General features: G+C 38.7%; 1 protein-coding gene across 1 annotated transcript; it reads right to left on the bottom strand.

The window, feature by feature from the left end:
• Positions 1-69,262: 69,262 nt before the first annotated feature.
• On the bottom strand, positions 69,263-247,257 carry PLCXD3 (phosphatidylinositol specific phospholipase C X domain containing 3). The gene is made up of 3 exons (XM_036910881.2): positions 246,915-247,257; positions 121,684-122,392; positions 69,263-75,791 (listed from the first exon to the last, which is right to left on the bottom strand). Exons 1-3 carry the CDS (start codon positions 247,015-247,017, stop codon positions 75,638-75,640), a joined length of 966 nt encoding a protein of 321 aa, XP_036766776.1. The 5' UTR covers positions 247,018-247,257; the 3' UTR covers positions 69,263-75,637.
• Between the last annotated feature and the right edge of the window lie 41,101 nt (positions 247,258-288,358).

The following is a 288,358-nucleotide window of genomic DNA, read 5'->3' as shown; positions in this document are numbered from 1 at the left end:
TAAGTTTTTAGAAGCAGTTCTTTAATAGTCATTAAAATATTTTATCTTCTAAAAATGCAAGTATTCGCTCTGCCTCTATTTTCTCCTACCCCTATGGTTTTTTGAAGAAAATCTGTCCAGTGTTGTCTCAGGAAATCTAGTCCTACAGGTCCTGCTGCAGGTCTCATGATCCTGCATCTTAGACAAGACTGATGGGCCAGGAGGGGGCATGGGTCAACTGGATTGTACAGGCCAAGTTTGGGGAACAGAACTCAGACTCTGGTTAGACGATGTAATGTGATGCAAGGAGAAGCAGAGAATGTCTCATTGAGGAGAGAAAGAAGAATGAAGCAGGAATTTGAAGAAATGTGCCCAAGCGCAAATTAATGTCCCTTATGAGTCCCAGCTGCACTTCCTTCCCTTGAATTCCATAAGGCACACTTCTTACTTTCAATAAATTATATATTTTTGCTTATGATACTTTGAATATATTTTTGTAACTTACAAACAAGTGATCCTTAACTAAGATAAATTTTGCGGTTTTCAAACAACTGCAGTTTCAAACATTTTCGAAAGAGGCATTCAAAGACTTCACAACTGTATGCTATGGCACTGCTCAATCAGAATGACGGGGTCTAGTTCATGCAAACCATATATCCCCACTGATGTCAGCCCTGAGCCCTCTCCACAATGAAGTCAATTGCCTGCTTTCTATGAGTTACATATAATCACCAGCAATTGTAGAAATTAGTACATCACTTAAATATTTACCAAGAACAACTTACTCTACCTCTTAGGGTAATGTGGAAAGAGGCAGCTAGAAATTGTTCTTTCAAATCAGAACGGCTTCCTTGAGGTAGATTGGTCTTTAAGATGGAAGGGAAGAGGCTGAGAAAGGCCATCTGAAGTTCAGGTATGGCATTGAGAGAGCTGTGAATGGGCTATACTGAACACTATTTATTCTCTGAGTTATGAGTATCTAATAAATGAGGCAATAAAAGCAGTGACGGTTGATGTGTGGTCCTTGATCTAGCTCTGACAAAGCAGCTGGAGGGAAAATTTTCATTCTGAATACTGAGGCTGTGGAAAACTCCTGAAAAGTTAATGTTAGCAGCGATGCGATCCTCTGGGCACAGGGAATACCTGAGGCATGAAACAAAAGAGGAAATAAGTCTAGGTCAGAGGGCAGCGGGGTCTTGCCTAGACTTGTGGCTGTGAGGCAGAGGCAGAAATGCTGTGTTGGGGCATGTAGACAACTCCAAGCTTCAACAACAGTCTAAGAGTGAAAGGCAGCAAGAAAAAGAACATACATTCTCTCTGAGACTTGGATCACACAGATAAATAGATGAATTTTTTTCAAGTTTTTCAAGGTAGAAGTTGTTTCAGTCAAATGTTTGGGAGCCTATGAAGATTGTTATCAGCACATGCTCAGCATATTTAACCCAGCAGTGCAAGAAAGACTGCTCCCCTGTTGTCCTTGTTCGTATCGCGAGGCCAAAGTAGAGAGGAGATTGAAAGCAATGAAACAAATTGAAAAGTGTTTGGGGGGGTCTTTTTTTAAAATAACCAAACTGACGAATAGTTGTTTTTTTTATAAATGATGACAAGATACAGTTGTACAGTGACAAAGCACTTGACCTCTGTTGACATGGGATAGTGTGTGGTACAAGGACAAAGAGTTTCTTGATTTCTTGACAAGTTTTCCAGACATTTGTTTGGAAATGAGACTGGTCACTTGGCTGTATTTGTGACCTGATAGAAAGCTACTTTTTCTTACCAATCTATCAAAGTTGGACTTTAAGAGAGTTGATAATGAACTCAAACTCTTTCCAAAATGACCCCCACTTTGTAAATATTTTAAAAAAACCATTTTCCAGGTTCATTTTGAAAATATTCATTAAGTGTCTCCTATATGTGAGGGAATGACTTGAAAACCCTGAATATAATTGTAAATAAAACAACAGATATGATTCTTTCATGAGCTTACTAACAGTATACTAGGTAAACAGCTAGGATCTAATAAGCATTCTTGGCTATTTAATTTTAATAAATACTTCATTAAAATATCTTCTTTATTTTTTAAAGTAATTATTTTAGTTCAAAAAATAATAGAAACGGAACTTCAAAGGCAGCAAACCAGAGACACCACTTGACCTTTCACACTTCTTCAGCCTTCTCTCCAGTACCAGTGACTTTCAAATTAGAGCTATTCTTTCATTTCTTTTTTTTTGGTTTTCATCTGCATATTTCTTAGTACTACTATCCATATAACTCCATTTATCGCAATCCCAGGCCTCTATCCTATAGTTTTCTTGCAAACTCCATTATACACTGTCAAAATTTTTGCTTTAAACCCTGCATTCACAAGAAGGATAACATTGCCCTCAAGAGGATGAAAATTGGATGTTGTTGGGGATGGTGAAAAATTCTTAGGGATTCCAATAGTTTGTGGCCCTGTAGAGCTTAACCCTACCCAACAGACCTTTGTTGCTTAGAATTTAACTCATCTTGTGGGGATTTCCTGGATATGGCACAAGCACCATTGGTATCAGGGTTATGGAAGGTAACAAAATGTACACAAGCCCAGTGCTAAAATCCTTGGTGAGCAGATGGCTGCTTTTCTTCCGCTGAGGCTTATAGCAAGAGGTGGCATAGTCACGTCTGTGGTTGCCATTGGTTGCCCTGTAGATGTTACTTATGTTTGATCTTCAGTGTTTTTGTGTGTGACTTAGATTTTGCAAATTAAAAAAAAATAGTTTATGTTATCCAATTCTATAGGTATTCGACTTATCAGATCAAGTACTGTAAAGAAAAAAAATGATGCCAATATCCACATGAACATCCAGCAACTATTTAAAAGCTCTTTTCCCTTATCAAGTAAAAAGTAAAAGTTAAGTTCAGTAAGTATAACTTTTAAGTTATTTAATATTCTACTTACTTTTTTCCCTACAACTGATCATTTCAAAAGTAGTAATACTGTGTATTATACATGTTGCTCATTTGCCTATTGATTTTATACATTACAACTTGTAGAACTAAGGAAATCATTTAAAAATTCTTTGCATTAATCATGCAGGTGTAAAGGTTAAGTTACATGCTATTGGTTTTTTAATTTTTTAATTTTACTTTTAACTTTTAATAGTTTAGTCATTCTGAACCCTGCCTTGAGTAAAAGAGTAAACTTTATATTTTTTCTTTTTATGTATAAAGCACATATATACACACAACCCATAAGTGGGTATACAATGTATCATGGGTTTTAATGTATTCATGTGTTGGAGGGTGAGTGGTGAGGAAAGAAAAGTCTGGAAAGTCTATGAGGAGTGATATTGAGAAAAAGATTGGGAGACTGATTTAAACTATCATGTGTATTTCTAAAAAGTTGAGAGGAAATACAAGCTTTTAAAAATGCAGACCTACAATTTTATCATTCTGATGTTCTTCATCTGTGTGGAAGGTCTGATTTTCCAAGCCCAGAGCCTCCTGCCAGGAGACCATGGTGATGTGGTTGCTTACCTCATGCCCCAAGCCCTTTGCCTCGCAGGGCTTTCTTTGCAGGTGAAAACTGACTCTCTTCTCTTAGGTACTCACCTCTGTGCGCCCTTTAGCATAGAGCTGCCTCTGCTCTAAGTCAGGTACTATTCTCCCACCTGCTTTCTGTTTTCCAAAAGTTGTTGAAATACTGTATCTCCTGAGATCTTCTCTATCCTCCTTGTCCTTTTGGGTTTACAACATTTTATTTCTTTCCTGTTATAATGGGAGATTGACAAAATAAGCTCAAACAGCCAATTACTACGTTCAGTAGAAATCCATGTGGCCTTTTAAATTGGAATACATTTAACATTTTAATCATATTCATTTAGCGAAGTAGTTTCCCTTTTCTCCTCCCCCATTTTAAGAAACTTTCAACATGCATAAATTCTTTTGAATTACTATTGTAAATTAAGCTTTCTGATCTGTTTCGATCACAGATCTAAAGAATACAATTTATGAAAATATCAGGGCAAGATTTGCATTCAGACTGAAGCTGAACTTGCCATGGCTACTATTGTAATAAACCAGTGCTTTGGTTTTTATGGGTTTTCCTACAGCTGACATTTGGGGATTAACAGGTATTGTTATCCCACTGGGCACCAGGGAGACATATGTGACAGGAGGCAGGAAAACAAAGAGTAAATAGCATTGGTCACAAAGCTGTGATGATTTATTTCATTATTCTACAAGGACTAGACAGTTGAATGAACCCAGGCTTGAACAGAAATGCTTTTTCTGCTCTTCTTTTCCAGTGACACTAGAGGAAATCAGTAAGGACAACAGTTACACAACAGGCAGGGTGAATGGGCAATCCCAGGAACCAGATAACCAAGCAAAACTCTCAAGGTAGTGTGGACAAGGCAGCTTCACAGCTCTCCTGTTCAGAAAAAGAGGTCCCAAAATACCTTTTCTTGATAACCATGGAATATGCCTAATTGATTTTTTTTGTGTCATTGCATTGGCTGGATCTTTCCCAGTAGATATATTGAAGCAGTCTGTTTGACTAAAAACAGTGTTGTCTTAGGTTTAGATATATGTAAGACAACAAAGATAAATCCTATTGTAGGAATTTCACAGTTTATTTATTCAGTCTACTCTTTTTTTTAAAAGCAAGAAAACATTTTACTGAAGTGGGATTGATGTATAAAAAGTTGAATACTTTATTGTATGCAACTTGATGAGTTTGGTGATAAGTATACGCCAGTGAAAGTGTCAGCACATTTTATGCCATAAACACCCGCCAGCACCTCCAAGTTTCCTCCTGCCTGCTTTATTATTTTTTTCTGTATGTGATAAAAATACTTAACATAAGATCTACACTCCGAGCAAAAATTTAGTATATAATTTAGTAAAACAACATTGTTCACTGTACGCACTATGCTGCAGAACAGATCTCTAGGATTTATTGGTTTTGTGCTGCTGAAACTGGCTGACTATTTGACCAATAGCTCCCGTCTATCTCCTTGCCTAAGCCTCTGAGAACCACCATTCTAGTCTTTGCTTCTGAGTTTGTACCTAGTCTACTGTTGATCCAAGTACTGTTAACCTAAGTTAGAAATATTAGTGGCAGATACAGTACTTTTATGTAACATACAGTTCATATTCTTGGTATTTCAATATTGTTAATTGTTTCAAGATTTTTGGTTGCTTGTTCCATCAGTTACTGTTGAGAGGTGCGTCAAAACCTTCCAACATCGCTGCCTATTCCTTCAGTTCTTGTTATCTGAGCAGTCCTGTTAGCTTTTGTTTCCCTAGAACTGTGAGGCAGCAGAAAGCTCTGTTCTGCTGCTTTTTGTTATCACTTCATTTGTATACTAGAAAATTCCTTAAAAAGAAAAGTAGCAGAGACTGTCTTACCACAGTGGATTTTCCTTTGGTTTCTTGGTTGCTAAAGTGTATCTTGCCTTGGTTATTCTCTTTTTAACTTAACCTTTTTGAGTTGTTTTTCTGGGAGGTTTGGTCTGACAGGAAGTACTCTGCCAGAGGGAGAAGCAAAAGTCACACATGCATAATTTTAGTTGTAAAGTAGCTCCCATGTTTTGTAAAAATTGGAAAGTCAGAAAGCAAAAAGGAAAAATTTTAAAAGTCATCCAACATCTACCTGGTTAATTCCTAGTCAGATTTCTGTTTTCAGCTTCAATTAACTTCTTCAGAATCTAATTAGCCCTCATTTATATTAAATAAAATATTTTTTTTATTTTCATTTTTTATAATGTGTTATCATATATATATTTAAAGAATTTATTTGAATAACATTTGTCTCTTTTATTAGATTATTAGTTCCAGTGTGGTGAGGACCTTGTCTCTGTAAACATGGTATCTAAAACAGCCTAGAATATAGAAGATATTTGATGTTTAAAAGAGTCCTTTTCTACCAGTATTTCATATTTTGTCTTTGTATGTTTAAATGTATACATTTTTTCTTAATATCTATTATGCATATAATCTTTTACTGCATTTTTGTATTTTCTGTATTTTAAAAATTCATTTGACAACATATAAACATTTATCCACATGTCGATTTTCTTCTAATACAAACTCAGTCACTAGGTATTTGACCTCGGGATGTCAGTTAACATTTTTAGGGCTCATTTTTCTTCATCTGTAAAATAGGGAAATGGTAATTGATCTAACTACTCGTTCTGATAGCTATTAAGGTAAATGAGACCACTGATCTGCAAAGAAATTGTGACATAAAAGATATTAGATATGAAATGGTTAAACAATGATGCCTTTAACTGTTGCTATCATTGTTTGATGGCTGGTTTACAGAAAGTGTAATGGATCTTTGTGACAGGGGAGATCTGTGTTTACCTCAGTCTCTCGGGAAAGTGTTAACTCTACTAACATCGTAGATGGAGAGCTCTTCACACATAGAATATTTACATCATGGCAGAGGGATGAGTGTCACAGAGCAATTAGGTAAGAGCCCAACATAGAGCTAAAACAAGTGCAGCTATTCCTACTACAGAAAAGTAGGCAATTAGCTTTGTGTAGAGCACTTTAGAGGGTGGCAAACACTTCTGCAGAAATGTAATAAACACTCAGTTGCTTCTAAGTAAATGCATACGCAAAAAGAAATAATTGCACTTATTAATAAAGGATGAGAAGGAAAAAGAACTCTCCATCTTAGAAGATTTGAAAAAAGAGTACTGTGAGAAAACAGAAAAACCCAGATGAGACCTGATCATTTTTTCTAGATATGTTGGATTATCATTAGGTGATATGAGAACCTTATCTGTGTAAACATTTATGGTTTGGTTAATTATTTCATTAAATTGATTTACTGTTCTCTTTTGGTTACAATACACATATGGCAACATTACCATTATCAAATATTGCTTCCACAAGTATTTGTTTTACTTGATAAATCCCTGAGATTAAATTAAAACCTTTAAGTATTGCTATATATGATACCTGGATGGGTTAGAACTAATAGTTAAAGTCAAGGTTTTGATAGCCACAGTTTGCAGAACTAGGTGGACAGTATCATCTACAGAATGCTGTCCCATGAGAAGGATTCTTTCTGGGTGAACTTCACATTCTTTCTTTTGTAGGATAAAAGTAGAAAGACCTATATAACTGCAAGTATCAATATCGATGTCCTCCAGAGTAACGAGATTCCTTGTCTCACTGAAAGAAATTCCACTTGCCCATAATATTCTGGGAAAAATTCTAGGATTTTCCCATGAGTGAAACTTTGTTATTTTAAGTCTTTTTTGCTTGGAAATGTTACATAGCTCAGGGAACTGAAATCATTTCATCAGAGAATTTGGCAATAAATGTATTTCCCAAATGCTTGTTCTTTAAAATTCTGTCGGGCAAAGTGGCCATTTAATCAACTGAGTGAAAAAATAGAGATTTAGCCGAGAACTTAATTGGACAAGGACTATGTGTAGGAGCTGGAAGAACTGAAACACTCATTAGTCTGTGGTTTCTCCAAATTTATAAATGATTATTAGTGACTAATGAAGCAATCTCCTACCTCCTCCACACCATTTGTGGAAACAGAAGTACAGAAAATCTTCTGCTTTGAGATTGCTATACTAAGGTGATTCCATTTGTTAAAGATGCCAAGGGAACACAATTACTCATGTTCAGTAATTACTAGTTGAATCAAATGAGCTTTATTCTCATCAGACACTAAGAAAGTTATGAGGAACCAAGAATGCTAAGGTGGTGAAATTTGGAGGTACATTTGCACTTGTGAATTATTCAGAACTCAAGATAGACAATTTATTGCCACTTGTTGCTATAATAAGTCCTCACTAATGGAACCTATTAATTTGCAGTTTGGGATGATTTGGAGTCTTGGCTGAGATTTGTCCTTTTATTCATCATGAACATGGGGTTTGGGAAGCAAGTTAGTAGTCAAGCAATGAGGATAGTATTTTTGAAAGCCTAGGTCCTCTGTGCCTTTTCTTATTAATAAATAATGATTTTTTAATTATCGCATTAAAAAAAAACAGTAAAAGAGGAGTGTACAGAGGTAGGTCTGATCACATATGCAGCAGAAGTAATAAAACCCTTAGACCCCAGGGGAAGAAGGGAGAAGAAATGAAAGGTTCAAGGAAGTAATGGGCAGGAGGTGAGTCATAAGCAGCAGTGTGCTGGTAAACGTTGGGCAGTTGTAGAATTTTCTATTTCTGTGGTGTCAATACTCACATTATGGACAATTTCAAACTACCAACCTAATGTTACTGAAAAGAGAGTTGGAAAGATAAAATACATATAAATACCATCAAGGACATGGATATTAGGAAAGTCTATTTTATTAGTAAAATATTAATACAAATTAGTAAACATTATTAAGATTATCAGGACATGATGATTTGGAGGATTTTACCTTAGTTTGTAATATAATTAATTTAAATGTAAATTCATATAACTTAATTTAAAATAACATCTGTGTTTAACAGCTGGCTACCGGCAAGTCTGAGCCGTCAGGAGCTGGCGTGTGCTGCCTCCCGAACACCCCTGGATCTTGGTGATGTGCTTTCTCCTGGAGTTGAAACCCAGGGGGCGGTAAACAAATCCATATAAATTGTGAGGAATCAAAAATATGGGACCTTGAAATCTGATTCCTTGGATGTAGACTGAAGAAATTACAAGCCTTGCAGGGAAGCTCTGAATTCAGAATGGAGTCACAAACAACGTGGTGGGGGAACTGAATGGACGAGGGATAATTTCCCAATTGCGTGCAGCCCATCTGTGGTATCCATGGCTCTTGTCTGCCTAGTCAGAGTGACAAGAAAATGGGACAGAAAGGGCCTTGCCTAAATGCTATGACAGGGAACATATGTTTGTAGTGGGTGTCAACATAATGCCTCTAAAGACCAGATGGAAAGACCAGTCAAGATGGACACCAGTGTGGATGCTCAGTAACTCTGTGGGAAAAGCACATCACAATGGCAGCCACCATGGTGGGAAACGATGGCCTGTGCATCAGAAGCCCCATCCTACCACCTCTCTAAGTATTTGGATGACTTTTGAAACAGAGAAGGTAGAAGACACAACATGACAAAAGCAACATAGATAGGGAGTTTAAATTTTGAGCTTCCTGTTTACCTTGAATAATATTAATTTAAAAATTTAAGATGTTTTTCTTCAATCATTGAGTAAGGAGCAGCAAGATAAGAGGAACGTAGGAAAACAGAGGTGCATTTCAAGGTACACCTGAATTCTAGCAGGGTCCCTTTCAATTCCTTTATAGCTAGCACACACTTGTAAGAAGAGCTTTTCCAAACTTGAGAAGAAATTTTTCAACAGTTTCTCTCTATATTATAATTTACTTCAAATAATAATTTGCAAATAAAATTCCAGCCAAGATTTTCCATTACATTTCAGTCTCATGTTTGCAAAAGCCTTCAGAAATCCCGCTTTAGGCTTTCTGTCACTCCAGAGCAGTGTCTACATCTGAACTTCTTTTTCTACCCCTTCAGGTCTGCCTTCGCAGGGTCTCTCTTTATTCCTTTTGATTCCTCCTCTCCTAACTAGAATCCAGGCCCCCTTTACCTCATTTTTTTGAATAACTATGGTAGCCTGCTAGCTGATCTCCCTACTTTCTGCCCGTGCTCTTTCTTCATCCTTCTGTTATGTTGGTGTTAAACCCTTGTTCATAATGGTATTCTGCTCCTAATCCCCAATGGCTGTCTTAACACTGAGTCTAAGCACTCAGCTTTGTGCAATTTGTAGACAGCAGTCACCGCCTTCCATTAGCCAACTTGTTTTCAACAGAGCACTGTAATTCTTTCCTATAACAAGTTGTATTTATGGCAAGCAGTTTACCTCTCTGTTCTAGTCACAACTCCCCAGTAGTTAGCTCACTTCTCTATCCTTCTCTATCCTTCTAAAATTCCCTCATCCCCACTCAAGGAAAGTCTGTATTTGCTCAGCGCAAGTCCACCACTTCCCCTAAAACTTCCTCACCTTTCCAGCCCAAGAAGAAATTCCAGCTCAGAATACCTATAACATTATAATCTACATCCTAGAAAACGTCACATGATTAGACATTTTCTTGCTTTTCCATTATTTGTGTCATATATCAAACTAGATTACTTAAGAACAGTTTATTTTTTTTCCTTCTATTTTCCATAACACTTAGCACAATCTTGGACATATGTGTTCATATTAAAAAAATTTGTTGGAATACTATTTTTATATCCATTAAGCAAATCTTATTGCCTTGGTTTATTGCAGTATACAACTGAGGAATGGAATTCTATTCCTTTTTTAGTTGAAACTGTCCTTCCACTAGTCTAACTAAGATGTTTAAATGCAAATGGAAGTTTTCAAGAAGACAAATCTAAAAACATCATGTGCTAAGGATTAACATTAAGTTTATTTTTGTGGTTTCATTTTTAAATGGTCAATGTGCTTGAATTTATCATAGGAAAATAAAACTACTGACCTATAACCAACCTGTAGACTATCCCTTTAGTTATTTTGTAATGCAAGATTATTAACTGGTTTATTCATTCGTTTATGCAGCAAGTGTAAATCAAGACACTTTTTTGTGTCAAGCATGAGTCCAGGACCTAGGTGTGTGGCAACGTAGATATGATTCCTTCTTTCAGAAGGCTGAGAACCTTTCAAGAAAATAAATCCTAAATAGTAATGAAAAAACAAATTAAAATACCATGAAGGCAGTGTGGGCAGAAGAGCAAGTTCTGGAGTTAGGCTACTTGAGTATGATACTGGACTGGCTCCGGGTTTTCTAACTGTGTGATTAACAAGTTTCTTTTCCTTTCCTTTTTTTTTTTAAACTGAGGTACAGATAATGAAATACAGAAATCTTAGTGTACAGATTGATGAATTTTGGCATGTGTATACTCTCATGTAACCATTAAGATATCAAACATTTCACTATTTTTTTCCCCTTCACCTATTTTACCCATCCCTTCACCCACCTCCCCTCTGCCAACCACCAGTCTAGTCTCTGTGTTGATGAGCCTATTTCTGTTTGTTATTTTCTTTTGTTTTGATTGGCAAGCTTTTTTTTTAACCTTGCCAAGACTCACTTTCTTCATTTGCAAACTTGGAATAAATTTAGGAGAAGTACAGGATGGCAGAACAGGGGCAGAGAGTCTACAATCAAGAAGGTTTCTCTTAAGAAGTGAGAAAGAGTGGCCTGAAAACTAAATGGTAGGATTGGAAGTTGAAGTGCTCCACAGAGAAAGACAGAATTATACGAGGGCAAGATTTATGGTGTGGAAGAAGAAGATAGGGAGTCATTAGTGCAAGAGAGGGAGGAGAATCCCAGTTTCTATTTCCTGACCTTCCGGCTAATAGCAGTTACTACTTGGTGAGTGGCAGCTACCCTGGGCAAAGATCCGGGGAGAACCTGGTTTTATGAACACAGCAGATAAAGAAAGTGTTAAGGCTCCAAGAGAGCTTGTTTAAAGTGCAATGTATTTCACCTACAACACACAAAGGACTAGTGTTTGAGTACATGTATCAAACAATGATGGAACAGAAAGTTGCTCAGGCTTCAGGCAAACAATTAGACTAAGGGTCATTTTTAAAAGTACATGGATTGGAGGGTTTCTATGTTGATCCTCACATCTTATGGTTTATGGGTGCATTGTTTTTCTTAGTTTGTAGCATTACAGGCATTACAAATAACTGCTCACTTAGTGCTCCATTATATTAAAAAATTATTGTCCTTGGCCTTTTTAAGCTCATATAGTGCTTCATAATAATGCATTAAGCCTTTAAAATAAAATTTCTTGAACTTGGTTCATATATTTATATATATACATTTTTAAAAGTTCTTTTGATTTATAATGCTCTTCTGGGAACGTTACAAGTTACTGAGCTAGATGTGACCATTACTATTTAGTATATTTATCTCCAGCCAGGGTGTAGCAATAGCTGTGGATAGCCTGCCATATCCCCTTAGCTTATCTCTACACACCAAAGCCTGCTTAATGAAGTCTCTGCTGCTTTCTACCTAACCACTCTTTAATGACCCTGGGAAGACTTTTAGCCCGAACAAAAGGTAAGACAGAAATGCCAGAGTTAATGCTAGAGTAGTCCTCAGCCTTGGGCAGCTGGCGAGTTGGTGCAAAGATACTATCACTTCTCTTCTCTTATTTGGAATAACTCTGAAATATGTTCCACATTGTCCTTGGGTATCTGCAGTGGGATTAAGTCACATTTGCCCACCCAGTTAACCAGGGTGATATTCATATAGCTACCAAGGACAGAGGACCTCAATTACTCCATTCACAGGACCTTCAGAACTATTTACATCATTGATGGTTCAGAGATTATCACTGTAAATTTTTGCTCAGTGTGAATGTTAAGATCTTATTTCACCTTAGCAAGAAAATCTTAACATAGTGCTGGAATAGACTTTAATCAGTTTGATAACATTTAATCTTTAGGAATTTTTGACTGAATAACAGCTGCAATCCAGAAAGAAAGATAGATAGAGAGCAAACAGTGACTAGTCCTGTCATGGGCTTATGTATTTTCTGCTACCGTGAGCCTCAGTGGAAGTTTTATTCTAGTCTAATTTTACAAACAAGTAAAGAAAGATTGAGTCACTTTAAATTTTACAGGAAATTGGGGAAGACCTAGAGTTTCAACACACGGATGCTTGTGTTTGTCCTCTAGTTATTTATATCATCTTCCCAGAGGAGAGATGCTTGGAGGGGTCAACCAGGAATTGCCTTTAACAAAGGCACAATAGCTTAAGATGGTACCAAAGTATCCGCTTTCATTATTTCATATCTTTTTTTTTCTGTAGATAATTATTTTTTATTGAAGGGTAGTTAACACACAGTATTACATTAGTTTCAGGTGTACAACACAGTGATTCAACATTTATATACATGATAATTCTAGGTACTAGCTATCACCATACCAAGTTGTTACAATATTTTGACTATATTCCATATGCTATACATTACATCCCAGTTACTTATTTATTTTACAATTGGAAGTGTGCACTTTTTGTGTGTGTGTGTGTGTGTGTGTGAGGGCATCTCTCATATTTATTGATCAAATGGTTGTTAACAACAATAAAATTCTGTATAGGGGAGTCAATGCTCAATGCACAATCATTAATCCACCCCAAGCCTAATTTTCGTCAGTCTCCAATCTTCTGAAGCATAACGAACAGGTTCTTACTTGGAGAACAAATTCTTACATAGTGAATAAGTTACATGGTGAAGAGTACAAGGGCAGTCATCACAGAAACTTTCGGTTTTGCTCATGCATTATGAACTATAAAGAGTCAGTTCAAATATGAATACTCATTTGATTTTTATACTAGATTTATATGTGGATACCACATTTCTCTCTTTATTATTATTATTTTTAATAAAATGCTGAAGTGGTAGGTAGATACAAGATAAAGGTAGAAAAAACATAGTTTAGTGTTGTAAGAGAGCAAATGTAGATGATCAGGCGTGTGCCTGTAGACTATGTGTTAATCCAAGCTAGACAAGGGCAATAAAACATCCACATATGCAGAAGATTTCTCTCAGAATGGGGGGGGGGTGAGGTTCTAAGCCTCACCTCTGTTGATCCCCAATTTCTCACCTGATGGCCCCCCTGCGACTGTGCCTGTCTTAGGTTGTTCCTCCCTTGAGGAATCTTACCTGTCTCTGGCTAACCAGTCATCTTCCGGGGCCATAGAGGGAAATGTAAAGTTGGTAAGTGAGAGAGAAGACTTATTGTTTGAAAAGGCTAGCTTTTAACTTCTTTGCATATTTATGCCCTGTGGCTTCTATGCCCAGCATTTGTCTTGAGGTGTCTTTACCACTTGGAAGAATTATGATACTCAGTAAATTTGATATGAGGCACAAATTCTATTTAAGGGTTGTAATTAAGAAGGAAGAAGAAAAGCTATAGAAGTAGCAGGCAGAAGAAAACATGGGAAGATTGATTATTTCTTTGACATATCTTCTTGTAGACTAACTTAAGCATGTATAGGTTTTAAACTACTAATTAAATTGCGCACACACATTAACATAATAGGAGTACAGTTATGTAACCAAAGCATACCTGTAATTACCAGCCATCTCCAGTGAAACCAAGAAAACCAGTTAGGCACCTTAGGCATTTGTGAAAACTTATCTATGATATGGTGGATATTGTCCAACTGAACTTGAACAGACTGAGAGAAATCAGACAAATTAAAGCAACCCATTCCTGGGGACTGTTCACATCCCATATGTTCTTTTAACAGTAACTAGTCTGTAGTTGTAAGATTTTGGAGCGCTACAATTTGCACTTCTTCTAATTCTTGGTTGAGTTCCAACAGTATAGATCCAGTCAAATTTGTTGTTTTACTGTATGCACAGGCCAGCTTAGATATCTCCTTCTTCATTAGCATGGCAAGTCCAGGAGCTGGTGGGATGAGTGCATCTACAGCTGTAGCAGTGCGTGGATCTTTGTTGGGGTTTTTTGATGATCTTCTGGCATGAGTCTTCCAGAGAGTGCTGATGTTGGAAGTTCTTTTTCATATCGTATCTTAGTTCATTTTCGGGGTAGCCAAATTAGGCTTTGATCCTCTGTGTAAACACAAACAGACCCTTTGCCTACACTTTTATATGCCCTTTATACACTTGTGTAGAACTCATTGGAGGTCACCACAAAGGAACTGCCATTTTTTTTTTTGGTATCATTAATCTACACTTACATAATGAATATTATGCTTACTAGGCTCTGCCCTATACCAGGTCCCCCCTATAAACCCCTTTACAGTCACTGTCCATCAGCATAGCAAAATGTTGTAGAATCACTACTTGCCTTTTCTGTGTTGTACAGCCCTCCCCTTTCTCCCATACCCCCCATGCATGCTAATCTTAATGTACCCCTTCTTCTACCCCTCCTTATCCCTCCCTACTCACCCATCCTCCCCAGTCCCTTTCCCTTTGGTACCTGTTAGTCCATTCTTGAGTTCTGTGATTCTGCTGCTGTTTTGTTCCTCCAGGTTTTCCTTTGTTCTTATATTCCAAAGATGAGTGAAATCATTTGGTATTTCTCTTTCTCTGCTTGGCTTGTTTCACTGAGCATAATACCCTCCAGCTCCATCCATGTTGCTGAAAATGGTAGGATTTGCCCTTTTCTTATGGCTGAGTAGTATTCCATTGTGTATATGTACCACATCTTCTTTATCCATTCATCTATCGATGGACATTTAGGTTGCTTCCAATTCTTGGCTATTGTAAATAGTGCTGCGATAAACATAGGGGTGCATTGGTCTTTCTCAAACTTGATTGCTGCATTCTTAGGGTAAATTCCTAGGAGTGCAATTCCTGGGTCAAATGGTAAGTCTGTTTTGAGCATTTTGATGTACCTCCATACTGCTTTCCACAATGGTTGAACTAATTTACATTCCCACCGGCAGTGTAGGAGGGTCCCCCTTTCTCCACAGCCTCGCCAACATTTGTTGCTGTTTGTCTTTTGGATGGCAGCCATCCTTACTGGTGTGAGGTGATACCTCATTGTAGTTTTAATTTGCATTTCTCTGATAATTAGCGATGTGGAGCATCTTTTCATGTGTCTGTTGGCCATCTGTATTTCTTTTTTGGAGAACCGTCTGTTCAGTTCCTCTGCCCATTTTTTAATTGGGTTATTTGTTTTTTGTTTGTTGAGGCGTGTGAGCTCTTTATATATTCTGGACGTCAAGCCTTTATCGGATGTGTCATTTTCAAATATATTCTCCCATACTGTAGAGTTCCTTTTTGTTCTATTGATGGTGTCTTTTGCTGTACAGAAGCTTTTCAGCTTAATATAGTCCCACTTGTTCATTTTTGCTGTTGTTTTCCTTGCCAGGGGAGATATGTTCAAGAAGAAGTCACTCATGTTTATGTCTAAGAGGTTTTTTGCCTATGTTTTCTTCCAATAGTTTAATGGTTTCATGAATTACATTCAGGTCTTTGATCCATTTTGAGTTGACTTTTGTATATGGGGTTAGACAATGGTCCAGTTTCATTCTCCTACATGTAGCTGTCCATTTTTGCCAGCACCATCTGTTGAAGAGACTGTCATTTCGCCATTGTATGTCCATGGCTCCTTTATCAAATATTAATTGACCATATATGTCTGGGTTAATGTCTGGATTCTCTAGTCTGTTCCATTGGTCTGTGGCTCTGCTCTTGTGCCAGTACCAAATTGTCTTGATTACTATGGCTTTATAGTAGAGCTTGAAGTTGGGGAGTGAGATCCCCCCTACTTTATTCTTCTTTCTCAGGATTGCTTTGGCTATTCGGGGTCTTTGGAGTTTCCATATAAATTTTTGAATTATTTGTTCCAGTTCCTTGAAGAATGTTGCTGGTAGTTTCATAGGGATTGCATCACATCTGTATAATGCTTTGGGCAGGATGGCCATTTTGACGATATTAATTCTTCCTAGCCACGAGCATGGGATGAGTTTCCATCTGTTAGTGTCCCCTTTAATTTCTCTTAAGAGTGACTTGTAGTTTTCAGAGTATAAGTCTTTCACTTCTTTGGTTAGGTTTATTCCTAGGTGTTTTATTTTTTTTGATGCAATTGTGAATGGAGTTGTTTTCCTGATTTCTCTTTCTGTTGGTTCATTGTTAGTGTATAGGAAAGCTACAGATTTCTGTGTGTTGATTTTGTATCCTGCAACTTTGCTGTATTCCGATATCAGTTCTAGTAGTTTTGGGGTGGAGTCTTTAGGGTTTTTTATGTCAGTATCATGTCATCTGCAAATAGTGACAGTTTAACTTCTTCTTTACCAATCTGGATTCCTTGTGTTTGTTTGTTTTGTCTGATTGCCGTGGCTAGGACCACCAGTACTATGTTAAATAACAGTGGAGAGAGTGGGCATCCCTGTCTAGTTCCCGATCTCAGAGGAAATGCTTTCAGCTTCTCGCTGTTCAATATAATGTTGGCTGTGGGTTTATCATATACGGACTATATTATGTTGAGGTACTTGCCCTCTATTCCCATTTTGCTGAGAGTTTTTATCATGAATGGATGTTGAACTTTGTCAAATGCTTTTTCAGCATCTATGGAGATGATCATGTGGTTTTTGTCTTTCTTTTTGTTGATGTGGTGGATGATGTTGATGGACTTTCAAATGTTGTACCATCCTTGCATCCCTGGGATGAATCCCACTTGGTCATGGTGTATGATCCTTTTGATGTATTTTTGAATTCGGTTTGCTAATATTTTGTTGAGTATTTTTGCATCTACATTTATCAGGGATATTGGTCTGTAGTTTTATTTTTTGGTGGGGTCTTTGCCTGGTTTTGGTATTAGGTTGATGTTAGCTTCATAGAATGAGTTTGGGAGTATCCCCTCCTCCTCTATTTTTTGGAAAACTTTAAGGAGAATGGGTATTATGTCTTCCCTGTGTGTCTGATAAAATTCTGAGGTAAATCCATCTGGCCCGGGTTTTTTTTCCTTTGGTAGTTTTTTGATTACTGCTTCAATTTCGTTGCTGGTAATTGGTCTGTTTAGATTTTTCTGTTTCTTTCTGGGTCAGTCTTGGAAGTTTGTATTTTTCTAGGAAGTTGTCCATTTCTCCTACATTTCCCAGCTTGTTAGCGTATAGGTTTTCATAGTATTCTCTAATAATTCTTTGTATTTCTGTGGGGTCCGTCGTGATTTTTCCTTTCTCGTTTCTGATACTGTTGATTTGTCTTGACTCTCTTTTCCTCTTAATAAGTCTGGCTAGAGGCTTATCTATTTTGTTTATTTTCTCGAAGAACCAGCTCTTGTTTTCATTGATTTTTGCTATTGTTTTATTCTTCTCAATTTTATTTGTTTCTTCTCTGATCTTTATTATGTCCCTACTTCTGCTGACCTTAGGCCTCATTTGTTCTTCTTTTTCCAATTTTGATAATTGTGCCATTAGACCATTCATTTGGGATTGCTCTTCCTTTTTTAAATATGCTTGGATTGCTGTATACTTTCCTCTTAAGACTGCTTTTGCTGTGTCCCACAGAAGTTGGGGCTTAGTGTTGTTGTTGTCATTCGTTTCCATATATTGCTGGATCTCCATTTTGATTTGGTCATTGATCCATTGATTATTTAGGAGCATGTTGTTAAGCCTCCATGTGTTTGTGAGACTTTTTGCTTTCTTTGTACAGTTATTTCTAGTTTTATGCCTTTGTGGTCTGAAAAGTTGGTTGGTAGGATTTCAATCTTTTGGAATTTACTGGGGCTATTTTTGTGTCCTAGTATGTGGTCTATTCTGGAGAATGTTCCATGTGCACTTGAGAAGAATGTGTATCGTGTTGCTTTTGGATGTAGAGTTCTGTAGATGTCTATTAGGTCCATCTGCTCTACTGTGTTGTTCAATGCTTCTGTGTCCTTACTTATTTTCTGCCAGGTGGATCTATCCTTTGGAGTGAGTGGTGTGTTGAAGTCTCCTAGAATGAATGCATTGCAGTCTATTTCCCCCTTTAGTTCTGTTAGTATTTGTTTCACATATGCTGGTGCTCCTGTGTTGGGTGCATATATATTTAGAATGGTTATATCCTCTTGTTTGACTGAACCCTTTATCATTATGTAGTGTCCTTCTTTATCTCTTGTTACTTTCTTTGTTTTGAAGTCTATTTTGTCTGATATTAGTACTGCAACCCCTGCTTTCTTCTCGCTGTTGTTTGACTGAAATATGTTTTTCCATCCCTTGACTTTTAGTCTGTACATGTCTTTGGTTTGAGTTGAGTTTCTTGTAAGCAGCATATGGATGGGTCTTTCTTTTTTATCCATTCTATTACTCTGTGTCTTTTGATTGGTGCATTCAGTCCATTAACATTTAGGGTGAGTATTGAAAGATATCTACTTATTGCCATTGCAGGCTTTAAATTCGTGGTTACCAAAGGTTCAAGGTTAGCCTCTTTAGTATCTTACTGCCTAACTTAGCTCGGTTATTGAGCTGTTATATACACTATCTGGAGATTCTTTTCTTCTCTCCCTTCTTATTCCTCCTCCTCCATTCTTCATATGTTGGTTGTTTTGTTCTGTGCTCTTTCTAGGAGTGCTCCCATCTAGAGCAGTCCCTGTAAGATGTCCTGTAGAGGTGGTTTGTGGGAAGCAAATTCCCTCAGCTTTTGTTTGTCTGGGAATTGTTTAATCCCGCCATCATATTTGAATGATAGTCGTGCTGGATACAGTATCCTTGGTTCAAGGCCCTTCTGTTTCATTGTATTAAATATATCATGCCATTCTCTTCTGGCCTGTAGGGTTTCTGTCGAGAAGTCTGATATTAGCCTGATGGGTTTTCCTTTATAGGTGACCTTTTTCTCTCTGGCTGCCTTTAAAACTCTTTCCTTTTCCTTGATCTTTGCCATTTTAATTATTATGTGTCTTGGTGTTGTCCTCCTTGGATCCTTTCTGTTGGGGGTTCTGTGTATTTCCGTGGTCTGTTCGATTATTTCCTCCCCCAGTTTAGGGAAGTTTTCAGCAATTATTTCTTCCAAGATACTTTCCATCCCTTTTCCTCTCTCTTCTTCTGGTACCCCTATAATATGGATATTGTTCCTTTTGGATTGGTCACACAGTTCTCTTAATATTGTTTCATTCCTGTAGATCCTTTTATCTCTCTCTATGTCAGCTTCTATGCGTTCCTGTTCTCTGGTTTCAATTCCATCAATGGCCTCTTGCATCCTATCCATTCTGCTTATAAACCCTTCCAGAGTTTGTTTCATTTCTGTAATCTCCTTTCTTGCATCTGTGATCTCCCTCCGGACTTCATCCCATTTCTCTTGCATGTTTCTCTGCATCTCTGTCAGCATGTTTATGATTTTTATTTTGAATTCTTTGTCAGGAAGACTGGTTAGGTCTGTCTCCTTCTCTGGTGTTGTCTCTGTGATCTTTGTTTGCCTGTAGTTTTGCCTTTTCATGGTGATAGAGGTAGTTTGCAGAGCTGGGACGAGTGATGGCTGGAAGAACTTCCTTTCTTGTTGGTTTGTGGCCCTCCTCTCCTGGGAGAACAGCGACCTCTAGTGGCTTGTGCTGGGCAGCTGTGCGCAGACAGGGCTTCTGCTTCCTGCCCGGCTGCTGTGGAGTTTATCTCCGCTATTGCTGTGGGTGTGGCCTGGCTCGCGCTGCCTCTCCAAAGTGGTGGAGTTGCCTTGGATGGGGAGTGGCCGGGAGGCTATTTATCTCCGTAATGGGCCTCCCTGCTCCCTGCAGCCCAGGGGATTAGGGTGCCCAGAGATCCTCGCATTCCCTACCTCTGGATTAAGTGTCCCGCCCTGTCCCTTTAAGACTTCCAAAAAGCACCCGCCAAAACAAAATAACCACCACAAAAAAACAAAAAAAACAACAAAAAAATTTTTTTCAATTAAAAAAATAAAAAATAAAAAATAAAAGATGGCCACTCGTTTTTCTTTATTCTCCGGCGCCTGCCTCAGGCTTCTGCTCACTCGTCTTGCTGCCCTGTTTCCCTAGTATTGGGTTCCCTGTGCCTTTAAGACTTCCAAAAAGCGCTTGCCAAAACAAAACAGAAAAAAAAAAGAAAATGGCTACTCGCTTTTCTTTTGTCCTCTGGCGCCAGGCCTCCGGTGCTCTCTTACCGTTCTTGCTGCCCTGTTTCCCTTGTATCCAGGGTTCCATCCACGCACTGTGTCTGCGCTCTGGTGCGGGTGGCTTGGGCTGGGTGTTCGGCAGTCCTGGGCTCCGTCTCCCTCCCGCTCTGCCTGCTCTTCTCCCGCCAGGAGCTGGGGGGAGGGGCGCTCGGCTCCCGCGGGGCCGGGGCTTGTATCTTACCCCCTTCGCGAGGCGCTGGGTTCTCTCAGGTGCAAATGTGGTCTGGATGTTGTCCTGTGTCCTCTGGTCTTTATTCTAGGAAGAGTTGTCTTTGTTATATTTTCATAGATATATGTGGTTTTGGGAGGCGATTTCTGCTGCTCTACTCAAGCCGCCATCTTGGATCCACCTCATTATTTCATATCTTTAGTAGAAGGGAAGTTGAACTCTAAACTCAAGTAACATAAACAATGACTTACCTAAAGGAAACTGTATATACTGGGACAAGAATATATCATAGAATCAGAGGCAGCCATGAACTCAGGGCACATCTCTGCTTCTCTCTGCCTACATATGCATCCCTGTACCTCCACTGACTGGTTTTCCCTGAGTGTAATCTATGAAGGAAAAGACAGCATTCCACAACTGAATTTACATGCTACAAGTCTAGCAAAGTCTAGCAAAGGTCAAAACAAATTGGTGGTCCCAAGTCTCAATTCTCAGAGGAGGGATTATGAGTATCACCTTGGTCAGGAGTTCTCCTGGTCCAATGGGGGATTGCATTACTGCAAAGACCCCATCCTTATGGATTAGTATCTGTAGAGGGAGCAATTTCCAGAGGAGAAAATCATTGTGAAAAGATGTTTGAGCATCTATGAGCTGGGATGTGTTAACAGAAAGGGTGGGGCAGGGGAGTTATATTATTAATTTGAAAAGTTAATAACATGAGGATGCTGGGCAGCAAAAGCAAACAATCTATTAAATGTGTTTGGGGTTAAGAAACTTAGGTTTCTGCAGGCCTCAGACTGACTGTAGTACCCAGACTGCTAAGCTTCCCTCAACTCCCATCCCTTGAGGGGCTGAAATCAGACGGCTCCATTGCTGATGAAATTTTGTGGTTTGGCAGCAGCTAATCTGCGTATCATACAATGGAGTTACCCAATCTTGGATTTAAATTCCTTGGCATAAAGCTTGCCTGGTTTTATGTTAAGATAGATACCATGCCCCTAGTGACACCAGTAATCTCGCCAACTGCAGCATATTCCATGCCAATCTTCTTTTCTCTCCAGCTTCTGCACCTACGAACTGTTATTACACAGGTTGAAGGCCAACCGATTCCTTGATAAAATGGAGCAGATTTTACAAATGGGTAAAGGAACAGTTGTCTCATGATGTAGTATTAGAGGAGGTTCCAATACCCACCCCAACCCCCACATTCACCTTGGCTTTGTTCTGTTTTCTGAATGAACCAGGCTTTCTGCCATTTCAATGAAGACTTTCATCTTTGTCACACTATAGATACAGCAAGTAACACTTCAAACTTTTAGCAGTTATTATACTTTCATATGAATGAAATGTCTGAGAACAGGCTTCTTGAAGTGTAAGGCAGCGTTACCACAAAAAAATAAAAGCCACCAGCACAAAACATCCACAAACAGCTACCCCTAACTCTACCCACCTATCTGCATCTGTGCACACATGCTCAGCCTTCCCTGCATTTGAGGGTTTTAAATATCTGTTCTCCCATCCAAAGTCAACATGTGTTCCAGATCCCATCTGCTCTTGTTGAATCAGGAAGATTTCTCTGACATATCTCCCTTTTCTTTTGTTAATCATCAACATATATGCATGCTCCCCTTTTTCCCACCTTCAAACCAAAATAAAATAAAACAGTCACCTCCAGTGACCCTCTCATTTCTCTGCTTTTGTTTTCGGTGACTCTTGTAAGTCACTTATTTTTATGCCAGTTTTTCTTTTTTCATTTAATCTCCTCTTTTTATTTGACAAATACAATGATATTTTAAAAAGAAAAAAGTTAATACTGTCAGCATAAAAACTTTTTAAAGTTCTTATTAATGTATTATGATAAAAGGAAAGAAAAAACAAATTTATAAGTCATTATTTTTATGTCACCTTACAGAGCCTAAAGACCCAAAGGTGACCTGTAAAGTCAAATTTTATAAATTTCCTTATTCTACTCGGAGTGAGAAGGATCTGACCCTTATTCAAATGTGTTTTTTTTCAAATGTTTTAGGTTTAGGTTTCTGCATTGTTGTAGTTTCCTGATTTCATTTAATGCTTTTATTAGCTAATATATGAGGCAATCACATTTAAATGAAAATCTGAAGGTTATGTCACAGGAAAAGCTTCAAACTGGAAGGCAGATTTGCATCTTTCCAAATGTTAGACCTCGGGACCCAGTCTTAGAAGTGCTCTGATGCTGTAGATCAGAAATAATACCACCAAAGCCAGATGGTTGTTTTGAGGATTGTTTAAGATAATAGCAAAGTGCTTCCTAACATAAAGTGCAATTCAGCAAAATGTAACATAATAGCTTAAGCTCAAAGTCCAAAGTATAAAGTGAAATAATATTTTTCTTATCCACTTTGTTTTCCAGCAATAGCTCAAAAAGTTGAGAAGAGAAATACACAAATATTTTTGAAAGCTCACAAGGGATCTCTTTATATTAAACAAATTTTAAATCTAGACACTTGTGGAAGGAAAGTAACCTTCTTTATACATGTACAATGAGATTAACTAAGATGTTCAGGGGTTTTAGTTCAGTGATAAAGAATTGGACTCTGGGTCACTATCACAGATGAGAAATTACATCTTAAAGGTTAGAAAAAAAGAAAAATGTAATTAATTGGTGTTGCCTTTAAGAGGTATTGCTCTAATGGACTTAAAAAAATTAAAAATCGTTAAATCAAACATTTGATGAAATCTGAAAAAAAATACACCCAACTTTAGTTGTTCTTTGTGACTCGGGGGTGGGGGTGGGGGGAATACATTTTCCCAGCCTGGGGCAAAATACCTTTGAACTGAAATCAGTCAAAGGGAGAAATAAACTGGGAGAAACTCATTTTTTGCTTACAAGCAATTGTCCACTTCTGCTCCCCATGGTGTTTCTCCTGACCAGGCTGCAAAAAGGGGCCCCGCCTGACCTCTCCCATCTAGATACTCTCTTGCTCCCCTTTGTAATCACCTATTGGTAGGGAGATGGACTACTTCTCTCCAACCCTTGGAAACACCCATTGATATGGAGATGCACTAAAGCCAGGTGAGAGACTCTGGAAATAATTACAATTTCACCCACATTCTTAATGGAGAAAACAAAGTAGAAAATGTTTAATTGGCCAGGGCCGAACTAAATATGTGGGTTTTTACCCTCTGTATATACCTTGGAATATGCATGGGTTTCTAGAGTCTCTTGTATTTCTTTCACCATCAGTGTAAACAATGATGTCTGGGCTCTTAACAGGGTTAATTTTAATTTTAAATCCTATTTTTTCAGGTCCAGTACTATTAAAACTCTACAGTTGTCCCAATTTTGAACACTTGAAACTATAGGAAATCTTTTGTTTTCTGAGATGATAGCACTGTTTTCCTACAATAAGATTAAGATAGTTACCAGCACATTACCACATTGCATAAAACCATCAAACCTCTTGGCACAACAATGGAGAGTTTAAATTACCAGTTGCTTACAGTGGGTGTTAACTATAGTTTTAGGAAGAAGAAGCTTCTGTTTCCTAATTAGTTCATTTTATTGGTCTGAGGTTGTACTAAAAAAAAAAAAAAGAGAGAGAGAGAATATTATCCATTCTAGCTTCCTAATATCTCCCACATGTCATACCTATTAAGAATAGGGACACCATCAGTTCTCAAGAGGGGTGCTGTTGACATTATGAGGGGGAAGCTCTTCATTAAGCCCGAATGTCTGGTATGTGTTGAGGGTTATTTGGCATGCAGTGCCTGCATTCACAAGATGCTTGGGGCTGTCCCCAGTCATTATGACAATCCACAACCTCCTCCACACATTTCCAAATGTCCTCGAGGGAGTAAACCACCCCCAGATGAAAACCTAAACCTCAGACCAGGAAAAACTAATTTTTTTCAATGTATCTGTTTATTATCCACTTACAGATAATGTTTTCTAGGTCATTCATAAATTACAGCCAAAGTTTCCTATAGTTTAATTTTTTTCATAAGTTATTTAGGCTAACATTTTGTTTCTATTTTACTGCAGCTTAATATAGGCTCTAAAACTCAAATATCTTTCAAACTTTCAGTTTGAGCAAATGAAGTGGTTCCCAAGTGGTAAGCTGGCACCACACACAAAAACAGCTTTGTGACTCAGTTATATAACTCTCTGCAAGAAAAGGATACACTGCACATTTTTGAGAAACCGAGTTTGAAACGTATCACATCCAACCTCTGACATAAGTACTTTCAGAGTTCCCTTCTCCATAAATCCAAAATTGGTCACTGAAACAAAACCAAACCCTAAAACTCTTCTAGTTTTAAACCCCAGTCTTAAAACTGAACAATATGCACAAGAAGAAATGGAAGGAATAAATGAAAATATTAACAAGTTAGATCTGACAAGATAGACTTCAGTTAGTAATGGGTGGATTTTATTCAAAGGTTTGCTTCCTGGTGTGTGAATAGAATCTCCATTCACCTCATGTAGACCTGTCACCCAGCTATCACATATTCTAAAGGACATGATGTGCTAATGTACTATATACAACATAGTCTATAAAACTCGTTACTTACATAAAAAACCCTAAAGACTCTACTCCAAAACAACTAGAACTAATAGTAGAATTCAGCAAAGTTGCAGGATACAAAATTAACACACAGAAATCAGTGGCTTTCCTATACACTAACAATAAACTAATAGAAAGAGAAATCAGGAAAACAATTCTATGCACAATAGCATCAAAAAGAATAAAATAGCTAGGAATAAACCTAACCAATGAAGTGAAAGACCTATACCCTGAAAACTATAAGACACTCTTAGGAGAAATTAAAGAGGACACTAACAAATGGAAACTCATCCCATGCTCCTGGCTAGGAAGAATTAATATCATCAAAATGGCCATCCTGCCCAAAGCAATATACAGATCTGATGCAATCCCTATCAAATTACCAATAGCATTCTTCAATGAACTGGAACAAATAGTTCAAAAATTCATATGGAACCACCAAAGACCCCGAATAGCCAAAGCAATCCTGAGAAGGAAGAAAAAAGCTGGGGGGATCTTGCTCCCCAACTTCAAGCTCTACTACAAAGCCACAGAAATCAAGACAATTTGGTACTGGCACAAGAACAGAGCCACAGACCAGTGGAACAGAATAGAGACTCCAAACATTAACCCAAACATATATGGTCAACTAATATTCGATAAAGGGGCCATGGACATACAATGGGGAAATGACAGTCTCTTCAACAGATGGTGCTGGCAAATCTGGACAGCTACATGTAAGAGAATGAAACTGGATCACTGTCTAACCCCATACACAAAAGTAAATTCGAAATGGATCAAAGACTTGAATGTAAGTCATGAAACCATAAAACTCTTAGAGAAAAACATAGGCAAAAATCTCTTAGACATAAACATGAGTGACCTCTTCCTGAACATATCTCCCCGGGCAAGGAAAACAACAGCAAAAATGAACAAGTGGGACTATATTAAGCTGAAAAGCTTCTGTACAGCAAAAGACACCATCAGTAGAACAAAAAGGTACCCTACAGTATGGGAGAATATATTTGTAAATGACAGATCCGATAAAGGCTTGGCGCCCAAAATATATAAAGAGCTCACACACCTCAACAAACAAAAAACAAATAATCCAATTAAAAAATGGGCAGAGGAGCTGACTAGACAGTTCTCCAAAAAAGAAATACAGATGGCCAACAGACACATGAAAAGATGTTCCACATCGCTAATTATCAGAGAAATACAAATTAAAACCACAATGAGATATCACCTCACACAAGTAAGGATCATCACCATCCAAAAGACAAACAACAACAAATGTTGGCGAGGTTGTGGAGAAAGGGGAACCTTCCTACACTGCTGATGGGAATGTAAATTAGTTCAACCATTGTGGAAAGCAGTATGGAGGTTCCTCAAAATGCTCAAAATAGAAATACCATTTGACCCAGGAATTCCACTTCTAGGAATTTACCCTAAGAATGCAGCAGCCCAGTTTGAAAAAGACAGATGCACCCCTATGTTTATCGCTGCACTATTTACAATAGCCAAGAATTGGAAGCAACCTCAGTGTCCATCAGTAGATGAATGGATAAAGAAGATGTGATACATATACACAATGGAATATTATTCAAGCATAAGAAGGAAACAAATCCTACCATTTGCAACAACATGGATGGAACTAGAGGGTATTATGCTCAGTGAAATAAGCCAGGTGGAGAAAGACAAGTACCAAATGATTTCACTCATATGTGGAGTATAAGAACAAAGAAAAACTGAAGGAACAAAACAGCAGCAGAATCACAGAACCCAAGAAGGGACTAACAGTTACCAAAGGGAAAGGGACTGGGGAGGATGGGTGGGAAAGGAGGGATAAGGGCAGGGAAAAAGAAAGGGGGCCTTACAATTAGCATGTATAATGTTGGAGGGGGGCATAGGGAGTATGTGCAACACAGAGAAGACAAGTCGTGAGTCTACAGCATCTTACTATGCTGATGGACAGTGACTGTAATGGGGTTTGTGTGGGGGACTTGGTGAAGGGGGAAGCCCAGTAAACATAATATTCTTCATGTAATTGTAGATTAATGATACCAAAAAAAAAGTAGCAACACATTAATGTTAACAATTCATGAGTTACTAACATTTGTACACATGTGAAAGATTGCACTACAGAAAGGATAGGTAATAAATCCTGAACACTTAAACACAGGTTAAGCAGCTGTAAAAAAAAAAAAAAACGAAAAAAAAAAAACTTCGTTATTGCCTTAGTCAACTTTCATCTAGAAATCCTTTTTTTTTACTCAGCCATTCCAAGAAATGCAAACCTCACATGCATGCCCACCAACAAAGGGAAGAATAATTAAAAAAATGGAAAATTTACCATTTACCAATGACTTGAAGACACACCAGTGTCTTCAGCACAACAGCCAAGCTTAGAGTAACTTGTTTCTTATTCTTTATTATAGACTTTCATCAGGAATCTCAACACCTACTGAAATATTTAGGTCAGAAGTATTTCCTTCAAATGGATTCTGGTTTATAAGATTTAGTTTCAGAATGAAATTTAAGAAGTTGAAGATAAACAAAATTAAGAGAGACTCAAACATAGTTTAGGGAGAAATCTCTATATACTATAAACCTGATTAAAATGTCTACAGTTTTAAGTTTTCCTAAAACTTTTTTTTTTAGAATGTGATCAAGTCCTGGCTATTTTAGAAGCACCAACAGCAGAACTAAGAAAGAGTGATGAGAACGGGACACCAGAGCCCTTGATAGGGCCAGACCCATCACAAACTCTGTGTGCGTGCAGTCAAGGCCAACCCAGCAGCCTTCACTTTGAGGACAGGTGTGAGGACAAGCTGAGAGGATGTTGATGCAGGGGTTCTTGTTTGTGGAGTTGAAGAATGAACATCACAAACACTCACGGTAGGAGAGCAAGGCAGAGGCTTTTATTTAAAGATAAAGTGAGAGGACGGAGCTCCTGGCTCACACCAGGAAGGGACAAGAGAGTCCCGGGGTGGTGTGTTGTCTAGGGGTTTTATAGGTGGTTGAGAGACAAAGGGATAGGGATGTACACCTGCTAAGAGGCTCCAAAGTGTTAATCTTTGAAGAGACATTAAGTTTCTGATTAGTCTTCCTGGTTATTTATAAGAAATTTACTGCTCTGATTTCCTCCCAGGATAGCAGCTTCCTGGTCTGGGAGCATATAGCTTAAGAATGCCTGTTTTGCACCCAAGGTGGGCTGAGTTATTGTCTGTTTGTTAAAGAGTATGTTAAGAAACTTACTTTTTAACTAATTGGGTTTTAAAATGCAATCTTATTTTCAAGATGGAATCCTTCCTGGTTGTTTTGGGCTTGCTTGTTAAATTGTCCAGGTGGCAAATCACTTGTTTAGGGCTGGAGGAAGAAAAGCAGCACCTGGGTAAAGTCAGAAAAAGAAGTTGGGCCCCCCAGCAGGCCAAAGCAAATCCCACAATGGATCATCTTGCTTTGTTTTTTCCAGAGCCACCCGCCCCCCACTCTGTCTAAGCCCATGGTCCTTAGTGCGACCCTTTCTTGAAGGTGACGGTGGGGTGAATTGTCTCCAGGCCCCTCCGGACCAGGGGAAAACAGCCAGAGGGCCCATAACATCCTTGGCAATACAAATAGAGGCACAAACATGTTGTTCTGATTCTTCTTCCCATCATTTTTCCAACATTTTTTTTCAACAATACAAATTAAACACAAAATGACTTTCTACTTCAATCTGTAAAAATCATGAGTTCAGGAAAAGAACTTTGGAGTTGCATCTAAACATTTAAAATCTTACAATTAAGTTTTTTCAAATGGTAAAAACACAAGTTTTTTAATTGATTAGTGGTCACTTATAAATCCAAAATGTGTTAACATCTTTTATTTCATTTCCAGTGAGATTTTTAAAATGGCAATATCACTATACCAGAAGGTGGTGGTTTCTCCTGCTTTCAAAATACATTTCAAATTTTATGTTTTTTAATAGGCTTTTGGAATACACAGAAATTGAATAAAAAACATCCCACTGAATGAAATACACTAAATACTGTAATAAGCAAGTTTTTGAAAATGAAAAAAAACAAGTTTTTCTCATTTGTGGTCAGAAAAATTATTGGCCAAAAAAGAAAAAAATTCCTGATACGATAAGTGAACAAGCAAGTTCTTTCTTGCTTGCCTGCTTACTGTCCTTCTGTTTTTCTCTTTCTTTTCCTTCTTGCCTTCCTGCCTTTCTACTTTTGTCCTTTCTTCCTTTCAAAATACAGTCTTCCTAAGGTATGTTGTGCAAAACTTGAAGAGCTCAGGTGGGTAGGAAGGATGGGGAAAGTACAAACAGAGAACAAAGAAGGAGAAAATTGTAGCAAACAGGCCATTTATAAAGTGTACAGTCATTCTGCAAGGTGGTAGTAGACGCTGCTTGGAGTAATTTAAAATGGAGCAGGAGCTCTGGTTTGTGCTGTGATGTGAGGAGCCTGGAAGGGTCGCCTCCTGAAACCAGTTTGCCTCCCTACCCGCTTTCCACGTCGTGCATCATTCCTCAACAGGCAGGGCCTCTCTTCTGCTACTTTACTTTCTGGGAGGACTTCCAGCCACACATAGTGAGCAGGAAGTTTCAATGTTCTGGGATGATTTAAAAGACCATTTTTAAAGACTATGCATATGTATGGATGGGCCTATATAATTCATTTGCCAATTTGGGGATGAGATGCAATCTTTTTTGTATCTGTTTCCATTCTTAATAATCTCAAAAAATATTGGAAAAAGACATTCTTTGATTTAAGAAAATTGAGATTGTTTGAAATTTCACTTCTCTGTGTTCTGTGACCCATTTGGTCACGACCAAAGTTCACATGTCCCTGATGTTTGGAGTCCCTTTCAAAGCAGGCATTACAATATTATGAGAAGATTTAGTTAACTAAGTAATATGTTTGAACATCCAATACATGATATAAACACAAAACAAATTAGTTTTATTCATCATATGAAAAGCATATAATCAAACAGAGGGATTTTCTATGGACTTGATTCTTTACCCATGGATCAGGAGGTAAAATAACAAGTTTTATTTTTCAAAGCATTTTGTCTGAAGTGTTTTCATCTTGGCTATAACCTAAGGAGAAAGTTATTGCAATATGAAATACTGGAGTATGTCAGTCAGTCTTAGTTTTCTTTTGTAACTGGGATTGGATGGAAACATAGTCATTAACAAGGGTACAAAGTGATCAAGATGGAAAATCAGCAGTGGGCAAAAGGCCATCTCGTGGAGGTGGCAGCCCAGCGTTGCCCTGGGAAGTAGGTACTGACAGTTCTCACAGTGACTAGAAGAACACGTGACCACGTGCTGGTAACTTAGAGGCCAGTAGTCCCACTGCTTCATTGGACAAGAATGAATCAAAACCTCATGTAAGTTGGCTGCAAGATGTTTGCTGTTTTAAGATTATTTGACTTTTTAAGAAGTCTACATACAGATTTCAAGGAACATATCTGAACAGTATTTATTCCTTTTAAGGCCATCTGAATTCCTCAAACTTCACATTCAAATCAAAGGTGAACTTCACTCAAGATTTGTCTTTGCCCCTATTTTACCTTACTCACATCATCATCAATCCAACTGTCCTGATGGTTTCTTTCCTCCTGGACTTCTTAGCTGTTACTCTCTAAACATTGCTTAGGCCCTCAGAGCTTGTGTGATAGGCCCTGAGGGTAAAGAGTTGTGCTTAATTTTACAACCTACAGATGTCTAAACTTGTAAGAAATCTTTAATTTTCTCCTCTATTATAAAATCTTGCCTCTCTTTATGGTTTTGAATTCAAGCTGTCTAATCTTAACCAAATCTGCTAAAATGAACACGGGGTGACTTGGGGTGGGGGGTTAATGTCTCCTTCCAGGTAACATTGCTACGTTTTATCAGAGGTCACTTGAAACCAGACTGCATTGGCCCAAATATAGATGGGATTCCCTTCGCACATGTCATGGCAGAAATACATGCCATTGGTCTCAACAACGCCAACAGAGGTAGTAACATAGATGCCTCTATCATCCATCTCCATCACTGGAAAACAGCATGAAACACCTGCATTTTCTGATGTATGGTTGTGAAGTTATGGGGTGGATGCTCAGCCAAAGCAAAAGCACTTATAGGGACAACGGACAGGCTATTCATTTTCCTTTTATGACATGAACCAGAATCAAGTCATTGGAAGCCAATTTTGAATCTGAGGCAGATAATGTTTCCTGTATACTTCTATTACTTTTCTCCCCAGCATGTGCTCAATGAAGATAAGTCCCATGAAAAATAGTTATCTGATGGCATGAAACCATTAGACCACATTCCAGTGAGGTACCACAGCTGTGCTGGAGACCAGATGGAGAGAATAGCACACAGGCTTCTCACGTCACTACCTCCACCATGAATAGTGCAGTGGACAGAAGACAGGACCAGAGTGGGGTGGCCCTAGCTTCCCAGGGTGCCATGAGACACCGGGGATATAGGAACCAGCAGTGGGACTCTTCTAAGAAGAGCTAAGAGAACTGCTCTGGGCTGTATATCTTCTAAAACCTGGATGTGGGGTAGTTCTTCATTTCTTCTCATGTGGAAGGGATGCAACCAAGATGTTATAGTAAACTTTAGCCTTTAAGATAAAGGCAAAGGGCAGGATGAGCTCAATGATTCAGGAGCATATACTCTGAAGTTGTTTTCTAGAAGTGATGGAGGTAGGTTAAACCAAGCCAGCTCCTTAGAATATGAGTAATTCTCTCCTAGAAAGGGTCAAGAGTTTGGTTAATGTGCTGCTGCCTGCATTGCCTCTTTTGATCGAACTGCAATGTTTTATTTATTTAATTAATGGCTTTCTTCTTATTAGGCTTGCTGCCACAACCAAATGGAGATTTTTCAGTCTGACATAGGAATGAGTCTGACCTCTGTTGGCCTATACCTTGAGGCTGGCTTTTTTGCTTTCTCTCTCTCTCTCTTTTTTTTAAAGTTGATTTAAAGACATGACTTTAGGTTGCGTTAGAACCAGAGGACAATATCAGCAAATCCCATTGAAAAGAGTAAGTGAATAGCCTCAGGGGTATGAACCCCAAAGGTCAGATTTAATCCAATAGCACTTTTGTCTGGGAGTCAGAATCAGGCTATTTTTGAAAGGGCTAGGTGTTTTCTTCATAATTAGGTCAGAAGAGATAAGCCTACTCAGTGGGAGCCTATTTTTAAAATAAACTAAAGGCTTCCTATCCAACTCAAAGTACAGGTAGAGTCAGGCTATTTCTATATAACATCAATACATAGAGAATAAAAGTGAAACATTAATTCATTTTCTTAGATGATTTGTGTATGTGCTATAAATACTGTGGTGCCCGAATATTGTTCTGTCATAGAACAGATTTGTAGTAGTACCTACATGAGAAAGGATACAGTAAGATAAGGGCCGATATTTACAGTGAAGAATGAACAGGACATAAAAACAACTTAGGCAGGAAGATTTGATGGCTTTTTGGCAATAAATGAAGAGAAATCACAGAAAGACCTATAGTGCCACAGAGCACAAATGCATCACACTGCTGTGAGGAGTGGCTGTTTTAGTTTCTGCTCTGGATTATGGTATATCCACACCAGCCTTGGCTGAAATGAAAGGAACATCTGATTTGCACAAATATTTATCCTTAAAATATAATATGTAACATGTAATACACATAACAACTCCTTAATTTGGAAAATTTTGAGGAAACCTGGTGTGCACAAAAAATAATGGCTCAAGGCATTTCCATGGTAAATGATTTTGATATCAACAAAAAGTCACTGAGGTAGACCAGGAAGTCTCATCTTTTCTGTCTTACTTTCATTAAGACAATGGAATGTTTCCTTATTATCCAGGACAGATCTATGTAGACCAATGGAGCTGTTTGAGAAGAAGATGTCTTTGTGATTGAGAGAGCAGGAGAGATTTTTTTTAAAGCTTTTCTCTGATATACAGCAAATATGAGCCCTTCCTTTTTGGAGGTGAATAGCTTTAATTACGTTCTTGCGTTCATTTAAAATGAGAATACAATTTTCTGAGTAAGTTCCAGCAAAGTTCTTTCCTTTGGACATGAGCCCTGCCTGAGAATCACAAAGCTGGACTCCGGTTCAAGCTGTGGTGACAGTCTGTAGGACCTTAAAAAGGGCTGCTAACCCTCTGGCTTCAGTTCTCACATCTGTAAAATGTAAAGATTGGCTTAGAGATGTTCTAAAATCCCTTCTGGTGTCAATATTCTGGAATTCTATGCTTCCCCGACAGCTCAGAGAAAGAAAAGAGGGCCATAGAAACCATGTCCCTGGTACCTGTCTTGTTGCTTATAAGTAATAAAAATTTGGGGTAATACTGTGGTGTAAGTAATGAAGGAACTTTTGTGTTTGAACAACTGTGTTTTCTAAGCTCACTCCCATTAAGAATTACAGAGCAAATGGAAATGGAATTTGTAACTACATGCCTTCATGTCTATATAGTTAGGACCTTCCTCCATGGCCCAAGAAGTATGTATCAGTATATTACTATATAATTTCCAAAAGTTGTGAAGTACAGATATTAAAGTTCTCTGTGAAACAGCATAAGATTTCTGGTTAAGGTAAACAAAATGCAATAAAACTGAGTATTCAAAGGAGTGAGTATGAGGCAGACCAGATAAAATGGACACAGAGGCACCAAATAAATATTCAGGAACTATTCATTGACTGATTTAAGCCTGAATCAAATGACTCTATCTTCTTAAAAATAATAAAATTATATTTCTGTGGTAGCTGTCTTCAAGGTGGCCACCTTTATTTCTTCTTTGACTATATCACATGCCACCTCCCCATCAAAGGATGAAGTCTGTTCCTCCAGACCCATGAATCTAGCCCAGCCTGTTACTGCTTTGACCAGCAGGGTACAGCAAGAGTGACACTACTTTAGTTTTGACCCTGATCTTTAGGAGGGTGGCAGCTTTTGCCTTGGTTTCTTGGAGGCTGGAGCTGTCATATAGAAAATTCAGCTTCACTGCTGATGAGGTCTTGAGACTACATGGAGAGAGGAGCCCAGCCGAGCCCAGTCTTCCAGATGCCCCTATCCGGGGACCAGGCTTATGAGAAAGGGATCTTGAACCACCCAGAACAGCTCAGCTTCTAGCTAAATATCCAAAAGTGACCACAGTAGATGACACTTGAAATAGAATCCTACCTGGATTTGTGGCAGATAAAATCTTGAGATATAATGAAAGATTGTTACTTAAGGCCATTTAATTTGGGGGTAGTTTATTTTGCTGCAATAAAAAACTGTAGCAATTATTTGCTTAATAAGTATATAATTCCACATTTTTCCATAAATGAAACTTTTTTCTTATCTCCTACTCTTATTCTAGATTAATTCAAGTTAGGAAGATTTAATTTTGATGACCAATTTTAAGTTTTGTTAAAAATTTTCCCAGGATGTTACCATTAAGAAAAGCTACAGTTAACTTTATTTTGTAGAAAGGAAGCTCATTTAAATGGGATTCATGGTAGATAAGCTATATTATTAATTTCTTTTCCCATAAATGTAGCTCTGCCTTTTATAGAGAAGTCAAACTGACCTGAAACTGGTATATGTGTTTGGCAAAACGTATCCTAAGAGAATGACCATCATTTGTAGAATAAGTATTATCATTTCCTTTCTTCCTCTTTACTAATCCCTGATTTATTATTTCCATTTTCATTTCAAACACTTCATTCGCTTATATCTGAATTCTTTCAGAAAACCTTTATTGAATCTTTACTGCATTCTTGACATAGTCCTTAGCACTGGTAAAGATGCTATGATGGCTAAGAGATAGATGTGGAGTTCAGGGGGGAGCATTCAACTAGGCGAAACCTCATAAACAGGGCTTATAGGGTATAGGAAGTAAGAACAAAGGAGAATTGGAACTTACATATTTAGAGATAAGCAACAGTGCCTATTGAAATAGGGAAAGGTATTTCAGAGATGAAGTTGGATCCTAAAAGATAAGCTTTGCAGACAAAGAAATGGTCTTTTCAAGCAGAAAGAATGCCATTTTCAGAGGCATGAGAAAGTAATGCAAAAATGGCAAAACTTCCACTGTGGATGTAGCAAAGGATGGACAGGGGAGAGCAGGGGACTAACAAGAGATAAATAATGGATTATGGTAGAGATGAGTTGGGAGCACAGAGGGAAGAACTCTTATGCCATGAATAATTCACGTAATGCTCCTTTTGGGGCCTACTGTGTGGCTATTACACCTACCGCTGTCCACAATTAGACCAGAGGTATATACCCGGCTCAAAGTCAGTTCATCCTTTGGTTTGATTATGACCAAGCAGATTCTCTATCTCAACATTTGTCTTGAGAAATGTGGTTGGTGACTGTGCTGGGACATACAGTTTGTACACTGGGTCGAAGAGTCCTGCAGGCAGGGGATCAGCTCTGACCTCATGGCAAGCCAGAGACACAAGCAAGTTAGACCTACAGGGCTTCAGAAATGCTCCAAGCCTTGCCGAGTCTGTGGATAAGAATATGGAGCTGCCGTGCTGAGAGAGGCAGCAATGAAGCATACAACCAGAGTGGAAGTGAGGGTGAGAAGGATGATGATGGAGACCTAGGAAAAGAGCCCTGGGGAGATCATTTCTGAAATGAAGATGTGGGATTGGACCTTTGAACCAAATGTAGTAGAGACAACAGCCAGAGGACTTGGTTTTATCCACTGGATTTGACAATTATTATTAACCTCAGGAAGAATGCATTCTCAGAGACATGTGGCCTGAGTCTAGGCACTTTTACTAGTTGGTCTGTGGCTACAGGGAGTGTCTGTGAAATAAGGCAAAGGAAGTATGATGGATACTGAGGAGTCATCCTATCACCTGGTGAGGTCATGGGAAATAGCTGCAGGGGTGAGGGGATTCACAGGCTGTTCAAACAGGCCTCCTCTCTCTATGTGTTTTTTAGTGGGCTGATCATGCCTTTCCTTCCTGTAACTCCTTGTAATCTGAGGAGGAATCAAGCTTAGGATTTTTCTGAGCTCTGCTGCCTTCTCTTTCATTAGTGATCATAGCTAACACTGCTAATGTTCCACAACCTCACCTAAATACAACTCAGCAAGTCCCCACGTAGTCTAACTACCATTTGTATAGTGATTGATGTAGGTAACTTCACCTTTTTTCTTTTTTTTTTTTAATTTTGGTATCATTAATATACAATTACATGAGCAACATTGTGGTTACTAGATTCCCCCCATTATCAAGACCCCACCACATACCCCACTACATCACTGTCCATAGCATAGGAAGATGCTATAAAATTACTACTTGTCTTCTCTGTGCTATACTGCCTTCCCTGTGCCCCACTGCTACATTACATGTACTAATCGTAATGCCCCTTATTCCCCTTCTCTCTCCCTTCCCACCCACCCACCCACCCCAGTCCCTTTCCCTTTGGCAACTGTTAGTCCATTCTTGGGTTCCGTGAGTCTGTTGCTGTTTTGTTCCTTCAATTTTTGCTTTGTTCTTAGGCTCCACATATGAGTGAAATCATTTGGTACTCGTCTTTCTCCACCTGGCTTGTTTCACTGAGCATAATACCCTCTAGCTCCATCCATGTTGTTGCAAATGGTAGGATTTGTTTTCTTCTTATGGTGTAACTTTACCTTTTAAAGAAATTTAGGTAGCCTGGGGATGTGGAGAGAAGGAGTAAAGTGAGCTAAGTTTTGCATCGTGATTTTTTTCTACCATTGGGATCCTTAGAGTGGCTATGCTCCACGTTGGCTGTGGCTGCATAGACAGTAGAACAAATGCCAGAAACCTACCAAGACTTATTTTCTTGTTGCTGGCACAACAGTTGATGCCTTATCCACAAAATCCTTGGTTTCTCTATTATCTGGTGGCACTGTTTCCCAACAAAGCAGGAAGAGTGGGCGTAATGAAGTCTACAGGAACATCTTTAACATCTTCCTCTTTAAGAGGTGTCCACAAGCCTTTTGAGAACCACTGCTTGTTCACATATCACATTCCCATGCATTCCCCTCCAAGGATATAGGACCTATGATTTTTCAGGAAAACAGCTCTTGCTTTTAGAGCAACAGTAGAATATTTTACTTATTTTCCACCTGTTTTGAAGAAGAAATGAGAAAAGGAAAAACAAGCCATGAGTGATGACCAAAAGAAGAAAAAACTAACAGCAAAAGAACATTCTGAGAAAACTCAGTTGAGTTTTATTTGTTTATTACTGGCTAAGATATAAAGGGTGGTAAAACAATAGAGCTGCCTTCTCTGGTTAATGGATTAGCCAATGCATCAAGTCTGACCATCCTTTGCTTACCACCAGGAGGCACCAACACACACACTATCCCTAACTTCTAACAAATCAGCATCTTTACTCCTTAATAATCAGGCTCCAGGCACTTTTGAAAAGAATATTGGGGAATTGGACCTCTGAGGCGCTGTTTATCATAGCACAATTCTCAAATCCTTCTGGATTGTGTTATTACACCTACAGTGTTCTGCTACAAACAAATTTTTAAATGTATATTAACTCCTATGCAATTGGTAATTATAATGGGGAATTATAACGCAGAGACCAAATTGGACCAAACATGATTCTTCTTATTGTGTTCATCATTTGAAGCATCATTTGAAACTTTTTCACAGTTGGGTAAAAAAAAAAAACTTTAATGATATTTGAGCCTTGAAAACAAAAAAAGCTGAAAAATCTCTAAGTATCTTCCGTGAGTACAAGAAAGTGGCTGGCTTAGTGGCTTGAAGACTTGCTCTACTGTCCTTTATGCTCAACTACCTGAAGCAACTGTAAATGTAGATTCAGAACCTGGGAAGACATTTCCCTGTGTTAAAACAAGACAATAACAATGACAGCAACAGAAGAACAAACTTTTGAATCATATTTTTATTTGGGATGTTAGTGTCCTTTATCAAAGCGCCTGCTGCAAAAGACTACATCCCCATGGGGGAGAGTTGAGTTCCAGGGCTCCAGACATCAAAGACTAGACTGACTCAGATTCTGGGGCAAAGGCCAGAGGACATCTAACTTAGCTAGTATCTTTAGGATTCTTACTGGTTTTGTTATTGGATTCTACTGGTTAAAAACCGCCATAGGCTTTGAAGGATCTGCTCTTAACCCTATTTTTTTCCCATGAGCATGGTTATGTTTAGTGTGTGATTTTTCAAATAGCGAAGACTGCATACACATAATGGTGGTTTTTTCTAGTATTCCTAGTATTTTTCTTGAACAACATGTGTATGAGACTTACAAAATGCCAGACACTTTTCTTGACATTTGACATATACTCTGTCACTTAATTTTCACTACTTAATGAGGTTGGGTCTATTACTATCTTATCTGTACAAATGAGGAAATTGAGAGAGAATAATGGACAGCAGAAGAGTGGGTGTTTTAAGTGGATATGCATCTGGATGAGATGGGAGGGGAAGGTCCTATTCTTTAAATTATCCCAGTGGGAGGTCTCTCTTAAAAGGTGACTTTGCTGGGAAGTAGATTCTGTTAGATGAGGCTGTCATGGAAAGGTAGCATATAACCTTGATGAACACTGGCTTTCAAGCTCTGCCACATATGCTTATGTGCATAACTTCTTTCCCTTTTAACTCAGTAAAGCATATATTACTCTTTCCAAGCTTTCAATCAAGTTGTCAGTAGATGAGGCAATGCTGTGTGCAAGGGACCATAGAAATTGCACAGGTTCATATCACTAAACCAGTTACTCTATGCACTTGGAATTGATTAAATGCAAATTCCCATTTTTTTCTTTCTTCCCTTCCCTCTTCTCTCCTTTCCTCTCTACCTTCTTTCCTTCCTTCCTCCCTTCTCTTTCTTTACTTTTCCAGATTGGATTAGCTACTGAATTTAATTCAGCACAAAATCACAGAAGGTATGGAAAATGGAGACCCCATAATCTTCTTGTATATAAGCTTCAAAAAGTTTCATTTGTTTACTTTTCTACATATGAAATTGCTACTGAGAAAAATTATTTCAGAAATTGATTTAATGGGAGCAAATTAAATTTTAATGGTAAACAGGCATTGTGTGAGCTGCCTAAGACATCAGCTTCAGGCACCAGTAAAAGGGAGTAGGTGATATTATCCTCAGCTGCCTTTCTGTGCATCTGAAGATTAGTAAAAACCATTTCGGTTTCCATAATGGGTTCATAATGCAACAAAGTACAGCAGGGGCTGCTGCATCACCTGCTAATTGCATTCTGAGGCTCTGAAAGGAGAAAATTTCATTGTTGCATTAACATTTCATTGAAATTTCACAATGAGGAGACAATGTATAAAAATGGAGAAAATAATGCCTGTAAATGTGTAAGGAAAGAAAAATGTGGCATTGTCTCTTGACATTGTCCTTTCCATTCATTTTTAACAAACTTTTTTTAAAAAATTTTCTTTCTGGTGCTGAGGCTGAGTTATAGTTCCTCTTTTGAGAACGAATTTGGATTTTGAAGTATTTCAGCAGATGCAGGTTGGTGTTTAGCAAGATGCAAGCTAAGGACCATGCCCATCAGAATCACCTGAGGTGCTGTTAAAAAATATGAATTCTTGGATTCGAGGCTTATGGACTGAATTAAAGTATCTGGATATGGGGTTCTAGGCCTCTTCACTTTTGATGAAGTCCCTATGGCTTTTACCCACACTAAAGTTTAGTGTGTGTACAATTTAGATTTTACCCACTGAGTTAGACAATTTTGAGAATTCACAATAAGTACAGTTGTTTCAGCCAGGCAAAACAGCCACTCATTCATTGATTGATTGCTCTAGCTCCCACGTTGTTCTCTGACACTTTGGACAGGCTTTGTTTCTTCATCCAAACTGAGTGAAGAGAGTTGAATATTCTGCTTGGTGTCACTCAAAATCTAAGGACCAAGTTGACAAACCAAACTCCAGTTGTGTAGCCAGTCTCAGAAGTCTTCTCCTTTCCATTCTTTTGACCAAAAAATTGACATTTAAAACATCTACACACAAAGTTTGTGAAGGTACTTGAACTGATTTATGAGAGCAGAAACAGCCTTAACACAGTCACAACCATTAAGATCAAAGCTATGTTCAGGTTTATCCTAAAAATCTTAAGTTGCTAAAACTGATACCTGCAGGTCCAGGACTGTACGTTGCTAAGTCTCTGGGACTCTTTCCAGTAGTTAACTTGTTTGACTTCTCAGGAGTCATTTGACATTGCTGAATTCTCCCTCCTTCTTGAAATACTCTCTTCCTTGGCTTCTGTGATCCCACACCATACAAGGGAAGGTAGCTCTTCTGCTGCAGTAGATAAATCCCCAAATCTGGGTGGCTTAACACAAAAGTTTATTTCTCATTTGTGTGAAGTTCGACAGTGTTTCTCCCACTGATGAAGAAGGTTTCTGGCTTCCTCTGGGTTGACATTGGGCCACTTGATGGAGGAGAGATCATTATTCACCAACTTTGAAAGTGGCCTTCATTCCTTTAAAGTTCATCCATATGGCACTACTGAGCTTCCTGGGAGGCTGGGGAAAATGGTCTAGAAAGAAGTGGAAGCACACTGGTGCTCAGACAACAGTTTGTGCCAAACAAACTCTCCTCGTTTTCATCCCACCTCTGCATGCTCTTTCTCAGAGGAATTTGTGACTCCAGTGACTTGAGTCCTAGAACATTGATTGTCCACATGGATCTGTTCTAAGTCTGCTGCTCTTTTGGTCTCCAAACTTTCCCTAATCAATATTATTCTTTTACATGGTGTACACCTCTAGCCCAGCGATGCCCCAAATAAAGTCAAATTGCTGCTGAAACTACCCCTCAGTGTCTCAAAGTTACCTAAACCTCAAGTGTGCAAAAGTGAACTCATCAGCTCCATCCTGAATCTTTTCTCCTTCCAGCCATCCCTGACAGTAATGGCATGAACCTTCATCATATTGCCCAAGTCAGAGACTTGGGAGTGCTCCCTAATTCCCCTACATTTCACATCATCATCCAATCAATCATTCACCCTCATGATTCTAGTCCCCAAGTGTCTCTGAAATCTAACCATTTCTCTCCACCTCCATCTCCAATATCCTAATAAAATCCAACATCATCTCTTTCCTCCTTCCTGGTTTCTACTCACAGTCTTGCTTTCTCTGATCAACTCTCCACACTGCCACCAAAGTCTTTTTTATAAATTAAATTATAGTTATGTATTTTCTCTGCTTCAGATCTTTCAGTGGCTTCCCTCTGTCTCTGGGCATGAACGTCCAAGCCCTTTCACGTGGTTTACAGTGTCCTTCATAATTTAGTCCCTGTCTCCTTTTGGATCTCCAGCTCTTTCCCCTTTACTATTTCCCTTGAAACTACAATGTTATTTTGATTGTTTTCTAAAGTATATCATTCTCTTTTTTTCCTTGGACCATGCTATTCATTTTACTTAGAGCATTTTTCCTTGACCTCTTTGAAAGTCAAAATCCAACTCATTTTTCGGGTCTCAGTTTCAATGTCACTTCTTTTTGGAATTCTTTAGTTTAGATTTGAAACCTGGCTTATGCTCCTATGACACCTCAGGCTTTATTGTATTTTCTTAGTTAAAATGTTTAATACCTCATTATTCTGCAGTACCCATGAAAGCAGTAGCTGCATCTGTTGTATTTACCATTATAACTCCAAGGTTCTTAGTGGACCCATGGAAATTTGTTGGTGAATAAATATTAAGTGAGAAATTCAGCTAGCTACTATTGTTTTTCTGCATGTTCTATGACACAAATGGTAGCTGAATGTGCCACAGTTAAATTCTCATCAAAACAATTTCCCAGAAGTCTAGCTTCTGGTGGCATCTTGACATAGCACCTCTGATCACATTCTTAGATGGGAAGAACAGGACTTCTCCAGGATCACAGGCACCTGTTCATCTCCAGTATGATCAACTTACTTAATGAATTCTGGAAAGCTGAGGTATGATTTCCATTACATCCCCAAAGGAACATAATAAAGGAAACCGGAGAGACATCTGTGCATTGTTTATACTTTCCAATAGCCTTTCTTGAGTCGTAAATTACTTGGCAACAGCTGGGCAAGAGAGAAGGGACAACTATTTTATTTGGGAAATGAGGCATGAACATAACACCAATTCAGTGCTTTCAAGTTTTATAATTCTTTGAGTTCTTTTGTCCAATTTCAGTGTGCATATTGGGCGAGATAGCATCAGGTCCCACAGGTTAAGGGTTCAGTCCTACAAGACGACATGTCCTCCCCCTCTTCCCTACACATGCATTTCAAATGCCCATGATAAGCCCAGGTTGTTAATCTGTACAATAAATCAAAGGTACCCATGATCTCCTCCCTGGGTTCCATGAATTTGCTAGAGTGACTCACAGAATTCAGAGAAACAATTACTTACTAGATTACCAGTTTATTATAAAAGAATATAGCTCAGGAAGGACCAGATGGAAGAGATGCATAGGGCAAGGCATGGGGAGAGGGCATGGGGTTTTCATCCCCTCTCCAGGTGCACCAATCTCTTAGCACTGCCATGTGCTCAACAGTCGGAAGTTCTCCAAAGCTTGTCCTTTGGGGTTTTTATGGAGGCTTCATTACATAGGCATGACTGATTAAATCTTTGGCCATTGGCAATTAATTCAACCTCCATCCATTCTCCTTTCCCCCTCCCTGGAGGTGGGAGTAGGGGTGACACTGGAAGTTCCAACCCCCTAATCATGTGGTTGGTTCTCTTGGCAACCAGCCCCCGTAGTAGACAGGGTCCTAAAGTCACCTCATGAACACAAAATAAGACATGGCTCTCTTAGGATATTTCAGGGGTTTTAAGGAGCTCTGTGCCAGAAATGGGATGAAGACCAAATACATAGTTCTTATTATAAATCACAATATCACATTCACCTATAAAGTTATAGTACTTTTTTGTTACTCAAAATTGGTAATTATAATACTAATTAAGAGGCATCAATATATTGTATGCATGCATTTAGTGGAAAGGGCAAGTCTAAAAATACCAATCGACTTTGGAAAACTAACGTGGAAAAAATGTGTACGTAACCTGTATGGATGTTGGTCTGTGACAGACACACTGGTCCCCCTGAAGTGCCAGAAAGATTTATTCCCTTAGCTGTGGAGAGCTGTCTGCTCTTTTGGAATTGCCTTGACTGAAGAAAGATAGCCTGCCTAAGGTCACAGACCTCTCTCACTAGCCCCACTAACTGGTTGACCTGGGGAAGTAATGGCTTGGGCCTGTTGCTCCAACTTGAAACAGCTCTAAAGGAATCCCAGCTAAACTTGGAGCTACTGGGGGCTGGGGGTTGGGGGAACTGGGGTGGAGTTGGCTGAGGCCTTTAGTCAAATGCATCACAGCCCCAGTTCTGCCTCTACCCAAAACTTACTTATTCCTTCACTCTCACCACTGTCAATCACAGAAACACCCCCTATGTGTCCACTTTCCTCTCAGATTTGGTGACACAGCCCTTTACGTCAGGCTGGAGACTTAGCTTCAGATATGGATTTGCTTTTACCCACTGAGTTATGGATGGTGAACTTGGCTATGAAATATGGTTTGTTTCATGAAATCCACAGGGAATAAGACTGAGTATGAGGATAGAGGTGGGAACTGGAACAAGGCAGAGGACAGACTGACCCCTACCAGCTTTGTCTTCAGCTAGGTAGAAATTTTTAACCTTCCTAGGTGGCCTGTGAGTTTTGCTCTGAGAAGAAACCTTTCTCGCCTTTGACCCATGTAGGGTCCAAGCGCCCCAAAATGTGCCACATTGGCATATTGATTACTTCAAACTAAAGTGACCAGAGAAACAGCCTGTGCAAGAGGGATTCTCTGACCCTCCCCTGTCCCCATTCCTCAAACCAGGACATATGTCTCCCATGCGAAAGGTGCCTTCCCTGCACCTGGAGGGTAAAAGGCACCCTTATCACTAGAGAGAGAGAACGCAGAGCTGAAAAGGCTACTAAACAAATCTTGTTACTTTTTTACTAAATACCCAAATGCTGTATAGAATTTCTTTCTAATTGACACTCCCAAACATAAGTTTTCTTTGTCCTGTCAATTGCTCACAGTTTTATTGTCTCTGTATTTAAATGTATAAAAACTGCCTGCCTTGGTCACTCTTTGGGTCTCAATTTATTATTGGACCTCTGTACATCCATAATAAAACTTTGGTTTTTTTTTTTCTTCTGTTAATCTGTCTCATGTCACTTTGATTCTTAAACCAGTTAGGAGAACCTTGAAGGGTAGAGGAAAATTCTTCCTCCCCAACACTTAGGAAGAATTTATAGCTGTTTCTATAATTTTGTTTTTATGATTTGCTTTATACTGCCAGTTTGTGGTTTATCTCTGAAGATTTTGTAGAGTAGAATCCAGGTATTATATCTTGTTTTTCCTGCAGAGTCTCTAGCTCAGCATCTTGGATGTCCTAATAGCTTAAAATTAATAAACTGTTATTGAGCAAGGATCTTTAATAATAGACATTTACCTAGTCATGCTTTAGTCATTTATTCTTCAGCCTGGCTCTTCCATATATAACCTTTTATTTTTGCACTTCATCTGGTTTGAAGATGTCATCAAAACCACTTTTTAAGGCTGGTTAAATACAATGACTTCTCCTTTATCTACAACTCTGTTTGATGACATGTCTGAACATACAGTTTCCATTATAATATTAAAAAAATTCCAGTTAAAATTGTGAACTTAGTGTGTTCCTGGTACTAGGTGAAATGCTCTACAAGCAATCTTGAAATACTTTCTGGATTTTGAAAAAATGACTGCACAGTGTATTTTTCTCTATTATATTTTATTGTGTTTAAATTCTGTGGAAACTGACAGTCCATTTAAGGATAAATTCAACTAATCTTTCTTAATTAGAAGAATTGATTAATAACAAAAACTCATGCTTTATATGTTCCAAGTAACAGACTGGCAAGTGCATTATGGAGTCAGTTTTTAGGTCCCAAGTGCCAGGTGATGAGACCAGGTCTGTGGGAGACAGTCATCTATGCCAGCCTGTTGGATCTCTTTGACATTTTAATCTACATGCCCTAATTTTATTGTTGTTGGAACTACTTTCAGTTTATCAATAATGAATGAGTTAGTTCCCCACTCATTCAAAGGGAGGGGAGCAGTCAGAAGACCAAGATCCACACCAAACTGAAAAAGAAAAACAGTTAAGCAAGAGTGGCTTGGAGAGGAGAATGCAGAGGGGATTGTAAATCTTCAAATAAAAGAATAGATTAAGTGTGGGTATGAACAGATCTCTCAGTGAAGAACAGAAAACTGGCAAGAGAGACTTAAATTAGAAATGTGTTTTACTTCGGTATGTACTGCATCTCCACTACATGTATTCCTGCGCCTGTGCTGAAGCACAGCCCTTAGAAGACTCTACAGTGGAGGATACCAACGGATACAAACATGACGTCCCTATCCTAAGGCAGGTGTTGATCAAGGATTGTATAGAAGAGGCAAAAACAATTCAGGAAACTGGAACCTATGTCTAGGGGAAGTTAAGCCATTCATCTCTCTGGGCTTTTAAAAGGTTATTTCGGGATACTTCTTAAGGAAAAAAATACCTTTATGTTGCTCTATTGAGTTATGTTTTCCAAATAATCTCCTTAAGATAATCTTTGTGTTTAAGTAGAAGACTGCCCAAAGGAAATATAACTTTATTCTCCTACTGACAGCAGGTTTATCAAAATCATTTACTGTGAGCATAACTTTATCCACTCACAAAAGAGATGGCAGTCAGAGAACTACGTTCTAATGAAGCTGAGGCTTCTATTTTTTGCATTTATATATATAACACGGTGAAAATCATTTTGGACTTCTCTCCAACATATTTATACCTGTAGCAAGTCCCTGTAGACTGGAGAAATTTCCACAGAGTCTCAGAGGAAGCAAGAGGAGAACAGGTAGGGGCGGGGCAGCAGGTGTGTCAACAGGACGCCACTGATCTCAAGATGCCAGCACCTCAGAGGTGAAGGTGCAGTGGTTGAATTTGTGTAGCTCTCTTTTTTTGTGTTTTTTGAAAATGTATATTAGTTATTTATTATTTTTCAGGCGACATATAGTTGATACATGATATCAATATTGGTTTCAGGTGTACAGCATAGTGATTTGACAATTACATACATGACTTTATGATTGCCATAAATGGTTACCATTTGTCAACATAAAAAGGTATTACAATATTATTGATTATATTCCATATGCCGTACTTTCATCCCCAGGACTAATTTATTTTGTAACTTGGAATCTGTACCTCTTATTCCCTTCACCTATTTTGCCCATCTCCTCACCCCCTCCCTCTTGGCAACCATCAGTCTATGCTCTGTGTTTCTGAGTCTATTTCTGTTTTTGTTTGTTTGTTTTTCAGATCCAACATATAAGCAAAATCATATACTAGTTGTCTTTCTTTGGCCTATTTTACTATCATGACCTAAAGAGCATTATATTCTTTAGGTCCATCCACATTACTCTAAATGACAAAATTTCATTCTTTTTTATGGCTGAGGAATATTCCATTGTATACATGTACCACATCTTCATTCAGTCATCCATCCATGGAGATTTAGGATGCTTCCATATCTGGGCTAACATAAGTAATATTGTGAACAGCACAGTAGTGCATATGTCTTTTAAAATTAGTGATTTTGTTTCCTTCAGGTGAATTCCCAGAAGTGGAATTGCTGGGCCATGTGTTTATTTTCTGTTACTTGATCTTTGTAATTAAAAAACCCTCTTTAATGAGGAGAAATGGTGGCTGTTAGCAGATCAGCTTTTTTTGGAGAGTGTGCCTCATAAATAATGGCTTTCCACATGTAGGAGTCAATACAGACAGAGGACTGAGGTTCAGATGCACACAGACCTGGGTTTGTGTCCTGGCTCTGCCACTTCCTACCTGTTACCATAAATATTCATAATCCAACATCAATTAATTTAATAGCTGTAAATAGCCATGTCTTGGGTTCCTGAGTACTATGTATACAGAGAAGGCAACAGCATAAGAACTATATTTACAATCTGAATTGTTTAAAAAAATTATGTAGGTCTCATTTGGCTTTGATTTGTTTGGTGGGCAGAGAAAACATCCCACAGCTAATGGAGACTAAGTAGATTTAGGTGTAAATATCAGTGGTTTGAATCACAGTTTTCTTTTCTTGTATTATCCTTTCTAAAATGTAAAGTTACCTAATCAGCAGATCATACTAAATCCTGTGATTATATATTTATAAAGCTTGTGAAGCCATGCAACAGGACTATTTGAATGGAAGCAAACTATGAAGATGCGGGAATGGGCTGAGCTGGGGGTAGGAGGAAGGGGTAGAAATCATTATATGAGCAACCTAGGGCAAGAGTCTTTACTGCAAATAACTACTAAGCTTAACTCTGCTCTACATGGTAGAAAAGGCCAAGAGAGCAGAGGCAGTGAGATATGAAGTAAACCTATTAGGGAAGAAGTAGTCTTTCCTGGCAATAAACTTCTCAAGAAACTTAATTCATATTCTTATATAACAGACAGATGGTTAGATTTATTGCATAAAATAGGAAAACCCCCAATAAAAATAGTTTAAATAAATTAGCAGGTATTTCTCTTTCATGTAAAATAGAGAATCCCAAGCTTGTTCAGAGAATCTTCATGGTGTCACCAAGAATCTGGACTCCTATTTTTGTTCCATCATCCTCGCGATTTGTAGTTTCCATTTTCAAAGTATCTTTTGGTCTAACATGGCTGCCAGATCTTTAGTCATCACAGCTGAGTTTTGGGCTGTCAGCAAGAAGAAGTAAGCCCTCAAAGTTATTTGTCCCTTCCTGTTTAAGGAAACTGCCCAGAAATCTCACACACTTCTGCATCTATTTTATTGGCTAGAATTTAGTCACATGACACATCATGTACTGATGTAGGATTGGCTGGGAAATGCAGCCTTTTTCTTGGTCATTGTACTCCATTAAAAATTTTTGATAAACAACTAGGAGTCTCTGCCACAGTCAGCCTTCAATGACCATTTCACAGAAAATTCAAATAGGCTTTTATAGAAATATGTTACCAGAGACAAGGGTACAAAGTCCTATAACCACAAAGTATTGGCACATCTATTCCACTTTGGTCTAGGTCTCCAAGCTTTTTCCAAGAGAAGTACATACTGAAGCTCTGGAGAAATAATTACATATTTACTGTGTTGGCTCTTCTTCAGGTGATTAGTTCTCTAGGGACCAACCTACTTGTAAAAAATGAAGTTGTTATAGGGAAAACAGAAATATTGTTCTTATTCAGGAGATTTAATTTATGTGTAGTCATATATTTCTTTAACCTTCTAACAGGCAATAGATACACAAAACTTTTGCCTCTGGTTCCCATAATAACTTAATTGTGGGGAAAGCGCTTTGTTTAAAGCAAATATTTATGTAACCTAGGTGTCTGGAGTTCTTGCTAACCCTTCAGGTCTAAAAAGGATTGATTTGAACCCCATTCCCTGGACTGTGAAAGACCAGAATTCTTTCTAAGGTCACCATGAGCTCCAGAGGGTTTTGTGTTGTGGTCACCTCTGCCTTTGGACAACTGCTTCTACCAGTTGGCTCTGATTTTATGAATTGACGTGTTGTCTTGCTCATATTGTTCCTTTTTCATACTGTGTGACTCCAAGGTAGGACTTTGATCTTTTCCTTATTTTCCACAAAGACAAAAAAATGCAACCTGCTCCCCCCACAAATTAACCAACAAAAATAAACATACTCACAAACAAGGTACCTTTGTGTTAGTAGAAGACTCTCCTGAGGTATATCAGAGTAGTGGTGTGCATTAGATAGCCATGAACAAATTCAAATTAAACTGTAGACATCTTTGGGATGACAAATCTTTGGGCCACCATATTACTGGGGACATTTTCTTGGCAGCTTCATTCTCATTTCTATTCCTTCTAATCCCTTCTCCTCCCCATACTACTTCGCTGGTTTCTCTGCTCTCAAATATAGAATAATAATGTCATCTTTGGACCTTAAGTTTACCTTTGCATATTCAAGTTCCATTGAACTGTACTGCTGGGTGGCAGTTGTGATGGCATGTAACAGGTTTTACCAGTGTCATACCCGTGTTGGGCTACCTTTGGCCCATGTTTGTTTTTAGGATTGTAGCAGTGAAAACGAAAGCCCTTTTGAGAATGAAATGCGATGATGAATGCAAAGGCAGAATGTAAAGGTGTAGCTAAATAAGAGGATAAAAGTTGAATGGCCATGTGACCAAAGTAAATGAGCAAGTGCAAGGCAGTCATTTCACGAGTGCTAGGCGTTATTATTATTAGAGCAACATTCTCCAATTGACACTACTTTTCTCATTGAGAAGAATGTTGAGTCTTTTCTATTCTCTGGTGCAGAGAAGTTTTAATCTGAATATAGAGGCTTCCAGAATCTGAATTTGCAAACCCTTCCAGAGATATTTGATGCATCTGTCTTTTGACGATATTTATTCTCTTCCATTGCCAATATAGAGGAAGTGTTTTAGAGTCTTTTGTGCTAACAGTTTTGCTTTAAGCTTTCTGAAATTTATGTGCTTCCTTTATAATAAAAGACAAGCAAATGATCATCAGAATTGTCTAAAATGTCACCTCATCTCTGAGAGATAAAAAAGAAAATGGAGAAATAACTTGCTGAAAATGGAGCAATACATACAATTATTTTGGTGAGGGTCACCATTAGAAATCTGTATTTGTTTGTATTGTGGAGCAAATAAGAACACCTCAACTACCTTATCAAGGAGGTAGAGCTAAGTAAGAGGATAAAAGTTGAATGGCAATGTGACCACAGCAAATGAATATCCTTCAGAGCTATGTTAGGTTATAGTTCAGGTAAGTTTTCCAAAAGTTTTGGATAGTCTTCAGAACTTCAGGAGCTCTATTTCCAACTCATGTCCAAAAAGAAGTGAAAGTCTTTGGTCTACTGAGTTCTTGATATCTATGGCTATGGGAGAGTCTCTTCCCACATTTAATTCCAACTCCTTGAATTCAGAAGCCGTGCTTTATTTATCCTTGTATTTCTTACCTAGCATAGTACTTAGACCCTGGGAGATAGTCTTTATAAATAATAAATAAATAGTACCTTTATAAATAAATCAACCAACTCATTAATCTATACAGTATAGATACAACTAATTTATTTATACTTTTTAACAATGAGTATTTCTATTTGAGCTCTGAAGAAAATAGAAAAAAGAGGTATAACAGTCCAGTTTTTAATACTACTTTTATAACAACACCCCATGAAATGTAAGGTACAATTCTTATGCCAGTTTTGCTAGATTAAGATGTTAATGAAGAAAAATTCATGAGCCTTGAAATTCTTTTTTTAGCTGCTCTACCTTCACTTTCAAAAAGGGCAAAATGAACATCTGTGTGTCTGGAACAAAAGACAAATTAAAAACAAGAGATTAATTAAGCATTAAATTGACATTTTGAACACAAATTTTATAGAAGTGGTGCTATAGAAGTGGTGAAAACAGCCATTTCATATATGCTTTCTTGGAGGGATTAGGTTTTATTCATTAACTGAAAAGCTGACTCACTTTGAACAGTTAAAATATCAAGAAAAGAACACAGGTTTTTATGTATGAAACAAACTTTGGAAACTCTGTCCATTAAATATTATGACTGCTGCAAAAGAAAAAAAAATAACATGCTTTGCACAGCTTTGTTATCAGAAGAAGTTACATTTGACATTTTGGAAGCAAAGAAAGCAAATGACTTACAAAGTTGAAAAGCCAATTCATCATGATACCTGACATTTGGGAGCTGATATTATCTTTGGAATTTAAAATTCAGAATTTTTAAAGTGCAGTCAAATTATACAGCCCAGCAAACTAAGGGTTTTGCTAAAATGTCTGTACCTATCTGGGGAAACAACACAGAGTCACAAAAAGCTGATGGGTTTTGAATTTGAGTGTTTATTCCTTCCCAGCTCAACCTCAAATTTTTAAAATCATGAGTTTCTAGCTTCTGCAACAAACAAAATTGTATTATGACTCTTGTCATCATGATGAAGAGACTTTTCTTAAATATGTATCATGTGATATTTGTTGAATATTTGCTTTATTTCTAGTCAAAATATGAAAGCCCATGAAAATATATTCAAAGCTGCTCTGCAGATCCTGCTGAGAACATCAATAATAGTGGTGCTTCTGCTGTGTGCTTCTGCATAAGGTTTTTTAGTCCAGAGATTCCTATTTGGTAACATCAGGAGGTATTTTCAATAACATCTGTATCAGAATATATCCAACTGGAGAAATTCTTCAGGAATATAGCCTCAAAAATCACAGAAGGTACCCCTTAAAAAGAGTCCTGGCACCCAGATAATCTCCTTGGTCCTTACCCTGATCATCCACTTTCCCTCTCATAAAGGAAATCAGCATTAAGATGGAGAAAACGACATCAACCATTTCATGCTCACTAGTTTTCTTGTCTGGCATTGACCATTTTGCTGCTCTAACAATGGGTTTGTCTGTGTACTGTGTTAAGCTTTCCTGTAGTTACTCTCAATCAGCAAAGCAAAATATTCCCTTTCTTCTTTCATTACAAATCCTTCAAGAAAAAGCACCAGTGATCTGTCCAATTGACAACTGCAACCATTGCTCTAGGGCAGATTGAGAAAAACTCATATTCTCTCTAACATAATCCAGAAGTGCCTGTTCATCTACCTTATGGCAGAGACATGTGTTTCATTGCTGCTCTGTGATCTAATTCAAGGGAGAGATAACTACTGCATTTTCAATTGGTATATAAAAATAGCTGGTTGCACTAGACACTGTCTGACGTCAATGGAATCATTAAAAAGCAGTGACCAGTCTGCAGAATGTCTCTGTGGAAGCAAGTGCAGCTGAATTTGTAGACACTTAAGTCATATCATTTTTTCTTTTGACAGACAGCCATCTTTTCCTATTTTAAGATAATTTTCATCAATCATTTAGCTATGTGGCCAAAGCTCCAGTTCTTTTCTCTACACTGTGGCGCATAGTCCTGTGTCAAAGGTCAGCCACATTTGAGAAGTGCTTATATCCAATGAAGATGGTGGGAATGGACAGTTGAAGACCTTTGGAAATTTCTCAGTGGACTCCTAAATAAACTCAGGCTCAGGTTAACTCTTACTGTACTGGTTCCCAGCCACAGGCTTTTGTGCTGAAAGTTCTAGAGGTGAATGATGCAGGAAGTCACTGCTGAACCTGCTTAAATATTCTTTCCAAGAAATAGAACTCTTGCCAGAAACCAGATATGAGTACCAAAGTGCCAGATGGGCTCAGGTTTAGGAGTTCCCAAATCTGCCATCCTGTAAAAAGTTTTTCTGCCCTGCCCTCAAAAATGGAGACCTTTCCCCATTCCTCACTATTAAGTTAAATAGTCTACCCATCTTGCAAATGACCCTGCAGTCTTGTCCAGCCACTCTGGCCACCATATTATCTTTCCCCTTCCAGATCAATCTACTCAAGCCCATGGACACTGTCCTACTTCAGACCTTCATCAAAGTCTCTCTCTCTTTCACTTTCATGCAAAAATGCTCTCCTGACCCTTGTGCACCCTAGATTTCCACTCCATCTTTCACCATGCCGCAAGGCAATCCTTCTAAAATACCAACTGATTATGTTAGCCCCTTGCTTAGCAAGTATCCATGTCTCCCTATATGAGAGCTCCTTCACCTGCATGCCTTGCAACCAGGCCAACTCACCCATGTCCAAGTCAGAGGCCAGTTAAACAAATCTTTGTTCTTCTGGCTTTGGGACCCTTGATTTTACTGTATCCTTCTTTTTGTTATCCACCTATTCCTGCAATCATTTGCTTTGCAATAGTCTTTATCTACAGTACTCACCCCTCACACTTGAAAGATTTTACTTTCTTAATGTTGAGTAGTTATGTTCTCTTTTGAACATCATTTGTCATAGTCCTGTGACTGCTTAGGTAACCGTTCTGCTCAACCAATATCCATACTTGGTCTCATGCTGCAGCACAGCTCACTTCCCTCTTGGGAATAGGTCAGATAACTCCCTTATTAACTGCAGGATAAAACCCACAGCACAGTACACAACACACCAACCCAGCATGCCAGACTCTTTTCTTTCACCAGTTCCCACCAAACAGCAGCCACTGAGCCTACCACAATTTTTCATTTTTCCATTCTTTTGCCATATTGTGTCTTATGCTTGTAAGGCCCTTCCACCATTTTCCATTTGGCACATTCATCCTTTAATATCAAATTTTTATCTTATCTACATATTTCCATGGAAGGTATCTTTACTTCTGGTGCATATGCTTTGCAACTGCTTGATATTTATGTGTCTGTTTTCCCTAAAACTTGATTTTACAACATGAAAGAAAGTAATATTTTATTCATCTGTATATCGTCACATATAGATACAAAGATACAAAACAGAGTCTGCCTCTGATTCTTCAACAAATGTCTGTTGACTGAATAACCTACACCATATATTTGATCATATCTTGAGTTTTTACTTGTTCTGCTTAAAAATGGAGTATCTTTCATCTATGAATCATTACCTTTGGTTAATCATAAACATGATGTAAAGCAAGTATAGGCCTATATACTACCTAGTCCATTCTTGAGAATTCATACTTGATGAGCTATGTTTTCTTTCTTGATAATAGACTCTGCTTTCTGTTCAGTCCAAACTGTGAAATTTTCTTCTATGAATATGTTATTTCAGACTTAAAATTTTAGCCTTTACCATATCTTAGGTCAATAAAGATCTAGGCAATGTTGCTTTCACATCTTTACTCCCATTTGTTGATGGCTCAAATCCTATCCTAATAGAACTAAGGAAGAAAACCAATTAGATAATGGAAGATTAAGTTTGGTTAGGTCCATTAACTTGAGGGCCACATGGGAGGAGAATACTTGTCACAAGAGATATCAGTATTGGTATCTACTTTGGACCTGTCTTTTCTTGCTGTCTTCATTCAATGCAATCTTAATAATTGAGAGGGGGCTTTGCTTTAATCCAAGCTCTGTTCCTAAATAGATCTGGAGATGTTCACCTTGTTCTTAAATTTGTATTTTTAGCCAGTTCACCCAGCAGCTTACTGAGGGTCTCCCTCCAACACATCAGTATCTAAAGTTCATTAATCCAGTTTAAACCAATGATCCACCTTTCCAAATGTTTACATCCTGCAATTTCTTTGATTTTTGTAATTAGCACAATATTTCTTGATTTTCTCTAGTTAGAAACATGGGAGTAGTCTTAGACCCTCTTTCTTCTTGACTCCTATATTGAGTCAAACACTAAATCCTGTGTTCTCACATCCACCTACTTTTGTTCACCTCATTGCCTTTATTCTAGTTCAACCATCACCATCTCTCTCCTGAATTCTTGAAAAATATTTTTATTTGGTCTTTCTGGTTTATTCTCTACATAGAATCCAGGGAAATCTTTTAACAAGCAAATATGATTACTTCCATCTCTTACTTAAAATCCTTTCATGGCATGAGATTACCTATAAAATACAGCTCAGCATGCTTCTCACATTCCACAAGACCCTGCATGACCTCTCCAGTTCCATCTCAAGCTTCTCCTTCTTCACTCTTCACAATTCCCCACTGGAATTGTTTCTGATACCTGAGCATTCCGGGCTTCCATTTAATGCTGCTCCCCATACACTCCATGAACTTTTCTCTCTTCAACTAGCCAGCATCAACTTACCCATTCAAACTCAATTAAAGCATCACTTCTTCTAGGAGCCTGCTATGATACCCAGATGAAGTCAGGTAATTCTCTTCTATGTTCACTGACTTAAAACTCATTATTTTCACTTCATATATCATATGCTTATGATTATGTAATTATTTATTTAATTACTTTTGCTTTCCCTGCCATAATGTAAGTTTTTCCAGGAGGACAAGTATGTTCCTATCTTATTCACATCTGTATCTATAAGCTATTGGAGAGTGCCCAAAGAAAGAGGGTTTTTGATTAAAATATTAATTCAGTGAATGAATGAATGTCTCTTTCTTATGAGAGTTCAATTTCATTTTATTTTTTTCAATTAATTATTTTAAAAAATTAAAGCTTGGGTATATAATTAACATCTCTATGGCTAAACTGATAAATACAGGTAAAACACTGAGCTATGCATTATTCCTCTTTGCAAAATTGCCTTCCTTTTAACTGCCTTGGTAAGAAGCTATTCACACTTGAAAACAACATGTACAGGAAGACAGCAGTCTCTACTGAGGGCTTCTCAAGACAAAAAGATGTCTTGTGATTCTGAACTTGTGTTAGTTAATTGCCTAGACTGGCACATCATTGGGGAGTCAGACCTTGTCCTTTGGCTTTAGTGCTTCAATAAATATGTGTTTATATCTTATTGAGCAGATACAGGTTGTAACTGATCACCGAGAGCCACCATTAAGCGGCTGTCAATGGAAAATGCAAAGCAGTGAAATCAAATGAAGGGTAGCTAAAAGCAATTGCAGGAAGACGTGAAATACGTAGACTTAATATTGTCTGACCTGTTTCAGTCCACTTGGAATTTGTTTTTGGCTTAAATACATATACTCTAACCATGTTGTTATTGGTAAGCATTTTAGGACTCTTGAGAAAAGAATACTTTTCACTTTCTTTCTACCCTCTCTTTTAATGCTATTTAGAGCATGAGCTTTAGAGTCAGGTAGTCCTGGTTTGAACTTCTACTTACAAATTTTGCAATGCTTTGAATATTAGTATTCTTTGAGAGGTTCTGCTTCTACTTCACAGCTGTCAAGGTTGAAATAAATAATATGTATAAAACACCTGGCAGACAACAGAAGGTAGATAAACGTTAGTTTTCTCTTTTCACACACACACACACCCTTGATTTTCTCTTTCTTTCTTTTTTCCTTACCCCGCCTCTGTTGTCATGGTCATCCTGGTCTGTGAGGCTCTTGATGACGTTCTTTAATTTCCAGGGTATTCACTAGCTAGAATATTGGCTTGCAGATTCTCCAGATTTCTGTAACTTAGGGAAATTTAAGATTCCTTAAGCACACTAGAAGCTAGTGAAAAATTCTACTTCTCTAGTTTTACTGATGAAGTGTCCCTTTCCACTGACTGAAGAGTTTAGGATCTTTCTCCAGTATGCTGTATGTCCAGGGTTAATCAATTTCTACTTGGATATTGTGAGCTCAGATTAGTTTACTCTATCTAGAATCTTATTCAATTGGTATAGTGGTATAATTGTAGCAAGGATGGAAGTAAATGACATAGAGAAAGATGGGCAATTATAATACAGCCTAGCAAAAATTATGAGATCTGTAGTAAAAGAACATACATATGCATCATCCTTTGCTCATTAGCTATGCAAACTTGAATAGGTCATTTACAATCTCTGAACCTCAGTTCCTTTATCTAAAATATTAGATACTTTCCAAAGTAGTAAATGAGATAATGCATGCAAAAAGTTATTTTCAGAAAGTGTTCTAAATGTTGTAATTTATCTTTTTCATAAGACAAGGCAGTGTAGTTCCCAATTCAGACATGCAAAAGTATATCTCCACAAAAATCTAATGAAGGATAACAAAATGGAAGAGAGTGAGAGGAATATTTGCTTGTCTTACTATTCCCTGGGGCACAGAAATTCTAACTTATAGTTGTCTGGTAGATGCCCTTGAGGGAAAGGAAGAAAACTTCGGATTCATGCTACATCATCAAAATATCCAGAATCCCCTGGATGCATACCAGAGAAAATCGGTTCATCTTTTTCTTGGGCAGTCATCCCAAGCAAGAAAAGAAACTCTGCCTGACCACTCACTCACTGAGCGGTTGGACCCGGTGGCTGTTGGACCACTGGGATTAGACATGAAGATGGATGAGCTGCTGCCAAAAACAATTGTATATGATAGAAACGGAGCCCACTCTTAGCCCCATCCCAGTGGCCCATGGAAAATAGAAGAATTGACTGGGCAGAGCTGTTTACTTCACTAGGTCCTGCCTACTATGGCACCCTTTCTTGAGTTCTTCTACTTTGGTTACCACTCAGCACTGGTGGCCAAGGTAGGTAGGATGGGAGTAGATACCTAAAAATGAGAGAAACCTTGAATTCTTAAACAGAAAGGATGACAGATGAGTATTTCATGCCCTCTCCTTTCCTTACCTTCCCCACCTCCTCACTCATCCTTACGCTCAGCTGATGAATTTGCTTTCAATTTCACTGAGTACACCATGGCCATCACAGGGGAAGGCCCATCAGTTCCCACGCTGTCTTTACCCGCCAACCAGCCCCTGCAACCTTATACTTCCCCTTCCCTCTTGACAGTGTAAATGCAGTGTCTGCGTTCCTGATAAGGACAACCTCTTTAATTGTCCATCACGTTCCTTTATCCTCACATTCTCAGGGATATTTCCCCACTAAAACTTCTCTCCTGCATTGTCAACTGCCTTCCTACTGGCCTTCCCATCATCTACTTGAAAGCTAATATGTTAAAAACCTCAAATAAACCCTTTCTTCACCTCACTTTTCTGTCTAGTAATCACTCCATTCCTTTGCCTTTTTCTATACCAAACCCCCTTTACTCACTACCTCTAGTTCCTCCTCTCCTATCCTCTCTTAAGCCCACTCAAATTGTGCTTTTGCATCTATTATTCCCATAAAAGTACTGTTGTCACTATAAGTTCCAGTTGCTAAATCCAAAGGTCAGTTCTCAATACTCATCTTATCCTTTCAGCAGTGCTTGACATGATAAATCACTTCTTTTCTTTGATTTTGTTCCCTTTTCTTTCTGAAGTGCTTTCTTTACTGAGCTTCCAGAGCACCACGGTTCTGGTTTTCATCCTCACCTACCGCTCCTCAGTCTTCTTTCCTGTCTTCCTCACTTTAATGTTGGAGTTTCCTGGGGCTCAGTACCTGCATCTCTTCTTTTCTCTACTCACTCTCATTTCCTTGGTAATGACATTTAGTCTCATGGCTTTAAATTCTAACAACACTTTGGTGATTACCATCCTGGAACTTCCCCTTGAAATCCAGACACATATATGCAACTGTTTTTTTGACTTTTCCACTGGGAGTTCAATGGGTTTTTTGAATTTAGCATGTCCAAAACTGACTCCTTGAACTTTCCCTCTATACCTACCCTTTGTGCTTTATTTTCTTTCCATATTACCTTCTAATATACCCGAAAATCACTTGTTTTTTGCTTCTCAGTGTCCCTAACTAGTAGGCTCTAAGACAGCTGCAATCTTTAGTCTGTTTTATTCATTGTTCTATCACCAGCCTTGCACAGAGTATACATTCAACAAGTATTTGGTGAATGAATTATTTATAAAAATTCTTGACTTGTACTGTGAGTTTTCATGATATACTTGCATTAAATATATGGAACGTTCTAATCACAGATCATGTGTTTCTTTTATAAAATAAATATTTTAAGCATTAAAAGATAGGTTAGAGTACCTCCTCAGTGGGTCCTAAGTTAATTGCTGAATGAGAAGACTCATTAATGTCCACTTAATCATTTCCTGTATTGATCTGTTTCATTAAATCTCTGAAATTTCAAGGACTGGTGATAAGCTCCTTCTCTGTTCCACCCTCCCCTGAATATTACCAGTGGATCCCTGTGAATCAAACAGTGAATACAGAAGAAGGTTATGACCACCAGTTTCTGAATAAAATGGAATGTGGAAACAAGAAAGTGTAGTGGAAAAAAAATGATTAAAGTTAGTTCCTCTAAGCATACATAATAAGCATTAAAATATTATCATTATTGATCTTCTTTATCTGTTTTAACTCTGTAAGAAGCAATAATGTTCTCTGCCATTATAGCTGAAGGAAAGGATGATCAAACAGTTGCAATGGTATAACTATTTTATAATTATTTTCTTATCACTAGTGTTATTTTCCTTATGTGGGCCTGACAAGTCGTCAATCCAGATATGCCTGCATCTACATCCTGGTTTTAGTTTGTGTAGACTTAAGGAAGTTATTAAACTTAAAATATTGGTTTCTTTAAATAAATAAAATGGAAATATTAATACTTAAACTCCAAGGTAATTACATAAAGATGTTTAATATAGGCTAGATCTTCCTAGTGTTAATATTTTTTAAGAGACAACAATGTAGTCATAAAGAGTGAAAAAAATATGAGGTAAAAAAATGATAATTTAGATAAGATTAGACTTTTTAAATTAAAAATAATTTCATGACTGAGGATTTCAACTTTATTCATATTAAACATTCAAAATTTAATAACTCAAAAGAAATTGTAATAGGCCAAGCATTGAAGGTCACTCTGTAGAAGCTTCATACAAAGGAACATGTCAACTATTTGGCCTCTGGTATTATGGGTGTTCTCTTTACATGTGTATAGTTTAGAAAAACTCTGTTCTCCATAAAAGCTAGTTACCAATCTAGAATATCTCATTAAGCAAGGAGAGATAATTAAATTTAATTTGTGAACTGAAGAAATTGATGTCCAAATGTGCCATTTAATGAATTTATACCTCCAAATCCAGACTTCATTGCTTGTGTTATGAAAATATGCCAGGTCCTTTATATAAATTTCCTATGTCGTCTGGCACAGTGCTAAGCTTTAGGAGTAGAGCACATCGGAGGGGACTCTTATTTGGTTTCTGGACCGAATACCAATGTGTGTGTTGGCAGGGGGGCTTGCCACATAACACTAAGCCTTTCTTGGATACCAACAGAGTCTCCAAGAATCAACTCAGTTCTGACACTATCTGCTCAGAGAAAGTATCAGGTTCCACAGCAAGGGCTCAGTCCTACCAGACTGCCAGCCCCCCCATTTTAAATGCCAGTAGCAAGTCCAGATTGTTACCTATACTTCTGATTAACTGGCTATAAATCAGAGGTTCCCAAGACCCTTCCTTGGGTTCAATTAATCTGCTAGAACAGCTACATTTCTAGAACACAGAAACATTTTACTTACTAGATTATTATAAAAGGATGTAACTCAGGAACAGCCAAATGAAAGAGGTGCATAAGGCAAGGCACGGGGGAAGGGGGAGGAGCTTCCACACTCTCACCAGATGTGCACTCTCCCAGCATCTCGCTGTGTTTGGCCAACCCAGAACCTCTCTGGACTCTCCTTTTGGGATTTGAATGGAGACTTCATTACAGAGGCATGATTGATTAAACCATTGGCTACTGGTGACTGATTCAGCCTCCAGCCCCTCTCTGCTCCCAGAAGGTGGGGGTGGGACTAAAAGTTCTAACCCTTTAATTGCCTGGTTGGTTCCCCTGGCCACCAGCCATCCTCAGGGTGGGGGCCAAATGCCACCTAATTAGCATAACAAAAGACACCTCAGTCACTCCCAACACTTGGGAAATTTCAGGGGTTTGGAGATCTGTGAGCCAGGACTGTGGATGAACACCATATATATATATATATGAGATGGTCATCTGATGATCAAATATGTATTTCTTATATATCACACTATCACAGGAGCTGGAGAAAAAGTATTCTTTTCTTCCTGGCCCCTGTTTGTTCCTCTAGTGCTGGTCCCTCTAGTGCTGGGTGTCTGCAGTGCACAGCTTCTCCAGTGCCAGCTCCTGCAGTGTGTGATGTGCAGCAGCAGCCCCTGGCCAGCTGCTTCCCCAGAAACCCCAGGGATGGCTCTGCAGCAGAGACTGGCGGGCGCACCCCTGTCCATGGTTTTCCCTGCACCCACTTGTGCAATATGCAATGAGTTCAGAGCTCGACTCCTCCCTCTGGATGGTTTTCTCCAGAGGGCAGACTGCCGCCACGTTCCAATGGCACAGCAGCGTCTCAGCAAATCCCCAATGAACTATGGCTCTCACGCGAGGAGGGCCTCTTTCTTGGATGTCCTTTCTCAGCCCTAGGGAGAGAGACCGCTCCTTGTTTCTTCTATTCCTGTATTCTTTAGAGTTTTAAGTCTCCTTACTTCATACTAGCCAATACTTGTACTGCTTCAATCTCTTGATATAGTTAATAATTATTTATATTAAACTTTCCCTATTCAAATTACTGTATGGTTTCTGTTTCCTTGCTTGATCCTGATAGAGACACCAGATTTTATTATTATCTATATGGGACCATGAGACAACAAATCTGTTCTATCTGAATGTCATCCTGTAAACTTATTAACACAGGGCTCATTCTATTATATCTCTTGAAGTGCAACATTTCAAGAAATGGTAAATAAAAAGGATCAAAGGGTTGTTAATCATGTAATCATTCTACTTGAGAGAAAGTCTAAGAGACATGTAGTATGGGAGAAAAGACACACTATTTGAACAGAGTATGCTAGAATATTGTTTTTTTAAGCTTACATAATGGCAATGTGAGGATGTCATGTTTGGTGTCCAGGTCTTGTATTTCTTTGTCATATTTTCTGTATATAAGAAAAAAAATGTTGCAAATGGGCTTTTACATACTAGCAATTTGAATTTTATTTTGCATTGTTCTGACTTAATGAAATTAAGTTTGATTTAAACTATCTCACCGAACTGTAGGGGAATATATGAGAAGAAAAATGGGCGATGCATTGATACTATTTTTTAGCATACAGTGGCTATTCCAGCATTTCTTTAGAATATGTATACCATCGGGTAGTTGGTGGAATAGTATCTACCAAAGACTCATAATGTGATCATCTTGGCAAATAATTTTTACAGGGTCATTAGTTAAAATGAATCACATTGCATTAACGTGGGCCTTAAATCAAATGAGTGATGTCCTTATAAGAAGAGGAAAGGACACAGAAATAAACATGGGAGAGAAGGCAATGTGAAGATGGAGGTGGACTGATTCATTCATAAGCCAGGGAATGCCAAAATGTTTCCTCCCAGCACTAAAAGCTAGGAGAGAAGCATAGACTTTTTTTTCTCTAGCAGCCTCCAGAAATAATCAACCAAACCTGCCTACATCTTGATTTCAGCCTCAGTCTCCAGAACTATGAGAGAATACAGTTCTGTTGTTGTAAGCCATCCAGTTTGTTATAGCAGCTCTAGGAAACTAATACACACTTTCCTTACAAGGCATTAGGAAGTCACTGGTAAATAAGACATGCATCATTCATGTCCTTATGGCCGCTAAAGCTAATCATCTCTCGATAGTTTCACTGTTAGTTTAAAAACCTATTTTTCCATAATATTTTTGATTTGGAAGACTTTTTCTTTTTTGCCACATCATAAGAAATTGCAGCTGCTGCAACAGCAGCCAAAAATGTGGAACTGTGGCCTTGGGGGAGAATATTAGAGGGGGCATCTAATAAGTTTCAACTCAATTATTAACAAATAATTTTGAAGAGAAGTCTTCAGAATATCCTATGGAGTTCTTAAACATTAGCACACACACACACATACATACATCCCCCACACTTTACTTCATCCACCTCTCTGAGAAATGCTTTACAGGAATCAGGTAGATGCAGTTGAGCCAAGTGATTTCAACAGTGACCCCAAGAACTGAGCTGATGACTTCCAGATCTCCCACGATTAGCATTGATTAGGGAGAAATGATTTGATGCAACCAAGGCTATAATTTTTTCCATTATAGAGCCATCCATTTGACTACATTACTACTTTCTTCTGGAAATGATCTCAAAATTGCCTGTCACTTCCCCCACAGGAAGAATGCTAGCCTGCATCTTATTCAGACTGCAGAGCACGCCTGACAGCCTTCCATATATTACACATCTTGAGGATTTTCCTTCCTCCTCTTTTTATATGAACCTTTGATCTTGTTTTTTGTAATTTTCTGTGGTACATTTTGAAAGCAGATCAACTTTATTATATGAGTGGCTTCAGGGATATAGCTTCCTAGTTTTCAGTTCTGACATCTTGTGTGCTTTTGGAATGTAAATAATACTTTAAAACACATCACTTCCCAAATCATAAGAACCTAACATTAAAAAAATATTAAGAAAATGATTCCAAAGAAAGTATATGTGTAAGTTTTCTCCAAAATTTTTGCAACTTTTGTTTGAAATTATTTAAAGTTTAAAGTAAGAAAAAAGACCCCAAAGCAAAATTTAAAAATCTACTAAATGTTAGTTTTTACAGGCCCTGCTTCACAGATCTTGCAGATTCTATTCTAGATCACTGCAGTAAAACAACTATTGCAATAAGGCCAGTCAAATGGATTATTTGATTTCCCAGTGCATATAAATGTATGTTTATACTATACTGTAGTCTTTGTGTGCAACAGCATGATAGCTAAAAAACTATGTACATATCTTAATTAAAAAATACTTTATTGCTAAAACATGCCATCATCTGAGCTTTCAGTGAGTCATGGTCACTAATCACAGATCACCATAAAAAACATAATAGTAATGAAAACATTTGAAATATTGCGAGAAATATCAAAATGGGACATGAGACAGGAAGTGAGCAAATACTGTTCAAAAAATGACACCCCATAGACTTGCTCAGGGCGGGGTTGCCACAAACCTTCAATTTGTAAAACTGCCAATCTGCAAAGCACAATAAGATACGTCTGCACTTTTTCATCTTCTCTGGGATTCAGACCTGCAGTCAAAGCAATCCTGGCCACCCTGATGAGATTAAAGACAATGCCCCCACAGGGCGTGGTTCAGACGTGTCTGGAAAGCCTTTGTAGAGGATCTGTATTTGTGTCTGACTAGAGCTTCTTCCCGCACCTAATGGCAGAGTTTCAATTTTTCCTTTAAATCACCATTTCCCATTCACAGTCCATTCTGCAGTGTGCAATGCCTGATATGACTTCAGGCCCAACTCAGACCAGCGAACCTTGATTATTCTGTTTTTTGGTTGAAACTACTGAGAAAAAGAAGTACTCTTTGGTTATCTTGACTCATTGCGGAAACCCCTGCTTAAACATAGTTAATGCAGAGAAAAGTAAAACTAAGAGATGAAGAAGAATCAAGCCTGATGATATTGCGTGACATCCCAGACCCAGTTATCCCCAAAGCTGCTTCTTTTTTGGTTTTGATTAGCCTGAAAAGTACCCCCTTCCTTTTTTTTTGGCTTAAATGAATTTGAGTTGAATTTCTATCATTTACAAACTGAGAAGGTAAAAAATTTGCATGGAGTGAGAAAGTAGTATCTGCCCAGCCATTCATCAGGTTGGAATAACAGGCACAGATAAGGCACACTCTGCAAAGTGAACAGGAAATGCTCTCTCCCAAGGTCACATTGCAGCTCTGAAGTGTCAAAATAACCCCTTTCTTGAGTGAGTGGCTCTGGCTAGTTGAAATTCTAACAGTTGAAGAGTGAAACATCCCACTCTGGCTTGCAGGATCTAAGTCACTTTGACACAGAAAAGCAGCTTCAATTAACAACCAGGGAGCAGAATTTCAGAGAAGGGGTTTCTGCACATCACATTCCACAGCTATCTTAATTCTGTAGGGTCAGAAGGAATAGGACTCTGGGTCCACTTGGCAGACCCTTTTTCACAAAGCTTTTTGTTTTGAGCCTATCAAATAGTGTTGTGTTTAAATTTCATCTAAACTCCACCCTTTCGTAGAACACTGTTTGGTGAGATATTCATGTTTCATCTTCTCTGTGGTCTCTCTCATTCATGGGCAAAGGAGTCTGATGTTATCAGACCATGAGTGGTTTTAGGATGACTGGGTTTGGGAAATAAAAGAGTTTTAGTTATTAGAGCCTTCTTTCCTATAGTAATTTCTTTACCCAAACTGGCTTTATAATTAAAGATCTGGTTATTTATTCTTTCTCCAAAGCAAGTCTCATGGAAAAGTCAAGACTTTTAAGTGATTGTTTTAAAGTGGAGCTCCAGAGCTTAGCTACTCAAAGAGGGACATCGGCACTTTTTAGCATAGGCATTTTGGGGGAGCTTGTTTGAAAGACAGAATATGGCACTCCCTGACTTGCTCCACCAGAACCTGCATTTTATTAAAATTTGGGTAATTGCATGCACAATAGAGTTTGAGAAGTGCAGCTCAATGGGGTCCTAGGAATTTCCATTGGGCTTCTATAGAAAACTCGTAAGTATGGAAGGGGGACACAAAGCTATTGGCCTTTTATTTATGAAAGCCACCCTGTAATATATTGCTTTGTGAGTTTTAATTTTCTGTAAATGCTTTTTTCAAAGTAAGAAACATTTGAAAGTCACTATTTTAAGCCCTATTAATACTTCACTGTCAATGAGCTCATGAGATTGTTTGTGAGGGAACAGATTTTGTCTGGGGTGGAGAGAGGAAGGAAGAATCCCACAGAGGAGAAGAAGGGAACCTGAACACAGTTTCCCATCCCATTGCATCATTTGTCCATCCGGACTGAGATAGCTGCTGACAGGCACTGTTGGTTCCTGTAGGCTACATGTTTCTTGGGTTCTAGGATGAGTCTAAATAACCTAGCATGGGTCTATCAGAGGCCAACTTGTCTGAGAACCAAGAAACTTCCTAGGATAATTTCTTGAGAGAAGAAGAAGCCAGGGAGGTACGTTAGACCAGGAAGAAAGCCTTGGTCAATAGAAAGAAGTAGTGGCTTTGAGACCATCCTATGACTGTGAGAACAGCATGGTGGGTGTCACTGGAATAAATTTCCTAAGCCCATAGAAGAGGATGGAGATAAAATGTATATAAAATGATCTTGGGTAATTATCAGGACATATCTGAGTGTAACATAAAAGGAAGACCTACCATCGCATGGCCGTGGATTGCTCACCCACTCGGCACCTGAGAAGTTCACCTTTGCAGTGATGCTCAGCTGGGGACCAGCAGGGCCACCTGGGCAGACTTACTGGGTCTGGTAGGAAAGAGGCAAAGACTAGAGACCAAAGTGAGCATCAAGGTGAGGAAGGAGCCATGGCCAGCAGCTGTGAAGCTTTTTATTAAGCACACAGGAAACATCCTCTGGGGACTCAGGAAATTGCGGTGAAGGGAACAGTCTTCTAAAAGGGTGTATGAGCAGAGAGGTCTTGTGTGGAAGTAGGAGTCTGTGGAACTTTAGTTAATGTGTCCATGGAACCACACTGTATCAACAAGCAGATGAGGAAAGGAAAATTTAACAAGAGACCTTTTTTAAGCTCAAAATGTAAACCCCCTCTCGCACCCTTTCTCCTTTCTCAGCTCCTTTTAAATAGATGCATCATAAGCCAAGTTGTCTTGGGTGCATATTCTTTGCAAAAGTTGAGTTGACTTTATAGCTAAAAAACAGGGACTTCCTGCACTTGGAGAGAGAGCACGCTGCAGTGTATATTCTTCTAGATTCTCCCAATGTTGTCAGTGTTTCACCAAGGAATACAAGAAACAGAAAATACGGCCTTGTGTTTTCTGAGCCTCATCACCACCTAAGAGTGCTCCACATGTGTATGGCCCTTGTCCACCATTCGATGGGGGTCACAACCAGTTACAATTTCATTTCATTCTTTCCAAACATGTTTTAATAACTGCCATGCCCTGGGGAAAACAGAAATAGTGAAGATGTGCTGCTTATTGTCAAAGCTTAAATAAAAGTCACAGAGTCCATAATCTTAGAGTCCAATGAGAAAAGGATTACCAGTTCTAAATTAATTTTCTGGCTTTTCCCCATGCCCAAATAGAAACCCGTCTGCAGGCACCTTTTTTTCCCTCAAAATGGAAGAGTGCAATTTAATAATAGCTGAGCACTAGTGTTGAGGCAAAAGATTTTCTCAATTATTTCTCAGTAAAACCACAGGGGGTCAAGCTTACACTTCCCTATGAGGAAAACTAGTGCGAGCCAAGAAGGAGGCTCTGTCCCCAGGGTGCTCGGCACCTGGCGGCCCTGGGCTCCCCGCGCCTCCTCCAGCTCCCAGTCACTGAGGGCACCAACTCCCGCTTTTTAGAATATAATGTGGTTTTACTGTGGTTTACCTTTGCTTAAAAGCTCGAGATAGCTCCAGGAACATTCCTATCCTCTAGACTGAAGGATGAATATGGTAAAAGGTGTCCAGCTACATTTAGACTCACTTCCAGTGCGGCCATTATTATGACTCCTACCTAAGGATGCCTATCGGATCATATGCTCAGGGAGCCGATGTTGACAGTTTCCGGTGCAATATAAGTTAGCCACAGTATTATTTTCCACTTAAAAAGAAATATTTCCTCCAATTTCCAATGATGTTTTCACTCCTTCAATCTAAGTTTCACCATTTTTACCCTGTGTGAAGTAGATGCTTCTTGACTTAAGGGATCTGTTTTACTTTATGAGGTCAGCCTCTCCTGTTGAGAAAAAGCAGTTTTATCTGAAGTCCTGGAAGCAAGGGGAGGAAGGAGGAGAAGGGGTGTTGCCTCTGCTTTTTTGCTGATTTAGGGCTACGAACAGAACGTGGTGGCCAAGCTTGTACATAGTGTACATGGTGACAGTGAAAGGGGCAGGGAGAGAGGTGGAATCTACTCCCGTATACATGACCAAGTGTTTCCAATCATACTTACTGTAGAAATTGTTTTTTTCTTCTTGGATTTTCAGGAATAACTGTTCAAACAGTTTGACTGTGGATTTTACTTTGTAAAGGTCATTGAGAATGAATTTGTTTGTTTAGAGGATGAAATGTTAGCTCTAGTGAGAAATTATCAAAGATGTGCTTCATCCATTTTTTTTAATTTTGTTATCATTAATCTACAATTACATGCAGAACATTATGCTTACTAGGCTCCCCCATTCACCAAGTCCCCCACACAATCCCCATTACAGTCACTGGGCTCTGTGTTGCACAGCCCTCCCCATGCTCCCACCCCACATTATACATGCTAATCTTAATGTCCCCTTTCTTTTTCCCCACCTTTATCTCTCCCTTACCACCCATCCTCCCCAGTCCCTTTCCCTTTGGTAACTGTTAGTCCCTTCTTGGGTTCTGTGATTCTGCTGCTGTTTTTTCCTTCAGTTTTTCTTTGTTCTTATACTTCACATATGAGTGAAATCATTTGGTACTTGTCTTTCTCCGCCTGGCTTATTTCACTGAGCATAATACCCTCTAGCTCCATCCATGTTGTTGCAAATGGTAGGATTTGTTCTCTTCTTATGGCTGAATAATATTCCATTGTGTATATGTACCACATCTTCTTTATCCATTCATCTACTGATGGACACTTAGGTTGCTTCCATTTCTTGGCTATTGTAAATAGTGCTGCATTTAACATAGGGGTGCATCTGTCATTTTCAAACTGGGCTGCTGCATTCTTAGGGTAAATTCCTAGAAGTGGAATTCCTGGGTCAAATGGTATTTCTATTTTGAGCTTTTTGAGGAACCTCCATACTGCTTTCCATAATGGTTGAACTAATTTACATTCCCACCAGCAGTATAGGAGGGTTCCCCTTTCTTTGCAACCTCACCAACATTTGTTGTTGTTTGTCTTTTGTTCATCCATTTTCTTAAGGAACATTTTAGAAATAATTTGTAATGCTTAGCAAGGAGCCTGCCATATAATAGGCATTTGGCAGATGCTTGTTGAGTAACTGAATAAATGAACAATGGCTCTGATAACTTAACTATAGCAATGTTATGTTAAGGACAGAGATGTGACTATGTGGAGTAATAATTGCAGATATACACTATTTCATAAATGTGGAAATCATTACAACTTTATAAATAGAAATCCTCTGTCATGAACCTACTAATGTATATAACAAGCGTGGTGTTTTGGTGGACTTAGGTCCCAGTCCAACTCCCAAAATAGTCTTGGATCACATTTTTTTGCTAGATTGCCTTCATAATAAAATTACAATGCTTTAATTTTAAGACTGATCTAAACTGCAATACATAGGGTTTATTTGATGAAATCCAAAGGCAATTTCATTTCTGAAATAGCTTTTTGTACATTGGGCATAGTGGAGGTTCAGCAAAATAGATTTCCTTCACACTAAGCTTTTTAACCTTGAGATGGTGTTTTATAATATTAACATACTATATTAATATGGCATAGCTGTACTGATGTTGGTGTTCTTAGTGGCTGTATCAGAAGCTAAGAGTATCAGGCTTCAGAGATAGCCAAACTCGATGCCTTTATTGGTGGAGAATATATTCTTTCACAGAGGAAATCCTCATATTATGATTCATGCTTTTTAAAAAGAATGATATTTTCTGATGCTCTGAGTCATGTCCCATTTATGAGGCCCACTTTTGGGCTTATAATGAAGCACTTATGAATATGAAATAAAAAAAGTAAAGATAACTGGTACCAGGACTTTATTAGGCATTTCACTGGATACAAAGGAACTTTTTTTTTACAGTAAGAACACAATCTTATCAAAAAATTCACACTAGCTAAACAGAACAGTAGGTGTGTGTTTTCTTTATACTACATTTATTAAAGTATCAGTGACCAGATCCTAAAAAGAGAAGGCACATATCTGTCTCCCTCTGGTGAATTTCTGGGGTCTAATGAAGGAAATGTCACCAGCTCTGCAAATCCCCATCCTTTGGAAATGAAACAAATCAACACAAATGTGTGCAAGTGAGGGCATGAGATGGAAATGTTCTATGACCAGATCTGGGTTTTCTTATCACTTATGGGAATTTGAAGAGAGGAGATAGGTACCAAAACTGTTCCAAAACTCCTTCCACATTCAGACTATGCCAAGGATTCATTGCGGGATATAGCAGTATTTGAAAACTCTATTTTAGGAATTCCAACATGGTTGTATTCTCCACAAACTGTTCTAGAAACTGGCTGTAGATCATTCTGTTCTTACTCTGGGGTGTCAAGTCTCCAGTTCCTCAGAACAAGTGCTGGTTGTTATAATTTGCTTTGGCAAATCTCTCTGTCAGGTGCTCATTCATTGACAGGGACCATATTCCACTCCCCACCCAGTCCCCAGCTCCTGCCCGGTCTCCTCAGGATCCACTGACAGGAATGCGTCTATACTTCAGACTCTTCTTCCCTCAGGCAGTCAGGAGAGGTCCTTTCTATGTCAAATTTACTACAGTTTCATAGTTGACCAGTTCTAATCTGATAAAAATAACCTGTGGGAAGGTGTTACTAGGAGGAGTAGTGGATTAGTTTGTTACCCCTCTGAAAAAGCAGTTGGGTTTTAAAAGAGGTCCTGGTCCGGAGTTAGAAGGTGCCACCACTTTCCAGTGGCATGTTTAATGTGTGGGTGTGTTTTTCGTCATCCCAATTCCTGGAGAAATGTTACTTAAAGGATTAATGGGGGAGATTCTGGCTCTCCCAACAGGCCAGTGAAGGGAAATTTTGAATGTGGTGGTATTAATCTTATAAAGGTAATTGCTTGATTATTCCATCTATTTGTGTTGGTCCTTTATAAAGCATTTGTGGAGGTTGGCATAGATCAGCATTTTCTTTCATGAAGGGTATTAGGGCTATAGAATTTTGTGAGATATCTAACATAATGGTGTGGAAGGAGGAAGGATCTCACCTTTTATAGGTAGCCCAGCTGAAAAAGAGGGGTTGGAAGGATAGGGCTGATGGATTAGGAAAAAAAGAAAAATAGAACTCACCTGTTACTTTTGTTTAACAATGAATAATTTTTTAGCATATCTCATAAAATAGATGGGAAATTCTAATATTAAAAAGTATTTATTGTTTGTTTGAAATTTAAATTTCACTGGGTATCCTGTATTTTATCTGGCAACCCAAAATGTGAAAAAGAAATAATTGAGAATGGAGAAAGAGAGGAAATAAGAAGACTGATTACTATTCCATACCCAGATCCAAGGCCCAAGGAGATTACAGAGTTTTTGCTTTGAGGCTTTGAGCATAATTTGTGCAGATCTTTGAATTGTACATGCACTTTCTATTGCTATTCTACATGTAGGCAGATAGCAAAAGTATAAAAGAGTGCTCATGATTATGTTTTGATAAGGGAACCATGTTGGAACCACCTAATGTTGATGGGCCTTTAGCAACTTTCACTGAGCCAAGGCAGTTCATCTTACTTGAGAAGATCCAATTTTTAAAAAGTCATGCTTTAGAGAAACAACTTTTTCATGGAAAACTTATCGTTACAAGCAAAATGGGTTCCTGGTTTGGAAGAACAGCTTTAAAAGTGCATTGGTTCTGTGGCTGATGGAAATGAATATGAATTTAATCTCTTTGCAGGATAATGAAGTTAATAAATTAATTGACATTTGAAACATTTGAGAAGCACTGGGTGCTCCACAAGCTGGATAGTTTGCTTGTGGAAACTCAGATAAGCTCTAAAGCACATTCCTCCTATAATCTAAACAAAAATAAAGGCCATTTTAAATAAAAACATAATCTCTTTTTAAATTTTAATCCCAGATTGCAACAACATAAAATGGCAATGAATTAAGGCTGGTCATGATGTGCCCTTTTTCTTTAGGATAAGTTTAATTTTTGATAAGATACAATATACTTACACTCACAAACCATATACAAGCACATACTTGTGACTCATACAAATGTACATTTAGAACTAATACCCACACAATAGTATCACAAATAAAATTAAAATGACACAATTTTCAACAGATTCCATCAACACGTTTTACAAATTCTAAAGAACATTTTTATCATTGTCATTGGGAAAACAAACAATTCAGAGCATTATTTAAAACTGTATGTAACACAGGAGCCACCTATAAATTATGGCAAATACAGCATTTACACGATTGTGTCACTGAAATCTAATTGAAAAGACTAAAGTGCTATAAAATAAAATACTTTTAAAAACCTTGCTTAGCGTATCCTGAGAGGACACTGCATTATTTTCAGTCAGCAATTCAAAATGCAAGCACTCAACCTATGGAGCTCTCATTTGGATGAGGGACCAAAGGTTAGACGATGGTGTCATTGCATCTGTAAAACTGTAGAACTGAAAAACTCATGAAAACGTGCATTTCCTGAGACTTCCAACTTTCCAGTCTAGAATCCTAACAGGAAAGAACCTGAACAGGTATCCCTGGCTAAAACAAGTGAACATGAGTGCTTGTAATTTATATTCAAGTCCATCTTCAATTTGCCAGCTCGCAGTATAATTGACAATGTATTTAGACTATGACTGCTAGGCATTTCTTATTTATGATGGTTTCATTTTTCACTGGTTTTCTAGTGATTTTTTTCCTCTTAAATATTTAAATATTTGAATTATGTTTATGCCTACTAACAAGGAGATATTGATTTTCAAAGTTGATGGCCACAGAATCAGGTTGAGTGATTAGACTGCAGTTTCAAATTGAATGTGTGTGTGTGTGAGACGTGCATGCTATGTGTGTGTATATGTGTGTGTTTGCATATGTGTACACACATAGGTGCATACATGCCAAACACTTCATGCTCTAATACATTCACTGTTAGTGGCACTCCATGAAAAGTGAGTTTTCCCAGTATGGCTGAAAGTGAATATTGAGGTCATCAGTAGAATATCCTAAGGCTTTTAAAAGATGCCTCCTCGTTTCTCTGCATTCATATGATTGTGTAGTAATAGGGGAGACATAAATGATAATGGCAGGAGTATTCACCACATTGGTCCTTCAAAATGACAGACAAGAAAACCAACCAAAAAATGATACTGTATTTATTTTCCTTCATCCCTTCTACTTCTTTAATTTCCTGATGTAGATTGGGTAAAAGTTGTATTTTGTTTGTTTTTTTGCTTTGCAGGACTCATGACATAAAGTCTTAAGAAACATGCAAAACAAAAAGTGCACCAAGATGTATCTCCTACCGTCTTGGCACCTCTTTGTAGCCGTTGTGCTCCTAGCTATCTGGAAAGAATGCCCAGCTACGACAAAGAAGCACAGACTGAGGGCAAGCTCTGATTGCTTAACACCAGTCCTTACCCCACCTTTTAATTTAAGGCCCACAGCCTGCTCCATAAGTGTGCTCCAGGGCAGGGCCAATGGACAGAAGACAGCCAAAGCCACCTTCTCTCCATTCTCTTCTTCAAGGAATCCCTCCTAGTGACCTCTCCCTCTAGCTGGAGGACCCGTGGCTCACTCCCACCTGCTCCCTCCTTTAGAAATTAAGGCAAGTCCATTTACTCTCAATGCCTGCTACATTGGTACTGTATGCTCACATGGCAACCGTAACATTGACTTGAAAGTACCTTTTGTCAAACAAGGTTTCTGTGTGCATATCGCTAATAGCAATAAAAAGCTTTCCTCAGTTAAGAAAATGCACAGACTAATGCTTCAGCATGTTTGTTTTTCCAGCACCCAAATGACAAATATGACAAAGCTAATTCTAAGCAAACATTATAAGAAAGCGTCTAAGTTCAAGAAAATACAACATAGTTACCTCTATATTTTATTTGTTTTTCATTAATATGTTGAAAGACCTGTTTTCTGTCATATTTATAAGTTAAATCCTTGTCATAGCAAGTGTGCTTGGCTAAAGATCCTCCTGAGGGATGAATAATGAATAGTCAGAGAAAATATGCCCACAAAGCAAATTTACAGGGCATAAATTTCAATGATCAATAGTCCTTTAGAAAGGATTCATGTAGAGAGCAAGTGAAAGAGATAGAAAGACAATAAAGTGCAAGGGCAGGGAGACTGGAAAGAAGACTATATTTGTAAATAATTAGGTCCCAAGCTTGAATATTTTTACAAAAATATTTGAATATGACCAGCTACTCTACTTTCAAAGACCTTATCACTCTTGTTCATACATTGTTAAGGGTTTCTGTTTTAAAAGTAAAGCATTTAATATTATTGATGTATTCATTTGAAAAGAAGAAATGCAATAGTGTCTGTCCATGTCTGTGTATGTTTGTGTGTATTTTTATCTGCCTGCCTGCAGGAATGGGTATATACTGGTATACTGCATATGGCAGGACATACACACAAACTGGAATGTAGAATATATCTATTGCATGTATTTGCATGCTACTTGGTCTACTAAGCATATCTATACACTTTTCATAAATATTCTCTTCGGTATAAACAATGTCTATTTCCTCCCTGCAGTTGCTAATAAATAGTATTTTGTGATGAGTATTTATAATCTTGTCATCAGCTTTTGATTATTTATAATCTTCACATACATAATCTTGGAGTCAACTCCCTCACCTAGGTCTAGGAGATTAAGCAACATGCCCTACATTTAAATTCATTAAAAACTGAGGGCATGCTTTTATTTTTCTATGGCCCCACTTTGCATGGACTTCATTTTCCCAGGAGACTATTAGGGTGTGATTACTTCTAAACATGAAGATAAAATAGTTCAAAATTGTAAGAATTTCAGTAATTTGTAGATTTTTAGAACTGCCTCATGATATATTCCTGTGAAACACATGGGTAAGGGTTACTGTGCTCTCTTAAGATTACTTTAGAGTTGTCATATTAGCACAGAAACACTGAAAGGCTCAAACTTATAATATTTTTCTTCTCCATAGACCTTAACTATCAAATGTTGGACCACAGAAATTTCCTGTGGAGCTTTTTCCTCTGCCTCAATCTTGACCTTGGCACAGGATGGAATCCAGAAGTGATGAGTCATTACCAATTTTCAATAAGTCTGCCCAGATCACAGGTATGTAAGAGTCACCTAAAGCTGTTTCATGCATCATTGAGGTTTATGGACATAATTTCAAAAGCATTGTTCCAACTCTTTCTGCTATCTTTCCTCCTTCCTCAGCTCTAAGTAAAATCCTTGAATCGAAGCTTCTTGAAATTTTTCCCTCAGAATCTGGGATTTAGAAATATGCATTGGGAAATCCCAATTTGGTAGGAAAGCTTGAACAATCTTTCACTTCTTTCTTCTTTTCTTTTTAATCAATAGAATTGTTAGGAGAGCTTTTATAAGAGTTATTTTCAGTTTTCTGATTTTAATTTAAGTCTTTTATTTACTGAGCACTTGTTGGGCCATATAATTTAAGAGAGTCCTGTATTAAAATGGCTTTCATCTTCCCCCCCTCCCCCCTTCTCACTATGGAGTTGGCACTAGTAGTTCTTCCAGAAAAGTTTTTACTCTATATTTATAGCTGCCTTAAACAGAAATACTGTGAAACACTATTATTTTATTAAAACACAAAAACCACTGATTATGGCCTCTAATATTATGATACAGGGAAACTTATTGGATGCATATTTTCTATGGTCAAAAGTTAGCGATGATTGCCCAACTGCAGGATGACTACAGGATTTTACACCAAGTCCCACAAAACAAGTAAATTTTAGTACAACAATGTAATACACATTATGTAGGGTATTCAATTATTTCGAGTCCCATACAGCATCTGATTAAAAACAGCGAGCAAGAGAGGGAGCAGAAAGGTTCAGATAGAGGGTACAGACAGTGTAGGAGCCCTACCTTGAAATCAGAAATGCGATCAAGTAAACACTCATGAGTTATACACTAGAAAGACTAATTCTGAAAAACAAAATCCACCGGTCTTGTTTATCCCTAGCACGAGTAGATTTTGCTCATCAAATGGGAAATGAAATGTTTATAGTAATGCAGAGTATTATGATAATCACTGAAGAAGTGGTTTCCCCTTGCCCACCCACTACCAGCCCTAATCCCCTCAGAGATTCAGTGGAATAGATCAGAGTGTTTGTAGATACTATGCCTAACACAAGGACTCTTCTCTCTCTTACTCATGGCTGCTCCAAATGGTCCTATCAAGTGTTGGCTTCTCCTTCTTCAAAGACGTAGTTGAGCTTTACGACAGTGCTGATGAAATCGCCAAGCTCCACGAAGTCGGCCGTGATGATGTTGATGCCGCTCTCCCCCGGCTTCTGGGCGCAGACCCACTGCATCATGGAAGGGAGAGCTCTGAGAAGGGAGGGAAGAGAGGGGTCACAGAGGGTGAGGCACTGTTATCAAAGTCCACAATTCCCAGGCTTCCCTTTGGTTTCCTAACTTATTAAAATAAATGCTCCAAATATACAGAATGGAGGAAAAAAACCAAATGGACAATGGTAAATGCTTAACCTCTGAAGAGACCCTGCAGGAATATTCTCTCTTTCGGCCCATACTGGGCTTTTCATCTTGGGGTTTATCATAGGCTGTGAGAGTCTGTGGTGAAGTTTCTCTACTAAGAAAACAATGTCCTTCTGCTCAGAGTCTAGTTTGGCATGGTGTGATGGCAAACCTGTGAAGCTATGGGATGGTAAGGTCAGAGATAAATACATGCACTTAGCAAATATTACTATGAGCCCACTGTTTTCAGGAAATGTGCTAGATATTATAAATGAATATAGTTATGAGCAAACCCCTGCATTCAGAGTGCATGGTGGTGGCAGATAGATGAGGACAAAAATTTTAATGTAGTGCAACCAGGGCTCATCTTTTAAGTACATCTACTGACTGCCTATTATGTTCTGTACACCACTGGAGGCACTCGGAAAACTTGAGTGAACCAAGCAGTTAAAAACATCGATCTGTGTGGAGCTTACATTCTAATAAGGAGAGACAAATGATAAAAAATAATTATAAATAAATTATATCCTTTGATAGAAGTGAGTAAGTGCTATAAAAATGAAGCAAAAAAAAAAAAAGAATTAGGAGTGTGCAGGTGGAGAAGAGCAGAGCAGATTGCAACTTAAAATAGGGTGATTTAGCAGGTCTCATCACTAAAGGGACACGTGTGCTAAGGAGACAAGGGAGTTAGTCATGTGGATATCTCGGGAAAACATTCCAGCTACTACCATGGCCCTGAAGGGCTAGGATGCCTAAGCTTGGAAAAAGAGAGGGGAGAGTAGTAAAAGACAATCCTGGAGAGGTAATGAGAAAGGACAGCAGATCCCATAGGCAATGTAGGCCATCATCAGGGCTTTGAGGTTCACTCTGAACGAAATGGGGAGTCTTAGGAAGAGCAGGTGCGTGGTGTGATCTGACTTTCATAATAAAAGATGATTAATGACCATGAGGCTATAGAGGAGAGTCACCTAGCCTAGCCTGAGAAGTCAAGGTAAATTTTCAGAAACATGCTCCCTGAATGTTGAGGGATTAGGAAGATTTAGTGGGGTAAAGGTGGGAATGGGGGTGAAGGACAATGCATGCACTTTCAGGCAGGGGAAACACTGTTTCTTCATTCATTGACAGGAGTATGATGTGTGCCTGGAGAAGGACATGCAGGCAAACAGAAGAAAGACATGTGGACCCTAAATTCCTGAATGGTAGAGGGGGAAGGAGAGAGAGAAGAGCAGAGGGGGAAGAGGGAATGATGCAGGTAAGAATCTCAAAGAAGTTATATCACACAAATTAAGGAAGCATTAAAAATGTTGGACAGATAAGAAAGAACCAGATGATGGAGGGCTTTTCAGAAATGCACAACTGAAAGCTCCTAACCAGGGAAATAATATGCCCAGATTTGTGATCTGGGAAGAGTGGTTTGTCTCCAGTAAGGACAAATGAGTGGGAGACAGCAAGACCAGGAGCAGAAATCACAGCCATGCTGCTGTTGAAGTCATCCTGAGGCAGTAGTAGCTTAGGTTGTGATGGCAGCAATACTGAAAGGAGCTGAGGGGATAAAATGACAACATTTGATCGGTGTGGGGCTGGATGTAGATGGAGTGGGAGAAAGAGGCCATGAATGATATGAATGATGCCAAGATTTCTAGCAATATGCTGGAAAGTGGACAGCATTCGCTAATCTTGGGAAGATAGGAATGAAGGCTTTCCCATGAACATGCTTAATTCAGTCTGAGACATGCAGTGTTTGAAGTAACTCTGGGACACATGGGTTGAGATCTCAGTTGACAGTCAAGTACAGGTCTGATATTCAGGACACAGAGTTGTCAAGATCCATCATATAGAATAGTTAGAGCCATGACGATAGATGAAACTACCTGGGAAGATTTTGTAGAAGGGGGAGAGAAAACATTTGAAGATGAGCAGCATTTGAGGGATGGGCAGAAAAGCTGACTCAATAAAAGAAAAAGAGAAGTAGGAGGAAAATCAGGAGCATATAGAGTCATGAAAATCAGGGGAAAAGGAAGCCATACTCCCTTTAGCTGGTGTGGTGGAAGCATGGAATGTAAATGCATGGGCACTTTTCCATACTTCAGAAAGCATGTATAGTTTAAATAAACTCAACCCATCTGGGAAGAAGTAGGTCAGCTACCTTGGGCGACATTAATCCTGTGGTTTTCAGCACATACATTTTTCTGATCCATGGTTTTCAGCACATACATTTTTCTCCTGGTGATAGATAGAGAAGGATCCAATTCCTTCTAAAAGAACATAAGATGGATCTAAGAGACCCAAGGCCTTCAGAAAATAGGCTGGTGAGTGGAGAGATTTGGTCCTGACAGCAGCAGTCTCAGAAGAGAAACCTATCTTAAAATGAAAACTCTGGTTGCTTACAGCACAGACGTGAGCATGTTCAAGTTCATTAGGAAGGCAGATGCTGCGGCATGTGTGTGCAGCCATTCAGGTATGAATTTGATCACTTTCCCTTCTGGACTTGCTAGAGGAGGTGATGCATCTCTGTTGGGAATGCAGTATTACCTTGGCATTTTCGAAAAGGCAGATACTTTTTGGAAAAGTTATCAGAACCAGCACATTTCCTGGGAAGAATGGTTGTTCAACAGATGTTCTCACCTTGAGAGGGGAGGGGTGGAGTTGATAAATGACCTTGGGGCCAGTGCTGATTCTGTACCAACTTTAACCGAGTAACTGGTTCACTGGATCCCTGGGGTACAAGGTCACAGGAGGTTCCTGAGAACCAAATTCCCATCCTAGAACCATGACCATTACAAAAACAGCTCTTCAAATGCATTCTGATGCTCTAAGATTCAAATTCCTGGGCTTGAATTTAGAAAAACTAATTATTATCCCTGTGGAGAGAAGTTAGGAGAATACAAGAGTGAGCTTCTCCATTTCTCTCTAACGCAGATTGCTTGGAGGATGGATGGGACGTCCTTTGGGAATAGCTTGTCGTCCTCAGGTGCAATATGAGTTTTATATTTAAAATGCCATTCTCTGAGCCATGGAAATATTTCGATTTTTTGGTTCAGATATACTTCCTAAAGTCAACATGATGCCAAGTTGAATCTCAAATACTCAGAAATTACTAAGTAGAATTATGTCAAAAAAGAATCAATACACTGGACTGAAACTAGCAAATGCTGCTGAAGTTACAATAATTATTTAGAGTGGCATTTCTTAACGGGTTTTCATTATTGCCCCCCTATGAAACCTTTTAAAGTATTTTTTTTCCTACTCACCCTCCTTCTCCATGAAATTTTAATACCTCAGATAGACTGTGTACATTTATATACTGCTTATATCTATGCTTTACATAAAGAAAGTTAATTTTTTGTTGGTTCTCCCAAGAGCCAATTTTTGCCCTCTTGGGGACACCATTATATTTAGGATGCATGATTTACAGCCAATTGCAAAATTCTGATTATATGTAGTGTTGGACAGATAATTAGGATGAACTGAAAAGCCCACTCTGGTGATAATAACATAGTGTCTCAATGTAACAGTTTTAATGGCATAAGACAAGCTGGTTAAAATTTAATTTTTAAAAATCACCCAGTCATTCATTCACTCATTCATTCATTCAACAACGATGCAATGCACACCTATGGAAGACAGTGTTTTAGTTGCAGCTCTGTAGAATCATCCTGGAGTTCAGACCTCCTCATCTCTTTCAGACACATATTGCCACAGCCTTGCCCCCAGACTCCTTTATGGTCTTTTCTACACTACAGTCAGAACAATCTTTCCCTTTTCTGAGTCCATGATCCCTCTACATGAACAACTGCAAAGTCTTCTTCTGCCTGTAAGACAGCCCCAGTTCTCTAGCAATGTAGACAAGTCCCTCCAAGCTTCCCTCATACCACTATGACACACATCCCTCTTCAGCCTCATTTGTTGCTACCTCCTATGTGCTAATTTGTTCTCCAGTAAAATGGAAAAGTTTATATTCCCCCACTGATGCACACCCGTGGTATCATGCCTCAGCAGTATTATTTAGGCCTTTCCTCTATATGAAATACCATTCCTTCTTCAAATTCACTTTGTGGTCTAATTTTTGCTTGCCCTTCAAGGTTTGGCTGGGCATTATCTCAATACCTCCCATCCAAACCTAGGTGAAGACCCCTTTTATTTATGCCTTATACTCCTTTAAGCATAGTTCTGTAACTGTACATTGCACGGAGCATTGAGATTATCCAATTCCATGCCTATTTCTATCAGTACCTGCACACTTTTCAAAAAAACAAAAATCGTATCATAGTCATCCATATATCCCCTGTACCTACCACTTTCCCTGAAACTCGGAAGGAAAACAACATATTTGTTGAACTAGAATCTTGGTGTCAAAGTCCAACAAGCAGAATGGATGTGAGCCAATCATAACAGTATAGCTCAATGGTCATGGTCATAGGGCTCTATAGGAGCACAGTAGATGAAATGAGTTATTTCACTTGGGAGACATTAAGGGGGAATCTTGTGAAGGGGGAATGATGTGAAGAAACACATCACAAAATAGGGAACATTTAAGCTGAGTCATGACTCCTTTGATAAAGACAAAAGGAAGGCATTTCAAGAAAATGGAACAGCACATGTGAAAGCATGAGGGCTGTACAGTATATCTTCAGAACTTACTCATCTTGCTTAATGGTAACTTTGTATCCTTTGCCTATCATCTCTCCATTTCTCCCTCTCCCCAGCCTCTGGCAATCTCTATTCTCTGCTTCTATGAGTCTCACTGTTTTGATTCCACATATAAGTGAGATCATAGTATTTGCTTTTCTGCACCTGGCTTATATCACTTAGCATAATGTCCTAACGATCCTGTACTTCATACAAAAATTTGCTAATAATTACCACACATACATAAAAAACCAATGAAAGTAATCAAGGGGAAGGGAGGAAACTTCGGGAAGTGATGGATATGTTTATGGCCAGGATGGTGACAGTTTCTTGGGTATATACTTATCCCCAAACTCATCAAGTTGTATACATTAATTATGTACCGTTTTATATATTTCAGTCAAACCTCAATAAAGTGATTTAAAAAAAGTATATAGGCATAAAAGATGACCTGATTAGGAAGAACAAGGTAACAGAAAGTAAGACCATGGATGTATGGTGACAGTAGGGAGACTGATGAGAATAGGGGAGGAGCCCGACGGTGCATTGTCCAGATTGGTAAGGGCCTCCTTTGCCAGCCTGTGGAGTCTGAACTTCATTTTATGTGCATTTAAAGATTTGTCATTGATCTTGTCCAATTAAAGAAGAGTTCTTTGACTTTCCTATGCAAAGTGGAATCTAATATTAGTTCCATACAAAGTCTACCATCTAATGATGCTGAAACTTGTGTTCTCTTCACATGTAAAGAAATTGTCTCCCTATGAAACTTCTTAATTTGCTATGAGATTCTAAAAAGCCCTCACTCATTCATTTGTATTATCTCCACCTTTACAGCCAAAAAGCTGCCAGTGGAAATTTGAATAATGTTCACAGTATGAAGGAAAATATTTCTTAGTGAGTTATGTGATCTCAAGAGATGACTAAATTCCCTTTGAATTTGTATATTAATATTTTAACATCTATTAATGGAATGGTCTCCTTTGGTATAGAAAGATATGATTGTATGAGTACTGCAATGTTGTCTTATAAATGCCCCTCCCCTTTTTTTCTTAATCTTTTTCATTAGATGATGGATTTATAGTTTGGATTTAGACTGTTCAGCCAACTGCAGAGGCTATAAAGCCTCAACGTAGGAAGGCAGCAGGGAATTCTGAGAGTGACACCCAGCCAAAATACGGTTGCAATGTAAAACTGAGGCTGCAGGATTTCTTTCCAGCTTCCACTCCAAGTGAAAGATTCAATCAAAGGAAGCTGGGGGGTGTCTTGACGCTGTTAGGGCAAGACTGGTCATGAGGTTTTGGGGACGTATCCTTGGAAGGGCTCCATTCCTCGGCACATAGTTGTGGCAAACGTCCAAGTATGCATTTCCTATCATAGGTTATAAATTAAGTTGGTAAAAGAGCAGGCCCAGAACCAAAATTTGGTACATGAAGCCCTAAAGCCCTTCTCTGGAATGTGGCACTTATCTGAGGGAAGGCATCTTCAAACAGACTGCAGGCTTCTTAGAAGAGAAACAGGCAAGTCCATAGAAATCAGAAAACGTTCCTCCAACAAACAGGAGGGGAGAGGTGTGGAAGCTAGAGGTCTTTTGATGTGCTGGCTTTGAGAAGTGGTTTTGAAAATATTTAAAGGAAAAGATTAAGGAATTGGAAGTGCTGAGTTCACTAACCCTTACGGTGCTGACACTGACTTATTAATCGGGTCAATCTCCTACTTAGGATGCTTCAATCACCTCTCAGTGCATTTAGCATAAAGATAGAAGCCCTTAACTGGCCCACAGGGCCCTGAACAGTGGCCACTAGCGGCTCCTTCATTTTCATTTCTGTTCACATTCTCCCTCGCCACTCAAGCCACCTCCTCAGTCTTGCTCATTTTGACCAGCTGAATTTTCGTTATGCAATTTTGCAAACGCTGTTTTTTGTCATTTGTTTTCTGTTTTTTCTTTGTTGTTTGTTTGTTTTTTTTACCAAGAATGACTTCTCTTCCCTGTCCCTTTTCTTGGCCAACTCACTATCTTTTGGGTGATCATTTAAATGTTACTTCTTTAAAACACTAGTCAGAACTGTAATTATATTTATATGTTTGATCAGTATCGTCTCCCCACCTAGACCGTAACCACTTTGAGGACAAGGACTGTCTGTTTACTCACTGCTGCATCCCCAGTGCTTAGTTCTGTGCCTGACATAGACTAAGTAATAAATACTTATTGAATAAATAAACAGGTTTTATTTTTAGAAGTGAAAGATTTACTTTTAGAATAGAAGTGTATGCAGGAACACAGTTCAGGAAAAGACCACTCAGTCTTCCTCACTGTGGCTACTGCCACAGATTTTAGTTTGTGAATTTATTACTGTTATGCACAATAAAAGCATCTTTTTAAATTAACTTGGAAGGATTTTAACTATTTTGTACTTTCAAATTTTCAAATTGACCAATTTGCAAAGCAACTTTCCCTGCATTATACATATAGTATCATGAGCATCTGTGTTAATCATGATAGTAATAATCATTACCTTTATATGAATAAGTTTATTAGAATTAAACTCAATCAGATTTCTTTTTTACTATCAATGTATTATTAATTTTAATTATTATTTAATTTTATTTAAACTTTAATATTTATTTATTAAATATTTGTTAAATATTTAATATTAGGAATCCATGTCAAATTCATATTCGTGTGTGTGTGTGTGTGTGTGTGTGTGTGTATACATAACACTTTTACAACAAATGCATTTTATATATGCTACTTCTCTAACATCTCTAAATTTGTACTTTGCAGTTGTGGATGAATGATTGTGGATAATAAAACATTGGCATTTTTAGTGAATTTTATTTGAATGTATTTAATTTAAACAATAAAATGTTTCTATTTTTAAATGAAATAGAAATCTCCAAGTTCAGTTCATTAATTTTTACAGAACTCTCTGATGCCCTGGCGGGTAAAGATTATGGTGAAAATGTCAGAGCCTCATTACTGCCTGTCCCAAACTCAGCCTCTCCTGGGAAATGGAGGCTTCACTGATCTGCAGAGTTTAAAATAATGATCACAGGTCTTTCTTCCATAGAGCAACTGAGTCACCCAGAACCAACTAATTAAAATCAAGTCTGACATATTTTAAAATGTGATTTCCTGTCAATCTGGGCATTTCTGAAAGCTTAGAAATTTTTTTGGAAATGTAAAGAAGAGAAAGACTATGAAAAGAGACTCTTGCCCAAAAGGCTGGCATTTCATTCACTGAAGCATACAGGGATCAAAGGCAAGGCTTTTGCATTTGTAGGTTTAAACCCTGGAAGAGGATTCAGGTAGACAGACAGATATATACTGGAAATCATAACTTCCATAAATACAGGCTCATCATTTTTTGCTAAACCTGTTTCTGTTCAGGAAGCAGCATATCTGATTAATACCTGATGAAAATAGCTCAGTTTTGAAAAAATTTCTCCCTTAAAATTGCACTCAGAGAAAGAAAGAAGTCATATGAATTGTCTGCAAAACAAATGTCCTAACAAATAACTAGAGATATTAGAGGACCTGGGCTTCCCTGAATAGGGCACAAAAGCCCTCCTAAGTCTTCCTGTGACCTGCACTATGTATTTTTGGAACTAAATTACTGCAAGTATTTAGGTGCAAGACAGAAAATAATTAAAAGCATGACTAAACATATACTTGGACTGACTGTGAAAGGAAAAAAAGAACCCATCTCTCCTTGACTTTCCCAGATTCTGTGTTCAAGTCAAGTTCAAACTGTATTCAAGCTTATCTGTCCAATGCATATTCATAAAGCACCTCTCAGGTGCTACGTATTATTCTGTGTGCTGAGGTCATGACGGTGCTCAGAAACAGACACAGCCCTTACTCTCTGGGTTTATGCAGTCTACTAGAGGAAAGAGATTTATTAGAAATAACTAAACAAACAAAAACTATCATATCAAACGGATTGGCATTAAAAGATAAATTTCAGGTCCTGAGTACAGTAATGTGTCTCATTGTGTTTATTTATAATCTTGCATAAATTGTGCACCTCTTCTGAGTCCCAGTTGTAAAATTAGGAATAATAACCCTTGAAGGTAGACACACACACACACACACACAGGTGATGCTGTCTATGAGGGTACTATTCCATTGTAAGGTCCAGGCATGTTCCTGAGGACTTGGCCACAGCCATGAATGCAGACATATCCTGGGAGTCACAGGGTAAGGACACAAGAGCTGCTGCCACCCCAGGAATATCGTGCACAGAGACTGACCTGCCTTCACCATCACTGTAACTGCACTACTGCTTTGCGTTTTCAAACAGATGAATGCCACGTCCTTGGAATACAAGGGAGCAGGTTGTTTAGTCTATTTTTGTGCTTGTTTAACAAAAAGCAATGCAGTCAAATCAAAGCAAAAGATGCCGCCCGTTTCCTTTGATGACAGCAACAGGAGCCCTTTTTATTGTGGAATGGAAGAAAGCTGTTAAAAATCCATTTTCAATTAAAATAAGATCATACATACTACAAGAAAAATGGTGTTTGGCATTCATAAAATGTATTGTGTCTGCAGGCTCATCGTTTACTCTGAGCCAACGTTTCCGAAAGAGCCATAAAGCCTGCCGGGAGACAGAACGTGAGCGCAGTCAGCTCTGCTGCGGGGGCTTCCTGCTGCACAGGGATTATTCTGTTCACTAATTTTCTAAGAAAAGAAGAAAGAGAGCAAACTTGCAAGTTCTAAACAAAAAGACCCTGCGAGCTGGCAGACGATGGGTTTTCTTTCAAGGGTAGAGTGTCACTCTAATAAACACTTGTGGAATCAACTGTTCCCATCTCAGTCTCTTCCTCAGCACCACATAGTCCCTCACCCAGTGCAAATGCTCAGCGAGTCTGGGTGCTCAAAGTTAAGAAGCAATTTACTTTGTTCAAACATATGGTTTCTATCTGCTGGTACCTGCCCTTCCTTGCTCCTCTCCTTTCGCTAAGAAAGAGCTGCTGCTGAACTTGTGCTGAAAGGAAACTCATCATGTCTGTTTTCGTCTGAAACAAACATCTCAGGGACTATCTAGGTTGATACCTTGACTCTCAATGGTTTCCAACCTGAAGGTCCTGGACCTACAAATATCAAAGGTAGTAATGTTGTCGACCACCATAGAAATCAGTCACCTGTAAACTGGCCACACGAGTTAACTGAAATGTTACTTTTCTGTTGGCAGGATCACTTTATTAATTCTGTTTTAGCATTGACTAGCCGTAGCTTATTGGGTTAGGGTTAGGGTTAGGGTTCTAGTGGAATTCTTTAATTTTAACAATGGTAAAATAAGTTATTACTTATAAAATATGTATTTATTAAGAGGAATTGGGTTCTGGGAGGGAACATGGGGTAAGAGGTCCTTGATGGTAAAATCCTGGGAACTACTGGTCTCCATCACATTCTTATGTTCCCTCACACTGTCAATAAATTTTTATTGAGCATCTGCCATGTGGCGGTCACTTGGATGGATACAGGTATGAATCAGACATGGTCCTTGCCTTAATTATGGAACTAATCTTGGAATTACCTGAACTGCTGCAAAAAGAAATTGCTTAATTGCTCTGAATAGCCTTGCATGAAATATGGGGAAATGGAGATGTCCATGAAGCTTCCTTTGACTTCATAAACTAGCTGTTGGCCTCTTTGTTGGCACACACTCCAATTCTAATCGAAATATTCCATGATGGTTATAAATTCATGAGGCTAAATAAAAACTACTCTCCAAGGCCTCATAAGTTAAGTGAGTGTTTATCGAGTTTTAATGCACTGCCTACAATCGATACAGGGGCGGTAAAAAGAACAAGAGCTTTAGAATCAGATGGAGCCTATTTGAGTTACTAATAATGAGTGACCTTGGGGAAGGTAATGTAACTTCCCCAATGCTCATTTTATTCAATGTCAAATGGGGATAATAATGGTACATGCATTTTTGCAAGCATAAAAGAAAGCAATGCAGTGTAGACAAGTGGTATAACCTGGAAGTAAAGAGTGAAGACTTTGGAGCAGACTATCTGAATTCAAATCCTGACACTTTCATTTATATTTGGGTTACTTCAGGCATGTCACTTAAACTTTTCTAGCTTCGGTTTCCTCACTTGTGAAACAGAATAAAATGAGTGAATTGACTCAAAGATTAAATAGAATAACATGTATATAAAATTTAGCATAATACCTGAGAAACAAAAACTCAATAAACGTTAGCTGCCATTCCATTTTAGTGTTAATGCTTAAAGTGCATAGTACGTAGTAGACAGTAAATAAATGTTAGTTGCCAACATTTTTCTAGTTTTAGGTTGCTTTTAAGGCAGGTAATTGAAAAGGTTACTCTGTGCTTAGCTGTCTAGTGATTGCTGTGAATAGCCACCCAGATTCTCCATCCCAGACTGAGGGAATCTCCCATTTTCCCAGCTGCTAGGAGTGTTGCTGGCTGTCAGCTCTCAGCTGAGTTTCTGTCTAAGAATTGTTCTCAGCCAGAGAGCCACCTATTTAAAGTTACAGATCCTCTCTGTGGACAACACACATCCAGTGACTGATCTTGGGGGAGGAGCATGTGAAAAGGCACTTGCCTCAAGGTGGGACAACTCTGCAGACTTCTCACAGCTCCAGAATTTCCCAAAGGTTTGGCTGAGGCCTTTGTGGCACCTCTTCCACAGCCCGACTTCTCTCTCTACCCAGCCCTGTATCCTTCACTCTCCCATAGGCATTGATCTCAAGGGAACTCCAGAGTAAAACTTCTGCACACAGACCTCAGCATCTAAGAATATTGGAGAAACCCAACCAACAAGTCTCTGATTTAGATGGCTCAATACTCTGTGATCAGTAGACATTCTGCTTCACCCCAAGAAGGAATCAAGAGTGGTCTTTGGTAACCTTAAAGAGACAGAGAAATTGAAACCATTTCCACTTAAGCTTCAGCACACTGTGAAGACTCATGTGGGTACCTCTACTTCCTCCGGCAAAGTGGAAAGGCCACCAAAATCAGTTACTTAGAAACAGTGACCACATAGTCTTACCTCAGTCACCTGTTAGGTTTTCCCTCTGGATGTCATTATGCTATGAATAATGTATTGAGGCTCAGAAAATCTAAACCTGCTTTTAAAGAAAACATTTGTCTTGGTCACTCTAATGGGTGACTTTTCCAGTCCAAAATGCCCAGCAGAAGCTGGAGGGTATTTATTACATCTTTACAGGCTTTTGTATATAGTGCTTTAAGCAATCCATGTTCCTGACACGTTCTTTCAAAGATGAATGTGGTTATAGCATCCAGATCAGATGTTCAATTTTTAAAAAGCCCAATTCAGAAATTTCACATTCCTTAGAGAAAATGCTAATAGGTAGAATGAACACAGAATTTAATTTGATCTTATCCCAGGTGCTAATGTGTTCATGTGTCTGTGGGTCCATGTAATCATGCATAATTATCAGGAGTGATGTCTTTGGCCTTTTCCCCTTTAATCAGTGACAACTGCAGGTGTAAAGGGTAGAGGCATATGTCATCTGTTCTGCAAGAGAATAATATTCATTATGCTGTTAATTCTATAATCTCTTCCAGACAGCGGTCTTAAAAAGTTAGTCTTTAAATAGAACCAAAGGAGTGAAAAATTTTGAGTCAATTAGTCTGAGAAGAGCATTTTATATTGAGTTATCTGTTGGTTCTCTCTTTGGAAAATCACATTATTTGGCACTTCTTAAATTGCCCACTTTACATTCATTCACAATGTGGAAAATTCCTCAGACCTTAATAACAAACAGCAGACATCTCTGGACCATATACGTGCCATACTTGATAATACATACTCCCTCTTCCTTGTATATTCCCTTACTGCCACATTTAAAAAAGTGACAGAGGATTATAGGTTTGAAAATGTCCTTAAAATGTTATAAACTGTGACATTCTCTGTAAACATATTTCCTAAACTGAGTTGCATGGAACACATCTTCATGAGATATTGAAAGATAGTTCTAAGACAAATAAATATTCCTTTGGTCAAATATATTTAGGTAATGTTGAAGACTCTTTGATGTTCACAATACATGTAATAGCATATTAAACATATTAATATCATATTAAGGACACCGACATATTTTTGAAATAACTTAAGAACTTATTTCAATCTTTTCAAACTGGTGTTCCCAATTTATTTGACTCAAGAATAGTCCCACAGCTACAAACACACACACACACACACACACACAGAGTCTTTTTATTTCTTCCTACAAACTATCAGTGGACATCTAGCGGACCTAGTGTTCTATAGAACACTGTTCTGGAATTACTGCACTACAGGAAGTATCCAATTCAAGGGCTCAACTCTGCCATGTGTTTCAGGGACTTGAAATTCTCACAGCCTCCTGAGTCATACCCTCCCATCTTTGGATTGCTCCCACTACTAGACGATTCTTTCTGACCACCCACTAGTCTTTCTTAAGCTTATCCAGAACAAGTGTATTCCTCTTCAACATAATAATTTTCCTTTAAATATGTGAAAATAATTAGGACTCCCCTACCCCGCCATCTGTATCTCCCCTTCTCCTTTTCCTTTCCTTAGATTATTCAGTTTGGAATACTCTTATTGTCCTTGTCACTCTCTTTTGAATACTCCATCTTGTAAATACATTCCTCCCAAAAGGGTTCCTGACAAAGAAAGGCAGCTTGCTAACTTGGGTGTAGAGTATAACAGAGCATCTCCACTCTCATTCTAGTAACTATTGTTCTCTTAGTACAATTAAAGATTATTTTGACTATTTCTCTTTCAATACCCCCAAATCATTCCATCTTCACCACTTCCTGGAATTCTTCGACCACTTCTTCTGAAGGAAGCAGGAAAGGATTAGGCAGTACTACTGGAGGGGAAGTGGCTCTACTTTTAGAAAAGTCAACATAAGCTTGCTTCCTTGCACATTCTTCTCCCTCTTGAGCTCAGGGAATCTCCTCTTCGCTGCCCCTAAAAGATACAAAGCATTTTGGAGCTTGAATTCCACCAGAACTCTAGAAAAGTCCTCAAGAGTGGTCTTTGGCTAGATAATGGATGGAGACCAAGGAGTGGGAACAGATGAAAAATGGAAATTTTGATCCTCTAGGAGGTGGCTCCAACAAGCAGTAGTAATGGTGTTGTTAGGGGATGTTAGCCATCCAGATAAGTCTTCTCTAGGTTGTTTTAAAGAATCAACATCAGAAAAAGTTGTACAGATACAGAGAAATTTGTAGCTAATATAATTTTTTCCAAACTTGGAATCGCATATACGTGTGAATATTTGGCCATGTAAATTATCCACCTGCCTGATTGAGTCTGCACTTAGCAAATATAGAAGCAGAGATTAGCAAGGTGACATAATGACAATAATGCTGCCCTTCCTCAGGGCTGGTGCTCATTCTAGCTTTAATTAAGTCATAAATTAACTAGCTATTGATTCTAAGAGTCAATGAACATAGAATGTGGTATATGAAAGTGGAGTATTATTAGCAACTTTGTCCAGTTGTATTTTAGAAAAGCATTTGAAAATGTGGTCCTAAAAGAATACTTGCTACACTTTTGCTTAATTACAATTTCCCTTTACATTAATCTATAATGCTATAAAAAAGCCCCCCAAAACAGTGAAATAAAATGCTTCCTCGTGACAGACCAGTCTTGGGTTAGTTATCTCACGGGAGGTCTGTGAGGATAAGTCTTTAAAAGTTATTACAGGATTAATTCAGGCTGGACAACAAGAAAAGACACCAACACAGAGAAGGGCAGAGGATCCTTCTGGTGAGGACATGAAACGTTGCTGAAATTTCAGAAAAGGAGCTCATGTATATGTGTGTGTGTGTGTGTGTGTGTGTGTGTGTGTGTGTGTGTGTGTGTGTGTTTTCTGGGTTCTCAACTTCCAAAGAACTATAGAATCATAGATTGCTTAATGCAAAAACAATTGCATTAACTGCATATTTTTATATAGATGCGATTCTCCTAGGTCCTTCCATCAGCAGTAACTCTGTGAGATAATGAAGAAGCAGTTTCATTGAGGGAATGAATATGGTGACCAGCTTGTACCACATCTGCCTTACGTCAGTGCATTTGCCTGCCACTGAATTTTAAACTTCATTGCACACAGCATCTCTGAAAACAGATAATATGATGCTATGAAATTAAAATAACTAATACTCCAAAATATCAAAACTACCCTAGAGGCAACTAAATATATTTTCTATATAACTGCTATAGTGTATCAATCAACCAAACATTACAAAATAATGTGAATGCTGGGTGTTCCCAATTTCTCTGCTGCAAGCTAGAAGTACAATTATCTAAATCCCACATATTCTTCACTCACGTAGACTGGAAAATTTTCTTTCAAACAACCAAGTTCACATTTGAAAAGGAGCAAAGTGAAGTCGGAGGTGATTTAGATAGCAACACCAAAGATGGGCATTGTCTCTGGTGACTGGGGGCCAGCAGCTCATCAGCTAGACCAGCCCTACCTCCCGGAGAGGCAAAGCCGGGAAGAATCTTCTCCCAGGGAGTTAAAGCCTCTCTGGCAGGGAATTAAGTTCAGTGAGACAGTGCTCTTTTCGAGTGAAGGAATTAATGAATACTTTTCAACTAAAAGTTGAGATCAGCAGGAAAGAACCCGAGAAATGATACTGTTAATTTTATTAGGCACTCCTGTCCCACTGGAAGTCATTAAGTAGAAATCGTTTGAAAATATCTTCAAATATGTGTCTTTCTCAGCCACTAATAATAGAAAGCATTTTATAACAGGGCTTATTCCTGGTATTCAGTTCCATTTTAGGGGATAAAAAGGGTTTAATGTTAAAAAAAAATACAGAAGCCTTTGTTAATATCTTATTGAAGTAAGGTATTCTAAATACATGTAAAAGACGTTTGCGGCTAATATACCTGCCATTTTTGCATGCTGCTCATTACTATTTCAGATGACAAATAAAGAAAGGTTCATAATGCTGATTTACTCTTCTTAGCTACATTTTACTGTTATAGCTAGTAGAACTGATTGGAAAACAAAATCAGTAAGATCGGCTTGAGACTTGTGAATCCTTGCTTCTAAATCTGGCTCTACTCCTAATAGGCAAGCACAGAAGAGAAGCCATCAATATCATATTCCTACACTGCTACATTAATATCCAGAATGGATAGCTGCCTATCTGACTATGGAAAAGTAATTCTTGAAACCAAGACTGTGTCCTTGAGCCATGTCTGTAGGTCACTGACCTTCTAGGCAATGAGCAGGTTGGAAATGTATCACTCCACCTCAGGTTACTGGGAAGCTCAGCTATAATCATGACTGTGAGCATCCTTGAAAACTGCAAGGTGCCCTACAAATTTAAGTTGTTCCAATTAAATGAATTATTTGGAATTACGAAAACTGAAAATCCTCTTGACTCTCTGCTGAACTTTTCATGTGTAAATGGATTGGATTGCCTTTGTGTTTTCAATGTTCACCCAACTTGCCTTGGTCAACATTCCTCCTATTAGAGGCCATAAAAAGTAGTGGAAAAATAGTCAAGGTCATGGTAGAAAAGAAAGTTTCTATCACTCTTTCTTTTTTACATTTCTTAGAATCTCCCCCATGTTGCTAATATCAAATAACTTGAATCTGAAATGAAGTTGGAATCATCTAGTTTCTGTATAACTGTGTAAGTACATAAGGTTATAAACGGAGATTCCAGCATTCTGCTTTGGGGCCAAACAATTCAGCTGGGCTACAAAGGGGCCCATTCTTATGCATGTTTTCTTGCTCAAGATGAGTCCACAGTGCTCTCTTAGTTGGAGTTCCCACCATCCACTAGAAGGCTTTGTTCTAATCACTGTAATAAAGGATACTCGATTATGGGGCTGAGGTCTGGTGTGCTCATGTCTTCTCCTCCATCGATTCAAGAATAAACCTGGGTAGCTGGGAGGGAATCTGCCCCTTTTGGAAATAAGCACAGCAGCAAACAGATGTGATTTTGAAGGCAATGTCCCTCACAGGGTAATCCATATAACCTCTAATTGATCCAGTGATGGTAATATCAGCTTCGGCACAGTACCCCATTATAGATCCTCCTGGCTGGTGATGCCACAGTTTTCATTCAGGGTCATTAGCACTAACGTCTGCATGTTAAGCATTATGGTAGGCAATGGCAGCACTGTTCTAGGTGTTGTCCAGTGAGCTCAGCAGAGTATGTAAAGATGAGACTTTAAAGTTTAGTTAAAACCAGCAAACATGAACATATTCTGAAAAAATGGCCCTCGTTTCACCGTCTGTGCATGCCTGAGATGATATTGACTCCGTCCACCAAACCCCTTAACAATGGTATAGAAAGTTTGGGTCCCAAAAAGCTTGAGCCAAAAAGCAGTGTGTTGATTAAGATGGAGGTTAACAAACTATGTCTTACTGAAATTACAAAATAAGATATCCAGAATACTTCATTGACATTCTATTACCAATTTCAATCTCACTTTCTTTCTCTGTTTAATATATCAATGATCAACAGCAACTGTTGTAGGGAAGATTTCAAAACAAAAGCAAAACTCACAAATGCAGCATGAAAAGCAATGTAAAGCAATAGAAAAGGAACTCATTCATTTCAAATTCAAATATGTAAGACTGCATAATGTACTTACTTATTTCAATAAATTTGGTATCCCTGTTTCACATGAACAATCATGCCATTTTCTTTTTCCTTTTTGCATTTTATCTAAAAAAGGGTACTATCTGGACCAAATAATAATGGTGGACAGCTGTATGGATCCTAGAAGACTTCATGTTCTCCAACCTGGAAAGTCGGAAGCTACAGAAATCTATCCTTACCCAAGTGTGTGTATGGGATGAATACAGATTTTCTTTACACCAGAGGCATATAAAAGTTTAATGATAATTATCTTATTACCATCAATACACCTGTACTGTCAAAGCGGCTCCAACTTTACACAAGCTGTAGATCCTCAGATTTAAACTCAGGGAGCTCTACCTTTTCTGTCCTGAGTTCTTGCCCACTTACTGGTCTTCTAAGCATACAGGACATGGAGACCACTTAACATACTATAAGGACACAGAAAAATTGGACTAAAGATAATAAAAGCATATTTTTTCAGACAAGTGACTGTCCTCTATTATACAATCTGAAGATTTTCTGTGTATTTGAAATCTAGTTGTTTTGCTTCAAAAATATTTTACATAAACGGGGAAGAAAACCCAATCCCAAGCCAAAACAAAATATCTCCAATTATCCAATTAATATTTTAAAAATGAATTGCTGTTAGGCAACAGGAAAATTAACTTTGTTAATGTACCAAGTAAGTGCCTTCTTTTTGACTAAAAGAAGTGGTCAATTTAATACTAAAGTCAAAATTTCTAACCCCAGTAGATGATTCCATGTTGGAATTTCACAAAAATCACTAAACTCAGTGTGTAGCTACATCCTGAGCAGTGAATTAAAATGATATAAAACCATAACACATGTCTAGACTGAGAATATGTTTAGTAATAATGAAGATCCAATATGCTTTAACCTGGAGAAAATAGAGAATGCATCAGCTAATAGTGGATTCTGACATTTTTCTGATCTCAATGAATATGTTTTTCAATGCCAAGTCACAGTCACATTAAAACATTTGCCCCTAAAACCCAAGCATATATTTGCTACACACAAGGCAAACATTTTCATGAGTTGTGTTATTTACTTGCTTAAGCTGAATTGGATGATTCATTTGTTTGAAAAGAAAAATTCTTTACACCTCAGGCATCTATTTTGATTTCAGATAAGTAACAAAAAACTGTATTGCTTTTTTATACTTTCTTGTATTTGCTCTAAGTTTTAAATGGCTTCTATGATTCTCCACTCACCATAAAACATTATCTTGAACTGAAAAAATAATCTTTCTAAATTGTTGTTCTGAATTAATGGGCATGTTTGCAAGGAATTATTTCAGATGGACTTCTAAAACATGAATAATAAATTGGTCATAAAGGCCAAACCATTAAGCTGGCATTTAGAATCATCTCCATAAACACAGGACAGAAGAAAGCAAAAGTAGTCTAGTCAATATTTTACCGAAATATTTGACCAAAAGACTAAGCACCAAGTCAACCACCTAGCAATGCAACTTATTTTTATAAAAAGTAGATACAATAATTGAGGTTTCAAATTTTTTTATTGCTTATTTCAAATAAAAAAGAGCACTTTTTACATTTTCCAATAGAAAAATGAAAATATGAGCTCTTAATATCAAATCATCAACTTGCAACTAAAAATTGATCAAATACTTGATCAAACACTTGCATCTAAAATGAAAAATTTGTTTTCATTTTGTCACATAAGGGAATAGTTATTTTTGGTATAAGTTTTATACTCAGCATAGTTCACATTAATTTGTTTTTATAACTTAATTTTAATCCATTAATTTCTCTAGAATTCATTTTAGATAAGACATATATAAATGCAACTAATGTCTGTGGCTCATATCAATTAATAGAAGATCATTTATGCAAAAGAAATTACCACTGATTACTAAAAGTTAAAATTCCCAACTTCCTGTTGAAAAAAATGTTTAGCTCAAATCTGCATCTATGTTGGATATCATTTAGGAAAAGCTTCTTAAATCAAGCAGAGTAAACCATGTTTTAAAAATCATGATTCTCTTTTACCTTAATTTACAAATATAATTATAAATTATATTTGTGTTGCATGAAACTAATATATTGACTCCATTCATTCATTCATTCATTCACTGAATGGGCTCTAGGCACTGTGGAATTAATGGTGAATAAAATCAGTTCTTCCTCTGCACTCATATAGTTCACAGTTTAGTGGTGGGTATGTGTATGCATGCATTAACAATATAATCATAAACATAGCAGCATAATTACAAACTGTGGAAAAAGATAGGTAAGGAAGTTAAAAGGCTCTCTAAGAGCACATAATGGGGCGACTTTGACCTAGTCAGGGTAATCATAATAGCACCTTGGATATTATCTTTTTCAAAGTCCAAATATTAATTGATGAAGTAAGTCAACATTAGATTCATCTCAAAATTAAATTATCTCTGCAGACACAGGTTTTCTTTGGGATTCTTTAAATTACGTCTTGGCTGAATTTAACTAGGTATGACAAAAGAACTTGAGAGCAAGAATGGAGTTCAGAGAGCATGTGTTCCAGTCTTGTTATAGGAGAGACATGGTAACTACACATGAGGAAGGGTGAGTATCTTTCCCCTGCATTGTTTTCTCTCAGTAGTAGAGATGAAATTGGAACCCCATTATGCTAAAGTCCTGTTCAGAGCATATCCCTCTTATCCATACTATAGGGTCTGGTGTATCTAATCTTATTTACTTTGATTCAGTAAGACAATAACTGGATAGCAATGTGTTCAGAGAGCTTAGAGAATGAGAATAATCATGAAATAACAATTGTTTTCTGAACACAACCTGTCATTCAGCTCAAATCAATGGTAAATTAAAAATAGAGCTTATGTATACAACTGAGGATCTTGGTAAGCTTCCAATTACTTATCACGTGTCAACTTTTCCCCTAAATTTTGTGTGTGTGTATGTATATTTCCAGGTTTAAAGCCACTAACTTTGATAGATTTTTACTCTTTTGATAAAACCAAAATTGGCATTAACTCATAGCCAACCTCATGTTTACTTTTTGCTATATATTATTTGACTTTATCCAAATGGATACTTTTTAATAGATTCTATTTTTTAGAGAAGTTTTATGTTTATAGAAAATTTACACAGCAAGTATGGAGAGTTTCATATATACCCTCTCTCCTTCCTCCTCACATACACAGTTTCTCCTATTATTAAAATCTTGCATGAGTGTGACATGTTCATTATAATTGATGAACCAATATTGATATGTTCTTATTAACTGAAATCCATAGTTTACATTAGGATTCATTCTTTGTCTTGTAAAGTTCTGTTGGTTTTTCCTTTCCTCCAAATGTCATGTTATTGAAATTATACAGTATATAGCCTTCTCAGACTGGCTTCTCACACTTATCACTTGGACCTAAGTTTCTTCAATGTCTTTTTGTGGCTCATTTCTTTTTCATCATTGAATAATATTCCCTTATATGGATGTATCATAGTTTACCTATTCACCTATTGAAGGACATCCCAGTTGCTGCCAAGTCTTGGCAGTTATGAATAAAGCAGCTATAAACATCCATGTGCAGGTTTGTGTGTGGATATAAGTTTTCAAATTATTTTGATCAATACCCAGGAGCCAGAGTGCTAGATCATATGGTAAGACTATGGTTAGCTTTGTAAGGAACAGCCAAACTGCTTTCCACAACAGCTGTTTCAATTTGCATTCCCTGCTGGAAAGAATGAGGGCTCTTGTTGCTCCACATTTGGTGGGGTGTTCAGTGCTGTCAGTGTCTTGGGTTTTAGCCATTCTAAGTAAGTGTGTAATGGTATCTCACTGTTTTAATAAATAAATATTTTAGAATTTTTCCAAATCAAAATGTTGAAGAGAGGTCTCAGCACAGTGGGGAAAAAAATGCTGCACCTATTTGAACTATCTCTGGTTCATTGTTGGCAAAGCTTGCCATCCAGTAGAGTTGGTCTGCTCTGGATATTTACTAAATCAGTTTCATAGGTCTTTAGCAACCTTCCACTTCAAAGCCAAATGATTGATCTATCTCTTCTCTGAGCTCTTGCAGCACCTTGTTCATACTTATATTACTCGCTTATCATACTGCACTGAAACAATTTATTGCTATACTCCAGCCTTTCTCACTGGACTTTCCAGTCCTAAAGGCAGGAAGCTTGATGGTCCTGGGTCTGCAACCCTGTGTCAAGCACAGAGTCTGTACGAGGTGGTTATCAGCTTAGAGTTTGCTCCTGATTACCACAGATATCAGTGAAGGACATGCAAAACCAATTCGCACTCATCCTGGCCTTCAGCTTCACTATCTGCTCTAACAGTTGTGTCCTGAGTTGCAGTTGTCCCAGGTTTCCCTCGTTCCAACACTTGATCAAGGTGAAGCACAATTACTCAAGTAGGGGCAAGAATGAAAGAGAAAAAACTAAATAGTTTCAAAAGGACTAACCAGTCCAAAAAAAAAAAAAAAACAGAGAGAGAGAGAGAGAGGGAGAGAGAGTTGTGGCTTGGCTTTACTGCTCTTTTCCCTCCCCGGGTAGTGAGGTGCGGCTTCTCTGTGACAACCATCACTCCTCAGGGGCGGTGGCAATCCAGCCACTACTTCTCAGGGCTTCCCTAAAGCATAAAGTCAAGATGCTTCATTGCAGATTATTTTAGAGATGTTTTCTGGCAGCTCCAGTGGGTGGTTAGAGAAATAAATACTTTTTCCAAATGATGAGTTAACACTTCATAAAGATTCTCTACCATAAAGCGTTTCTCACTTTGTAAAGCAAGTTGGTAGCAATAGCCTCATTCCCTAAGTGAGTTGGGAAAGCAGCAGCTCTGGGTGCTGTTTTCAAAACAAAGGCTTGACCACTGGTATGATTTTATGGCTCAACAGAGGTTCTAAATGGACCCCAATGTACCATTATCTTAAAATACAGGTAGGAGAATGAAAAGAAGTAATCAGTACAGGACAGAAATCCTGTCAGGAACTCACTTTTTTCTATCTTTATATCTGATGTCATAAGAATGAGAACAGGATTTTGAGTTGCTGTGAGAAACCAGGAAAAAATCCAGCCATTTCTGTGGTCTTTTGCAATGTTAATATCTACTATTCTAGCTTAACTAGTTAATTAATAAGACAAAGTGGCTTTTGCAAACACAATACAAAAGTTTTTCCAATTTTGAAAGAGATATTCTTCCCCCAGAAATGCCATAACCATCATATAAAATGATGACTTACAAAGAGAACAAATAACTAGGCTTTTGACTTAGCTTTGTTTTAGTTCCCAAGAGCACTGGGCCAGAGGTGATGCTGAATACATTAGATGCTTGGCAGTCTTCTACATGCAGGTTCCTTATGTAAAAAGGTATTGTGAGAGATCAAGACCTTAGATGATCCATGAGTGCTTGGCAAAGGAGAAGAGAAACTTGTAAACTGCCTTCTATGCTTATAAAGTAGAGACACACTGTGACTCTGCAGTCTACCAAGGGTACTGAAGAGTGGTAAACTCTACCAAGGTCAAATCAGCACCCATTCAATTCAAAACCCCTAGATGACTGTAATGTGATTTATAATCGTTCCTATGATTTACTGACAATATCCATCAACAGGTAACGACTGTTAGCACAGAAGTATTGGGAAGATTCCAGATACCGAGATGCTGCCAGCTCTGCAATATGCAAGGTGAAGGGGCTATCCAGTAGTTAAGTGGCCAGAAAAATTGTTCTCGTGTTTGTTCTTCTGTTTTGAAAGCAAGATTTACTTTTTTAAAAGGATAGCTGGGTTCATTAGAGACTGTTAGGATACTAAGCGTGACTTTAGGAACAAAAGGGCATGTCTGGATGAAAATGTCATTTTGATAATCAAACAGTTCCTAAAAAGGGCAGTCATTCTTACGGAAATAACTTCTCTCACAGCCAGAGATGTTAACTATTCTCGTTGGGAAAGGTGTGTGATGTTCTTTAACCTTTTGTTATACTAAATTCTGCTGTACAATGTGATAAAAGGACATTATCCCCAAGAAATCAACATTCTTTTGAGCTGCAGCCAGCAGAGCACATCCCACTTTGGTGCAGGGGGCTGTGAGGTTGCAGGTGAGGGACTGCCAAAGGCATCCCACACTTTCCCTACGTGAGGTGGTCCAAGGCTTTAAAGCCGTGGTTCTTATATTTCGGAGATATAAATGACACTTTAAAATGCTAGAATGTTTTGCTGCACACTTAAAGTCTCAAAAAAGCACTAAGCAAATGAGTCATCATTACAGCACAACCATGTGTCCCAGTGTATAAATCACTCTACAGTGCTGGAGCACTAGTCACTTGGTCGTCCTTCAGCTGTACTATTCCATCTGCTTACTGTCTGGACCATACTCATAAACTCCCAGGGTAAAGTTCTGGAATGTCCCAGTAACATGCAGGTTTTATTTATTTTTCTTAGTGCTCTGAACCATTTTGTTGCAGAGAACTGTATCCAGTTGTATCCATGTGGCCTAACCTGTTCAGCTGAACTAGTATCTGTCTACCATAACCCTCACATGACTTCCACTTGCTCAAGTTTATAAGTAGTTCTGCATAGAACATTTTTAACTTCAAGGTACCAAATCATTCTTCCCTGGGTTGAGTACATGCTAAGTGTTTTCTTCTTCATGTAGCAAATATTAGGGGCAGTTTACTGTCTGCTTTTTTTGTTGTCACAAAGCCTAAATAAATTGTACACATTGATCAAAATTTGACAGCTCACTCTGCATTTCTGCAACATGCTGGTTGACTATCTGTGCTTTGAAAGTACTCAAGGTCATTTCCCCAGTCAGAATCCTAGAAATGACTGCACTTGAAACACCCTGTGCCTGGTTTAGGTCTCTCCACTCTCCTCTCTTTAAAGGCCCAATTGTCTCATTCCTAAAGTTGCTTCTCTGTTTCCTGTTTGAAAATGAGTGAAGCATGTTAATTTCAGCCAATTCTAGAGCACGGCCCATAAAAGAGGTACTGGGAAGGCTGAGCTACTGTCCTCACCAACCCAGCCCACATCTACTGCACTCCCCATCTCCCTCACTCTTTCTCTTCACTGGCCCTTTTCCTCTACGATTTACCTTTTTCTCTGTCTGAAGCTGTAAGAGTAGGGGAAATAACCTTAGGGTATTAGATCCTATCTCCATTATGCTGATGATATTATGGATTTTCTTGGGATTCTGTCTTTCTATTTCAGGTTTACATTCCATTAGAAAGACCATCAAGGCAAAGGAGAACTGGGTAATTAAATACAAACTTCATCTTCCTTATATCATGTTTAAAGGAATACAATAAAGGTGGTCTGAGCATATAACATGGATTAGAAAAATTAGGTGCAATCTTGTCCAAAAACAAGATCCTGTATAAAAGGCAACATAAAGAAAATTTCCCCTCGATATCCACTCTAGAAGATTAGGTATGAGAAAAGTCCCACAGAGAACTATCAAGTAGAGTAATTATAAATGATATTATTTCTCTCAGAAAATTGCCTCTTAAAGTCTGATAAATAAATTGCACTAACAAATCAAAATCTCTTATTTGTTCTTTAAATTCCTTTTTAGATCTTGGTGCTTTTGTTGTTTTGTTTTAATTTGGGACTGGTAACTGGCTTTGACAACTTTATGCCTTTTCCACCACCCTGAAGTGATAAGCTCTGCAAATAATTGATTCCTACTGTTACAGTAAGCAAAAATCACCAAACACCACATATAATATTGCTTTTGGCAAAGACTGGAAAAAGTTTGTTAGGTTCTGAAAAAACTAGCTGTAAAACAAGGTTCTGAAAGTCAGGTGATGAGATGTCTCACAAACTGTCAAAGAAACCCCAAGGCCTCAGAGCACATACTTTTTTGGGACAAACTTGCTCTAACTTTTGTATTTCTTGGATTTTTAGGAAAATTTAAAAATCAGGTAGATACAGAGACTCACTAGATCCTTCTGATATTTGCTTTCATTAGATCATACACCTTTCCTAATCAGCATTACTTACAGCTTGTCGTTTCACATCAGTATGACTTTATCAGTATCCCACTAATACCCAATTTCATTGAAGCATGAGCTTCACACTGGTAGGGACCCTGTTTCCTTTTATCCATTGTTGCATCCCCAGAACCGGGCAGGAGGACTGAGCACACAGCACACTCCAGTGTATGCAAGTGAAGTGAGGTTCTCACTGTGCTTCCTACTTGGGCTCCTTGCAGAACAGAAGGAGTTCAAATATCATCTCACTGATGGGTAGAAAGGAGCCAGTGGACTGAGAGCCCAAGGGCCCAGATGATAGGATCAACTTTACTAAATAGCTTTTTGACTTGTGGCTCTCAGTTCTCATATATTTAAAATGATATTTCTATAAGGAGAGCAGTTAAAATCTCTTCCAGTTTTCAGATTCCAGGATTCTCACATTGCCAGTGTGGTGAAGTGTTTATTCATTCATTCAGTGAATAAGTAATGTTGTTATTACTACTGCCCATTACATTTTAAGGACCACACAGATCTTGGTCTTAAGAAGGTTAAGTCAAGTCTATACTATTTTTTCAGTTAAGTCATATCACTCAATATTCATGCTTCACTTTGCTAATTTGAAATGTGAGAAATATGCCTTTTTTTTTGAGGGAACATTTGAAAAAAGGAGCAAAGTAATTGCAATGTTCTGGCAAAGTAAATATCAAATTTTAGGGTGACTATTACATATCAGAACTAAGTCACCTTTACCTCATTTATCTACTGTAATGTTAAGTTTTATGGGTTTCGTGAGGCCAGAATGACCTATTCCCAAGAATGGCCAGATCCTATGAATCTCCATCAGTGAATTTGGCTGATGATAAAACTATTCACAGTATCGATTGTAGCCACAAATACACTCTCCTTATCAATAAATGTATTTAAAATTATAAAAAAAGCACCGGGTCTCCTTTATCAATTGAAAGGTTCTACACACAAGAGACCACTTGACTGTCTGAACTCTTAAATTTCTGGTTGCTTCATCTGGCCCTTTCCCACATGTACTTGGGTCAAGACCCATAAAACAACTCATGCATGATGAACGTGAACATTATTTCCTATTAAACACCTCCTTCAACTTGCATGAAGTACTCACTCTGCCTCAAGATGTCTTTTCACCAGATTAATTTGGCAAATTCCTAGTGCTATAATTCTGAGATTAAAAAATTGTTTTTTCTGTGAAGTTTTCTTGAAAATCTCTGGATTCATGAGGGCAGGGGCAGTATCTTATTTAACTTTAAATGGACACTATAGCAAATGCTGACAAAAGCAGGTGCTTGAGTTATGAATAAATGATAATTACTCCAGTTTTAAATCCCTTCTTGTTTTTATTAATGTATTTGGTTGGAATAAAGGTAGCTATCCATTGCATAAACCACCTGTCTCTATTCAGAATTCTGCACTAAGTCTGATATTTTTAAGACCCAACTGTCTTTGAGTTATTCAAGCAAAAAACAAATACACATCTGAACAATTCTTGACAGCTGAAAAATGCTTTGTTTAGAGAGCTTAAAATGACACAAATGGTTTTTTATCAAGTTGTGCTTTTGGAGCTTGGATTTTTTTTAAGTTTTAGGTACTTTTCTAGAATTCTAAGTGATTGAAATTAATGTGAAAAGAGGCCCTTCACATCATCACTGGCTTTAGAATACTTCCCAGAATTGGACCTATTTGAAGGAGAATCCCTTAGTGAAAAATTTTAAAGAGCAAGATAATAATGAGGATTTTTTCATATGATTTCAAGACCACACACATCATGGGTAAGAAGGTTTGCCAGAAGTGTTGAATAATCCTCATGACACAGTGAACTCTCGGTTAACTAAAGCACTGTATCTTAGAACCTTCAGTCAAAACCAGTATTTTGAGTACTCTGCTCTAAAGAGAAAGAGCCGAACACAAGAAAATGAATTCACTTTAGGGGTTTTATATAAGTAGGCTTTCATAGATGTGGTTAAGGTCAGTACACATCTGGTCCAGAAGTACAATAGTCATTTTATCCATTCAACAAATATTTATTGGGCATCTACTACATGCCAGGCACTATTCTAAGCAATGGGGCACACAAGTGAGCAAAACAGACAAAAAACTGTTTTTGTGGAGTTTCCATTTGATTGAAGAGAGACATAATACACAAACTCATTGTGAGTGAGACTCTCATGAGTGAGACCACACATTAGCGAAGCAATTGTTCAGGAGTCTTCTACTTCTGAGTTTGTTTTGGTTGGAGATTTGGAACAGAAGATTTAATAGAGGCACTTCTCCTCTGGGCCTTACCAATGCTTTCCTTCTCGACTGTGAGCATTAATGGCGTTGAATGATCTACTTCATTGTCTCCTCCCTCACCAGAATTAGAATTCTCTAGAGAAGGGCAATGCTTTTTTGGATCTTTATATCTTTAGTTTTAGAATATGTACACTTTCCTCTTGAAATCTCCTCCTTTGGCTTCTGGGAAGCCATATCTCCTGAAATATTTTCTTGCAACTTTTGGTCCCTGAGTTTTTCTGCAACCACTATTCTTCTACCCAAACCTAAAAGATTGGTGATTGTCAGAGGTTTGTCTACCTTTCGGGTTTTCACCCCCTCTCTCAGTGATCTCATTACTCCCATAGCTTTAATTCCCATCTGCACGATGGTGACCTTCCAAAATACTTTTGTAACCCAGACTTCTCTCCTGAGCTCCAGACCCTTCTACCCAGGCTACCTATGGTCATCAGTACTTACATGTCCTACAGACATCTCAAAGTCCACATATTTGAAGCAAACTATCTTCTTCCCTCACTCAAACATGTCTTATGTCCAGTGTTTCCAACCTCAGCAAATGGCATCATGAGTGATTCAAGCCAGAAACCTGTTTTTACTTTGACTTCTTCAATTTTTTTCTCCCCTCTCCTTGTGGTGAGTCAATTGTCCAACTGCTGTAGATTCTACCTCTCTAACATCATTAGAATCTTTGTCCACCTCTTTTAATCCCTACTACCAACCACATTAGTTCATCATCACACAGCACCTAAATGACTATCACAGTCTCATGTAACAGCAAACATTTATTGACTACCTGTTACATACTGAGGTGCTGAGGAGAAAAAAGAGGCAAAGTTCCCTACTCCATTAGGGAGTTTGGTCTCAGCTCTCCCCTGGTCTCCCTGCCTGTGGTATTGTCTCACTTGAACCCACTCCTTCTACTGTAGAGAGAGTAATTTGTCCAAATCTAAATCTGATCATATCACTTCCCTGCATAAAACCTTTCAATTCATTCTGAAGAAATCCTCAGATTTCTGATCATGAAATCAAAGAAGGTCCTTTATTTTTTTTTCTAGACTTCTCTCTTTCTCTAATTCCAAATGCTGTAGTTCATCATATAGAACCCATTGCAATTTCCCAAGAGCACGTGTGCTTTCTCTTACCTCCAGATAAATGCAGTTCTGTATGTCTAAAGAAAACTCCCATCAGAGTACAAACTGACACACACCAAGCTTCTGAAACAGCATCTGTGTCCATGCTAACTGCAACATAAACCTCACTGTACCAGCATCCGCGCCCTCCCCTAACACTGGCCTGACACCAGGTACCAGTCTACTAAGAGTACAGAAGCAGGCCGCCTCTTAGACCTTTGACAGGCAAAAGTGCCCTTGGAGTTCCAGGTGTTATAACTCCTAACCCAACATTTGATTATGTGATGTAAATGATCTTCTGTCTTTGGAGATCGTATTTTAAAATGCACAGAGCTGCAAAGAGTCACACAGCCCCTGAAGTGACACTTTTCTAAGTGAGATGGGGATGACACACTCTAGAACACTTTTCAGCTTGCATAATTATCTTTCCAGACAATAAGGCCCTTGTCTGAAAAAATAACATTACAATCCCCATCTACTCCAACCTCCATGCTCCTGCTTCAGCCTGACGTCCCACCTCTTTTTCTCTTTTTAACTTTTAACAAGAGTCCTGCCATGCACTGTCACTGCCCAGTTGCACTCCATTCAAATTCTTTCCTTGCTAACTCCCAGACAGGACTTCCATATCAGTTAGGGGAGATGGAAGACCCTGCCTTGGGACTTTTCTTTAACTGGCTTGATGCATATTATACACATTTAAAGGAAATCAGCATCATTGCACTGTTTTCACTCACCAAATGATGTCTTTCTCCCCACCTGTGCTGCCCTAGTCACAAGAGGGCTTCATGTAAGGTCTGGAGAGAAGGTAGGCATGGGGGAATGTGGAGCAAGTTGAGGTTTGTATTGCGACAGGTGAGGGTAATATTAGGAGGAGAAAATAGCATCTGTGTACCATAAATCAGGACTTTTTATTTGTCCACTAGTGTATCTTTTCCTTTTATACATCAAATGGTTTCCTTTGGCTTCAATTTTTAACTTACATGAAATGATTGCTTGCAAACCCAGACCGTTTATCTTTACTACCCAATCACGTCTGCAAAGGAGGGGGCCTCTGCTACCAAGAGATGGCCTCACTAAGCCATACCATCTGGAGGGGGCATGGTGTTATTGTAAGCTACAAGAAAAACAGAGGGCTGCACAGGGATTTGGAAAACTCACACATCCCAGGGTCCCACCATTAGCTTTCATTATTAGCTGCACAATTACACCAGTCACACCAAGTTGTCAGAGATCCTAGAAGAGATTTAATGAACTGTTTTCAGTTTTACTATAACAACCACATGTGTGCAGACACGCTTGACCTCACCCTACGATGGATTTATGCTTACCTACACAACATCTGCTGCATTGATTGATACATTCAAATAGTGGAAATGGGATTAATGACAACATGGCTTTCTCAGAACAATGTCTTGTCAGCATTACCCAGCTAGCCCAACCTGTCAGTAGACCCCTAAAGGACAGGTATTTAAGCTATGCATTAATTGTGGCTAGTCTTTGCTCCTTGGTATAAACCAATGTAGATAAAAACACTAGAGACTGAACTTTAGAAACAATGTTATCAATTTAAAAATTGTTCCTGTTATGATTTAAGGTGGCACTGGCCAATTATGAATTTGTCAGATATCAACTCATTTCTTAAAACATGCCAACACTTGGTTTATTTGGGAATGTGTAACCCCATTTCTCTTTCATTATCTTCTATGGTATCTGACCCCCAAAGCTATTCAGAAAATACTTAATAGTTATTATAAGGAATTTTAGGGGATACGAAACTGAAGAGGTAGTGATCCTTGTCTTTAAGGAGCTCATGCTATAGTCAATCAGTGTTCTCAAACCAGACCCAATACCAAAATAGCATTGGGATCCAGGCCCACTGCAGAACCTCCAGAAAGGGAGCTCGAACACATATGCATTGTAAAGTCCGACTGGTAATTCTGATGTACAAAATCACTGTATCAGATTTAAGCTTAGTTCTTAAAATGATTATGAGAAAATAACAATAATGGTAAACATAAAAGAGATCGGTAATATTAGTGTTAGAAAAAAAATGAAACCCCAAGATATCTCTTGCAAGGTGGCCATATAACATCTGACAGTTAGTGTATGGAACAGCCATGTGTCTACATCTATTAAAAAAATCCAAATCATAATAATAAACTCTATTACAACAAGGTTCTATTTAAAGTAAACTTAATTAGCCTTAATAAGGAAATCTCTTCCTAGGAAATAATGTTCTTGAAAAGGATTATTTACTCTTTGAATTTAGCAAAATACTATTGAGTATCCTTACAAAACTGTTGTTGTTAATAATAATGAAAGTCAACATTTATTGATCATTCACTGTGTCTAAGCACTGAGCTTAACACCTTGTGTAATACCATGTTTGTGTTTCACAATAGCCCTATAAGACAGGTGTATTTTTATTTCCATTTTACAGAGGAGAAACTGAGGCTCAGAGAGTTTAAGGAACTTGCCTAAGACCACACATGGCAAGTGGCAGAGTCAGGACAAGCCCAGCTCTGTGTCAAGAGGGAATGTCATATATCAGGGATATCAGTTAATTTCTAGCTCTACAATTCAATACATTAAAAAAAAATCTACAAGACACAAAAATAATATAATTAAAATATATATTTCATCTAATTGCCAATTTTAATCTCAAATTAGTTATCACAATGCTAACATGCCAAGTCGTGAATCACCCAGGCTTTTACCGATGAAAGTTAAAAACTGGAGGAGGAGGTGGCTGCTCTTCGCACAAGCCACCAGACAGAATGGGAGCCTGTTGGTTCGTACACTGACCAAAGGAGATAACCTGAAAATCCAATCATCTTTACTTCTAACCCTGAAGCATTGGGAATTTGAAATATTCTGAGTGAGAATCAATGACACTTCTTGGAAGCCATTTTCACATGTTGGGGAAAGCTGCACATCTGACAGGACTTTTAAGCTGTTTGTTTGCCATTTAAAATCCCTGAATTTGGAAGTAGTTATAAACATTTTCTTCTCTTTCATTTTACAATTGTTAGTAAATATCTGATACTTTCCTATTGCTGCTTTGGGTTACTTGTGGAAAGGATCGTATAATTTCATAACTTAATCAGAAACAACTTGAAAGGTAGAGTGATGTGTAGGGGGTAAATAAAGAAACAGACTCTAGAATCTGGCAGACATATGTCTGAATCCCAGCTTTACCATAGATGCTGTGGAAGGCTGGGTGAGTTGGCTTACTTTGCCGAACTTAATTTTTCCACATATAAAATCGGAGTGAAAATATCTGCATCATTCAGTTGTTAGGACGTCTAAAATGAGAACATACATCATATGTCCACTGTAGTTATTCAAAATACATTATTTTCATGCCAATCCCTTCATCTTACAGTTGAGAATTTTGAGGTCAGAAACTGACATTGTTAAAGTCATCCAAACTTGAACCTAAGTTTATGAATGTCACTCATATTTTTTTCCAATAATGCATTAATTTAAATAATGAAGGATTTATGACTTAAGTTTTAAATATAAACTTCTTACTGTACTTTCCACTGCTTGCCATTTTCCTGGGAGGCAGCAACTTCTGGTCAACCAAGTCTGCCTTTAGCTCATTATAACCCTGCACAGTCCAGGAAGAAGAAAATCAGGATAATTTACTTGGCTGATGGTCATTCTTTAGTAATGAACTACCAGTGACAGGTCAGATCTCTCAACATTTGGTGTTCATGAACATCTAGATGGGCATTTCTTCCTGTGGTAATATGATGCAAAGGAAACTAGTGGTTGGTATTTAGATACCCTGTGATTAGATTTCCCTTACAAAACATTGCAATACATATGTCCTTAGCAATGTTGGAGTATTACCATACAGTGCGTTACCACAGAATCAGAGTATTGATGCTGGAAGAGGGGACAAAGGCTGATCAATGCCTTTTCTTTACAAGATCAGGAAACTAAAGGCAGGTTGAAATTAAGTGACTACCTCCGGTTTACACAGTTCTTAGTAAATGGCTGGGCTGAGAGACCAGATGAACAGCTGCTTGTGATTTATCTTAGCACTTAACCACACTATGCTGAAACATGCCTCCCTACTAGAACATCACCACCTTGAGGATCAGGAACTGTGTCACAGCCATGTTGAAATGTAGGCACTTAGCACTGGCTCAGTAGAAGTTCTATGAATATATATTGTTTGACCCAATTAGTACAAATAATAGTAAAAATACTTAAAGAAAGATTTTTTTCAAGAATTAAGATTTTTCTCTTTATTATCTTATTTTATGAAGTATGACTCTGAAGCAGTGGGATTTTCCTTTTTCAGTAAAGACTACCAAACTTACAAGCTGACAGTGAGTCGTCATTCAGAATTGTTACCTATGGAGATGACTGTTCAGTTATCCCACCAATGATAGAATGACTCAACATTTTTTATGACTCCTCAGTTGAAACTGCCTTCAGAGTGTGGTCACGAGGCACATAAGAGAAAATTGATCTCATTATTGTTCCACTTGGATTTTGACTCTAAACATCATTCACCAGCTTTGCTCACCCTCCTTATTTACAAAACTTGGCTCTGAATGAATTTAGGTTGTTTCAAAAAGCAATTCACCTTGACAGAATAAAGATTTACTTCCCACTAACACTGTTCTTTAAATTCCTTCAGCATCATTTGGATGGATGAATAAATTTCCAGGGTGACTAATCTGAAGGCAGCAGACACCCAGAAATGTATAAATTCGGGCATATTCATTTAAACAAAAAGCAAGCCATATGCGTATATAATCTATGTTTCCCCAGTCCCTAGGCAATTCGTATTATCTGTTTAACAAGAAACTGAGCTCCAGGAAAAGAGACTGTCACAAGATCTTTTGTACAGTGGCCACAAGGTTTTAAGCCAGTGGTTTTCAACCAGGGGGAATTTTTCTCACAGCCATGCAAACATACACCCCTCTTGGTGGGGGGAGAGTAGGTGTTTGACAATGTCTCGAGACATGTTTGACCATCGTGACTTGCGGGGAGATGCTATTCGAATCGTGGTAGAGCCCAGGGACACCACGGAATACTGTACAATATGTGGGATCACCCCCTACCCCAAACAATGAATTACCGTGTCTAAAATGTCAGTTATGCTGAGGCTGGGAAATTCTCCTTTAGGCTGGGAATTCTGACTCCCAGACTCTTTAGTAGCCTTCACTAGCATCAGTGTCTATACCCCTGTGTCCCCATGTTTCCCTACATATGTACATATATTTTTCCTTGGTGATGAAAGAGTAAATTTTTTCTGTGCTATTTTGCCACTTGAAAACTTTCCTTGCCTTAGCCTCCTTTACCAAAGGGTACTAAATTTTCACTGAGGTTGCCTAGAGATGCATTTGGCATCTTAGAAATCTAATTGGCAGGAAAATTAAAGCAACTTAAAATGTGTGTGCTCTTTAGAGAGATGTGCTATTCCCACCCTATATTATTAGATCTCGGAGACAGCTGGGGCAAGAACAGCTGGGACTTCCTGCACTATCGTTTTGCCAAGTTGCTATAAAATTGCTCCTTTCCACTGCAAAACTGAGAAGAAAGAGAGGAAAAAACACTACAAAGGCCAACCACACTTGTCAAAAGGCTGCTTCTCAGCTGTCCTTCAGAAGGCCCGGAGCTGCGTCCCTCGGTGTCGAGCCAATTCTGTGAGTAAGGAACATACTTCATTTGATATGTACTTTTGATAATAAATGGGTAAATCTTGGCATATACACTTGGAATGACAGAATGTTAAGCCTAAAAGCATATTTTTCTACCTTGAATTTTTACAATAAAATATGTAACATGTAGTTAGCAAATTTTCTCTGGGGACTTGCTGAGTTTTGTGGTCAGAAAGAACCCTTTTACCTAATGGTTTTGCTTTCCCCTCCCCATGAACAGCTGTCACAAACACCAATAAGCACACAATTTTGAGTGTCTGAGGCTGGGTCTCTCTAGTCTCCAAGGAACCCTCACTCGTTGGCCTAGTCTGAACCTTATTGTCCAGAAATGTTCCCAAAACCAAGCATCATCTTCTACCTTAGAGAAGATGCTTTTTACCATTGTTTATGATCGATGTCCAAATGACTGGACAACCACATAAGTAGATCATATTTGAGTAGAGAAAAGAGATGGGCTCCTGATATTTGAGTGCAACATTATCATGTTTTGAGGAAAGGTAAAGGTAAGTGTGTTATTGTCCTAAGATATTGGTCACTTTTGTCATCTTTCCTTCCTTTGAGTCCCTATGGCATATGAAATCGACAGGTCAAATATTAGTGCTCAGTTGCAAACTCTCTCCTGTCATTCTCTACTTATGTATGTTATAGAAATGTCACATTCCACAGAGGCTGCTCTGTAACCCTAGGACAAGGATCATGAGGCACAATCTTATGACATTACACCATGCCTCTCCTGGGCCTGCTTCAAGTCCATAGCTTATAGTCTCCATATATTCCTGCTGGTTGGGTGACTGGCTGATGCAATAAATGGTTGGATTTTTTTCCTGAGACTAGGAAAAACTACTTTAGTCCACTTTGAAAAAAGAGAAATGAAGATTTTATAAAGTCATAATATAAATAACATCCTAGTCACCAAGTGGATTATATCATTTTCTTCCCCTCTCTGTCCTACCACATCTAAGTTCTGTTTACATCTTTAGCAAGAGATATAGAAAGAAAAAAGCTCCAAAATATCACAGAGATAAGCCAAACAAGTGTTGAGGAAGAAAAAAAAACTTTGATAACTAAACTGCCAAAGAAAAACAGTCAAGTTTTTCTCAAGAAAAACACTAAAGAAAATATGAGATCTAGAGCCAGATTTTAAGAAATGTAAATGCATGTTCCAGGACAGTCACAAAACTGGGTGAGAAAGTGCCACCTTGTTGTACATGAGCCGTCTTCCTTTTCCCTCCACTGGGAGAGAAGGACACCCCACACGGGACGCGTCCTTCCCTCACGCGCAGGAGTGAAGCAAAGCGCCCTCCCAGGGGCTGGGAAGACTAGATTTCTGCTAATTTTCATTACTTCTCTCTCACCCCTTTCAAAACACACACAAACACACACATGAACACACATACACACACACATGCATATTTTCAATATAAAGCTGACTACCAAGTGCTAGTTGGAGTAGAAAAAGGTATATCACTGACACAGCCTTTATTTGCCCAAGTCATAAAGACATCAAAATGTCCCTGCTCATGGTTCATGGCAGTAAGCAGCTTCCAGTCTTTATCAGGTACAAGAATCCTTGGTCATATCCTGTCTCGGGGCTACTTGGACACACATGTGAAGTGTAAACACAGTGGCAATGAGTTATGTATGTGTGCAAAGGTGTGAAATTCTCCTTCTGTCCTATAAAACCATGTAGAAACACATGTGGCCTATGAATGGCAGTAACAATCAAACTCATTAAGTAACCCTTTAACAACTAACCAGTAAATGTAAAACTGAAACAGAAATAAAACTAAGTTTATAGGCTATTTTTTATCAGTAGATCCACTATGTCTCCCCTGAGTGCACATATGGTCTCTGTTAACAGATTGAAATTAAACTGAACTGTCTAACCAAGTTTCCTTGCAATCTATTCACTGCAAGTGACTTACTATAAGTATTTAATTTGGAGAAATAGGCAATCTAAATTAAACCCTTCAAAAGTGAACCAAAAAACCTGAAATGTGTGCATTCATGAATAACTTGTTATTGTGTTATTTGTTTTCTTGACTGGTCCATTTTTGAACCTGAGTTAAGTTATATTGGCAACAGCTTTTCTGTTTAGTATTCAGATAAGCAACAGTTACATGGTGAATTTGCTCAGTTTTATGTTGGCCAAATCACATGCATTTCCAAAGGGCAGCCTGTGCTTTTAGCATTCACTAATGAAATCACACATTACAGTCTCACTGCCACATACCACTCCTTCAAGATAGGATGTCACAGCTCCAGAACAACGTGTAAGCTGCTTTTCTCTTTACAGCTGAGGCCATAGGGAAATAAGTGATGAGGGGGTAGGAGGAAGGAAATTTTTAAAGCAAAAATTCTAGCTATACTTAACAATTTCTGTAAAAAAAAAATCAATTATGACAAGCAAGTCTCTAGCCATTCTTGTCTAGTTATTTTTACTACTTTAAAATAAGTTAATTAGCAATAGGCTGTCATCCCAGACACACACAGCAATAGCCAGCTTCATGCTCCATACGATGAAGCCAGATTCACGTCTGCCACTGTTACATGTAATCTTCCAAGGTCACATATGTTGAGAAGATTTCCTATTTTCAGCTTTTTTACTGCTGTTGTTATATTGAAATTATTATGGAAGAAAATATTTTATCAACTGAATGCATTAAGTTAAAAGCTGACATGTCATTGCCAAAAGTTACTGGAGATTTATCTAACAATTTTGTTAGGTTGGACACACTTAAAGCAACTCTTCACCCTTATATCCTTTGACAGAGAGAACTTGTTTTACATCACCTCACTTAAACAAGCTTTTATACTTGTCAGAGTCACCCTTTGGCAATCAGTAGATCAGTCACCCAAAGCTTGTCTACTAAGTACAACAACACAAACAAGCCTTTAGGGGAACCCATTCAAACAAGGTAAAAAAAAATGCCTTTCCCCACCAAAAGAGGCAAGAAAATATTTCAGTTGAAGAGTACAGTTGGCCCTCTCCTCTTCTGCTTCTTTGTGCCCTGAGTGAGTTGCAAAACCTTTGGAAAGAAGTTGGAATTTTCCCAGGTATAAAGAATCAGCAATTCCCTTTACAAAATATTGTGTTCCTGATTTCTTTGCCACCCCCAACCCTTTCAGTCTCTACCACCTGGGATTCCTTATTTTTGTTTGTCAGTTCCAACCTTTGCCCAATGAGATAGAAACTTTAGACTACAGAGAAACAATGTCATGTTGATTGTCAGTATGGCTCAGTTTGAAGGGTTTTCATTTTCAGTAGACAAGCCCAAGGCTAGGCCAACACTTGATTTGCCTCATTATCAAAATGGTCTGGGCTTCTGCATAGATACAGCCTCAGTTGTTTTAATGAGAAAAAGACCAACAAAGAGAAAACACATAGCAAGCCTAATCACACCAAGAGCCTTCAAACCAAATGGAAGTAAGTGATACTTTTTTCCTTGCATTGCACTGAAAAAGAGGAGAAGAAACTAAAAAGCAACCCTTATATCTGGAAGCTGGCCTGATACTCACAACTAGGCCAAGTTGTTCTCCTGTTGGAGAAACATAAAAATAAACCATTTCCCAGAATATCAATTGGACGCAAGGTTACTCGAGATCATAAGAAAGTGAGATAAAAAAAGGATACTTGGTAACTTTGCCTAAGCACAAAAACAAGATCACCCACAAAATAACCAGTCTACTTCTCTAGAATAAAATGAACCTACTCTGACTTCTTTTTCAATTATAGGTTATCCTCATTCTGGCCCTGTAGATGAGACTTACCGAGATACCCTCTCACAGAGCCATTCTAGCTTCTGACAGCATCCAGTCTAGACAGAACCTTTGCTTCCTTATGCCTTCCCCCAAGTCACCCAAAGCCTAACCCTATAAAAAGTCCTTTATAATGCCCTCCCACTGAGATGTGTCCCGGTTCCCCTGGTATGTGTCCACCCTTGCTGCAACAAGCAATAAATGGCATATTCAGCCATGTCTGCTGGGTTGGCAATCACAGAACACTTAGGTCCCCACTCCCCCCAGTTCCCAGTTTAAAACAGAAAAATCTAGGTGGAGCTGTTCCTCCTTGGATGAGTTGTCGGCAGCGTGGACTAGCCAGTGCTCTGCTTCAGGAGTCCAGCCTGTGAAAGACAGAAAGGGAAAGGTGGCCCAAGACCTCCTCCTTGCAGCGTCTGCATGCGCCTGCGCTGCCCAGATCCAGGGCCTTTCATGTCATGAATCATGCTTGCCCATCTGCAGACAGTTCACGGGGACTCACTTCAGAGGTCAAACAAACCTTTCTAGCCCCCAGCTGTGGGCTGAAGTCCCCAGACTATTGTGCCATGACCTGACTGGCCAAACTTCCCTGCTGTCTAGACCCTCTATCTTTATTCCTCTGCTCCCCACAACCCACCAGCTCTCAACTTTCTGTGAATGCCAGCTACATACTGGGCTATTTCCTTTTCCGACATTAAACTCAGTTTGCCTAGCATTCCACATAAGAAAACTGAGATCCAGAGAGATTTATTAAAGTGGGTGAGTGTCTATCCTATGCCATGCTTTTTACAAAAGTGTATTTATCACCACCACCACCACCACCACCACCCCGCTCCACCACCACCATCTCTCTCTCACACACACACTCACCAGGCATTGAAGGGGTAACTACTTCCCAATAGCTTGGAATTCTCTCTAGCCTTTGACCCTCCTGACACAAATAATGAAAGGTGCCTGCCTGTATTTGCCTGTACTTTAATCTTACAAAATCAGCAGAATGAAGGAGACAGAGAGCTTTTTATGTGTACTCCTATTTCAAAAATTCTTGCATCAAAAGTTGTTAAGATAGAAAGAGTTATGACAGCCCTCCCTCTTGCCATAACCCAGCAGGACGCAGGCTGAAATCACTCTTCTGTCACATGGCCTCAGAGCTGGAAGCTGTTACAGGACTTCTTTTGAACTGTTTGAAATCAGGGCTGGGATTAAAAAGTGTTGTAATGTTAATTGGGTTTGGTAGGACACATTGAGCCTGTAAATTACCGAGGCTTCTTTCATAGGAATGTACTGTCGAGCCCAGGGGAGCCCTCTCCTCCAGAAGCCTTTGCCACTGCCTCTGTGGCCCAGGAATCCTTGGAGCCACCTATGTGACATGGGAAAGAAGATGCATGGGGAGAACAGCAGAGGACCATTTTTTGGAAATCAGTGATGGGCAGCTCTACCTTCATGACAGAACAAGCAAATCTGACATTAAATCTGGTAGGTCTGGTGGGTAGAGGAGCGTAGAGGAGTCATAGCTTATACTTAAGGAAGAACTACCTGAACCTGGGTGGCAGGGGACTGATAAATCTTGGGGTTGACTCTCTCTTTCCAGATTTCTTAAAGCCAAGTCCACCTGTTGCTGGGGGTGGTTGAGGTGTGGCCTGTCTGCAGACAGGAGCAGGGTTACTCAAGGGGGCTCACCTGAAATCTGCTAGAAATGAAAAACTCTGAGCCACAGAGTCATGAATCAGAGCCTCTGGGGGTGGCACCCAGGAATTTGTATTTTAACAAACTCCCCACAAGCAGCACATTCCGGTTTGCCAAGCCTTGAGCTAAGGAAAGGGTTTCTTTCTGGAGATTCTTTCCGAGTTACAAGCCTCACTCCTCTTTCTAGTGGTTCGAAGGCTTGGACTCTGAAGTGATCCCAGCACTGGCTCACAGCAGCACCTGAACAAATAATTTAGCCTTTCTGATCTTCCATTTCTTAAATTGCAAATCGGGAATAATACCTATTGAACAAATGAGGCCTCCAAAAAGTATATGTTGAAGAAAAGAATCTTGTGATGAAAGCATGTTGTAAACAATGATTATTCAATGCTGGGTTTCCACAGGGTCCTCGATATTCTTTCTCCTTGGACATATGTAGCCCGAGGAGGCAGCTTTCCCTTAACTGAAAAGATTGATCCATTTTCAGCTGCTCTACTTTTGCACTGATCTATTTTGGGGGCATGGCCTGGAGGACAGAGCCAGAAAGCTGCTCTTCATGGAGAGGGGGCTCTCCTGTCACTCTGCAGGTACCTTTGAGCCATTCTGAGTCTCCACCTCTCAGGGAGGTTTTTCTTGGCACAAAGCTGCTAAGATGATTGGTGCAACCAGTGAACAACAACTTCCCGGAGAGTAGCCCCTCACCTGCTGGGGCCAGGCAGTGACGTGGACACTGGGCACAGGTATTGTTTGGGCTTTTTTAAGCTGGGGTGTGTCCCATTGTATAGAAAAAATAGAGTCCACTGTGCTCATATGAGGCAGTAAGAGCAAAAGCCAGGGAAGACTGGTCCTTCACAAGATCACTGTCCATCCCCAGGCCCGATCTTTGATCCTGCCAGTCAAGGTTCCAGGGCATCATGTTTTTTGCACTCAGTGCAGACTCAGGGCCGGCTTGCCCTCCCTGATCTTCCTGTCCATCTCTGTCCTCATCCCTCCCTGAAATGTGGAGGACTGAATCCTGCCTGCAGGTGGGAGACCTGGCACTTCCTGGGGCCCCCAGGCCAGCTTTCTACTTGGCTTTGCTTTCTTGAGGCCAGGCCACACACTTCAGATCTGCTCTTCTCACAGCCTTGCCCATCCCACATCTGCATACTTTACTTTCCCAGACCCCTAGGCCTGTCTCTGCCCTCCAAGAGGACAGATAATGTATTGCATGTACTCACTGCTAAGAAATATGAATTTTACCCAATTTAGAGGAAATAAGCATGGGACTTGGAGTCAAACAAATCCAAATAATTCTAGCTTTGCTGAAATACTATGGAATTTTTGAGAAGGTGCTAGACATTTCTCAAGCTCAGTTATCCATCTCTAACAAATCTAATAATACTTCATTGGCAAGGCTGAAGGAAGGATTAAATGGATTCATGTAAAGCACTTAGCACAATGCCTGGAAAATAATGTGGGTTCAACAAATATAATTTTGCCTTCCTTTCCCCCAGTTGGGTAATATCGGTGCTTATTAATAGCCAACCACATCCTGAAGGTTCTGCCTTACCTTCATGGCAATGATGATAATCATGAGAGTAAAGGGATAGGGGAATCGGCCTAGCTTTATTAAACAGATACAGAGCACTTAAAATAGATCATCATTATTACTGCTGTTATCATCCTCTAAGCTGTTGGCCTATATAAACATTGTGTAAATTAATTCAGCATCAATTTACTTGCAAAGATGCATTGCTCCTTAAATATTCTGATAGGCGGTCTAACTGAATTTTTTTTAACTAAAAGACTCCCCAAACCTATAATTTAATAAACTTCCACAAATTAGGGAAGGACTTGACTAAAGTTGCACACCTTCTTTTTAAGAATGTGTGAATTCCGTGGGGGTGAGGTGCAAAAGCTGGTGTTTGAAAAATAAATTAAAAATAGGTCTTTAAGAAATAAAAATCTGTGTCTTTTGGCATTGCTAAAATGTAGAAGATGCATCCACAGTGCTTGGATCAGGTGGCCAAATTGAAGTTACAATACCTGAATCCAGGCTGGATTTGGTTTCCCTGAAAGCCACCCACACCTTCAAACACTGTTTTCTAAATGCATGTGCTCAGAGTTTTGTTAACCCAAATATTAGACACAATAAGAAATTATAGAAAATCTAGTCAAATGCAGGATCTTAGAACTACAGGATTTTAGAACTGCAAAGCATCTTAGAGTTAAACTAGTTTAAACTCCCAAGTTTTACAGAAGAAAATACTTAAAGCCCAGAGAGGTCTTAAATTTGCTTAGTGACTTCTCCTTTAGCAGCACAGGTGAGTCTCATGACATCTTTTGGTGTCAAAAAAATGACTTCCTGAATGAGCAGAGGAAAATGGCAGAAAAGGTCCCCTTTGTGGGCTTCATCACTTGGTGAGAAGAAAGAGGCAATATGTTTCTGGGAAGCCAAGTATTCCTTCTCTTACTCTTTCAGAGGTAAGTAAATGACATTTGTGACGCACTCTCTAGGGACTGACAATGATCTTTCCTAAAGACCTTACCCAGGAAGCTGATATATGTCAAAACCAAACAGAACCCAAGTTTCACATTAATACCATATGTAGAATACAGCCTTTGCAATTGGTTTTAAAGAGGTCTTTCGAGTACTTCTAAGATAAATTCTTTGAGAATGCTTATAGCTCAGGTATCATGGCCAGGTTCAGATACATTTGAAAATCATTTGCAAGTATTTGAATAATCCAAGTCAGAAAAAAGCTGATTTTACCTATAGGGTCTTCATTTCTACTTAAAAGATTTTTTTTCCCACTTCTCTTCCTCTTTTCAAGATATAACTCTACTATTCCAGATATGTAGGCCAGAGGCAGTGAGAAGTTCTGAATTAGAGCAAATGGTTGAGGACAGTTTTTCAAAATTAATTCCATGGGCTGCTAATAAGTGTTATCTGAAAAAAAAAGTGCTTAGAAAACATTGTGTAAGTTAAATTAAACAAGATTCTTCACTAAAATACTTGTTAGTGCCTTTTATATGCTAATGTGCACTGTGAACCTTTTGGGAGAGTTGAGTAGATATATAATATAATTTTCAGAAGTTTCCTAACTTATTTGATCTTTTCCCTACAAATTCTGTTTCAATAATACTGTACTGGAGCATAAGTTACCAAAAAGCAGTTCAACTTACATCTTGCAGAGTCCTAAACTGCATGAAATGGCATAAGAAGAAAAAAGGAGAGTCATTTATTCCTTGGGTAGATTTTTCTTCCTGACTTTCCAAAAGCTATTCCCTACACAGGTAAAGTCAGGGTGTGGTTCTTGCTCAAATGCAAAGCAGATATGTTATAAATAATATTTTCCTAAGCATAGAACTATGTAAGAAGAGGTAAAGCTGGGAGGGCCATAGGAAGACACTTTTCATGTCCAATATGTAAAAGTTAGAAATGAAACTTCTTTCTTTACAGTGAGAATGAAGAGACTTGGAGTCAGCCAGTCCCTTCTGCCTCTTCCACACCTTTGTGTGCTTTCGGGGATTCCTCAAAATCTGGGGAATTTACGGAGGAAAGTTGAAAACAACACATTCTTAGATGTATATGACTCCCTTATTTTTAAGAAAGGTGGTAAGTTACTTACCAAAACAATTAACTTTGGTAGAACATGGTACTATTGACTAAAAAAACCTTCCTGTTCTGATGAATATTTGATGGGACTGGCTGAGTGCCGGCCTAGAGGCAGAAGAGAGGTAAATAGTTTGGTGTAACCACCTAGAGGAGACAGCAGTATTTCCAAGGCAATATGGGGCTGGGGGAAGGAGAGAGGTGAGAAAAGGCACAGAGAAGAGGTGAGGGAAAGGATTCAGCTGGAGGACTCGAGGCGGATGTGAGAGGTGTTACAGATGTCAGCAGGGGAAGGTATCCCAGGTCAGAGCATCTGTAATTACAGACAAGTCTGAAATTTCATTTTAAATTATCTGCATTATTATGATTATAAAACTTCACGTGTTTTCTCAGATCTTCAGTAAAGTCCTAAAACCATTGTGGAAACTGAGCAATAAACAAGTTTTCTGTCTCAGGTAACACAGAGAGGGACATAAGGCAGCAAGGACTAATATCATAGAAATGTGAGAAATCTAGACATCAGCAGAAATCTTAGGGAAAGCATCCTTATATTTTTACTTGCATGGGATGTACATTGAAGAGTTGGGGATCATCTATACATCTTAAGGAACAGGGCAATCTCAGCTAACATCTGAATAACAGAAGGAAGTCATGATTTTATATGGAGGAATCCTTCCTTTCCACTGGCTTGTGGCTTTCCCTACAATCCCAAATAAGTTGGCCTATAGTTCTAATGATCAGTTGGCCACATCTACTGGATGCCTTGCTAGCACTGTAGAGTTAGCATAACCCTGATCATAACTTCCCCACCTCCTCACCATGTCCCTGTGCCTTTGTTTCCTGCCTCTGTGGATGCTGGCATCACTCATTCCATTTCTCAAGAAGCAACTTAATCCTTAGCTCTTTTCGCCTGTTTACGACACATAGCTAAATATCACCAAATCACCCCAGTTTTTGCTGTGGCTTATCACTCTGTTTTGTTTTCTCTCTTCCTCAGTTTACCTTGTTTTACCTTGCTAAAACAATTCCAAGCACCACTTTCTAGCTGTTCCCTCTCTCCACTCCATGCTGCACCAGTTATCTATCTAAATTATAGATCTGAGTAAGTCACTCTACCGTTAAATTTAATTTTCCAGTTCCCCATGAACAGGATGAAGTTCCATGAAGCCTGGCTAAAAGCTTTCTTGCAGGTGTGTCCTGCCCCACTACAAGCCTCATCCCCTGCCCTTCCCTGCCCTATATGCTATGCTATAAGGCCACCCATACTATTTCCACCACCAACTCTTCATCTTCTTGTCTTGCTCTACAAAGACCTTTAGCAAACATTCATGCTCTGTCTCCTTACTGTGATTCAAAATATCAGGTAAAGATAAAATGTCTGGTAAGAATCGTATTTTCTCTTCAGACAATGTTTGCCTTGTTTAATACTTTAACTCAAAAGAATAAATACATGTACATGGACAGTTCTACATGATGTATCACACTCGTGGGAAAGACCTACAGACATCTTTGCTGGTTGCTCAAATTATACCTTGCAGGTAACTACCACTTTACACGTATGACTGATCTTGAATGGAATGCCCACTCTCTGAAGGGCGATCCTGGGTTATGTTACAGGGTAAGGCATAGATTATGGCTTGAGAAGAATGGGGTTTGGGACTTTGCTTCATCATTCATTTCATTTCAAATCTTTGAACCTCAATTTTTATCTGTAAGATAATATTTATTTCCAGGGTTGTTATGCAGATGGAATGGAATTAGGTGTATAGAAAGATGGCAAACAGTAAAGAAAGGGCTTTGTAATTTGTCAGAGTGATACACAAATGTGAAAGGAGTACTGTGAAAAGATAACTGGACATGGTGTCAAAATGCATGGTGCTATGTACTGATCCATTGTGTCGTACAAAAAAATATGTTGATGTCCTAATCCCCCACCTGTAAGTGTGCCCTTACTTGGAAGTAGAGTGTTTACAGTTAAGATGGTATCACTGGAACAGGCCTGTATCCAGTATGACTGGTGTCCTTATAAGAAGAGAAGACAGAGATGCACAGGGACAAGGCCATGGGAAGATGGAGGCAGAGATTGGGCTGATGTATCTACAAGCCCAGGAACACAGAGGATTGCCAAGCATCACCAGAAATTCAGGGAGAGGCATGGGAAAGACTCTCCCTCAGAGCCTCTGGAGGAATCAACTTTGTCAACACTTTGGTTTTAGACTTCTAGCCTCTAGAACTGAAAGACAATGAAATTCTTCTGCTTTAAGTCACCTAGTTTGTGGTACTTTGTTGTGGCAGCCCTAGGAAATTAACACACACTGGTATGAGCTTAGCTCCATCGTTTACCAGCTCTAGGAATTTGGGTTAAATGACTTAAACTTTTCCCTAATACCTTAAGACACTTACCTTTCTGTGATCGTTTCTCTGAGACCACTGGCCACGCCTTTGACCAGAGTGCTAGCTTTGGGGGTTAGCACCACCTGAGATATAAAAAACGAGCCCTTCTTTCTTCTTTCAGTGATGGATGCCTGAAGAAACTGGATCAATTTTTCTGGGTCTGTGGTGTTGGCCCACGGTGCTGGCATCATCTGCCCAGGCCACAGAAAGGGCATTTCCAGAGCCACTGGACTGTGGTAGAAGACTAACACTTGGTAGTCCTTTTCCCACAGGTATTTCAGACTAACTTCCTGGGCAAAAATTGCTGGGCACATTTTATTTCCATAGATGTCTTTCAGCATTTGAACCAATTTTTCATGGTGGTATTTCTGCATCCCATAAAAATGGTTGAAGTCCAAGAAAACCACCTCCTTATGGTGATCTGTGAGGAATGCATTGATCTCCTCCAGGCCTTCATTGACTTTGGCACTGAACAAACCATGAGCAAAGTAAAGTTCGTTGTCGGGGTCTCTGGGCTTGGTGGAAATTCGAAGATCGAAATAACGGATCCCAGCTCCCAGCTGCCCAGTAAAGTTCATTGTTTGAGTGGCCAGCCACTTTCGCATCAGCTTTTTGGCCACAGTTCCAAACACAGAGACAAAATTCTGGACAGTTTCTGGCTGTTCGGGCCCCACTGGGGAGGCTTCGTCAATGTAAAAGCTGAAGGAATCGTGAGATCCTGGAAGAAAAACAAGGCATAATGTGGTTATATTTCAGTCCTTTGTCTTTCCAACTTCTTTCCCTCTTGCAATGTTCATATCTCACCCCCTCATTCACTCTCATGTCTTAGGATGGTCTTTTTATAGCCCAGTATGGTACACAGAGCACTCCAACAGATCAAATTGATTGTAAAATGGTAAGAAAAATCCCTTCTGAAGGATATTTTAAATTCAAATGATCACCTACTTCTGTAAGCAGAGAATTTAATGTACTATTAGGATTGGCTTTCCATGTACGTGGCATAAGTGACAATTCATGAAGTGGAATTTATGGGGACTCACCAGTTCCCAAATACTTTGTCTATAATCTTGCCCTTTTCCCCTTCATTTCAGATGATTTTAAGCCCACAGGGCTTTTTTCAGTGAATAAAGAAGTCCTTTCCACATGGAGACAATCAGCGTATGAACTGTTACCTCATACAATTTAGAAAGCCCAAGAGGTCACAGGGATAAAGGAAGAGAAATAAGGTGAGGGGACAGTATAATGCTGGTATGTTTATCATTCCTGACCCTGACTTAGATGAGGCCAAATACTTTTCACATATTGGGTAAATGATGTTTCTTGTAACTTAACACAACCGATCGCATTTAAAAATTAACTAATAGACAACTTTCTTCAACTATTTCCTCTAAACAGTAAAAGCTCTCTTTGGAGTTGGTTTCCAAATTTAGAAGGATACCTTCCTGGGAAGAACAAAGACAACCTATTTAATTATTTTATTTTGGGCTGTTACAAATAACAACACCAGAAATGTAGCGATGAACGTGTACATGGTTTGCCTGTAAGTACAAAGTGCCATTTAAATATTATTGGACCCAAAAAAGAAAAATTATTTCAAGTTTTTATTTTTTTAAAGGCTTCCATAACCCTTGAGAAAGAGCCCCAGAACAGATAAAATTAATTAATATATCCTAGATTTTTCATACATTAGGAAGAGCAGATACCATGATTCCCCATCAATTACTTGGCTTCCTCACATCTGGTCCCACTCCCAATCTGGTTCTCTCAGAACTAAAAAAGGCACGCACTTTTCTAGTTCTTTTACTCCTCCAGCCTAAACACACACACACACACACACACAGCCTCTAAGTTTATCACCCATCAACTCAGGGCCTTTGTCTGATAAGCTACTTGAAGCAATTATTTTTACAGTGATAAAAAATAATTGTATTATTTATCTTTGTCTATATTCCATACCCATATTAATCTATATTTATATCTCTGTATGTATGTCTATATATCTATTTTTAACATTAAATAGTCTATAGGAATCACAGAGGATGGACTTCAGACACCATAGTAGGTTGTTAGAGAAAATATTTTGAAAACTACTTTGATATCTTGCAAATCATAACCTTTAAGATTTGGAACAGATAACCCCTCAGAATTATTAAATTTTTTTTCAGATAATGAAAGGTAACTCAAACATGCAGAAATGCCATGTTTAATTTAATCTGGAACCGTTTGATCTATTTTTCTTTAGTAGATGGTATGGGAAGAAAATGTCAGCACTTTCTGAGTAAGCAGTTTGGATCCGGCATTGGCAAATTTTAACAGGGATTTAAACTGCTGTATATGGATTTAGTAGTTGCTGTTCAGTTGATTGCAATATAAATGAAGAAGCTAAATAAACTATACTATGGCTCAGTATACAGCAAGAATATGTTTAAAGAAAGAAATGAAAAGGTGAGCTTAAGAAGTTATAATTAAATGATCTACCATTAAAATAGGTCTAAAGAAATGAATAAACTCTTGAAATAAGGGTTCATTTATAACATATAAAAAGTTTCAAGTTAATTTCCAGGCATGTGAAACAAGGGGATAAAAGTAATTGATTACTTCTATAATCTAGTAGAGGACATAATTGGAAGGAAGCAGAAAGGACATTAAATATGGCTAAATATCTTCTTCCAGAAATGAATGGTTCTTTGTTTTCAACATGACTTTAGTTCCACCATTCTATCATATGGTTTTGTGACAAATTTAAAAAATTTGCCTATGAGAATATAGTTGATAATTGTGTACCATCATTCTATGTTGACAGTTAGTAAGAATACTACTTGGGGTGAGCATACTAATATAGATTACTATTGAATCACTATGTTGTATACTTGAAACCAACAAAATATAGTATATCAACTCTACTTCAATATAAATAAATGAAATAGTCTAAGAAATTCACTGATTTTGACAACCCTGTAAAAGGACATTATAGTTTCTTGATTACATTATTTGTTGACATTTAAGGAAAAAATAATGTTAAAAATTAAAATTAAAAACAGCTAACAGTCAAATGGAGGAAACATTGGTACCCCCGCCAATATTTGTTCTAAGCCAGATGACTCTGAGGTACAAGCACTACATTGGGTGCAGAATGATACACCAGATGCAAATGTGATTTGGAGAGGATAATGAAAGCATTGGTGGATGCAAGACACTCTATGAATTTCTCAGAGAAAATATATAATATAGTGTTGGCCATGATGGGATCAGGTCATAAAGGCATGTGGCTTCCGTCCTGGTGCTCTCTCCCTTATTGGCTCTGACAAAGCAAACCCCAACATCGAAAAAGGCCTGTGTGACAAAGGACTGGGAATGCCTGTGTAGGCTCACGCGGAGGGGAGGATGGAAGAGAAATAATTTAAATCACAGGATTTAGGTTTGTAAGTATTTTTTGAAAGCAAGATTCTTATGTGTTATTTGTCTAAGATTAAGCAAACAGAGAAAAATCAAAAGTACATCACTTCTTGTTGCTTTGAACAGCAACTAAATATTTACATTCTGCCATGTTAAGAAAATTAATCTGTTACACTTACTAAATCCTAATCTTCCCTTCAGTATCTTTCCACTATTATTGATAAAAGGTCTTTGGGCTGAACCTTGGGAGGGTCTCTTGGTTTGGCCATAATTCCATTTCAAACTACAAAATTAAAGGTTTAATAAACATCAAAGAAAACACATCAAGTCAATTTCATCTGTGAACCTTCAAACCAAAAAGGCCCAGTAGGCTAAAGTTTGACATAACCAAGAGTGTGTAATTCCAATATCTACACCCTGACCTCAGAACTCAGGCTCTGGCACAATAAAAATAAGAAACACTCCCCTGCTTGCCTCTGCAGGGCCCTGAGCGTGCTTATGTACGGCACCCAGGGCTTCCCTCTTCTTGCCTGCTCTGTCCTATCACTTGGCAAGACATTATTTTATGCTTTCTGATAATAGGTTTCCTTCATATTTGATGCCTTGATACCTTTTGCGATAATAGGGCCAACACCACAGGAGTGGGGAAGCATATGTGTCTTCCATCTGTGAACTGAAAGAGTGTTAGGTGAGAAGCTGAAAGGGTAAATTTTGGCTTTGAGGCCCTTTTCTAAGGAGGAAGATGGGCAGGTGGCACTATTTCCACTTTCCATGGGGAGAGTCTGAAGTGAAATTTACCCTCTTGTTTTCCCTTTGTGAAAGTCTTAATCCTAGTCTTCTTTTATGACCCACATCTATTTCATTCTCTGTGGCAAAGCCTTTTTTCAGTCATGGAATCTTCCCTATCCCTCAATTCACAGTTCACCTGGCCTGCAGCTCCGCCATAGCAACTAGTCCTGTTCTAGAACCACTGCGATGAAGCAAATATTGCAGTAACACCAAATCAATGGATTTGGGGGTTTCCCATTGCATAAAAAGTTATGTTTACATTACACAAGAGTCTATTAAATGTGCAATAGGATTATGCCCAAAAAAGCAATGTATATGCCTTAATTTACAAATATTTTATTGCTAAAAAAATACTAACATTATTTTAGATTTCAGTGAGTCATAATCTTTTTGCTGGTAGAAGGTCTTACCTCAGTGTTAATGGCTGCTGACTGATCAGGGTGGTGGTTGCTGAAGGGTCGGGTGGCTGTGGTAATTTCTTAACAAAGACAACAATGAAATGAGCCACATCAATTGACTCTTTCTCTCATGAGTGATTTCTCTGTAGCCCGCAATGCTGTTTGATAGCATTTAACCCACAGTGGAACTTCATTCAAAATTAGCGTCAGCCCCTCAAACGCTGCCATTATTTTATCAACTAAGTTTATGTAATATTCTAAATCCTTTATCATTTCAAAATTTCACAGCATCTTCACCAGTAAATTCCATCTCAAGAAACCACTTCCTTTGCTCATACAGAACAACTCCTTACCCATTCAAATTTCATCATGAGATTGTAGCAATTCATATTAGAATTGCATAATAGAATTAGAAGCTCTACTTCTAATTCTAGTTCTCTTGATTCTCCCACCAAATCTGCAGTTACTTTTTTCACTGAAATCTTTGACCTCTCAAAGTCATCCATGAGGGTTAGAATCAACTTCTTCCAAACTCCTGTTCATGTTGATATTTTGACCTCTTCCCATGAATCATGAGTGTTCTTTAATGTCATCTAGAATGGTGAATCCTTTCCAGGTTTCTGATTTACTTTGCCTGGCTTTATCAAAGGAATCACTATATCTATGGCAGCTATAGCCGTACAAAATGTATTTCTTCAGCAATAACTTGAAAGTCAAAATGACTCTTTGATCTATGGATGTTGTATTAGCAGGCATGCAAACAACATTCATCTCATTGGATGTCATCAGAGCTCCTGGGTAAATAACAATTGTCAATGAACAGTAATATTTAGAAAGGAACCTTTTTTTTCTGAGCAGTAGGTCTCAACAGAAGGCTTAAAATATTCGGTAAATCAATGTTGTAACAGATGTGCTGTCATCCAGGCTTTGTTGTTCCATTTATAGAGCATAGGCAGAGTAGAGTTAGCATATTTCTTAAGGGCCCTAGGATTTTCAGAATGATAAATGAGCATTGGTTTCAACTGAAAATCACCAGCTGCATTAGCTGCTAACAAGAAAGTCAGCCTGTCCCTTGAAGCTTTGAAGCCAGGCATTGGCTTCTCTCTAGTCATGAAAGTCCAAGATGGCATCTTCTTCCAATATATGATTATTTTGTCAAGATAGAAAATCTGTTTTTTCATGTAGCTGCCTTCATTAATTATTTTAGTCAGGGCTTCTAGAAAACCTGTTGACCTATATCAGCACTTGCTGCTTCACCTGCACTTTTAGGTTACGAAGATAGCTTCTTTCCTTAAATCTCATGAACCAACCTCACCTAGCTTCATACTTTTCTTCTGCAGCTTCCTCACCTCTCTCAGCCTTCACAGAATTGAAGACAGTTACCACCTTGCTCTGGATTAGACTTTGGCTTAAGAGAATTTTGTGGCTGGTTTGATCTTCTCTCCACATCAGCTATAAGGCTGTTTTGCTTTCTTACCATTCATGTGTTCCCTGGAGTAGCACTTTTAATTTACCTCAAGAACTTTCCTCTGCATCCACAGCTTGGCTAACTGTTTGGCATATGAGTTACAACTTTTGGCCTATCTCAGCTTTTGAACATGCCTTCTTCACTAAGCTTAATCACTTCAGTTTTTGATTTAAAGTGAAAGACATGCGACCCTCCCTTTCACTTTAACACTTAGAGGCTGTTATAGGGTTGTTAATTGGCCTATTTCAATAGTGCTGTGTCTCAAAGAATAGGGAGGCTGAAGGAGAGAGAAAGAATGGGGAATGGCTAGTTGGTGGAGCAATCAAAACACATGCAACATTTATCAATACGTTTGCTGTCTTATATGGGTGTGGTTTATGGCACTCCAAAACAATTACAGTAATAACATCAAAGACAACTGATCTCAGATGAGCAAAATAAATACAGTAATAATTAAAAAGCTTGAAATATTGTGAGAGACACAAAGTGAGCAAATGCTATTTGGAAAAATGGTGCAAATAGACTTGCTCAATGCAGGGTTGCCATGACCCTTCAAGTAGAAAACAAAATATATGTGAATTCAATAAAACAAAGTATGTCTATAATTGTTATTAGATGTTGTTACCAACACTTGTCACATTCATTGAAATTCATTCTGCCTTTATCTTGTTCTCCACCTGCAAGCTCTGTAAATCTGCACATTGATTTTAAGCTACATTCTAGGCTTTCTAAAAAGAAAAGAAAAAAGCCTTACAATTCTGTGTCTACTATTGCTTCTAGCTTTATTAATGTCAAAATATTTGACTCAAGTCAATGGGTCAAAATTGTTCACGTGGGATATGCTACAAAAGTGAAATAACTACTTCTACTAATAATCATTTTTACAAATTAGGCCATTAGTGGCCTGATTTTTCTTTACCATTTCCTCTCAAATTTCTCAGAAAATCAGTCTGTACAGCCTGGCTCTCTCTACCTAACTTTGGTTCCATCTTTAATCCAGTGTAATCAGACTATCACTAGTCCAATTTAGATAAATCCTCTGTGAAATATCACTGATGTCTAATAAAAATAACCTACCAGATATTTCTGTGAGCTCATTCCTAAACCTTAGCACAGAGCATTTAGCTAATACTGAATAAACCAGTGAGTGAATCCTGCTCCAGCTTCTGGAAATCTTGATAATGCTATACTTCCTTGGTGAAAAATTTTCCTCCTTTGGCCTTTGAGGCTTAGGAAAGACCAAAACTCTTCCTAGTTTTTCTACTCTTTCTGTAACTATCCCTTCTGTCTCTTCCTCTGCCTCTTGTTCTTCCAACTCCTAAATAAGGCTGTTATCAAAAGTTCTATTCAAGACTTCAACTTGCTCCACGCTTTTTTCTTGGGTAGTCTCATCCATTTCTTTGGCCTCATGCTTCTAACAGATGCACCATAAATTGATACCATCTAATCTGACCTGCATTCCAGACCCCTGTCTGCCTTCCAGGCAACTAAATTTCATCGCTTCATGGAAACCTTAAACTTAAAACCTGATGGGTTTTGTATCTTCTCCTTCAAACCTACTCTTTTTCATGTGCCCCCCAACATAGTTAATTATCTTATAATCCTTTGATCTCATCCTTGGATTCATCTTTAATTCCTATCTGCCCCCCAAACCTCACATTCAGCCAGTCCTCAAGTCCTACTGCATTGACCTCCCATCCTCTCTTCATGCCCTCTTCCTTCCTGCCCCGTAGCCAGTGGCCTGGTTTCCTGTTGACACCACTGAAATCACTTTCACCTACTGTTCCCTTCATTCCAGCGGCTACCATTTAACCCTCCTTCCCTGCCTCATCCTCTAAACAGATTTAATCTTAGGGAAGAGATATAATTGATTCCAGCCCAGTACAATGGCATTCATCAACAGGTTCCTCATGATTTCTGTCCCATTTTCATTAACATGAATTTTGACTTAGTAATTTATCTAGTAACCAACTCTTCTATGTGAATTATTCGCTTTTATAGAACATTCTCTCCCCCAAGGAATTAGAAATCCCATTGCTAAATACTAGACTGGTAACTAGAATCTGGTTACCTCCAGAGTCTGCTTGCCTCTTGGAATTCCTTCAATACCACTGTCTCCTGAGTACTAATTATCCAGCTCCATTCCCTGTTACCTTGTAGTAAATCCCTAACCAAACCCTGTGTGTGGACCCTGGCCTTGAGAGGCTATAAATCCAATTGATGGCATATAGGACTCTAACCACAGCACATGATCTCTGCAGGTGGATCTGTACTGTCCCAAACCTTATAGTATTCAAAATAATTAAAATCCACTCTTGGTTTCTAACTGTAATGGAGGAGAGAAAATACACAGATTACGGAAACACTATTAATTCTCAAATCAGTTTTACTTGGTTTGAAAGTCAATCAGTTCTCTACATTGCAAATGCATGATGCTCAATGTGACAGAAAAAAACTTTAAAGTTAATTACTTGGTTCTTAACAAACTAATTTCATTCATTTTGGTTGTCCAATTGATTAAGCTGATCAGTTACTTAGATTTGTTGGAGATAAAGTTCAAACCTTGAAGAATAAGGATCACTCCTTATTCCTGGCACATAATCTTTCCTCAGTCCTGCAGCACATGATCAGGTCTTTGTGGACAATACAAGAGATTTTGTGTCATTTGAGATAAGGCACAATATGAATCACAAACCAAAACACTTCTAGAATTGAACAGATAATTAAAAACCACGCACTGGTAATTTAATATGTATGGTTTGCTCAACATAATACATGTATAAGAAATACATGTTCAAATATTAAATTAAACCTGACATATCTTGCAGAACACTGAGATTAATCCTTTTGTAAAGGAAAAATCAAAACAGTGACACTGTGATTTCTCTTTGGGTGAATGTATAACTTTCATCTTGTGTAGAGCCTTCTCCCTCAGCACATTGCAGAGCCAGTAAGGTGAAGTGAAGGAGGTTGGTTTCCTTACTTAAATCTTTTGTTCTAGGATCCCAGATGCTAAATTTGAGAAGGCCTGTTACATTGATGCCTCCCAGGGCAGAGAAGCTCAATATTCAACACTATTTCTTTAAACTTCCTGGATTGTTCCCTTAAACCAATAGATGAGCTGACAGTGAATATTTCAGAGCAGCAGTGTTCCAGTTGAAGGGCAGAAAAAGGAGCCCAGTCCAATTGCCACCCTGGGTGAAACTATTAAGCTTTCTTTTCATAAAAGTTTCCTTGCAAGGACTATCAATAGGGCTGCCAGAAAAATAATTAGAAGAGACCCCAAGAAATAGGGAAGTCCTAAATTACTGTCTAAAGCAGCTCAGCCAAGCAGTCTCCCTTTCCACTGTATCTGGACTCTTTTCAGCAGACAGCCATATGGAATCATGCTCCAAGGTTTTGCCATGTACACGGTGCTGCTAGGCCAACAATAACAGCAGTGTAACCTTCTAAACCTACAGAGTATCGGTGAGGGCAGCTGCCCAAAAAGGAAGGCCCTGGGACCAGTAAGAATCTACATCAGAAATAAACGGATTCAAGAGGCTTATCAGTAGAGCAGGCAGCAGTATTTGTTGGATAATTAGAAAGACCTATAGACCCATCTGCTTCCCTAGAGCAGGGGAACTTAATTAAGCAGCATTGTGACCCAGGAGGTATTTGACAACATGTAGAGATGTTTTGCATTGTTACACCTGCAGGGCGGCACTGCTGGCATCTAGTGGGCAGAGGGCCCTGGATGCTTCTGAACATCCCACAAGGCACAAGACAGCTCCGACAATGAAGGATCGTCCTGCCCAAAATGTCAGCAGTAACAAGGCTGAGAACACCTGCTCTAGTGGAAACCCTATGGGCAGATGAGGTAAGTGCCACAGGCGGAAGCCACTCTGAGTTGCACCCCTGCCTGCACCTATAACACACACATTTCCCCACACCTATAATTCATCTTTCACACACTTCTCACTGTGCCATTTTACTGTGACGCTGTTCTAAATCCTTATAGCAACTGAAAACTATCACACATGAAGCACTGCTTTTGAGCGTGTTCAAAATCCAACAGCATCTCTGACTTTCGCACTGAGTTCTGCTGATCTCTTGATCTTTACTCCAAAATTTCTTTCAATTGTTCTGATGTGTTCTCAAGAGAATCAGCAAATCTTTCAGGCTAAATTAATCCATGAAGATAGGTACCTTTTGTTCACTGATCTCCATCGCCACTCCAGGAGGTTCTGGGTGGCACGAGTTTTGAGGGGACAAGATTTGTCTGGTCTTTATTTCATTTATTAAATAAATCAAGTGGCTGTGGTGTGCAAGGTACTGTGAGTGTTGTTTGGGGTGTGGCCGAGAAGAGGTGGGGGTTGGAGAGAGAAAAGGAAGAGCATTTGTCAAGTAAAGGAAGGGAAGGTGGGTTCCTTCCAACAAGGATTTCCTACACTTCATCTCCTGCTTGGTTGTATCAAGAATTTGGTAGACATTTATTGAACATCTATTATATGTCAAGCATTGGGTCAGGGATATGGAAATAAAACAGTACCCAAGACTCAGCTGGGCTTTGTCCTTGTGGAGTCCATATTGTAGTGGGAAAAACAGGCAAGGAAAACCACCATTATCAGAAACTACAATAAATGCTATCACAAACTGTATATGATAACTTTTAATAAAATGGTAGTTCAGTCCTGAGTACAACATGAGCTTCTAGAGATAACTAATAATCAGAGCTGACAGGTGAAAACAAAACTCCAAACACACACAATCATTAAGGTTACACTTTTTCACTGTTAATATGCATATGATCATGGGAGGTTCCTGTTAAAATCTGATTACACTGGTCAGGGATGGGGCATGAGATTCTGCATTTCTAATAAGCTCCCAGTTATTATCAAGGCTTTTGTTTCAAGGACCACACTTTGAATAAATAAAAGGCATTAAGGTAATACTGGCATCTTCTTCCTTATCAACCACTCATTACACTGCCTTCTTTCCTCAGTTTCCTAGGCTTCTCCACTCTCAGTCTGTCTATCTTCACACACACACACTCATTCATGTACACATTCTACTTGTGTGATTTCTGAGTCTGGGGAGATGTCATAATGCCTGTGCTGTGGCTTACTGATTGAGCACTTTGCTGTGTCACAAAGAAGAGAGTCTGAACTGATCTTTTTACTTATTAATAAAACATTCATTAATAATTTTTATATTAACACATTTATTTTGGTAAATTTTCTGAGGTCACTTACTTATTAACACTTACATGAACTCTGGAAGTCAATCTGCACATCTTAATCAATAAACCAAACACAGGCCCCTGGCCGTAAGAACAGGGCGAGAACAGATCTGAGCACAAGACTCCTGCGTCTCATCCTTGTGGCCACTGAGCTGCTCTCTTTTTCAAATGATCTGTGTTTAGATTTGTGATGACCACTGAGCTGCAGTGAGTCAGGGAGAAGGATGAATCAAGGGTGATTAAATAAGCATGGTGGGAAGTGGTGTCCACGAGAGAAATGTGGTAAAGCTGAGGGAGAGACATGGCATATGTTGTCCACAAGGCTGACTGGCTCTGGTTATGTCAGCAGAGCTTAGTCGCCCAGAAGGGACATATCTGTTGGTGAGTAATCTGGGAGGCAACCAGAAGAAAACCACGCTCCTCCTGCCTCACCTCCCAGAGGGGCTGAGCAGCCCAGGAAGGACAAGACAGTCTGGACCTAAAAGAGAAAGATGTCCTTTATCTATAAGGAAACATGAGGACATCTGTTTTGCACAGCAGACTGCCTTGCTCTTCCCCCATGCACTGCCCCCAGAGATGTTCAATGGAGCCTGAAGAAATGGGACTCCTAGAATCCTGCAGCAGTGCGTAGCCCAGGACCCTAAGACCACTCAAGATAGGTCACTCTCCCTTTGGTGGCTGGACTCCAGCTACAGAGGGTTCTTTCCACTTACTGAATACACTAACTTCATTCCATCTGAGCCCTTGTGCTTGCTATTCCCACTGCCAGTAATGCTTTACCTCTAGTCATTTGTAGAGCTGGCAACCTTTTTGTTCAAGTCTCAGCTCAGCTGTCATCAGTTTAAGTAAGCCTTCCTGTCTCTACAGGGACTAAGGGTCCAACCTGCTCCTGCTGGCTGTAAGTCTATCAGATGATAGAGTTCTCTTTTCTTCACGGTATTTTCACTAGCTTCATTTCAGTTTTATAAATTGTGTATTTACTTCTTGTCTATCTCTTCTCACAAGAATTATTTAAATTTTTTTATTGAGGTACATACGATAGAACACACAAATCTTAGCATATAGCTGGACAAATTTCAACATGCGTATACACTCATGTAACCATTGCCTGATCAAGATACTGAACATGATCACTAATTTTTATTCTCCTTCACCTATTTCATCCATTCCCCCACCCCCTCCCTATGGTAACAGTCTGTACTCTATGTTTATGAATCTAGTTTTATTTGTTTTGTTTTTCAGATTCCACATATAAGTGAAATCATATGGTATTTGCCTTTCTCTGTATAACTTATTTCACTTAGCATAGTACCCTCTAGGTCCACCGATATTGCCTCGAATGGCAAGACTTTGTTCTTTTTTATGACTGAATAATATTCCATTGTATGTATGTACCATCTGTTTATCCACTTATCTATTGATGGATCCCCTCACTAGAATTTAATTCCAAAAGAAAAATAATCTAATCAGTCTTGCTTACTACAGTATACCCAGCAAAAGGCACAGCAACTGACACAGAGAAGATACTCAGTAAATATTTATTGTATGGAATACTATCCTTTTATCTCTGTAAGCCTCAATATCCTAATACATAAACTGATGATGCTATCTATGTGTAAAGATGGTAAAATAAATGATAAGCACTAAACATTAATTGCAGAAAATACTTTATAAATATAGTTTTTATTTTTAGCTTGTATTGTCACTATTAAGTATTATTTCTACATTATTAACTCTAAGCACTAAGTGTCTGGCACATAGTAGGTTCTCAGCAAATATTGGATGAATGCATGAATGAATGGGAATTGCACCAAAACATTATAAACACAATGACTGATATAAGTTCTTAGAACTACTCAATAAAAATACTGCCATAGCCTCCAGGGGGAGCTTTAGATAGATAAATGTGTTTTAAAGTTCTCTCTCTTTCTGATTTTCTGGACCATGAGTTCCTGTACCAGATGCACCAATATCAAGAGCCACCATCTCTGGAAAGAAGGCTGGGCTCCTTATGCATATGCCATTCCAGAAATTCTTACCACAGAGTAGCTTCTCCTCCCAATGTCCAGAGCCAGAGCCCACAGCTTTCCCTCTACCCAGGCTACCTGTAGGGGGCTCAAGGGTAGGACAGCTTACTCCACGACCATCTCTTCCTACAGTAGTTTTATCATTGGTATAGTTTCCTAAAACTAAGATTAATTACAGCCATTGGAGGAAAAGCAAAGGACTCAGTCACACTGTGGTAACATTCGTCATAAGGAACAGGAGAAGAGGCTGGAGGCAGACGTGCTTGCTACAGTCTGTCCAGTCTTGCCCACCCCTCTTCAGGAGCTGGTTGCTTAAGATGCTGATGTCTTTTTATGCCACATTCTCTGGTTTCTGTCCCTGTAGGCAGACTCCAGCATTTGGGGCAGCCTTGGAGATCTGTAAGCACAGGAGCAGCTCTGGTTAGCTGGGCAGAGGTAATGGCCTGGGGAAAGGAGGGGGCAGATAGATAGAACCAAATCCATGTTACTAACTCCAACTATTCTGAATGAAAAAAAACCTCTACTGCGTTTTCCCTCTGAGAAGAAAACAAATAAGAGACACGGCAAATAAACAGCCCAATTATTATAGTCTCTTAGATCTGGGAGCCAGAAGGCCTCTGAAGTCTATTTAACTTTGTTCTTGAATGTCTGGCACTATTGGTTTTCCTTTTATGAATAATGAAAATCTGAAATAATACAGCATTACCCTTAATCATGTTTGTGCTACAAAAAGAACATCCCCTTGAAATATATGCCTTTGATTCTATGATGCCCTCACAAAACACCACCTCTTGCCACCAGCTGGATCTTTCTTATCGAAAACATGTTTGAGGCATGGGGACTGTTTATTCCTTTGCGCTTCCTTCCAATCTCCCTTTCCCTCCCTCCAGCCTTAGGGTTGAAGATCTGGATATGGAGACAACAACATACATCCTCTTTCTTCCCAAACTTACAGCAGAGCTAAGAGAATAAGTAATGTCTGTAGATCTGGTGCACACATAGACCAGTTTCTAAAAACTATAACATAGGTATCACTACTGGACCTAATAAGATTCAGAATAGCATTACCTTAATGATACATGATACTCTGTCCCCCAAATCCAAGAGTACACACACATATTTCATGCCATACAAATATTCCCAAACAAATCACCCCAAAGTATGTCTTATAAAGCATTATATATTAATCATGGAGATAAATATTTGTCTTACTTCCAAATGAAAACCCATGACTCTACACTGTATCTAAAATGGATAATGGATGTTGCCATTTGTGAAATGAAAAAATGATGCAATGACACTCAAAATATATTAACTGAATACTAATTTAGTATTTAATGAGCACTTAGTATGTGTTCTACACACATTAGTAGTAGATAAAAAAAAAAGGCAGCTATTCCTGGCCATTCACGATCTTTCTTAGTCTCTTATGGTAAAAATAAGACAGCAAAGGAGACTTTGGGAACAATGATGCCAGCAGTCTCATTCAGGCACGGGTGGTCTCTCCCTCCATCAACTTCTCCCCACTCCCTTTTCCATGCCCCACCATATGTATCTTGTTTTTACTGGTTACAAAGCAAGTATGAACCATTAAAAGGTAGTTTAAAAATGAAGATATGCACATTTTCCTACCCTACGTGAACTTTTCTGGAGAAAACTATCCATTACCCATATATCCTTTCAGTATGTGTCCACATGCAGTCATATTTTACATGGTTTGATCAGTGTATACCAAACACATTGGATGATATCAACAATATTTATGTAGTACTACATAGTCTTCAAACATTGTTTAAATAACTGTTTTATATTATATATGCTAATATGTACTTTAACATTTCTTCTGTTAGTATGCATTTTTGAGGTTTCTTCTATAAACACTAAACTGAAGGGAACCTCTTCCCATTATTTTTTTTACAGTAAATTTTCAGAAACTCAGTAGTCTTGTATTTTTGGGTGACAACATATTCTTTCCTCCCTCTCTACTTTAGCACTTCCTCTTGCCCTTTGGAATTGTGTTAACCACAACAAGGAAGCAAAGGACACTAAAAGCTGGTATTGAGGTCATGGGAATTATGAGTGGGGAGAACTACAGTGGCCATGGGATCCTTTGCCAATCACTCCAATCACATATTTTTCTCAGTCTGCTTCCCCGAGGACACAGGCATTTCTTGTCTCAGCCTTGATGGGACACATATCTATTTCCTTATTTATCTTCTTTTTGGCCAGTGCTTACCTCTAATGTCTAGTTACTCAAGACCTCACCTCAGAGAGTTGTTAAAAGGGCTTGATATTATCTGGACTTGAATTTGCACTACTTAGAGCACACACAGGGACAAACACATCTCCAATACACATTTCTCAAAGTAAAAATGTTTACTGTTTAAGAAAATTCTTTTTTTTTTTTTAAAGCCATTTTATTGTCCTGAGTATTTATCTTGTCTTGCAGTTGAACTTCAGATTGGATTTCAATTGTAGTCAATACACACCCCATGTTCTTACTCACTTTCAGTCTCATCAGGAAAGAAGAAATAATGAGAGGTGGAATGACACCTAGTACGTGTCCTGCCACATTAGCAATAGATATAAAAGAAGGCCACTATCTATGACCATTGGTCATTTTCTAATGATCCAAGGTGGTGATGAAAACAAAATCAAGCAAAAATTAATCATAATAAAGCCTGCCATTTATTGAACTACACTAGTTAGAGTTTATGTTTAGTTTGAGAATTAGCACTCAACCACACAAGACAGCAAATAATTAAAAACAACTCCCTAGCGAAAAGTTAAATTTATTTTTATATAAACCAAGCAAGTACTGCACAAGTGAAAGAGACCAATATTAGATCATGAAAATCACAAATTCTGTGGAACACCAGGAATGGACTGCCATGAGCTGGCTCTGTTTCACCGTCAGGACCAGTAAAACAAGAGGAAATACGAGGGTCATTTTGTCCTCACACTGAACTTGGAAGAGTCGATTCAAATCAAATCAAATCAACAAATACATATTGGATACTTACAATGTGAAAGGAAATGTGTTAAATGCCATGAGGGATGTAGAATCAATAAAGACAATCTCTGGCTCTAATAAAATCAAATGTGTTTTAAAAAATGGTCTCTGCCTTTAAGGAATTTTAGGTGAAAAGGTTGAAAAGGTTTAAAGAATAGCATCAAAAGAATCTGTTATTTTACTTTCCATTATTCATTTCTTATAATCCGCACATTTGAGTTGCAGCAGATTTGGGTTAGCTGAGTTAGCTTCTTGGTTATAAAAGTTTCCTATTTTTATAGTTTAGGCAATGATCACCTTGCCTGTGAAGTGGAAGAAGGGTTTTCAAACTTCTAGAGGAATAGTCTTCAACTCTCAGGAGAGTGTCTTGTTTCTGTACTCTACAGTACAGAATATGGTAAACTAAATTATTTTTAAAGTCCCCTACTACAAGAGAAATCTTGGAAAATATACCTTCAAATATTTTTATTTTATCATTATTTCATTATTAAAATGTACAGCTAAGCTAGTGAGAAAATAAGGAAAATTGCATTATTTACAATAGTCATGTAATGGAAGCAGTGTCAGTGTCCATCAGTAGGTGAATGGATGAAGAAGAGGTGGTACATGTACACAATGGAATATTATTCAGCCATAAAAAAGAAATCTTGCCATTTGCAACAACATGGATAGATCTAGAAGGTATTAAGCTAGGTGAAATAAGCCAGTTGGAGAAAGACAAATACCATATGATTTCACTTATTTGTGGAATATAAAAACAAAACCAAATGAACAAAATAGCAGTAGACTCATAGACACTGAGAAGTGACCGGTGGTTTCTAACAGGGAGGGGTTGAGGTGGGTGTGAAGATGGAGGGGGATAAAAGGGGAAACAAATTCTCAGTCATAATGTAAGTTGGTCACAGAGATAGTACAGCATGGAGATAATGGTCAATGATTTCATAACATCTCCCTATGTTGACAGATAGTAACCACACTAGTCGGGGTGAGGATTTAATAATATGGGTAAATGTTGAACCACTGCACTGTATACTTGAAACCAATATAAGATTGTATATTAACAGTATTTCAGTTAGAAAAATAAAGAAAATTGCCAGTGGTCAAATCCAAACCAAGGAGCAGACAGAATCCACTGGGGTGAGCTAGCCCTGAGACCTTGGACATCATGAGGACATTCACTGACACAAAAACCTAGGGCTTTGGTCTTTATATATACAAAGGCCTGGGCCTGAGCAAGTGGTGTTCACATAAAGCCAAAATCCTCTGAGGGCTAGTATATCATCCCTCTACACTCTCAATGGAAGTGAGGCTTCCCTATGCAAAGGGAGTTGGCAAAGCAATGTGTCCGTCCTGGCTTTGGCTGTAGATTGGGTGGGTGGGTGGAGACAGGGCATAGGAATTATCTTTGGTAGGAAAATAGCAGTATCCGAATGGGGAAGGATACTCTGTGGACTTCAGTTGTATTATAATATTTTATTTTTTAATCTGTATGTTAGATACAAGGGTGATTACTATATTATTCTTATGTCAGTATGTGTCTTTAACATTTCTGAATCAAAGGGAAAAAAAACCCAAAGTGGCCTATAACAAAATAAAAGATAGCTATTTTCAGATTAAAAACGTTTAGGGAACAGCTAACTAGTGACAACTAAGATTATAACTCCAGCCTCTCAACCCCTAAACCTCTGCTTTTTCTATACTTCTTTTTTTAAAAAGAGTATTCCAATGCAAGAAATCCTAGAAGTTGTATATCTTATTGTGAGATGTGGCTGTGTCTAGTCTCAAGAGTAAATTATTTCCAGGAGCACTGTCTAGGATTAAGCAATACTGTGTGGGCTCTGTGGAGCAGCTCCAAGACAGGCTTTCTGCATGGTACAGCCTTGCACACAACATCCATCTTGGATCTAGATTAGAAAATCCATGAACAAATGTGGTTTTTTTGGTGTTAGCGCAGAATTTATTGGCAGATCCATATGTTTCCTTTGACTAATCAGTTCACACTGACCTTGCTCATTTCTGAATTCTTAGAGCCCTTATTATGTTTCCTAATCACTTGGATACTTATTCTATTATGCATTTCATAGGTCTATAGATTATCTCTTTAATGAGAGCTGAATCTTCCAAAGAAGAGATTATTTTTCCATCTCTACCTTACCTCCCTGCCAGAGCTGGGAGGGATATTATCTGCTTTAAACCTGTGTTACATTGGATGTAAGTAGTCCAGTGAAGTGACTTGCCCCAAATCACAGTTTCATCTGTCAGAGCATCAACAGAAAACAAATGGCACACCCCAATCATGTAATCCAAGGAGGGTTCATTTATAATGGGACCATGTAAATTGGAAGTAGAGAAACCACAAGTTATAATGTAGTGTCTCAAGGCTATTCATAGTTGAAGAACTGCTACCACTCCTAGGTAGCAAAAAATAAGGGTAAGATAAGAAACTGGTAGGAGAGGTCTGTAATGAAGGCTACCTTGAGTGGAACAAGGATCCTCAGTGAAGGGACTCAGCCATCCCAAAGCACCCGCAGAGAGGGATCCAGAGCAATAAATATCCCAACATCACTTTCCCCTATCAACTTAAGGTATTTCCATTGGTCAAACCCATTTGAGAGCCTGAGAACACAGAAACCCATAAATGGATTCCATAATAGTCAGCCTTCTGGAGCCAAGGGGAAGGGGAAGGAGGGTAGAGAGATCTGGAGGGAAAAAGAACCAATATCTAGGACATATAGCTTTGGTTGGAATAGATTTCTCCTAACTCCAAGTCTACTGTCAACCAAACATAATGCTTCTCATACTGCTCAAAATGCCTAGTGAGTTGAGTTAAATTCATCTGAACTGAATGAAAACTCTCCTACTAGAAGGAAGCTCTGGGAACAGTGTTGAGTCAGAGCCCAGGGAGGGCAGGTCTCAGACCATCTCCTACTTTCAGATTAGAATTGGATCCAAGAGCTGTACCCAGAAGCAGATGGGAAGCCAGGGTAGGGCCCAGGGCCAAGGGAGTGGAATGTTCCAACAACCAGATCCATTCAGCATTCTCTTTTGCTAAACACTGACACAACCCAGCATATGGCAGGCCGGACACTGTGTGAAGTGTGGGACCACAGCCAAAGTCAGATCTGGTCTGGCTTCAAAGAGACACACTAGTTTTCAGAATTTGAGAGTTAACTGTGTGAAGGGTCTGCCCATGTGAGAAGGGAGCTGGCAGGGTGAAAAAGTTTAAAAACCATCAGTGCCCTTCTGCCCATGCATAAGACCCCTGGCCCCAGTCTGAGCTAGAACTGAACTCTGGAAGACAGGAGTAGATGCACCCTCTGTAGCTGTGAAGACAGCTCTCCTAAACTTCCACTGCAGCAGAGTCCCAGAGATACCAATTAATCCTATGTGAACAAAAGATGCTTCCCAGGAGCAATCATTAAACAGAGAACACTAACATGCACGACATGACATTTTATATTGGAAACTAATATAATACTGTATTTACCTATATTTCAAAAAAAGAACAATGGTGGAGACATTTCAGGATAACAGATGTCTACTACACCTCTCTGCTTCCTCCTCAAATCTGTAGTCAACCCTAGTGGTGCCCATTATTTCTTTATAGACTTATCTCACCTCGCTATTATGATAATTAAGTAAAACAGTGAAAGAGCACTTTGTAAATTGTAGGGCTCTCTACATATGACCATGGTTATTATTACCCATTACGGACTGCCTAAGGGTCCCAGGAAGGTATACCCATTCCAACCCCATAGGATAGCCACTATCCTGAAAGTTGGTTCCATTGCTGACGCCTGCATTACAAAGAGGGTTTCCCCACTGCAGGTGAGTGGATTAAGTGACGGAGCATGTCTTCTCAAGAACTCCAGCTGAATTATAGATCAGCTTCCTTCTTTTCACCCCAAAAACTAGGAGCTAGAAGCAGATGATGACACTTGGCTCAATACCAAGAGGGGCTCAGAATGTTGCTTGATTAGGCTGTGAAAAGTATTCCTTTGCCTCTTGTCCTAGCTAGCAAGGCAAGAAGACACAGTTGGTGCCTAAAGAATCAACAGGAGGAGGGCAATCAGGCCTCTGAGAAATCCTTGGAGAAATCCCAAGGGAAGAAAAAAAAAATCCTGGAACAGAAAAACACATTAGTATTAACTACTCTCTGATTAGCAGCTAATTGTTGCAAATGAGCTTACTGACCTTCCGCCCGACAATTAGGAGAGTGCTGCCCTCACAAACCTGTCAAGCCATTGTACAGACCTGCACTGCACAAGCCCGCGATGACTGGACCTCTGAGAGGAGGCCCTGCCAACTCAGGCAGGGTGGGCACAGATACCAGGGAGGGCGGCCAGGGAAACTTGCCTACAGTGGAACCTGATCTGGTGCACACGTCAGCCTGGCTGAAGAGACGGAGCAGGTTTTTGGAGATTAGGATATACGGAATAGAGAAAAAGAATCCTCAGGTGTTATTTCATATCACCACTTACTAACAGTTTGGAATTATCTATGTATTGGTTTTCAGAGGCATATTAAAGTGGCCAAACTTAACCCCTATCAAACAATCAGACAGCAAATGTAATTGCCTCTTCACTATTAGGGAAAAAAATGTGTCCAGGATGGCGTGGGATAGTCTTTTCAAACTGCAATAGAAGTACGTGGCAGCATAGTGTTCTAGAAGCCAATGCACAAGCATGGCATATTTCCAGGACATCAATTTTACCTGATATTTGAAGGAAGAAAATATTATTTTCATCAAATACACACACACTCACACACACATCCTTAAGAAGTTAAGGAGAAGAAGAGGACAAAATTTGCTCGTTTTTAGATGAGACATGAGGCTTCAAACACTTTCTCTCTTGTGGCAAGCTACCCTGAACAACACAGAAACCCACACCCACCAATGTTTGGGGGACTGCTGTTCACCTATAGCCATTAGAAGTTCTTGGGTGGAAAATTCCAGGCAATTCTGGTAATGTACAACCCTATGTAAAAGCAGAGAGACAGGCAGTAGGAAGAGCCCTTAAGGTCTTTTATAAACCTAGAAGCTGAAGATTAAAAAATACATGAGTTACATAAGTTTTTTTGGTGTTACTTAATATTTAACATCTGTCTGGCAATATCCTAGACACTGAACTAAACACTAAATAAATTTGAATTCTACATCACCTCACTCACAAGTCCCCTAGTTTATGAATTAAAATAGACCAAGTGTTCCTAAAGTGGAAGTGATACCTTCTTGATCCCGCTTTCCTTCCTGTCACACCCCTTCCTGCATTGCCCACCCCAGCTTCCAGCTGAAAACATAATCACTCATAAACAGTCTGAACCATTTGTTATTCCTACAGTGACAAGGAATCATTCATCATTTTTTAGAAGAATATGACCCCTAAATATTTTGTCATTTCCTATGAGTCACAATGAAATGATGAACCATTACACCTAAAACGTTACACTGTTCATCATTTGTATCATTTGCAGGAGAGCAGTAGAGTCAGAGAGAGGCTAAGACTGAGCAGCAGGCAACAGAGTTCTAGGTTCCACCGTCTTGAAGGAGAAACTGAGGCCCCAGCCCTCACCTGATGGACAGTGAGTCTCACTTGATGCCCTTAGTAGTTCCCTCTTCTCCTTCTCTGTAGATTAGAAACGTGAAAGTTAGAAGTTTGGCAGGGGAGGTGTTGGGAGTAATGATTTTGAGCAAAAATGCCATTGGATGGGGTTTCCAGGGAGAAAAAAATAGGAAAATGCAGCCAGCAGCAAGAGTCCCTTCCTGCCCAGTTCTTCTCAAGAGTTTAGAGCACCAGGTCTACCCCAGATCAGATCAAACTCCCCATCCTCAGTTTTCATGATAACAACAAGGACCAAAAAACTAGGCCCATGCCCTATATAATGCATTCATCATGTAGAATGATTTTCTGGAATATTAGAATCAAAGAACAAGAGAAAGATTTAAGAAGTTTCCTAGGACACAAGATTTTCTTTCCAGTAGACAATAACGTATATGGTAAGTCAGGCAAATTTCCATGATGCTAGACATAGTTGGAGTTTTGAGAAATTGGTAGATAGCAACTTGTGCTACATTTACAATGAAGCCATTAAAAAAAAAAGGTCTGAGATTGAAGCCCCAGAGATTTGGATTAGTCCTCTTATTTCTTTGAATAGTATTATTCTATTGTCCACTAAGTCATCCCATACCAAAGGTCATACTGGAGAGAATGACATGGATTCTAGAATTAGATTGCCCGGTTCCACTACTTAGCTATGTCAGCAGGTTAAGTGATTTACTCTCTCTGTGCCTCAGTTTCCTTAGCTGTGAGATGGGGAAAATATCACAGACCAACCTCACTCAATGGGTTGTTATGAGAATTAAATAAGGGAATACATGTAAACACTTATCACAGCGCTTAAATGCCAAAGAATTAACTATTATGATTATGACTGTAGTCAGAATATTATTTCTCTGAGCTTCCTTAACAAGCTCTTCAGTGGCTAAATAACACCATGTTAGAGGTACATGGCCCGTCCTTTTTTTTCATATTCCTCAATTACCAATCTGTTTTCATTTTAATTATTCTGTGTCAAATGTGTTGTTGCTACATTATGTTCAAATCTTTTCAAAAAGGATGTGGGGCATAAATTACAGATAAAAATAAAGACTATAATTGCATCTATATATCAAATATTTCACCTCTGAGTTTTTAAATGGACTTCTTTTTATATTTAACTCCTATCCTCAGAACAAAAAGGAATGCTGAATGTATATTAATCAGAGGATGTAGTTTAAAGGAATAGGAGAAAACATATGTCACTAAATATGACATATTTGAAATGAATCTCTTTGTGTCTACTTGTCTCCTCAGCCCAGAGTACATGCCTTTGAGTCCTGTTAGGGAAATTATGGAAATCCGAGCCCAAGCCAAGCAACAACCCAAAGCTCTGCTGGTCCAGCTGCAGTGTGCCGCTTTCTCTAAACAGCCAGCTTCAGATGCTGCATGACACAAGATTATGATCGTCACATGTTCTTCTAGGATGTAAAGGGTAACAAGAAAAGATGCCAAGGAATTAAACTGTCCATGCCTACCTACCAGCTGCCTTCCCCTGCTAGTTAGCAAAGAGGTTACATCTCTCAGCCTGGGCTTTTGCCAGTCCTGCCATACTCAGCAATCCAATTCCTCTGTGGCAAGTGGCACCTCCAGTGCTCAGGAAAGAATTTCTCTTTGCATAACTGGATACTTACAGACAATAGGCCAGGCTGTGGAACACAGACACAATATGACAGTATTTCTGCATTTTTGATCTTTTCCTCACTGCTTAGTTTTGTCACATCATCTCTGCATGGTCTGCAAGCTATTGGTTGTTTTTGCTATACTAACTCTTGCAGGAGGCTTCTCTCTGCAATCATGCGGCCAGTTAACTTCATTATGTGAGACTACGGGTATCAAATCCTTTAAGGTCACAGACGGGGACACGTTTCTCCTGCATACTCCCAGTTTACTCACTTGATTCCTACCCCACAAGTAGACCCTGATTCCCTTCTACTCTCTCAAGGTGTGCAGAGGACCCTTCCAGTACCACTTCTGAGCTCTGAAGCCCTAGGAAATTATTTTCCAGTAACATAAAAATGGAAAAATATCCTTAATATCAAGACTTGAAACTCTAAAACAGAATTAAATTCTTCTTAATATTAAATTCTTCCCTGCTTGTATTTCTTCTTGCATCACTCATTAAATTTATTGTCAGATACACATTACTGAAATTCCTTTATAGTTGTAGGTAAGTATAAGGTAAGTAGTGTCCATAACATATTTCTTTTAATAGTCTACAGAGTATTACAGTGTTGGGTGTTTAGCACATCCTTTAAAAAAGACTAGCTGGCAGAAATCAGATGAATGGAAAGGTTAAATATATTCACATTCTAATTTCAGCTGATTTTAACAAAAATTCAGACTCACATGAACTCAGTTGTCCTGAGCAGTGAGACTTCAGTGTTCAGTTATCCATTAATAAAACAAGTTTGATTTAATGGCACACTTTTCTTCATAGTTACTATAATTCTCAGTATCACTCATGAAAAGATAACCTAGATTCTTCTGAGTATGCATTCTATGTATTTTTTTCTAATGCATATAGAAAGTTATCAATCTTACTTTAAGTTATTTATATATGTACTCTTTTTAACATGCTTATTGCATTCTTTGTCCTTAAATCTTTGTAGAAAATAGAAGGTATATATTATTGCTTAAAGACTTTGAGAATTTTATACACTTTTGGGTAATTATTCAGAATATATTAATCAGCTTGCTCTTTCTTATAAATAACTTTCTTATCCTTGCTGTTCTTTTACACTCTCCATTTTATCAATCCCCAAAATGGCTTTACATTATGACTAAAATGTCCTGAAGGAGCGCAGTGTGTAAGAGTGTGGCCTTGGCAGTAGTATGAACCTGGGTTTAGTCTTAGCTTTGCCTGAACTCCACAGTCCTGGGAAATTTCCCAACCACTGTCTGCATAGCTCAGTAGGATGGGTGTCACCCATCCTCTTCCTTGCTTGGTGAAAAGTGCTTTGGATAATCTTGTAGATGCCTTCTTTAATAGGAACTTTAGGATATGTTAGTCAGATCCATTGAAAAGACTTACTGAGATTTTGACTCAGATTGCATTCATAAATAGAACAATTTGAGGAGAACTGTCATCTTCATTGCATGGAACTCTTCTCACCTTCCAACACCATACTTCTCTTCATTTACTCGTTTTTTTTTTTTAATGTCCTTCAATATGGCTTTATAATTTGGTCATGAACTTTCTATGCCTCTTTTGTAGCCTCATTTTCATGTATCATATAGCTGGGTTGCTACAAAAGTAGTAATTTTAATTCTTTCTTTCCAATATGAATGTTTTTATTTATTTTTTTCTTAATATACTAACTGGTCCTCCAACATAGTGCTAGATGGCAATAATGAAAGCAGGCATCCTCGCCTTGTTTCTAAATTTAGAGAGAAAGTCTCTTTCATTATTAAATAGAATGCTAAATTTAGATATTTGATAGATACGCTTTATCTGATTAAGGAGTCTCTTTTTTTATTCTTAGTTTTCTAAGAAGTGTGGTTTTTAAATTATGAATGGATGTTGAATTTTACCAAACATCTCTGTATTTGTGAGATGATAAAATCTTTTTTTCCTTTCTTAATCTGTTAATGTGGTAAATAATAGTCATACGTTTTCTAATTTCAAAATAACCTAACATTCTTGTCATAAGCCCTCTCTGACTTTGATTTATTATTTTAATTTTTTCTCTTCTCCAGAACAGTTTATATGAAATAGGGGTTATATGTTCTTTGATGGTTTGGAAGATTATGCTTGGAACATAGTCTGGTCCAAATGTTGTATTTGTCAGGATAGATTTTTTTTAAGTTTTTGCTTAATGCTTAATTATTATAGGCCTTTTGGATTTTCTCTGAGTCAGTTCTGTAAGTTCTATTTTTCTAAAACATTAACTTAAATGTATTTGCATGAAGTACTTCATGGACTTTTAAAAAATATTCCAACACCAACAGTCATGCCTTCTCCTCATTTCTAGCATTATTTGTTTTTACATTCCCTTTTCATCTTACCCAATTTTTCTAGAATTTAGTCTATTTTATTGGAAGAAGTGTATTTGTATTTTGTTATCTCTCTATATTCTCTGACTTGTATTTAATAAGTTTCTCCTCATCATTTTTCCATCCTTTGTATTTAATTTCTTTTTATTTTTCTAACTTCTTGAGTTAGATTACCTTACTAATTCACATTTTTTTTCTTTTCTAATGTGTACATAAAAGGCTCTGAATTCCACTCTAAGAACCAGCTTAGCTTCATTACACAAGTTTTGGTATCTACTTGTACTGTCCATTACTTTTTCTTTGACATTTTTATTTATTTTTAAAAATTTTTTAAATAATCAAACATATAACAGTGGTTTAATAGCCCCTCTCCCCATTTCCCCTTCCCACCCACTCCCCTCCCCCTTGGTAACCACCAGTCACTTCTCAGTAACTATGAATCTAATGCTGTTTTGTTCCTTCTGTTTTGCTTTGTTTTTATATTCCACGAACAACTAAAATCATATGACACTTCTCTTTCTCTGCCTGGCTTATTTCACTGAGCATAGTACCCTCTAGATCCATCTGTGTTGTTGCAAATGGCAGGATTTCTTTTCCTTTTATGGCTGAATAATATTCCGTTGTGTATACGTACCACATCTTCTTTATCCATTCATCTATTGACGGACACTTAGGTTGCTTCCATATCTCGGCTATTGTAAACAGTGCAGTGATAAACATAAGGGTGGATATATCTTTTTGAAACAAATATTTTGTTTTCTTCAGGTAAATTCCTAGGAGTGGAATGACTGGGTCATATTGTATTTCTATTTTTTGTTTTTTTGAGGAATCTCCATATTGCTTTTTAAAAAATAAAAATCCTTTGGCATTTCTATTTTATTATTTTAATTTTTAATTCCCTAATGTTTTTAAAAATTATTTTTCCAGTTTTTGCTATTTCTAATGTTTTTGCATTGTTAATAAGGAACTTAGTAAGTATAATTTTGATATTTTAACTCAGTGCTTGTTGAGACCTGCTATGTGACCTAATATGTGGTTAATATTTAAATGTACTCCAAATGTGCTTGAAAGGAATGAGTAGCTTTTAATTTGGGGGGAGTATAATTCTTTATACCCATAATTATATCAAGCTTGCTTATTGTCTTGTCAAATTATACAAATTGTCCTTTTAATCATTGTATAGTAATTATCTTTCTCTCATTATAGTGCTTTCTGTCTTACAGTCTAATTTGTGTGAGATTAATGTAGCTACATCAACTTCCCTTCATTAATATTTACTTAGTATATGTTTTCCACCCTTTTACTTCTGACTATTCTGTGTCTGTCTCAGGTGTATCTCTCACAAAGATCATAAAAGCAGGATTCTTTGAAAGTGCCTCCAAATTGTATGTTTTTAATAAGGTTTATTTTTTGGAGAAGTTTAGGATTTATGGAAAAACTGAATGGAAGGTCCAGAGATTTCCCATATATGATTAAGAAACAACTCAATTAATAAATGGGTTAAAGACCTAACAGACACCTCACCAAAGAAGATACACAGATGGCAAGTAAATATATGAAAAGATGCTCCACGTCAAGTCATTACAGAAATGCAATGTATATTTAATTTTAATGCAAATTAAAACAACAGTGAGATACTGCTATATACCTATTAAAATGGCCAAAATTCTGAACATTGACAAGATCAGTTGCTGGTGAGGATGTGGGGCAGAACAGGAACTCTCATTCATTGTTCATGGGAATGCAAAATGATACAGCCACTTTGGAAGATAGGTTGGCAGTTTTTTACAAAACTGTGCATACTCTAACCATACGATCTAGCAATTGTACTCTTTGGTATTTACCCAAAGGAAATGAAAATTTATGTCCACACAGAAACCTGCACATGGATATTTATAGCAGCTTTATTCATAATTGCCCAAACTTGGAAGCAACCAAGATATCTTCCTTGGTGAATGGATAAGTAAACTGTGTTACATCCAGACAGTGAAATACTATTCAGCACTATAAAGAAGTGAGCTCTCAAGTCATAAAAAAGTCATGAAGGAACTTTAAATACATATTAGTAATTAAAAGAAGCCAGTCTCAAAAGGCTGCATACTGTATGATTCCAACTATATGACATTCCGGAAGAGGCAAAACTATGGAGACAGCAAAATGATCAGTGGTTGCCAAGGGTTACAGGGGAAGGAAAGAATGAATAGGTAGAGCACAGAGGATGTCTACAGTAGTGGACATTCTGTATGATACTATAATGGTGGCTACACGGCATTATACACTTGTCCAAATCCATCGAATGAACACAATAGAGTGAACCTCAATGTGAACTATGGACATTATGTGATAATGATGTGTTGATATAGGCTCATCTGTGGTAACAATGTACCACTCTGGTGGGGGATATTGATAATGGGGGAGACTCTGCACGTGTGAAAGTAGGGAATATATGGGAAATCTCTGGACCTTCCATTCAATTTTGCTGTGAACCTAAAACTTCTCTAAAAATAAAGCCTATTAAAAACATACAATTAGGAGGCACTTTCAAAGAATCCTGCTTCTATGATCTTCGTGAGAGATACACCTGAGACATGACACAGAATAGTCAAAAGTAAAAGGGTGGAAAACATATACTAAGTAAATATTAACAAAGGGAAGTTGATGCAGCTACATTAATATCACACAAATTAGACTGTAAGACAGAAAGCATTATAATGAGAGAAAGATAATTACTATACAAAAATTGTCCTATTAAAAGGACAATTTGCCAAGAAGCTAGAAGAGTTCTGAAGCTGCATGCACCTAACAAAAGAGCCTCAAAATATACAAAGTGAAAGCTGATTGCACTTCAGTAATGAAATCACAATTTTACTGGAGGAATATTTTAGTGTACTTCTTGTTACATGTTAGATCATGCAGTTAAAAAATTAGTAAGGCTGTATATGATTTGAGAAGGCAATAAACAACCTTGATATAATTATGGGTATAAAGAATTATACTCCCCCCAAATTAAAAGCTACTCATTCCTTCAAGCACATTTGGAGTACATTTAAATATTAACCATGTATTAGGTCACATAGCAGGCCTCAAAAAGAACCAAGGTTAAACATCAAAATTTGTTTATATCCATTAATTATATCAATGAGTGTAGATTTATTCTTACCATCTTATCTGTGCCTCCTATTTGCCATACTTTTCCTTTCTGTTTTTTTTTATTATTTTCTACCTTCTTTTATATGAATCAAGTATTCTTCATTTCCCTCTTTCCTTTCTATTGGGTTGAAAGTTATGCATTCTATTTCTGTTAGTTTTTATCCTTCAAAATTTGATACACAACTTAATTTGACAATCTGAAATAATGTATCCTTTTTTTGAAAAAATACTATTAGAAAAATGATTATCTCTCCCCACCTTAAATGTTATTAATTTTCAAGTATCTTCATTCTACTTTATTTTTAATTCTCTGCCCAAATTAGTGATCATTGCTATTATTCAGTTTTGCATTTAATGTTCATTTATATTTACATAAATATTTATTAATTTCTTTGCTTACCATTACTTCTTGCACCCTTTTTAAAGTTTTCCCCTTTTTAAGGTAGTTCATTTGATAAGGGCCTTTGATCAATTCTCTCAAGTTTTGTTTTTCTGAACATGTCTTTATTTTGTTCTCATTTAAATAATAATTTATCTGAATAGAGAATTCTAGAAATATTATTATTGGTATCAATATTTTGAAGGTATTTCATTCTTTTCTGATCATTAATTATTTTATTGAGAATTTTGATTTTATTCCTTTTAACATCAATCTTTCCTATCTTTTGGCTACTTAGACCTTTCTCTTGGCCTTTGTTGTTTGGTAATTAAACTACAATATGTTTGTATGTAAATTTATTTTTTGCTTTTTCCTACTCAGGACCCATGGGGTTTTTCAAGATGAAGATTAGTGTTGCTAATCAAATCTGGAAAATTCTCAGCCACGATTTCTTTGAATATCACCCATTCCTTATTCTCTGTATTTCTTTCAAAAATCTTATGAGCTTTACTTTGGGATTTCTTTCTGTCCTCCATGACTCCTACCCTATCATTCATATTTCCATTTTTTCCTTGATATTGCAGTCCTGTTAATTTTCTCAACTCTGTTTTCTAGTTCATTAAATTTATTCAGCTGTGTATAATTTATTTACCAAATATACACTATGTCTTAAATTCTGTGAAGAATCTTCTATATATAGAAAATTTATTTGTTGCATATTTCATATTTCACTCAGTCTTTTACATGACACCTTATTCTTTCCTTTTGGCTTCTAGATCTTAATCTTTAAAAAGAAATTAGTTATACTATGTGAATGCTTCTTTCAGATGATTTGTCTATTGTCTCAAGTTTTGTGGTTGCTAAGTCTCCAGCCAGTCTTACAGATTAATTACCTGCTGCCTCATGCTCATGGTAGATAATTTCCAAGTGTCTATTGGAACTTCTTATTGGGAGATCATTTTAAGCAAGTATTGTTTTTTCCTGAGGGAATCTTGACTCCTTTTCCTGAGGGTGTCTGGATTGTTGAAGTAGTACTCCTAGGTTGGCATTTTCTTCTTTCATTCACCCCATGAGTACCATTCACATGGGAACAACTTTTATGTTAATTTCTCAGCCTAGGGTTTGAAGTACCATTTAGGTAGGATAAACTTTGGCTCCAACCCCATTAGAGGCACATGGGAAACATTTTTTTAATCAACTCAAAAACAGAAAAGAAACAACACCTTACATTTTTCCAAAACCAGTGGTGAACCCATTTAGTCCACCTTTTCTTGAGGCAGCTGTCCTTCAAAGTTCCCATCTTTAGTCAAGAGACTCAGTACCCATTTCCTACCTTCTGTGGGATCTGTTTAGATCAGATATCTTGTTTTCTAACCCTGTGAAGACATCCAAACCTAGGCTTCATCCTTCCCCTAAACCTTGTACCCCAATATGCCATTGTTTAAATGGGAGACAATTCCTCTGGCTTTTAGCTCCTTATCTCTGGCTCACAGAAATGCCTAGATCTTTCTTCTAAGCTTGGACATATATTTCAAAAATTGTATTTCAGCCGGCATCCCTAGATGTTTCTTTGGGCTGAACTGTGTCCCTGCAAAAATGCATATGTTGAAGCCTTAACCCTTAAGATCTAATCTCAGAATGTGACTGTATTTGGAGACAGGGCTTTTAAGGAAGTGATTAAGCCAAAATGAGATCGCTAAGGTGGGCCTTGATCCAGTCTGATCCGACTGGTGTCCTTATAAGAAAAGGAAATTTGGATATGGGAAAAGAGACACCAGGAGTGTAAACACACAGAGAAAAGACCAAAACAGGACACAGCAAGATGGTGGCCATCTGTAAGCCAAGGAAAGAGGCCTCAGAAGAAACAAAATCTTCTGACACCTTGATCTTGGATATCTAGTTTCCAGAACTATGAGAAAATGAATTTCTGTGTTTTAAGACACTTAGTCTGTGGTATTTTGTTATGACAGCTTTGGCAAACTAGTATAGTAGTTTAGCACAAGGGTCTCCATCCTAGTCTACTCTGATAATTTTTCAGAAATTGCTTAATTTTTAAAATTAAAACCTTCAGCTTCCCAAATTCACCCTGTAACATTTAGCACATTTTTCTACACAAAGAAAAGGCTTATAGAAGCTTCATATGCTGTTTAAAAAGTTGGTGAAGAAAGGTACTTTTAAAAAATTGTTATCACATTAAGATAAATGGGATGAGGTAAAACAAATGCTAGTTTTATTCATACAATACTGCAAAGACTCCCTGAATTCAGACTCTTTCCAGAAACTGTAATAGTCAGACTATGGACTGACTTGGAAGCACTGGACGGAGAGATTTCTGCCTTGGAACGGTATGGCATTATCCCAGCTGTCTAGAAATTCTTTCTGTGTCTACATTACTCAGGCTGTACCGACCCGCCCAAATTTTTGCATTTCTCCCAGAACAGAAACTGCTCATTCTTTCTATCACGTTAGGCATCCTGTCAATCACCAGAACAGAAATGCAATATTACCTAGTGAAAAGTTTCACTCAGAGAAGCTGCTGGACTCCTGTTTTCTACTAGGGGTTGCTTAGGAAAGAATAAGTGACCCTTCAATTAAGCAGGAATTAGATGAGACTGAAAACTAAATGGACAAAGAAGACACTGCTACTAGCAGGGGGAATGGACACATTTTATATCTGGAGATAATTTACTGTTGCAGGGAGGGAGGGAGGCAGAGGGAAAAGCAACTACTTGGTCAAGTTGAATTACAAAAATTGCCAAACAGGAGCATATGCCAAAGGATTTAAGGAAAATCTGGTGGATTTGTATCTTATAGCACTGGGATTTCTAAGTCACTGAATTTGGGCTGCAAATCTTCTTGAATGTGTTGATTTCAGATAATGAAAGGAGGCCCAGTTGGGTTCATTGGAAGTGGATGCTGTGAATAAGTGGGCGCTCTGGGAAATAACTGCCCTTGGAAAAGAGAAACAAGGAAATATGATAAGGAAGGAGGATGGAAAAAAAGAGAAAAGAGAATGAGGGAGGAAGAAGTTCAGGTCAGAGATTTCTATAAAAGATAACATCTATACACAGCCAAATTGATCCAAAAACCTATAACAGTCATTGGAGGAGTCATATAAGTTAACATTTTAACTTATGTTTAATTTTCTTGCTCAGCATCAATTAGTTACAAGTATCATAGCATTAGAAAAATATTCAGCTTCTCATCAACAGTGATGCCTCTGAAAACATTGTTTTATATAGCAGAGGAAAGTAAATGTCAACGATGGAGCCGAGGGCCTAGTTGGCAGGGCATCTCCCAGTGATCTAAAGCAAGAGAACAAACTCTAGAGCAAGACTGTCTGGTCTGAATCCTAGTGTTGCCACTTGGTTGGTGTGCAGCCTTGAGCAAGTTACTTAACCTCTCTGTGCCTTAAGTTGCCTTGTATCATAGGAATAATAATAGTACTTACCTCATAAGTTTATGAATTAAATGAGTTAATATATGTAAAACACTTTTAATAGTTCCTAGCATATAGTGAATGCTGTCTAAATGCTTGCCAACAAAGTAAATACATACATTTAGTTGATTTTGCTTTCTATGAGGAAGGAATGAACCCAAGAAAGGTTTACTGAACTGAAGTGAATCAAACAGTTGCACAGAACTCTGGTAAAATTAGATTATAGAACCAAAATCATGAACTCATAAAGAATTGGCCTGTTGGTAGTTTTCCAAGGTTAAATATAGAAACCACACTAATTCAATTTATTGGGAGCAGCTACAACTTGAACCAGCAAAAATTTCCACAATGTCCTCTGATAATGGGGTTTATCAAGGCTGGAATATTTAGGAAAGACACAAAATACTTCTTAGTATCATGGCTGGGTTTTCGCTTGCCTCTCTGCTTGGGTCTTCCTGTGTCCAAAATTAACCTGGCAAGACTGCAAGAGAGTTCTCTGACCTGGTGTGTGCTGTGAGCCGGGGAAAAGTACTCATTTGTTTAGTGACCTTCTCTAGTCTCTCTCCAGGACACCTTCAAGGGGGCCAGAGTAGTACTTGGGGCCCAAATAATTTGAAGAAATAAATTACCCAAAGTCTTGGGGAGGGAAAATGAAAGATTTAAATTGCAAAATCATCTTTAAAAACACATTGTCAAGTGTAAAAATATAGAAAAGTTACCATGAAAGACAGAGAAAATGTTGGCATCTCTGCCCCTCAGCCCTTTGCAATGTTTCCATTTGCTGCTTATCCATGCTGACTCTAGAAACAGCTGTGTTCCCCCAGCTTAGGCTGACCAAGTGATTGTCCTTCATGTATTTAACCAAATTGTCTTCACTTGGAAATATGCAAGAAAGGAATTCTCTGTTGAGGAGCTCATTATACCATGGGCAAGAGTCACCACATAGATGTTAGAGTCAGAGAAGATCCATGCCAATTCCCCGGCTGGAAATCTTCAGTGTATTTCCATGTATGGTTTTCATCTCTCACTGATGATGTTTTGGCTTCCAAGCACTAGATTTTGAGTTATTATTCAAAATTTTATTTAATTAAAGAATGGTTATAGATGGAACTACTTGTCTATTCTCAGGTTTGAATAGGAATCAGAAAATCATTTATGTACACTCCTCTGTGTATACAAGAGCCTGAGGTAAGAGTTTGTAAAGGTAAAAAGCACACTGAGCATACAAAATTCTTGATACTTATTTTTTAAACCAGTTTATTGAGGTATGATTGACATACAAAAAGATGTACATATTTAATGAGTACATCTTGATGAGTTTGGATATTATTAAACATCTGCAAAACCACCACCACAATCTATGCCATAAATTTTGGCATATAGATATGCCATATCTATAAAATTTTGCTATGTAGACTTACAAATTCTTACACATTACTTGGTGGTGATTTTTGTTTTAGGTTATAGATTTATTGATATAACACAATTCCTTTTGTAATAAGTTTATCCTAAATTTTCTTGCCAACGTATATAATTTTATAGAGAGACTCTAGAAATTATACATGGATTGGGAGGGAAATATTCATTAGCTCTTACATTAAGTGGGTGGCTGCCTGTCTATATATTTCACGTTTCTGTTCTGCACTCAAAAAGAAAACTGGCAGAACAAAATCCGCAGAACAAAATCCAATCATCCTTTTCATTTGATTGTTTCCAGACTCAATGTAGAGTATTTTACATTAAAGCCCACAGAGGGAGGTCCTACTGACCTGGCTGTCTTGCTGAGCCACTGCTTACAAATCTCTAATAGAAGCAAGGGTTTTGAAGGTGAGAAGCAGATGATTTCAGAATTTGGATAACATTTTGGTTTCATAAATGTGTGAGGGGAGTATAATGTGCGAGCCTCCAACTTTGTCACTCTCTTACGACTGGCCCAGAATGGGCACTAGGCGCATGAAGTTTCCTGTATATGAGGAGCCCCAGGCAGCCACATGGGGCCTTGAGCAAGAAGAGCAGGAGGGAGAAGCTGGTCAAGGCTGAGAACAGAATGGGGAGACAGGAAGATGAAGCAGAGGGAGAGATCCCTCTGGGAGACAAAATCGCAGATCCTCCAACTACCTAGGGTCCACCCACAAAGGACCCAACCTCCCCTGGTTTCCTGCCTTTGGATGCTGTGAAATTGTTTAAATCGCCTTCATAATCCAGAACAGATGAACCCTTTTAGAGGCCCTCAGCCTGAATGATATTACTATGTAATTAAAAATAAGAACGATTTTAATTCAAAAATTGCAATTCTCATACTGGTGCTTAAAGGAGAGGAATTTCTAAATGTTCCAGTTGTGAAATTTGGGCAAGTTTATCAAAGCTGAAAACCTCTCATTTCTTTGACTACCACTGCTTTTCTGGTGACCAGCATAAGTCTAATCAAAGGATAAAGGAAAGTAAGGAGGGAAGAAAGGGGAGGCGAGGAAGCAGAGGGAAGAGGAGGGGAATGATGCGCTGAATTGAGATAATTGATTCCTTATTATTTGATAAAGTCTTGAGAATTTCAGCAATAAACTGCATGTCATTTTTTCAACGTTACTCCTTCAGAAATTACTTTAAAACTGTCTTTTCCAAAGCACAACCTGCCAAAGAAAAGCAAGTAAGAGAGCTGAGTTCTGAGAACAGAGCCATGTCTGTGGTGCCAGAGCATCCAGAAGAATCTGTCACACTCAGTGCATAAGAGATATTTGCTGGGTAAATGGGAGCAAAAAGATTCTGTTCATTTTTATAAAATAATGCCACTAATAGATGAAAAAAAGGGTAGTCAGCCAATTGTTTTGCCTCAAATAAATAGTTAGCTGTGCTCCATGGCTTTCTTGGTATTTTCATTGAATTGACCTGCATACAGGTTAAATTGACCGATGCATCTTTTCTTTTCTGGTAAAGAACAAAGGAGGCTGCCTATTCTGTCCACATCTCACTCTGACTTGTCTGGAGTTTCAGTTTAGCCCAGAATCATTTCCTTATGTCACAAGGAACATGACCTTACTTTCGAGGTCCTGGAGTGGTGAGCTGGTGCCGATGGTGAGGTCGGAATGTTGCACACCCGAAACTCTGTTCCATCAGCCTGGCAGCAGAGTCTTCCACTACATGAGGGGGGCCCAGGGGTCATGCATGGCCCCAGCCTGCCCCTCTGCCAGCTCCTCTGCTGGAGTCAGAGCAGGGAGAATTTGCACTCTGCTTCTTACCAACCAGGTAACCTGGGACTATGTTTTGCTTCTCTGAGCCTCAGAGTCCACACACTAAGTGAAAATAGTCACACCAACCTCACTGTCCTGTTTAAGGATTATATGACAGTAAATCCTTAATGCTCATGACCTGGAATATGTCTTGTGTTCACTAAGTGACCTTATCTCTGTCCCTTGTGGACCCTTTTTCCATCTATCATGTGCCTAAGCACACAGTCAGAAAAATGGACTAATGTCGGCTCCCCTCACACTCTCTATTATGAAGTATCCCACTCACTCACTGCGGAACACTCTCTTCCTCAGTCTCAAGGTGGGAGCAGCTAGATTAATTTCTCAGTAACCTCTGAGAGCAATTGTATAGATTTTTCCATGTTTGCTCAGCCACAGGAGTAATGAGACCTGAGCTCTTGGTGCCAAAGTGCTTCTTCTACTACTGACTCAGAAAGATGACAGGAGAAATCAGGAAATCCAATGCTCACGCTAAGAATGACTCAAGTATTCAGCCTTGCTCTTTTCAGTCGACCTAATCAGCCCCTCACAGCAGAGAGAGAGAACATTTGCACTATCAAGTAATCCATGAAAACCTTATGAATCAATTCTTTAATGTGCAGAAACAAAAACAAAATGACTCCTCTCTCTTGAGATGATATGGTTTCCCATCCCCACCTCACCCCCTTCTCCATGTCCATCAAAAGCTTGGAGGTGGAAAGAGAAAATGAACGGGTCACTTATGTAGCTGTGATGTGATGCGATCTGATGGGCTCCACTGGGGTGGAGCATTCTGCACAGGTGTCACTCGCACTGCAAACATGTTTAGCAGCAGGATCTGAACCGTTCACTCTCCCACTGTCCAGGGAGGCAGCAGGAGATGCTCTCACAGCCGCTGGAGGAAGGTCCTGGGAGGTACCTGCCAAAAGCTGTGAACCCTTGTGGTTCTGCTACATATCTTTGCTCACCTCCATCTGCCCTGGTGGCTGCTCCCCAAATTGTTCTTTTACAGAGCACCCCAAGTTTGATTTCTGTGTGTAATTTTGGGCAAGTCACCTGAACTTCTATTCATTTATTAATTCATTCAATGAATATCTATTGAGTATCTTCTGTATGCCAGACACTGTACTGGGTGAGCAAAAGTAGACCTGGACTCTTTTCTTCTTGGGTAATGGATAGATGGGCATTGGTAATGTTTAATTACAGTTAGGACAATGGCTAACAACAGAAGGGTCTGAAGTAGTTAAGGAGGTCAGGAAGCCCAGTGTGGTGACCAGATTGCAGCCTGGACCTTATTCTCTAATTCACTCTCTCAGTCACATGCCTCTATGCAGAGTACAATGAACACAGCAGCCGGGTATCCAATCCTGTGATATGAAATCTTGTAAAAGCACAGGAATACAACCAGTGAGATGGTTTCAAAGGCACCAAGAATCTGACTTATCCAGGCATGAATCTTAGAACGGGACTTGAAGTGGAATGGGATGGCTTTCTAGTGGACGGAGATAAAATGGAAAAAGGGGAAGAGGCAGGTGTTGTGTAGGAAAGTAGGAAGCCGATTGTTGAGGACCTGGGTGAAAGTGAGCCTGGTGAGAGTGGGGGCAGGAGGCATGGTCTCTAGAGGGCTACTGGAGTTGTGCCTGGAGCTGATGTTAAGAGGTATTGTGCAGGATGAGGAGAAGGTACGTAGGATTGGAATTGGTAAAACTGATTTTTCTAAATGAAAATAGCTTCGTTGTTTTTTTCAACTTAATTTTAATGGCAGTACACCCTCACTATAAAACATTTGCAGTAATATAAAAAAGTATATAAAGAAGAAAAAATAAAAATTATTCATAATGTATTCAATGAATTGTTGTACTGGTGTTTTGGTATGTAGGATTTAGATATTTTTCTTTGCATACAATGCACAACTCTCCACATGTATGTACAAAGGCACATAAGATTTTAAATGATAGTATACTGAGAATATTATTTTGTAACCTGCTTTTATGACTTTTTGATATGTCCTGAGCATTTCTCTAAATCAACAAGTGTACAACTTTGTCATCATTTTTATGATGATGGTGGATGCCAATGTATGCTTACACAACAATTTATAAAACAAGTCCCATTGTGATGGATAGATAAAATTTTCCAAGTTTTGACTATTATAAGTAACCTTCTGATAAAGACCCTTAGAGAAGTCAGAGTATGCAAAAAATGTCAATCTGCCATTGAAACCCAAGATGAGTGTCTGCTTTTATCATCTTGTAATTGGGGTTCACTGGTTATCACATGGACACTGGTTAGCTTTGATGTGCAAGCAGAGGGATGTAGGCTAGATGGGAAAGTGCGCTGGGCTACATGGGAAAGATTTTGAAAACTCAAAGTCTCAGCCCTTGCCTGAGAAACCTTAGAAAAGTTACTTAACCTCTCTGAATCTGAATTTCCTCATATATAAATGGGGAAGGAAAGGGTTAGGATCAGGGGAGTTGGGTGTATATGGGAGGGGAAGATACTTTGGATTCCATGGCATTTTCCAAAACACTAATTCTGAACAAAGTTAATAGGTGGATAGGTTTTTGATGGATGGAAATACATGCAAAATTAGTTTTAAAATACTTGTCAAGTGTTTGGATAAAGTTTGGAAAATATGATTTAAGGAGACTCCTTAAAAGAGCAGAAGTTCTTAATCAGAATTTAGCAGAGAAAGGAGACTTTCTCTCATGAAGAGGCAGAGACCATCATTCAGCATACTACACAGAACCCTTTGTGGGGTCCTTTAGGTCACCCTATACTACCTTCTGCATGGTGTCTCTGCTCCTGAAAGCCTGGCCTGTGGTGTGGGTACCAGCCAAGCCTAACATATTGCTTCGGAGTAAGAGTATTCTTGTATCCTCTGAGAAAAGGGCAATATCCAAGTTGGATATCCTGTATCCTCAATATCTGAGGAAGGCTCCAGTAGCCAGGTTGGAACAGGAATGACATTCAGGAAGAATACACCAGGTGAGATGTGCTGGCATCCATTCTGCCTGGATGCCTGATAAGTATTTTGAACATTACAACTAGTTAGACTCAAATGTCAACCCTTAATTGCTATCTTTGCAATTATCGAAACATTTCCTAAGATAAATATCACTAGCACAGTCTCTGTAAGTGTCTACTAATAGGAGGCAATTTAGCATTAAGAAAATGTTATCTGTTATAAGATGGAGTTGGGTTCAAATTCTTACTTTGTCTCTTACCAGCTGTGTGATCATCTGCAAATTACTTAATGTTGTTAAGCCTTGGTTGACTCATCTCCAACCAAAGACTTGGTTAACTAGTTAAATTACACACACAAGTTTTGTGTTTGCTACTTAATATGTTCATTAAATGTCAGTTATTACTATTGCTAGCTCAGTGGGAAAGCTTTTAAAAGTATCTTTTTTTAACAGCACCAGCAGGCATTCTACCAAGAAATTCCAGTGGTGGAAGGTTGGGATCCCACAATACTACCTGCTAGGATAAGCAGCCATGAAATTTTTAAACTCAATTCAATACTGCAGAGCAAGAGGGCATAGAGAGCCAAATCTGGAGCTTCTAGAAAGTGGAAAACCACTTCACATTTCTGTGGGCTCTCCCAGACAAAAGACACAAACTTACTTTAGGATAGATTATTTAAAACCAAACTTAAAGTAAAAAGAATGAAATACTGAGACATCAGGCCACTGGAAATGGCTATGAGCCACTCAGAGGTTTTGGCCACAGTGAACTTTCCTTCTACTAATCAGTGGTAAACACATAGCAAATAAACAAACACTATAAATAAGGAAATGCATAAAAGAAGAAATTTCAGAAAACATTAAGTATTAAAGAAGACCCTAATGATAGGCTTGTGATCATAACTGGTGACAGTGGGAAGTGGCTGGGGAAGGCCTTCTTGCAGAGGTGACATTTGAGGGGAAAGTGGACCGATGAAAAAGAAGCAGCAATGTGAGCACCTCAGGGTGCTCCGTTCCAGACCCACAGCACAGCATGTTTACAAGCTTAAATGTTTGAAAGAGCTTGGTGAGATCAACAAATAGGAAGAAGTCAATGGGGCCAAACCCAACTGATGTAAAAATGGAGGTGTTAGGGTGAAGAAGGGTCATTGGCCAGATGTCTTGTCTGATAGATACAGGCAAAAAGACTATTTTATTCAAGGGTTAGATGCAGCCATGGGTGAGACTGGATCAGAAGAGTAGTATGATCTGTTCACTTTTCAAAAGACCTTTTCAATACGGCGGTGGGGGGAGACTGGATTATGAGGTGCAGGGAGTAGAAGAAGGGAGACCAACTACTGTCCATCAATGTGTGATGATACTGCTGCCATTTTCCTTCCTCCTGGACAAGGCTATAGGATGATTCCCAGCTTCTCTTGTGTAATGCTCACCATTGAAACATGAGGAAAGTTGGGAAGAAATCTTTAGCCCTGTTTGTTCTACCTTAAGTTGGCTGGAAAAGTGATCACTAGACAAGCCATTACTGAGTCCCTGAGTGTCTTAGAACACTCACATCAGGCTTTTATGTGACAGGAAAATTAAATTCCTTATTTTTAAGTCAAAGTATTGTTGGGCTGCTTCTTTCAGCAATTTAATCATTTTACCTTAATGCACAAGGTAACTTAAAGAACAGTACGCTAACTCATGTGAAAGTCTCTCCAGAAGAAATAACCAGGATTGTTAACCTGGACAGTGTCCTTTGAAAATTATTATTTAGGATCGAAACTGTGATTAGAAAAGCAACTTTACAATCTATTTTTATCAACTAAAATCAGAGCATTAAAAAGCTAAGTGATCAGCCAAATGTTTTTCTCCTTGGGAAAGAGTCAAAAAAAGCAAAGCTTTACATATGTTCATTCCTGTAAATAGAAAAGTACATTTATCAAGGTAAATTTCAATATTTTTTGTTTGTTTTAATATAGGAGACCTTCAATCTTTAAGGAGCTAAGCAAACGAAACAGCATTGTTGATGACTGACAGTGGTGCTCAGGGTTATTTCCTGACATATTATTTCCATGGAAAGGAGACCAGGCTCCTCTCCAGGCCTCCTGTACCTCCCGGGAGTCACCCAGAGTACATTTAAATTTCTTGCATGGGTCATGAAAAAAAATTTGTCCATAAAAAATAAAAGGTAGCTGAGAAGAAACTGATAGATTATTTTCATTCTTCTGGTGTCAAAACTTACTAGACGCCTATCTAACATTCATTCTCCGCTTCCAACTCATTTTTTAGGTGGGCAAGCTGATGGGCTAAATAAAAGACTACATTCCCAGTCACACTTGAAGTTAGGAGTAGCCATATGAAAAGTTCCATCCAATAAGATCTAAGCTAACATATTATTTGAGACCTTCAGGAAGTCTCTTTAAAATAAGTTTTCCCACTGAAGAGTACCCTTCCTTGTCTCTGCTGTCTGTGATGCAAATGTAATGCCTGACCAAGAGGGAGACTTGAGGATAGGCACCAGGTACTATTGATGGCAGGAGCCCAGGTCCCTGAAGACATCATAAAGCTACTGTTTTGTCCCTGGACTAACTTCTTCAAACTCTCTTCAGGTGAGAGGCAGGTAAAATCACCTTGTTTTATTATTTGCATTTTTTTAAATGTTACATGCATTGAAACTTATTTGTAAATTGACAATCTCCCAAATACTCAAACCTAATTTCTAAAACCTTCAGTATCTCAACGTTCCATTGAGTTGTATATTGGTCCCTCACCAAGTACCAGATTCTCTAGAGACACAAAAGAACAGTTTCTCTTCACACATCTGCTCAGGCTAAGTTGGGCAGGCAGTTTGAAGAATAAGAAGTGAAAGACAATAGTAACTACCGTTAAGTTGGAGAGAAGTGACTACGACTTTTAAGAAGTAGAAAGGAGAAAACTGGGGCAGGGGTAGAAGGGGAAGGATTCATAGACATGTGGAAATTGGCTTGGCTTGCATGATGGCCATTGATAAAGAGTAGTAGAGTGTGTAGTGATTAAGACCACGAATTTCAGGAACCAGACCATGTGGGTTCAGATGCTAGCTCTAGCACTTATTAGCTATTTGGTCAGGAGCAAATTTTCTGTAATCTCTTATGCCTCTTCTATCCTTTAAACAGAGTTTACCTTATAGATCTATTGTCAGTAGATATAAATACATAGAGGAGTGTGTGGTATATAATAAGTACTCTATAAGTATTAGCTGTAAGGAGTCTGACTGATCTGGAGCCTTTTCCTGGTAACTACTTGTCTTCATTTTGGAATCTGCTCATACTTCAGGTTAATCACGGTACTGCCCTCCCCCCAAACCTCACAGGCAAAAAAGAGGACCCACACTAGGACAAAGAATAACTCACTCCTAGCCATTTTGGTTATTCCAAGAAGCAGACATGTGATCTAATATAAGGCAGCAAGGGTGTTTCCTAGAATTTTAGAACTGAAGCTGAGAAGGAGGGATTTTCCCTCTTTAGGGAGAATGGGAAGAGTTGTATCTATAATTATGGATCTAAACTTGATAAAGAAGCTGGTTAAAGAGGAAAAACCAACCAGTCTTGAGCAAACAGGGCCACTGCCCCAAACCCTGTGCCTCCAGGACCCTACACTTTGGAATGCCTTTCTTGACATGTTTAAGTCCCCTCTGGTATCTGGGACCAGCTGGGTCTGGCAGTGTCACTGGATGGGCCCTAAGCCTGGATGAGGACCCATGTGTCCCTGCTCCCTGTTTCATCCCTTTGGGTTGCCCTCAGGCCAGCTATCACTGAACGTGGGTTGCCCAGATGCTCTGAAGAACTTCAGGATTTGTGCCTAGATAGTCATCCCAAAGCTCATACCCAGGCCCTTGGTTCATGCTCCTTCCGCCCAGAGTGGTATTTCTTTCATGGGATAACACAAGATTTGCTGTCGTAAGGGACTGCCTCACTTGGCCCTGAAAGCCAGTGTACAGCGAGATGTAGAGACAAACACAGACATGGTTCCAGTGATAGTTCAGGCCCAGAACTGCCTGGTTATCACAGCCCTTCCTTTAATTTTGTGAACGACTATAGTGTCTTGCCTCTAAATCCTGTCCATTTGTCTATTCAACCATCCATTTATTATTTGGTTTCTGCTTAAGATAGTCCAAGCTGGGCTTTTCATACTGGAAAAGATGATAGACCTAAAAAATACAATCTTGAAGAGAGGTGCAGTGAAAGGAGAGTAGGCACCTGTCCAAAAACCCCCCAAAACAGTACTAACCAAGACACAGAAGGGAATCAGTTTAGAAAACTTACTCATGCAATATCAATGTCATCATTCAGTGAATGTTATGCAATTCTAGCAGAGACAAGGCATCCTCTCTGCTAACATTTGTAAGATCATTATTTCTCACAGGGAAAAATACAAATGCATCAGTTCTGCTCTAATTTTTACCCTTCTCCTCATTCTCATGGGGAGCCAATTTCCCTTTCTATGGCCAAGAAATTTTCCTCACCTGAGACAGCTTCTCTAAGCATCCTCCTGGGGAACCTCTGTTGACACAGGAGCAGTAGGTGGACTCAAGAGACTTTTTCAGAACATCCCCATTTGCCCACATGCACCCCCACTTTCATATATGTTGAGCTACATATTATGGACCTCACCATGCACTTCTAAGTTAGTTTCTTGATTCTTTTGTCTCTCTGCATGTCTTATATATATCACCTGTTCGAGAAGCCCAGGCCAAGTCTTGGGTATTATCTCAGTTCTGCCAAGTGAACAGGAAAAGATTATTTTACCTCTTTGTACTTCATGTTCCCTGCCTATAAACAAAAATAATACATACTAGGTCCCTACAAATGTGAAGACCTCGAGCATCTCTACATATAAGCCACAGATGCTTTCTTTGATCACATCTGAAATAAAAAAAAATGTTCAAATCTATATGAGGTCTTATTTAGATGGTCATACTGAAATTTTAATTATCCCATGATGATTTTTCTTTCCTATGAAAATAAAATAATTACTCTTGAAGGGCCCCCACCAGTAAGATGGCGAACTTCCGGCTTCTCTTCCGGGTCCTCGGTTCCCGACGGCGCCACCTAAAGACCAATCACCTCTCTCCCCACTCCCACTCCCAGCACCTAACCAATAGCCACCTGCCCCGTAGAAGTGACACCACAATCACCCCATGCCCCTTCCTATATAACCCAGCACCTTTCCCTAATAAAGCGGAATTCTCCGGTAAATTGCTGCTGTGTGTCGCTCCTTTCCTTTCATTGGTGCCGAAACCCGGGAGACGGGACACCCCAACTGGGCCCCGTCTTCCCCCGACACCAGCAGCAGCTTGCCCTCGTCCTCTTTTTCCGGCGCTGGTTCATCACACTCCCCACTCCTCTCTGGCCTTTGGGTAAATTTTCCCCCAGAGTGGGCCACTCTTCCCCGAGCTATCGCAGCGCCATTGACTGTGATCATCCGGCAAGGCCCTGACGCTCCGGGACGAGGAGGGAACTCTCCCCACCTTAGGCCTTCACGGCTGCGGCGGACCCTCAGGCCCCTCCTCCAACAGCCATAAACGAGGTGACTCCTTTGTGGATGAGAACGCTCCCTTTTCCACTCCCTCCTTCCATTCTACCTGCCAAAATCCGTTCCATCTGCCAAAAACTCCTAGTACTAGGTTCCTCGTGACTCCGGCACTCTGCCTTCTTAGAGAAGTCTGGGTGACGACCCACACTTCCTAAGAAACCGACTCGTATACGAGTTTCCGCAGACCACCAAGGATCATCGGGGATGCCCTTTGTCTCCTTGCCGTCTGCTCCCAGTCCGAGGGTGTCCGTTCGTCTTCCCCTGTTTGTCTCCTTCTCTGTCCTTTAGCCATGGGAGCCTCCTCATCCCTCCCTGAAAGTTCACCTCTTGAATGCCTGCTCAAGCATCTAGCCACCCTCTCCCTGACGCCTGATATAAAACCAAAACTTCTCTGCAAATACTGCTCCCAAGATTGGCCGACATACCCCCTAGACAATAACAACCAATGGCCCGCAGGGGGAACTCTTGATCCTAACATCACTCGCGATCTCTTTAACTACTGCCAGCGCCTGAAAAAATGGAAGGAGATTCCCTATACTGAAGCTTTTCGCCTCCTCCTCCCGCCTTCCCCCAAGTTCTCCTAGCCTGCAAGCCGTCTCCCCCGCAAAAGCCTTCCATTCACTCCCTTTCCCCTCCTCTCCTACAACAACCCCTCCCCCTTCCTCCACCACCATCTCCTCCCCCGCCTCACCCCCCTTGCAGTTCAAGCCTGAGCCTTTCAGCCCCCCTCTAACTAAGTTCCAAGAGCCTCCTCTGTCTTTGCCCCATCACCTGTTTCTCCCCCACAGACTGAGCCAGAACCCTTCAGTCCTCCTCAGACTTGGTCCCGAGGGCCTCCCAAAATTATCGCCCCCCTCCGGGAGGTAGCAAGATCCGAAGGCATCATGTGCATTCACATCCCTTTCTCCTTAGGAGATTTAGCCCAACTTGAGAAATGCCTAAGTTCCTTTTCCACTGATCCCACGACATATATCAGAGAGTTTCAATAGACCCTCCAGTCATACAGCCTCACACATCATGACATTTTCATGCTCCTGGCCAATACCCTCCTTCCTGAAGAGTGCAGACGAGTTTGCGACTTCGCCCAAACGCACGCCACCTAAACCCACAGGACTGACCCCACCTATCCCCCTGGCCCCACCGCTGTCCCCAAACAAGACCCACACTGAAATTATAACACCACCGTGAGTCTCCGCTCTCGAGATATCTTCACCTGCTGCTTAATAGCAGGTCTGAAAAAGGCAGCTTGTAAATAGTCAATTTTCAAATCTCCCTCCAAGTTCTTAGACAGACTCACTCGAGCCCTATTACACTATACCAGCCTGGACCCAGAAACGCCTGACAGGAGACATGTCCTTATGACATACTTCCTAGCTCAAAGCTACCCCAACATTAAAGCTAAACTCAAAAAGTTAGAACAGGGCCCTGCTACCCCACAGACTGAGATCCTAACAGTGGCCTTTAAAGTCTTCCATAACCGGGAGGAGGAGAAAGAACGCTGTAAACAAAAGGCTGATCAGGCCAATTTCCAAATGTTGGCCCAGCTGATAAAACCACAACCTGGGCACCCCTCTACAAACAAGCCCCCCCCCAGGAGCTTGTTTCAAGTGCAGACAAGAAGGACATTGGTCAAGGGCTACCACCCCATGCCCCAGATGCCACAAAAAGGGCCACTGGGGGTCTGATTGCCCAGCCACCCGAAGGGGAGGCTGGACGAACAACCCCCATCCTAAGCCCTCCATAGTGGGGCTGGCAGAAGAAGATTGACGGGGCCCGGGGGCTTCTCGCCCGACCATTTCCATCATCAAACAGGAGCCCAGGGTTACTTTAATAGTAGACGGTCGCCCCATCTCCTTCCTCCTAGATACAGGAGCCACCTTCTCAGTCTTGCGGGAATACCGGGGCCCTACCATGCCTGCCATTATTCCCATAGTCGGGGTAGGAGGTAAACAGATTTTCCCGTTAAACCCCCCCCCTTTTATGCACATTCCAAGACAATCCCATACCTTTCTCCCACTCCTTCCTAGTTATGCCCCAGTGTCCCATCCCTTTACTAGGACGGGACATCCTTTCTCTCCTCCATGTTTCCATAACTATATCCACTCCCACAGCCCCCAGTACTCCCTTTCTGATGGCTCTCATAGCTGATGACCCCCCTCTACCCAATGAAAGCTCCAGTTTTGCCCTCATACACCCTGTAAATCCCAAAGTTTGGGACATTACAAGCCCCTCCATAGCTCTATGTCCTCCTACCTCTATCAAACTACGTGACCCCTCTCAGTATATCTGTCAGGCCCAATACCCCCTAACCACTTCAGCCCTCATAGGCCTCCAACCCATCATCCAAGATCTCTTAAACAAAAATTACCACAGACCCACTCACTCCCCGTTTAATACCCCCGTATTAGCTGTTAAAAAAACCAACGGATCTTTCCGCCTCGTCCAAGACCTTTGCCTCATCAACATGGCCATCATCCCTATCCATCCCTTAGTCCCAAATCCATACACCCTTTTATAGCTGCCCTGCCTTGGCTTCCCAAGACCCCTCCTCCCAAGATTTTTTCGCCTTCACCTGGACGGACCCATACACAAGACATTCTGAACAACTCACTTAGACAGTTTTCCCACAAAGCTTCCGAATCCACCTTATTACAATCTGCAGTCCCTCGTAGGAACAGTCTCAACTTGACACTGCCTCCCTACTTAACCTTCTAGCTTCCAGAAGTTACCAGGTATCCCCTGTCAAAGCTCAAATCTTCCCCTTCTGTCACTTAACTCCAATTTCTTCTATCTCAACAAAGAAAGTCCATTACCTTAGACAGAAAACAGCTCCTCTCTGACCTGCCCGTTCCCAAAACCAAGAGAGAAATCCTTTCCTTTCTAGGCCTGGCTGGGTTATTTTAGAGCGTGGATCCCTAACTTCTCCCTGTTGGCAAGACCCCTATACGACCTCAGCAAGAGCCCCCCTGAAGAACCATTATCCTTCTCACCCCGACACTCCTTCATTAAGCTCCGTCGAGACCTTGTGGAAGCCCCAGTTCTCCATCTTCCTGATTTGTCAAAGCCCTTCTCATTATACATTCATGAGAAGTCCAGTCAAGCTCTAGGAGTCCTAGGCCAATATTATGGCCCATCCTTTGCCCCAGTAGCTTATCTTTCCAAGCAATTAGACCCCACAGTTTGGGGATGGGCCCCCTGCCTACGGGCATTAGCCGCTGGACAGCTCTTGCAGAAAGAAGCTCGTAAACTAACTTTCGGGGCACCCCTTACCATTCTGTCCCCACATCAACTAAAAGATCTCTTAACCTACAAAAGTTTACCGACTCTCCCTCCCTCCAGACTCCTGACCTTACTGTCCTCTTTCCTCCAAAATCCCGTTCACCCCCTTTGCCATCCATAAACGAATCATGACTTTTTCCTCCTTTACCGCTCTCTTGCTTTTTCTCTTCATTCCTATTGTCTTCCCCACCACCCCAGCCTCCTTTGTATAGTGTTTCAAAGTAAGACAGACTTACACACAGCATCAAACAAAAGTTACTGCCCTCATTGCCACATCAGACTGCCCTCTGAAAGGCTGCTCTGAGCCTTTATACCTCCACTTTCCTCCCTCCACCAAAGTGTTCACTAGCAGCTACCTTTATTCTCCCTACCTCTGCTTCCTCTATGACCAAAGACAAGCCTATTGCAGGCGATGGCAAGACACCTACGGGGGATGTCCCTACTGGTCTTGCACCATTCACTACATGAGTAACTCCCAGCACCCACAGTATTACTCCTCCAACAGTTTCATGAAATACCCCAACGGCTCATTCTCCTTATCAATCCCAGATCCCTGGGACTCTCGATGGGCCGCCGGGGTCACAGCCTCAGTTTACAATGGGGGGTCCTCAACCCCCCACGGTACCCTTCATATCTCTCAAGAGTATGTTCCCTCTCACTCCCAGATCTCTCAAGTTGCATCAGATATCGGACATTCCAGAAAAGTCATTCCAAACTCTTGACGGCACTTCTTCATCTTCTTATTCCTCCTACTCTTGGTTACAGCTTATTCAAGACACCACCATCTTTCTCAACCACACCCTCAACACCGCCAATTGTTTCTTGTGCGCATCACTACAGCGCCCATTGCTGGCCGCCGTGCCCCTTAATATTTCCAACTACTCCTTCCATGCAGAAGGACAACCCCTCCGCCCCCTGGCAGACATACCCCTATGAGAACCAGAATACGCAGATAATCTCACCATCCACCACTGTGTAGGCCCAGCTCCACCCCCCTCCAGCGCACTTCACTGCCTCTCTATCTACACCCCTACCTCCGGCTCTATGACTTTCACTCAACTGAGACACTTCTTTTGGTGCAATGGCAGTCTTTTCAACTCACTGCCTCCCAACTCCAATATACCCTGCATTCTCGTCACCCTAATCCCACAGCTTACACTTTACAGCATGGCAGAATTTCTTGAGCTCCAACCTCCCTTGCCCTTGCGCACAAAAAGGGCTGCTTTCCTTCCCATCATGGTCAGTATCTCTTTGACCACCTCAGCCACTGGGGCAGAGTTTTCGAGAGGAGCCTTGAGTCACTCTCTATGGGCAATTAGAGATCTCAACGACAAACTTGAAAGAGCCCTGATATCCACTGCCGATTCCCTAGCCTCTCTCCAAAGACAGGTCACTTCACTAGCTAAGGTCACCTTTCAAAACCGGCGGGCCTTAGATCTGCTTACAGCCGAGAAGGGCGGCACCTGCATCTTCCTTCGGGAAGAGTGCTGCTATTACATCAACGAATCCGGCATTGTAGAAACTGACATTACCAAACTCACCGACCTTGCCTCCAGCCTCCACTCTGCTTCCAATTCCAACCCATTCTCTTCAGTACTAACAAACCCCCTCCTTACCTGGCTCTGGCCCATTGCAAGCCCCATAATAATCATTCTTCTCGCCTGTCTCTTCTTACCCTGTATAATGAAGTTCATCAAATCCCAAATCAGAAAAATCTCTAATCAAACTTTCAACCAGCTTTCACTCAGGAACTATCAGCTTCTGGCCACAGAAGATCCCTCACCCTCATGTGACCTCCTCACCACACGCTGAGATTGACCCCTCTCTCTGCTAGAAACTGTTCCTGGAAACGATGGCTGCAGACGCCTGGCTTCTGGCACCCATATCCTCTTAGCACCATTGGAATCAACAAGTCCTCGACCTATAGTTACAAAGAACCTTCATTGATTTCCAACCTGAAGAAGTCCACATCTACTCATCCTTACTGTGGGGAGTCCTATCAACCCTTTCCCCCCAATCCTCAAGCCCTCACTCCCTTCTCCGCCCCCGTTCAGCAGGAAGCAGTCAGAGAGAAAGCAACGTCCACAACCCCATAGAGGAGAAAGGGGGGAATGAAGGGTCCCCACCAGTAAGATGGCGAACTTCCGGCTTCTCTTCCGGGTCCTCGGTTCCCGACGGCGCCACCTAAAGACCAATCACCTCTCTCCCCACTCCCACTCCCAGCACCCAGCCAATAGCCACCAGCCCCGTAGAAGTAACACCACAATCACCCCATGCCCCTTCCTATATAACCCAGCACCTTTCCCCAATAAAGCGGATGTCTCCGGTGAATTGCTGCTGTGTGTCACTCCTTTCCTTTCAACTCTGAAAAGGAATAAGCCTTCCATATAACAGGATAATAGTTAATTTCTCTTCTAAATCCATATGTAATAATGAATAACAGCTCAGACAGGTGTTAACTGACAGGGAAGTGAGTGCACAAATAAGGCATGCTGTATGACTTAGCTGACAATATTCTACAATCTTCCATGTTCATTGGACAGTTTCCAATGCCAAAGAAGTTCTTTTAATATGTTCAAGTTAATGTCAGTGCATCCCAACCCTTTACATTTGATGACTCACATTAAAATAATAATAAATATACATGAGGATAAGGCTACTGCCAGCCTGCCCAAATTACCATGTTTCTAAGCCACAGTTTCCTCATTTATAAAGTGGGAGGAGAATAAAAGTCAGTATTGTAAGGATTAAATGAGATAATGAATGTGTAAAATATATAGCATTGAGGTGTTTTATGGTTTGCCTGAGCAGTCACATTAAGAAGTAACACTTTTCCAACACCCAAAAATAATTAAATTAAGCAAGCTTAAAAATGTGTGTTGCAGTGGCAAAACAATGCCAACAAGGAGTCGTCTCACCACACAGGGGAAGTTTTCATGGTCTCCTTTCCCCCTCCATTAACTGCCCCTAAATCACCTTTGCTCATACAAACACTCAAGTCGAACCTGACCTGCCTCGCTCGGCCCGCCTCCTCTCACCCCTCCCTCTCCATGTGACTCGGTTTGTTTTGCACCTTCCCTTCACCCTTTACTCCAAGCTGCGTAAGTCACAAACATGAAGACAGCAAAGACAGACGTCTCCTTATAGTGAGGAGGAGGGGAAGAGGACATGCAGGGAATCCACACACGTTAACATTTGCCCATTCGTTTAGATGACAGATAGGTAGGTAGATAAAATCAGTCATTACAGGACTTGGAACTTAGTAAGCATTGAATATATGGTTTCTGTTTGTTGTTCTTATTGTCAGGAGAATCACAGCACTGAGGGTGGGAAGACTGTGCTGACTTTTTGCAAGAATGCTGAGGTTAGCATTCTGAAGGAAGAAGTCTGAACTGAGCCTTTAAGGAAACTTGGGATGTGTTGATAAAATAAAATGATTACCTTTTTTGATGAGCAATCAGGGCAGGCTGAGTGAAACAAAAACAGACCAGACTTAGTTATAAATACTAGGACAGCTTGTGATTGTGTTAAAAAACAGCAAATTTCTCTGAGGTGAGGATCTATGTATACTGTTCTGCCCCCCACCTTTTTCCAAGTCTTTTGTCTTAATACATTTCCTGAGCTATTTTGTTTGTAAAAGATTGGAACCTGCTTTATTTTTCCTGGTTAAATTCTTACAGGAATTCTTTTAAATGGGAAAATTAATGAAGCACAAATCAATCTGTGGAGATATTTTCTTCTCAAGTTTTATTACTCATCTCCAGGCTAGTGTCTTTAGTAAATTCCACTCTATAATTGTTGGCCTTAATTAGAAGTGAACAGTGGTGACAACCATATTATTCACATAATATGAATATGGTTATTTGTATGATATTTTGAATATTGTATCCCCTGGTCTACCCATGGGTATCTCCTTTGAGTTAGGGTTTTCTCACACATGTCCCCAGGACTCCTCAAGCTTCCTTAGGAGTTACATTCTTAGGAGTCCCATGTTGTAACCATTCCTTCTGGGAATGGCAAAGGGCAGAAATCCTAACAATATACCTCAGATACCAGCAGAAACAGATGGAGTCACAGTTGTAGTTGGGGTAAGAGGGACTTGTTCAGTGTTTCTCAAAAAGCATTAGCCAGCATCTTCTACCTAAGGAGTAGGATCAACTTCACCAAGAACAGCCTTTGTTTATCTGTTTATCTAGAATTGAACTAAATCCCCCTTGCTGAAATATAAGCCCAATTCTTATTTTCTCCTCATTACTTAAACAAATGATCTAGGTCCTGTAATACCAATTAAGCTACAATACATGCTAGAGGGTTAATAATGTATGAATTAATAAAACAGGACACATTTTTCAGCAGTGGTTTCATAGCTGCAGATAATGATATTAATAAAATGAATAATCAAATGGCCAATTCAATTTTGAATAGGTATCATAGGCTGAAGCCCTGAACTATTTGTTAATCAAAACAAATAGGCACAAACAACCACTTACAGCAAAGTTGTGCCAAAGTTATTTAATTAATATTGGTAGGTTTTTTGATTATGGTAGCATATAGTAGTAAACTCTATATAAAAATTTGCTGTTAGTATGGGTATTAATTTTAACAATAAAATAGTAGATTTCTTTTGATATTATAGTTTAAAAAAGAAAAAGGTAGAGAGGGGAGTAATAACTGGCTCATATTGTTGAAGTGAAAGGATGAGAAAGCTTATCCAATAAGCTTTTGTCACATACACTGCTGTTAACAATTTATAAATACATAACATGCTCTCCCTGGACAGAGCTCCAGAAAAAATTCTCCATCAGTGAGAATCTAAATCCATGGCCCTGAAGAGAAACCCATTTCTTTACATAAACATGCTAAGTAGAGTCAACAGGTGTAAGGTCATTTTTGACTTGTGACTTTGTGGATCCTGCCAGCTGAATGCACAGCAAGGCTGGTTTATTGCCTCATGGGGAGTAATTCCTGGTGACAGATTATTTTCAAGTACCAAATTCTTTATATTGAGTGTTCAGGTTCTCTTGTTAAGGAAGGGCACATTAAGTCAGATCATCCTGGCCCCCAACGCAGGAATTAACCTAATTGGGACATCCTTATTATGCCACCTTTTATCCTTGGAGTCAAAGAAAACTAATATCCCACACCTCAATTGCATGCCAGAATTTCAACAATTGAGTCATTCAACTCATAAAGAATTATTAGAGTCTTCAGGACTCCATCTGTGAGAATGTGGCGATGCTGCCACTGAGTCTCACTAGGAAGCAAGCCTTGAATTTAATGAGGAAAGACATCTCTGAAACTCTAGCAGAGACTTCTTTGAAGAAAAGATCAATGAAATAATGTATCCAAAACTAAAATGTAAGACAAAATATATTTTGGGGGAGAGGGAGGAAGGTGAAACTATTATTCCCAACAATCAGAGAACAGTGTTTGGGGGGCAGTGGAGGCACAGTGCCATTGGTTAGTTCCTTTCTAGGAGTGAATTACCCCATGCAAACTATTTCAAGGTCTCCTTGGCCTTAGGATAGATTAGCCAGTCACATCCATACCAAAGCAGTGAACCAGTAATGGGAAGTATGGCTTCTCTCCAGCTGGCTGTTCAGTCTGAAATTGATTGGACTATGATCTCACTCAACTAGGCAGTTCTGAAAAAGAGCTTCACATGGGTGTTTCATACTGGCAAATAGAGTCTGTGTAAAAATCCCCATGGAATGAATAAATGCTGGTTTCAACTGAACAAGCTTTTTACTTTGAAGCCCAGTCCTCCAGATAAATGCTAAATTAACTATATAATTGCTTTGTTTTGAACCTAGCTGGGGCTACATGTAGGAGTGCTCTAATAATTGTTCAATAGTTGAAAAAGCTATTACTGTTCATAAATAACTTCCACCTACATGCCACCTTTGCCAAAAGCTCTTATGTGATGGCTGTATGTCTGGGGGTGGAGGTCAGAAAACCCCACAAGGGGTTGGTTTGGAAAAATGGGCTGGAGAATGATTCTATTAACCTTTAACACTTGTACAACTCTTACCCAGTTCCTGGTTCATGTCTGATTATAAATCAGTTTGGTTGTGTTAATAGAGCTGTTGCCCTTTTCTTCTCATTGCTGAGCACTAATAAGTTACCAGAAAAGCAGACTGGAGAAGATGTGGTCATTAGCCAGGGTTAAAGACTCAGCAATAATTTTGAAGTGAGTGGAGAAAAAAGAGAAATAAAAATTGTATATGTATTGCATGTATACAATGAAATAACGCAACTATGTATATATATATATACATAGAGCTAGGGCCAAGCATCTTGTCAATTTCTTTTTCTTTGGGAGGTGTTAGTTTTCACGTCATATTATTTCCAGGATCCTAAATCCTGCTGGATTAAAAAAGAAGAAGGGAAAGAGTTGCAGGGAGGGAGGGAGGCAGACAGACAGAGCCAGTACACTTACAGACCCTGCTTGATAAGAGCATATTGGAATTAAAATGCAACTCCCTGGAATATGTAACTTGAATAGCCTCTTCATCTAAGCCACATGGGTGAGCTCCAGGGGATGTTGCATTTAATTGCGAAAAAATAGAGGGTGGATAAAACTTGACATGGCTCAAAGAACAGAGCAGTAGGAAGAGGCCCTAACATCTGTCTTTCTCTGCAAATGGACCTGATAATATGTCAGCATAAAGCTACAACTTCTTCCTTTATGTGCTTAGGTAAGGCTCACAAAACTAGCAGAAACCTCCAAACTCCAAACCTGGGAGGCAAACAGTTATTTCAGTAAAGCAAAGCCCATTAACTTGCCATCATCATCTGGCTGCACACTGTGCTGTGAATAAATTAAATGCAGATTCAGAAGCATTCTGGCTGTTGTTGGTTGACATGCAATGTAACAGTACAAATATCAATCATTCATACACCGAAATTATGGGGGAGAAAAGAGGAGGAAAGAGAGAAACCTACCCTCAGACACTGGTGCAGATGTAACTGAAAACCTCATAACAGCTCTTACAATGCCATCAAGAGTTGGAACCTCGACTCTGTAGTATCCCCAGATCTCCAGGACCAAAACAGCCATCAAAGGTTTCAGGAAATCAATGCTTCTGACAAGGCACTCTTGACTGGCACCTGAGGCCTGTTTCTCCCCTCACTCTTGGAGTCCACACAGCTGATCCAAGCCAGGAATGCTATTAACTTCAAGGAGTTTAGGCAGATGAAAAGGCCACCTGCTCTTGAGGAGAAGAGGTCTGGGGCCAAGCTTTGGGTGAATTTACTTTGGCTGGAGCCTTCTTCCTTCTCCTGTCCCAAACTGGCCCTTAGCCACTACTGGAATCCTCTGAAAATGCCTCGAGAATTGGTGCCAATTAGGTTTTCCAAAAGTAACTGAGCAAATGGATAAAATCAAGAATGAGATAAATTTGTAAGATCTTTCACATTGTAAAAACAACACAGGATTGGTATATGGGTTCAGTGCAGCCAGTCTTAAGTATTTTCCAGAAAAGGTAGTGAATAACTAAATAAATAATTTGTCTAAAATCAAATTCAATTCTCCCTTAATTTTCCTAAACCATCCAAGTTCAGAGTCACCTTTTTCTCTTTCCTTTCATTCTCTTCAGGTAACAACCTAGTGGATGCCTTTACATAGAGAAAATCAGTATGTGTTTAGTGAAAAAAGAATGAGAGAATGGATGAATGCTAGTACTTTATTTAGAAAAAAAGAAAAGAAAAGAAAAATAGAATTCATCTTCCAAAATCCTTAGCCTGACATTCAGGCCTTCTTAACCTAGGGACATTGTACCTACATATTTTTAATTTTAATGCTTCCCTAAAAGAATCTTCCATGTCAGCCAGACCTAGAATACACACATACTTTCTCCACTCCGTATCTTTAAAACTCCCTCTGGCTCATCCAGGATCCTCTTCCATGATATGTTCCAGGACACTTGCCAAATATATGTCTTTCTCTCTGAACTTCCACAGTATGTATTATTTTGATTTTTGTTTTTCAATTTAACATTTACTCATTATACTCCTTGGCATTCCACATTTTATTTTATCTATTATCTTTTAACTTTTTATATTCCATCTATTCTCTTCAAGTATCCAGTCTAATATTTTTATAAATAGGAAAAGATATTACATTTACTGATATCCTCATAGTAATCTGCACTAAAGCCTCTTATATCAGAATTCAGAAAAAAAAATTTCTAATGAGTGACTGAGAAAGATTGTGCTGGGAGTATAAAGCAGAAATCTCAGAGCATAGGCCCTGGTTGAGTTTCAAGATAACTTTCTAATTTCCTAAACTACATACATATTTTTCTACTCTTATCAGTTACACCATAGATTTTTTTATGTTCAAAAAAATAAAATATATTCTCTCTGTAGCTTAGTTTGGGTTGTCCAAAAGCAGATACCGAGTCTAAGATTTTAATACAAGTAGTTTATTTAGGAGATGGTCCCAGAAGCACCAACAGGAGAGTAAAGAAATGAGACAGAGAAGAAAAGAAGTCAGTGCAAGGTTCACTGATGAGCAGGATGCCCCTATAGGCACGGGGGCCCTATCCCACTGGGAACATCTAGACTATAATACAGAACATGCCTCAGAGCTTTCTCACTGGGGGTTGAGGAGGCTCGGATATTTATCTACCAACTTCTTTTTGTCATTGGTTAAGGCTCTGCTTCTGTCCCACCCCCAATCAACCCTCCATTAAGAAGCCTTGTGCTCTTAAGCCATTGGTGGGCACTGGAATGGGGAGTGACTGAGGGGATATAGGCAGGACGCCAGTAGTGTCTGCTACACCATGTATCTTAAAGCCTAAATCAAACCCTTACCAAGGAAATGGTATTGACACCAAATAAGCAAATATTTTCATAATTTTTTTTTTTTGGTGGTCATGATCAACATTTATTTTATTTATTTATTTATTTATTTTTTAGATAATTATTTTTTATTGAAGGGTAGTTGATGCCCAGTATTACATTACATTAGTTTCAAGTGTACAACACAGTGATAAAACATTTATATACATAATTCTAGGTTCCAGCTATCACCCTACCAAGCTGTTACAATATCTTGACTATATTCCTTATGCTATACATTACATCCCGGTTACTTATTTATTTTACCATTGTAAGTCTGTCCTTTTTTTTTTTTTTTTTTGTGAGGGCATCTCTCATATTTATTGATGAAATAGTTCTTAACGACAATAAAATTCTGTATAGGGGAGTCAATGCTCAATGCACAATCATTAGTCCACCCCAAGCCTAATTTTCATCAGTCTCCAATCTTCTGAGGCATAACAAACAAGTTCTTACATGGAGAACAAATTCTTACATAGTGAATAAATTCTTACATGGTGAACAGTACAAGGGCAGCCATCACAGAAACCTTTGGTTTTGTTCATGCATTATGAACTATAAACAGTCAGTTCAAATATGAATACTCATTTGATTTTGATACTTGATTTATATGTGGATACCACATTTCTCTCTTTATTATTATTATTTTTAATAAAATGCTGAAGTGGTAGGTAGATACAAGATAAAGGTAGAAAACATAGCTTAGTGTTGTAAGAGAGCAAATATAGATGATCAAGTGTGTGCCTGTAGACTATGTGTTAATCCAAGCTAGACAAGGGCAATAAAACATCCACGTATGCAGAAGATTTCTCTCAGAACGGGGGGGTGAGGTTCTAAGCCTCACCTCTGTTGATCCCCAATTTCTCACCTGATGACCCCCCTGCAACTGTGCCTGTCTTAGGTTGTTCCTCCCTTGAGGAATCTTACCCGTCTCTGGCTAACCAGTCATCTTCCGGGGCCATACAGGGAAATGTAAAGTTGGTAAGTGAGAGAGAAGCCTTATTGTTTGAAATGGTTAGCTTTTTACTTCTTTGCATATTTATGCCCTGTAGCTTCTATGCCCAGCATTTGTCTTGAGGTATCTTTACCACTTGGAAGAATTATGATACTCGGTAAATTTGATATGAGGCACGAATTCTATTTAAGTGTTGTAATTAGGAAGGAAGAAGAAAAGCTATAGAAGTAGCAGGCAGAAGAAAACATGGGAAAATTGATTATTTCTTGACATATCTTCTTGTACAGTAACTTCAGCATGTATAGGTTTTAAGCTACTACTTAAATTGCTCACACACATTAACATAATAGGAGTATAGTTACATAACCAAAGCATATCTGTAATTACCAGCCATCTCCAGTGAAACCAAGAAAACCAGTTAGGCACCTTAGGCATTTGTGAAAACTTATCTATGATATGGTGGATATTGTCCATCTGAACTTGAACAGTCTGAGAGAAATCAGACAAATTAAAACAACCCATTCCTGGGGAATGTTCACATCCCTTATGTTCTTTTAACAGTAAATAGTCTGTAGTTGTAAGATTTTGGAGCGCTACAATTTGCACTTCTCCTAATTCTTGGTTGAGTTCCAACAGTATAGATACAGTCAAATTTGTTGTTTTACTGTATGCACAGGCCAGCTTAGATATCTACTTCATTCCCATGGCAAGTCCAGGAACTGGTGGGATGAGTGCATCTACAGCTGTAGCAGTGCGTGGATCTTTGTTGGGGTTTTTTGATGATCATCTTCTGGCATGAGTCTTCCAGAGAGTGCAGATGTTGGAAGTTCTCTTTCATATCGTATCTTAGTTCATTTTTGGGGTAGCCCAATTAGGCTTTGATCTTCTGTATAAACGCAAACAGACCCTTTGCCTACACTTTTATATGCCCTTTATACCCTTGTGTAGAACTCATTGGAGGTTACCACACAGGAACTGCCCTTTTTGTTTTGTTCTGTTTTGTTTTGTTTTTGGTATCACTAATCTACACTTACATGATGAATATTATGTTTACTAGGCCCTCCCCTATACCAGGTCTCCCCTATAAACCCCTTTACAGTCACTGTCCATCAGCATAGCAAAATGTTGTAGAATCACTACTTGCCTTCTCTGTGTTGTACAGCCCTCCCTTTTCTCCTACCCCCCCCATGCATGCTAATCTTAATACCCCCCTACTTCTCCCCCCCTTATCCCTCCCTACCCACCCATCCTCCCCAGTCCCTTTCCCTTTGGTACCTGTTAGTCCATTCTTGAGTTCTGTGATTCTGCTGCTGTTTTGTTCCTTCAGTTTTTCCTTTGTTCTTATATTCCACAGATAAGAGAAATCATTTGGTATTTCTCTTTCTCCACTTGGCTTGTTTCACTGAGCATAATGCCCTCCAGCTCCATCCATGTTGCTGCAAATGGTAGGATTTGCCCTTTTCTTATGGCTGAGTAGTATTCCATTGTGTATATGTACCACATCTTCTTTATCCATTCATCTATTAATGGACATTTAGGTTGCTTCCAATTCTTGGCTATTGTAAATAGTGCTGCAATAAACATAGGGGTGCACTGATCTTTCTCATACTTGATTGCTGCATTCTTAGGGTAAATTCCTAGAAGTGCAATTCCTGGGTCAAATGGTAAGTCTGTTTTGAGCATTTTGATGAACCTCCATACTGCTTTCCACAATGGTTGAACTAACTTACATTCCCACCAGCAGTGTAGGAGGGTTCCCCTTTCTCCACAGCCTCGCCAACATTTATTGTTGTTTCTTTTGGATGGCAGCCATCCTTACTGGTGTGAGGTGATACCTCATTGTAGTTTTAATTTGCATTTCTCTGATAATTAGTGATGTGGAGCATCTTTTCATGTGTCTGTTGGCCATCTGTATTTCTTTTTTGGAGAACTGTCTGTTCAGTTCCTCTGCCCATTTTTTAATTGGGTTATTTGTTTTTTGTTTGTTGAGGCGTGTGAGCTCTTTATATATTCTGGACGTCAAGCCTTTATCGGATGTGTCATTTTCAAATATATTCTCCCATACTGTAGGGTTCCTTTTTGTTCTATTGATGGTGTCTTTTGCTGTACAGAAGCTTTTCAGCTTAATATAGTCCCACTTGTTCATTTTTGCTGTTGTTTTCCTTGCCCGGGGAGATATGTTCAAGAAGAGGTCACTCATGTTTATGTCTAAGAGGTTTTTGCCTATGTTTTCTTCCAAGAGTTTAATGGTTTCATGACTTACATTCAGGTCTTTGATCCATTTTGAGTTTACTTTTGTATATGGGGTTAGACAATGGTCCGGTTTCATTCTCCTACATGTAGCTGTCCAGTTTTGCCAGCACCATCTGTTGAAGAGACTGTCATTTCACCATTGTATGTCCATGGCTCCTTTATCAAATATTAATTGACCATATATGTCTGGATTGATGTCTGGATTCTCTAGTCTGTTCCATTGGTCTGTGGCTCTGCTCTTGTGCCAGTACCAAATTGTCTTGATTACTATGGCTTTATAGTAGAGTTTGAAGTTGGGGAGTGAGATCATAATTTTAATTCTAAAGGAGATGCTAGTGGTATTCTTTGGAAGAATATGCAAGAGAGCAACTATGTAGTCCATGCATCTGCAACTGGAAATGGCACCCTGAAAACAAACTGAAAGGAAATTGACTGTCCTACAGAATTTCATCTCTTCTTCCATCTTCAATGCTGCCCTTGGTTTTAGCTCGATTTCTCTGGTATCAAGATGCTGAGGAGCTTGGCGAAGGTAGGGATGAAGGACAGCCTAGGAAGATGTGTGTAAAAGACTAATGCAATGAGAACAGAAAACCTGCTGATTTTCTTGCAAGTTGGAATTGATAAGAAATCAACATTTCTAGCATCTTAGGCACAAAGGCTTCAAGCCAGGTGGTAGTTATGTTATCTCTAGACAAGCATCTATACACCATTTTTCAAAGGCCTCTGAGACAAAAGAACATGGAATTTTAATTAGCAAGTTTTGATTGACATAGAATTAAAATTTAACCTTCTATTCATCAACAGTTTAAAGATGAAGTTCCCTAGGCACTGACTGGGAAAGGTGGTTGTCAGGAGAGCTGCCTGGCAGTTTACACAAACTTTACAAGACGGAGAACACTGATAGAAGCAGGCTGAAAGTTTCTGGCAAAGCCACACCTGACTTCAGGTCTCTCCAGCAGCAGAGAGAGAGGCTGATTTACCATTTGCCCATTTAATGCTCATCTGCCCCAGAATGCTTTACTTGTTAAGATTTTCTATAGACGTTACTTACCAGTGACACATTTTCTAAAGGCAGGTCTCTTGAATCCTTGGGCTACCTCTGATGCCTACAAACAGATCCTCCTCCATGAGGAACATAGAGAAGAGTGGCATTAACTCATTCTTTCTTCTCCATTCAAGGGATGCCCCAGATGAGTAGAGAGAAGAGGAGCAGTAGGAAGGGGAAAAAGAGGGAGATGGATTGCAATGTAGACCCATCTATGTTGGGAAGAATGGAAGCAGAAAAATGGAGATGAATAGGGGGCTGATTAGCAAAGCTGGAGTTGAAACTCTGGCTGTCTCTATGCCAAATTAGTAAAACCCTGGAGTGCAACTTTGTGCCCTCACCTCTCATTTGGAGGAGTTCTCTAGGTTGGGAGAAGGTTTTTCTGGTGTACACTTCTGATGAAACAAATGGAATCGGGGAAACAGTGTTCTCTTGGTACATGTTGAACAAAGAGTTTTACTCTACAGTAGTCTCTTCAAGAGAATCAAGGGCTCCGAGCACTTCAAGGTATCCTAAGACATCTCAGTGCAAAGCAGAAGCACACATCCAGATTTGTTTTCTTGTTTTGCTCCTGAGATACCCATGTGGTATATTTTGTAAGCCAGGGAATTTCTTGCTAGAAAAAGTGTAAAGAATATTTGCTCATGATGATCTTTGGGAATGTCACAAAAGTTCTCAGCTTGAGGAGGGAAATTGTTTATATTTACAATTCAATTTGATAGACCTTTATGGTCCTATTACTACAAAAATGAGCATAAGACCATTCCTGATGTCAACAAGGACACACTCTAGCAGAAAAGATGGGCATAGACCATGGTGGTAATAAAGGCTGCATGCCCCAAAAACTTACACAGACAGGAAAAAGCACTGCTTTGCCAAGAATGTTTGGGAAACACCTCAGAAGAGGAATAGAGTGATTATTTTGTCAGGTAGAGCTGGGCTTTTTTTATTTTCCATGAGGCATCTACTCCTATTCCTTGTTATCAGCAAAGGACCAGATGAGCTCATCTAATGAAAGACACTGGAGGGAGACTGTGCCCTAAAAACTGGCTCTCCATGGGATTCTTCCTTTTTTTCACATTTGTCACTTTATTTTAGATCTTTCTGATAGCAATTTTCTTTAAACAATATAATCAACTGAGTGAACAGTCAGATAAAATATCATTTTATTGTCGGTCTGGGGACTTCGCAAAGCTTGTCTGACACTTGGAGTACAGTATTTACACAACTCTCAGATGAGGACCATTTTGTGGCTATGTTGAAATATAGGATGTTGTGATTGTCACACTACTTCCCTAGTCTTTCTTTCCTCTCATGGGGATCATGGTCCTTACTAAAATAAAACCAATACACAAAATACTGGTGCCTGAAGGAGGAATTTGATGGGGAAAAACATGGACTGAGCTGCCCTGATTTGTCTCCCAAGTTTGCCCTTCCCTTGATGTCTTTTGAATTTTGCTGATATTATCACCTGTTAAATCACTTGGAGTCTGGGCCAGCCCACCTTCCTTTGGTACCTCCTCCTTAGTACTATCCCATCAGGTTTCTAAAAGTGCAGAACCTACTAAGGAAGAGTAAAAGGTAAAGTAATATAGATTCTTAAAGAAAAATCTATACACATTAAGTGAAGCTAGTTAGATCTTCACCAACTTTAGAAGACATGCTTGAAATGGTCTAAACTTTGTGAATAGAAGCTATAAGGCTTTCCTCCAGGGCAGCACCTACTTCCTGAGTAGGCAATGATCTCCCAGAGATGAAACTTAGGTCAAGACAGCCAGGTAACTGCTAAGGAGAAATGCTGCAGATTACAGAGAAGAAACTAACAACAATAATAGTGTCAAAATATGACCCCCAAATGAAACATCTGAAGAACAGACACACAAAGCAGTGATATACTTGAGCTGCGACGCACCCCCAAACACACACACACACACACACACACACACACACACACAGGCATCTCTGTACAGTCTACTGCAAGTCAGTGTGGGCAAAGACATATTTATTCAAACAGTGCTTAATGCTGAATTCCCTCTGGAAATCCTTTTCTTTGCACTGTGAGGCCAAAGAAAGCTAAAGCAAGAGATTTGGCTGACATGAAAGACAAGGGTTCAGAAGGAAAACTTTCAAAGACATCTACACAAATTGCATTTATGTCAGGAGCTACATACACACTTAACAGGGCAAGTTCCCTCTCAGACCCTGTAAGATAATTTACACAGAAACATTGGGTGGTGTTATACAAACATATGCACCATATGCTACATTTAGCTGTACATTTTCAAATAAAAAGAGATATATTTATATTTTTCAGAGTATCTGTTCCTACAACTTGTTTTCTTATGAAAAGCATCTTTTGTTTACACATTTCCATAGAATATTGCTTGGGTTTTTTCATTCTTTATTATGCTTTTTCAAAGAAAAATATTTCCCTTAAATGCCAAGTACTCTCTCAAATGACTAAAAAGAACAGTAAAGCTACTGATTAAATATTTTCTTCTCCTTCTAAGTCTCTTCACTTAGGCTCAAGGCTGGAGAGGAAAATATGGTTTAAGAAGACAAATGACAAAAACATATTGACAGCCACTCTCATGTTTGAACAGGTTAGGATTTCACATCTTGATTCTTCCAAATGTAAATGGCATTCAGAATAGACAAAAGGAAAAAAACAGTCTCCAGGATTTCAGAAATGTTATTTTTAAAAAATCGCCCACATAAATGTGGCAGAGTAGCTTGTTTAAAAACCCTTCAATTAGAATCCATTACTAGAAACGGAGGTGACAAATCAGTCAACACAACCTGGAACGAAAAAATAATGTCACGATGAATAAATACTGTGAATCTAGCTAATCTTATTAATTTTGAGAGAACAGTAAATTCATATGAATGACTGGGACATGTCTAACTTGTATCACACAACTCTAGTCCCTTTAGCATACCAATGTCAAGTTAATATTCATAAAATGCCACGGTCTTAAGGTTAATAACAAAATTTCATAGCCCTGGCTTCAAGACTGCCAGCTGGTTAGATGGCCTTCTCTCTCACTGCTTCCTAACACATTCCACTCCATTCTGTCAGAGGCGCCTCACTCTGATTTCTCAGTCTATCATTATGTTCCTTCTCTGCCAGCATCTGCAGTCAGCACTCTCAGTATAGCTCAGATTCTGACCTCTTGTCCACCAACTTTTGCGGCTGATTTAAGGCTTACCTCCATCAAGCACATGATCAAGCAACTGACAGGTACTGACTGAGCATCTGTTCTGTGCCTATCATTGGGGTAGGGTGCCATGGAGGCGAAGGAAAGGAGGAACGATTAGATACATAAACACAAATATTGCAAGGAGCTAATAATGCTGGAGGCCAAGATACAGCTTCAAGAAACAATCCAAGGTCAAGGTCATAAGTAACAAAGGGCTTAACTATGCAGTGTGGAGAGAAAGGATATGCAATTTAGAAGACTTAATTAACCTATATTTTCCAACAAAGATACGTAGATACCTAATGGTCCCCAGGTTCCTGTACAAGGTGATTTTATGGGTGCTTTATCTTCCTATTTGTATTGTAAACCTTCCAGAGTCAGGGAATTTTCATTTTTAGCACTCCAGTGCCTACCACAGAGGTGACCATGCCATTAGTTCTCAACAATGTTGACTGAACTTTAATCCACCCACCTTGGCTCCTGCTTAACTGTGCTTAAGCCATTCAGAATGTGGGTAAATAGAGGAGCTTGGGTAATACAACTGAATATTTGTGTCCCCCCGAAATTCTTATGTTGAGATCTACTCTTCAACGTGATGGTATTTAGATGTTGGCTTTGGGGAGGTGATTAGGTTATGACAGCAGAGCTCTCATGCATAGGAATAGTGCCCTTATAAAAGAGACCCCAGAGAGCTACCCTCCCCTTCTGCCATCTGAGTACATTGCACAGCCATCTGACTGGGAAGCTGGTTCTCAACAGACACTGAATTTGCTAACACCCTGATCTTCGACTTCTCATCCTCCAGAACTATGAGAGAAAAGTTTCTGTTGTTCATAAACTGCCCTGTCTATACTATTTTGTTATAGTAGCCCTAGTGGACTAAGACATGCACAGCATCAGATTTACTTTATTTTTTTTTTGCATAGAAATTCCAGAGTTTATTGCAGCTACTCAGCAGTTAGAAGAGTGCCTGTTACATTGAAAAACACCAAGCAGTTCACGTGTGCTTCTGTGTTAACACCACTGGGCACTGGGTGACCAAGAAATTTAATGTGTTTCCACACCAATAATTTTTTTTTTTTTTTTTTTTTTTTTTTAGATAATTATTTTTTATTGAAGGGTAGTTGACACACAGTATTACATTACATTAGTTTCAGGTGTACAACACAGTGATTCAACATTTATATACATGATAATTCTAAGTACCAGCTATCACCATACCAAGTTGTTACAATATTTTGACTATATTCCTTATGCTATACATTACATCCCGGTTGCTTATTTATTTTACAATTGGAAGTGTGTACTTTTTCTTGGTTGTTGTTGTTAGGGCATCTCTCATTTTTATTGATCAAATGGTTGTTAACAACAATAAAATTCTGTATAGGGGAGTCAATGCTCAATGCACAATCATTAATCCACCCCAAGCCTAATTTTCGTCAGTCTCCAATCTTCTGAAGCATAACGAACAAGTTCTTACATGGAGAACAAATTCTTACATAGTGAATAAGTTACATGGTGAACAGTACAAGGGCAGTCATCACAGAAACTTTTGGTTTTGCTCATGCATTATGAACTATAAACAGTCAGTTCAAATATGAATACACATTTGATTTTTATACTTGATTTATATGTGGATACCACATTTCTCTCTTTATTATTTTTAATAAGATGCTGAAGTGGTAGGTAGATACAACATAAAGGTAGAAAACATAGTTTAGTGTTGTAAGAGAGCAAATGTAGATGATCAGGTGCGTGCCTGTAGACTATGTGTTAATCCAAGCTAGACAAGGGCAATAAAACATCCACATATGCAGAAGATTTCTCTCAGAACAGGGGGGGTGAGGTTCTAAGCCTCACCTCTGTTGATCCCCAATTTCTCACCTGATGACCCCCCAGCGACTGTGCCTGTCTTAGGTTGTTCCTCCCTTGAGGAATCTTACCCGTCTCTGGCTAACCAGTCATCTTCCGGGGCCACACAGGGAAATGTTAAGTTGGTAAGTGAGAGAGAAGCCTTATTGTTTGAAATGGTTAGCTTTTTATTTCTTTGCATATTTATGCCCTGTGGCTTCTATGCCCAGTATTTGTCTTGAGGTATCTTTACCACTTGGAGGAGTTATGATACTCGGTAAATTTGATATGAGGCACGAATTCTATTTAAGAATTCGTTGTAATTAGGAAGGAAGAAGAAAAGCTATAGAAGTAGCAGGCGGGAGAAAACATGGGAAGATTGATTATTTCTTTGACATATCTTCTTGTAGAGTAACTTCAGCATGTATATATTTTAAGCTACTACTTAAATTGCGCACACACATTAACATAATAGGAGTATAGTTACATAACCAAAGCATACCTGTAATTACCAGCCATCTCCAGTGAAACCAAGAAAACCAGTTAGGCACCCTAGGCATTTGTGAAAACTTATCAATGATATGATGGTTATTATCTAACTGAATTTGAATAGTTTGAGAAAAATCAGACAAATTAAAACAACCCATTCCTGGGCACTGTTCACATCCCATATGTTCTTTTAACAGTAAATAGTCTGTAGTTGTAAGATTTTGGAGCGCTACAATTTGCACTTCTCCTAATTCTTGGTTGGGTTCCAACAGTATAGATCCAGTCAAATTTGTTGTTTTACTGTATGCACAGGCCAGCTTAGATATCTCCTTCATTCCCATGGCAAGTCCAGGAGCTGGTGGGATGAGTGCATCTACAGCTGTAGCAGTGCGTGGATCTTTGTTGGGGTTTTTTGATGATCATCTTCTGGCATGAGTCTTCCCGAGAGTGCTGATGTTGGAAGTTCTCTTTCATATCGTTTCTTAGTTCATTTTCGGGGTAGCCAAATTAGGCTTTGATCCTCTGTATAAACACAAACTGACCCTTTGCCTACACTTTTATATGTCCTTTATATTATTGTGTAGAACTCATTAGAGGTCACCACATAGGAACTGCATTTTTTTTTTTTAATCATTAATCTACACTTACATGACGAATACTTACGAATACTTTGTTTACTAGGCTCTCCCCTATACCAGGTCCCCCCTATATACTCCTTTACAGTCACTGTCCATCAGCGTAGCAACCTGTTGTAGAATCACTACTTGTCTTCTCTGTGTTGTACAGCCCTCCCCTTTCTCCCACCCCGCTATGGATGCTAATCTTAATACCCCCCTACTTCTCCCCCCCTTATCCCTCCCTACCCACCCATCCTCCCCAGTCCCTTTCCCTTTGGTACCTGTTAGTCCATTCTTGAGTTCTGTGATTCTGCTGCTGTTTTGTTCCTTCAGTTTTTCCTTTGTTCTTATATTCCACAGATGAGTGAAATCATTTGGTATTTCTCTTTCTCTGCTTGGCTTGTTTCACTGAGCAAAATACCCTCCAGCTCCATCCATGTTGCTGCAAATGGTTGGATTTGCCCTTTTCTTATGGCTGAGTAGTATTCCATTGTGTATATGTACCACATCTTCTTTATCCATTCATCTATCGATGGACATTTAGGTTGCTTCCAATTCTTGGCTATTGTAAATAGTGCTGCGATAAACATAGGGGTGCACTGATCTTTCTCATACTTGATTGCTGCATTCTTAGGGTAAATTCCTAGGAGTGCAATTCCTGGGTCAAATGGTAAGTCTGTTTTGAGCATTTTGATGTACCTCCATACTGCTTTCCACAATGGTTGAACAAGTTTACATTCCCACCAGCAGTGTAGGAGGGTTCCCCTTTCTCCACAGCCTCGCCAACATTTGTTGTTGTTTGTCTTTTGGATGGCAGCCATCCTTACTGGTGTGAGGTGATACCTCATTGTAGTTTTAATTTGCATTTCTCTGATAATTAGCGATGTGGAGCATCTTTTCATGTGTCTGTTGGCCATCTGTATTTCTTTTTTGGAGAACCGTCTGTTCAGTTCCTTTGCCCATTTTTTAATTGGGTTATTTGTTTTTTGTTTGTTGAGGCGTGTGAGCTCTTTATATATTCTGGACGTCAAGCCTTTATCGGATGTGTCATTTTCAAAGATATTCTCCCATACTGTAGGGTTTCTTTTTGTTCTATTGATGGTGTCTTTTGCTGTACAGAAGCTTTTCAGCTTAATATAGTCCCACTTGTTCATTTTTGCTGTTGTTTTCCTTGCCCGGGGAGATATGTTCAAGAAGAGGTCACTCATGTTTATGTCTAAGAGGTTTGTGCCTATGTTTTCTTCCAAGAGTTTAATGGTTTCATGACTTACATTCAGGTCTTTGATCCATTTTGAGTTTACTTTTGTATATGGGGTTAGACGATGGTCCAGTTTCATTCTCCTACATGTAGCTGTCCAGTTTTGCCAGCACCATCTGTTGAAGAGACTGTCATTTCGCCATTGTATGTCCATGGCTCCTTTATCAAATATTAATTGACCATATATGTCTGAGTTAATGTCTGGATTCTCTAGTCTGTTCCATTGGTCTGTGGCTCTGTTCTTGTGCCAGTACCAAATTGTCTTGATTACTATGGCTTTATAATAGAGCTTGAAGTTGGGGAGTGAGATCCCCCCTACTTTATTCTTCTTTCTCAGGATTGCTTTGGCTATTCGGGGTCTTTGGTGGTTCCATATGAATTTTTGAATTATTTGATCCAGTTCATTGAAGAATGTTGCTGGTAGTTTCATAGGGATTGCATCAAATCTGTATATTGCTTTGGGCAGGATGGCCATTTTGACGATATTAATTCTTCCTAGCCATGAGCATGGGATGCGTTTCCATCTGTTAGTGTCCCCTTTAATTTCTTTTAAGAGTGACTTGTAGTTTTCAGAATATAAGTCTTTCACTTCTTTGGTTAGGTTTATTCCTAGGTATTTTATTTTTTTTGATGCAATTGTGAATGGAGTTGTTTTCCTGATTTCTCTTTCTGTTGGTTCATTGTTGGTATATAGGAAAGCCACAGATTTCTGTGTGTTGATTTTGTATCCTGCAACTTTGCTGTATTCCGATATCAGTTCTAGTAGTTCTGGGGTGGAGTCTTTAGGGTTTTTTATGTACAGTATCATGTCATCTGCAAATAGTGACAGTTTGACTTCTTCTTTGCCAATCTGGATTCCTTGTATTTTTTTGTTTTGTCTGATTGCCGTGGCTAGGACCTCTAGTACAATGTTAAATAACAGTGGGGAGAGTGGGCATCCCTGTCTAGTTCCCGATCTCAGCGGAAATGCTTTCAGCTTCTCGCTATTCAATATAATGTTGGCTGTGGGTTTTTCATAGATGGCCTTTATTATGTTGAGGTACTTGCCCTCTATTCCCATTTTGCTGAGAGTTTTTATCATGAATGGATGTTGAACTTTGTCAAATGCTTTTTCAGCATCTATGGAGATGATCATGTGGTTTTTGTCTTTCTTTTTGTTGATGTGGTGGATGATATTGATGGACTTTCGAATGTTGTGCCATCCTTGCATCCCTGGGATGAATCCCACTTGGTCATGGTGTACGATGGTTTTGATGTATTTTTGAATTCGGTTTGCTAAAATTTTGTTGAGTATTTTTGCGTCTACGTTCATCAGGGATATTGGTCTATAGTTTTCTTTTTTGGTGGTGTCTTTGCCTGGTTTTGGTATTAGGGTGATGTTAGCTTCATAGAATGAGTTTGGGAGTATCCCCTCCTCTTCTATTTCTTGGAAAACTTTAAGGAGAATGGGTATTATGTCTTCCCTGTATGTCTGATAAAATTCCGAGGTAAATCCATCTGGCCCGGGGGTTTTGTTCTTTGGTAGTTTTTTGATTACCGCTTCAATTTCGTTGCTGGTAATTGGTCTGTTTAGATTTTCTGTTTCTTTTTGGGTCAGTCTTGGAAGGTTGTATTTTTCTAGGAAGTTGTCCATTTCTCCTAGGTTTCCCAGCTTGTTAGCATATAGGTTTTCATAGTAGTCTCTAATAATTCTTTGTATTTCTGCGGGATCTGTTGTGATTTTTCCTTTCTCATTTCTGATACTGTTGATTTGTGTTGACTCTCTTTTCCTCTTAATAAGTCTGGCTAGAGGCTTATCTATTTTGTTTATTTTCTCGAAGAACCAGCTCTTGGTTTCATTGATTTTTGCTATTGTTTTATTCTTCTCAATTTTATTTATTTCTTCTCTGATCTTTATTATGTCCCTCCTTCTGCTGACCTTAGGCCTCATTATTTCTTCTTTTTCCAATTTTGATAGTTGTGACATTAGACCGTTCATTTGGGATTGCTCTTCCTTTTTTAAATATGCTTGGAGTGCTATATACTTTCCTCTTAAGACTGCTTTTGCTGCGTCCCACAGAAGTTGGGGCTTAGTGTTGTTGTTGTCATTTGTTTCCATATATTGCTGGATCTCCATTTTGATTTGGTCATTGATCCATTGATTATTTAGGAGCGTGTTGTTTAGCCTCCATGTGTTTGTGAGCCTTTTTGCTTTCTTTGAACAGTTTATTTCTAGTTTAATGCCTTTGTGGTCTGAAAAGTTGGTTGGTAGGATTTCAATCTTTTGGAATTTACTGAGGCTCTTTTTGTGTCCTAGTATGTGGTCTATTCTGGAGAATGTTCCATGTGCACTTGAGAAGAACGTGTATCCTGTTGCTTTTGGATGTAGAGTTCTGTAGATGTCTATTAGGTCCATCTGTTCTAGTGTGTTGTTCAGTGCCTCTGTGTCCTTACTTATTTTCTGTCTGGTGGATCTGTCCTTTGGAGTGAGTGGTGTGTTGAAGTCTCCTAGAATGAATGCATTGCATTCTATTTCCTCCTTTAGTTCTGTTAATATTTGTTTCAGGTATGTTGGTGCTCCTGTATTGGGTGCATATATATTTATAATGGTTATATCCTCTTGATGGACTGAGCCCTTTATCATTATGTAATGTCCTTCTTTGTCTTTTGTTACTTTCTTTATTTTGAAGTCTGTTTTGTCTGATACCAGAATTGCAACACCTGCTTTCTTCTCTCTGTTGTTTGCTTGAAATATCTTTTTCCATCCCTTGACTTTAAGTCTGTGCGCGTCTTTGGGTTTGAGGTGAGTCTCTTGTAAGCAGCATATGGATGGATCTTGCTTTTTTATCCATTCTATTACTCTGTGTCTTTTGATTGGTGCATTCAGTCCATTTACATTTAGGGTGATTATTGAAAGGTATGAATTTATTGCCATTGCAGGCTTTAAGTTTGTGGTTACCAAAGGTTTAGGGTTAGCTTCTTTACTGTCTTACTGTCTAACTTAACTCGCTTGTTGAGCTATTATAAACACAATCTGATGATTCTTTATTTCTCTCCCTTCTTATTCCTCCTCCTCCCTTCTTCATATGTTGGGTGTTTTGTTGTGTGCTCTTTTTAGGAGTGCTCCCATCTAGAGCAGTCCCTGTAGGATGCCCTGTAGAGGTGGTTTGTGGGAGGCAAATTCCCTCAACTTTTGCTTGTCTGGGAATTGTTTAATCCCTCCTTCATATTTAAATGATATTCGTGCTGGATACAGTAGTCTTGGTTCGAGGCCCTTCTGTTTCATTGCATTAAGTATATCATGCCATTCTCTTCTGGCCTGTAGGGTTTCTGTTGAGAAGTCTGATGATAGCCTGATGGGTTTTCCTTTGTAGGTAACCTTTTTTTTCTCTCTGGCTGCTTGTAATACTTTGTCCTTGTCTTTGATCTTTGCCATTTTAATTATTATGTGTCTTGGTGTTGCCCTCCTTGGATCCCTTGTCATGGGAGTTCTGTGTACCTCTGTGGTCTGAGAGGCCATTTCTTCCCCTAGTTTGGGGAAATTTTCAGCAATTATTTCTTCAAAGACATTTTCTATCCCCTTTTCTCTCTCTACTTCTTCTGGAATGCCTATGATTCTTAAATTATTTCTTTTATATTGATCACTCAGCTCTCTTAAAATTCTTTCATTCCTGGAGATCCTTTTATCTCTCTCTGCATCAGCTTCTCTGCGTTCCTGTTCTCTGTTTTCTAGTCCATTAATGGTCTCTTGCATCTCGTCCATTCTGTTTTGAAGTCCTTCCAGAGCTTGTTTTATTTCTGAATTCTCCTTCCTTAGTTCTTGCATATTTCTCTGCAAGTCCATCAGCATGGTTATGACTTTTGTTTTGAATTCTTTTTCAGGTAGACTGGCTAAATCTATCTCCCCAGATTCCTTCTCAGGGGAAGATGTAGCAGATGCCGAAGCTGTCTGGGTTAGTCTTGTCTGAATCATATTTTTTTGCCTTTTCATGTTGACAGGTGCTATTGACTGTCAGCTGGGAGGGCCAAAATTTTCACTTACTACTGGCCTTTCTTTACTGGGGCAACTGCGACCCCTAGTGGCTTGTGTTGGGTAATTGCGTGTAGAGTGGGTCTTTGTGTCTTGCCTGGCCGGAAGGGAGAAATTTCCCTTTCTGTGGGCGGAATTTGTCTCAGGCTGCTTCTCTGCTTTCGCAGCGCCCGGTGGGGTGATGGATGGGGGGGCTGCTTGACTGTTTGCCTCCGTGAGGGGTCTCAGAGCTGTTGCCCAGGGGGTTAGTGCACCCGGTTTTCCCTGTAATTTCCAGCTGCTGTACTGTGACCTGGGTTGTTTCCGTCAAGCTGTTAAGTCCCTGTCCCTTTAAGACTTTCAAAAAAGCCCCCGCTTTTCTTTGTCACAGGGGCATCAGCTTCAGCACCCGCTCTGAGGTCTACCCCCTGTTCTCCCAGTATCCAGGGCCCCCTGGGCATATACTGTGTCTGCGCTCTGGCCCGGATGGCTGGGGCTGGGTGTTCGGCAGTCCTGGGCTCCGTCTCCCTCCCGCTCTGCCTATTGTTCTCCCGCCGGGAGCTGGGGGGAGGGGCGCTCGCGTCCCGCAGGGCCGGGGCTTGTATCTTACCCCTTTCACCAGTCGCTGGGTTCTCGCTGGTGTAGCTGCAGTCTGGCCACTGTCCTGCGTCTTCTGGTCTCTCTTTTAGGGCTAGTTGTGTTTGTTGTATTTTCAAAAGTATATATGTTTTTGGGAGGAGATTCCCACTGTCCTACTCACGCCGCCATGTTGGCTCCGCCCTCACTTCCACACCAATAATTTTACTTAGTGAGTTCTCATTACCCTGGAAGAATCGAAAGATTCCTATTCCTCTATTTATGACAGGTTTGTTATATATTTATACAATGAAATATCAGTTTAAATCTTTGATAATTAGATTTCATGTATTATCATTAATAAATGGTTTATAGTTTGTGTTCTCTAGTCATTTAAAATTATTGTTTATGAATGTGTAAAGTTACTGGAGCTATTCTTTGATTATTAGAAATTGTTAGGTTTTTGTCTTGTTGCTATTGTTATTATTACCTGAATATTTTGTCTTTGATCAAAGGGATTATAACATGTTCTGCCTTCCAAAATTTGGTATAAGGTTAATTTTTTATGTTTTATCAGCAAATGCATTCAAAATATTCTCAGTAGTGTCAAACCTTTAAAAATTCGTGTGTTCTTTTCTGAAAGAACAAAAAGTTCTCTGGACTGTGTCTAGAGACTGAAACAGATCAGCAAATTACATAATACATTTTGGAATTACATGGTTTACTGGTAAATAAACTAAAGCAAAATATTCCTGCTAAATATTGGAACAGACTTTTCTATGTAATCTATAAGTTGACTCAACAGACAAAATCAAAATGGGTCCATCAGTGTGTTACACAGGATTCTAAGTTAGAGGAGTCTGCAGGAGCAGTGTAATTCATGACAAAAATAATTCTCCTCCTTCTTTACTTTTTTGTATTCTACAAAGGATCAGGAAATCATCCCTCCTACCTCAAAAATCTGTAAAAGAGGAAGAAGAAAAACGTGATTTTTTGGAAGTAATAACTCTCCACTAAGTCACTGCAATCTGTTTCACATACACTTGAGAATTTAATTTTCTCTCCACCACACAGTGTGTCACAAGCCCATGGGGATTTCTTTCTAAGACACTGGGTTACATGAGCATTTCTCATCACAGCCTCACTTGTTAACCTACACTGGTGTTTCTACTTTTAGCCTTATTTCTACAGTATTTCAGAGGAATCTGATCTTCTTTCAAATGATTAAGGGAAAAGAGAGAAAGGGATGGTGACACCAGTCACAGTGGTTGCTTGGATGTGGGAGAATGAAGCAGCTTATCTTGCTCCCAAAGCATAGCAGCAAACCAACTCATTGTCAGGGTCGGAACACAAGTGGGAACTGGACAACTCTTTAGAAATTCAACTGTGACAATTTACTTTCATATTTGTTTTCTACTAACAGATGCAATTTTAATTTAGGTATCAAATCCACTGAAGAAGTGGGTATCTCACAATCTATTAACTTTGTTCCATCCACAGCCCTGAGAGACTAACTGTATTAAAGCTGCACCATGTCCTGAGAGAGCCTGGGGGTCACAGGTGCACTCAGGCTTGTTCTTCAGCAGGAAACGTGGCCCAGAGAGTAGCTGTCACATCCCTACAAGAGACATGTCCAGTTACAAGAGTCACCATATTCAGGAAAGTCCAAAGCTATGATGTCCACGTCAGGTATACAGAGTTGCTCCTAGTAGGGACAGAGTGTTGAAATCTAGGGTCATTTTGCCATAAGCAATTCTGCCTAAAAATACAGGTGACATTTCACTCTGATATCAGGTTTCCAAAGCAACAGAGCTAGCAGGTTAACCAAAGGTCAGATTCTGACACAGCAAGGGAGATGGGGTGTATGAGCAGAAGTGGAGTTTTGAGCATATTTGCAGTACCTGTGAGACAATCCAGTGGAGATAGCATGTTGTCAGTTGGGTAGTCCTGGAACTCAGAGGAGAGATCATGATAGAAATATGAATTTGGGGGTTTTTGGATATAGATGGTGTTCAATTATCTCATCTTAGAGTGAATATATAGAGAATATGGAGTGAGAAGAAAAATGGATCCAGGACAAAGCCTAAACCTAATATTTAGAAATTTGACCATAGAGGATTTCTGAGGAAGAGTGGCTTAAGGGGTAAGAGAACAGTCCCTGAGCGGAAGCCTGTAGAATACTGATTTCTTAAAGAAGAGGACATGCTCAGCTTTGTGAAATGAACCTGAGATGATGATTTAAAAGCCTCTGGCTTTGCCAGGACAAGTTGCTGGTGAATTAGAATGAGCATTTTAAGTAGAAGGTGAGGGCAGGAGCCAGATTGGTATGAATAGGAAAATGGAAAGTAAGGAACTGAAAACAGCATGTGTAGAATTCTGAACAACCTCATCTTTGAGGGAAGTTTATATACTGTGTGTTCTATAACCAATTGTGCAAAACAACTGTGGTCTCACCTAAACACAAATCCCACCTCAAAAAGAATTTGCCATATTATACTTGCTTCTTCTGGTAGGAGATTCACATTTCTGGTCTTTGTCTGTTTTCCATCTCTAATCCATGTTTGCAACCTCTTAGGGGTTTTCCCAGACCTTGCTATCTGAACGCAAAGGCTCTGTTTTCCCCAGAGTTAAATTACCATAACACAAAGCTTGCATTCCTGACTGCAGTGTGTGTCCCTACAAGGCTGTGGCGCTATTCCCTCTAAGCCTCTCCATATTGTGCATCGGCATTAACTACTGCTAGGCTTGGGTTTCCTTGAGCTTCCTCCTTTTCTACCAATCACAGCATTCACTTCAGGGTTGCCCTTCCTCTTTGAATACTTGTCTTCTCAAAGAGAATTAGGTCTCCTAAATCCTTGGGAATTTCAGCAGAAGTCAACAACACTTTTTAATGTAAATGTTTTATTAGCAATTATGCTACAGGCATTACTCTAGACACTTTCAGTCAGGTACTTGCTGACCCTCTTGCTACCATAATTGTGTTTTCCAATTGCTGCTCACAGATAAGATCGACAGCATGCCCAGTACTAACTGAAACATTTTTCATTACTCCATTGTTTTAATGTGACCGAATTCCTCATTCTGCACTGACAGTGATAACTTATTAATTGGCTTTAATCTGAAGAGCTCTGTGGTCTATAGTTTCAGAACATTTATTGAGTTCCCACAGTTTTGGTTGAGCTCAATCCCTATTTAAGAATTTCTAGGAAGTAAAAAAGAATTCCAAACTTTTCTGACCGTGCACCACTATCAGTAGATATCTACTTGTATGTATTACTGCTTTGCATGTTGTGAACAGTGTAATGCATATGCTAAAAAAAAAAGAGAGAGAGAGATGAGATAGTGATATGAAATATGGGTAAAAATTATGTTTACTTCCAGTCTCCATGTTCAAAGTTGCTCTTTAGCTTATCCTGGTCATTGTTTAACTTGCTCGGTCCTCAGACAGTATTTCTAATCTAAGCACTTATGTTTTATATTCTGGGGAATTCTCAACCATTATCTCTTTAAACATTGTTCCTCTACTATTTTCTGTATTTTCTCCTTTTTATATTTGCAGCGTATGTATATTGGCCTTTCTGAATCCTCCATGTCTCCTAACTCATCTTTATTTTCTATTTTTGTCTTTGTGCTATGTTCTTCCAGTTCATTATTCTCTCCTCAGCTATTGCCAGTCTTCTATTCGATGTATGTAATTATATTTTCTTTTTATTTCAATAACTATTTTATTAAGTTCTAAGAATTCTAATGGTAATTTTCAATATATCTGCTCCTTGTTTCATTATCACTTGTTCTTGTTTTATTATCTCCTGTACTTTTCCTTTTTTCTTTTTTGCTGTTCCCATTCCATTTTTTCTTTTAAAATATATTAAAAGTAGGTTTAAAAATTTTATTTGAGATTGCACAATGATCCCTATTTGGGAGATGTAGATTCCTAAGCTTGCTAAATTACTGCCTGTTTTTCATTACATTGACCTTCTCAGGTACTCAGGAAGATAATGATGCCCCAGCATTGATGGTGTGGTGCCCAGCACTCAGGCCCTGTTAGAAAATTCCAGTTTAAGAACACCATTTCATGTTCTTAAACTTCAGTTTCTACTTATCTCCATGGATTCTCAATTTTTTTTAAGCATACCTACTTGGGGTTTCCTGAGATCTCCCTCTCCTAGCATTTGAAATATTTATGTGTTTTCTTGAAAAATACTGGGTAAATACTTATAAAAATTATGAACAGATGGGAGAGGATTCAGTATGTGCTCTATTCTCAATTTACTTTCTTGAATCAGAAAGCTTGGTCCTTGTTTTAGCTTTGCTTTTAATCCAATAACCAACCAGAAAAATTAAGGTGAGTAATAAAGTGACTCAGTCTCTTCAGAGATATCCGACCACTGCATATTCTAAAATGATGTTCTAAGCAGGCACAGGGACAAGGGAGCATGCATTTGTGGTCTGAAAACTAGACTGGCCATTACAAAGAGCTATTCTTAACTCTGCTCTTGATTTTTGAAATAGCCTGGAGTAAAAGCTCCTGTCTCAGCTCGCTTACTGATGATTCTTAATAACCTTGAAAGCACTTTCTCCTCAATTCAATTTTAAAATATACTTCTGTTATGAAATTGGGCAAGAGTTCTCAAGTCGCAAATTTTCCTAACCCACAAAATAAAAATCTTGAAAAATGAAAAAACTACCCAATTAAGTATTTTCTTTCTTTTCTCCCCTTATCTTTGAACAACACAAAAGGAAACCCATTTCTTTCATCTTTCTCCCTACATCTCATTAACCAATACTTTTTAAAACTATTGCTCTCTTTCACAATGCCTTATTTTTCTAATCTCCTAAAGTGTGGTAGTCTCCAAATAGAATTAAAATTCTAATTAGAATTTGACCTTAAAATACTATAGAAACATTTAATAAAAACAGATTTTTAAGAGTCAGTAGATAGTTCTTAAATTTTTCTTTGAAAAGTATTTTAAAATGTGTGAGAAAATTGAGCACTGGACAAAAAAAACAGATCTAAAAATTCCTATAAAGTTAATAGCTGAATCTAGCAGTGTGGGAAGAAAAATCATAGGTACTACTAAATATATCATAATTACATTTTTATAAAACAGCACTAATTATGTTTTTAAAAACTTACCATCCATGACACAATGAGTGAGAAAAAAAATTAGAGTATACTTTCATCTGTGCTATACTTATATACCATTTTGGTAGGAAAATGTTCTTTCTGTATCATAACATATGCTGTTTTCATTACTTTCTTAACAGTGTGAGTCATAAATTCATCTACCATATTCTTTCCCTAATGAAATTCCTTAGGCACCAATAGAACTTTATCCACAGTCTCTACCTTCTTAAATATCTTGCTTGTCTTAGATGAGATGGTAAATGAGAGTGGTGGGACCAAAAGTAATAATGAGATGATAGCAGCTAATTTTGAAAAAACAAAGTCTTCTTTGATGTGATTTAGAACAGGAGCTCTATCCAATGATTTTGTTAGCCAAGGTATCATTTAAAAATACATGTGGAATGAATTTAGGAAGCATGGCAGATTAAGTGTGTGTTATGATCTCCATCCTCTTCCCAAATGAAAAGAGAGAGAGAGAAAAAAAATTACAGGAATAATGAGAATGTAAAAGGAAGCAAAGAGACATTGACAAATATCTGGAAGATAAAAAATGAACAGATGAATTATGAATGACTTAGAAGAGCAGAGGAAGCTGAAACCCAAAACCCTGAAAGGAGGACACTGATGAAAAGTAAGTCAATCATTCCACAGAACCCGCAAAAGGCAAAGAGAAGATGCATCAAGAGGCACCAAGCATCACGGAAGATGCAATGAGACAAGCTGAAAGTGAGGGAATATCTAGTCAACAGTCTCTAAATCAGAGCAGTTAGACCCATGGGTCTCTTCCTCCATCCCATACAACTGAGCAAGGATTCCTTCCCACAAACTGAAGGGAAAACAAAGATTTTGCTTGGGAAAAATTGATCCAGGAGGGACATGTCTATGGTGGAAACTGAAGGTGGGCCAGTGCCACTCAACAGTGGAGATTCCAACTCCCTTACTGGTTTAGTACACCTAATATTAGAAGTCTAAAGAGTCAAAAAAAACTAGAATGTTCTTTTCTGGGTAATATGAAGAGCTTCTGAGACAAAAACAGAAAAACATGCTTTCACAAAACAATCCAAGGAGGTGTCTACCTCAGGGAGCAGACATGTTTGTCAGCTCATTGCCTTAAAGTGAATCCTAGAGGGCATCCCCAAGCTCCTTCCAGCACACACGTCATTCTCATCACCATCACTGGACTTCCAATAACCTTATCTAGTCTCACTTGTAAATATGAATGGGCATCCAAGGATCACCAGATATTTTAATGAAACCTCCATCAGGAAAGAGACCAAAAACAAATAAAAAAGTATCTTTAAGAACACAGATTAATAGAACTTCCTAAAGAAACAAATAAACAAAAAGAACAGGGAGTAAATTAGCAAAGAAGCAGTACAGGAAAGTTTCTGAGAGCTAAAATCATAACTTTATAGATTGAAAGGGTCATCAATTATCCAGCAAAATGAATGAATGAAAGGAAATCATCATCAGAGATCATCAGAGTTCAAAACACTAGAGATAAACAAGGATTTTTAAGAGTCTACAGAGGTTATTTATGAACAGATCATACACAGGGAGTCAAATGGCATTTTGTTTCTTAAAGTAATACTGATGCTAAAAGACAATGCTTCCAAAATTCTAATCTGAAATAATTTTCAACTTAAAATTCTATACCTAACCAATATAACAATCAATCATAAGCATAAAATAAGTATATTTTCTGACATACAAGAACTCAAAATTTACCCCCCAAATACCCTTTCATGAGTAAGGAAGATATATCTTGACATGAAGCAGGATATTAAAATGATTAAGGCACAGATCCTGGAATCAGAATCCTGGGTTTGAATGTTGCCTCTTTCACTTTCTAGTTGTGTGGCATTGAGAAAACTACTTAACCTCTATGCAGCTCAATTTCCTCATCTGTACAATAGAGACAGTAATAATATCTACCACATGAGTATTTTCACTTAGTAGTGAAAAATAATTACCTCATCATAGGAACATAGACACCAAATAAATTTAACCGACAATGGTAAAATAATTATAATGAGAATGATAAGGTATGGTAGTGGGAGGCAGTGGGAGTTAAAAGTGAGTTAAGTCCTCAAACACTACACCAAGAAGTCAATAGATGGTACTTAAAATTGACAAATCAGCAAGCTTCAATGTAAGCTTATTATTTAGAGATATGGGGATAAATATTAGAAAATGTAGCCAAAAGGAAGCTGAGTATTTTTCTTTACAGGAAGGGACTGCATGGGGACAGGAGACTTCTGCTTTTCAATATAAGCCTATTTGTACTACACAAATTTTTTAATATTACTTTTACAAATTAATTATAAAATAATAAAGTAAAAACTAAAAACTGTAATTAAAGTGAATCATAGCATATAAAAATGCATTCCTTCAGTTTTTTTCTTTGTTCTTATACTCCACAGATGAGTGAAATCATTTGGTACTTGTCTTTCTCCACCTGGCTTATTTCACTGAACATAATACCCTCTAGCTCCATACATGTTGTTGCAAATGGTGATTTTGTTTTCTTCTTATGGCTGAATAATATTCCATTGTGTATATGTACCACATCTTCTTTATCCATTCATCTACTGATGGACACATAGGTTGCTTCCATTTCTTGGCTATTGTAAATAGTGCTGCGATAAACATAGGGGTGCATATGTCTTTTTCAAACCGGGCTGCTGCATTCCTAGGGTAAATTCCTAGAAGTGGAATTCCTGGCTCAGATGGTATTTCTATTTTGAGTTTTTGAGGAACCTCCATACTGCTTTCCACAATGGCTGAACTAATTTACATTCCCACCAGCAGTGTAGGAGGGTTCCCCTTTCTCCACAACCTTGCCAACACGGGGCACGGGGAGGGCTTTGCAACACAGAGAAGACAAGTAGTGATTCTACAGCATCTTACTACACTGATAGACAGTGACTGTAATGGGGTATGTGGGGGGGACTTGGTGATGGGGTGTCTAGTAAACATAATATTCCTCATGTAATTGTAGATTAATGATACAAAAAAAATGCATTCATTCATTCAAACATTATTGAACCCCCACCATATGCTATATATGTTAGATATGGTGTTAAAATGCGTAAGACACTCCTAAGCTTAAGGAGCTCACAAACTAGCAAGGGAATTCAACAGGAGATGGTTTGATAAATATAATAACAGGAGTATGTACAAAGTATTTTGGAGAGTAGGTGACAAACCCATTTGCTCTTCCCAGGCAGGTGAATTTTTGAAAACTATGTTTTGAATAGGTAACATAAACACATCATAAAAGTCAAAAGATATACAATAGTACATATGATGAAATTTAAATCTCTCTCTCATCCCTGGTCTCCAACAATATTTCACCTCCCAAAAGGTAATGATTGTTATCAATTACAACTGTGTTTCCTTACAAAGGTGTTCTACAATTTTCAGCATGAATATAAACATATTCATATACAAGCATTAAAAATAGACTTGCCTAGGGGGTGGAGCCAGGATGGTGGCATGAGTAGAGCAGCGGAAATCTCCTCCCAAAACCACATATATCTATGAAAATATAACAAAGACAACTCTTCCTAAAATAGAGACCAGAGGACACAGGACAACATCCAGACCACATCCACACCTGCGAAAACCCAGTGCCTAGCAAAGGGGGTAAGATACAAGCCCTGGCCGGGCGGGTCCCAAGTGCCCCTCCCCCCAGATCCCGGCAGGAGGAGAGAGGTCTGAGCCGGAGGGAGAAAGAGCCCAGGACTGCTGAACACCCAGCCCCAGCCATCTACACCAGAGCACAGACACAGTGAATATGCGGGGCTCTGGATACTAGGGAAACAGGGCAGCAGTAACGGTGAGTGGGTACCGGAGGCCGGCACCGGAGGACAAAAAAAAGTGAGCGGCCATCTTTTTTTTGTTGTTGCTGTTGTTGTTTTGTTTTGGTGAGTGCTTTTTGGAAGTCTTAAAGGGACAGAGACTCCAATACTAGGGAAATAGGGCAGCAAGACTGGCGAGCGGGTATCAGAGACCGGCGCCAGAGAACAAAAGAAACACGAGTGGCAACTCTTTTTTTGTTGTTGTTGTTGTTGTTGTTGTTTTGTTTTGGCGAGTGCTTTTTGGAAGTCTTAAAGGGATAGGGACCCCAATACTAGGGAAACAGGGCAACAAGTCCGGTGAGCGGATGCCCGAGGCTGGTGCCGGAGAATAAAGAACAACAAGCGACTATTTTTTTTGTTTTGTTTTTGTGTGGTTGCTGTTTTGTTTTGGCAGGTGCTGCTTGGAAGTTTTAAAGGGGCAGGGAAGGACACTTAGTCCAGAGGTAGGGAATCCCAGGATCTCTGGGCACTCTAACCCCCTGGGCAGGAGGGAGCACGGAGGCCCCTTACGGAGATAAATAGCCTCCGGCAGCTCCCCTTCCAATGCAACTCCATCGTATTGGAGCAGCTGCCCAAGCCAGGCCACACCCACAGCAACAGCAGAGATAAACCCCATAGCAGACAGGCAGGAAGCAGAAGCCCAGTCTGCGTGCAGCTACCCAGCACAAGGCACTAGAGGTCACTGTTCTCCCAGGAGAGGAAGGCCACAAACCAACAAGAAGGGAAGTTCTTCCAGCCGTCACTAGTCCCAGCTCTGCAAACTATTCCTATCACCATTAAAAGAAAAAATTACAGGCAAACCAAGATCACAGAGACACCAGAGAAGGAGATAGACCTAGCCAGTCTTCCTGACAAAGAATTCAAAATAAAAATCATAAACATGCTGATAGAGATGCAGAGAAATACGCAAGAGATATGGGATGAAGTCCGGAGGGAGATCACAGATGCAAGAAAGGAGATTACAGAAATGAAACAAACTCTGGAAGGATTTATAAGCAGAATGGATAAGATGCAAGAGGAAATTGATAGAATTGAAACCAGAGAACAGGAACACATAGAAGCTGACATAGAGAGAGATAAAAGGATCTCCAGGAATGAAACAATATTAAGAGAACTGTGTGACCAATCCAAAAGGAACAATATCCATATTATAGGGGTACCAGAAGAAGAAGAGACAGGAAAAGGGCCGGAAAGTATCTTGGAAGAAATAATTGCTAAAAACTTCCCCAAACTGGGGGAGGAAATAATCGAACGGACCACGGTAATACACAGAACCCCCAACAGAAAGGATCCAAGGAGGACAACACCAAGACACATAATAATTAAAATGGCAAAGATCAAGGACAAGGAAAGAGTTTTAAAAGCAGCTAGAGAGAAAAAGGTCACCTATAAAGGAAAACCCATCAGGCTAACATCAGACTTCTCGACAGAAACCCTACAGGCCAGCAGAGAATGGCATGATATATTTAATGCAATGAAACAGAAGGGCCTTGAAACAAGGGTACTGTATCCAGCACGACTATCATTCAAATATGATGGCGGGATTAAACAATTCCCAGACAAGCAAAAGCTGAGGGAATTTGCTCCCCACGAACCACCTCTACAGGGCATCTTACAGGGACTGCCCCAGATGGGAGCACTCCTAGAAAGAGCACAGAACAAAACACCCAACATATGAAGAATGGAGGAGGAGGAATAAGAAGGGAGAGAAGAAAAGAATCTCCAGATAGTGTATATAACATCTCAATAAGCGAGCTAATTTAGGCGCTAAGATACTAAAGAGGCTAACCTTGAACCTTTGGTAGCCACGAATTTAAAGCCTGCAATGGCAATAAGTACATATCTTTCAATAGTCACCCTAAATGTTAATGGGCTGAATGCACCAATCCAAAGACACAGAGTAATAGAATGGATAAAAAAGCAAGACCCATCTATATGCTGCTTACAAGAAACTCACCTCAAACCCAAAGACATGTACAGACTAAAAGTCAAGGGATGGAAAAACATATTTCAGGCAAACAACAGCGAGAAGAAAGCAGGGGTTGCAGTACTAATATCAGACAAAACAGACTTCAAAGCAAAGAAAGTAACAAGAGATAAAGAAGGACACTGCATAATGATAAAGGGTTCAGTCCAACAAGAGGATATAACCATTCTAAATATATATGCACCCAACACATGAGCACCTGCATATGTGAAACAAATACTAACAGAACTAAAGGGGGAAATAGACTGCAATGCATTCATTCTAGGAGACTTCAACACACCACTCACCCCAAAAGATAGATCCACTGGGCAGAAAGTAAGTAAGGACATGGAAGAACTGAACAACACAGTAGAGCATATAGACTTAATAGACATCTATAGAACTCTACATCCAAAAGCAACAGGATATACATTCTTCACAAGTGCACATGGAACATTCTCCACAATAGAACACATACTAGCCCACAAAAAGAGCCTCAGCAAAATCCAAAATATTGAAATTCTACCAACCAATTTTTCAGACCATAAAGGTATAAAAGTAGAAATAAATTCTACAAAGAAAACAAAAAGGCTCACAAACACATGGAAGCTTAACAACATGCTCCTAAATAATCAATGGATCAACGAACAAATTAAAATACAGATCAAGGAATATATGGAAACAAATGAGAACAACAACACAAAGCCCCAACTTCTGTGGGATGCAGTGAAAGCAGTCCTAAGAGTAAAGTATATAGCGATCCAGGCACACTTGAAGAAGGAAGAACAATCCCAAATGAATAGTCTAACATCACAATTATTGAAATTGGAAAAAGAAGAACAAATGAGGCCTAAAGTCAGCAGAAGGAAGGACATAATAAAGATCAGAGAAGAAGTAAACAAAATTGAGAAGAATAAAACAATAGCAAAAAATCAATGAAACCAAGAGCTGGTTATTTGAGAAAATAAACAAAATAGATAAGCCTCTAGCCAAACTTATTAAGAGAAAAAGAGAATCAACACAAATCAACAGAATCACAAATGAGAATGGAAAAATCACGACAGACTCCACAGAAATACAAAGAATTATTAAAGACTACTATGAAAACCTATATGCCAACAAGCTGGAAAACCTAGAAGAAATGGACAAATTCCTAGAAAAATACAATCTTCCAAGAATGACCAAGGAAGAAACACAAAAGTTAAACAAACCAATTACGAGCAAAGAAATTGAAACGGTAATCAAAAAACTACCCAAGAACAAAGCACCTGGGCTGAATGGATTTACCTCGGAATTTTATCAGACACACAGGGAAGACATAATACCCATTTTCCTTAAAGTTTTCCAAAAAATAGAGGAGGAGGGGATACTCCCAAACTCATTCTATGAAGCCAATATCACCCTAATACCAAAACCAGGCAAAGACCCCAACAAAAAAGAAAACTACAGACCAATATCCCTGATGAACGTAGATGCAAAAATACTCAACAAAATATTAGCAAACCGAATTCAAAAGTATATCAAAAGGATCATACACCATGACCAAGTGGGATTCATCCCAGGGATGAAAGGATGGTACAACATTCAAAAGTCCATCAACATCATCCACCACATCAACAAAAAGAAAGACAAAAACCACATGATCATCTCCATAGATGCTGAAAAAGCATTTTACAAAATTCAACATCCATTCATGATAAAAACTCTCAGCAAAATGGGAATAGAGGGCAAGTTCCTCAACATAATAAAGGCCATCTATGATAAACCCACAGCCAACATTATACTAAACAGCAAGAAGCTGAAAGCTGTTCCTCTGAGATTGGGAACTAGACAGGGATGCCCACTCTCCCCACTGCTATTTAACATAGTACTGCAGGCCTATCCACGGCAATCAGACAAAACAAAGAAATACAAGGAATCCAGATTGGTAAAGAAGAAGTTAAACTGTCACTATTTGCAGATGACATGATATTGTACATAAAAAAAACCGTAAAGACTTCACCCCAAAACTACTGATATCAGAATACAGCAAAGTTGCAGGATACAAAATTAACACACAGAAATCTGTAGCTTTCCTATACACTAACAATGAACCAATAGAAAGAGAAACCAGGAAAACAACTCCATATACAATTGCATCAAAAAAAATAAAATACCTAGGAATAAACCTAACCAAGGAAGTGAAAGACTTATACTCTGAAAACTACAAGTCACTCTTAAGAGAAATTAAAGGGGACACTAACAGATGGAAACTCATCCCATGCTCGTGGCTAGGAAGAATTAATATCGTCAAAATGGCCATCCTGCCCAAAGCAATATACAGATTTGATGCAATCCCTATGAAACTACCAGCAACATTCTTCAATGAACTGGAACAAATAATTCAAAAATTCATATGGAAGCACCAAAGACCCCGAATAGCCAAAGCAATCCTGAGAAAGAAGAATAAAGTAGGGGGGATCTCACTCCCCAACTTCAAGCTCTACTATAAAGCCATAGTAATCAAGACAATTTGGTACTGGCACAAGAACAGAGCCACAGACCAATGGAACAGACTAGAGAATCCAGACATTAACCCAGACATATATGGTCAATTAATATTTGATAAAGGAGCCATGGACATACAACGGCGAAATGACAGTCTCTTCAACAGATGGTGCTGGCAAAACTGGACAGCTACATGTAGGAGAATGAAACTGGACCATTGTCTAACCCCATATACAAAAGTAAACTCAAAATGGATCAAAGACCTGAATGTAAGTCATGAAACCATTAAACTCTTGGAAGAAAACATAGGCAAAAACCTTTTAGACATAAACAGGAGTGACCTCTTCTTGAACATAACTCCCCGGGCAAGGAAAACAACAGCAAAAATGAACAAGTGGGACTTTATTAGGCTGAAAAGCTTCTGTACAGCAAAAGACACCATCAATAGAACAAAAAGGAACCCTACAGTATGGGAGAATATATTTGTAAATGACAGAACCGATAAAGGCTTGACGTCCAAAATATATAAAGAGCTCACACGCCTCAACAAACAAAAATCAAATAATCCAATTAAAAAAATGGGCAGAGGAACTGAACAGACAGTTCTCAAAAAAAAGAAATACGGATGGCCAACAGACACATGAAAAGATGCTCCACATTGCTAATTATCAGAGAAATGCAAATTAAAACTACAATGAGGTATCACCTCACACCAGTAAGGATGGCTGCCATCCAAAAGACAAACAACAACAAATGTTGGCGAAGCTGTGGAGAAAGGGGAACCCTCCTACACTGCTGGTGGGAATGTAAATTAGTTCAACCATTGTGGAAAGCAGTATGGAGGTACATCAAAATGCTCAAAACAGACTTACCATTTGACCCAGGAATTCCACTCCTAGGAATTTATCCTAAGAACGCAGGAATCAAGTTTGAGAAAGACAGATACACCCCTATGTTTATAGCAGCACTATTTACAATAGCCAAGAATTGGAAGCTACCTAAATGTCCATTGGTAGATGAATGGATAAAGAAGATGTAGTATATATACACAATGGAATAGTACTCAACCATAAGAAGAGGGCAAATCCTACCATTTGCAGCAACATGGATGGAGCTGGAGGGTATTATGCTCAGTGAAATAAGCCAAGCAGAGAAAGAGAAATACCAAATGATTTCACTCATCTGTGGAGTATAAGAACAAAAGAAAAACTGAAGGAACAAAACAGCAGCGGAATCACAGAACCCAAGAATGGACTAACAGGTACCAAAGGGAAAGGGACTGGGGAGAATGGGTGGGTAGGGAGGGATAACGGGGGGGAAAGAAGAAGAGGGTTATTAAGATTAGCATGCATGGGGGGGTGGGAGAAAGGGGAGGGCTGTACAACACAGAGAAGACAAGTAGTGATTCTACAACATTTTGCTATGCTTATGGACAGTGACTGTAAAGGGGTTTATAGGGGTAGGACCTGGTATAGGGGAGAGCCTAGTAAACATAATATTCTTCATGTAAGTGTAGATTAAAGATAACAAAAAAAAAAGAAAAAAAGAAAGAGAAGGGGGATTTCTCTCTGATAGGATAAAACTAACTGTAAATCATTGATTAATGCATGCTTTAAATATCCTTAATTTTGATCACTTAAAGGGTGTCAGATGATCAGCTATGGATGTATACTTTTCTGATAATATTCCTTTCTCTAAAAAAAAAAAGCAGTTCCTGTGTGGTGACCTCCAATGAGTTCTACACAATGGTATAAAGGGCATATCAAAGTGTGGGCAAAGGGTCTGTTTGTGTTTATGCAGAGGATCAAAGCCTAATTTGGCTACCCAGAAAATGAACTAAGATACGATATGAAGAAGAACTTCCAATATCAGCACTCTCTGGAAGAGACATACCAGAAGATGATCATCAAAAACCTCATCAAAGATCCAGGCGATGCTGCAGTTGTAGCTGCATTCATCCCACCGGTTCCTGGACTTGCCATTGGAATGAAGAAGGAGATATCTAAGCTGGCCTGTGCATACAGTAAAACAACAAATTTGACTGGATCTATACTGTCGGAACTCAACCAAGAATTAGGAGAAGTGCAAGTTGCAGCACTGCAAAATCTTACAACTACAGACTATCTACTGTTAAAAGAACATATGGGATGTGAACAGTTCCCAGGAATGGGTTGTTTTAATTTGTCTGATTTCTCTCAGACTGTTCAAGTACAGTTGGACAATATCCATTATATCATAGATTTCACAAATGCCTAGGGTGCCTAACTGGTTTTCTTGGCTTCACTGGAGATGGCTGGCAATTATAGATCTGCTTTGGTTATGTAACTGTATTCCTATTATGTTAATGTGTGTGCACAATTTAATTAGTAGTTTAAAACCTATACATGCTTAAGTTACTCTACAAGAAGATATGTCAAAGAAATAATCAATCTTCCCAGGTTTTCTGCCGCCTGCTACCTCTATAGCTTTTCTTCTTCCTTCCTAATTACAACCCTTAAATAGAATTCGTGCCTCATATTGAATTCACCGAGTATCATAACTCCTCCAAGTGGTAAAGATACCTCAAGACAAATGCTGGGCATAGAAGCTACAGGGCATAAATATGCAAAGAAATAAAAAGCTAACCATTTCAAACAATAAGGCTTCTCTCTCACTTACCAACTTTACATTTCCCTGTATGGCCCCGGAAGATGACTGGTTAGCCAGAGACGGGTAAGATTCCTCAAGGGAGGAACAACCTAAGACAGGCACAGTCGCAGGGGGGTCATCAGGTGAGAAATTGGGGATCAACAGAGGTGAGGCTTAGAACCTCACCCCCCCTGTTCTGAGAGAAATCTTCTGCATCCGTGGATGTTTTATTGCCCTGGTCTAGCTTGGATTAACACATAGTCTACAGGCACACACCTGATCATCTACATTTGCTCTCTTATAACACTAAACTATGTTTTCTACCTTTATCTTGCATCTACCTACCACTTCAGTATTTTATTAAAAAAGAATAATAACAATAATAATAATAAGGGAGAAATGTTGAATTCACATATAAATCAAGTATAAAAATCAAACGAATATTCATATTTGACCTGATTGTTTATATTTCATAATGAGTGATCAAAACCAAGTTTTTGTGATGACTGCCCTTGCACTGTTCACCATGTAAGAACTTATTCACTATGTAAGAATTTGTTCACCATGTAAGAACTTGTTCGTTATGCTTCAGAAGATTGGAGACTGACGAGAATTAGGCTGGGGGTGGATTAATGGTTGTGCATTGAGCATTGACTCCCCTATACAGAATTTTATTGTTGTTAACAATCATTTGATCAATAAATATGAGAGATGCCCTCTCAAAAAAAAAAATAGACTGGCCTACAAATGGTTGCATGAAAAACAGATTTCTACATGATATTTCTCATTTAATATACTTTAAAAATAATTCCATGTTGGACATATAGAGCTGTCTTAGTATTTTTTAAATTGTACTGTAAGTTATTTAAACAGACCCCTAATGACAGACATACAGTTGTTACCAATGTTTTACCAATGCAAACAATGCTGTAGCATCCTAGTACACATATCACTTTACAAATGTACAAGTGTATCAGTGGGATATATTCTTAGCAGTGGCCTTTTTTGGTAAAAGCAAGTTGTGGTGTGCGTGTATTCATACTGAGAGTGACAGTTAACTGAATGTCAGATTTTAAATGAATAACTTTGGTGAGCACCTGCAAGAAACCTATATGGATTTCAATAAAATAAGCAATTTGATCTTGAGTCTAATTGAATCAATAAAGGTAGGAACATTTCATTAAGCCCATCTTTGAAGGTAAATGAAAACCCCTCCCTATTTCATTCACAAAGGTTTTGATGTTGATATTGAACTTCATCTTGCCCACTCGATTTAATCTCTCATTTATAACCCAGGCTACATACCAATATGATTGTTTTTCAGACCTAAATATGGTCTTCCTTGTTATTACATATAAAAGTATTTGTTAGCAAAACTGAAATGTAGTCTATTTGCTTACACCTGGGGCTCTTCCCCTTTTCACACTGCTTTATTTCTTGCCTTCTCTATATAGCTGGGTTTTAATGATTATCACATCTCTTTCGCTCCTCCTTTGACAATCAAGATATCAAGTCCCTGGCCCAATCCCAGAACAATGCTACAGAATTAAAATCTGGATCTATTTCCCACTTAAAATTAATTTTTAACTGTGATGAGTTCATAATTTAAAGTTTCAAATTGAATGATATACTTAAGCAGGACTATAGCATAAAGGATAACCTATCTGGTTCAAAAGATTAATTGTTGAGGCCACTTGTTTCTTAATATTTCAAACTGATGCTTCTGCCATTCCATATATTTCAGGAAAAGGTACTTAATTCTCTAAGTGTCAGTAACTGCACCCAGTCTGCTTTGCCTGCTCTCTGAACCATTTAGTAATTAGAGCATGGCCTAGGAATTCATTCCCTTCCTTGTGTAACTAAATACCATTTTTCTAGTGGCAAAACTTCCTTGCCTAAGAAAAAACTCAGTAAGAGATTTAAGGTGATGAAGAAGCATGCAAATTATATTAAATTGTACATGATAGAATTAAAAATGGCTGCACTTTTTGTTTTCGACCAGGTAGATTTCTTCTAAAGTCCTTGAATAGTTAAAGCAGGCTCTTTAAAAAAAAAAAAAAAAACTAGATCATAATTTATATATAACAAAACAGCATGAAATCTCATCCCTGAACAGGTAGACCATGTTGTTCTGTTTCGGAGATACAGTAGTCTAAGGTTCTGCTTTCTAAGAAGTGATGATTCTTTGGAGGTTATGGTTTTGTCAGAGAAGCACTGGATTATTAGAGAACTGATGATCTTTAGCTTGGTCTAATCCCACAATACTCAAGAGATTCATTAACTGACCAGAAAGGAAAAACTTCATTGTAGATACTAACATACATCTTAAGTTTTATCTCCATTATAAAAGGATAATTGTTTTACTATGTATAAAAAAACAATAACTTTTGCTTTCTTTTAAGAAGACACATTTTTTTTAAAAACTCAAGGTTGAGTCAAATATCAGCATCAAGATTATGGATAATCCAAAATAATAAATACAACTATAAGCCTCTCCTAAGTCCTTAACAATTTATATGTTACTTTGTGCAGAAAATTCATTTTTAAATGTTTTACTTTGTAAAGCATTTTTATTGTCTAAAAAAAATCTGCACATGAGGGAAAATATTCTGGATGGCAAGGGAAACTCTGCCTGGTATTAAAAATTAGCATCTAAATTAAACATAAAGTGGAAAATGCATTGGCTGGTAATTGAGGATTAACAGTATCTCAACAGAATAAAAGAGGAACCCTGACATTTTGTGCCTTTAATGAATCAATTTACAATCACTGGAATTTCCACAGCACACAGAAAAAGTAATGACTTGCCCCCTCATACAAACTGATAGCACATCTATCATCCTTTCTTGGCACTAATCGTGAGCAATACAAAAATTGAACTGGTGGTAGAACCATTCCATGGTCAGGTTTCCCTAAGAGAAAGAAAGGCACATGGTGGAACAGTCCACAGAGTAACCTTGTCAATTACTGTACAATGACTTGGATGTCCCCTCCAGTCCTTCAGCGGTAATTTGCAACCAAAGGTCTATTCTTCTTTGTTAATTTCAAACAAATCTGGCAATCTTCAAGGGTCCATGTACGTGAGCATCCTCCAGTATTATAGGAATTCTGAACATCACATTGATATTGCCTCATGTGTGGACCTCTCTAAGTATCCGTTTGGCTAAGAAAGCATTAACAATCAAGTGTTAACTAACTGAGGAATTCAGATTCTTAATTGCTATAGCTTGACAGGTAAAATTAATGACACTTTCCCATGTAGCTTTATGAGTGTATAATGACTCACATCGCACAAATATATCCATGAAAGGGGGTCATATCTGTGACCTTGTGAGACTTTCTCTTTGTGCCTGTCTCCTAGTTAGTCTGCTCAGAGTAAAATATACAGTGTTGTGGGCTCATTGTCTGCCAAGCATTATTTAGGCACAACACATTAACTCATTTAATTCTCAGGACTTTGGGAGAATGCACAGAGAAGAATTAACTGCTGTCCTTTGAAAGGCATACCTACAATGTTCACTCTTGGCTGGCATCTCGGTCCTTGGCTTTCAGGGGGGTTTCCACCATTGCCACAAATGATGAGGGTGCCTCGCTGTGACTAAACTACTTGTGCAAACACTATGGCTTCTGTTGAACACCTGCTTCCCTTCTGGGTGTCTGGAATTTGATACATGCATGACAGAGGATGCCTACATGATCAACCCCCAGTAAAACAAATTTGTTCAAAAAACAGATTTTTTTCAACCCTAGGTGTTGAGTCTCTAAAGCGCTTCCCTTGTTGACAGCAACTCACATGTGTTGTCACGACACGTTGTGTGACCACTGGAAGTTTGTGAGTGGTTTTCCTAAACTCTGCCCCATGTGCCTCTTCAGTTCCTGATTTGGTTGCTGTCTTTCACCACAGTACATCATCGTTAGGAGCTGGCCCACATGCTGAGTCCTGTGATTCCTCCTCGTGCATCGTTGAATCTGAGGTTGGTGTCAGGGAACCTGACACAGAGAGTAAGTATTTTTATTATCCACACTGTTCAGAGGAGAAAACTGAGGTAAAGAAAGGTTAAGGAAATCCCAAAGTTTTCATCAAGGCTTTTAGTTAAAGTCAGAATGACTCTCTGAGTGACCTAACAGTGCTTAACATTCCAGTCTTCCACTTCTTTTGAGATGGTTACAAAATGGGGTTGCCATAGATTTCCCTGTTTTATCAGTATTCAGTGACAATGCTTTTCCCATTTCCCGCTACAATAAATAAATAATGAAAATATATATGTTTGTACACATATGTGCTGCTGGGCCCTAGACCAGGGCTCAGTAAACTACAGGCCAGGGGACAAAGTATAGCCTGCCAGCTGTTTATTACAGCCTGCATACTAAGAATGGGTTTGTATTTTTTAATGGTTTTAAAAAGGTGAAAGAAAAATATTTTGTGACATTAAGATTTTGAGAAATTCAAACTTGAGTGTCCATATACGATGTTTAATTGGAACACATCCCTGACCATTAGTTGTTTACATATTTCCATGGCTATTTTCTATCACTGGCAGAGTTGAGTAATTGCAACAGAGATCACACAGCCCTTCATAGAAAAGGTTTGAGACTCCTGCTCTAGACCCTACATGTCTCCTAGCCAATCTTATGCCATTTGTACTGTTCTATTTCCTACACATCATTTTTCTAGCCCTGTTATCCGGGTGAAGCTCCCTCAATCTCTATAAAACCAGAGTGCCCATGTTTTGTATTTCTGATCCTGTGAACTGGAGAAAATCACTTCTCTAGGGCTTCATTCCCTCATCTGAAAAGTGGCAATACTATTTTTATCCTTCCAGTAAAAGTATTAAAATTAAATGAAGTAACAAAGACAAAATCATCTAGTTCAAAGAAAGAACTCAAGTAATGGTACTTGCTGACTAGTAGTAGTTATAATTCTATAATATCCAATCATCCTTTCATTTCTTAGTACAATGCAGAGCTTATTGCAGATGATCAAGAAAAAAGAAACATACTTTATTAGCATGGCAATATAGGAAGTAACTAGGATGTCACTGGGTGGTAGAGAGAATTTGGGTCAATTTCTTACTTTCTCTAAATTCCAGCATCCTAGTTGCTAAAAAGCCTGTGACATTATCTGGTTCTCTCTGAAGGGCACTTAAAAGAATCAGGTACCTCTTTTCTCAGATCCTTGGTCTGGAATGGTACTCAATGTCAAGAAGATTCAGCCCCCTTGTACCACAACAACTTCCAAACTCTGGATTTCTCAGCATTGTACCTTGCTCCAAAAAACTCATCTAGGCATTAGAAGTCAGCCTGAAGAGGCTGTCCTTTATCTCAGTGCAATTTCCTAATTATCCACTACAGACTATCTCCTGCTTTTATCAGATTGTAACTGACCTAATTTGTAAAAACTCCAGTGAAAAGAGTCTCATTAAAAGCTTTCATCTCTTTAGCAGCCTCTCTTTCCTCCCCCAAATGATCTAGGTCAGAATGGTACAAAACAGCTAGCTGGAAAAATTGCAAAGACACTTGAGAACCTTTTGATGGGAGCTTGCCAGGAGTGGAGTCTCCAAGAGCTAGAGACAGACATGTGCTGGCTAGGAGTGGGGTTGTGAATAGTTGCAGGGGTACAGATGATTTAAGAAATGTCTGACAGAGTGTATCACTCAGTAGCTACCACTCTACTTTCCTTTACAGAAAGGACTTTTTTTAAGAATCCCTAGTCGCCATACTTTAGTTTGATTAACCCCTGTAATGCAGGTGTTATTTTGACCATTGCGCTTCATGCAAAAACACATACAATAAAACAATCCTCAAAAATAGAGTAATTCAATCAATATGTATCATCTACTATGTGTAAAACACTACAGCCATGGAGGCTGTATAAGTTAGGCATTCCCATAATAATGCTGCATAACAAACAACTTTAAAATCAGTGGCATACAACAATTAACATTTACTTCTTGCTCACAAATTTGAAGTGGCTGAGAAGGCTCAGCATCATGCAGCAATGGCTTATGTGGCTCTGCTCCATATATCTCTCATTCTCCTCTTGGAACTGACAGGCTACCCAGAGAAAGTTACCCTCAGAATAATGGCAGAAGTACAGCGGGGAGCCTCTCTAAGGCTTAGGCTCAGAACTGGCATACTGTACCTTCTGTCCTATTCTCAGCATGTCACATGACCAATTCCAAAGGATAGGGAAGTATCCTCTGCTCATAATGAGGCTGTGCCAAGTAGATTCATGGAGAGGTAAGGAATTTATGCCAACATTTAAATTTACTACAGAGTCATTGGAAAAGTTAGCCTCCTGAACCCTAAGGATCAACTAGTTCAACACTCAAATTTTAAAAACAAGAACCCTGAGCACCAGAAATCTTATATGACAACTAGCCAGATAAAAAAAAACATTTTTTGCACCACGATGAATCATACATACCATGATCTGCTCTCTAAAGGAATAGATTAGAAAGATTGAGTAAAATCACCCATCACAAACAGTACTTGTTGGCTGTTGCCAACAGTTTATGGAGCTGAGACAAATCCAGAAGGCAATTGAGGGAAATCTAAACAGGACGCAAGAAAAGAAAGTCAAGAGAGAGGCAATATCCTGTATCCAAATGGACAACAGGACCGATCACGGGAACTGTGGTTCAAGGTATAGCTTAGGTTCTTTGGAGGATTATGGGAAAAGTCAAAACTGAGGTCCTTAGCAACCTGAGCACAAAGCATTTAAGGGGAGAAAATTCCTCCTCACTTCTGATGTCCCTGGCCTCTCTGCCTACTTCCTCAGGTCTTCCCACCCAGAGTGTCGGAATGACTTTATCACATACAGCATTCCCCTTTCTCTTAGTAGACATCCTGCCCTTTCAGAGAATGTGTTATGTTTCCCTCTCTGCCAGATGGTGACAATTAGTCCCTAAAGGTAAGTCTAACTCTAGGATTCCATGTTAAGAAGCCCATTTGTACCTTGTATAAAAAGTATTATTATACCTTATGTAAAAAGTATGAAAAGGGATATTACCAACTGAATTGAGAAGCTGATCCAAAGCCACTCTTACACTGATAAATTAATGTCACGGAAATTAAACTAAATTAAAGTTACATAACTAAGTCAATGGGAGAGATATTCCCATTGCTCAAAGATAGTCCTAGATTGTGTGCCAGGAACTGGGAACCCCACAAAGTGAAATCTGAGTGGTCACAATGCCAGTGATCAAGGCATGCACTGATAGGGGATTCTCCAGACATTGCTGTTCTATCAAGTGTGCTCGGCAGTTCTTCTCACCATGTCATATTTACATGCAATTGGAGATTGTTCCCTAAGCAGAGATACAAGAATGTTTTTCTCCTCAGCTCCAGCTGAAACCCTCATTCTTCTACTGCTCTGTCTCATCTCCAAATATGTCGCCTTGTGTCAAACAAATAATGGTTGTGCCATATTACTTGACACTTGATGTTTTGCATATATTGGACCCTTCTGCCAGATTGCCTTGGGCCTCCTTTTCTGCCAAGAGAACTAATTCTCTGGGACTCAACCTCAGCACACCTCTTATGGTAAATCTTACCGGTCCTCAAACCCTACAGTTTATACATTGCTGTGAAGCTAGGCAGATCTTTACTTTGGTTTTGACCAAACTTTTTTAACATGTGTGCTTCCTCCAGGGAACTATGAACTATTTAAGGGTTGAGGCTACTTTTTTTTTTTTTTTTGCTGTGGGGATAGAAACTAGAAGTATCTAATAAGTTCTATAAGGTAATGGTCATTAGATGAATGAAAGAGAGAGAGAAGGAGAGAGGGGAGAGAGAGGGAGGATACATTGATTTCCTACCACTAATCCTCAATAAAGTAGCTTCTCTACTTCAGGAGAAGGAAGTCTTTCCATTTTGGTTTTGGTTTTTATGAAATTTCTAATATAGATAGTTCTTCCTATTTTATTTTCCAGAAGTCTATTTTTCTCTCTGTCACCAAGTATGAGAGGCAAGTAGAAAAGGGAGACAAAGCCAGATGGGTCAGATTCCAAACAGGCATTGGATGAAAACATGGACCCAGAGCACAGGTGAAGCGAAGAAAAACAACCAAGCTCCAAGATAAATGTCCCGAGTAGGGTTGGAGCGTGGGTTGCCTAGTGTCAGCTGGGTCACTTGGCTTGCCTAGAAAAGGTAAGAAGTAAGGAAAGACAATTTTTCTGAAATGCTGCAGTAGTAATGGTAATCCTGCAATAGTCTAAGGATAAAGACCACCCCACTGAGAAATCGCCTTAAGGATGACTTGGATATGTCCTTGCTAAAAATCTACTATTTAAAAATTAGCAAACTATTACATCCCCTTTCTATGTGGCCATGTTATTTATTGGTATTTATTTTCCATGAAATGGTTGGCTATCATTAAAGCCATTTGTACCATCAGAAAATTATGTTCTGTCTTGTTTATTGGCATGTGCACAAAGGCTTGTATTTGCATTTTATACACAAGATCTAGACTCGGTATTTCCACATGCTAATCTAAATCTGTGCTTAGGAAGTGACACAGATACATAATAAGCATCTATAATAGTAATTCATGATTTTCAAAAAAATTTCTGCAATGGATATTACCCACTGTTTGGACCACTACCAGAACAAGAAACTACACAGTTATTATCTAGATTATGGAATCTTAATTCAAATAACCAAATATCTTGTTTATGCAAAAGTCACAACTCCTATGATCTTAATTATCTAAAACTCCATCAGTAACACTTTCAGTTACATACATTTAAAGTATATAAAAGGATTTTTTCAGTGTTAAAATAGACATGATAAAATTTACATACTAAATACTACTACTAAATATTAGATATGATAAAATTTAGGTACTAAAGCTAATGAACTCTACTTAATTTTAATGAAGTTTAAGTAATTGAGTAAATCCCTCAAAGACTGTTTACTTCTATTCTAAACACAGTTGCAATCAGCTAAATCCCTCTTTAGCTAATCGAAAATAAAAAGCAAAGTATAAAGAGGTGTAACAAGGTAAGAACAGTTTTTTGATGGCATGCTATCAGTACAAAGAAACGGCAGCAGGAGAAAAGAGATTGACACTACAACAATCAGATTCCTCAAAAAAGTAAGCACAGAACTACCTACCATATGACCTCTCAGTTCCACTTCTGGGGATAAACACACCCAAGAAGTGAAAGCAGTGACTGGAACCGAGAGTTGTGCAGCTGTGTTCATAACAGCATCACTCATAATGCCAGAAGGTAGAAGCCACAAGTGTCTATTAACTAGGGAATGGATAAGCAAAATGTGGAACATACATACAATGCAATATTATCCATCTTTAAAAAGGAAAGAAGTTCTGACAAAAGTTATATATAACACGGAGAAACCTTAAAAACACTACACTAAGTGAAGTAAGCCATTCACAAGAGGACACATATTACCTGAGTCCACTTACATGAGGTACTAGAGTTCTCGAATTCATGAAGACAGTAGGTGGCTGGTGGTTGCAAGGGGATGGGTGGAGAAATAGAGAGTTAGTGCTTAATGAGTTTCAGTAGAGGAAGATAAAAAAGTTCTAGAGATGAATGGTGGTTCTGTTTGCACAAAAATATGAAGGTACTTAATGCTACAGAACCACACTTAAATGGTAAATTTTATGTTGTATATTTTACCACACATACACCCAAAACTGTAACAATCAAACACAAGAATTTAAAAACTTCAATGCCTGCTCCAATAATTTTTTGTGTGTGTGTGTGCAAACCGCTGTGCACATACCAATAGCTTCTTCAAATATCTCTGTATGATATATAGTTCAATAATTTATGCTAATAATAATTATACTCCTATACCATAAAAATGATTAAATTCTGTTCATTTTTAGTAATCTGCTAAAAAGAAAGGAGAGAGAAATTTTTGTTCAAAATAGTTGAAATTAATTATGGTGTCATCCTTAAAAGGGCATATTACGTAATTTTTAAAAAATGACACCATGAGCTCATTACATATAACTGCTAGTCAATATTAGCCAAAGTATCTAATATACTGTCTAGAATAGAGAAAGCAACTGTTAAATGATGGTTCCATAGGCTACATTTTTTAATGGAGAAAAAAATCTAGTAAAATGTATTTCTTTAATTTCTATTAAAATATTGTGTTAAAGTTTGAGGAAGTACATTTGTTGTGATTGTGAGCAAATATTACAAATGAAATCACACCACTTTAGATAGACAGGAGCCAAAGTTTTGTCATATTCTATTCTGAATCCTGGTGAAAAGATGCTTTTCAGCAGGAATAAAAATGATTTTTGCCTAAATATTAGTCAAGAAAAATCTCCTGAAAGCAATATTCTGGGAAATGTTCTAAACTCTCCATAAAAAAGCAATCAAAATCAAAATGCCATATCCCAGGGTCAAGGACCAGTGCATCATCCATTGAGAGGCAATGTCCTTTTGAATATAACATTAGGATTTAAAGTTCCATTTAGGCACTTGTGAGGCTGATGTAGCAGGACTGAACGTATTTCTCCTTTATAACATTTGCTGTTTCTCATCTGATACAAAATGGTATGATGACATTTTGCAGCCAGGGATAGAGTGTTGGGAAAAAACACAATTTGGGGTTTAAGGCAAAAGGAAACTTTTCATCTCGCTCTTGCTGAATTTATTCTGCTCAGTTTGGTGCTTTACTTACTTAAAGACTTAAGAAAATATCCAGGTCCATTTTTAAACTTATAGTATAATGGAAGAGTAAGTTAAAATGTTAAAGTACATGAACACTGGTTGTTTCTAAAGGGCTCAAATAAATATGCACTTAACTACTCAAAACAGAGCAACACAGAAAAACATAGTTTATAACTGTCTGTGAAGAGAATCCTGGAAAGATAATGAATACTGTGACTCAAGACCTGGGAGTTATATTCAGGATATATGCCTTAATTTAAATGCTAATTAAAGAAATAGAGCTTGCACTTGAAAACTTGACAGCGCTGGGTGTCCATCTCCTAACATCTCTGTAAGCCAAAATTTAATCACTCTGTATATCTGTAAAATGGGAATAATTTTGACTGCACAGGGTTGCTGTAAGATACAGAGTTAGTATGTGTAAGCGACTGTCAAAAGGCAGACCCTCGATAAATGGCAGCTATTACCATGATCTCTTCCTAAAGTACTTTTACTAGATCTCCCAGAACTGCACTTCTGCCGGGTGTGAGTGCTTTCCAGCCTCCTGAAGCTGAGTCAGATGATACCTTTGGAATCGCAACTAAGGAGCAAAACCAAAAATTGTCTTTCCATCACCTCAGGTGCAACTTCCTTCAGACTTCTAGGGGGCAGTGTGATCCTAAAACTCAGCAAATGCTCTCCAATCAGACAGACAACTTCTAAAAGGACCAAGGGAAAAAAAGAGATGCTTCCTTTCTATATTACCCTGGTCAGGGCATGAAATGGAAGAAGCAGATAAATAAACTGTGTAATATGATTACAAGCAACTGTCACCCAGCCTGGAAGCAGACTCTAAAACAACTGGGGTATGAGCACCTCAGCTGTGGCTTCCCTCCCTGCTCCCACCTTCTAGCATGAGGATCAGGGAGTGGGCCCACAAAAATATGTTTGCAAAAGGTGAAAGGGTCAGGCCTTCACCTGGATATTTGGGACTACCTAAAATAGACAGACATTCTTGCTATTTAATTAGCTATTCCTCGGCCAAGTGACATGGATAATGACCTAAGAGTGTTTATGGCCCCAACCATTGTGTGCGTGCTGCAAATTGTAATGTGGATACAAAAAATGAAGTCCTCCAAGACAACTGGTTTTGTCCTGGAGCTCAAATATGTCAATAAAAGTCAACATGCTCCTCTGATAAAGGTGAAATCTTTCAAGGGATCTTGTTTCTCTGTAGTTATTTACAGTCTCTTTCCTGCTACTGAATGGAATTGTTTAATCTCACTTGTTTACCACCATTTCCAGCTCCAGACTGGCCTGGAATATATTTAGTGTTTAGAATATAATTTCTGAATGAAAGAATGAATCCTGACCTCATCTAAGTCGTAGTATGGTGCCACTGATTCCATCCAACAAGAGATATCATCTTCGGCAGGGAAGTCTAGGCAGCGTGAATCCTCCCAGGAATATGTCTCCAATATAAGGAATCTGAAAACTGCCCACATGTTATTTCATTAACCCTAACCAGCAGGATGCTTAAGAGAACAGAGCACATTAATCTGATATCACACTAAAGAAACAGATCTAAGAAGGTAATGTAATTGGACCATCTTCAATCAGTGAGATCATAAATGAAATAAGAAGAGGGAAGAACAAGATTATGTGCCTCACAGCCAGGAGCAAAACTAAAGATGCCCTTTCTTGGTGTTAGAGCCTCAAAGACTTACAAATATGGCAGAAAGCTTTAGAGTAAACCTCTGGGTGGTTATGTCAGAAACCATAAAACTTGATCTGACTGGACAAGTTCTTTTTTCTCTCCAATTGTAGCAGAAAAACAAACAAAAAACACATAGCATAAACTCACCATCTTAATGACTTTAAGATGTACAGTTCAATATGTTAAGAACACTTACACTGTTATGCAATGGCACTCCAGAACTTTTTCACCTTGCAAAACTGAAACTCTGCTCACATTCAATGACTTTCCAGTTCTCCCTCCTGCTCAGACCCTGGCACCCAGCATTCTACTCTGATTCTGTGAGTTTGACTATTTAGATACCCCACATAAGTGGAATCATCCAGTATTTGTCTTTTTGTGACTGGCTTATGTCACTGGCTTCATCCACTGGGCAAATTCATTTTTAAGATCAGTTTCTACATACATCATTTAAAGCATAAAGAATCTTAATTAAACTGAATGTGATATAATCCCATCAGAAAAAAATCCCACAAATACTAGAGATTAAAAGAACCTGAAACACAAGTACAAAATTTACAATAGGTTAAGACAATAAAAGAAATATAATCCCAGTTCCTTGAGAGAACAGGTGAACCAAACAAGTTAGTTTTGCATTATCAATGGGATTCAGCAGAAAAAATCCCAGACTGGGAGCCAACAGGCCAGAGTTCCAGTTCTGACTCTGTGATTAATTGAAAGAAAGAACTGAGAGCAAGCTACCAAGTGTCTCTGAGCCTTGAGTTGCCATCTTTCTTAAAAGACTGTTGATGGACAAATAACAAAATATATAATATATCTTTGTAATATCTTTGTTAGTTTTGTAATATCAAAAGTACTTTACAGATGAGAAATAAAAGTAATTTAAAAATGTTATATTTAGTGGGCAGAGGTTTCAGTTTTGTAAGATGAAGAATGTTCTGTGGATGGATGGCACTTGATGATATCACAGAACTGGACACTTAAAAATGGTAAATTTTGTTATGTATATTTTGCTATAATTTTAGAACTATAAATTACTTTCTTTAATTTATATACATATACATATATATAAAATACTACTTAAATCTTGAAAAATGATTGCTCATTCAGATTACATGTTTTGGAATTAAGAAGTCACATTATTTGCCTATTTAAATTAATAAGCATGTGTCAGTGTTTAGATTTTGAATTGCCATTATTTTGCCCTCCTCTATCTAAAATACTGTCAGCACTATAAACACTCACAAAATTAAATAGTCAAATCTTACTGATCCTGGTATTATCATACATATTTTATAAAGGCTTCAAATGCATTAACATAGAATCCTTTTCCTTTTAAGAAAGCAATCATTGATATAACCATTTAGTAGATGAGGAAACAGAAACACAAAAATGTTGAGTGGCTTGCTCCACCCTAGGAGTCCAAACTGCCAGTTATCAACAAAAAAGGTAGTGTCCATTTTAGCACCTGCACTAGAGGTGATGAGAAGTTGGTTCTATATGTATGATTTCCATGCTTAATAAGGTTGACTTAGTAAATTCTTGATATCAATAAAGTGTGTGATTTAATATCCTAAAACACACAGGAAAGCAGCATGGAGGTTCCTCAAAAAACTAAAAATAGAAATACAACAGGACACCGTAATTCTACTTCTAGGAATGTACCCAAAGAAAACAAAGTCTCTGATTCAAAAAGATACATGCATTCCTATGTTTTTTGCCACATTATTTACAATAGCCAAGCTACGAAAACAACCAAAGTGTCCATCCATAGATGGATGGATAAAGAAGATGTGGTACATATACACAATGGAATATTATTCAGCCAAAAATAAGAAAGAAATCCTGCCATTTGCAACAACATGGATGGACCTAGAGGGTACTATGGTAAGTGCAATAAAACAGGTGGAGAAAGACAAATGCCATATGAGTTCACTTACTTGTGGAATATAAAAACAAAATAAAACAAAATGAACAAAATAGCAGTAGACTCACAGACACTGAGAAGTGACTGGTGGTTACCATGTGGGAGGGGTTGGGGTGGGTGGACAGGGAGGGTGAGGGGAATAAAGGGGCACAGAAATTCTCAGTCATAATATAAGTTGGTCCCAGGAAATGGTAGTACAGCATGGAGAATATAGTCAGTGATTCTGTAACATCTTCCTATGTTCACAGATAGTAACAGTACTAGTTGGGGTAAGAATTTAATAGTAATATGGGTAAATGTTGAACCACTGTGTTGTATACTTGAAACCAATATAATATTATATATCAACTATACTTCAATAAAAAAATTAAAACACACACACACAATAGTAGTCAAATATTTAAATGCATATTCATTGAACAACTGAAACCAAAATAGATGAGCCACATTCAAGTTACTGTCTCCATGAGTCACACACCTTTATTTTTGAGCAATGTTTTGCAAAGCGTTTTGTTTGTTCTTACATTTCTAGGCTGTAAGTCCAGTAGTTTTTTTCTCTTCCCAATCATTCATTTTATTAAAATTTAATAACCAATACCATTGCCAAATACTACAGTGCTCCCCGTTAAATTGTTTAAATGACCCTTAGATGAATTGTCCATTAACATAATGAACTATCTGAAAAGTAAATTGGCTTTAGGGAGAAAAACATTTTCCAAAAAATTTTGCACACAGTGTTGTTTTCTCCTTGAAGAAGTATGCTCAAAGTCAGGCTCTTGGGGTCATTCCCGTATCTTGACTTCAGGAAAGGCCCAGGGGATCCCAATCTGTGTAAAATGACTCCACAGCCAGGAGTCTGCACATCTTCTAATGCTGAGGTCCATCTCAGTAATTACATTGACACAAGAGAAAAATAAGTTGCAGCTACTGATATGTCAAAATATTGTTCTTAATTTAATAGCCTTGGAAATAATATATAGGCTCTAAATTAAAGTGGGTTTTGTTCCTGCTGTATTCAATTTTCAGTTTACATCCTGACTGCTAGAAGAGATTGCTAAATCCTTCTAGGCAATTAAACAATAAGTTAAACTTTATAAAAATGAAGGTAAAACACACCAAAAACATTCTATAAATGGAGGACAGTTAAGGCAGAAATAGTGATCAGTGAGATTCGGTTTATTCAGTCTGTCAGGAATTCATTAGGTAATTATATATAACTCATAACTCATTCATTGGGAGCTTACTAGGCATCAGGCACTTAGGTAAATGTTTCACACCAATTATTCCATTTAACTCACATAACAATCATATGAAGAGGGCACTATTCCTAAGCCCCATTTTCATATAAGAAACTGATGTTCAAAGAGACCAAGTAACATACCCTACATCACACAGCATCTTAGAACCAGGAACGGCCTGAGAGGTCATCTGGCTTAAGTGCTGTGCAGATGTTTTGAAGTTGACCACCCAGCCTCTCTACACATTTCTTCTAGAAAGGGTGATTTCACTACTTAATAACCACAGTGATGAAAGGTTCTTCCTTGCCTTTCTGCTTGCCAAACCTTCATCCCTTTATATTCTGTCTTTTGGTTGCTTTAATTTAGAGATGCAGAGACCACTTCTTTATGTGTTTGAAGAGAGGTAGTTCTACTCCCATATTATTTAGCTTTCAGAAACTTCAAATGAGTCAGTAGAGCCTCTCCGCCATCTCCCATCCCTTGCTCCTCCAACACACTGCAGCTTTCCGCAGGCTCAGTGAAAGTCTGAAATCTAGAGCTGGGCACCACGTCGCCGGTGGCTCTGCCTAATAAGACAGTTACATCCTTCTTGTACAAACTACATCTGGTGATGTAGCCCAAGCGTGCACACGCATTACTGCTGCTGTGTCACACTACCACCTTGCAGTCAGCTCCCAGTTGGCTATATGCCCGAGGTCTTTTTCTCACAAGCCACAGTTAAATCACAGTTATGTTGATGACTCTTACATATTTTATATTTCAATTTTTTGTTTGACTCTTGTTAAAGCTCATCAGAATAGCTCCAATTAATCTTCAAATTTATAAATCATCTTAAAATTTAGGCTCCGTTACCTATTATATGAACTTGTAACAACTGGGAGTTTTCACAGAAATCACAGTGAAAGACAGCTCAATCGGGCACAAGGTGTTCTGGGACTGGGTGGGGAGAATCATGCAGAACTGCTCCCATCCTCAGATATGGTATAGTCTGGAGCTGAAGAACTTAACCTTTGCGAGAAAAACCTAGTCACCTATGATGGTGTCAAAGGTTCAGACTTGGACATGTCAACTTCATATGAGGAAGTCCAATCCGGCTGAAGTTTCCCTGTTTCCGGAAAATCTGCTCTAGATTTCCTGTTATCTCTGTTCACGTATTGGCCCCCGTTTCCTCTGCTGCCTCAGAACTATTGCCGGTCACTGTCCTCTCTCGATGTGGATGTTCTCCCCGTCACTCCTCCCTGTGTCTGCCTAGCCAATATCTTCCCCGCCAACGGGCAGACCGTTCCCCCTCCGGCCTCACTCACGCGCCCCTCCCGCAGCAGCTCATTCTCTGCACCCAGCTGCGCTGGAGAAGCAGAGGGCTGGACACAGTAGGGTAACTGTGCAAGCAGCCCTCTTCACTTCCCTGTTCATGGCTGGACTGTTCTGGAGTCTCAGGCAGTGCTAAGCCTGAAAACCAAAGAGAGAAAAGTCCGGAGGCTTTAACTGAAGGGAGACAAGGACAAAGGAGCGCAGAGAGGCCCTGCCGGGGACCCTGTTCCCTAAGTAAGTGGGGTTAATCAGACATGAAGGAACGGTAAAAAAGAGCAATATTTATTGACCACTTACTCTGTCACAGGTAGAGTACATATATTATCCTATGGAATCCTCACCACAAAGGGATGTGAGGTTGGTACTGTCATTATCTCCACTTTAGAACGGAGGAAATTGTAACCCAGAGAGTTTTTAGTGGCTCCCCCAAGTCAGCTATGGCTTGAACCTAGTGTGCTCACATCAACAGTTGCACAGTTGCACAGAGGTAACGCCAGAGACGGCGGGAGTTCAGTGACTTGCCGGACACCTGGCTGCAGACCCAGGACCGCAGTGGTGGTCTCCTCCCTCTCAGGCAGCTCGCTGTTCAGGGTGTGAGGTAATCCTTCACCCAGCATGGAGATAACTATCTCTTCCTTTCTTAATGGCTCACAAACCATTCATGCACTGCTGTATGAAGTTGCTGGGAACCATTTTTCCTCTTGGAAATTGTGACATGTATGTATCTTTATACCTCAGTTTTCACAACCTCTAGAAATGACTGTTGAGTTCTGAAATATTTTTTGGCTTCTTTCCCCCTTATTACCTGGAGATACATATTGCCTTGCCACAAAAGTTCAACACCTTTAGAAACATTTTTCCTTACTATCTTCTCACTTCTGACAATTATTCATCCTGACTGAAAATCACAAATAAAATATGAACAGGTAGCATTGTGCATGCCCGCCACTGCTAGTCACTTTACATGTATCCGCATTTAATTCTAACCATGACCTAAGAAGTGCTATTCCTATGAAGTACTCATGGCAACCTATTAAGTGCTATTATTATCCTGACTTTTCAGTTGAGGAAACTGAGGCACAGGGAGGGTAAGTAATTTTCCCAAAGTCACAGAGCTAATAAGTGGCAAAGCCAGGCTTTAAACACAGGTATTTGAAACCAGAACCTGCATTTTTAAACTATACCTCCTCTGCCTGAATTAGGTAGTGGTTATTCTTGTTATCACCGGTTGATTTCACACTACCTGCTGTGAGCACTGTTTTAGCCCTTCCTTATGCTTCTTCTAGCTCCAAGCACAGCGAACAGGGACTTGGGTATCATCTTCATTGTTTTAACACATTTATGCAATTAAATGCCAGCTCTCACATCTTTTGTACATGGCATTTGAAATCAATTATATTGGTTTCTTAGATGGATCCTCTTTTTTTGCCTTGTGGATATCATATATACTTTTGTTATATTTAAATAGAATTTCCCATATTCCTTTATAGATGTTAATAAAATAATAAAAGCATTATTCAAAATAATTGTGGAGTTGGGTATTATTTCTATATTTTAGTTAAATAAGTCCCTATAGAGATTACACCTGAAATACTAACTTAGAGAAAATTAGAATACCAAACTTAAAAACCAAAGCAGTATTAAAAATAGCAGTTTTTTTTTCTTAAAGGCACAAGACAATCTTCAAAGACTTTATTATGACCACTAATCATTAAGCATATGAATGTAGAAATTATAAGAAAACTGGTTGAACATGTAGTACCACAGTGGCTAAAAACTGCTGCACAAAACAACTTCCTATTTCGCTTGGTTCAGTTGTCATATGTCTCATTCAAAAAACACTGGGCCCGGTGGAGTCTTTATTAAAGTTCGATGAAATCATCCCTTTGCTAAAATTAACCTGTTGTGGGTCAGGACTTCGAATTCTCAGATCAGCTGAAGCCTTTGTATACAGAGCCCCTCTACAGTGGCTTTGTCATTGGTTAGCCACAAATACGTATTGCACAATGACTATAGGCCAGACATATTCTGGGCTCCAGAAAAAATGAAGACAAGGTCCTGCCCTCGAGGAGTTTATATTATATTCAGTTGACTTATAATCAATGTATAGATAAATAGTCATAGTTAAGCACTATGAAGAAGGTATAAACCAAGCAACTGTTAGAAAATGTTGAGGATGGAGGTAAGCTGCATTGGCTACTATGGTCAGGGACTATCTCCTGAGGAGAAGGTAACATACTAGGAAACAGAGGAAGATTCTAAGCAAACCTCTGAAACAAAAAGAAATCTGGAGGATATGAGGATCACAAAGAATGGCTGGGATTCATAAGAAAGCATGGAAGGGGTTGAGGTCAGAAAGATAAACAGGGTTCAGTAATTTAGCAAGTAAATGCAGAACATTTTAAACAAGTGAATGATATACCCTTATACTTTTGAAAGATTCTGTGTGTAAAGGTTCAAATGAGGGCAGGGGACTTGGTTAGGAAGCCTTTGGATTAATTAATGTGGGAGATGACAGTAACTAGATTAGGGCTGTAATGGTAGAAGTAGTGAGAAATGAAAGGGTTTGGGATACATTTTAGAGAAGGATCCAACAGGTTTACTGATTAGGTGGTTTTTAGCGTTTGAGGGGTGAAAAAAAGAAGAATCGCTCCAAGGTTTCGGGCTTCAGAAACTGATGGATAGTGAAGAAAAATACTTAGATGAGGAAAACTTGATTAGGAACAAATTTGGCAATGGGTGGTGAACTCAGTAGTTCTTTTGGGTCATGTTAAATTTGAGATTTGTATAGAACAGTCAAATGCAAATGATGGGAAGGCAGTAGGATCCATGACAATAGAGTTCAGCAAAGAAGTCTGGGTAATAATATAAACTTAAAAATCATCAATATATAGATATTACCTCAAACCATTGGTTTATATATTGTCACCTAAGGGAAAAGTGTAGCTATAAAGAAAAAGTGCTCAAGACTTGGGTAGGGGTATTCCAACATTTCTTTAGATGTAAAGAAAAGAAGGCATAGCTAGCTAAGATGACCTAAGTCAGAAAAATAAGTTAGTGCAATTAAGAGTGACATCAACAAGATGGCAGAGTAGGAAACTCCAAACCCTTTTCCCTCCCCTGGTGACACTGATTAAAGAATACATGTACCAATTCTCTGTACAAGAAATCCAGGAACAAAGTCAGAGGCTCCTGCACCCCACACAAGTGCAAACAACCACACTGAAGCTGGTAGGAAAATTTGTGGCACACTCTAGCCATAGTCCTTCCCCTTGCCACAGTGTCACACAATTGAGAGGAAACTCCCAGTTTCTCCTAGGAAAAGAAAAGAAAAGATTAGACTACTTTACCAATGTTCTGACTTTTTTGTGGGAGCTGCCTGAGACTGGCTTCTGTCTTGCCTCGCTCATCACTGATGGAACCCAGCACACTCCAGACGCCTGGGGGCCACTAAGCAGAGAGCTGGGTGGCTTGCTGCTGCTCCAGAGGAAGAGCAATACAACAGACAGGCCAGCACAGCACAGCAGCGTCTCCCTCGGGGGAAAGAGAAAAGTAGAGCATGTGTCCAACATGCTTGCTTTTCAGAGGGCTGCCCAAGGAACTGACCGCTGTTTTGCCTGTCTCAAAGCCCTGACGGGACCTGGCATATTCTAGATGGCTGAGAGCTGCTGAGAATAAAAGAAGAGGTGGGAGCTATGATGACAGACATCAGAAGGAGTGAGAGACTATGAGATCCTGGGGTGGGGAGGAAACCTGGCAAATCCCTCTAATTAGGAATCTACAAGAAGTCCAGAAAAGATACCTCTACAAAAAAAAGGTTTGAGAGGCCCCCAGAATCTCTAACCAGGTTGATTATATCTTTTTGATAATAGCTATTTTAAAAGGTATGAAGTGACATCTCATTGTGGGTTTAATTTCCCTGAAGATTATTTTTGTTTTTGTCTCTTTGCTATTAAATTGTAGGAGTTCTTCATATATTTTGGCATTTAATCCCTTATCAGCGACACAGTTTGCAAATATTTTCTTCTATTCTGTAGGTTACCTCTTCCTTTTGTTGAGCATTTCTTCTGCTGTGTGTGAAATTTTTTAGTTTTATGTATTCCTACTTTTAATCATTTTGTTTTTTATTGCTTGTGCTTTTGGTGTCATATCCAAAAAGTCATAGCAAAGACTAACATCAAGTTGCTTTTTCATTGTGTTATTCTAGGAGCTTTACAATTTCAGGTCATATGTTTAAGTCTTAAATCTATTTTAAGCTAATTTTTGTACATGTTTAAGATAGGGGTCCAATTTCATTCTTTTGCATGTGAATATCCAGTATTCCCAACACCATTTATTGAAAAGACTATTTTTTCCCCACTGAGTATAGTCTTGTCTCCCTTATCAAATATAGTTGACCATGTATACATGGGTTTACTTCTGGGCTCTCAGTTTTTTCCATTGGTCAATATGCCTACTCTTAGGCCAGTACCATACTGTTTTGATTACTGTAGCTTTGTAGCATAATTCAAAATAAGAAAAGTGATGCCTCAGCTCTGTTGTTATTTCTCAAGATGGCTTTGGCTATTCAGTGTCTTTTGTGGTTCCAAATGAATTTTAGGATTGCTTTTCCTGTTTTTGTGAAAAATGGTATTGTAATTTTGATAGGAACTGCATTGAATTTATAAATGACTTTGGGTAGTATGGACATTTTAACAATATTAACTATTTTGAGTTACAGACATGGGATATCTGTCCATTAATTTGTTATCTTCAATTTCTTTCATCAATGTCTTATAGTTTTCAATGTATACAAATCTTTCATCTTCTTGGTTAGATTTATTTTTAAGTGTTTTATTGTTTTTTTAATGCTATTATAAATAGGATGATTTTCTTTAAATTCCCTTTCATAAATTTTGTTGTTAGTCTATAGAAAGGTAACTGATTTTTGTATGTTGATTTTGTGTCCTATAACTTTACTGAATTAGTTTATTTGTTCTAACAACTTTTTGGCTGAGCCTTTAGGCTTTTCTGTATATAAGATCATGTCATCCGCAAACCAAGACAATTCTACTTCTTTCTTTCCAATTTCAATACCTTTTATTTTTCTTGCCTAATTGCTGCAGCTAAAACTTCTATCCAAGGCTGAATAGCCGAGGTTAGAGTGGGCATCTTTGTCTTGTTTCTGATTTTAGAGTAGAAGTTTTTAACTTTTCACTATTAGGTGTGAAGTTAGCTGCGGGTTTTGTATATATGGTCTTTATAATGCTGAGATATGTTCCTTCTATATCTAATTTGTTGAGAGTTTTTATCACGAAATGTTACTGAATTTTGTCAAATGCTTTCTCTGCTTCTAATGAAAGGGTCATATAATCTATAAACATGGCACATCATATTTATTGATTTCATATATTGAACCAACTTTGCATACCATGGATAAAGCCCATGTGATCATGTGCATGATCCTCTTAAAATGTGAGACTCTAGATTTAAGGACACAGGTTGAAAATGAAAGGATGGAAAAAGATATTCCATGCTAATGGTAAGCAAAAGACAGCAGAGGTAGCCATACTTACATCAGACAAAGTTAAAAACTGTCAGAAGACACAAAGACATTGTATAATCACAAAAGGGTCAATTTATAAGGAAGATGTACAAACTGAAAACATGTATGTACCCAAAACCAACATTAGAGAGCCTAAATATATAAAGCAAACATTGACAAAACTGAAGGGAGGAAAAGACAGCAACACAATAGTAACAAGTGATTTCAATACTCCACTTTCAATAATGGAGAAAACATCCAGACAGGAGATCAATAAGGAAAAAGAGAACTTGAACACTATAGACCAAAGGTAGACATATACACACATACATAGAACATTCTAACCAACCAAAGCAGAACACACATTCTTATCAAACACACATGGAACACTCTCCAGGAAAGATTATATGTTCAGTCACAAGGTAAGTCTCAACACATCTAAAATCCTGAAATATTACCAAGTGTCTTTTCTGACCATAGTGGAATAAAACCAGAAATCAATAACAGATGAAGACTGAAAATTTTCTCAAATATCTAGAAATTAGGCAATATATTTAAAAATAAACAATGGGTCAAAAGTCAAAGGTAAATTGGAAAATATCTTGAGACGAAGGAAAATGAAAACACACCATACCAAAACTTATGGAATGCATCAAAAGCATTACTAAGAAGGAAGTTTATAGCAGCAAATACCTTAACTAAAAAAAGGAAAGAGATGCCAAATAACCTAATTCTACTTCTTGAGGAACTAGAAAAAGAAGACTAAATTAAGCCCAAAATTAGTTGAAGGAAGAAAATATTAAAGATTAGAGAGGAAATAAATGAAAATGAGAATAGGAAGACAATAGAAAAAAGTCAACAAAACTAATAGTCAGCTTTTTGAAAAGATGAACAAAATAAACAAACCTTTATCAAGACTAAGAAAAAAAGACAATACTCAAACAAATGAGATAAAACATGAAAAGGGAGACATTATAACTGAGATCACAAAAATTAAAAGGATTAAAAGAAACTACTGTGAAAATTATGAAATTATGTGCCAACAAACTGTATAACCTAGAATAAATGGATAAATTCCTAGAAACTTACAACCTACCAAGAATGAATCATGAATAAATAGGAAATATGAGCAGATCTATAGCTTATAGCTAATCAGGAGATTCAATCAGTAATCAAAAACCTGATCAAAGAAAATCCCATAAACAGATGGCTTCACTGCTGAATGCTAGCAAACATTTAAAGAATTAACACCAACCTTTCTTCAATTCTTCCAAATAACTAAAGAGGCAGGGACACTTCCAGATTATTTTGTGAGGCCAGCATTACTCTGAGCAAAGCTGGACAAAGACATGACTTGAAAAGAAGACTACAATCCAATATCCCCTATGGATATGGATTCAAAACTCCTCAACAAAATCCTAGCAAAACAAATTCAACAGCACACTGAAAAGATCATATAGCAAGACTGAGTGGGATTTAACCCAGGAGTGCAAGGATGGTTCAATACACACACACACACACAAAAATCAGTAAATGTGATATATATTAACAAAATGAAGGATAAAAATTACATGACCATCTTAATAGATACAGAAAAAGTATTTGACAAAACTCAACACCCTTTCATATTTGCATCAAACTGGGGATAGAAGGAAATTACCTTAATATAAAAAAGTTTATATATGAAGTACCTACAGCTAACATTATACTCAGAGTTGAGAAATTTCCCACTAAGATCAGGAACAAAGCAAGTATGCCCACTTTTACCATTTTTATTCAACATAATACTATAAATCTAATCAAAGCAATTAAGTAAGAAAAGTAAATAAAAGACATCCAAATAGGAAAGAAAGAACTAAAATTATCTTTGTTCACAGATGACATGATCTAATATGTAGAAAACCCTAAAGATTACATAAACACACACACACACACAAATTGTTAAAATAAATGCACTTAGGTAAGTTGTAGGATCCAAAAACCAACATACAAAAATCAATCTCATTTCTATATACTAAAAATAAGCAATCTGAAAAAGAAATTAAGAAAATAATCCCATACAACAGCATCAAAAAATAACATACTTAGGAATAAACTTAACTAAAGAGGTAAAAGACTTGAATTCAGAAAACTGTAAACATCAGTGAAAGAAATTAAGGGATGAATTTCCAAAATACATAGTTAACTCCTACAACCAAATAGCAAAATATCAAATAACCCAATTTTTTAAAATGGCAAAAGACTTGAACAGACATTTCTCAAAAAAAATCCATGCAAATAGTCAACAGGTATATGAAGAAATGCTTAATATCACTAATCATGTGGAAATTAAAATTATTAGGGTGGTTATTATAAACAACAACAGAAAATGACAAGTGTTGGTGAATATATGGAAAATTTAGAATTCTTGTTTTCTGTTAGTGGAAATGTAAAATGGTACAGCTGCTATGGAAAACAATATGGCAGTTCCTCAAAACATTAAATTGTATGACCCAACAATCCCACTTCTGGGTATTTATCCAAAAGAACTGAAGTAAGGATATCAAAGAGGTATCAGCACTCCTACATTCACTGCACCATCATTCACAATAGCCAAGACATAAAAATAACCTAAATATCTATTGACAGATGAAAAAACAAATGCAGTATATACTCACAATGGAATGTTATGCAGCCATGAAAAGGAAGGAAATCATGTCCTATACTACAACATGAATGAAACCTGAGGACATTATGGATGTAAAATAAGCCAGTAATAGAAGAACAAATACTATACTCAGGTAGTATCTAAAGTAGTCAAACTCATAAAAGCAAAAAGTAGAACACTGGTTGCCATGGGCTGAAGGGAAGAGGAAATTATGAGTTACTATTTAAAGGATATAAAATTTCAGTCATGCAAGAAGACAATGTTCTTGAGATATTCTGTATGCCATTGCACTTATCGCTGACAATTTCTTAAAAATTGTATAGAGTAAATCTCGTGTGTATGTGGCTTTTTTAACCACACAAAAAAATAAAGTGCCATAAGAAGCCAAAAGAAGAACATGTTTCAAGAAGAAGGTTATGGTCAACCATATCAAATGATGCTAAAATGTCAAATAAGATGAGAGATAAATAACTGTTAGCTTTGGCAAAATACAGATCCTTGGAAACCTTAATAAAAACAATTTTAATGCAGTGATGGAGAAATACTGAGATTAGCTTGAGCTGGGGAGAGATAAGGAAATAACAACCTGAAGACAGCAGGCATATTTTTATAAATCAGAGAAATAATGCATGCGTAGAAAGGAAGTTATACAAAGAGGGTTTCTTTTTTTAAAGATTGATAATACTTACATATGTTTGTGTACTGACTAGAGTAATCCAACAGAAATAGAGAAAAATAATGATGCAGGGGAGAAAGGGGAGAAATTTGGAAGTGAGCTTTGAAGACATTTGACCACAGGTGAAGAAGCTGGACTTGGGTAGGGGCAGGTCCCTGACTTCATCTTACCTGAAGAAAATGCAGAATATGCAGAAATAGATACAGGTTGGGTTAGTGTATTAATGGTGAGAAACTGAGAAAGTTCTTGTTTGCTTGCATCTATATTTTCTATAAAATGAGAGAAGAGGTCATTAGTTTTGAGTGAGATGTAAAGGAGGTGTTGATTTGAAGAGGAGGAAGAGGTATGAAATTATCTCAGAGGATAGGACAATAAGTTTACTGGAGATGAGAGAAAGATTTATGGTCGAAATTTCTAGTGAGTCAAGGCACCCAGGTTGTGTAATTTTTCTCTAACAATGTTTAGCCGCTGTAATTTTCTGTGTATAGATTAGGTAGAAAATTGAGTTTAACTGAGCTGGAGTTTTTCCAGTTAAGGAGAGCAGGAAAGAGTGAGAAAAAGAATTAGTGACACTTTGAAGAGTGGGATTCTAATGCTGGACCAAGGAATTTGAGCTGATATGAAGAACAATGAAGACATAAGGGGTGATAAAGACTGAACAAAACTTAACAGTTCTGCAGCCTTCCCTTCTATCAACTTTCAAGGCAGGATCTTTATATCCCTCTGACGACCTTTTTTTTCCTGAGAATAGCCAATGGCAGGTGTCTTGTCAAGAGTATGGTTAAGGCTAACTCCGTACTAAGTCAGCCCTGGTCCTCTCCTCTTCCTCTTTACATGGCAACAGGGGAGTATGGCCTGAGACATACATTGAGATAAGTTCCCATTTGCCCATTAGGATTCCTTCAAGTGCATTTTCCTCCTCACCACCCAACAAGCTAATGGGGACCTCCAGGAAAGCCTAGCAGGCAACTAAGATTGTCATTCATCATAGTCCACTTTGCTTCAGGAAACAAAAATTCTCCAAGTGAATCAGGAACATAACCATCATTTTATAATGTTGACTTAGGATAAACATGGCTGCTTCATAAAAATTAATTCCCAGGAAGACTTCTTCTAAGTGAAATATAGAATTAGCTGGCATTTAAGATAGAGTAGTTTAAGAGCCGTCCACTCCCCGGATCTGTAATGAAATACAGGAACAAAACAAGAGCACATCTAACAAATCAATGGGCCATCTGTTTCGGTACCTGATCTCCGGAGGTGACTAATTCTGGCTGCTTCTCAAAAATGTTTAACCATCTCCTCCTGCCCCTCTTCCTGACCCATCTTCCTCTCTTAATAAGCATGATAAAAGCATATGGTGTTCTGGCAGCAGAATTTCATCTGAACCATGGTACATTTCTCTCTCACGTTTCTTTACCTTCTGGATTATGTGATTTAGATATTTTTCTGGTCTCCAACCTTCTGAGACTGGTCTTAACCTTACCCAGAGAAGGATAAAGAATATATAAGCTTCTTGAGGATACCAAATCTTATGACAGTGTCTAGAAGTTCCTATCAAGGGGACATGTTCTCTGGTTTCCAGAAACTAATGCTTGTGGGTAAGAGGCAGCCTCATTGGTGGTAATAGGTAGATTTCCAGATTAATAGAGTAGTAAACAACAATTAAACCAACAATTAAAAGGTGTGCATTGATGGGCATATGTGTGTATGAAAATCAACCTTTTCTTGAAGGCTCAGAGCACATCAATTACTAACAGGCTCTGAAACAATGGAGGTGGTAGCCATTACTTTTATTTATGTCAAATAATTTGGCTCTATTTACATTGTCCCAGGCTGCTCACTGGGAACAATAAGGTCCCCAGCTGTATTACTACTCTGGATCTGTCTGGAGAAATGATTACTTAGGTAACAGCAACCAGAGGTCTATTTATAGGAAAAAATAAACAAGAAGCTGTTTGGAAAAGAAGTCATTTAAGAGAAAGTCAATATACACTATGCATGTGCATGCACACACACACACACAGAGTGTGAGCTAATATTGAGAACGATGCAGAGTACAGAATAAAATCTATCCCATACATTGTCCTCTGCCCAGCCCTCATAAACTCATACCTGAGTCCTAAGGCCAAGGGACAACCAAAGAATCAATATAAATTCAAAGATGTCACTTTTGTTGACATCCATACAGGCAGAAGATTGAAAAAGGTTTTGGCAGTGTTGGCACTCACGGCATCAGTAGTGATGAGATGTCAGCAGGAGAAGCTGGCTTCCACATGGGGGCCCACCTCTGGGAGCCTTTGGCCACAGTGGAATCCACAGCCCTTGTTACACATTAACATCCTCAATGCTGGGTCTCTGCAGACGTAGCACAGGCCCTGGTGGGACTGCCAACAGCAGGACTGTTTGGGGTATAAAACTAGGGAAGCATTTCCTCTATATGTCAAAGCAGCAAAAGAGACAACTCCCCAAAGCTGCCTCAAAACAAGAAGGAAAATGGCAGAAACTATGTACATGGTAGGCCCCCAGATTGCCTTGTAAAACATACTTAAGAATTTGCCCAGAGATTTCTAGAACTATTTGGAAGTCCATTAGGAGGAATCAAAACTGACAGTTAATAGGACAGATTTTACTTTTGGGTTGGCAGGGTTTAGGGAACACTTCCTTTTGTGTCCCTGTGCCTTCATTTGTCAGTCTTCCCTCCCGAATATTCCCTGTTGTGATTGCTGATGTATGGCACTCAGTACTTTTATTCTTCCTCCTCGTAATTTACTCTGTTTTGATTGGGTGGGTTGGAATTAAATAAGAGAAAACAAACTATTAGTAAGGATAGGAGACATTTTCATTTCAAAGTGTGTGAGCCTTAACATATAAACATTGTGATATCCATGTTAGCAATTTGAGGGTTTTTTATTTTTAACTATTTTAGAACACTGATTATGCTAAATAAAATGCAAACAAGTGAGTTTATAAACACATTTATGCATGTTTCTACTCCATATTTATCAAGCATCAAATAAATGAGGCACGGTTTGCAAATACAAACAAGATTGATCATTTTTTTATCAAAAATCTATTTATCTTTGTTTTTAATGGCTTTCTGATGCTGATTATTACCACAGTTTTGCATTCATAATATCACTATCATTCAAGAGCAATATTGGAAAGTTATAGCTTACAGATGAATTGAATGAATCTGTAACCTATAAAATATAAATGTAATGAAAGGAGCTGGGCCTGTAACACAACAAAGAAAAGAGACCAAATGGACAACGAACCTACACAGGGAAGTTTCCTAAATTGTCATTAGTGACCACCAGCATCGCCAGATGGGCTGACTTTAAGTGCTGTTGATGGCTGATATCAACAAACAGCAGGTCTTTGAGGAAATGAGGGGAAAGGTTTTACATTTATCACAGTGACCTAATTGGAACACTTAAGTAGCAACGAAATCACATTTGGTGTGCAAGGTGCATGAAGAACCATAATGTCAGTTAGAAATGTTCCCAACCTGGTCCATTAGCCTTGAGTCAAATATGGGGTTCTGGCTCTCAGCCTGACTGTAAATTTGAGCATTCATAGGTAGACTGCATGGCCCAATAGAAAGAGCTTAGTCAAAAGTGTATACTTAAACTAGGCTCTGCCGCTTACATAAAGGATCCCCATAGAGATATCTTAAAGCAATGCTTCTTAAACTTTGAATGTATACAAAAGTCATCCGGTGATCTTGTTAAATACAGATTGTGATTACATTGGTCTGAGGGTAGGGTCTGAAATGCTGCATTTCTACGAAGATGTACCTGCTCCTACTTGTCCCTGGACCAACTTTGAGTAGCAAAGCCTTAGAAAATCATTGATGGAACATGTAAAGAGCATGTGTATACATGAGAAAACACTGTGAACTATAAAAAGGCATAAGTATTTACTTTGTATTAATAATGCTGGTCCAGTTCAATTCCTCAAGAAAAAGTCCTGGTAAAATAAATTATATTCCAGATATTCTTCCATTTTTCCTTGTCAACAAAACAAAAACAAAACTGGGATTGGAAAGGCAACACAAGAAAGACATTCAGCCTTAACAATTTTGTTTCTTTTTTATTGCTTTGAAAGGTTAACTTTTGTATCACTATCCTGACTAAAATGATGACCAAAATTTTTCTTTTTAAAAGAAATTTGTACAATTAGACCCAATCCCATATTGTCCTGTAGATTGTCTCATCCAAATAAAAACAGAAATAGTAAATTACAAGAAAAAAGGAAGAAGCAGTTGTCCCCAGGAACACTGGCAACACGAGAAGAGAGCGCTCTATGGGAGCAATTCAAAAACAATAAAATCAGACACAACCACAGAAATCAGAGCTGTATAAACACCTAATTTCCTTAAGTAAGACCCTTTTTCCTAATTGGTGTTGGTATTTTCTGTAAGAAATGAACAACATCAATAGGTACCATTACTGATTTCTAAAGCATTTCTATGTTACTTATCTATAGTACAATAAAAAATTCTTATTCAAGCATTGGCTCACAAACTGGTGCCTGTACACAGAAGACAAAGAGAGACCGAAGAAAGAGGCAGGCCACTCCAGATTGGTAGTCATCAGGTTGAGTCAAATATGGGGTTCTGGCTCTCAGCCTGACTGTAAATTTGAGCATTCATACGTGGACTGCATGGCCCAATAGAAATAGAAAGAGCTTAGTCAAAAATGGGAACATATGAGGCTTGTATTGGGCAGCCACAAAACAAGTAGATATCCACACCAGCCCACCAGATTCTTAAAAGTTTATATGAAGCATCTAATATCTAAATTCAGCAAAGTTGCAGGATACAAAATAAATACACAGAAATCTGTTGCATTCCTATACACTAACAATGAACTAGCAGAAAGAGAAATCAGAAAAAGAATTCCATTCACAACTGCATCAAAAAGAATAAAATACCTAGGAGTAAACCTAACCAAGGAAGTGAAAGACCTATACTCTGAAAACTACAAGACACTCATGAGAGAAATTAAAGAAGATACTAATAAATGGAAACACATCCCATGCTCATGGATAGGAAGAATTAATATTGTCAAAATGGCCATCCTACCTAAAGCAATCTACAGATTCAATGCAATGCCTATCAAAATACCAACAGCATTCTTCAACGAACTAGAACGAAGAGTTCTAAAGTTCATATGGAACCACAAAAGACCCCGACTAGCCAAAGCAATTCTGAGAAGGAAGAATAAAGCTAGGATTATGCTCCCCAACTTCAAGCTCTACTATAAAGCCACAATAATCAAGACAATTTGGTACTGGCACAAGAAAAGACCCATAGATCAATGGAACAGAATAGAGAGCCCAGATATAAACTCAAGAATATATGGTCAATTAATATATGATAAAGGAACCATGGATATACAATGGGGAAATGACAGCCTCTACAACAACTGGTGTTGGCAAAACTGGACAGCTACATGTAAGAGAATGAAACTGGATTACTGTCTAACTCCATACACAAAAGTAAACTCAAAATGGATCAAAGACCCAAATGTAAAGTCATGAAACCATAAAACTCTTAGAAGAAAACATAGGCAAAAATCTCTTGAATGTAAACATGAGCAATCTTTTTCTGAATGGATCTCCTCAGGCAAGGGAAATAAAATAAAAAATGAACAAATGGGACTACATGATGATAAAAAGCTGTACAGCAAAGGACACTATCAGCAGAACAAAAAGTCATCCTACAGTATGGGAGAATATATTTGTAAATGACATACCTGACAAGGGGTTAACATCTAAAATATATAAAGAACTCACATGCTTCAACACCTAATAAGCAAATAACCCTATTAAAATATGGGTAGAGGATATGAACAGACAATTCTCCAAAGAAGAAATTCAGATAGCCAATAGGCACATGAAAAGATGCTCGACATTGCTAATTATCAGGCAAATGCAAATTAAAACCACAGTGAGGTATCACCTCATGCCAGTTAGAATGGCCAACATAGAAAAGAATAGGAACAACAAATGCTGGTGAGGATGGGAGAAAGGGGAACCCTCCTACACTACTGTTGGGAATGTAAATTAGTTCAACCATTGTGGAAAGCAGTATGGAAGTTCCTCAAAAACTAAAAATAGAAATACCATTTGACCCAGAATTCCACTCCTAGGAATTTACCCTAAGAATGCAGTTTTGCAGTTTGAAAAAGACATATGCACTCCTATGTTTACCCCAGCACTATTTACAATAGCCAATAAATGGAAGCAACCTAAGTGTCCATCAGTAGATGAATGGATAAAGAAGATGTGGTACATATATACAATGGAATATTATTCAACCATAAGAAGAAAACAAATCCTACTATTTGCAACAACATGGATGGAACTAGAGGGTATTATACTCAGTGAAATAAGCCAGGCAGAGAAAAGACAAGTACCAAATGATTTCACTCATCTGTGGAGCATAAGAACAAAGCAAAAACTGAAGGAACAAAACAGCAGCAGAATCACAGAACCCAAGAATGGACTAACAGTTGCCAAAGGGAAAGGGACTGGGGTGGGTGGGTGGGAAGGGATGGAGAAGGGGAATAAGGGGCATTATGATTAGCACACATAATGTGGGGTAGGGAGCCCGGGGAATGCAGTATAACAAAGAGAAGGCAAGTATTGACTCTGTAGCATCTTACTATGCTGATGGACAGTGACTGTAATGGGGTATGTGGTAGGGACTTGATAATGCGGGGAATGTAGTAACCACAATGTTGCTCATGTAATTGTATATTAATGATACCCCCAAAAAAAGAAGCTTATATGGAGGCCTTAACTAGTTTCAATCACATGCAGCATTCAGATGGTGCCAACAACACATTACACCCTCAAGGCTGCATCCTTGAAAACTACTCCAGCTGTGGGAATGGTGCGCCAAATGTTTATTCCCACAGGGGAGGGGTAAGGAGCCTCTGATTGCCCTGGTCCAGTTCACAGGTCAACCAGGGGTCATGTCCTCTAGATGGCCTCCTCCAACACCAAGGAAATGTATGCTTTTTCTGAGGTTCCAGTCCCACAAATTTTCAGCCAACCTTTTGTTATCACATGTTCTATTTGCTGTCACATATCAGAAAATGCATTGCAGATTCCTCCCAGGAATAAAAACCCTTCCTGATCTTTTAGATTTTGGAGAGAAAGACTCCCTATCACACACCCAGATCACCGACGCCTTCCCCAGATTAAGCAATAGCCTGCTTGCTCCCATGAAGGATATTTGTACAACAGTTCTGGAGGCACCACGACCATAGAGTTAGAAATTGGTTTCAGAGATGCCAGAAATTCATCAGACTCACTTTCACCTAAATTGTATAGTTTGTTTTCATGCCTCTATCCCTGTTTATCCCCTCACCAGCTTGTGGTGAGAGAAAGCTTCATTCATACTCCATAATGCCAGGATATTGTTAAACACATATGAATGAAAACTGAGTTTGGTGTCACCAGAGATAGGAAAAAATGATAGATAAGCCTAAGAGATAGGAAACAATGATAAATGTGTGCTAACAGTACCATTCCTTTGAAAAATTAATTGAAAGTAAAACTTCTAATACCAAGTACTTAATTCCTTAGGCCAGTCAATACTAAATCATGAGGCCATTTAAACGTAAAACAGCCACTGAGAGATTTGACTCTGAAAGTTTTCAAGATGTGGGCCCCTGAGAAATGTTTGGAGATGCTCACACTGCACTCCTGGTGGGCACTGTAACACACCTGCACATTGTTCTTTGTGTTAGCCCTGGGTAATTTGGGTCCGCTGCCCCAAGTGGCAGGCAGCCTCATGATCAGGCAGCTCCTCACTCTCCTGTTGCTGCATGTAAGAAAACCTGAAGCTTTGAGAATGACTGAGCAGCCATTCTCTTCCATGGAAACACTTGTGCGGTACATCGGCAGTGGTTTTAAATGGTGGCGATAATTACTTAATTCAAGCTGTAGCAACTGGCCAAGTAAACATGTAGCAGCCAGGAAGCTATTAGCATGATTTTAAGGCAATTATTCCATTAGTGTTTAATAGTCTCCAATTAGTCTTCTCTATCAAAGTTTGAATGTTGTTTTTCCTCCAAAAATTCTCACAGTTAAATAATGCAGAAAGGTACCAAATACATTTTAAAAGCTGGTTTATATATGTGGATCTACCAAACCTACTTTACAGAATCATGGAGAAATTCAGGTGTATGGATTTGGTGAAATACATGTTTTTTTTCCCTCAGAAGTAATGGGTGTGAGAATGCAAGACTTTGCAGGGGACCTATTTTGAGTATAATACTCAGAGGGGTTGGGAAAGCAGTGGAAATTCCCACTGTATCCATCCAAAGTCATCACGTTTATGTCTACTAGAATATTGAAGTCTCTGACCTCGGGTTTCCACTTTGTCCCTATGGGAAAAGGAAAATTGCCCTTTATCCTGCTAAAGCCTAGTTCCTTGTTCCCTCACCACGATTAGCATGTGTTGTCACTTAATCATCTAGATATGAACCCCCAAGCAGTTCCATCCAAAATTCCTAGATCTTCCCTAAGGACCACTTGAGGGGTCAGATCACTGATCTGATAATAGGTCATTTGCCTTCACTTAGCAGCAATTTTTACACCTGTGAAATGGAGTTAATAGTACCAGCACAGCCTGCTTCTCGAGGTCTGGGGAGGGATTCTGTGATCTGGTGTACATACTAGGGCTTTGAAAAGTGAAGTATAAGTATTACAGAAATGCAAGAGAGATTCAGACATGGTATAATACCATTCCTGAGAAGTAGTAATGTGAATTTAGACTTAAATTCCCTGTGTCTCTGGAGAGTTCTCTAACAAGGCTGGCATCAGAGTCCTTGCATTTTTTACTTCCTATGTGTACAGAAATCATCAGGTAAGAACATGTGAGTGTCTGAAAACCAAATAATAAGAAAAGAGGATAGGAATGCCTGTGGAAGTGAGAGTGGAATTTTGCCAGCAAAGTTGCGTACTTTCCAGTCTCCTTCAAAAGAGCAATCCCCTGGCTCACCCAGGTAGCAGGGTAAGTGCAGAGCTGAGGAACTGGGTTGTTCTGTTTCCTGGAGATATCTGGGCTCTTGGGAAGCCACCTCTTGAAGAAGGGCATAGGGAACAAACCCTTCCCTTCCGGGGCTGGCGCCCAGCGTGCAGCTGATGCCTGTCCTAAAAGCCAAGCAGCCACTTAACTAACGACCATTGATTTGAGTTACTGATCAATTCCAGCGCTGCTGGTTAGAGCCCCTTGGGATTTTCAAAAGACCCGTTCTCTTTCTTTTTTTTCTTAATTATGTTTTTCCCCAGTGGCTGAGAGGGGACGCTGGATGGGGCAGAGCAAAAGGAGGTAACACCCGAAGGTTGAGCGTAATAACCGGATTCGGTTCAGGCCAGCGGTGGACTACCTGTGGGTAATTTGCCCTCTAGCCGGGTCCTGGAAGGTCCAAGTATCTACACCCTCAGCCCAAGTGAAAAATCAGGTTGGTAACGAAGTCAGTCGTGTCCCCAGCTGTCACGGTGGTACAGCTTTCAAACGACCCTCTGTCCTGCACACCTGAGCTAGGGGCTGCAGCGCGCTCCCGCCCCAAAAACCTGCCCAGTCCTCTGGTGCAAGTAGTGCGCGATATGCCGAAGCCTCTGGATCCCTCCTGTCCCCTTCGGTTTGCCTAGCCTTGCTTCCTTCTAGGCTGTGGACACCGGCGCAGTCACCTTTTCCCTACGGTTTGCGTGTGGATCCCACCCTTCCGCCGCTGCTCACGCAGGTTCCCCAGCCCGGCTTCTGTCCCGAGCAACAAACGCACGGTCCGCGAGGGTTTGCTTTCCTGATGTGGGCGCCGTGCGTTGCTAACAGCCCTTGAACCAGAATCCAGACAGTGGCCACCCGGCCAGGCCCTCCGGGTCCACGCAGACCGGGAAACGGCCCCCTCCGGCTCCCGGTCAAGGGCAGCGATCCCGCCGCAGCCGGTGCCTGAACTTTCCGTGCTTCAGGAAGCGCTTTGTCTCTGTACAGGAGACTGAGGACGGATATTAATGACTCGGGTACGGTTTAACCGAGAAATCTACCGAATCCGCGCTATTCCGTGACAGGGACGGAGTCGGAGGTCCACTAGCCAGAGCCAAGCCCTTAGGACACCAGGTCGCGCTCAATGCGCCCTATCACCGCAGAGCCTCAGAAATCGCCAGCACCCCCAAGTCTGCGAGGAAGACCGTGGGAGGGGCGCGAGGCGCCGTCCCAGGGCCGAGCCTTTCCCCTGCCCCAGCCCCGCACCGCCTGCTTCAGAAGCCCAGGGCGAAAGCAGTCACCTTGACCCGCGGCGCCACGGTCCCAGAGGTTTGGGCAACGCCAGGAGGCCGGAGCCTCCCAGGCACTCACTCCCCCGGCCCGAGACCCACCCGTGGGGACGACTTTGCGTCCCTCGGGCATCGGGGCAAGTTACCACTTCGCGGCAGATAAACTAGGGCGGGGCAGGTGCAGCGGGCGCCGAGCGCCCCGTCCGCAGCCTCTGCGCGCCTACCTGGGATGGCTAGATTGGTGAGGGGGATGCTGTGGATGCTCTCCGGCAGAGTTGCCATCCAGTCGGCTAATTTCAGCTCGTTCTTCCCCTGAGACGAGGCCATGGTGCCCGGCGGCGTGCGCGCTGGTCCCCGCGCTCCTCGCCCAGGCTGGCAGGCTGCTGCCGCTAATCCAATGTTTGCTCCAGCCCCGCTAGAGTTTACACTCCGCTCTGCGCCACACCCACAGGATGGCGCAGACACATGCTAATTTTAATAATTATTCAAAACACCCAATGGTCCCTTCGTGCCTCCGCCAGACTCCGCCGTAGCTTTGTTCCCGACGTCCGCACTCGGCTTTCTCCTCTCTCCCCCACCCCTGCCCACTCCCTCCTCCTTCCGTCTCATCCCTCCCATGCATCTCTGCCGATTCTCGCCATTCTGCAGCTTTCCTTGGCTTCTCCCTACTCCTTTTTTTAAATTATTATTATTTAAACTTGGTACACCCAGCTGCTGTGCTCACGGTCTTGCTCGGCCTTTTGATGTGACTTCCCAGTCTTGTTTGGATAAAAGACAGTCTGTGGTTGAACCTAAAATCCTAGTAGACTTTGGGATGCTATTGCCTCCTATAGAAGAGATCTCATACTGGCTTTTACGACTTTCCAGGCTTACCAAAGAGCTTTCCTTTTTGTGAGCGCCAACAGGTTGCGCCTTTCCTCAGCTGGAGCCCACAGCCCTGCTTATAACAAAATGGTGGTCTCTGTTCACCACTTTGCACAGTTTTAAGAGTAGTTGACAAGTGGGCTGTCAGCAGAGAGCAGTAAATTCTAGGTGATTCCTATTTAATCCCTGTTATCCTGTTCTAGACATCTCAAGGTAAAGAAGCACTTCAATCCCTTCATTTCCCTGATCATAAGAAATCTGTTACTTCTATGGAGAAAGCTGCCTGCATCCTTTGTCTGTCATTTTTGTGACACTCAGGACAAGACTGAAGGCTGACACTAGAAAAAAAAAAATCACCAACCACATTCCCCAGAGACATGCCATAATTATTGCCTGTATCGGCTTTCTCCTCTCTCTCCTCTCTCCTCTCATAAGTATCATCTGGTGGAATTTATTTCAAAATGATCTATGTGGTTGTTTGAATTTTTGTTCCCTGGTAGACTGGAGAGATGTGCCTCTCAAGACAAATAATTCATTGAGGCTCCAAAGAACTGTCTTGGCCCACCTGCTATCAGATGAGAAGAGAGAAATCAAGTCTTATAAATGTGATGAGACCAAGGGTGGCCTGAGTAGGAATGTATAAGCAGTGCAATGTTGCTTACACAAAAAGAAAATGTGTTGGGTCTTTGCAACCCAGAGAACGTAGATGCAATGAAAGTCCAGTGGTGTGTAAATCCTTTTCCTAAAGTAAATGCTATTAGGTTGGGAAAAATGAAAACCAAGGTAACAACTAAAGAATCCTTTCTGTACAAGGATTAGAACCCAAAGAATATTCACTGGAAATGACCAGCATTGTGAGAAAGATAGAAAAGATAATTCCTTATCTTTGTGATCGAATTTTCCATTCTCTCCTAGAATCAGTACATAGTTTGAAAAGTACATGGTAGGTCTATCTTAAGAATGAGAAAGAAATGTACTGGGATTTCCCCCCCCCAAGGTAAATCTCAATATTCTTGCTAGCACAGTAGAACCCACAAATCCTTTTGTTTAAAATGACTATTTAAATCACTATGGATTCTTGGTCAAGAGATCTACAAACACCACCCTTGTGACTAACATTGATGCTCTGTGGACATCACTGCAGGGCAATAAGGAAGGAGTGCTCCGATCTGGGGATCAGTCTGTATCCTAGTAGTTTGGGCAAGTACACTAGTATCTGTCAGCCCTGGTGGTCTAGGGCTCAAGAGATTTGTGGTGAGGCTTCCAGGAAAGGGTATATATGAAAAAGCTTTGTTAGCAGCAAAGCATCATACAAATGTGTGATTTCTCTTTATTAAGATAACAACATATGTGCATTTTCTTCTCTTTGCCCTTTCTATTTTTATAAATTTTTAAGAGGATGAAATAATTATTGAATCTTGGGAATATTTTTTAATATGATACATTTAAAAAACATGCTCTGCTCAAGTGTGTTGAACTTACCTGTCTATAAAAGTTTACGAAGCATTTTTTTAAATGAAACCACCTTAAATGTTTAGAAAAGCAAACAGTCCCTCTCCTGTTTAATCTGCTTTGAATTTCAGATTTTTTAATGTATTGATTTCATTAAAAATTTTAGATTTCTCAGCATATAGTCCACTAGAAAAGACAGGGCTGAAAGTTGATAATTTTGAATTTCTTTCTTGGACTTATGATCAATATTTTAGGCAACTTTACAATCAGTTTCCCCATCTTTCTATTACCAGCTTTACCACCACTTACTAAATGACATTAGGAAAATCATGTAATTTCTATAGGCTTTAGTTTGCCCACTTTATTAGGGTTCTGCAGGGAAACAGAACCAGTTATATCTACATCTATATGTAGATCTAGATAAAGAGATAGAGATTTAATTTAAGGAATTAGCTCATATGACTGTGAGAGCTGACAAATCTGAAAGGTAAGCCAGCAAGTTGGGAACTCAGGTAAGATATCTATGTTGTGGTCTTGAAGCAGAATTCTTCAGGAAATCTTATAGTTTCTGCTCCTCAGACCTTCAACTTATTTCATGAGGCCCACCCACATTTCTAGCAAGTAGTCCACTTTACTCAATGTCAAATAATTGTATATGTTAATCATATCCACAAATACCTTCAAAGCAACAGCTAGTGTTTAGCCAAAAGACTGGGCATCACAGCCCAGCCAAGTTGCCACATAAAATTAACCACCACAAACACTGGCAAACTTAAGGAAAAGTTGTTCTGGATCTCTAGGGCCATTTTTGACTCTATTGTTCTATCATTCTGCCTCCTTTATGATTATTTCTCATACATATGGCTGCCAGAAACACCAAGAGGAAGAATGAAAATATTTACTTTGTTTTTTTTACTCCCTCCAGACTATTCAAGGTGTGGAATAACATTTTTATCGCTAAAACAACAAAGATGAGAAAATACTAATGATTTTTAATTGTGGTGTTGGCAGTAGCCAACCTTTTTTTTAAAAAAAATGTTTTAAGCATAAATGGAAAGAGCAAAATGACTTACTGCAATGGTTTCATACTTCTACTAAAACTTATACATGTAATCTTCAACTGCCCATCAAAATAACACCATGCAGTATATAAACACTGCTACTCATTTGGAACATTTCCTTACTTCATATCCTCTTAAACACATGTCTCTTGGCCACATTTTCTTTCATTAACTTATGGCATTTCTTAATTATTGGAGATATATATGTTCTGTTTGTTCAGTTAAGTTGGTTTTGAATTATGTTCTGTAAAACAAGGTTCTTATAGGTCAGAAAACAGAACACATTTCAGCTCAATCACTTTAAAAGAGGAGCTCTGTTTAAAATAATTCAGTTCAAGTCATTAAGAAACAATGTTCAGAATAAAAATTTACAGAGAACCCATAAAGAAAACACAGACAAAAGTGCGATAAAAACCAATGCTTTTTTATGCCATTCTCTACAACCTCTACCTAGATATTCCATTCAAAGAACTTCACTGTATTTTAAGTATAAAATGTATTTTGCACTTAAATTCAAAGTAGCAAAAAGTAACAAGCCCCACTTCCCTCCACCACACTAACCCTGCAGAGTTTCCAATCTTCTCTCTCCTCTCTTCCCCTATATCTGCATCTTATGTGGCCCAAAGTAAGCTAATAGCACTCACTGAACATAATCTAGTGGATAGAATCACAGGCTGTGGGACCTGAAGGCTTAAACTCAAATCCAGGTTTCCCAGTTAATTAGGTATATTTCTTGGTTTTCTTAATTAAAGTATGAAGAACAATTATTTCCTCCTGAGGGTGGGAAAATGGAAGGTGCTATGAAGCTTAAATGAAGAATCTACATTTTATTGAACAGAATGGACTCTCAAAAGTTAACTATAGTTCATCATTATGCTTCTTGCTACCATGTCTTTGCTCATGCTGTTAACTCTACATGGGATGCACTTTCATACTTTCATCTGTCAAAAGTCTTTCCATACTACGTTATCTTTACAACTTCCCTTACTATCCATATGTAGAAGTAATCTTTTCTTTTTCTGCACAGTCACTGCAATTTGTTTAGTGCTATCCAGTAGTGTGTTTCTAGTTCCCCAGCTGGTTTTAAAGCATTATGTGGATTGAGATGGTGTTATCTGATACCTCTCATAGTGCTTATAACATAATAAGGGTTCATTATAATTATTCATTAGCTCACTTATTTCATAAATATTTACTATCTATTACATGCTCCGTTCTAGAGAAAGAAGAGAGAGTAACAAGTCCCTGAACTTGCTGAGTTTATGTTTCAGCCCCGGGCAAGTTCACTATGATTCAGTGAGACCAAGAAATGACAACAGAACATTCTTGGAGTAAAAGCGTTTATATCCAGCTTTATTCTCCCAGTGGCAGTTCGAGCACTGGAATCATGTCGGCATTCAGCATTCTGCACGTCCATAATCCACCTTCATCTCTGACTCCTCCCAAACCACTGGGCAGAGCTCTTTACATAGTGACTCAGTCAATAATAGCTTATTGCCTATGGGTGTGGAAGCAGTTGCCTAGCAGTAGTCCAGTCATATCATCAAGTAGTTTAGGGTCAGGTGAGGACCCTGGCCTTAGAAACTTCTATTTACCCACTGGCAGAAAGTAGCAGATAATAGCTTTAATGGCTGAATAAATAAATCACATGGCTGTATCTCTCACCTCATGTCAAAAGCCCTACTTTAGTACGCCTGTGTTTTAGCACTTTGCTAGCAGCCAAACACTTGTAACTTAGTTTTGAAAACATATTTTGAAAGAAAACTTAGTTCAGAATTGTTTTGCCTCTCTATACCATCTTCCCCATTTATCCCATCCCTAGTGCAATCTAGCTAAAGTCAATGATGACAAATAAAATGATGTACTGTTCTAGAGTTTGAAGGTCATTACTAGCAAAATATTTGATTTTTCAGAGTATCGGATTGCTAGGGGTGGAGGGTAGCTTGGAAAGAAAGAGGAAGACTGCTTTAGGCTCATAGGCAGAACCAGAAAAATCCTGGACCTGTTCTCCTCATCGTTGCTAAAAAAAAATGATAATTATTACACCAATGCTCATAGCAGCATTATTCATGATTGCCAAAAGATGAAAATGACCCAATGTTCATCCACAGATGAATGACTAAAATAACATGTGATATAATCATCAATGGAATATTATTCAGCTTTAAAAAGGAAGGAAATTCTGATATCTTCTACAACATGGATGAACTTTGAAGACATTATACTAAGTGAAATAAGCCAGACCCAAGAGGACAAATATTATATGATGTCACTATACGAAGTACCTAAAATAGTGAAATTCATAGACACAGTAAGTGGAACAGTGGTATCAGGGTCTGGACAAGTGGAGAATGGGGACTTAAGGTGTAATAGGTACAGAGTTTCAGTTTAGGATCATGAAAAATTCTGGAGATGAATAGACAGTGGTGATAGTTGCACAGCAATGTAAATGTACTTAATGCCATTGACCTGTACACTTAAAATAGTTTAGATGGTAAATTTTATGTTCTGTATATTTTATCACAATTAAAAAACCTAATGACCAGTGACTTTGTTGGGCAGAAGACCACACTTGTTTGATGTATTAGAAAGTTCCCACCATAATCCTTTAGTAATAGTTTATCTTCTGGCCAATGACTACCAGGAACAGCACTTAAAATCACACAGATTTAGTTTATTGCCTCTTGCTGTGAGGGAGGACACACGTCATGGGAACCCTGGATCATCTCAGTAAAAGGGTGTTAGAACTTTTCACAGGATTTTCTCTTATGTTAGCTGATTTGTGGAGGATTTAAGGAAGTAGGGTTTTGCTCTGATTTGGCTGTTGCCAGGAAGTGCTGTGGGGGTAATCAATGGGTATACTGACAAATCTCATCTAGAAGGAGGAGAGATTGGACTAAGGCTAGACCTGTAATAAGAAACAGGAGTCACTCATGTCAGTGAAGAATATTGGACAATTTCTGTAGAATGGACAATGTTAATGTTTTTGTCTATTTTCAGACAAGATTACAGAGGGATCATGTACTTCTTTTTTAAATTCATCAAAATCAAAGAGCGGCTGTGTTCATGTTGAATGTGTCTAGGTTGAACAGGTGAACATGAGGCCCAGCTGATACTACCTAGAAAACTCCTAGGTCTCAGGGATATTTTTTCTTTCTCTCACCAATAAGGAAAGGGCATGGCCCAATCTAATTTATCTGAAGTTCTAAGAGTCCTAGTCTAGTAGGTCAATGGCAGAGGTCACTGGCAACTTTGATACAGATGCCCCATCAATAAGTCTGTCACTTATACTTTACAGCACAGATTGATACAGTAAAGCAAATTATATGACTACATGTGCAAGCTCATGAGTGTTCCCGCACAAGTATGCTCTGCAAGGCCTTTTGTATCATCCTGCCATCTGGAAGAGTTCCTCAGGTGCCCAGAAGCAAAGGTAAACCCTGCCGCAGGTTAACCCACCCAGTTCACATGTCTGTCCAGACTCTTCCCGCAAACCCCAAAGGCAATCACCCATCCTTAGGGCTGTCTGACAGGCACAGGTGATGCTGAGGAACACCACTAACACCTTAGGGAAAGAGTCTGAGAAGAAAAGTCAGATAATGAGCTCTCAGTCTAGCCCTACCCTTGGAACTGCGGATCAGCTGTGTCTGAAATCTGGTCACAGGGTGGGAGGGAGGACATGCATCTGGCCATCTAGAAAGCTCTAAGCAATGATCAGCACTGGGGAGCAAAGAGAAATTAGAGACAATGACTATTTGTGTCTGTTCACTTTTCTGACTACCAGTTTAACATCATGTAAGACTACAGCCTTTGCCTCATAAAGATTTACTCTAAAGACTGGACAGTCATCTTCATTCAGTACTAAACCTTTCTTTACAATGTTATGCAACCCCAGTTGCTACATCTGAATTTTTTCCTCTTATCTTCATCATATACATTAAGAATTTAAAGATTGAAGCTACTCTTTTTCACGCCTGAGTTCAATGTCACAAATATAACCATGCATTAAAGAGCTATTACCACATCCCCTTTATTTCAAAAGGCCAATACTACATCATTTATAATACCTTGACTTTTAAAAATCAACATTGGTTTATTTGGTCAGACTACTCATGTCAAAGAGATTATAAGGGCGAGTGCAGGATGGAGGGAAGTAAAGCAAATGGGTTTAATTTTTTCTTCATCCCATGAAGAAAGTTGTGCATGAATTATTTACATGTTCAAAAACATAAGAATAAATATGTAGCAAAATGTCCAGATCCTGCATTTGTCTTAACAAATGCATAAACCTGGGGGGTCTTGCATCTAAGCCGTAAACTACAGATACTGAGAGTCCACAGTTCTAGTCCTGAACATGAACAGATATAGCATTTGTTCTGGGCATGTGTTTATCATGGCCAACTGCTGTAAACCTGTAACTATACTGTCCTGGTGGCAAATACCAAACTTTTCTTGTGATTTACAGCCACAGCTGGATTTTGACTTTGGTGTCTTTTAAAACATTTTATCACGAAAAATTTCACATATGCTTGCAAAAGTGGCAAGAACAGTTAATAAACTTCCACACACTCATCACCTGGCCTCAGTGATTATCAGCCCACGGGCACTTTTTATTTATTTTCACACCCTCTCTTCCAAATGGAATTATTTTGAAGTAAATTCCACATATGATAACATCTAACATATAATATTTCAATATACTGAGCTGATTATTTCAGTCAAGCAAGCAATCAGTCAATTCAGATATTTTGAATCACCAATGATTGAATTAACTGACTGGTTTTTCTGAACTCACTGATAAGATATAAATGTGATACTTTTAAGTTATCTTATTTAAGTCAAGTTGTATATAGGAAAATACATACAATTTGGGGATGTTTTATTTCCCTATATACAACTTTTGTAGTATAGGGAAGTTGTAGAAAGTAAAAGTAAAGTAAAATAAAGTAAAAGTAAAACTTTACATAGACTACCGTAAATTCAACGTAACCACACCCCCTGGTTACGTAATTACAATAGGCACATACTTTGAAAAGATAATTTCCCTAAATCTGTGGGCCATAATCACTGCATATATTCTACATAATCTAAAATCTTTCTCTTTACAAATGATTAAAGTTTGTGGTTTTTTATAAAAATGTTAATCTTATTTTTTAAGCAAAAGAAAACATACATTTCTAATTTTAAAAAATCAAACCTAAGACCTCAGCCTCATTTTGTCCACTACACACCAAGTAACCCACATGACAACTAAATTCTTTTATTATGTGTCACATTTACAAAAGATGTAATTTTTTTTTACTTTCCCATATTGTCTCTGAAAATACATGTAAAGATCCTTTTACAGTTATAAAGAAATTACATGTTCTAAAATAAAGGAATGCACTCAATCTAATAATTATCTATTTGTACTGTGTGCAAAATGGCTATATTTGGAATCAAAGTTACTTTAAAAGCTTACATAAAGAGCTTGTAAATAAAATTGCCCTTATACACAGAAGAATGCAGTGTAAAAAATTATACCACATCAAATGAGAGCAAATTATCATTAACACAAGATGGCTAAGAAGCAGCTAGCTTTCCTGGCTCCAGCAAAGATGCTTGTGGACCCAGAGGAGCTGAATGCCAAAATTCATCGTAAATCACAAAGTAACTCCAAAAGGAGACTGCACATGTCTCGATGCCTTATTTCCCTGGCTGAGTGAGTCTAGTTTGTGAAATGAATGGAAGAGAATAGGAGCTGAGAAAATATGATTGAACAGGAGACCAAACCCCCACCCCCAATCACACACACACATAATCCCACATCATGAGATGAGGAAGTTACGGAGCTACCTTCCTTAACCAAAAACTTTGTAAGCATACAACCTTTCAATTATAATGGGATTGGCAGAAAATCCCAGTGAAGTCAGTGCATTAAAAAAAATGGCACACTTCTCAAAGTGAATAATGCTGGTTTGCAAACACAAAGAATCACAAGACTAATCAATCTTGACTTTGCATGGAAATTAAAAAATACCATACTTTAAGTTACAGTTAAGTGATGTGGCCACCTGCAGGCAGTTAGCAACAGAAGAATGTCCCAGTATGCATTGGCTAATAACAGGGAAGTTATTTTCTATTTAAAATAACTTATAGCAAGAAAATTATAGCCCAGTATTATCATATACTTTGTGTAATTATAAAACTTGCTTTCTTCATACATGACAATTATTGGTATTATTTTCCACAAAGATATTACTCATTATACCTCATTATTGACTTTGATTAGTGAGACTGAAGAATAATACATCTATTATGATTATTCATGCTGCTTTTATTTTCTTTCACAAGCACTGAAAATGCTGAGATGTGGCTCTTGGCTTATACCTAAGAGACACAGGGTTTGGAAAATTCAGCTTTTGAAAAGAATGGGTATGAATTGACTGTAGTTCATCACAATGGCTCTAAAGGGGACCGGGAGGCCTTCACCTAGGTAAAAATGATTTTAAAATGAACTATTCAAAATAGCTGTTGGAAACAATAATATGGCTTTGTGAAGCAAGCACATTTCCATACGCAATAAGTTTAATGATGTGATGATTTGATGGTAGGACATTTGCTGAAGTTAATAGGTATAAGAGCAATTAAAATATACTATAGACAATTTAGAAATTATATGGACAGATTTCATGTGAAGCAAATACTGGCAATTAGTAGTATGAATTAATGGTTTCACACTATCATGAGATAATTTTAAATATCTGTTACCGATAAGTATTAACCATTTTAAGAATAGCCAATAGACAAGTCTCTACCATCTTTCCTGCAAGAAATGGACAGAGAAGGTGAAGAGAAGCAGAAGCCCATCATGCAGCAAAAGCAGGGAAGCCAGGAAGAGAAACAAACAGAAGTTAAATGAAAAACGTGGTAAGGGTGAAACTGAATGACTTGAAATAAGTCATGAGCTTCTCTGACTATGCTTTCCATCAGAAAGAAAAATTGAAATTTGCTACTTACTTAGTTAATACAATTATATAGAAAACTTGACTGGTTAATTTGGATCAAGACACCAATTCTGGCCCCTCCAGACTCTTGTTTATTTGGCCTCACTAATTAGCTTGATCCCCTTCACTTCCTTTTCTATTTTGTATTTATGCCTAAAGCTACCATCTAACAAAACACCCAGATGAAAATGGAGTGATTACTTCCATTATTCAGATGTTTTGCCTGTATCAGGAAGATTTGAATTTCTTCCTTTTTTTCATTTAGATATTTTCGTAGTATACATTATTTCAACAGAATTTAGACCAATGTAACACATTTTTGTTTAATCCCCAGGGGCGTATGTCAGGCCAAAAGAGGATGGAAAGTAACATGAAAAAAATTTTTTTAAATACTGTCAGAAAATATACCTTCACTGACATAATAATTGAAAGAGAAAGTAACCAGCTATATTTCACGCAGTGATCCAGACTCCTTACCATATTTTATCTAAAAATTATTACCGAGGAAGAAGGCAGGCATACTGTTACTAGACATGGTTAGTGAGTCCTTAGTACCTACCATCAGCACCTAGGATACATGACACATTATGTACATGATTCTGGAATTACTGCACAGGGAGATTAAGACCAATTAACCCATTAGCTTTCCAGGCTCTCTCGCCAGGCTCAAACTTTCAGTGCAGTCGGAGTAAGGCAAAGGTCCTGATGATTAAATATACAACAACCACTCAGACTGATTTGTCATTTGGCTTCCTGTAGCCACATTCCACAAATTTCTTTTTTCTGAGGTACTAAGTATCCTCAAACCTCCTCACTACCATCATAGTCTTTATACCCCTTAATATATGCTTTTCTAATAATTTCACTTTTCCCATGCTCACTATCCTGTGCTTTCTAAGGGAAAGTTTGCATAGGAATCTGAGCATAGCACCCAGATCGCCAGTTGGACTTCTGCCTGTAGTTCTGAATCATGAATCTGATTTATAAACTTAAAATTAATTTATAGGGGGGTTTTGCTCTTCTTTCATTCGATCCCTCCTTTGGTCTTCCTTTCAGTCCAGCTATCTTTAAGTTTAATATTAATCCTCCAGAATTTAAATTCCCATGACAGTCCTTGTCCTTACCTCTATATTTTCAAATCAAAATTCATGTTTTCCCATAGAACCTCTCCTTTCTTTTCTAATTAGCATACATCATGAATCTCTTATATTGCACAGTAATTCAGACTGCTAAGGTCATTTCTATGAGGGGTCAGCATTCGACATTAGCCTAACTAATCTCATCCTGATAGTCCCTCAAGCTCTCAGCAAACAAGCTGCTGTTAGGGTATAGTAAAGCCCGGTTCAGGGATTTGAGGAGAGGGTACAGCAGACGGATGGGCAATGAAGCAAGAAAGCAGCCACTGGGAAAGAATATACACACGTGAACCTCCAGTACATCCCCTGGGGTCCTTACTACTAGGAATGCAAGAATATTATCCACCTGCTACTCTTCACACATACACACCACTTTGGTTTTTCCTTTTGTGAATTATTTTCCCCTTTAAACTCCATTGTTCATATAACCAACTTCAGATATGTGGGGACTTTCAGTGTGACTTGCTCCGTGTCCTCAACTCCTCCCATCCAACTCCCAAAGTGTTGTCTTTTTAATTCATAGGTACTTGATTGTTTTGACTCCTGGTAGATTTATATCACAGCATCTCCTCCTAGTGTCTCAATGACCTTAAAGAGCTCTAAGAATCCATTGAAGCTGAGCAGGAGTTGGGGGAAGGGGAATGAAGATCTGGACATTTTAAAAATAATGATATTAAGTCCATTAAGAGAAGTGCACCTCTAAACAAACATCATTCTTATCTGATGAGTAACCTCTTCAAAGACTGGGTGTGGAGCTTTAGAAAGGGCTCTGGGTTGCTAATTAATGTCAGAGTATGAAAAGTAAATTTAAGCATGATTAAGATCACATTTCCGTGATTGAAGCATTATTATTTTATGTCGAATGCCTTTATCTCTGGTAAGAGAGTAATCTAAAGGTTGTTCAAATATGAAATAAATGAGGTCATAAATTGTAAGTGTGGTTTCACTATAGCATACATCCATAAATTCAAATGGATAGTTTCTTTGGTCAGCTTATTTAAAGACTGTAAGACTATATAATCTTTTTTTTTTTTTTTGTAGATAATTATTTTTTATTGAAGGGTAGTTAACACACAGTATTACATTAGTTTCAGGTGTACAACACAATGATTCAACATTTATATACATGATAATTCTAGGTACCAGCTATCACCATAACAAGTTGTTACAATATTTTGACTATATTCCTTATGCTATACATTACATCCCGGTTACTTATTTATTTTACAATTGGAAGTGTTTACTTTTTTTTTTTTTTTGTGAGGGCATCTCTCATATTTATTGATCAAATGGTTATTAACAACAATAAAATTCTGTATAGGGGAGTCAATGCTCAATACATAATCATTAATCCACCCCAAGCCTAATTTTCGTCAGTCTCCAGTCTTCTGAAGCATAATGAACAAGTTCTTACATGGAGAACAAATTCTTACATAGTGAATAAGTTACACGGTGAACAATACAAGGGCAGTCATCACAGAAACTTTCGGTTTTGCTCATGCATTATGAACTATAAACAGTCAGTTCAAATATGAATACTCATTTGATTTTTATACTTGATTTATGTGTGGATACCACATTTCTCTCTTTATTATTATTATTTTTAATAAAATGCTGAAGTGGTAGGTAGATACAAGATAAAGATAGAAAACATAGTTTAGTGTTGTAAGAGAGCAAATGTAGATGATCAGGTGTGTGCCTGTAGACTGTGTTAATCCAAGCTAGACAAGGGCAATAAAACATCCACGTATGCAGAAGATTTCTCTCAGAACGGGGGGGTGAGGTTCTAAGCCTCACCTCTGTTGATCCCCAATTTCTCACCTGATGACCCCCCTGCAACTGTGCCTGTTTTAGGTTGTTCCTCCCTTGAGGAATCTTACACGTTTCTGGCTAACCAGTCATCTTCCGGAGCCAAACAGGGAAATGTAAAGTTGGTAAGTGAGAGAGAAGCCTTATTGTTTGAAAAGGTTAGCTTTTTACTTCTCTGCATATTAATGCCCTGTGGCTTCTATGCCCAGCATTTGTCTTGAGGTATCTTTACCACTTGGAAGAATTATGATACTCGATAAATTTGATATGAGGCATGAATTCTATTTAAGGGTTGTAATTAGGAAGGAAGAAGAAAAGCTATAGAAGTAGCAGGCGGAAGAAAACATGGGAAGATTATTTCTTTGACATATCTTCTTGTAGAGTAACTTCAGCATGCATAGGTTTTAAACTACTAATTAAATTGTGCACACACATTAACATAATAGGAGTATAGTTACATAACCAAAGCATACCTGTAATTACCAACCATCTCCAGTGAAACCAAGAAAACCAGTTAGGCACGTTAGGCATTTGTGAAAACTTATCTATGACATGCTGGATATTGTTCAACTGAACTTGAACAGTCTGAGAGAAATCAGACAAATTAAAACAACCCATTCCTGGGGACTGTTCACATCCCATATGTTCTTTTAACAGTAACTAGTCTGTAGTTGTAAGATTTTGGAGCGCTACAATTTGCACTTCTAATTCTTGGTTGAGTTCCAACAGTATAGGCCCAGTCAAATTTGTTGTTTTACTGTATGCACAGGCCAGCTTAGATATCTCCTTCTTCATTCCCATGGCAAGTCCAGGAACTGGTGGGATGAGTGCATCTACACCTGCAGCAGTGCGTGGATCTTTGTTGGGGTTTTTTGATGATCATCTTCTGGTATGAGTCTTCCAGACAGTGCTGATGTTGGAAGTTCTTTTTCATATTGTATCTTAGCTGATTTTTGGGGTAGCCAAATTAGGCTTTGATCCTCTGTATAACAGGCCCTTTGCCTACACTTTTATATGCCCTTTATAACCTTGTGTAGAACTCATTGAGGTCACCACACAGGAACTGCCTTTTTTTTTTTTTTTTGTATCATTAATCTACACTTACATGACGAACATTATGTTTACTAGGCTCTCTCCTATACCAGGTCCCCCCTATAAACCCCTTTACAGTCACTGTCCATCAGCATAGGAAAATGTTGTAGAATCACTACTTGCCTTCTCTGTGTTGTACAGCCCTCCCCTTTCTCCCCCACCCAATGTATGCTAATCTTAATATTCCCCTTCTTCTTCCCCCCCCATCCCTCCCTACCCACCCATCCTCCCCAGTCCCTTTCCCTTTGGTACCTGTTAGTCCATTCTTGAGTTCTGTGATTCTGCTGCTGTTTTGTTCCTTCAGTTTCTCCTTTGTACTTATATTCCACAGATGAGTGAAATCATTTGGTATTTCTCTTTCTCCACTTGGCTTGTTTCACTGAGCATAATACCCTCCAACTCCATCCATGTTGCTGCAAATGGTAGGATTTGCCCTGTTCTTATGGCTGAGTAGTATTCCATTGTGTATATGTACCACATCTTCTTTATCCATTCATCTATTTATGGACATTCAGGTTGCTTCCAATTCTTGGCTATTGTAAATAGTGCTGCAATAAACATAGGGGTGCATCTGTCTTTCTCAAACTTGATTGCTGCGTTCTTAGGGTAAATTCCTAGGAGTGGAATTCCTGGGTCAAATGGTAAGTCTGTTTTGAGCATTTTGATGTACCTCCATACTGCTTTCCACAATGGTTGAACTAACTTACATTCCCACCAGCAGTGTAGGAGGGTTCCCCTTTCTCCACAGCCTCGCCAACATTTGTTGTTGTTTGTCTTTTGGATGGCAGCCATCCTTACTGGTGTGAGGTGATACCTCATTGTAGTTTTAATTTGCATTTCTCTGATAATTAGCGATGTGGAGCATCTTTTCATGTGTCTGTTGGCCATCTGTATTTCTTTTTTGGAGAACTGTCTGTTCAGTTCCTCTGCCCATTTTTTAAGTGGGTTATTTGTTTTTTGTTTGTTGAGGTGTGTGAGCTCTTTATATATTCTGGATGTCAAGCCTTTATCGGATCTGTCATTTTCAAATATATTCTCCCATACTGTAGGATTCCTTTTTGTTCTATTGATGGTGTCTTTTGCTGTACAGAAGCTTTTCAGCTTAATATAGTCCCACTTGTTCATTTTTGCTGTTGTTTTCCTTGCCCGGGGAGATATGTTCAAGAAGAGGTCACTCATGTTTATGTCTAAGAGGTTTTTGCCTATGTTTTCTTCCAAGAGTATAATGGTTTCATGACTTACATTCAGGTCTTTGATCCATTTTGAGTTTACTTTTGTATATGGGGTTAGACAATGGTCCAGTTTCATTCTCCTACATGTAGCTGTCCAGTTTTGCCAGCACCATCTTTTGAAGAGACTGTCATTTCCCCATTGTATGTCCATGGCTCCTTTATCAAATATTAATTGACCATATATGTCTGGGTTAATGTCCGGATTCTCTAGTCTGTTCCATTGGTCTGTGGCTCTGCTCTTGTGCCAGTACCAAATTGTCTTGATTACTATGGCTTTATAGTAGAGCTTGAAGTTGGGGAGTGAGATCCCCCCCCCCAACTTTATTCTTCCTTCTCAGGATTGCTTTGGCTATTCGGAGTCTTTGGTGGTTCCATATGAATTTTTGAATTATTTGTTCCAGTTCATTGAAGAATGTTGCTGGTAGTTTCATAGGGATTGCATCAAATCTGTATATTGCTTTGGGCAGGATGGCAATTTTGACGATATTAATTCTTCCTAGCCACGAGCATGGGATGAGTTTCCATCTGTTAGTGTCCTCTTTAATTTATCTTAAGAGTGACTTGTAGTTTTCAGAGTATAAGTCTTTCACTTCTTTGATTAGGTTTATTCCTAGGTATTTTATTTTTTTTGATGCAATTGTGAATGGAGTTGTTTTCCTGATTTCTCTTTCTGTTGGTTCATTGTTAGTGTATAGGAAAGCCCCAGATTTCTGTGTGTTGATTTTGTATCCTGCAACTTTGCTGTATTCCGATATCAGTTCTAGTAGTTTTGGGGTGGAGTCTTTAGGGTTTTTTATGTACAGTATCATGTCATCTTCAAATAGTGACAGTTTAACTTCTTCTTTACCAATCTGGATTCCTTGTATTTCTTTGATTTGTCTGATTGCCATGGCTAGGCCTGCAGTACTATGTTAAATAGCAGTGGGGAGAGTGGGCATCCCTGTCTAGTTCCCGATCTCAGAGGAAATACTTTCAGCTTCTCACAGTTCAATATAATGTTGGTTCTGGGTTTATCATACATGGACTTTATTAGGTTGAGGTACTTGCCCTCTATTCCCATTTTGCTGAGAGTTTTTATCATGAATGGATGTTGAACTTTGTCAAATGCTTTTTCAGCATCTATGGAGATGATCATGTGGTTTTTGTCTTTCTTTTTGTTGATGTGGTGGATCATGTTGATGGACTTTCGAATGTTGTACCATCCTTGCATCCCTGGGATGAATCCCACTTGGTCATGGTGTATGATCCTTTTGATGTATGTTTGAATTCGGTTTGCTAATATTTTGTTGAGTATTTTTGCATCTTCGTTCATCAGGGATATTGGTCTGTAGTTTTCTTTTTTGTTGGGGTCTTTGCCTGGTTTTGGTATTAGGGTGATGTTGGCTTCATAGAATGAGTTTGGGAGTATCCCCTCCTCCTCTATTTTTTGGAAAACTTTAAGGAGAATGGGTATTATGTCTTCCCTGTGTGTCTGATAAAATTCCGAGGTAAATCCATCTGGTCCGGGGGTTTTGTTCTTTGGTAGTTTTATGAATACCGCTTCAATTTCGTTGCTGGTAATTGGTCTGTTTAGATTTTCTGTTTCATTCTGGGTCAGTCTTGGAAGGTTGTATTTTTCTAGGAAGTTGTCCATTTCTCCTAGGTTTCCCAGCTTGTTAGCATATAGGTTTCCATAGTGTTCTGTAATAATTCTTTGTATTTCTGTGGGGTCCGTCATGATTTTTTCTTTCTCATTTCTGATACTGTTGTTTTGTGTTGACTCTCTTTTCCTCTTAAAAAGTCTGGCTAGAGGCTTATCTATTTTGTTTATTTTCTCAAAGAACCAGCTCTTGGTTTCATTGATTTTTGCTATTGTTTTATTCTTCTCAATTTTATTTATTTCTTCTCTGATCTTTATTATGTCCCTCCTTCTGCTGACCTTAGGCCTCATTTGTTCTTCTTTTTCCAATTTCGATAATTGTGACATTAGACCGTTCATTTGGGATTGTTCTTCCTTTTTTAAATATGCTTGGATTGCTATATTCTTTACTCTTAAGACTGCTTTTGCTGTGTGCCACAGAAGTTCGGGCTTAGTGTTGTTGTTCTCATTTGTTTCCATATATTGCTGGATCTCCATTTTGATTTGGTCATTGATCCATTGATTATTTAGGAACGTGTTGTTAAGCCTCCATGTGTTTGTGAGCCTTTTTGCTTTCTTTGTACAGTTTATTTCTAGTTTTATGCCTTTGTGGTCTGAAAAGTTGGTTGGTAGGATTTCAATCTTTTGGAATTTACTGAGGCACTTTTTGTGGCCTAGTATGTGGTCTATTCTGGAGAATGTTCCATGTGCACTTGAGAAGAATGTGTATCCTGTTACTTTTGGATGTAGAGTTCTATAGATGTCTATTAGGTCCATCTGCTCTACTGTGTTGTTCAGTGCTTCCGTGTCCTTACTTATTTTCTGCCCGGTGGATCTATCCTTTGTGGTGAGTGGTGTGTTGAAGTCTCCTAGAATGTGTGCATTGCAGTCTATTTCCCCCTTTAGTTCTGTTAGTATTTGTTTCACATATGCTGGTGCTCCTGTGTTGGGTGCATATATATTTAGAATGGTTATATCCTCTTGTTGGACTGTGCCCTTTATCATTATGTAATGTCCTTCTTTATCTCTTGCTACTTTCTTTGTTTTGAAGTCTATTTTGTCTGATATTAGTAATGCAACCCCTGCTTTCTTCTCGCTGTTGTTTGCCTGAAATATGTTTTTCCATCCCTTGACTTTTAATCTGTACATGTCTTTGGGTTTGAGGTGAGTTTCTTGTAAGCAACATATAGATGGGTCTTGCTTTTTTATCCATTCTATTACTCTATGTCTTTTGACTGGTGCATTCAGTCCATTAACATTTCAGGTGACTTTTGAAAGATATGTACTTATTGCCATTGCAGGCTTTAAATTCGTGGTTACCAAAGGTTCAAGATTTGCCTCTTTAGTATCTTTCTGCATAACTTAGCTTGCTTAGTGAGCTCTTATATACACTGTCTGGAGATTCTTTTCTTCTCTCCCTTCTTATTCCTCCTCCTCGATTCTTCATATGTTGGGTGTTTTGTTCTGTGCTCTTTCTAGGAGTGCTCCCATCTAGAACAGTCCCTGTAAGATGTCCTGTAGAGGTGGTTTGTGGGAGGCAAGTACCCTCAGCTTTTGTTTGTCTGGGAATTGTTTAATCCCACCATCATATTTAAATGAGTCGTGCTGGATACAGTATCCTTGGTTCAAGGCCCTTCTGTTTCATTGTATTAAATATATCATGCCATTCTCTTCTAGCCTGTAGGGTTTATATTGAGAAGTCTGACATTAGCCTGATGGGTTTTCCTTTATAGGTGACCTTTTTCTCTCTAGCTGCCTTTAAAACTCTTTCCTTGTCCTTGATCTTTGCCATTTTAATTTTTATGTGTCTTGGTGTTGTCCTCCTTGGATCCTTTCTGTTGGGGGTTCTGTGTATTTCCGTGGTCTGTTCGATTATTTCCTCCCCCAGGTTGGGGAAGTTTTCAGCAATTATTTCTTCCAAGATACTTTCCATCCCTTTTCCTCTCTCTTCTTCTTCTGGTACCCCTATAATACGGATATTGTTCCTTTTGGATTGGTCACACAGTTCTCTTAATATTGTTTCATTCCTGTAGATCCTTTTATCTCTCTCTAAGTCAGCTTCTATGTGTTCCTATTCTCTGGTTTCAATTCCATCAATGGCCTCTTGCATCCTATCCATTCTGCTTATAAACCCTTCCAGAGTTTGTTTCATTTCTGTGATCTCCTTTCTTGCATCTGTGATCTCCCTCTGGACTTCATCCCATATCTCTTGCATATTTCTCTGCATCTCTGTCAGCATGTTTATGATTTTTATTTTGAATTCTTTGTCAGGAAGACTGGTTAGTTCTGTCTCCTTCTCTGGTGTTGTCTCTGTGATCTTTGTCTGCTTGTAGTTTTGCCTTTTCATGGTGATAGGAATAGTTTGCAGAGCTGGGACGAGTGACGGCTGGAAGGACTTCCCTTCTTGTTGGTTTGTGGCCCTCCTCTCCTGGGAGAACAGCGACCTCTAGTGACTTGTGCCGGGCATCTGCGCGCAGACAGGGCTTCTGCTTCCTGCCCGGCTGCTATGGGGTTTATCTCCGCTGTTGCTGTGGGCGTGGCCTGGCTCGGGCAGCTACTCCAAAATGGTGGAGTCGCGTTGGAGCGGGAGCGGCTGGGAGGCTATTTATCTCCGTAAGGGGCCTCCGTGCTCCCTGTAGCCCAGGGGATTAGGGTGCCCAAAGATCCCCAGATTCCCTACCTCTGGATTAAGTGTCCCGCCCTGCCCCTTTAAGACTTCCAAAAAAAAAAAATTTTTTTTTAATAAATAAATAAATAAATAAATAAAAAATGGCCACTTGTTTTTCTTTATTCTCCGGCGCCAGCCTCAGGCATCTGCTCACCGGTCTTGCTGCACTGTTTCCCTAGTATTGGGGTCTCTATCCCTTTAAGACTTCCAAAAAGCGCTCGCCAAAACAAAACAGAAAAAAAAAAAAATGGCCGCTCACTTTTCTTATGTCCTCTGGTGCCAGGCCTCCGGTACCCTCTTACCGTTCTTGCTGCCCTGTTTCCCTAGCATCCAGGGCCCCCTGGGCACGTACTGTGTCTGCGGTCTGGCCCGGATGGCTGGGGCTGGGTGTTCGGCAGTCCTGGGCTCCGTCTCCCTCCCGCTCTGCCTACTCTTCTCCCGCCGGGAGCTGGGGGGAGGGGCGCTCGGCTCCCGCGGGGCCGGGGCTTGTATCTTACCCCCTTCGCGAGGCGCTGGGTTCTCTCAGGTGCGGATGTGGTCTGGATATTGTCCTGTGTCCTCTGGTCTTTATTCTAGGAAGAGTTGTCTGTGTTATATTTTCATAGATATATGTGGTTTTGGGAGGAGATTTCCGCTGCTGTACTCACGCCGCCATCTTGGCTCCACCTTCTCAAGACTATATAATTTATAAATCGCTTTCTCTCACATGTGTATGAAATTGTATTCAGGTTGACTATTAAACTACTGGTATTAAAATTATATAAGTATTGAATTGAATTTGGCCAAACTAAATCACTTTTCATATAGTTTTAACTTTAAACTGGATTAATAATTTTTAGTAACCCTGAATTATATTCCTTTAGATGATTTTTCCATTTCAAAATATTAAAGCCAGGTGAATGCCTTTTGGATTTTGCTTGCTCCACATTAAGAAGAAATTTTGACCTTTTAATTCTGTGAGATCATTTTATTAGGAAGATAGATACTTCTTTCTATATCATAATGTTCCCTGCAAAACAACTAGCAGCAGACGGCTTTGAGAAAATTTCTCTCCCTCATAGCTATTCCCGCATATTTCTTCTAAGGCTGATATCACTCTTTAACTTCAGAGTACCTATTTGTTGGGGGCATTGAAAAACCAGTGATAGTGCAAATGTATCAGATAACAAAATTATACCACATGTTCAAACTAAGAGATGTTTAATGTAGTGAAATGGTTAAAGAGATGTTGGAGAACTGAAAAATCTAAAAATGAACACTATAATAATTATTGCAAGAAACTGTTCTCCTCTCTAGATCTGGAGAGACAAAATAATTTGAGATTATCAGAAGCCAGATGCCTGGAGCATGGTGCTGATGAGTGGAGACTAGATTCCACATAGAGGTCCACTGACCTCTTGTCTGGGTAGTCTGAGGGTGAGGAGGCTGACTTAGGAAGTGCGGCCATTCTGGGAGTGTAGAATAAAGCAGGAATGTGTGCCATCTGCTGCTGCCAGTGAGGACCATTCTGGGGCAATGTCAATAAGAGTATCAAGCTAAACAGAATTAATTCCCTTCCTCTTCCTGCCTTCCAGTAGCCTTTAATGCCCCCTATTGGCATAACCTAACAGGCAACCAGTGATTAAAACAGAAATATAGTCTGCAGAGTCCCATTATCTCAAATCAGAGACATAGAAAAGTGGATTTGTCACCAAGGAAAAACAGCTTAGCAACTGGCATGTTGGTAGACAGGATAATGGTTCACCCAAAGTTAACCATACTTTAATCCCTGAAACCTGTGTATATATTCACTTACATGATACAAAAGGGACTTTGTAGATGTAAAAATGTTAGGGATCTTGAGCTAGGGAGAGTATTCTGAGTTATGTGGGTAGGCCCAGTGGAATAACAAGGGTCCTCACAAGAGGGAGGCTGGAGTGCCAGGGTCAGAGCAGGCAACGGGAGACACAAGCAGAGGAGGGGGATTTAAAGATTCTACACTGTAGGAGAGAAACACAGTGTTGGATTTCAAGTACCTCTTTCTGAGTAGCAAATAATGTTTTTGTTCTTTAAAAAACATATTTACTAACAATTTCTTAATATTTTTATAATGAATCCAAGCTTTGACTCAAGGCAATTTAGAAAATAACACTTATCATTCACCTTCCCAAAGACAGGTGGAATGAAACTTAGAGAAAATTGTACAGACATTGCCCATTAAGTGCTCAGTAAATATTATCAACTAATACCTCTTTTTACATTTCCATTACTTACTCTAATAGATTTGAGTTTAATGGATTTTTTTCAGGAGCATCTAAAATAGTTCTAAAAGAGAAAGGAGAAAATAATCGTGTGATGGCCTTCAACTCTGAAAAAAAAAAAACTGCCCCCGTGTAGGGTGTGGAAGAAATGCAAGAGAATTAAAAAAAAAAAAAAAGACTGAATAAATACTGAGGGGTTGGCTGGTTTGTCAGTGTTCTGCATCTTTTTTAAAAAAATTTTTTTATTAAGGTATGATTGATATACATTCTTATAAAGGTTTCACATGAAAAAACAATGTGGTTACTACATTTACCCGTATTATCAAGTCCCCACCCATACCCCAATGCAGTCACTGTCCATCAGTGCAGCAAGTTGCCAGAGATCCACTAAGTCCCTTCTCTGTGATACACTCTTCTCCTCATGATCCCCTCACACCATGTGTACTAAACAATACCCCTCAGTCCCCTTCTCCCTCCCTCCCCACCGCCCTCCCACACCCCTCCCCTTTGGTAACCACTAGCTCATTCTCGGAGTCTGTGAGTCTGCTGCCATTTTGTTCCTTCAGTTTTGCTTCATTGTTATACTCCACAAATGAGGAAAATCATTTGGCACTTGTCTTTCTCCACCTGGCTTATTTCACTGAGCATAATGTCCTTCAGCTCCATCCATGTTGTTGCAAATGGTAGGACTTGTTTCTTTCTTATAGCAGTGGTCTGCATCTTTTAAAGGAGATTGCATTGCCTGTTGGCCTTACATTACATTCCACCAAGATGGTAAAAAGAAAACAGGACACTCTTCAGTTTCCTCCATTGAAAGAAAACAAAAAGAAGGAATCTGGCTGCATTTTCCTCTTCTTCCTTTTCACCCTTGTTCTCCTACCACATAAGTCCCGGTAAAGCTCTTGTGAAATATTGCGTCAATTTTCACAATCTGATATGGACCATTTGGAGTCTGAGAGAGAATAGGCCTTATTGTGTTCATTCAGGTCTCCTTTACTATTTTAAACTAGTTTTTATAATTATCAATATAAATTTCACATTCACAAAGCAACAACAGGGGACTCTACCCTGTGGAGTTAATTAAATACCTATAAATTAGCTCAGCTTCTCTGCCAAGGCTGTGTAACTTTGTGACTTAAATGTGTGCTTTAATTGCAAATGGGATGAGTTTGAGTTCCTTTGAGTTTTATTTTTATGAAAAAAACCCCAGTCTCCTTTTTCTTCTGATATCCAATGGATGACTATAATTCTTTATTTCATTTTCATATGTCACTCTATCTTGGATCTAATGGAAATATTTAAAGAAATCTATGGTTCCAAGAAAGAAAAACTCACATATAATATTAAATCTGATTTTCAGAAAAATTTACTGTACTTTTAATGGACAAGGGACTGTACCTCTTTAGTACTTTATAGTACTCTATTTAGTATTGTGCATTATGTTTTTGTCTGAATTCTCAGCATGTCTCTGAAGCTTCAGGAAACAAGAAAGGACCCCACAGCAGCAATCCCTTAAAAGGGAATTTTTATTGACTAACATTCAATCAAGACAAGTGTTCCCAGCATGTTAAAATAAAATGACATTTGCAGCATCCACAGTTGGATGATGATATAAGCAGCAAATTTTTATTTGTCTGATTAATCACCCCTTCCTCCTCTGTGGGGTTTCAGTCCTTGAGAGCTTGCCGTGGATAAAACAAGGCATCCCTTACTTGATGGTCAGGTTACAGCTGTGGCATCAAGCATTTCTGCAAGTACAGCACAGTTCTGTAAATTCTGTTATCTAACAAATTTCTACCATAAATTCAGAGCAGTATTGATATGCTGAGAAAAGTCCCACACTGGGCTAAGTCAAAAATTACTGATGAAGGCGGATTTGTGTTGTTGTCAAAGAAAAACATACTTATTTATAACCAGGGAGCTGGAGTCCAGTTCAGCAGGTCCCACTTTCAGAACAGAGGGTCTTTCTCAGGTCTGTCTACATAAGTTGGGCTCTTCCTTAACTTTCTGTGTCCAGATATCAACAGTGTGTACCTTAGAACAGTGATAATAGCTCTAAGACAGACATGGTTTAACCCTAGCTGCACCACTCAGGGAAATCATGCACCTCCCTGGGCCTCAATCTGCCGATCTGTAAATGTAGGACAAATAATGTCTAAATATACACATATTTGGCATATACATACACATCTTAATTTCTGTGTTTCTGGATGCCATGGTAAGTCAACACATTTTAGGTAATTATAGACAATCATAATACAGATGATACAGGATTTTGGGGGGTGATTAGGACTGTTCTGTATCTTGATTTGGGTGGTGGTTATACAACCATATGTGTCAGCCAAAATCTGCAGAACTGAACACTAAAAAGGAGAAATTTTGCTGAATGTAAATTATACCTTAATAAAACAATGGAGAAAAGTGATGTTTTCACTCTATAAGAAGTAGTGATAGTTCATGAATTATCCATTATTAATCACTTCAGATGCTGAGTAGTTACAGAGAACTTAATTTTTTTCATTCACTTCCTTCTCAGAGTGTCCTATATTTTATACTTTACTAAAAAAATGAGGGTCACTTGGGTGTTTGAAATGGCAGCCAGGTTTCTGTTTCCCTTCTCTAATGATTTAATAAAACTTTGTCTGATACACTCTAAACCTAAAGCAAAATGTCAGCCTTTGTGTATTGTTCATTACAGCCCCTACTTTCATCACAGGCATCTACTAATTTGGGGAAATATAACCAAATCTCTGTGTGGTCCATGTTCTTTGTATGGCCTACCTTACAGAAGGGTGTGATGAACACCTCCTGTACAAATGTCATGAATTGCAAAGTTTTGTGCCAACATGTGATCTCAGAGGGGGAAAAGACCCTTGCTAGTTCAAGCTCTCTAGTTTGAGAGCTCAAAAGCAACAGATTTTGCTTGTGAAAGTCCAGCCTCACCAATAATAGAATTTGCAGTGGGGACAAAAACATATGAGTTGTAGTCCCAACACCTCTACTTGGTGATCTTGAGTAGAAGCCCAATTGGTATGGTAACTATTTTATGGAAATTTAGGAGGATCCAATGAAACAATGTGTATAGAAGTATGTTGAAATTGTCACATCATATAAATTATAATATTAGTAAATATGAACATGTGCTGGACAAAGAGGTGCCAATTACAATGCTCTGCAGCTCTTGCAGTGCCTCATGCCTAAAAACCACTTTTTCACTTGCATTTGAAAGCAGTTGATGAGGTTTCAACTGATCAACATGTGACCACAAATACTAATGCACCTCCCTTTACAGCTTGAGATGAATAAGAGGCTAAGATAGGCACTGCCAAACAAGACTATTGTTTTAGTCATTATAGTATCTGACACCAAAGACTAGGAGTTTATGACATTCTTGGTTCAGCTCTGCATCTGGGCCAGCATCCACAATGAACAAGCTAGAGCCACAGAAAGCAATGGTTTAGACAGAGCTCTTTGGCTGCTCATTTCATTCACAGCAAAACCTGAGAATGTGATACGAAATTCAAAAACCAGATTTAAATACCCTTTCAGTTCTTGAATAAACTCCTCTGTCAGAATGGATTACAAATAGTTTTCCAATCATGGTAGTTACTGACTAGGCCTAAAAATCCATCAATCGAAAAGCTCTGCCCAGAATGGAACTGCTTTTTTGTGGAGAATGGACAAAAAGCAAAAGTCCTATGTCAGTCCTTGCCAGAGGCATCCTGCAGGGGTCTACTGGTGACAAAGGGAAAGGGCTAAATGCCAAAAGTTCCCTTCTGGTTGCTAGAGGCTACTGGACTTGTGAGAGCTCAGCTGGCTGCGCGAGGCTGCCCAGTTCTCTGCTCTTTTTGAGGTGTTATTGCCTGTCTGGTATCAGCTGAGCCATCCATAGAGGCTGAAAGGCTGTTAGCTCTGAAACCTGCTGCTCAGAGTTAGCTGACTCCAGTGAACGCAAATCCTGCAGAGACCTCAGTGTACGCTGCCTGCAGCCTCACTCCGGGGAGCTGTAACCCGGTGGTCCGCCGACCCAGAGATGTGAGAATTTGGGACTTATATTCTTCCACCTGGTGGCTTATCTTTTATTATTTTGTCCTCTTATGTTCTTTTAACTGATCCCTTTTACTTTCACTAAAATCTAATTTTTTATTTTGTTTCCTTTTGAACGGAAGTGCAACATTCACCCAGTGAGGTTCACAGAGTGCCCTCATCTTGACCATACAGCCAGATGTGTTTGCACATGTCTACCCCTGGGTCACCACCACTGAATCTTGGCACAGAATAGTACCAGCACAGGAGGAGTTTCTCTCATGCCCCCTCCCAATAATTACACTCTCCCTAGGTAAACACTATACTGCCTTCTGTTACAAATAAATTGGTTGTACCTGTTTTGAACCTCTTATAAACAAAATCAAAACTATACTTTTTTAAAAATCTGGCTTCTTAAAGCATAATTATTTGATAATCATACATGTGGCTGATTAGCAGTTGGTTCTTTTTTATTGCCTGTCGCATTCCATTGTATGATTGCATGGTGGCTTTCTTCCCATTCTTCTCCTGATTAACATTTTGTTTCTTGTTTTTAGCTATTATGAATAATAATTCTATTACCTTGTAGTGGTTTTGGTGAACATATATATGCATTTCTACTCCTCAAATTACTAAAAGTAAAATTCCTGAATTACAGGGATGCAGGATTAGTAGGTACTGTCTGTTTTCCAAAGTGTTTGCACTAGTTTACACTCCCACCAGCAGTGTAAGAGAATAAGCTTTCATACTGTAAACCCTTTAACTCTTTGCCACTTCAGTGGATCTAAAGTTTTATTTTACTGTGCTTTTAATTTACATTTTCTTGATGAGCAATAATATTGATTAGATTTCAATATGTTTATTGGTTATTTGGAAATCCTGTTTATAGAATACCTGAAATTTTTTTAAAGTTATATGGTTTATGTCTATTAATTTGCATAAGCTCTTTCCAATATTCAGCACTCCACACCTTTGTCAGATATAAATTACTTTCAGCACATAGGATCTAAAAAAGCTTACATGACATTGGAGAACAAAGCTAGAGGGTTTACACTACCAGACTTCCTGACTTACTGTAAAGCTCCAATAATTAACACAGTGTGGTTTTATGCAAGGAGAAACAAAGACCAATGGGACAGAATTAAGTGTCCTGGGACTCTCACAACGATTGATATCTTCTGAAGAATTGACCTTCATGGTTTTATTAAAGTCCAGTTTATCAGTGTTTTTTTTTAAATGGCAAATGCTTTATGAATCTATTTAAAGAAATCTATGCCTACCCTAAGGTCATAAAGATAAAGATAGCTTCTGTCTTCTTGAAACTTTATTTTTCTGTCTTTTATATATAGATCTGTAATCCAACTCAAATTAATTTTATTATATGCTGTAATATAGGAGGCAAGGTTCATTTTTTATATTAATATTTAATATTACTGCACAATTTAATGAAAAGACCACTCTTTCTCCCACTGAACTCAAGTGGCACATGGATAATAAACCAAGAGACTCCATACACACGAGTCTATTTCTGGACACCTAATTCTGTCCCATTGGTCCACTTGTCTCTCCTTGCATAATACCACTCTGTGTTAATTATTGGAGCTTTACAGTAAGTCTGGAAGTCTGGTAGCGTAAGCCCTCTAGCTTTGTTCTCCAATGTCATGTAAGCTTTTTTAGGTCCTTTTATTTCAACACAAATGTTAGAATCAGCTGGTCAGTTTATACACAAAAACCTGCTACAGTTTTGATGGGGGTCATATCAATTTTATAGATCAATTTTGGGAAAATGACATATAAAAATATTGGGTCTTCCCACACAAACTTGATATATCTCTCCATTGATGTCTTTGTTAATTTCCTATAGCAACATTCTGTAGTCTTAATAATAGATGTCTTACAAATCTTTTGTTAACTTTAATCCATAGGTACATGGTTTTTAGGTGCTATTTTAAATGACATTGTTTTTCTAATTCTCTAACCTATTTAGCCTATTTTGGCTGATACATAAAGTGCTTTTTCTGTATTGATTGTCCATCCAGCAAGTTTGCTAAATTACTTATTAATTCTCATAGTTTATAACTTCTTTTGGATTCTTATGCAGATAATCGTCATTTGTAAATAAAGTCAATTATATTTCTTTTATTATTTAATATTTTTATAATTTTCATTCCCTTCTCTTCTAATGACTAGAACTTTCAAAATTATATTGAATAGACATTTTCAAATTTAGGGGGAAGGAGTTCAATATTAGTTGAACTCTTTTTGAAGATTTTTTTGCAGATGCTTTTTATCACATTTTAAAAGCTAGAGAATTATTCCTAAGTTCCTTAGTTATTTGTTTTGATCATGAATAGGGTTGAATTTTGTCTCATACGTTTTTTGCATCTACTGAGATGATAGTATTATTTTCTCTGTTTTACAGTTATTTTTTTAATTACATTCATTGATTTTTAAATATTAAATATTAAATAACTATCATCATATTCCTCAAATAAACCTTACTTGGCCATGAATTATTATGTTATTTCTATATTGTTGGTTGTATTGGCTAACATTGTGTTTAGGAATTTTGAGTCTACGCTCATGAGAATAAAGGAAAGTAATTTTTTCCCAGTCACTTCTCTGACACTCATGTAATAGACAAGAAACTGAGGTTCAGTAGCATTAATGACTTGTCCGAAGTCTTAAGAATTAACAGAGAGCTGCTATTTAAAAGGTTAATGTAAAAATATCTAAGTTCCCTTCCAAGAATCTGATTGTGTGCTAATCAAGACCTATACTTGTTTTAAATTAATATTCAAAAACATGCCCCAGCCCTCCACTCTCTACAATTAGGGAAGAGGACAAAAAATACTCAGGACCTTGGCATCAGAATGTACACACCAGCAGCTATGTTAAGTGGTTTATATGGATTGACTTATTCATTCCAAACTATTAAATACCTACTATGTGCCAGCACTGTTCTAGATACTAGGGCTTCAGTAGTTAAAAAAAAACAATAAAAATCCCTGTTCCTTTGGTCTTAAATTTTTAATAGCAGCTACTACAGGCAAATACAGAATATATAGGTAAATGCACAGCATATTAGAAGGTTATAAGTGCTATCCAAAAATCACAACAGGCGAAGGAGGGTAGATAATGCTGGGGTGGCAGTCTTCTGTTTTATTAGGGTGATCAGTGTAGGCCACTGAAAGGTGACGTGATATAAAGCTTTAAAGCTGAGAAAGAATGAGCTGTGTGCATACGTGGATGAAGGGTGTCCTGGGCAGATGATCAGCCCCAAAAGGAACTCCAGACAGAATTATCCCTGGCATGTTGAAGGCCAGTGTCGCTAACAGGAAGTGAGGGGAAAATAGTAAAAGTAGATAGATAGCAGAGAGGCTACAGGGGGCTGGATCCACAGAGCCTTGGAGGCCACTTTGCAGACTGGCTTTCACTCTGAACATAATGGGGAGCCATTCTAGTACTGAGCCAAGATGTGACTTGGGGTGACATAAAATCTGCAGCTACAGCTGCAAAATTGGAACAGTTTTAAGGGAGCAGAGGTAGAAACAGGAAGACAATTGGAAGCATTTCACTTCATTCCCATCATTACCCTGTGCAGTAGATACTATTAAAATATCCATTTTAAGATGAAGAAACCGAGGCCCAGGAAGGTTACATAACTTGCTTAAGGTCACATAGCCAGTACACAGTAGAGAAGGCCGTAATTATAAGTGTGTATGCCCTCCTCCATGCACTAAATCAATTTTAATTTTCCTAATGCTCTTCTGGATACCTTCTTCCATGTTAGCAGTTCGAAGTCATTAAAACAGAGGCTGATAACTGGTTTTTTCATATTTAGTTTCTGTTAAGCAGATTGAAGGAAAGTTCTCCTTCACAAAACCCCATTGTGAATTGTTGCATATTGTGAAGTCTAGACTTTGATGAGACTACATCACACAAATCTATATCCACTCCATTGTCTACAAAATTTGCCAACAAGGTATTTCTGTGAGAGCATGAGGCGTTGCAGAAGAGCTGTTGTATCAAAACTTCACTCATAAAGTTGTGGAACAGACCACAACTGAACTACATCCAAATAAACAGCACAACCAATACTTGCCTCAGAAAAAGTGTGCCTTTCTGAGTGAGTTTCTGGAATTACTACTCATATCAAGGCATGAGAAGGAGGATAACAGATTAACAGAGTGCAGTCTCATGCATGGATCTAAACTCTAGGATTTAAAACCAGGCACTCTAACTCTGAAATACAAGTCTTACCCACTTTTTAATACCAACTTCTGTGGTGTATTGGTCCGGCCAGGCATCTTGGATAAAAACACAGAAGCTGACATATGGGCTCAAGAGCAGAGTTGTTCCTTTGTTATCTTCCAAGTACTCCAACATGTTGGGTTCTCAAGGCATTTTATTTTATAAGTTTAGGTATAAGTCCTAATTTTACTTTTTTAAAAAATTGTGCTAAAGTACACAAAACTTAAAGTTCAATATTTTAATCATCTTTAAATGCACAGTTCCAGGGCACTAAGTACTTTCATTTTGTTGTGTAATAATAACTACCATTCATCTCTAGGACTTTTTTTATCTTCCCAAACTTAAACTCTGTACCCATTAAATATTACCGCCACTTCCTCCTTTCCCTCAGCCCTTGTCAGCCACCACCTTACATTGTGTCTCTGAATTTCACTAATAAGGGTACCTCGTGTAAGTGGAGTCATACAATATTTGTCCTTTTGTAACTGGTTTATTTCACAGCATAATGTCTTTAAGATTCATCCATGCTGTACCATGTGTCAGAATTTCCTTTGTTTTTAAAGCTGAATAATATTTCACTGTATGTATATGTCATATTTTATCCATTCATCCATCAATAGACATGTAGGTTACTTTCATCTCTTAGCTACTGCTATGAATATAGGTGTGCGAATATCTCTTTGAGACCCTGCTTTCGATGCTTTTGGGTACATACCCAGAAGTGGAGTTGCTGTGTCATATGTTAATTCTATTTTTGAGGAACCACCATTCTGTTAATGTGATGTATTACACTAATTAATTTTTGCATGTTGAGCCACTGATTTTGTTTCTTATTAACTACTGACTTTGAGCAAATTCCTTAACCCAAATTTCATTTTCTTTATCTGTAAATTAGAGCTAATACTAATAACGATATTCATTGTTGAGAATATTAAATAAATAATGCTTTTATAGTCCTTTGAACATTCATGTTCAAAAACGGTCGCTGTGATCATCGCCATCATCATCTAATATTTTTCACTCAGCTAACAGTAAACGGTAAACTTATTCAAAACAGATACACAGAGAAGAGCAAAAGTATGCTTTTGAAAAATGCATTTAAAACTTCTTCCATCCTTAATCTCCCTGGAAAAAGAGTCAAACTGAAAAAAAGAATGATTTATCCCAAACCCTCAACCATAGAGTCTGGGCAGCTCAGCCAATAACTAAAAGAATGGATACTATTTTAATGTCCCTGTCACTTAGCTCCAAATCTTGTACTCTGACTTCTCCCAGAGGGAGGCTGAGTCATCGCCAGTTATGAAGGCGATGGAAAGAAAGACATTAGTAAGGAAGAAAAGGCATGGAGGAAGGTTTGAATAAGGCTTAGGGGTGAGAAAGGAAGGTAGGAGTCATGGAGAACAATTCAGTGGCTCATGTATCAGGCTATTAATCACTTGCTACCTGAGAGAAAGCCTCCACACGTGCCGTCACACCAAGCCCCTGCAAGCACCAACACACACTGCACCCACCTCTGCCTTACTGTCTGGCGTCCGCCCATCTCAACTCTCCTCTCTTCTGCCTGGGGTGAGGAAAAAAGGATGCAGAGAACAGGATGCAGAGTTCCTCACTCTGGGAGAGAGGTTAAACTGTTGACGAAAACTCAAGAGTTCCATAGGATTACCTGTAGGTTTTAATTATTCCTGCTTCTTACTACCATAGTGACACAAACTAGGTTCTCACAAAAAAAATCAGGCTTTTATAAAAATTCTTTGAAACTAGGCCTGATAGCCCCTAGTCCAGCTAGTTGTGTCCATTTCATTACTTGACACCATTTGTCTTTTTTTTCTTTTTTTGCAGATAGAATTTTAAGAAGTTTTTTTTTATTGAAGTAAAATTGATATACAATATCATACTGGTTTCGAGTTACAACATAACAATTCAACAGTTACACACATTATTAAATCCTCACCCCAACTAGTAGTCACTGTGAATATAGAAAGATGTTACAGAACTATTGTCTATATTCTCTATGTTGTACTTTCATCCCTGTGACTAATTTATATTATGATTAAGATTTTGTGCCTCTTTATACCCTTCGCCTACTCACCCACCCAACCCCTCCCCCATGGTAACCACCAGTTACTTCTCCGTGCCTATGAGTCTATTGCTGTTATGTTCATTTTGTTTTGTTTGTATTTAGATTCCACATACAAGTGAATTCATATGGTATTTGTCTTTCTCTGTCTGGCTTATTTCACTTAGCATAATACCCTCTAAGTCCATCCATGTTTTTGCAAATGGCAGGATTTCTTTATTTCTTATGGCTGAATAATTTTCCATTGTGTATATGTACCAACTCTTCTTTATCCATTCATCTACTGATGGACACTTAGGTTGCTTCCATATCTTGGCTATTGTAAATAGTGCAATGATAAACATATGGGTACATGTATCTTTTCAAAGCAGTGATTTTGTTTTCTTCAGGTGAATTCCTAGAAGTGGAATTACTGGATTGAATAATATTTCTACTTTCAGTTTTTTTGAAGAACCCCCATACTTCTTTCCACAGCGGTTGCACCAATTTATATTCCCACCACCAGTGTTGGAGGATTCCCTTTTCTCCACAACCCTGCCAACACTTGTTATTTCTTGTCTTTTGGATGGTGGCAATTCTGGCTGGTGTGAAGTAATAACTCATTGTGGTTTTGATTAGCATTTCTCTGATGATTAGCAATGTGGGGCATCTTTTCATGCACCTGTTGGCCATCTGTATGTCTTCTTTGGAAAAATGTTCAGCTCCTTTGCCCATATTTTGATTAGGTTATTTGGGGGGTTTTTTGGTGTTAAGTCCTATGAGTTCTTTATATATTTTGGCTGTTAACCCCTTATCAGATATACCATTGATGACTATATTCTCCCATACTGTTGGTTGCCTTTTTGTTTCATTGATGGTGTCCTTTGTTGTACAGAAGCTTTACATTTGATATAATCTCACTTGTTAATTTTTGCTTTTGTTTCCCTTGCTTAGGGAGACATGTCCAAAAAAAGATTACTCATGCTTATGTTCATGATGTTTTGTCTACATTTTTCCCTTAGAGTTTTATGGTTTCATGTCTTATGTTTAGGCCTTTAATCCATTTTGAGTTTACTCCATTTGAGTAATCCAGTTTAACACCATTTGTGTTTAATTCTGTCTCTCCACCATCTCCTTCAAGTCATTAAACTTTCATTTGATAATTACTGACTCAGGATGAAGTGGTGACCATCTCAAGTCTGTGCTCTCATAGAATTTCCATTCCAATAGAGGAGACAGACATTAAATAACCCTACAAAATTACAAAATGCAATATAAGCTTGTGATAGGTAACACAAAGAAAGATAAGGAGGAGACATTTGAGTAGAGAGACTTAGGCAAGGTGAGGAGCATGCCACACAATCCCAGGGTGGGGAACCCTATAAAGGGCACAACAATGATCCCATACTCCTTTTCTAAAGTAAACAATTCTGAACAGGAATACTTTTTCCACAATTTCAATGAATCTGGTCATTTTCTTAACAACTGTGCAAACAAAGGAAGATAGCACGTTTTCTTTGTCATCACCTTACAGAATGGAAAGGTCAGATTCTGACAGGAGTCTCATGGCAGGAGAGCCTCCTTAAGCATCTAGCATACAATCTCCAGAACCACACTGTCTTTACTCCCTGTAATGATGTAACAAAAATTCTTAATTAAAACATGCCTCATGTGTTGACAGCCAAGCTCCCTGCTCAGATTGCCAGCCAAAGTTCAGATCCAGTGAAGTTCTTGATTCATTTACAAGTTGGTGCTTTCCATTAGCTGGGTCATTTTAAATTCATTTATCTAAAAGCCAGTCACACCTAGTTAAAGGAAAAGCTGAATACCCAACTGGGTAATTATTTGTCTGTTAAAATAAGAGAGGTGAAGGTAATACTAGGAAATCAGAAAGCATAATACCAGGCCTTAAGGAGAAAAATAATTTAAATAGGAAGGCAAAGTTTTCAGGAGGGTCTAATTGTCATATAATAGACTCTGGTCCATCCATGTACATGGTGAGAGCTTTGCAAAGAAAAAACATTAATAAGGCAACAATAATAAAGTCAACCCAGGAATAACCTTTCTCCTCCTCTACATATTTTGAAATGTGTGAGGCTGTGTCTTTGTATCCTCTAGAAAATTAGGGAGAAATTCCATGAGTATTTTTTTTACCCACAACAACACTTTGAGGCAGGTATTCTTGCTGGGACTTTTAAGATTAGTAGGGACCATCCACACCTATTAAGTCTTTGAACCAGAATTCAAATCCAGCTATAATGCCATAGTCTGTTCCCCCAAACATTGCACTCTATCACCCTAAGAGTCTTCATTTTCTTTTTTCAGTTCTTTACTTTTTCTCCCCCTGTCATTTTCTATCTTTATTTATAGACCAGGGATGAGATACAGGGCATCTCCTGGGTAATGGACAACATTTCTTTTTGGTGTTATTCTAAATGCTATAAAGCCTGCTAGAGAATGCTTTGTACATTTTGTATTACTTTTCTAACAAGTTTAGCTTCAGAATTCAATAACGCATATCATATTGTGTTACAAAGATAATGCATTTTCCTTTGAGGCATAGTGTTATTGAGACATACAGTGCTGTGAAAAAATTAAAAGCTATTAAAGCTAACAGTGTGAGGTAAAATTAAAGACAACTAAATTTTTGACAAGATATTTTCATAACTTGTCAGGAATTCTCTGGGGTGTGTGTCCTTCTATGTCCAACCAATCCATCGACATTTTCTTCATCTAATGTGCAGGCACTAATCCCTTTCACCACTTGGTCTGGGCACGTGGTCAGCATTAGATGGCAGTCCAAATGGATGACTTCCTATATGGCAGCACCACAGTCTGGATAGTCTCTAGATTCTACTTATTCCCAAATTATTCTTCTACTTTCCATAGATGGGAGCTAGAATTTCCATTTCTTCTTTTGAGTTCAGTTTAGTTCTCCATGCAATTCCTTTGCAGGTTCAGCCATGAAGCATTAGAAACAATCAGTCTTTGGGTCGAACTCAGGTTGGACAGAACCCAGCAGAGATCAGAGCAGTGTGGGACACAGAACCAGAACTAATGTGTCCCCCCCTGGAGCTTACATTGCAGTACTGGGGAGACAGACAATAAATACATCAAATATGTAAAATATGTAATATATCAGATGGTGTGATATATGCTATGTCAGTTTGCCAGGGCTGCCATAATAATGTACCATAATCTAGGTGGCATAAAACAACAGAAATTAATTCTCTCATAGGCCAGAAGTCCAAAATCAAGGTGTAGGCAGATCCATGCTCCCTCTAGAATGCTGGGTAGAATCCTCTCTTGCCTCTTCCTAGCTTCTGGTGGTGAATGCCGATACTTTGCTTTTCCTTGGCTTACAGATGTGTCTCTCCAATGTCTGCCTCTGTCATCACACAGCATTCTCCTGTGTGTCTCTGTCTTCCTATGGTGTTTCTCTCTTCTCATAAAGACATAAATTACATTGAGATATGACCCACACTAATGACTTCATCTCAACTTCATTAAACTGACAAAGACAATTTCCAAATCAGAACACATTCCCAGGTACAGGGGGTTAAGCCTTCCAATATATGCACTGGAGGACACAATTCAACACATAATAGATGCTATGAGAAAAATTAAGCAGGAAAACTCAATATGACATGTGTGTAGGTGGGGAACTGGGGTCAGATACGCAGTATTAAATGGAGTAGCCAAAAGAAGTCTCACTGAAAAGGAGATATTTGCTTAAGGACCTGAACAAGAGGGAGCCAACTCGTGCAGCTGGACAAGAGCAGATGCAAAGGTTCTGTGGGATGTACTGGGCATGTGCAAAGAACAGCAGGGAGGCCAGCGCAGCTGCAGCAGAATGAACAAGGGTGAAGTAGTAGGAGATGACTTCTGGAAAGTAACAGGGGAGCTAGACTGTTATGCAGAATATGAAAACAGCTGGTACCTGAGGGAAAATCAAGAGATCATTGAACATACTAAATTTTGGAGGCTTTTTTTTTTTTTGATACCCAGGTGGAGAGGTCCAGTGGGGAGTTGACTACATGAGTCCGTACATGTGGGGATAAACCTACCTGCTTCACATCTCACCTGAGCAGGGGCTGCAGCAAAACTGGCCTATATTGTAATGTGAGCAGGAAACTGAGCAAAATGTTATGGAGTTTGTTTGGGGAAAATATCCCAGAGGAGAAGTGGAGGAATTAGTGTTTTTTCATGATACACTTCAGAGTTTATTCATTTATTCAATAAACATTTATTACAAAGTTTGGCAATTTTTAGAACTACACTTTGGAACTTCCAAAGGGTGACAGACCAAAATTGATGTAAAAGATTTTTCTATCTTATTAGAATAAGATAATGGAAATGATCTAGACGGAAGACAGAAACAGACTAGCTCAAATATCCATAGAGGAGGGAGGAAGTGCGGCTCTTCAACAGGTAGTAACAGGAGACACACCTTTACGCTTTCCAAGGAGGAGGGTCACCTCTGCTCCGGGAGGGAAGGATCCACAAAGCACCCACAACAGGCCTCATAGGGGACCCGTTCTGAGTCTGGGACCATGTGGAGTGTTCTCTCCAGCCTTGCAGATTTTACCCCAGTGTTTTCCCCCATTTCATTGTTTCTCTTTCAGGCTGATGACCTGAGACACCCTACAGAAAGGCATCGTGACCTTGTGGTCCAAGGGTGGGGTCCACAGGTATTTTCAACCATGGGTTCTGCTTCTTTTCTCCCCATTAATCCTTCAGTCCCAAACCAGAGACACAACAAGGCCATTGCATGTAGCTACATGCTTCCTCTCGAACATGTTCTGGGTTGTTAAGAGATGCTATGAATCTCTAAGTGACTTGGAAAAATGCAAAATATTATATAGATCTAGTTAACTCCTCCATGCCACAGGTTAATGGAAGGTTTTTACTTCTCTTCAAAGCAGACATGGAATTAGTCTATAAATTCATTAATCATCGCACAGAGATAGAAGGGCAAACTGGTTAGTGACTTGCTCAAAGTCTTACACTTTGGTATCCATGGAAATAAAGGTAGAATCTAAGTCTCTCTTAATTTCTTGACCACATTTTCACACGCAACTAAATATTTCACTATAAATAGTATCACCATAATATCACTATAAATATCATGGCTGCCAATATCTCCACTATTTGGCACATGTAAAGCATCAACTTAAAGCCCTGGAAAGGGCTTCAGGGGTCTTCCCACTCCAGACAAATTACAATCAACTTCATAAGATTCTAAAAATCTTTCTGGACACTCTTGAGATAAAGGTGGCATATTATAATGGAACGGCCACACCTTTTGAAAGAAAATAGATCTCTCTGCTTATGAATCCAGGGTGTCACTCATTAACTCTGTGACTTAGAGCTTCTAGGAGCCATCTATAAAATGAAGATAATAATATTTATGCCAAAAATTTGTTTTAATGATTAGTTGTGATGCTGTATATAAAGATTATAATAAGCACAGAATAAATGATAGCTATTGAATAATAATGATTATTAGATTACTATTATCATTTTCAAAGGAATAATAAAGTACAGAATAAAGTACAGTCAGGTTGACAAAGAGGAAGATGCAGTTATAAACTGCAGTGTATAAACAAACAAGAAAACCCTGCAAACAGATAGTAAACATGATACTGAATGGGTAACTAGAGGTGACTGTGACTAAAACAGCAGGCAGAGCCACAGATATCACCCAGCCTGGAACCTTTCCCCACCTTATTTCGATGATATCTTTAGCATATATATAGTACCAAGAATTTTGAAAATTTATCGTTAACAAGATTGGTTAGAAGAAGACGATGGGGAAGAAGAGAAAGGAAGAGGAGGACAAGGAGGTGGTGGAATGTACTGAAGAGAGAGAGAGAGAAGGGCCCTCAGAACTACCTGTACGTAAGGAAGCCTTTTGAAATTGAAAAGGACAGACATACTGCCTTGGCAGTGTCTGTAAAATCACCCACTGGTCTTCTCATCCTCGTAGGGAAAAGGTCTGCAAATGAGTGCTTTTGCGTGGAAGGTCTTTGGGGGACCATAAAGGATCCAAGCAAACACTCCAGACAAGCACAAGCCCTCCCCCTTCACCTCCGGGGGAAAGCTGAAGCCAAGAACGACCTCCCACTACCTAATGGTCAGAGCTAGGAGCTGCCAAAGAGCAAAGCTCCTGATCCCTTACCTACAGGGCTCTACATGCATCATATGACCAAAATCAACTTTCAGAAGCTCGTCAATATTGTTTCCAAATAAACAGAAGCACCTATGGTAAAGGGGCCACTTGGGTAGTGTGATTTTCTTCCAGCTTCTTGTTAAAGCTTCCTTTCCTTCCAATTAATGCTCCTTCCAGCCAAAGGAATAATAATACAGTTTCCCCTGAGAGGCTGCGAACTTCCTCAAGTATGTGACACTGTTTTCCTCCATCATGGCCCAGTTGGCCTTGCTAATGAGGCCCTAGGGTTTGGGCTCTGTGTTCAGAGACAAGGTACTTCCTACCGTCAGCCTGCAGCAGTTTTTAGAAGATGACTAGAGCTATCAGAACACTGAGCTTGGCTGAAGACACTGTCTGGAAGAGAACATTCTTACTTTCATGAATAGCTATGTTTCAGGACTCAGTTTCATATACATGCTAAAAGGCACTATCAGCTGGCCAGGGCAGGTAGGGTTTTTCTTGCCACCCTAAACTTACCTCTCCCTTGGTCAGCCTCAGTAATATTAAGGGAGCCTATTAGGGTTTGGATGGAAGGAAATCTCAGGCATAATGTCTCCTTGTAGCCAGAGAAACAAAATAGATTGGACAAATTAACCTCCTGTTTTGTTTGTTTTACCTGGAGAGGTAAAGAAATTTCTGCAAATTCCATGGTCTCATTGTCAAAGAAGGTTTGTAGAACTAAAATCCATTAAGTCTTGTCCTTAAAGCACCAGTGATTTTATTTCTAGCCTGTTTGAGGAAATGTTTTACAAGTGTGGTTTGTGTTTCTATTTAAATACCCTGGCCACCCCCACATACCATGTAATGTGATCAAACTTACTGAAAAGACTTATGTAGCAATATTTATACCACAGGCAGAAAAAGGCTACAGAAATATATAGAAATATGAACTTGCCAGTGTAGAAATACAATGCCTTGCATATTTTCTTCTTCCAAAACTCTTAATAGTTTTCTTTCCATTTTGTAATCATGATTCCCAAAGGAAAATTCCAAAGTTGCCCTGGTTTCCTTAGTAACTGAATCAGGTATAAATTGTGCACCTATATTTACAAACATCTGTATCCAAACAACGTATGAAAAATGTGCTGCCTACTGATGTATGCATAGTCTGTAGGTAAGCCTGACTTTACAGAAAGAGGTTGACAGAGAAGGAAAAAAGGCATAAAAAGCAAAAGAAACCAAATAAAATCACATGGAAAAGTAAAATTATTTTTCAGGTTTTAACAATTCTCTCTGCTAAATCTGCACCCCAAATAAAAAAGATGGTCAAGCTATTATTGTTTAATAAATTACTAATTTCTGGGGGGAATTCAGTTTTGGATTAAATGAGATACTTTACTAGGTTCTTCTGTAGCTCGCTGTTCTAGCCCGAAAGGTAATTCAAGAACATTTCCTGGCATCTTCAAAAGACCTTATTACTTGGCAAGCAGATGAGCTTCATAAAAGCACAAAGTACTGATATGAGTAACAGAGACTGTGGAGTAGGAAACTGACTCTGAGAGTGATACGTTAGCTGCATTAACTTACTGAATATAGTTTCCTATGACTTCTTAACCACATTTTATGCCCTACTCAGTATTTCCCTATTCCAAGTCAATGCTCCCTCTCACACCCTTATATCAGGCATAGTCATCCCAGAGGTCCAAAAAATGTTTGTGAGGGTCAAGCATTTTTGCTAAAGTTGCATATAAAAACAATTCTAAAAGGAAACTCTTTTCTTAAAGTGTCTTTGGTCTTCCAGAACTCAGACTTACTTTATTCTTAGCACAATCCTTTCTTCTGTGGAGCTGGGAACTTAAACCATAGACTGGAAGTTCTGCCTGGAATGCTATACTCACTTCAAATCCTTCTAGACACATAAATTCCAGACTCCAAAATTAAGGACATAGAACCAGCTGTATACCCTTGGGAAATATTTTTTACTTTCCTTAAGCCTTAGCGGTCTCATCTTCAAAACAGGAATAATCGTGGAGAGGGGAAAGGAGAATTAACTGTTTAATGGATCAGAGTTTCAGTTCAGGATGATAAAAAGGGTTCTGGAGATAGATGGTGGTGATGGTGATAAAAAGATTCTGTTGATAGATGATTAACAATGTTGATATACTTAATACCACTTAAAAATGATTAAAATGATCAATTTTATGTGATGTATATTTTACCACAATAAAAGAAACAGTAATAGTACTTCATGGGATTGTTTGAGATTTATGTGAGGTAATGAACTGTCTGCACAGTACCTGACACATAGTACATGCTCAATAAATGGTCATTATTGTTTTGATTCATATTAACATTAATTAAAACTGTCTTGTGAACCCCCATGGGAGTCACAGCCAGTACCCGTGCTCATCATTCCCTGTCTCATCACCTCTCTCCTCTCCACTACACTGGCCCACCTTCATGTCTTGGTTCCCAATCCCTCTTTTCAACTGTTTCCCTATGCCAAATCTGTACTCTCACAGTTATCATGGAAATCCAAAAAATGTTTGTATGGTCAAGCTCTTTTATTAAGGTTGCATATAAAAAGAATCCTAGAGGAAACTATCTTTAATTCAGTTGTCAGTTGAAAAAATATCTTCAAAGTGATCCTAAGCTGTGACAGGTGCAGGAATAGCCTGTCTAAACTGCAAAATAGTTTGACCTAAGTTTCCTCCTGTTCTTGCTTAGATGGGAATAGTACCAAAAACCAGCACTTCCATGTTTAGGGTGATTTTCACAGGTGTCCATTCATTCACTTCATCTCCTACAGGTGATGCCCCTGGAGCACAGTCACTGCAAGATTATCATTCCTGACCCTGCAGGTTGATGGTGTCTTTCTGCCTGCATATGCCTAATAGGACCCATCTTCCAAGTCCACACCCTTCCTGACACACAAAAGCATAAGTGGTTAGAGCTTGAAGGAACCTTGGAAACCTCTCGGCCAGTGCCCTTCATTTCACCAACAAAAACTTAGCCCAACACCA

This window comes from Manis pentadactyla, chromosome 2 (assembly GCF_030020395.1).
Source record: "Manis pentadactyla isolate mManPen7 chromosome 2, mManPen7.hap1, whole genome shotgun sequence".
Lineage (NCBI taxonomy): Eukaryota > Metazoa > Chordata > Mammalia > Pholidota > Manidae > Manis > Manis pentadactyla.
The sequence above is the reverse complement of the archived record's forward strand: the minus strand, read 5'-3'. Positions and strand labels throughout refer to the sequence as shown.

Coding starts and splice junctions, on each gene's coding strand:
- PLCXD3 (XM_036910881.2), bottom strand. CDS start 247,017: ATGGCCTCGTCTCAGGGGAAGAACGAGCTGAAATTAGCCGACTGGATG. Junction 122,393..246,914: donor CACCAATCTAGCCATCCCAG/GTAGGCGCGCAG, acceptor TTTTTCTTCCAG/GATCTCACGATTCCTTCAGC. Junction 75,792..121,683: donor AGAGAAACGATCACAGAAAG/GTAAGTGTCTTA, acceptor CTCCCTTCTCAG/AGCTCTCCCTTCCATGATGC.